Raw genomic sequence first — 288358 nt, forward strand, 5'->3', positions numbered from 1 at the left:
AGCCATTCCAGATCACATCCATGACTGCTAGAGGAAGGGGTCATGTCCCACAAAGACATCATTCTACCTACTGTGTTCATAATAATTGGATGGCAACAGGAGTCCTTGGTAAGGCTTTAAAGGGCCCAGGTTCCATCCAGCCATGGCACGCACGATGCCCTTTTTTGATTAACACTGCCAAAGAGAAGTCAAACTATAAACCTTCCATGAAGGCAGCTCTGTCACATAAGAAATACCTTGTAAACTGGGTGCTCAGCAATGCTGCACGTTGGTGACAGATGTTCACCATCTGGCTCTTTCAGCTGCACCCATGCTTCAATTTTATTCTCATATTCCGAGACCTGGTCCCACAGCAATAACACTAGCCTTTGGATAGCACTTCATGGCTAACAAAGCATTTACTGTTCTTGCCTAAGTCTGCTGAGGTAGGCAGAGAGATGTAAAAAGAAAATCTGACCGTTACGGTGTCACATAAGGGAAGGCTGGTTGACACTGGCAGAATTCATAGGGTAGCACCTCAATTAGATCACTACACTGTGGGATGCTGCCCACTGCTAGAGGGTGCAGAGACCCACCTTGTCATGCCCTGACCTTAAGAAATGGACTCACGGTAACTAAAATGAACGTGAGCCTGAGACAGACACCAGAATGCTACGTATATTATAATTCATGAGACATTTCCACCCCAGGGCTAGGACTGAAGGATGCATGTCTGGTATGACAGTGGTTCCAATTTTTACTGTATCCGCCTCACATCGATAGCATCTCCCTGTTACAGGAACACCTACCCAAGACAAGACTGAGTGGTTTTGCTAGCTTAGAATCAGAATGAGGAACACTAGAGAAACTAAGATACGAGAAGGAATATCAGAGTAGATTACATTGGTCAGTGGGCTCTGAATATCTGAAGATTGTAGGTTATAATCCCTGCAACCATCTTCAGACTAAAAGCAAGAATACTTGAACCTCGAAGTTGACACTGCCTCTCTCCTAAACAGGACCTGGAAAGGACACTGACAGTGTTCACCTAACATGCCTTCTGACTGACATGACCCATCCGTCGATCTGGTCGCATGGGCTATGGCGTGTATGTGTGTTTCTAAATTGCCAGGGGAGCACAGTGAGCTGTATGCTAATCCTCACATCTTACAGATGAAAGAGCTGAGGTGCCTGGGGAATCTGCAACTAGCTGAACACCAGACAGTCAGCAAACAGCAGAGGCAGGGTTTGTACGTTCATGCTGGCCTGGGAGCCACTGCTTCTCGGGTGACACTCCCTTTGCCCTGGTGTGTTGATCCTGCGGCGTAACTCCCGAAGGGTAATCTTACATCCTCCATTTCCCGACTTTACCAGGGACTTCACTACAGCTGCCGAAGTTCTAAAAACAATGCCTACCACAAATGCGGAAACCAAAGTGTAGAGAAGTTAATGATTTTTTCAAGGCTACACCCCAGCTAAGGTGAACCTGGAAGTAGAGTTAAGTCAGAACTCTTCCTTCCAGGCCACCTGTCTTTGCCTCTGTGGGCCTTTAGACCATGTCCTCAGAGGGCACCTTTGCTTAAACAGGCCCCAGCCTCAGCCCATACTGTGACTGGCTTAACACAGGGCTTTGTCACCTAATCCTAACTCAAAGGAGGGCAACAGTTCTATCTAGGAAGAAATACAATTCTTTCTAGCAGAAATTAGCTGAGTAAGTGCCAACGGGAAGAAGGGAATCTGAATAGTTTCCCAAAGTAAGAAATTCTCAAGAGTTTGTATTAGTCAGGATACAAACTGCTATACAAACGAACACCCAAGTCTCATGGTTTTAAAAAAAATTATTTCTTGATCATGTCATAGTCCAATGTAGGTGAGCTAGGGTGAGAAGGGAGGCACACACAGGAAGCTTTGTTCCGACGTCGTTCAGGAACTGAGGCTTACCGGTCTGCCAAGAGGTCCGTGGCCAGCAGTAGGTTAAGAATCTCTGACCTAGTGGCTTCACAAGTCTCTAGGGCCCTGCAGTCATCCATCAGTTCCTTTGTATTCAGTGGGCCAACAAGAGAAGAAACAGCACAAAGAATCACTTGCAAGGTTTCAGAAAGGCAGATAAGAAATGACTTACATCACTTCTCTCCATATTCCACTGACTTAGAACTCAGCAATATGGACCCATGTAACTGCAGTGAAGACTAGGAAATGTAGTCTCTGGTGGCCAGGAGGAAAAGGAAATGGGGGTTAGTGAACACAAAGCATTATCTCTGCTACACTGTCAAACACATGTTTATTGGATTATGCCAATGCTAATACAAGTACTAAATGACACAATACTACTAAATGAAACAATGATACTAAGTGCTACAAATACTGTAAATTTGTAAAAATACAAATACTAGAAAAATGACACAAAAATTAAAATTTATGACACAAATACCACATGATATGATAGCAATATAAAATAATACTAAATGATATGATACCAAATTCTAAATAATACGATGATACAAATACTAACCATCTACATATTACGCAGAGAGCTGCTTCTGCTCAGCCCATAAAGAGATGGTTATACGAGCAGCCTCATTGGCAGGAGATGAAGAGATGGGATGGAGCCTGTGTTAGACAAGGCAGTAACATTGGGTCCCCACCAGCTGAGAAGAGAAAAGCAACAGAGGGCTTTTTGAGCTTTTGCTGAAGCTTAGGTACAACTCTCCCAGGGCTGTGTTCCAAATTCTCTAACTCTAAAGCATTTGCTCTTATCTGAAGTAATTTATTGGTTTCTATGTCACACATTAAATACGTTGATTGATTAACATGACTGGTTAACCAAGTGGTTAACATGGTAACTGATCCTCACTTTGAGGAGGGCTTGAAGGTGAAACCGAATGCCAACGAGAGCTCAAAGGACCAGGGTTAGGTCATTCTCCCCAGATCCTAATACAAACCAACAATGGCACTATTCTGAGCTCCATAAACAGGAAGTTAGATGCCAAAAAGGACTTTGAGATCGGCCAAGGTGAGCTTGGTGACAACTTCTCCAGTTCCTGATAGAATCTGTTTGGCCAAATCTCTCTTTTTTTCTTGGAGCTGCAAGATCTTCTCTTCCACTGTTCCCTCACAAACAAATCTGAAAAAGATAAGCAAATAATCAAAAACCCAAAGCTGCATATCTAATGACATATTCAAACATCTATTTATGCTTTAGTTTTTTGGGTTTTTTTTGTGGTACGCGGGCCTCTCACTGTTGTGGCCTCTCCCGCTGCAGAGCACAGGCTCCGGACGCGCAGGCCCAGCGGCCATGGCTCATGGGCCCAGCCGCTCGGCGGCATGTGGGATCCTCCCGGACCGAGGCACGAACCCGTGTCCCCAGCATCGGCAGGCAGACTCTCAACCACTGCGCTACAAAGGAAGCCCTATGCTTTAGTTTTTAAATGAGATTTCTTCCTTTATTTTTTCTTAGGTTTGATTAAGAACTCTATGTTTAGGAGATCTAAACAACTTAGACTAAATATATATCCATTGAAAGTGATCTGACCTTGGACTTCCCTGGTGGCGCAGTGGTTAAGAATCTGCCTGCCCATGCAGGGGACACGGGTTCGACCCCTGGTCCAGGAAGATCCCACATGTCGCCGAGCAATTAAGCCCATGCGCCACAACTACTGAGCCTGCGCTCTAGAGTCCGTGAGCCACAACTACCCGCGTGCCTAGAGCCCACGCTCCGCAACAAGAGAAGCCACCGCAATGAGAAGGCCGCGCCCTGTGACAAAGAGTAGCCCCCGCTCGCCGCAACTAGAGAAAGCCTGCGTGCAGCAACGAAGACCCAACACAGCCATAATAAATAAATAAAATAAAAATTTAAAAATAAAGTGATCTGACCTCAAATTGGCCTTTTCTTTCCTTCTGAAGCTGAGATAATTGAGAAGTGCCAAAAAAAGCAAAAGATATCCTGATCCAAAAAAAAGTGTAGAGATCCAGCTTTTACACAAAACGCTCCATCCTGGTAAGGTCAGAAGGCCTAAAGCTTATCAAGTTTCTGCCAGGAATATGTGTGCTGGTTTAAGTACAGAGTGTCTTATCTCTTGGCTAATTCACACTGAAAACAGGTTTTACAAACCAAGGAAATACCACTGTTGTCCTTTATTCACTCATTCAACAGGTGTTGATGAAGATTCCCTATATGCCATGCACTATGCTAGGTGTAGGAACGGAGATTTGAACATGGTCTTGCAGTCAAAGAGAACACAAAACAAAGACATGAAAATAAACAGCAACAATAATAATATGACCCGGAAAGCGCTATAACGGAAGTATGTCCAGCGTACAAAAGGAGTGAAAAGAAATCTGTCTGGGGTCTTCAGGGAAGGCTCCATTGACAACTTGACTCTTAGTGTGACTTGTAGGATGAGCAAGGGTTTGCCAGATAGAACAGTGGGGAGGGCATCCCAGGGAATGGGAACATGTGTAAAACCATGACTGAGTTTTGGAACACAGTCTGCTGCAGGGGTCGTAGAGTCTGGCCAGGGCAAAAGTCAAAAACTATGCTGTACTACAATAGCAGAAGCTCAAGAGGCTGGCGGGGGCTGGATCATGAGTGACTCTGCCTGTGATGCTAAGAAACTTGGTTTTGAAAGGAGGAAATGGCAGTGGGATGGGAAGAAAGGGATGGTTACAAGAAACACCTAGAAAATAAAATGAATGGATTTGGTTTGTGAAACGTGAGCAAGAAGGGGGAGTCTAGTTTTGGCTCCATGATTAGATAAACAGTGATTCTATTCACAAAGATGAGAAATTCAGAAGAATCAGTAGATATGAGGTAGCAGGGAGAAACAATCTCAGCTTATGACATTGTGAGTCCCTGGAGCATGTAACAGTACTTGCTACATGGGGACTCCTCAACAGGTATTCATTCGTTTTTTGAGTTGAATGAGACAAATACATGAGTGAATGAATAATGGGTGTGGATGTGGACACTCAGATTCAGATATTTCGTGGGGATTTGGATATCTGGGCCTGAAGTTTAGGAAACCTTGGAACAGAGGGTATAGATTTTGGATTTACTGGAGTGGACAGGATTATTAAGAGAGGTGCATACAAAGTGAGCTGAGAAGAGAGATAAAGACAAAACAACAGACATAATCACTGTACTTGGTGAATTTGGGAATTCATTGGTGTCCCTTAGCAAGAGTAGCTTCAATGGAGCGGCGGGGGTGAAAGCCAGTTTGTATAGGTTGAGGAATGAATGGGAAGTAAGTAAAGATAGACAAGGATTTCTAATTATTCAGAAAACTTAGCCATGAAAAGGAAGGAGAAAAAGAGGTCCATAACTAGACTGTATTGTACAATTAAGGCAGGTTCTGTTGTTGTTTTTAAAGAGAAGAGGGTCTCAAGGACGGGGCATTCTACAAAATAACTGGCCTGTGCACGTCAAAAATGTCACTGTCATAAAACACAAAGAAAGATTGAGGTGTTGTTCCAGTTAAAGGGGACAAAAGAGTCATGACAATCAAATGCTATACAGGACCTAGAATTTTCTTTGGCTGGGAAGGACATCACTGGGACAAGTGGCAAAATTGAATAAGGTCCATAGATCAGATATGAGTATTGTATTACTGTTAACATCCTGGTTTTGATTACTTTATTATAGTTATGTAAGAGAATGTCATTTTTAGGAAATGCATATGTCACTATTTAGAGGTAAAGGAGCATCATGTCTGCAACTTACTGTCAAACGGTCCAGAAAAAATCTTACACACACACACACACACACACACACACACACACACACACACGTGTCACAGTGCACAGGAAGTTTTTGGTATTATTCTTGCAATCAAGAACTTTGGGGTATTCTTGTAAGAATTCTTACATTCTTCGCTATATGTCTGGAATTATGTCAAAATAAAAGTTAAAAGAAAAAGAGAGAGAGGGAGAGGAAGAGAGGGAGGAGGGAGGAGAGTCCTTTCATGGGCGGCCTTGACTGCATTAAGGCTCAGCATTGTTCATAAGCTTTTCTTCTTCTGCAGGACCAACTCCAAGGTTATCCACAAATTGCTTGCGTTCCCTTCCTGACTGTGAGTACCAAAAAGGATGTGCCCCACAAGCACCATTAGTACAGTGATCATCAAATACTTTACACATTCTATTAAAACATTACCCGAGAAAAATTTTCATGAAAGCAGACCTTTGTCCTGGAGACCTTTACTTACTTACCTGTGTATGACAACATCTTTCTGCTGCCCTACTCGGTAAATTCGGTCACAAGCTTGATCTTCAAGTGACGGATTCCTGTTAGAAGACAAGTAAAGCTCAAAGATAATGACATCCTAGACCAGGGGTGGGCAAATCCCATGGGCCAAATGCAGCCCACAGTCTGTTTCTGTATGGCTCTTGTGTTTAAAATGGTTGTTACATTTTTAAAGGTTTGCAAAACAAAACAAAACGAAAAAACCTACAACAAAGAATATGCAACAGAGACCTATGTAACTGGCAAAGCCTAAAATATTTACTATCTGGCCTAAAATACTTATAGAAAAAATTTGTAGGTCTCTGTTCTAGTCTATGTGGGACTCAGAAAGCCCCAGATGTCTTCTTGCCCTCTCACGAGAAACCGGGATCAGATTGCTAATAGGAACTCTTAGCACCACCATCAGTTGGAAACTCTTAAGTAACAGAGGTTAAACCAATGCTCAAATCCTGTCACTAACTAGTCGAGTGACTTTGGGCAAGTCATCTAACCACAACCCTCCAGACTTCAGATGGCTACTTGGAAACCGGCGGGCTGGCAAATGATCTCTAATGCCTTTTTCAACTTTAATATTCTAGATTCAACTAAGGAGACTTAATCTGTCTCATTCTTTCTAGGTTCTCATTATCAATTCCAAACTAGTTTCTCATCTTACCTCTTTAAAATCTTGGATAACATTGCTCAATTCAGAAACCAGCATGATCCCCATTCTGCTTTCCTCACTCACGAGTATAGGGGAGTCCCAAGTAAGACCTAACCACGTTCTCCAGGAAGATAATAACAGGTTGGCCTGTTTGTACCCATCTGGGCTGCCTGGAGAATTAACAAATGACAATCTCTGGCACCAGTGCCTGGTGCAGCGATCCCTGACTGGCATCAATGAAAACTCAAAACAGGGACAAATTATGATGCTTTCTCCTAGCAATACATGAGTCATTCACTTCGTTTCTAGGAAGGATGCTGCCATACTCCCGGTGTTGACACTATGTGCAGTGAGTCCAAGGCTATGTGTTAAGTGTGTGTCTAACATAATTAAAAAATTCCTTTGCCTTTTCCCTTTGGAGTAACAGTTCTCCCTCTTCACCAAGGCTGAGATTTCCTTGGACGTCAACAAGTATGTCTGAAATACGGTGTTTTGAAGAGATAAAACTCTTCATTGAGTGAAGCAGCTCTTGGCCATAAGGAAAAGCACCCCCTACTCCGCTCTCAGTTTCCATGGAACAGATGTTAGATTAACAATAAATAGTGAACAGACTATTTTAAATAGTCATTTGAAGCCTTGCTTGCTCAGGAATTCAGGGCCGGCAACTAACCCTACACCAATTTTTTTTCTCTCTCCTTTTTTTAAGTTATTTATTACTTTATTTATTTTGGGCTGTGTTGGGTCTTTGCTGCTGTGCGCGGGCTTTCTCTCTAGTTGCGGCGAGAGGGGACTACTCTTTGTTGCGGTGCGCGGGCTTCTCGTTGCAGGGGCTTCTCCGGTTGCGGAGCACGGGCTCTAGGCACGCAGGCTTCAGTAGTTGCGGCAGATGGGCTCAAGTAGTTGTGGCTCACGGGCTCTAGAGCGCAGGCTCAGTAGTTGTGGTGCATGGGCTTAGTTGCTCCGCGGCATGTGGGATCTTCCCGGACCAGGGATCGAACTTGTGTCCCCTGCATTGGCAGGCGGATTCTTAACCACTGGGCCACCAGGAAAGTCCCCAGCCCTACACCATTTTGATCTGTATCTTATACACATGGATGCACAGAGGCAGCTCCATGATATGAAAGGAACACACTCAATATAAGAAGTCAGGCCTTACTGCCCCTCTGGTCTCCCTGCTATGCTGTGACAACTCAAGAAAAATCCAGAATCGTTACCAGTGCATGTCCAGAAGAAAAAGATGGTTTCCTCCAGTCAGGTTTAGACCAACGCCTCCAGCCAAGAGAGAGATTAGCATAACCTTCAAAAGGAAGCACACCATTAACTTTACACAGACTTGGTCTCATCAATCACCTCTCCTTCTTAGCAACACGCTCTTATCAAATTCCCTTCTGCTGTCATAAAGGCACTGTTTCGAAACTCTGAGATCCTATCTCCCATGCCTCACCTTTGAGAAAATTCTCATTTAACCTTTTTTTGGTGAGTCATTCTTAAAACATTAATTGTGCACCTGCCGAAATATATGAATACTACCATTTAGAGCACCAGGGGTGGTTAGCTCAATAAACTTTCCATCAACCGGATTCTGTCTGTTCCATCAGTCCTCCAACCACTGCCATGATTCTCCTGCCATCACTCAACTAATGCTTTCCAAATTTGCATTATCCATAATTAGATGCCTTTGTTCTCCCACTTCCCTCCATCTTTCCTCATATCAAGATCCCACCCGTCCTTCCAGGCTTGTCTCCTCCACAAAGAGTCTCTTGAACCTAACCAGTTATGTTCTTACTCTCTTTTTAGCCCTCACAGTTTATTCTCTTAGAGTATTTGCACACTTTGACATGTACCCCCAATAAATGTCGAAGGAATCAAAAACACCTGGAGGGGTCAAAGCTATGAATATTTTTGAATCAAGCTATGTTAAAATTTTCTGTATAATTGGGAACAATTTGCTCTTGATTACAGAGCTCTGCTCTGATCAGCTTGTACCTGAGGGCCCCTGGATTTGTTAAATGCCTCCACCAAGTCCATTCTCTGTTTGGGGTTAACAGAGCCATCGATGGTGGAATAAGTCAGTCCATGCCTCTTAAGGTGCAAGGTTACAACCTTCAGCATGCTGGTCCACTGAGAGACGATGACACTGGAAGGAAGGATAAAACAGAAAACCAATGCCCCCGAATAGATGAAACAAACTCATCTGCAGGGCTTTAACGCCTGCTATTCGTACGATTCAGCTATCAAATGTGGACGAGGAAAGGCCTTCTGCTACCTAAGCTTACACACTTCGGTGACATTATAAGATTACAGTATTTCCAGCTATTTCTAGATCCAGTCTGCAACTTATTTTGTGCAAAATGAAGTCAGAATAAAGTGGTGGCTAAGCTGAAGTACTGGCTGCAGCCTCTGATTATCTGGGGCCTAGTGCTTACCCACAGGAGGTCTGTGCTCCTGCAAAGGGGTACAGGCCCCTCCCTTTGCCAGTCAGAACCAGAAGCTGCTAGGGCTTCTCTGTTCCCCCCATGCTGTGCTTTAATTAGAGTTTTATGTGTTTAGATCAAAATATTTCCGATCTACAAATGCACTGAATAGCACACAGTAAAGTCAAACAACGAATGAACCTCCCATATCCACGTCCCCAGCTTAGGTCCCCAGCTCCATGGGGGCTCCCGGTCTGACCCCACTCTTCTCCCTCCCTCGCCCACCTATTACTCTCTTGCTTTTCTTGAGATGCTTCTTCTCTGCTCTTACTCAGTTTACTCGGATGCTCAGTTTACTCGGATCCTCTAGGGATTGCCTTTTCAACCAGTGCCACAAACATTTTAATTAGAAATCAAAGGGAATCTGTGCTGTAACCTGAGTGCTTTCTACTAAGCATGACTCAAGGTCCTTGATATAAAAAGCGAAGATTTATAACTATCTGCAATATTAAATTTTCTAGCGTAATTACAAGCAATGCTTGGATAATGAAATAACACATTTACCTCTTTTGGGACCCTGAATTTCTTCGGATTGCCTCCAATTCTGCCAACAGAGATGAAATCTGGGAAAAGATGGAATTAACATATGGAGGTTTAAGCAAATTTGCTTTTCTCCATGTTCTGAATTAAAGAATCGGTCTCCTCCAGAGCCTCTCGGCTTCTGGTCTTACTCCTCTCTAGTTCCCTTTCCTCTCTGCAGCCAGAGTGCTGTTTCCAAAATGTCAGTTTCTTATTTTCCTCCTCTGGCTGAAGCCCCTGCAGTGGCTTCCCGCTGAGAATAAAGCCCAAGCTCCGTACAGTGGCCTCCCAGGTCCTTGCTACCTTGCCTTCCGCTCACATCTCCAGCCTCCACCCTCACTACGCTCTCTTCAAATGATGCTCGGGTGATACCAACATTCTCCCTCCACTAAGTCACGCTTTGTCTCATCTTTGTCCATTCTGTTCCCTCTGCCTAGGACAGCCTTACGTGTCAGCTTCTTGGACATCCTCTCCAATCCCAGGAGCCCACTGCCTACATGCTACTATACCACCTGTTCTTTCTATTATCATGGTCTTTTTCATACTATATATTAATTGCTTATTAGTCATCTCTTGCTTTCATGGCCGGAGATGCTCTGAAGAGGCAGAGCCAGCGTATGTCTGGTTCATTTCTGCACCCCTAGCACTCGGCATATTGCTGGACCAGAGAAGATACTATCCTAACATTTGTAGAAGGAGAAAGTGAAAGAGCTTGACCCAGTTTGAGGCCTGCTGCAAACGGTGTTGAAGAAGAGAACCTGTCCAGACTGAGGAATACTTGCTCAAGCTTCACGACAAGCTCTCTTTACCAAAACTGCTCAGGGCATATTCAAGTCTATGAGGGAGCAGGCGATAAGAACACAGGGGCAGGACTCTGGAGAGCAGCTGGCCTCATTCTTCCTGACCGCTAATGTGAATGACCTTTCCAAAGGCTCTAAAGTTCATCCCAGAATGGAGGAAGAGGACGAAAATTAGACCAAGAATCAGGAGATGAAGAGAGTTCTTATTCTGCCATTACAGGGCTGGATCACCTTGGAACTCCCAGTTAAGAGCACAGCTTCCTCATCAGTAAAAAGGGGCTGAGCCAGAGGAACTGAGGTGCCCTTAGCTCTTCCATTCTACGCCGTCGTGGTGCTAGTGGCAACCTGTTGAGGCCCCCGCGTAAGGCAGCGCTCCCACCTGAACAAACCCGCTGATGCCTGGGCAGGAAGACAGTCACAGGACCGTACCATTTTGAATTAGTAGGAAGGAAAAAAGCAGGTACACGAAGTGCCTGATGTCTTGGCAACTCAAGGTTGTGGAAAGTTCTCGAACTGCCTCATGAAAAACCTGGCGATAGGTATTTTGAAAAAAAAGCAGTGGAAGAGCAGGATTCATGGGCTGTGAGCTGGGGCCAAATTCTAATAACGTTCTGTATGAGTTTAGCTTTGTGCTACCAAACAAAACTCCCTTCCTCACATGAAACCACCTTAAGTGGTTTGAACTACGGTTAATGGGTTCACATTAAGAACCTTGTGAACGATGACCTGAGTATCAGACAAGTTATTAGGAACACAAATTATTAGGAACATGAATTTTAACCCAATAGCTAACTGAGGGTGCTAGGGCCTGAAGTCCGGCCACATGTGGTGCCCTTCTTATGTTTCTCTCGGTTACTGATGGTGAAGACCTAGGTAAATATTTTTAAAATCTAATTAAAAGTAATTCTTTGGTAAAACCATTCCCCTGGCAGTGACCTCCTTTCCAGTTACATCTTTTAAAGCCTTTGAAGAGAGGCTGAGGCAGCCTCAGAAAGCAGTAGAGAGGGAACCCAGCCCTCAGGGCAGGCGAGACGATGGGCAGGTTCCAAGTGAGCCAGTGGAGAGGCAGGACACACACCCCGGCCTTCCTCTGATAGAACCCTTCAGTTCTTAAAACATTCAATGAAAACAGAACAGAGTGACTAACGAGGAGAGGCTGGTAGGAAACAAACCCGGCAGATGGAAGCCTCTCAACAAAGCAAAGCAACTGGCGCTCAGACGTATTACACAGTCTCGAGGCTCAGGCCTTCGTTGTTTTCCCAAAACAAACTGCTCACTTGCCTGGGCCTTGTGGCCGGCATACACCTGACAGGCTCCTTCCCCAGGAATCCATGCCAGAAATCTGCCCTGATGCCGGGTCGGTCCAAGCCACTCTCTGAAAGCCCACTATGTAGTAAGACTTCAGTTTTATTCATCAAATCAAACTAGAATTTAAGACTGGAGGGAGAATTTGACCAGCCAACATCTAACAGCTCCAGCTCTGCTGTCAAATGGCTGGGCTCGCTTGGACAAATGTGGCGCTCTCACTCAGGGAAATGTATAAGGAGGCAAAGTCTTTCTACTAGAATAGAGGTCATCATACTACCTTGGTGCTCTCTCTCCTGTCGTCAAAAAGCTCCACATTGAAGCATTTGCCATTAAGGGAAATGGAGGCGGACGGTTCTGAGTTATGGAATTCGGACAAGGTCAAGTCTCTGAGCTGCTCTTCCAGGGAAAGGACCAGGCCTTCACTCTTCAGCTCTTTCAGATCCAGGGCCTGAGCAGAATCAGACAGAGGAAAGAGCAGATGGGCAGTTGAGGCAGCAAGGCATGTGACCTGCCAAAGTGCTAACTGTTTAACACAGCACATGGCAAAATGTCTCGTAATTTACATCAGTATCTCCTCGGGTAAACCCAGATTAAAATGTAATCTTGCAAGCTCTTTTCACCAGATCAAAAATAAATCAAGGGACTTCCCTGGTGGCGCAGTGGTTAAGAATCCGCCTGCCAATGCAGGGGACACGGGTTCAATCCCTGGTCCAGGAAGATCCCACATGCTGCGGAGCAACTAAGCCCGTGCGCCACAACTACTGAAGCCCGCGTGAGCCTAGAGCCCGTGCTCCGCAACAAGAGAAGCCACTGCAATGAGAAGCCCACGCACTGCAACAAAGAGTAGCCCCTGCTCGCCATAACTAGAGAAAGCCCATGCGCAGCAACGAAGACCCAACACAATCAAAAATAATTAAAAACAAAAAAGGAATCCATTTAATAAATCAATCAATCAAATGATGGAACTTCTTAGATAATTGCCAGATTGCAAGATCTTTCTATTTTCCCCAGCTAGAACAGAACAGTTAATTAAGTTATTGATAATCAAGATGCAATTTGCTACCAAAAAAAGATACATTACTATAGCACCTCAAAAGAATAACATACTTCAATAAAAATTTTTTTAATAAAAGAAAAAATTTTCAAGTACCAGGAGTAGTTCTTTTTCTGTTCATAAAAATAACATATGCTCATTTTAGAAAATCTGGAAAAGTTCAGAAGAGTATAAAGAAAGTAAGAATCCTTGATAACCAAGGAGAAAATAAATTTTAACTGCCAAGAGAAAAAAAAAAAAAGAATAACATATGCCCCTTTTTTATTAAAATTGAAGTATATTTACAATATTGTGTTAGTTTTTGGTGTACAGCAAAGTGATCCCCTTATACATACATACTCACACACACCTATATATTCTCTTTCAGATTCTTTTCCATTAAAGGTTATTACAAGGTTTTTTTATTTTAGCTGCACCACGTGGCTTGCAGGATCTTGGTTTCCCGACCAGAGATCGAACCCAGGCCCTGGAAGTGAAAGCACCAAGTCCTAACCACTGGAGCGCCAGGGAATTCCCGGGTTATTACAAGATATTGAGTTTAGTTCCCTGTGCTATACAGTAGGTCCTTGTTGTTTACCTATTCAATATATAGTAGTGTGTATATGTTAATCCCAAACTCCTATTTATCCCTTCCTCACCACCCTCTGCTATCCCGTTTGGTAACCATAAGTTTGTTTTCTATGTTTGTGAGTCTACTTTTGTTTTGTAAATAAGTTCATTTGTATCATTTTTTTTAGCTTCTACAAATAAGTGATAGCATATGATATTTGCCTTTGATTACTTAATATGATAATCTCTAGTCCCATCCATGTTGCTGCAAATGGCATCATTTCATTCTCTTTTTATGGCTGAGTAATATTCCGTTATATGTATATGTGTGTGTATACACACACACACAAGCACCACATCTTCTTTATCCATCCATCTGTTGATAGACATTTAGATTGCTTCCATGTCTTGGCTATTGTAGATAATGCTGTAATGAGTATGAACACTGGAGTGCATGTATCTTTTTGAATTAGTTTTCTCCAGATATGTGCCCAGGAGTGGGACTGCTGGATTATATGGTAACTCTATTTTTAGTTTTTTAAGGGTCCTCCATACTGTTCTCCAGAGTGGCTGCACCCATTTAGACTCCCACCAACAGTGTAGGAGGGTTCCTTTTTCTCCACACCCTCTCCAGCATTTATTGTTTGTCAACTTTTTAATGATGGCCATTCTGACTGGTGTGAGGTGAGGACCTCATTATGGTTGTGATTTGCATTTCTCTAATAATTAGTGACACTGAGCATCTTTTCACGTGCCTCTTGGCCATCTATATGTCTTTGGTGAAATACCTATTTAGGTCTTCTGCCCATTCTTTGATTGGGTTGTTTGTTTTTTTGCTATTAAGCTGTATGAGCTGTTTGTGTATTTCGGAAATTAATCCCTTGTTGGTAGCATTGTTTGCAAATATTTTCTTCCGCTCTGTGGGTTGTCTTTTCATTTTGTTTATGATTTCCTTTGCTGTGTAAAAGCTTTTAAGTTTAATTAGGTCCCATTTGTTTATTTTTGCTTTTATTTCCATTTCTCTAGGAGAGAAATACAAAAACATATTGCTGCAATTTATGTCAGAGTGTTCTGCCTATGACATGTTCCTCTTAATTACAGATGTGCCTCTATCCAATATCAAGACAACTTTAAATACTTGAGTTTTCTTACCTAGACTTAACACTAGTAGTTAAATAAGCTTTATGACATCCTAAAATACCGAAGTATTCATATATGGCTTCCTTTTTAACAAGACGCCATTTTCTATTCTAAAATAAAGCTTATTTAAACAAACCAGGGACTTCCCTGGTGGTCCAGCGGTTAAGACTCCATGCTCCTAATGCAGGCGGCCCGGGTTTGATCCCTGGTCAGGGAACTAGATCCCGCATGCCGCAACTAAAGATCCCGAATGCTGCAACTAAAGATCCCCGCATGCCACAACTAAGAAGATCCCACACCCTGCAACGAAGATCCCACATGCCGCAAATAAGACCCAGTGCAGCCAATTAATTAATTAATTAGTTAATTAAAGAAAAATAATAAACAAAACAAATAATAAAAACTGTTCTCAACATCATGGGAATTATCTCAAGGTCAATAAAGATTAATATAAAATAAAGTAAAATAAAGAGTTTTCTCTTTCCTATCCCACCAGAAAACAAAATACACTCAAACCCCATTTTCCTTGATCCAGCAGACTGGATCCCAGTTTCAGGAGACTGAGGTGGACTTCTCCACAGCCCCTCTGGGGTCCCACACAGGTGACTTTGCTTACCGACTTCAGTAGAGAAAGATGACAACAACACTGGCGGAGTCTCAGCAACTGTGACAGTATATGGGCGGTGCTAGATGTCTGCGAGTCTGCTGCCACGGAGAGCCCAGGCCCACTGGACCCAAACTCCTGGGCCACTTCCAAGAAGGAAAACAGACACAGGAAACAGTACAGGGTTTAAAACAGAAATATGGGGAAGAACCATGAACTAAATGAGGAGATTTTAAACTTCTTTGATCTGAGGTTCAATCATATAGTTTTAGCTTACTTCTCTCTACCAATTAGAGAAGTACGAAATACTGGTTTTCTTTATAGACCGACTTGTATTTTAATCAAACAGATTTTGAAAATAACTAAAAAGAAGTTTCGATCACCAGGTCTGGTGCCTGCACGTCAGTAGATTTTACTTTGGTTTGAGGTTCCAAGCTAAGGTCAAGTCTCTGCAATCAAGAATGCATGACCCCTCCCCCCCCCATTTCTGTAAGTTTACCAAATCTGCATCCACATTGTCATGAGTTTTCTGTATTTGTAAGTGTCCCACTGCTTACCTCTACTGAATGGATTATCAGAGCTTCTTCCAGATTGGCTGCCCCCACTTTCATGTCTTTTTAGATAGGATTGCAGAGCTGACCTGCCTCAGACAGAGAACGAAAATGCACATAAAATGGTCGTTAAGACCAAATAGGTTTACAATGGTCAGTGTTTAACTGTGGTTGCGGTAGGACCTTGAAAAATTGTAAAAGTGAACTTGTTAAATGAAGGTAGGCTCACAGCAAGCATTGGGCAAAGGTAATAAAAAATAACTACTTTAAAAGCCAAACCACTTAAAAATGATTAATAAATATTAACAAAGATTAATATCAAATATTAGTATTATATTTAATATCAATTTAATATTAACATGTAATACAGTAACATATTATTAATTAGTATAAGTTAATATACTATAATATTTATTAATAAATATAAGGTACACAAAGAGAAAAAACATATTTACATTGGAAGTGAGAGGTACCAAATAAATAGGAGAGTAGAAATCTGGAATTCAGGGAAGGATAAGAGCTTTAGAGCAAGTGCAAAGGATAGATGACAAGAAGGATTACTGGGCAGTTTTTTAAAAGTTCCAATGAGAGGCTGGGTAACAGGTCAAAGGTCAAAGAGATACACTTTCCTAATACAGCCCCATGAGGAACAGAAAGACCTGGTGTACAGTGTGCACACCCTAGAGCTTCTATGCAAGGAAGCCAATGCAGAACAGGTTCAATGTGTATGCGAGACAAAGGTGAGCTGAGGAGAGGTGAGGAGAGAGAAAGGGAGGTTTTTTAAAAAAGGAACACAGATATCCAACTTGTCAATAATACCGTAATTACAGTTAGAGGAACCTTGACCCTCGACTCACTCCCAAGCAAGAACAAGAATAAAATAGATGTGAGAAGGTGCTTCTTCACGGCACACACCTTGATCTTGCAAAAAGGACACTATAAACATTTTCTTCATCTTCAGAAAGCTTTAAATGGTGCAACTGAAATTTACGCTGGGGGAGCACCACCTGGAAGAGTAAAAGAAAAAAGCAGCTGGGATGAAGTTATATAAATTAACTGAACATTAGGGAGGCCACTCCCCAGAGTTGGCACCAGAAATCTAGTCAGGCTCTGGACAGCAGCTCCCACCCTTCCCTGAAAACAGGACTGCTCTAACACACTGCACACGGGACTGCTGTGACACGAGGGGCAGGACAGCAACCCGAGGGCCTCCTCCTAGGAAAATGGGAGACTCAGAGGCTCCTGAAGCAACGCAGATGGCGGTTCAAGCCGAGTCAAGGACATGGTGGCCCTCCCTCCTGGCCTCCCCCAGGGACATGTGTCAATGGGATTACCAAGGGCTTGCCGGTGGGGTCCAGCTGGTCTTTTGTTCTCCTCAGCAAAAGGCTCTTGGTTAAAATATTTAACCGTTCTTCTCCTTTCTTTGAACCATTGTCAACCTGACTCCTCCACAGACTGAGTTCATCAAATGGAGAACAACGGAGAAATCTTTTTCATTGGAGAAGGAGGATAGAGAACAGGAAAGAAGCATGGGAGGATGGAGGAAAGGTTCAAAGACAGACATAAGGTGAAAAGCAAATCAGATTTTACATGCCATCCAATCATTTGAAAAAGTCAATTTCATAGCAAAACTCTGCTAGACAGAGCAAAAGGATCCAAGTCAATAACCACATTATAAAAATGTGAATTTTCCCATTAACAACGTCTATATCGTCACAACAGGACATATAACCAATAGCTAGCATTCATTCCTAAAACTTCAAAGGCTAGTAAAGAAATTCTGTATCCTCTTATGAGCTGACTTGAATTAAAACAAGTATTTTAAAATCAGCCTTCCTTTCTGTTTGCTTCAAATAAATTGTAGTCCTGTCCCCAGGCCATATGTTTTAAAGCAGAAGTAGCCCCAAACATTCCTGGGACTGAAGAAAGTTGACTGTTGTTTCCTTTAATTTAATTGGTCCCTTATTTTTCCATATATAGGGGCTGGATGTCATCAAAGTCCTATATCAGCCAATCAACAGATTATATCTCATAAATATTAATTCTTCTTCCCTTTAAAGGTTGACAGGCTTGCCACCTGCTACACAAGATAGTCTGGTACACACTGGAGATATGAGATATGAAATAATTATGAAGCGTTACCGACAGGGTTCACATCTACATAATCCAAAGAGTTTTACTCACTTCAGCAGTGAATACATGTCCAACAAGTTGTTCTGAATGGGGGTTCCAGTGACAGCCCAACGGGCTTGGGCCTGGAGCTTACACACAGCCAAGGAAGTCTGCACTCGGGGATTCTTAACATTGTGAGCTTCATCCAATATGATTCGAGCCCAGACTACTCGAAGCAAAGGTGATGAGACACCCTGGAAGAAACACAGGTGAAATCCAATAAGAGTATGGGAAAACGTGCATGTCATCAAGAAGATAAGGGAAAATAACAAGCAGGTATCGAAGACCCGCTCTTACCTTCAAGTCTGAGGGCTTAGATCAGGTACCCTGAAATAAGAATTAAGCTTAAGAAACCAAGAGTGGTTGGACAGCTACATATAAAAGAATGAAATTAGAACACTTTCTAACACCATACACAAAAATAAACTCAAAATGGATTAAAGTCATAAATATTAAGACTGGACACTATCAAACTCTTAGAGGAAAACTAGGCAGAACATTCTCTGACATAAACCTCAGCAAACTCTTTTTGGATCCACCTCCTAGAGCCATGAAAAGAAAAGCAAAAATAAACAAATGGGACCTAATGACACTTAAAAAAGCTTTTGCACAGCAAAGGAAACCATAGACAAAGTGAAAAGACAACCCACAGAATGGGAGAAAATATTTACAAAGCGACCAACAAGGGATTAATCTCCAAAATATACAAACAGCTCAGGCAGCTCAATATCAAGAAAACAAACAACCCAATCAAACAATGGCTGGAAGACCTAAATAGACATTTCTCCAAAGACATACAGATGGCCAAGAGGCACATGAAAAGATGCTCAACATCACTAATTATCAGAGAAATGCAAATCAAAATTACAATGAGGTATCACCTCACACCCGTCAGAATGGCCATCATCAAAAAGTCTAGGAACAACAAATGCTGCAGAGGGTGTGGAGAAAAGGCAACCCTCCTACACTCTTGGTGGGAATGTAAATTGATACAGCCACTATGGAGAACAGTATGGAGGTTCCTTAAAAAACTAAAAATAGAGTTGCCATGATCCAGCAATCCTACTCCTGGGCATATATCTGGAGAAAACCATAATTCAAAAAGATACATGCACCACAATGTCCAGTGCAGCACTATTTACAATAGCCAGGACATGGAAGCAGCCTAAGTGTCCATCAACAGAGGAATGGATAAAGAAGATGTGGTATATACGTAAGTCTACTTTTATATATAAAATACTAAGCCAGACACAAAGAACATTTCCTACTCTCAAGGAGCTCACAATCTAGCAGGGGAGAAAAAATAAAACAAGCATAAAGATCATTACACACAATGTATATATAGTAAATCCCACTGGATAATTCAATACAGGACAGTAGGAATCTAGTTGGTCTTGTTCACTGCAGTATCCCTAATACCTGAAATACCATCTGGCATGGGGTAGTGTTACAACAAAAATAGAAATGAGGTATTTCCTCTCCTGATAACAAGGAAAATAAAGGGAACAATGAACAGGGTGGAGAAGGAGCATAAACTGGCCTGAAAGAGTTAACCAATCCTAGTTTTATTTTAACTGTTACTAATCTGTAGTGTCTGTAACTAGATTTGTCCTTCACAAAGCTAACCCCTAACACTCTCTGACTGTGTGAACTACATCCTGCACCTAACACTCTCCATCTCCATGTGAATTACATCCTGTACCTGGTGTTCACACTCCCTACACTCCCTTGTAGCAAATCACCCCTTGTAGCGTCCTGCATTTCAGAAAGAAGGTTACAGGTGGATAACCCAGAGACAAAGAACGGACCCAATTACCAGGTTGCCTGATGCCAGCTGTGACTGTTTTGAAATAATGCAGGAAGAAGAAAAATGCAAGACCTTCACTACTTTGATCCTTATCACCTACCCCAGACTGTGAGCCCCACCTATAAGACTTCTCCTGATTCCCCAGGGATTGGGGGGGGGGCGTTTTTGAGGTGCTAGCCTGCTGTGTTCCCTCTTTGCCTGGCAAAGAATAAGACTACCCTTTCTTTTCTCCTCCAAACTCTGTCTCCGTACTTCTATTCGACATCGGTGCACAGAGAGCCAAGATTTTGGCATCAGCAGATACTCAATATTTGGGGAATTAAAGGGGTGCGCGGTGACGTAAGCAAGCACAAGGTGCTAGGAGATGCATTTAACCAGAGGGGGAGGCAAAGCATTCCATTCAGAGGGAGAACAAAGGCACAAGAGCAGGACAGATCTTTGGTACAGCTGAGCATGGGGTGCCACTGGGAGGGCTGGGGTGTGGGGGAAGAAGGCCACACAGGCAGGGCAAGACCGTAAAAGGCCTAATATATCATTTAAAGGGATGAGGGTTTTAGCCTCAAAGCTAAGAGGAATTACTGAGGAATCTGAAAAGTTAATCATCCAAGAGAAGGCAGAGTCGGTCATGAGATAGAGAAGCGTTCTAGAGATCTCCCCAAATACAGAAAGCTGTGAATATCCTATTGTACTAAGAATAAAAGCATATGCAAAAGAGTAGTTCTTGGGACAACACTGTATTTTCAGAGGGAAAAAGCCCACAATATCTATGCAATAAAGCCTCTACTCTATGTAACTGAGACTACCCTGGACACAGCAACAAACATTCAGGTTTTTTCCCCTGGTTATCATTTAGCTTCTGGCCCACTGTAGCCTTATTATTTGCAACCCCTTTTCCTAGAAAGTGGAGGAAGGCAGGGAATAATGGCTTCATATAAAAATACTAGTCCTAACACGAAATATAAAACACATCCTGAGAATATACCCCCAGAACTCTCAAATAAACACTGAAACAAGTGAAGCTTTCCTTTATTCATGAGATATGACCACCACCGCAACTGCAATGTAGTTATTGTTTCTAAAACACAGCAAACTACTGTACCATCTCCACCTTTATTGCTGAGGAGGTTGTCTAGAGTTAAAAGAGAAGGGACAGAGGAAAGAACTCTCTGTTTCCACAGATGAAACAGTTCGAATGTTCATGACCTTACGGGAGGGTACCTTTGCCATCTCTAATGCTGTGAAAAGACTCCTATTAAACGATCCGTGGTTCCAACCCTACTTCCCTGGCAGCACCCACGCCTCACCTTCACACTGAGGTTTGCACCTGGCATCTCTCCCTCTTCCTTCTTTGTGGGAATCTCCTTGGCCAGAAGGCTGTAGGTAGTGACCACGATGTCATATGTGGAGAGGCTGCATAGATATAACACAGAGCAAAAGTTAAACCATCCCGCCACGACTCTGACAATGTGAGACAGAATTGGTTCCTTCACAAAAATGCCTACGGCTGGAAGGATAGACAGCAGAACTCATTAATTTATGTCCTTAATTCATACACACATGACTCTGGAGAGGTAAATTTTATACACCTGACTTCCTTATTGCTTACCACTGGTCATTTTTACAGATTATTCGCTATAACTAGAACAGCCTCCCCCTTCCCAGCCAAGTCAGAAAAGATCATCTCTGGTGGGGTCATATTAAGCTTGAAGTGATCTGGCAAGAACAGAAAGCCGGGCAGGATTGGAAGTTAATATTTAGTTAATTTGACATAGATGACACTAAAGTCCCAATGAAGTAAGAAACCCTCGAAGTACTGTTCATCTTACAGCAATGGTGTTTTCTCCTCCTCATTCTGTAATGGATTTGTGAAAACCCATTCATCTAGCTTTGACATTTGGGCATAAAGATACATGTTGTACACTTTCAGTTTACCTCACCTATACTCTTTACATGTAAAGATTCTTGATGAAAAGCACAATTCTTTTTCCAAGGAAGCTTAATATTGTGTACCTGAGAGAACTTCAATAAATACTTTTGATAAAAATCTATTTGGGGGCTTCCCTGGTGGCACAGTGGTTGAGAGTCCGCCTGCCGATGCAGGGGACGTGGGTTCGTGCCCCGGTCCGGGAAGATCCCACATGCCGCGGAGCGGCTGGGCCCGTGAGCCATGGCCGCTGAGCCTGCGCGTCCAGAGCCTGTGCTTCTCAACAGGAGAGGCCACAACAGTGAGAGGACTGCGTACCGCAAAAAAGAAAAAAAGGCCCCCTGAGCCAAGATGCTGAGCACCTCATACTGACTGCAATATTTCTGCACTTACACTTTTGCATGTTGATCCCGGTTTGGCCCATGATACAGATAGACTCTTAGTTTGTTGCTGCTCACACGTTTCTCCACCTCACTTTTCCAGTGATGGATCAGGGAAGCAGGACAGATGACTAGTGTTCCATGGGAAGTGAACTCAGAGGAGTCTTGAGAGGGGAAAAGAAAATCAACACCTCGTTACATTCATTAAATAGTTTTAACTTCTTAAAGGCATTACCTCTTTCCCTTGACTGACATTTATTCCTTCAATCAATATTTTTAACAACTGCTACTTCTATTTCTACACATAGCTTATACCTTGGAGATATTGCGGGTCTGGATCTAGACCACAGCAATAAAGTGAGTATCACAATAAAGTGAGTCACACAAACTTTCTCGTTTCCCAGTGCATATAAAAGGTATGTAAATTACACTACACGATAGTCTGTTAAGTGTGCAATAGCATTACGTTTTTTAAAAAAGGTGCATAGCTTAATTTGAAAATACTTCATTGCTTAAAAATGCTAACATCATCTGAGCCTCCAGCAAGTCGTAATCTTTTTACTGGTGGATGGTTTGAAGTATTGCAAGAATTACCAAAATGTGACATGGAGACGCGAAGTGAGCAAATGCTGTTGGAACAATGGCGCCAAAAGACTTGCTCAACACAGGGTTGACACAAACCCTCAATTTGTAAAAAACAGTATCTGTGAAGTGCAATAAAGTGAAGTGCAATAAAATGAAGTATGCATGAAGTAGAATAGAAAACGGAAGAAATAATCTTTTAACTCAAAACCATTATTTATTTTCCCCTACAAAAGTGGAAGTGAGAGAGGCTAAAGGGCGAGGAAAGTGGGTAGCGCATGACTTCACTTTAAAAACCCAAAAAACCCCAATGTGCTTTCACAGTGGCCAGAATGTAGAAGCTGGATCATTTCCTAACTCATCCTGAGTTGATTCATTACAAGGGAGTATTATTACTTTTCTCTGAAAAGCATAACTTAATTACATTCACATTAAAGTATAAGTACAAAATTCCCTAGGTCAAGCGCACATTACTTTGGAACCAGTTAGTGCCGGAGTATTTGTACCACTGCCCCCCATCGTTTGTGTGTGTGAAGGTGCGCACATGCTGCTACTACACACAGGGACACAGGGTCCAGCTGCAACAGTGGTCACTAGAGGCCCTGAGAGCAGATGGCCACAGATTCCTTAACTATCTAACCAACTGAGAAATGTACATGTGTACATGGCAATTTACGTGGTGTTGGCTCTACATAATATACAGGACCTTTAAGGTACTTATACAGTTACTACACTTTAAAAACAGAGGTTGAAATAAGAGAAATTGTCTAGAATCTGGAAACTTCTGGAAGTTCAGAAACATGGAAAACAGTGTCTGCTATGGTGGCTAAAATCTGAATTTGTCACAGATCTTCTTTCAAAAAATAATATATTAACTAATTTGGATCTATCCTATAGTTATATCCTCAACATTAACAAAAATAATCATTAGGTTTAAACTAAGTTTTCTGGAGCCTTAGCTTTCTCCATGAAATTGTTCCTAATCACAGGTCAAGCTAACCTTATATTAAAAGGAAAAAATGATTACTTCTAGTTAGTGTATTTGGTGTCAGAAATGATACTATAGGAAAGTAGTCTAATGCTAGTTTTCCAATAAATTAAATATGACCAAAGGCATCCTTTCATGGCTGAAAAATTTCCACTCTCCGCTGCCTCACATGATTTAGAAAACAGCAGGTTTTTGAATACCATTTTTGGAAAGCCAAGCCAAAGCCGTGGTTTTGTCCTTTTCTTTGTTTTTCTCTTGGTTCTTCTGGGTCAGGATGAGTGCAATCATTGTCAGGGTTTTTCCTAACCCCATATCATCCGCTGGAAAATAAAAACACAAATAGGAGAGGTAACTATTTAGGGCAAAGAATCAGCTCAGCTTCAAGAGAAGCAGCCCCGGGCAGACACCAGCCCTGGTCCTCTGCTGTCAGTGCCATTCCAGTCACCATGCTTTGCCTCCTCTATTGAAGCCCTTGTCTTTCTTATTAAAATGAACACTAACTCTTGCTATTTATTTTGCGACCTAGGTCAAAGACATTTACTAGGACTTTCGTAAAATTTAAAACTTATTATTAGATCTTATTCGAGCCTCCGTGTTATATTGTTACTTATCCAGTACATTCATTGATATCTCCCTCAGTTTGATGATGTTGCCTAGTCTTATTTATTTCCCTGCAAAAGCAAAAAGGTCCAGTAGATATAGCCTACCACCCACTTTACTACCACACTTTTGGAGTTAAGAGTTGTTAACTCAAGGGCTTCCCTGGTGGCGCAGTGGTTGAGAGTCCGCCTGCCGATGCAGGGGACACGGGTTCGTGCCCCGGTCCGGGAAGATTCCACATGCCGCGGAGCGGCTGGGCCCGTGAGCCATGGCCGATGAGCCTGTGCGTCCGGAGCACAACGGGAGAGGCCACAACAGTGAGAGGCCCGCGTACAGCAAAAAAAAAAAAAAAAAAAAAAAAAAAAAGAGTTAACTCAAGACAGTCCTCCATCCCCTTAACTTATTCATCAAAGAAGGTCATAAACTAGCAGTTCTTGGGTACCATCATTGTGCCGGTTACTGAGCTTATCCAATTTACTATTTATACCCTATAAAATATTATTATCCCCTTTTTAACAGTTTAAATACTCATTCTGACGTAAGCAGAAGTAAAATGTCACAGCATGGGCTCTGGTTCTGCCACTGTGCAGAGCTAACACAGCAGCTGACTACTCTCCTTTGGAAGGTCAGCTTACAAGGCTGGCCCTTGGCTGGCATCTGGGAACTTGGATTTCAGGAGGGGTCCCCCCATTCCCAGACTGGGTAAGAGTGGCTCACTGTGCCTAAACTGCTTGTACCAATAGTACAGTTTATGCTGAACACCTGCTTTCCTTCTGGAATCTGAAATTTCAGTACCTGCCAGGCTGAAGCTGCCTATGTGACCAGCCCCCAGTAAACACCCTGGGTACCGAATCACTAACAAGCTTTCCTGGTTGGCAACATTTTACATGTGGAAGACTTAAGCACACACTGAGTGACTCCACTGGGACAGGCCTCTGGAACTTGAACCTGGTTTCCCTTGGACTTTGCCCCAAGTGCCTTCTTCCTTTGCTAATTTTGACCTATATCAAATCAAATTGCTCAATTATTACTCAATTTATTTGACTGTAATAAATTACACCCACGAATATGACTATATGCTGTGCATCCTAGCAAATCATCCAACCTGGAGGTGGTCTTGGAGACCCAGACACAGCCACTTACTAGCCATAGTGGACATCTGTCATGCTTTCTGGAAGTTGAGCACCTTGGAAAACTTTAGCGTGACGAGTCTGCAAAGCAGAGCCTGGAAAACTTACTTCCTGCCTCTTCTGCAGCTAAGGCACCGGCAGCATGACCTGGCTCTACAGAGCACTTACACTCACACCAGACTTCGATTCAGATGTGAGTAACTTTAGAAAAGAGGCTCCCCGTGAAACGCTTTCTACAGGAAAGGTTGGAGACGGCAGAGTTTGATTTGGGGGCGGCAGTGCTTTCTCCTGCTGCTCGATGGCACAGAGCAGCCATGACGGCTCTTACAGGACACTCCGTTGGTGACTTGGCTTCGGCCATTGCTCCTAGAAGTCCAGCCCGGCCCTCCACATCTCCCAGAGATTCTGTGGGCCACCACAGAATAAACCCTCCCTCTGCTTCATCAGCCACAGCCAGTCTCTACTGCCTGCAACCAAGACCTAAGACCTGACTGATCCTATGGCTGTGTACTCTGGAGCACGTGGCTTAAACTCCCCACACTGCAGTCTCCTCATCTGTCAACTGGGGCATTAGAGTACCTACCCAGAGTTGAGAAGACGGAACGAAGCACTGCATTTGTTGGCTCTTAGCCTAACACCAGACTCACCCAGGATTCCTCCTCGTGGCTTCTGACCTTCCCGCCATAGCAGCCAGGCTAATGCCTGCTTCTGGTGCGGCAGCAAAGGGATCTGACAAAGGTAATAATTGAAAGTTAAGTACCAGTTCCTGATGAGAGGCTATGCAGCAGCCTGGCCACGTGGACTCCATACTCTACTTGTTTATTTTCTCTAAGTGACCCTCCCGATATTCTAGTTGTCAGATCAGCCGCTCGTTTCGCCTTGAAGTCCTGGACTCCTCCCTCTCACCACACGTCCTGGTCTGCCCCGGACAGTTGTCATTGATGCCAGTTGTCCAGCATGTCTATCAAGAGCTGCCTCTCTCGCTCTCAAGTGAGAGTCCTGCTTTGTCTGCTTAATCAGCCCAAGTCAGTTTCTACTGTTTGCAGCCAAGACCTCTGACTGGCCACCCGACTTTTACCAGCCATTCCACTGGCTCTTCCTCATTATCTCTTAAATGTGCCTCTCCTCTCTGTGGGCAATGTCCCAGTCCGCACTGCTAGTCATAAATTGATAGCCCTTTAACTGGGGGCCCACCTTCTAGTCTTTCCTTCCTCCAGTTTATCTTGAACTCTGTGACATAAAAAACCTTCACAAAACATCCCTGCTCAAAATTCTACAGTGATTCCATAATATCTCTTGAGCCATTCCAGTCTAAGTTCCTTCACCAATGCCAGGCTCCACAGCAAGGGACTCTTCCTGCTTAGTTACATCACCTGCTGCTCCCAGCTCAGGCACTGATGTCACCTGATCATCACTTATTAATACCAATCTCTGTATCTTCCCTCTGAGCACCACTCCCTCTAACTGGAGTATTTGGTTTCTATCCTGTCTCTAGGCTTGCGGTTTCTTTAAGGCACAAATAATAGTGCTGACCTAGAGTAACTTTTCCTTTATTTCGAATCCCTTTGTACTTTGCATACAGTCCACAGTACACGACAATGCACGTTTTCTGTCTTACAGTCATTGTCTAGTTGTCTTACATAGGTTGTACATGCACTTTCACCCCAACTAGTCCACTAAGAGCAGCAATTCCTTTGCAACCTTGTGGCGCCTATTGAAGCTCAATAAATGGATCTGTTACTGCTACAGACATATATAACTGTATGACTTTAAGAAGAAAAAAAAAAACTGTTGTTTTTTTCTTCTCACTGCTAAATAGAAAAAAAGAAAATACTGCAAGGGAAGCCACTTGAGCATTATTTGTAGAAAAGATATGTCAGAATGGCACTCTGATGGGCACTTTCACAGTAGTTGGTCCCCCTCCTCGTGGGCGCTGGGATACTGCTATGAGACACTCTGCCCTGTGGGCCTTCCTGGCTCACCTTCAACCCAGCTGGATCCTCTGCTACAGCTGTCTCGCCAGGACGTGACTCAAGTGATCGATGCAGCTCATCAATGGCTTCACTTGTGATTTGCCACACTGCGCGAAGGTGACCTTGGCTCATAGGGCCTGCGTACAAATCGAGATTACCTAAAAGTGCTGCGAGTATTATGTTCTGGCCAGAGCTGCAAAAAGGCAATTCATTATTTGCCAGATGATGGATCTGTATGGACTAAAAATTCTTGCCTCCTGGTTCTCCTAGACTCACAGGCTTCATTATCCCTAGTCTCTGTTTGTCTGTTATTTTTTAAAATCACATTATCAAGTGTTCTAATAGAGGACAAAATAAAGTACAATAAAAAATAAGATAACCCATAATATTTTTTTCTCTTTCAGCTTTGAAGAGGTGGCAGGGAAGAAGGTAATACCATGAGAATTTTCAGAAAAACAAAGACCCCTGGGGCTGGATGCAAAGAAGAAAAGCCAGCAATAGAAGAGGTTGAGCAACAGGGAGTCTGCCGAAGTTTAGGCAGACAGGGAGAGACAGTCCCTACAGTGTGCGTCCCAGGCTGCCTGCACAGCACCGAGAATATAATACTTGAGTGCTGGAGCCCACTCATTCTACACAGAGAACTTCTACTGAAGTTCATTAATAAACACAAGCACCTTAGCAGGTTGCAAGTTTAGGGATGAAGTATCCAAATAAGAGATTTCTAAGACAAATAAAAATTAATTATTCACTTAAATGTTAAAATGTTTTTAAATGAAAAGGTATTTTAATGGAATTCTTTCCTAAACATATTACATAACTTCTTACCTTAATAATCCACCATAACTTAATTTCTCTAGGCAACTCCATCACCATGGTGATTACTGAATGACGCTGTCACACAGCAATGTTCTTCAAACAGTCTGGAGCACAGCTATGCTGTGCCACTGGACCAAGTACTTTTTCTTTTTTTTTTTAATGGAAGTATAGTTAATTTACAATGTTGTGTTAGTTTCAAGTGTACAGCAAAGTGATTCAGTTACATACACACATATTCTTTATATATTATTCTTTTTCAGATTCTTTTCCATTATAGGTTATTACAAGATATTGAGTATAGTTCCCTGTGCTATACAGTAGGTCCCTGTTGTTTATCTATTTTATACACGTAAGTATGTTTTCTCTGTGCCCTTTTAGAGAGACCTTTGCTTCACCTGGCACCCCATCTATTCCTTACCCGCTTGTTGACTACTGCTCTCCAACCTTTCTCCCCTCCTTTCCTCCTGTTTTCTCTTTTCTCTCCTTTTCCCTCCCTATATCTCGAGCAGTTCTCAGTTGGAGGAAAACTGGCTTTAGCTTTTCTCCTCGCTGCCAGCCCGCTAGAGGTCCTGTGTCCTGGTCAGCAAACCAACCAATCATATTACATAGTTGAGGCTCTACCTGGGATCTTCATTCTGCGGGTGCTTCTGAATTCATTGTTTTCTGCAGAGTTCAGGATGGAAACACTCATTTAAATTGGGTGGTGCTGCTCTCTGAGTCTACTGGTCATGGTCCCATAGTCCCCTGCTCTGCCTCAGTGCACATGCGCACACACGCGCGTGCGCGCGCACACACACACACACACACACACACACACACACACACACACACACACAGAAGGACTATAAACATATCTACTGGCCTGCCTCCCTCATCGTGATATGAGCTCAAGTTTTCATTCACAAACATTTACTGGATGACTCCCATACGCCGACCACCAGGCCGACCGATCAAGGACCGTGAACAAGGTCACTGAACAGGGCAGACACAGTCTCTGCCCTCACAAAGATCTAAATTATGCTGTGTATAAGCTTAGCTGAGCATCACGAGCTTCATCACACAGGCAACTCAGAATGGTTTCTCCCTTTTCGTGGTTACAAAGGTATCTACGAGGCAGCATTTAACTCGTACGTGTAGTGGTTCCCACCAGGGCCAGGGCCTCGGATCTCACCTCCACAGCACTGATCAGACCCTCCAGCAGCCTCCTGGCGGGCAGCCTTCAGTCCTAGACAACCCAGAGGCTGGAGATCCCGGCCCTGCAGGGGTTTGGGAGGCACCAAGTGGGGAGGATCAGTGGTCGTTTGGGTGAAGTTACTCTGCTGTGGTACTTGAGTGTTACTCTTCTCATTAGTGCCTGCTCAAAAAACAAGGGAAGAACAGATTACACTTCAGAAAAGTGAAGGAATTCTACGCATGAGGTGAGGTCAAGAGAGGGTGGGATCGCCATGAGCTGGGGAAGACTTCTGAGAGAACACAGCATTTAAACCATTTCTTAAACAATGGGAAAAAGACTTGAGTCCACAGGAAATAGGAGGAAGTTTTTATAAATCACAGGTATAACTTATAAAGGAAGCTCAGTAACAGATAACAAGATGAGCAAGTGAATGAGTCAACCTATGCTTTATTGAAACGCCTCTCGAACGTCTCCTGAAGTTCATGCAAACTGCGGGTTTGGGGGCAGAACCCCTTTTACCTTGCTCTGGGGAGAGGGCCAGGGCACTCAGCGCATCCTCCAGCTCCTGAAGTTGCTTGAACAACTTCTGACCCTTGTCTGGAAGAGCCTGGATGTTCACAGATGCCAATGTGCTCTGGAAAACAGATCCTATAACATGAGTCGCTCCTCTCAAGTCATTAGAAAGATAGTTTCAGATTAAAATAGCCTAAAATGCTAAAACTCTGAAATCACGGTCTTTTAACTATATGTGTGAAAACCAGAAACTTTTTTCTTTCTAAACCCAGGTGACTTACCAAGCCTGAAAATATAAACATAGCAAAAGGCAGAAACTAAACATTCACCACTAAAACCCTTCTCACGTTAATATATTTAACTTGTTTGTGGTGTCCCTTATCTGCCCACAGCAATGCTCCAAACTTACAAACAAAACACAGGTCAGTAGTACCTTCTTTTGTTTCAGCTGTGTTGTGAGGTACACACGTTGGGCTTCTGGGTCTGAAGGTTCTCCCTTCTTGGAAACGCCTGAGTCAGGAGAAATTTTTCTTTGCACACTCTGACCAGGGAATTTAAGGTTCTTCTTCTTCTGTGAGTCTAGAGTCAAGTCAAAGAGCAAGGGGCTCCCTGGCTTAGAGGAAAAAAAAACATCACCTTCCTCACTGTCACCACTGCTTGTATCGGCGTCTCGCATCTCTCCCTGGGGGTGCCCTGCGGCCAGCGGTGCAGGCTGAGCAGCCGGTCCCTTTGGAGCAGGCGTGCCCCGGGTCTCCGGCTGTGCCTGCAAATGGCCCTGGAGCAGACTTTTCTGGAGGGTCTGCGTGCTTGCGTCCTTCTTTGCCTTTGTTTCTCTAGCCTCCCAGCTCTTGGGGTGCTCCTTGCTGAGGTGTCCCCCTTTCAGGGACTGGCTTATTGGGTGTTGACTGTGAACAATTCGAGGCAAAGGCTTAGTTTCCTTTTCCCTTGGAGGTTCTGATTCTTTTTGGAGAGAATGTCTCTCACCATTTGACTTCTCCTGAGATGCAGACGGTTCTCTCAGCTCATTCCCACGGACCTGTTTGGATTTCATCTCAAATAGGTTTCTTTTGTGCACCCCTTCAACCTCCTTTGCAGCACTACGAAACTCTGTCTTCTCCCCTCGCTGCATCTCTTGAACAGCTGATTGTTTTTCCTTTACCACCAGGCCAGATGAGAGATCTTCCTCCATCCAGCACTTAGATTCAGGCTTCTGTTCCTTCTTTTGATCCAGGAGTGGATCTCTCTTTTCCCTTTGCTTCTTATCAGCTGTCTTTTCCTCATCTTCACCTTTGATGAACTGCTTCCAGAGGGATGGTTCTTGATTCTTGTCAATTAACTTGAACGGGTTTCTCTGCTGGCTGGAAGGATAACGAGATATCTCAGAGGCATGCTGAGACTTACTGGTTACAGAATGTTCTTCGGAATTAGGATCCTAAAAGACAAAGGAAATAATCTTAATATAAAATATTAAAGCAACCTTAACATCTAGAATACCTTTTTTCTGAGGAAATGGAAACACAGTAAAAGCAGTCCAATTTTTCTGAATGTTCCTAGGATCATTTCTCCCTCTAGAAAGGACTGCCAAACTCACAAAGAATTCGTTTCTTAACAGTACTTTCAATGCTTGCTTCCTTCTCTGTCCGTGATCACTGCTTTTCCAGGCCTCAAGGAACAGTAGTGACCAAGTCAAAGTGTTTTAATAATAGCAATAGCCACAATGTATACTTTTCATGAAAAACTACTCTCTCAAGATGAACTTTTCCCAAAACCTAAACAGTACCCTATACTTGCTTTGATTTTGGCTTTAGGAAGGTTTCACGGTACAAATCCAGAATCTTAAGTCCAAGCTATCTCCCTACAAAAACAAGTTTCATGACCTTGTACAGTCTAGCTCCTCACGTACTGGATTTCTGTAGGGTCTCTCCTAATTCTCACATTCTAAAAGCTTATGAATACACTCAGCTTATACCAACATCAAATAGATATCAGTCTATAAAAACATGCTGAAGTTAGTCAAGTAAATTTAACTTTTTCCTTAAATAGCAGGATACTAACTATATTTAAGACCCAAATGGTCCTTTGAATTAAGAGTCCCAACAAGGTCTACCATGCTTAAAGAAAAGAACTGTCTTTCAGAGACAGTACAATGAAAAGCAGTTTATACTGGACTTCAGGGTCTTTTCAGGTGATCCCACAGATTAAACAATCTTAATAGTCAGGTTTGAAAACAGATGAATAATTCCTACCTGCCATGGGATAGTTCCACACCATTGCTTCCCCTCTGCCTTACTTCTAACACATCGGAAGAATAACCTAATGAAGTATAAAACAGAAATAATCAAATTTGTGAAAATACATTAAAACAAGAGATAAATTTGTTTTTAACCCAAGAAAACATCTTACAATTATTTGATACCAGCTTTCAAAGGTCACTTGAAACCAATTACTCTTATATGTACGACATTTAAAAATCTTTATCTCACAGGATATTTATAAGAGCTGAGAAGTAAAAGGATACAGATGTCATGGTAACCAGAGGGTATTCATAGATTTATTCTTTTAACTCTACAGAATAACTGACATGGGAACACTGATCAGCAAGGACTGCTAAAATCAGAAAAAAGGAGATAAACAGACATTATGTGTCCCTAATGGGAAGCCATAATACTTCCCATAAAGTAAAAACAAACAAACAAACAAAAAAACAAAGCCACGGACTTCCCTGGTGGCGCAGTGGTTAAGAATCTGCCTGCCAAGGCGGGGGACACAGTTTCGAGCCCTGGTCCAGGAAGATCCCACATGCCGTGGAGCAACGAAGCCTGTGCGCCACAACTACGGAGCCTGCGCTCTAGAGCCTGCAAGCCACAATTACTGAGCCCATGTGCCACAACTACTGAAGCCTGCGTGCCTAGATCCTGTGCTCCACAACAAGAGAAGCCACTACAATGAAGAGTAGCCCCCGCTCTCCGCAACTAGAGAAAGCCTGCACGCAGCAACAAAGACACAACACAGCCAAAAATAAATTTAAAAACAAAAAAAAAACAAGCCAAACCAAAACAAACAAAAACTAACCTGAATCTGGTCAAACTTGAATCCAATTACCGATTTACAGGAAATACAAACAACAGAGGAACACATAAAACTAGACCAGGGGATGTAATCTGCAAACTCTTAACAGTGGGAAATGCTATTAAGATAAACAACTTGATTCCTTCAACAAATAAATCACAAGGGAGAAAAAAAGATTGGGGGGAACCTACTTAAGAGACTTAAAAAACCTATCAGTCAACTGCAATCTGTGGACCTTATTTAGATCTTGACTTAAGCAAATGAATAAAAACTACCAAAAAATAAACTATTTATAACATTTATGAATCTACTAGAAATCTGTAATACAACTGGTTAAAAAAAAAGAGTTCATATCTTGTAGAGCTACACACTGAAATATTTACAGAAGAAATGACATTATCTGGGATCTGTTTCCAAATATGGCAGGAGTTGGGGGGTGGAGTGGGTAGGGTATATATGGAACAAGATTAGCCATGAATTGGTGATTGTTGAAGCTCATGTGCTGTATTATTCTATCCTAATTTTGTATATATTTCCAATTTTCCACTAAGAAAAAAAAGACTGAATACAGACTTGCATCCCAGTGCAAGACAGTCCCTGCTCACACAAACACTACCTATACTCCAGCTATCCAGAAATGGCTACCCTGTCCCATCCTCAAACTAAGCCACGCACTCTCCATCCTACTGGACTTTGCATGTGTACCATCTTCCATCCAAAGGATGTCCTCCTTATCCCTATTTGCCCACCATTACCCCATCACCAGCTGTCAAAGTCCTACAGGTCCCTCCACACCTAGTTCAAGACATACCTCCTTTGCAAGGTTTTCGCACATCCCCTGCCCTGTTCATTCATTGTACTGCTTCTCTATTTTTGTTGTATATAGTTGTCGTACACTTGTATCTGCCTGTCTGCCCAACTATATTTTCAGCAACCAGAAGGCTATAACCATATATGATCTCTTCATTCGTAACTAAGCTTCGCCTTTTGTACATAATAGTTAAGTATTGCTGAATTAAACAGAACCTACTGATTTTTTCCTTACCCCAAACGACTTCTCAAAAACATGTAATCAGTTAAATAAGAGCTTTTAAAATAACATATTTTAATTGTTTAAATAGGTAATATACTCAATCAAAAAGTGTAAAATGGCAGTGAAAAGCACCCCCTCCTCATATGTTCTGTTCACATCCCTCCCAGGTAACCATTTTCACTAATTTTTTGTTTGCCTTTCCAGAGATGGTTTTAATGCATATTCAGATCAATATAATATTTTATTTCTTCCTTCTCTACTCAAGGTACTAAATACCTTGCTTGCTTTTTTTTTTTTAAACTTAACAATGTCTTGGAGATTCTTCTATAAAAACATATACATAAAGGACTTCCATATATATATATATATATATATTTTTTTTTTTTTTCCCTACAGCTGCACAGTTTTTTACACAGCTGCAGTTTTCCACTATAAGGATGTTCCATTATTTATTTAACCAGACCCTCTTGATGGGGCCAGTTTGGTTGTTTCCAATTCTTTCCTATTAAAAGCAATATCACAACGAACAACCTTTTGTATATGTCATTTCACATGTGTTTTAATATATCCGTAGGCAACTATCTATATCTCATACTGTGGATTAGAGCCTTCATTGTTTTTCTTCATCAATTAGCTTCTAGGTTTTATTTATTAGTTCTCTTTTTGCTGCTTTCTAACTCATTAAATTTGTTTTACCTGCACTAATTCCTTCTTTCTGCTTTCTTTCCGTTTAATTTCTTGTTCTTTTTCAAACTTCTTAAATTAGTACTGTGATATACAACAGTCATCACAACAGTCTGAGTCCTAACTCAAAAACAAACCCTGAGCAGGTCATGACCCCTCAATGCCATGCTTCACTTGGACATAGAAGCAAAGATAACAAGCCCCAAATGGACAAGTATTCCATAAACGTCAAGTTAAAAAGAAAACAGGACCAGCCCCTCTCATACAAACTCACAGTTTTCCCATTCAAGCTCACAATTTTAAAAAACATGTATTGGTTTCTAATTTTTCTTACTGCAGTAGGATACTATATTGAACATATAGTTCTGAAAATTTCTGAAATGCCTTGAATACATGAAAATTCAAAGTACTGGCTACCATTAAGGAGTACTACTACTTACGAAAATAAGTCAAGAACAAATTCCTGCTGTTGTTGAAAGTGTATCAAGTACTTGAAACATTTACTGAAAGAATATTTTATAGTATCTGTTTTAAAGCCCACGCCTCAAAGACTTTCAGGAGAAGGGCAAGATTTGGAGAAACAGGGAAGAAAACAACACACACTGCGCATCAACTATGTGCTAGGCACAGTGCAAAAATGCTTCTACTTACATTTTTATTAAAATCAATCTGGGTGGGCTTCTCTGCTTTTAGGATAAAAAGTTTGTTACATTTATTAAATTGTAAATCAACAGAGAAAGCAGTGGAAATATATTCTCATAGAGAAAGCAAATACTGATTCCACTATGAAAAAAGAGCATAATTTCTACAGTATATTCATTAATTATTTTCCAGGACATAGGTTATGAACAATAATGATGAAGAAACCAGCAAGAGGTCATTCAAGGCCAAATCCAAGTCTCAGTTCCTCCACTTTCTCAGTAACCTTCATCAGCCTTAATCTCCTACTGTTAGTCTTACAGTCACAGAAGCATCTGGCATTTGAACACATCCAATATAGCACTCTTATGTGCAGATCGGACTGCTCGCCAACCTCCGTGTGTCTCTTATCCCAATTGTGTCACAGGGACTTTAGAAATATGGGTTCACATCTATATATGCAGCAATTCAGAAACATAAAGCTGGATTTCTACCTCATTCTTTTACACAAAAATTCAAGATGGAACAAAAAATGTAAAGAATGAAACTGTAGGACTTCCCTGGTGGCACAATAGTTAAGAATTCACCTGCCAATGCAGGGGACACAGGTTCGAGCCCTGGTCTTGGAAGATCCCACATGCCGCGGAGCAACAAAGCCCGTGTGCCACAACTGCAGAGCCTGCGCTCTAGAGCCCGTAAGCCACAACTACTGAGCCCGTGTGCCACAACTACTGAATCCCGAGCGCCTAGAGCCTGTGCTCTGCGACGAGAAGCTACCACAATGAGAAGCCTGAGCACCACAACGAAGAGTAGCCCCCGCTCACCACAACTAGAGAAAGCCCGCACGCAGCAACAAAAACCCAACGCAGCCAAAAATAAATAAGTAGACAAATGTATTAAAAAAAAAAAAAAGAATGAAACTGTAAATGTTCTAGGAAAAAAATGGAGATGAATATTTTTGTAATCCTAAAGTGAAAAGGGAATGACAAAATCCTGCATCTGAGAAAGGATTTAGTAATTTGACTACATAAAAGTATTAAACTTCCATATAGTAAAAATACTATAGGTGAAATTACAAGCCAAAAGGCAAACTGGGGGGGCTTCCCTGGTGGCGCAGTGGTTGAGAGTCCGCCTGCCGATGCAGGGGACACGGGTTCGTGCCCTGGTCCTGGAGGATCCCACGTGCCGCGGAGCGGCTGGCCCCGTGAGCCATGGCCGCTGAGCCTGCGCGTCCGGAGCCTGTGCTCCGCAACGGGAGAGGCCACAACAGTGAGAGGCCCGCGTACCGCAAAAAAAAAAGGCAAACTGGCGAAAGTAATTTCTACACATATTACAAAGGGTTAATATCCTCTCCACACAAGGATTACTTCTATGATACAGCGCAGTGCACGACACTCTACAGCACCTAGTAAAAGTCCTGGCTTTATTGAGTGGAGTTCTTCATGGGTTGCTGGGCCTGAGGTCCTTCTGCATGGGTCTGGTTCATGCCCAAATGCCTCTCCGTCATCAGCCTAAGTAATCATCACTGGGTTAAATAACCTGCATGTCAATTCTACCCAGTAACCAACCATACAAGGAGTTTCCTAGACATGCAAAGATTCAAGTGGTATGAAAAATGAAGTATTTTGAACATCCCACTACAACCAGTTATTTAAAGAACTAAAATAACTGGTTGGTTTTACCCAACTACAGACAAAAGAATATTACCATCTATTTTGACACCATATCCTTGAGAATGAAAGCTAAAAGAGAGAGAGAGAGGGGAGAGAACATGAACTCAGGAGCTGGATGACAATGTCCAACATCTGTATATCAACGTGTGCCACATCATTAACGTCAAAGCAAGGGTTGTTCCCTCTGGTTCTACCGAGGGACTATCATAGTTTTCTTTAATGCCCATAAACTGGGCATTAAAAATGCTCATGGCTGAGGGTCAGTCAAATGCTGGTGAGTGGTACCATCTGGTGTTTAGTTAGAGAACTACACACAAAAGCGGCTTTACTCCAAGGTAACAAAAATGCGCATCTTAGTCCTACTTTGGTTTATACCTCCCCTGCATTACTCTGCTACACCTGTCTCCTGGCTAGGTTAAGCGTTAAACATAATGGTATTAATTCAAGCATGTAAAGTACTTTAAGTTCCTGAAAAGAAAACCCAGTTTTGGGGAAGGAAAGGCTGTACTCCCTGACATCATTCTCCAGAGTATAGGGGTTCTGGCTAAATGCCTTACTGTCTGCTAAGGAAGTCATCATCCACAGACACATTAACTATTTCTTTTTAAATTTCCAGCCTGTACCACCTATCAGGGTACTTGTTGGATTTTTTGCTTTGTTTTTAATTTGTTGAGTGTTGTAGAACTGTATTTTATTTGTCCTAAAACAAGCTTTTTAAAGCTCTAGTAAGTACCTCCTAATAAGTGTTCTAGATCTGGACTAAAAGAAATACATTCAAGCATTCTTTTTCTATTTTTAAAATAATGATCACCTCTCAGCCTCATCTACCTAGTGTGAAGAATATTAGAGACAAGTTCTCAAACTTCTGTCTTCAGCTTAGACCTTTCTTCGGAGCTGCCCACTCACTTTGCTAGCTGGTTTCATACATACGTAAGACACAATGAGTCCAAAGCTGTATGTGTTAGCCATCCTCTACTGATGTTACCTTTCCTTCCTTGTCTTGCTTAATGGTAAACTCATCATCCATACACCCAACTAGGCAACCATTTCCTGAGCACTGACCACGTGCCGAACGCCAGACTAAGTGCACCACACACACGGCCTCAGTGAACCCTCACAACTGAGTGAAATCGGGGCTCCCATGACCACTGTCCCAGCTGAGTAAATGGAGGAAAGAACATGCTTAAACATGCTTAAACACCCTACCAGGAAACGTGCCGTATCCATTTCAGCAAGTGTTCTCCAGTCTAAGTGCACCCAACTCCACTGCCAGGGCTTCAATCCAAACCCATCTTTCACTTAGAGAAGGTGGGTGTGCCTGGAGTTGGTTAGACCCAGGCTCAAATCCCAGTGATGCCACATCATAACCATGGTACCTCAGATTTCTTCTCTAACCTCTCTAAATGTTTCCTCATCTGTCTATACAACAGGGATATTGAAACCTCTCACAGAAGATTCTATGAAGATAAGAGGTAAAGAATATGCCACGTAGTAGGCATTCAATAGCAACTATTAGTTCAGTGGGCTCCGTGCCTCCACTGCCTTCACTTCCTAATCTAACTTCCATAGTGCTTCTTTTAATGTAAATTGAATAAAGTTCTTCGGCGTCTTCCTACCACATAGAACAATATCTCTGTATGATTCAGGGCCCCCAGTAGTGTGTAAAGGAGAACATCCTAACTTCACGTACTAGAGGCTTACTGGCACCACTGTACTAGCAAAAAACAACAGAAAAGTGAATTTTTAAAAATTCCATTTATAGGGAATTCCATGGCGGTCGAGTGGTTAGGACTCTGAACTTTCACTGCCAGTGGCCAGGGTTCAATCTCTGGTTGGGGAACTAAGATCCCACAAACCGCATGGTACAGCCAAAAAAAAAATTCCACTTACAACAGTGTCAAAAAACATTAACACTGAGGACTAAATTTAACCAAAAGGGTATAGTACTCTATAATGAGAACTATTCCGTAATGCTGAAATTTTAAAAGTCATAAATAAATAATATACCATGCTCATGAACTGGAAGATCAATATTGATGTCAGTTCTCCCCAAACTCATCTATATAGGTTCAATGAAATCCCAACTGAGTTTTCTGAGGAAATTTTAAAAGTCGATTCTACATTTTATATGGAAATGTAAAGGACCTAGAATAGCCAATCTTGAAAAGGAAAGTTGGATTCACACGACCTTATCTGATCTTGTCAGGCAGGATAGGCAAATAGATCAATGGAAGAGCTTAGCAAGTCCAAAAACAGACCCACACGTGGTGGTCAACCGATTTTTCAACAAAGGTGACAAGCGTTTCCACGGGGAAAGGAAAGTCTTCAAAAAATGGTGCTGAAACAATTGAATAACCTTCATTCATTACTATATGAAAAATTAAATGAACCTCAGTTTGAATCTCATGAGGTACCCCAAATTATTGATAATATGAGGTAGAGCATAGACTAAACAAAAAAGCCATTTAAAAAAAAAACTATAAAACTTCTAGAAGAAACCACTGGAGAACTTTATGATCTTGAGGTAGGCAAAGATTTCTCAGAGAACACAAAAAGCACAGACCATAACAAAATGATAAATTGGACTTCATAAAATGAAAAGCTTCTGCTCCTCAAAAGATAGTCAAGAAAGTGAAAGCCACAGATTGGGAGAAAACATTCACAATCTATATATCCACCAAAGGACTTCTACAGAGAATACATAAAGAGCTCTCTCAACTCGATAACAAAAGACAACTCAATTTTAAAAATAGGCAAAAATCCCCCAAAGTCATGCTGTATGATTCCATGTATGTAACATTCTGAAATGACAAAATTTTAGAGCTGTAGATCAGGTTCATGATTGGCAGGGGTGAACAGGGGGAAACGAGGAAGGTGGATGTGGTTATAAAAGGGCAACAAGAAGGATCCTCCGGTAATGGAACCACTCAATATCTTGACTGTTGTAGTGAATACACAAAACTACACTTGATAAAGTTGTATAGAACTAAATGTATGTGTACACACACAAATTAGTACAAGTAAAACTATCTTTACAAATGAGATCAGTGAATTATCAATATAAATATCAATATCCTAGTTATGATATTATACTAAATTTTGCAAAATGTTACCATTAGGTAAAGTCTACAGAGGATCTCTCTGTACTGTCAATATTTCTTTTAATTGCTTGTGACTCTACAATTATGTCATTTAAAAATTTCAATTTAAAAAATGGGCAAAAATTTTAAACAGATACTCCATCAAAGAAGATATACAGAAATGGCAAAAAACCACATGAAACAAAATGGTCTTCATAAATGGTATTCAAAATGGTATTCATAAAATGGAATTCAACTGGGCAATAATAAAGAATGAATTACTGGGGACTTCCCTGGTGGCGCAGTGGTTAAGAATCCGCCTGCCAATGCAGGACACATGGGTTCGATCCCTGGTCTAGGAAGATCCCACATGCCGCAGAGCAACTAAGCCCATGCGCCACAACTGCTGAGCCTGTGCTGTAGCGCCCGCGAGCCACAACCACTGAGCCTGCACGGCACAACTACTGAAGCCTGCATGCCCTAGAGCCCGTGCTCTGCAACAAAGAGAAGCCCCCGCAATGAGAAGCCCACGTGCCGCAACGAAGAGCAGCCTCCGCCCGCCACAAGTAGAGAAAGCCCGTGCGCAGCAACGAAGACCCAACGCAGCCAAAAAGTAAATAAATGTATTTTAAAAAAATGAATTACTGATACACACAACCACATGGATGAATCTCACAGATACTGTTACATAAAAGCCAGATACAAAAGAATACATACACTATGAATCAAAACAATGACTGGCTACAGTGGGTGGGGGGATTAACTAGAAGGGATCCAATGGCACTTAATGGGGTAATGGAAATAAATATTCTATATTTTGACTGGGATCTTGGTTATAAGGATGGGTATATACCTTTCTCAAAACTCAACCGGTTGAACACTTAAAAGAACTGTGCATCTTACTGCATGCATAACTCAGTTAAGAAATACAGTAGTACAGGCAGTTTTCAGTTATGTAAAAGTTGTAAAGATGGTACTTGAATGCCTATACTTGGGGGGAAATATTGATCTAGAATATATAAATTCCAAACTGCACAGAATATCATATAAAAACATTACATCTGGCCCCTGCCTTCCTGGCCAGCCTTATCTTCTGAAGTCTCCACTCAAATATATGCTAACTACTGAACCAAATGCTTGCAATTACTTCATGCCCCTGTACACTAATGCAGGATACTGATCTGTTAAATATGACCTCTTTTTTGCCCCTAGCGAATTCCTACTTATTTTTCAATACTCATGACAAATATCTGCCACCTATATAGACTTCTCTGCCCTTTCTCTGAGTTCCCATAAAAGGGAAACTAGCATTTATTGAGTACTTAACATACATTAGACATTTTTACACATTACCTCATTGTACTACCAGAATGAGAAAGTTGACGAGTTAGTACAAGTTAATGACCATTGGTGGGCTGATGTTAAATTCGCTACTTGAGAGCTGGAGAGGGAGGGAGGGAGAGCAGTTTATCCAGAAATTAACCAGAAGTCAGGCTTCTCACATTAACCAGTAGCTCAGAAGTCAGGAAGTGACAGCCCAAAAGGTATTCAATATATATAGAAATACCGTTTGTTTTTTAATGACTTTTAAAGAATAGTCAATCCTAGGAAAACACCTGACTGTAACCCCACCAGGCCAAGCAAAACAAAAATACACTTAGCTGTTCCTTTTAGACACTTACCTGTATTCTTTCTCGCCCTGTGATAGAAACAGACCCTGAAGCTCTACCGCAAAGTCCTCATGCAATAAACAATGAGAAACAGGAATGCTAGAGGGAAAAAAAATTGAAATTTTGTTTTAGGAGGCAAAGAATAGAGGTCAATATCCTAAAATTAAATCCAGAATATGGGTTTTAAACTTAAGGGTCCATGTATGACCTCTACTGGGTTTGTAAATCCCCCACACTTTTATGTCTATGTGCATTCCTCTGGGGAAAGGGCCCACAGCTTTCATCTCTTCTCATGCCCCCAAATAAAATATGACAGTAAATATACCTATCTTTTTCCTGAGGACTCAAGTTTAAAATGATACTGTGCTATGTGACCACTATACTGCGATACCTCCAAGCTGTGAATTTTCCCCAGGTTCTTCCATCATCCTTCTTCCTGATAACCTGTTTGCTGTCACTCAGTGTTGTTCACATGCCAACTCTGCAAACACACTCTACTAATTTGCTTCATGCTTGGTTGGCATAAGTTCAACTCCTCCCTTCCAACTTCTTACTATGAAAGAATTTATGTATAACATTTGAGAGTGAAGATCTAAAGTAGTCTCACATGACCTGTGACATTTTCTTTGTCTTTTTGCTTATATTCTGGTTACTAGACATTCCAAAGAGGTCGAATTTATCAAATAACCGTCTTCATATCAAATATTATTGTACTAGTTTGTATAGCAATATGTTCTTATAAATGGTAAGCTATATAAGGACATTTTTCTCTTCACTTAAAACCAAATCTTATGCTTCTATTAATGTTTAACTCCTACAAATCTGAATGTGCTTTCATGTCTCATGAAACTTGAGCTAGGTACTGAACCTAAGAAGCTCCATATAGATATCAGAAATTAAACAGTAAACTCTGCCATAATGATATGGTGTTGATAGCTTGAGTATTTTTTTTGGTCCCTTCTAAAGGTTTAACACTGATTTAAACAGAGTCACTTTGTATTTAATTAAATTGGATCCCAGTAATTTCTTTCAAATGTAAAAACTTATTAGAAGGCTAAGAAAATATTTTCTCTAAAAATTTATTTTCTAAATCTGAAAAAGGGTAAAAATCTTCAACTTAGTTTCAAAGCATAACAAAAACACAAATCATCTAAATCATTTGGGGGAAACATGAGAAGTTAATGTATGTGTTGAAAAAATACTTTATTTTCTAGTATTGATATCCATTATGTGCCTTACATATGTAGAAAAATACCTTTTCTAAACCAAGTTAAGTAGAAAGCAGGAAAAATGCATAATGATGTGACAGTTTAAAATTTCACATAGAAACTGTGGACACTTGGTACTGTGAAAACATTAACAACACTTTATGAGAACAGTATTAACTTTCCTCACTTCAAAGAAGATGCTTAATATTTCTGGGTCTCAGCCTTCACCTTCGTAAAAAATTAGACTGCTGAATCAGATTTCTGATGTTTATTTCAGGATTTCTGATGTTTCTTTCAGCTTTAATCCCTAAAGTAATTTGTTTCTTTGGAATATCAATCTTACCACTTAAATGCAGAGAATACTATTTTTAAAGGGGGCTGTTAATCTGACTACCAGAGTGTTCTAACTTCAAACATTTAAAAACCAGTTGGAGGGCCTCCCTGGTGGCGCAGTGGTTAAGAATCTGCCTGCCAATGCAGGGGACACCGGTTCGAGCCCTAGTCCGCCAAGATCCCACATCCTGCGGAGCAACTAAGCCCATGCACCACAAGTACTGAGAGCCCACGAGCCACAACTACTGAGCCTATGCGCCACAGCTACGGAGCCTATGCACCACAACTACTGAAGCCCACGTGCCTAGAGCCTGTGCTCCACAACAAGAGAAACCATCGCAATGAGAAGCCTGCGCACCGCAACGAAGAGTAGCCCCCGTTCTCCCCAACTAGAGAAAGCCAGCGTGCAGCAACGAGGACCCAATGCAAACAAAAATAAATAAATAAATAAAAATTTTAAAATAAATAAATAAAAACCAGTTCGGCCTAAAACTAGTGCAAAGCTGGCACCAGTTAATTTCTGCTATGCCTGTATGCCTCACTTAAATGGGAAGGGGGTAATGTTCAAGCAGGAGAAGGGAGGGTCAAGGCCTGACTGGTGAACAGAAACCCAGAACTGAAAAGGACCAGAAGGATCCAGATGTAGCCAATCCTCCATGTTATAAGGGAGGGAATTGGCGGCCCAGAGAGGGAAAGTAACCAGCCTTGGGTCACACAGGAAGCAGTGGCGGAGCGTGTCCCTAACATGCCACGCTTTCCTGGGATTACCAACTACTTAAAGGGCCCTGGCTCCGCAGACCAGGGGTCCCAGCTCTCCTAGTCCTTGTGGGAAGCGGGGAGCCGGAGACTCCTCCTGGGAGGCCACGCGCAGTCGCAGGGAACCGTGCCCAGCTCGAGACCTACTCGGTGGCCCGCACGAAGCTGCATGTGTCCGCCGGGCACACGTAGAAGCTCTTTCCTTTATTCGGGCCATCTCGGACGCCGGTCTTCAGAAAACATAAGGTCCCTGAGGAGAGAAGGTCGACAATGATTACGCCACGCTAGGCTGACAGACCCCGAAGGACCCTACCACCCTGACCTCCTACCGTGCTGTGGACAGCCAACCACTTCCATCCCACTACTTCTTTCCTCTTCCCCGAAATCACCCCCACCCCCAACGCCTGCTTCCGCCTTTTACTCCGCCCTCCTCATTCAGGAACCAATTGTCACCCACCTCCTGTAGTCTTAACCCCCATAATTCACCGCCGCGGCCTTAGCCCCACCCACCCTAGCTACAATCAGTCAATCAGACGGGGAGTGTGCTCACCTCCAACCTAGGCTCGCGGCGCGCCGAAATCAAAAATGAGGCGAAGGGGCGGAGGGGGGAACCTGGTCTGGTTGGTGGGGCGTGGCTGGTGCTAGAGGGAGGCTTGGGGGCTGGCAGGGCTTCCGGGCCGAGGGAAGCTTTGTTTTGCAGGTCTTGGAAGACGAAAGAACGGGACAGTGAGCGGGACTACTCTAGCGTATATTCATTTAAGATCTAGAGGCGGCCCTAGAGGAAGCAGACGTTACAAACTCCTCTGCAAAGAAAGCTGCCTTCTCCCGGAAGCCAAGAGCGCCTGGAGCTTCGCGGTCATCTGCGAGCCGGGGCCTGGCGCTAGTGGGCGCTCTGCCTCCACGAGGGGTCACTGGGGAGGGGAGGAGACCCTGAGAAGCGGCCACCGCAGGAGGAGGCACTGGATTTGCAATTTAGGGGCGAGGGGCGGGGCGCGAGTGAGGGCTGATGGGGCGTCCTTTAAAGCTGCAGGATGAACTGGCAAATCTATCGTAAAGCCGGCATAAAGACTAGGGCTACACAACACAAAGCGCTAACCCATACATATCTCTCTTGACAACCTGGTGACATGCGCAGCATTTTAAGGACCCCCGACACTCATAGACGTTTGAGTGACTCACCCGAGGTCAGAGAATTAGCGAGTGGGCTGTCTGCCGACGGGTGCCCAGGGGACAGCGCAGCCGCCTCCTCTGTGTACTCAATGTTCTCTAGGCGCTCGGTGTAGGAGACCTGAGTTAGAAATGTTTCAAAGTGGAAACAACAGGAGAAATAGATTGTCTTTGGTGAAAGGGAGTTTTATTTTGCACACTTTGTATTGTCAGACTTTTTCTACTAGTATGCTTTTTGTAATATTAAAAATAGAGGGTGAAGTTAAAAGAAAGGGGACTATTTGAAATCGTAATCAGATCTCTTAGTCAACAAAAAGGGAGAAATAGAAATCAGAGACTTACTGCAAGAAAGATGGCTTCGTCTTACAACTACTGACGACCATATGTCCAGACATATGGTGTGTGCAACTGTACTTATGGAGACCGTAGGACAGGAAATTGCAAATTCTAGGAAATTTGGGCTAAATGATAAATGTAAATGTCCTAGGGGTTCCAGAGGAGGGGAGACAAACCTGAGGTATCATTTATTTATTTTTTTAATAGATTTTATTTATTTATCTATTTATGGCTGCGTTGGGTCTTCGTTGCTGCACGCGGGCTTTCTCTAGTTTCGGCGAGCGGGGGCTACTCTTCGTTGTGGTGAGCCGGCTTCTCTTGTTGCGGAGCACGGGCTCTAGAAGCGCAGGCTCAGTAGTTGTGGCGCACGGGCTTAGTTGCTCCGTGGCATGTGGAATGTTCTCGGACCAGGAATCGAACCCATGTCACCTGCACTGGCAGGCGGATTCTTAACCACTGCGCCACCAGGGAAGCCCCAAGTTATCATTTATTAATTAAATGAGCCCTTATTAGCATTTTTTGTGCCCAATGTGGACCACGTGCTTGAGAAATATACAATTCATTTATTCATACACAAAGTTTAAGATGACTTTTTTCTTTTCTTTTTTTTTTTTTTTGCGGTACGCGGGCCTCTCACTGTTGTGGCCTCTCCCGTTGCGGAGCACAGGCTCCGGACGCGCAGGCTCAGCGGCCATGGCTCACAGGCCCAGCTGCTCCACGGCACATGGGATCCTCCCGGACCGGGGCACGAACCCGCGTCCTCTGCATCGGCAGGCGGACTCTCAACCACTGCGCCACCAGGAAAGCCCTAAGATGACTATTCTAACCACAAAGAGCTTGCTCAGTATTTGGAGGAGACAGAACTAGCACATACTGAACACTTAAATAACAATGTAAAATAGTATTTAAATGTCAAGATGAGTGGAGTTAGCAGTAAACTCTGTAGGACTAGATAAAGATGTGTCTGGAAGCAAAGTGGAGTTAGTTTATACATAACTATCCCTTCTGAAACACCTATAGATAAACGTAGAGACAGGAAAGGAGCAAAAAACAAATAAATAAATAGAGGCATTTTCATTATTCCCAGATTGTAATTCTTGCATTGAGAGTTTTTTATGCACATTTTTAATGCTGTATTAAGAGAAGAGGACCATGAATACTGGATTTGCAGGAAAAGGGGCATGATAATTTAATTATTTATTGAATAATGTCTTTTTGAAACAAATAAGACAAAATTGGGGCCTCTTAAATATCCCATTGAGGAAGAAGCTCTTCCTCTGCAAGTATTCAAGCCAGTATCAGGTCCAACCCCATGAAAGTGTTCACAGCCAAATCACAGAAAGGGGAAATATTTCTCCCATAAATTTGGGATATGCTAGAACAAAATGTTTAAGCTCTGGACAGTTTGTCCCACTTAATCATATTTATAAGAGTGAAAATACAAACAAATTTTTTTGTGAAAGGTGGCCATAAACTATAGTGAATTATACAATATACACTTTTCAAACTACATACATTACTATGTATATATTAACTTATTTTTAATTTATATCCGTAATTAGCCTGTAGACTCTTGGAGAGCCCTTTGGACACGATGTGCTTTATGGACCCCTATTTTGAGTAAAGTTGAGACTTTGAGTTTGTTTTTCTTTAAAACTTGATTGATTCAGAATGAATGGCTAGGCTAGGTCCTAGAGCTAGATAGTTTAAATCCACAGGTTAATGAGCCAATGAATTCTTTCTGTATGGGGCTGGTCAAACGTAAAGTATGTGATGGAACTGTTCAAAAACTGGATCGTAGTAATTGCTGCACTACTATATACATTTCCCAAGACTCAGGGCACTGTACACTTTAAATAGGTGAATTCGATGGTGTCTAAATTATCCTTCAATAAAGCTGTTAAAGACAAAGATACACTGTATAAGCAATGCCAAAACATCTGCATGGAAAATAAAACCTAAGCTCAATCACCTAGATGTTCTGACATCCTAAGGAAATTAATGGATGAAGGAGTAAATAGTAGAAACCCTTTAGTTTTAGATGGTATTCATCCTTAAGCAGCATGGTTCACTGACTTGTGGAATAAAATCCAGAGGGGAGCAAACGCTCATTTTAATTCTTGCGGAAATGAAACAGTTGTATTTTATCTGGTCAGAATTGTGCTGGCTGGCATATATTAAACGTGACAGGCATCCATAAGATACTGGTGGTGAGAGTACCAGCTAGAAGTCACCCCTTGACATCCCTGTCACTGTCTGGATTGTTTTAAAATAATCAGCAAGTCCAAATTTCAAGTTATTTGTAAAATTCCAAGTTCTATGCAGCCTTTACCTTTACTCATTATTTTAAAAAATGAAATTGTCCAAATATGTTTTTCCAATTAGCTGATAATCTAAGTATATTTCGAATTTATATCCTTCTGGGTTTTTGTTAATTGCTTTGGGGTGGGGAGTGGTAACTAATTTTAAACAGTAGATAAAGGATTTTTTGTCCCCATGAGCCACATTATTACTATAGGGAAACATCACTGTAGCCTAACTTCTGAGGTATATTTTGAGATAAGTGCTTTTACACACATTCTTACATGTAGTTCTCACAGGTACCCTGGATGTGGGTATTCTTCTATCCCCATTTTAAAAAATAGGACACCAAAGTTTAGTTAAGGAGCTTGCCCCAAGGCCATGCTATTAGCCACTTCCTTACAGAGCCTCTCCTTGACCTTTGGAACCAGAAGATGAATCTATTCCTGGCTCAAAGTCAGAAAGCTGACACTGGACAGATCAGGGACTGGAAGCCATTTTGGGGGGACTCCCAATCCAGTTCTCGCCACTACAGTATTTTTAGGAAGCATAAATTATTCAGTGATTCATTTAGATATTTAACCTACACATAGCCAAGCATTCAGATATTTCTGTTATATAGACGTGGCTCAACAAATCGAAGCCAAAAAAAAAAAAAAAACCAAGTCCTGCCATTTTATAAATGATCACTAGGTAGCAGCATATTAACACAAAAGCCAAACACAAGGTCCACCTTTTCTGCTGTTTTCATTCTTTTTATTTAACGATATGTAATGGTAATTCGATTTCATTTTATTTTGTGCCTTTCAAATATATGACCATTTTAAACTTTGATAAAGGCACAGTCAGGATGAGAATATAGTAAAGACAAATCTGGTTATAATTGGAAAATTGAAAAGATTTTACAAATTCTTTTGTTGTACCATATTTTATATTACGTTCCAAATGTCACTGGTCTTAAAATATTATCCCCAAAATGGTTCAAATCAGGCCCTCCTTCATCCACTTTTCTTTTCTGGTAAGTGTACGATTCAATACTTTTTTAGTAAATTTATAAAGTTGTGCAACCATCACCCCAATCTAGTTTTAGAACATTTCCATCACCCCCCAAAACTTCCCTCAAATCTGTATGTAGTCAGTTCCCACTAACACCCCCAGCACCAAGGCCACCACCGATCTGCCTTCTGTATTTATAAGTATGCCTTTGGGGACATATCTTATAAATGGAGTATACAATATGTAGTCCATTGCCTCTGTCCCCTTTCATTTAACATAATGTTTTGAGGTTCATCCGTGTTGTAGTGTATATCAGTGTTTCAACCATTTTATTGCTGAATGGTATTCCATTATACTTGGATTGTTTTCCCTTGGGGTTTATTAGGAATCATGTTGTTATGAACATTAACAAGTCTTTATATAGACTTTTTTTTTTTTTCATTTCTCTTGGATAGATACCTTAAGAGGAATTGCTGGTCAGGTGGTAAGATTATGTGTCAATTTTTAAGGAGTTTCCAGCTGTTTTCCAAAGTGACTGTACCATTTTACATTCCCAAGAGCAACATATAAAGGTTCCAGGTTCTCCACATCCTTACCAACACTTGTTATTGTCTGTCTTTTTTATTATAGTCATTGTAGCAGCTGTGAAGTGTTATCTCAGCTTGGTTTTAATGTGCATTTCCTAATAACTATTGATGTTGAGCTCCTCTTCATGAGCTTATTAGCCACCATCTTCCTCTTTCATAATGGTCTTGAAAGCCTTTTTCCTTTAAAGGTTTGTATGAAACTTAAACTAAAACCTAAGCAAAATTGACATTAATTGTTATTAACTCAAGGAGATCAAAGAAATATTAATGTATAATGTTAATGTTTGTAGAATGTTAAGTAATAGAATTGCATATATAATTATAGTCTTTTGAAAAATGTTTTTTTTTTTTTTGTAGTACGCGGGCCTCTCACTGTTGTGGCCTCTCCCATTGTGGAGCACAGGCTCCGGACGCGCAGGCTCAGCGGCCATGGCTCACGGGCCCAGCTGCTCCGCGGCATGTGGGATCTTCCCGGACCGGGGCACGAACCCGTGTCCCCTGCATCGGCAGGCAGACTCTCAACCACTGCGCCACCAGGGAAGCCCTGAAAAATGTTTTTAACAACAAACTATTAACTCTTTTTAATTAAAGTATAGTTGATGTGTAATAATATTATACAAATTACAGGTGTACAATATAGTGATTCACAATTTTTAAAGGTTATACTCTATTTATAGTAATTATAAAATATTGGCTATATTCCCCATGTTGTACAATATATCCTTGTAGCTTATTTTATACCTAATAGTTTGTACCTCTTACTCCCCTACCCCTATATTGCCCCTCCCCCCTTCCCTCTTTCCACTGGTAACTCCTAGTTTGTTCTCTATATCTGTGAGTCTGCTTCTGTTTTCTTTTTTTCGGGGATCGATTTTATTTGGGCTTCTCACAGTGGTTAGAGCCACCCTGTGTTCAGAACAATCACAGCACAGGAAATGCATCACGGAGACTGCCCAGAAAAGTCTGACCAGCTGAATCTTATTGCTTAAAATACATATTCGCAATAACTTGACAAAGGGTGATGTGCCTCACAGGGGAATGTGTTAGCATTTGCAAATCTTCCGACTGTAGCACCAAACCCTCGACCAACCCCTTTCTTCTCGTTCACCTGGAACACCAGACTCCCTCAAATCTCCCCGGCCCCCTCCTGAGTCCTTCAGCTCCCTACTTCCGTCTTTCATCACACAGGGCAGCCTCATGTAGCAGAGACCAGACTGTGACGCTGGACTCGAGCCCAGCTCCAACGGCTGCGTTTTCTTCTTCTCGTGCCTTTCGCATTGGATGCTGCAGTAAACCCAGCAGTAAACACGTGGACCAGTTCCCCACTCTGACGAGAAGGAATCCTGAGAGGGCCAGAATCCATCCCTTCAACCAGTTAACTCAAGCAGGGTTCATTCTGGTAAAACTTGATCTCCTTTGAGACACTTCAGTGAGTTATTTGGGATAAAAACAAACAAAAAAAATTGGCAGGAAAGGCATCTGAGGGCTGCTGGCACACTCCTGCCCACTCTCGCCACATACCAGCCACGCGCTGGACCTCAGCAGAGGGAGGTAAGCCCTACGACACTATGGTGGCCGCCAAACCCTCCTGGCAATTCTGGGCAGGGCTGACATCTGAGCCACAGCCAGTCCGAGCTGGACACTGAAGATCCAGTCCAGCTTCTGTCGGAGGTTCCACCTTGGCCTTCTGTCCCGAGCTGTTGTGGACACCCCCGGGGGCTGAGGCCGAGGGCCAGGAGCAGCTGAGGGAGGCAGATAGGCTCAGAGCACGTTTCTGTTTACAGGGAGCAGAACACAGGCCTCCGAGTGTCCACGGAGCAATGTGCAAATTGCAGTGATGGGTAAAGTAAAACCTCTACTTGGAGCACAGTATCTCTGGCAAACGTGGGGACTGCCGCCGACAGCGCTGCTGAGTACACCCAAGTGCACAGACATTTGCTCAGCAAACAGTAAATGCGTAAAAGAAATTACCTTGAGAGGGCTGCGCCTGCTCCAAACGCGTGGGTAACGTGAGCAGAGAGGCTGCCGTTCAAAGTGTAGTCACAGGAAAACAGGGCTGCGGGCTCACACACAACAGACACACACAGGTTATCCAAAAAGTCACTGTATACGGACTGCACTTTGTTCAACATGGATTTTGGTTTTGTGGACTCCAAACTCAGACACTCGTTCACCTCACAGCCTTGGATTTGTCTATATTATGTGTAAGTGTATATATACATATATATATACACATATATACATGTGTATTCATATATATACATATATATATATACACACACACACACACACACACACACATATATATATATACCTTCCTTTCTTACCATAACATCAATGCCTAGTCTGAATATCATCGTTCAAGAGTGGGGGAAGAACCAAACTCTTCATATGAACAGGGCTGGATGGGGAATGTTAGTTTCAGCAGTTTGCTTTCTCCATTCAGATTATTCCTGTCAAAGCTCAACTGGTTTTTGAAGCCAAACTACAACAATAAGGATCCTGTGGTCCTTCAGGATGGCTGCCTTCGCCCTCCTACCTGGGCCACTTAGACACTTTACATAGGCTACAAAAATTAGTTACCCCACTCAAGGCGGGGCGGAGCAGGGAAAGGACACGAAAACCACAGATAACCAAGGCATTTTTTCCAAATGGTCAGTTTGAAAAAACAAACAAATAAACAAAACAACTTACTCAGAATCAAGAGAAAATACTGTGTGAGAGTCAGGCAGCGGAACTGCCCTTTCTCAGGACCCACAGCTTCCTCATTTGTTCGTAGAGAACAGTGAGACGTGAAGGCCGGCAGATGTGTTCTTGGGATGGGGGAGGGTACTGGTCACCTGTGGACACAGATCAAAGGGCAGAGATGCGGTAAGCTGCACCTCTATCCACTGCCACAGTGCAGGGCCTTCTGCTCACCCGCAGAAGTTCCAGAGATAGCCCCCAGCCAAGCCTGCACACAAAACATCTCCTTCTGGCTCAACTGTAGTCAGGACTCTTTGAAGGCCAAGTTGGGAAAAAGCCACAAATTTTCCTTTTCTAAAACAGAATTCTTGCCTGCCCACTGGTCAAGTCCTTATTTTCAGCTCGCTTTTGTTGTTGTTTTTTTTAAAAAAGAAAAAAAACAAAGAGAAGGCAGGTGTAATCTTCCACACTGAACCAGTCCGCGGCCAGCCAGGACCTGCTGGGAAGGGGCCCCTCCAGGATGCATCGTGCCACTTTGATCTCATCACCTGGAATTTGAGAGCAAAAGCCCTTTACCAACCCGCCACGCAACCGCCGGTCAGCTCTCATCCTCCCACAGGAGGGGCCCAACTCTGGCTCCAGAGACACTGGCAGCGAGGGGCGACAATCCCCGGACCACTGGGGCTTCACCCAGGGCTGAGACCTGCCACCTCTCTCAGACTGAGACGCGGCGAGGTTCTCATCAACTCACACCAGAACATGAATCCACTCCATCACCAAGAGTCACCTCAGGGCACAGTCTCATCCCCTCCTTGGGGGCTTCTGAAACGCACATCTCTCTGACCCAAGCAGGTAGTGACACGTGACTTGAAAAGAGGTAAAGGGGGACGGGGTGGGGTATGAGGAATGAGTCACAGGACAACTTCTCGGCCCTCCGTGACACTGTATCTATGGGGGGCGAGGCACCCACACCCCAAACTGTACCTGGAGATGCAGGAAAACGCAGGAGCAGAGGGGAAAAAAAAAAAAAAAAGGAACACAGTCACTTAAATCTCGTCTCATGGTTCTCCCCTACCCTGGTTGCGTCGCCAAGTTGTCGGGCGCAGGCAGGGCCTGCTCTAGCTTGGGGAGCTGCTGCTCCGGGAGTTTGGGGAGTCCTGCTCGTTGATGGTGTTCAGCAGCAGGCAGGCAGGCAGCCGCGGCAGGTGAGGGTGCCCGGGCTCCCGGGCCTGCTCCTCGGAGGGCTGGCGGAGCCCTTCCTTCTCGTCGCCAGGGCGCCGCACGTGGCAGCTGTCGCAGAAGTCCAGGGGCCCGTCCAGAGCATCGTTGATGAGTGCCCTGAACTCCTTGAGGTCCTCATCATGGTGGCCCCGGTTACACGCACACACCTCGATGCCCGAGTCACCTGTGAAGCGGCGACGTCTGCCGGGCGTCTTGTCTTTGCTGTCAGGGAGGGCGCCGCCCTGCTCGGAGCTGTATTCTTTCAGCAGCTCCTCCTTACATTCGGAATCCTTGTCCAGGAAGGCCCCAGGGTCCACCTCCCCCAGGCCGGCCACAGAGCCGCTGGGCTCCATCCCAGGGGCTTTGGCGGCTGCTGGATCTGCTGGCATGTTGGAGGGCTCAGGGTCAGTGATGCTCGGGGGTTGCGTGCTGCTTCTGCTGGGCCCGGGCGAGGGGCTGCTCTGAGCTCCTGGGAGCCCCTGGTGGGGTCGGCGCCCCGGGGGCTGCCGCCCGTAGGGCCACACTGTGAGGCAGCTGCTGCTGGAGCTGGAAGGCACTGTATGGTGGGGCAGGAGTCGGAGGTCGGTTCACCACTTCCTCATAAGGAGGTAGTAAATAGTTTGGCAAAAACCTGAAATGAAATGGCAGCGCTGAGTAATTGTGGGCTTCCAGGTAGGCGATCAGGTGGATTTCATGTTGCCGCTGCTGGGCCTGAAGGCGGTGCTTGGCTCGGCGGTGGTGGCACACGCAGCAGCAGCTCAGGAGGATGATGATGGTCCACACGAGCCAGAACCACCAGAATTCATAGTAGTAGCTGCAGCACTGAGACCGTCCAGAGCAGCGTCCTGTGTCACAGATGTAGCTTTGATTGTTGGGACCCACGCAGGTTTCCTTATCCTGCGGGGGTTCAGCCCTGGCTGACAGGGGGCTGGGCAGCGCCTGGAGGAGCAGGTGCGCCACGCCACCCAGGAGGCTTCTCCTCTCCATCCCCCTCCCCCGCCTCCTCTTCCCTCTTGTTTCTGCTTCTTGTTTGTTATATTTCTTATATTCCATATAAGTGAGATCAGGCAGTGTTTGCCTTTCTCTGACTTATTTCACTTAGCATAATGCCCTCCAAGTCCATCTATGATGCTGCAGATGGCAAAATTTCATTCTTTTTCATGGCTGAGTAGTATTCCATTGTGTGTGTGTGTGTGTGTATGTGTGTATAGATATATCTCATCTTCTTTTGACTTCTTTTAACAGACTATTAACTTTTAAGACTATATTCCATTTGTATACCTCTGAGAGGTTGGGTTGGGAGACCAGAGCAGGTTTCATTTTCTGCAATTCACATGTATTGCTCTTACGACTTAAACAAAAATCTAATAAAGATATTAAATGCGGATGCAAGGGAAAATAACAGAAGACATGCACAAAATTAATAATAATGCCAATTAAGGTGGAAGGCTTATTGGTAGCTTTTTTCTCTTTTTCTCCATTTTTCTATATGGCCTGCAATGTTATTATTCTATCAGTTGTAGGACCCACATCTCCACACCTCACCACAGCACCTCTTAAACTTGCTTAGTTCTCAATCTAGCTATTTAATGCTGACCTTCCTGTAATTAATCCTTTCTTGGACTTTCTCAATTCATCCCATTTCCTTTCTGGTATCGAATTTCAATTTTATAGCAAGATCTATTTTCCCTTAACTCTATTCTAGCTAGTTTGCTTAATTCTAACCTTATCCTCAACTCCAATTCCAAATATTACTAGAAAGAAGGGACACTTCTCACTTGTTTTGTAAGACGCTTGCCTCTTGAGAAATTAGATCACGTAGAGTCTCAAGGCCACTTGTGGCTCTATACTTGTTTTCTGGCAGTCACTCTGAGTTGCATTTCTTCTGGAAGGCCACAGATGACAGTAGGGTCGATTCCAGGTTCTCAAGTTGAGAATGAATACACTGCCCAGTGCTTCAAAGCCCTCTACCATGATGTTTTGAGCCTCCCTAGAGGCTGGGCTCTTAAGAGCTGAGGAAACTCTGGCAGAGTTCTAGCTAGTTCTCCCTACCTTTCCCTTCTGAGTTAACCTACGTGCTGGAACAGAACAGCCTCTGTTTTCTGCTATTTTTCCGTACTAAACAGTCTTAAAGAACTCATCAACCTTTTTATAACGTGAATCAGATTCTGTCTCTCCTTGCCTAAAACTCTTTAGTGGCTTTCCATTGAACTTAGGAGAAAAGTGTAAAGCCTCATCTTTGTTCGCACAGGGCGCCATGTGACCTGGCTCTGCCTATTTCTCCCTCTCACCCCTGCCATTCCCGTTCCTCGCCTCCCGTGTTCCAGCTACGCTGACCTGCTCTCCCTTCCTCAGTGTGCCCAGCTTTGTCTTACCAAGGAGGCCTTTGTTCATGTTGTGCTTTCTACTGGGAGTGTTTCTCCTAGTCCTTTAAAAAGCCTATCCCCTCACCCTTTAGGTCTCACTTAAGTATCCCTTCAGTGAGACTTTCCCCGACCATTTTATCTATGGAGGGCCTTCCTACCTTTCTCTATCTCAGCACCCTGTTTGCTTTCTACAGAGCATTGAGTTTATAGTAAGTTGTCGCTTACCCCGTTGATTGTCTCCTCCATCGATTATATATGTAGGTGCCAAGAGAGCAGCTTATGTTTTGCTCACCACTCACTATATACACGGTGCGTAGAAATTCAATACATACATTTTAAGTGAAATAAATTGAACCATAGAGTGGAAGGGACCCTAAAGTCACCTCGTGTGTCCTCTCAAACCACTCCACATCAGCCCTAATGGGTCTAAGTTAGAAAATTCCTGTCACAGCAAATTCTCTATTTGGGTATCTCAAAATGTCAATTAATTCTAATGTATATTGAGCAGAAATCTATCTTTCTGTCTGAAACTTCCCTTTATGGGTCATCTGGAGTTACACATAAGACACTTAATTCTTTTCAAGGTCACTTTCAAATATTTGAATATGACTATCTCCTCCTCCCCACACTCTACACATATTCTCAAATTCCTCAGAGAAACTGCTCCAACTGCTTCAATTACTTCTCTCCTCGCCAGACCCCATCGCGGGCATTGTTCAATGAATGTTTGCTTAATTTGAGTCATCTCAAATAGAATTCAGTATGAAGAATACTGTGAGATAATTATCTCCTTTTTTTTTTTTTTGGATATGACCACTTTATGTATGCAATATAAATCTGCAAAAATGTTTTCTCTCTCTCTTTTCTAACAAATGTTACGCTACATAATATGTAATTTGGAATACGTAAATATATGGAATATATGGAATATGTAATATACGTAATTTGTAATACATGTATATGTAATATGTAATATATGTAAATATATGTAATTTATATCAAGAGTGCAATCAACCAAAACCACTGCTTTCATTACTCATGCATGAACTTGTCTCCCTTACCTGGTGCATCTAATTGCTTGAACTTAACTATAGCTTCTATCTTCCATCTTGTTAGTTTTGATCCGTCATTCTAACCTGTCTAGATCTCTTTGAATCTTGTTCCTGTCAGCTGACTCATTAGTGCTATCTCCTGGCTCTGTGTCAACTGAACACTTGACAAGCTTGCTCACTTTGACTTCATCCAAGTTGCCAGTAAAAGTGCTGAACAAGGCAGACACATTAGCACAACCCAGAGAGCTCTCTTCCGGGTAAACATGGCGCCTTGGTCATCGCGCTTTGGGCATTGTCATTCAGTCACACATGGAGTCTCATTAATGCCACGTTGCTCCTTTTTGCTCAAATGCCTCACTGCAGGTCATGCATGCTCTCTCTATAGCTGTCCCTTGACGTCCCAGCCTGCAAAGCATGGCAGAAAAGGAAGTGAGGTGAATCTGGGTGATGTTTTTTCTTGGTGAGCAGCACTGGTGCAGCCTAGAAGCCTCAGGGGGATGTAGTTCTTTAGGATGAAGGCTCCCATTCAGTCACATCATCTCCTGTCTCATTGATTTGCCTCACAGCACCTGTCACCTCTCACATCTTATCTAATCTGCCACACCCTTCTTCTCCCTCTTGGTCCTCTCTCAAGGTTTACATGCATTTGGATGAAGCCTAGGAAGTTTCCAAGGGAACGATTTGCTACAGTCCAACGATGAGAAGAAGAGTTAATAATTCTTTTGATGAAGATCTGAGGCAGCCTTCCTGGGCAGCCCAGGACATCCCCTTCAAGAGATCTAGCTCTTCCTAGCTCTTCAGTTCTTCTTTAGTACTCTCTCACCCTCTCTTTCCTGGACTTACTTCCACCTTACTCTGAGCAGAAGTTGACAGACGTGTTTCCACACACAGTAGACAGAACTTGCTCTCTACTGTTCCGGAGAGATGACGAGCCTTGCCCCAGTGCTGTGGGGCTGCTGCCTCTCCTGGCATCTGAAGCGTTTCTTCCTGAAAGCTTGTGGTCTTCTTCCTTCAGAAGCCACTGGCACCTGGTGCAGGGTATCAGAGAGACCCACCTAAGCCCAAGAGAAGAGTCTGGGGGCTTCCCTGGTGGCGCAGTGGTTGACAGTCCGCCTGCCGATGCAGGGGACACGGGTTCGTGCCCCGGTCCGGGAAGATCCCACATGCCGAGGAGCGGCTGGGCCCGTGAGCTATGGCCGCTGGGCCTGCGTGTCTGGAGCCTGTGCTCCGCAACGGGAGAGGCCACAACACTGAGAGGCCCGCGTACCGCAAAAAAAAAAAAAAAAAAGAGAAGAGCTTGGGTGGGGCCGGGGCTGTGAGAATCTTCTTTCTGTAGTTTGTGGCTTCAGTTTCTGCTTTCTCACTCTTATGTGCTAATTGACCATTTCTTCTCTCCCATTCCTCTTTTTCTCCTGTTTTCCCCACTACCCCCCCCCCCAACCCTCAACACTTCTCCTTTGGTCCAGAAGAGACAAACACAACATTAATGATTGGCTATGAAAGAGAACCTTACAGGTTCTTTGTATTCTCACCCAGAGCTCTGCAATAAGCAATCCCTTTTCATCCTGAAACATTTTCTTGATGACACCATTCCTGCCACTTTAGTAATCACCTGTGTCTGATGGAAGAGCTGAAGCATGGCTAAGTGGTAGGTGGGGAAATTCTGCGTGCTTGAATGGTTTTGCTTTTAAGTTGTACACATTACCCATGTGTGTGCACGTACAACAGAAAATACCAAACATGTAGCACTCAAATAACTTACTCCATCTGACCCATGTAAACAGGCATGAAGGGCACAAGTACAGGGAAAACCACAGTTCAATTCATTCATTACACTGTCAGTGCTGCTGTGGACAGAATTGTGTCCCCCCAGGTTCATATGATGAAGCCTCCTCCCCAAGGTGATGGTATGTGGAGGCAGGGCCATTGGGAGATAATTAGGTTTAGATGAGGTTGTGAGGTTGGGGCCCTCATGATGGCATTAGTGTCCTTATAAGAAGAGACACCAGAGAGGCGCCCTCCTTCCCTCTCCCTCCCTCCCTCCCTCCCTCCCTTTCTCCTTCTCTCTCCCTCTATATGTCTCTCTATCTCTGTCTCTCTCTGTCATGTGAGGACACAGTGAGAAGTTGGCAGTCTACAACCCGGGAAGAGGACCCTAGCCAGTGAGCTGGCATCTTGATCTGGGACTTCCCAGTCTCCAGTCTGTAAGAAAATAAATTTCCATTATTTAAGCCACCCAGTTTATGGTATTTTGTTATGGCAGCCGAGCAGACTAATACAAATTCTCAAGCTAATTATTTGCTATCTGCCATAACATTTGTTTCCCAAATGTGCCATTTGCACTCAAATCTACATGTAAATTGAATTAGCTAATTAATACAGGTATAAAGTACCTCAGGATAGGAGTCTCTGCTTACTTCATTTTCCATTAATTCCTATATATTTATATATCTGCCCTTGGAACTCCTGGATTAAACTACACAGCCCTCTCACTTAACTGTAAAGCACTCAGACAATTTTATCTAAACGTTCCCCTGTCCATGCTACCTTGATATCCTGACTCTTTCCTGAAACTTTACACTTACCTTTCCCTAAATTAGCCTCTTGCACTGTGGACCCAAGCAATGATCCTATTCTGTGGCAAAGCCCATGCTTGCATTTCATTTCCATACCCTGTCTCTCTGCTATTGCGTTAAAAATTAGTTTAAATGCAGGTAACTGGTTTCCTTTTCAGGAGTAAAAAGGATTAAAATGGCCAGTTTGTTGATGATGATAAAGATGATGTCTAACATTTATGAGTTTTAATTTCTTTACGCACATATCTCATTTAATCCTTACAAAAAATGATGTGAAGGAATGGCTATTCCCTCCATAGTTATGGATGAGGAAAGTGAGGCAAAGAGATTAACCGCCAGGGATTTCACAGCCAGTGACTGATGTCATCAAGATTTGAACCTAGGCATCTAAATCCAGATCTCACATTCCTGACTATTAAATTAAGTATTCATTGGGCATGCCCCCTAAAACGACCAAAAAGTCAAACTGGAAGACCCTAAGAGGGAGTAGTTAGCAGCCTTGCTACAGCTGACTTCTTAGGAGGATTCATATGTTGACTATTTATTCTGTGTGGAAGGGTTACTAAATACCACAGCTGCCATTTAGCTCTCTGTTGCCAGGTGGGAAGCCTCCTGGTTTACTGCCTTTGAATGATTCATACTTCATGCCACACTGAATACCTTCCTTCAATCAAGAAAAAGGTTTCACAGACTCGCAGACATAGAGAACAGACTTGTGGTTGCCAAGGGGGAGGGGGAGGCGGAGGGGGAGGGGGGAGGGATGGATTGGGAGGTTGGGATTAGCAGATGCAAACTAGTATGTAGAGAATGGATAAACAACAAGGTCCTGCTGTCTAGCACAGGGAACTGTATTCAGTATCCTGTGATAAACCATAATGGAAAAGAATATGCAAAAGAATATATTTGTGTATAACTGAATCACTTTCCTATATAGCAGAAATTAACACAATACTGTAAATCAACTATACTTCAATAAAATTTTTTAAATAAAAGGAAAATTAAAACAAAGAAAAAGGTTTCAAGTGAGGAATTTAGATGTATGTGTTAGGAGCTGACACTACACAGAGCCAGTAGCCCTTACTCCATCTGGAAGCTAAGGCCAGCCCACAACCTCTTCAGACTCCTGTAACATGCTCAGTTTTTTGCTTCAACAGTGATGTTTTTGCACAAGCAGCTCTATTTGTCAATTTTAGGGCTAGAAGATATTTGGCCCACACATGGGGAAGAAAGGCCATTCTAACACTTGGGTCCTTTTATTGGGCTGGTCCTATCTTGGGTATTGAGAACAGAAGAATCTTCAAACAATTTCCTGTTGCCAGTAGGTGGTACAAGTAGCTGCTGTTGGACAGACCATTAAACAATACAAAGATTCCCTAAAGACAGACTGAAGAACTCATAACATCTGCCTTTAGTCATGGGAGACTATAACAAAACATACTCTCGTGTGTCTATTTGAACAGCATCCTAAGGCAGCACAGAGTAGCCATTCAATCAACATGTGCTGAGCTGAATGGAAATCTGTGGGAACCAGGGCAAAGAGTGCTCCTCCAATCCAAATTCATCTCCCCTTTCTAGAGCCAACCAGCAGTTAGAGAGCGTGTGACAAAACAAGCACCTGTCATTGTTTTCTGTCCCAATGATCCTCTCATCACCTTGGATGTGTACAGATCTTTGCTCATGATGAGATGGCAGAATCTCTACAGCTAGAGGAAGCATACTGTGACAGAGCGTTGCTTTTGGAGTCCATGCACACGCTCTGCCCCTTAATGCTAGGTGACCTTAGGCATGACACTTTAACTGCTTTTTCCTGGCTTGTGGTTTAATCTCAGTTTCTTCACAGGTTTGTCATAAAGATTCAGTCCTCATAACTCATTAATCTCTTTCCCCTTTCCTCTTTGTGGAAATGGATGATGTCAGTTATTTCTGCATGCCTAGCTCTTAGTGTATGTCTTGGTACACGTTAGAGATCAGAAAAATGCTTATGGAATAAATAAAACTATTTCTCTTTTATTTACAATCCCTTTTTCTGTGTTGGTCATCTAGTTGGTTCTCAAATACTTTTTGAAAGAAAGGTATTTTTTAATTTACTTTTTTATTTTTTTAATATTCATTTGGCTGCACTGGGTCTTAGTTGCAGCACGTGGGATCTTTCTTAATTGCGGCATGCAGGCTCTTAGTTGTGGCATGCGGGATCTAGTTCCCTGACCAGGGATCAAACCCGGGCCTCCTGCATTGGCAGCATAGAGTGTTAATTACTGGACTGCCAGGGAAGTCCCAAAAGATGCCCTTTTAAAAACTCGGGTTTAAGTTATTTACATATAGTAAACTATTGTTATGTATTATTATAATATTTATATTAATATGTATTAAACTATATATTATTAAGTTCAGTTATTTACGTACAGTAAAGTACTCAATCTTAAGACAGCTCAGTGACTTTTTACATATGCATGCACTCAGGAAACCCCCACCTGGATAAAGATAAAAAACATTTCAGTTGCTTCAGAAGTGTCCTGCATGCTACCTCACAGTCAACGCTCCCCTTGCCAGAGGAAATCATTATTCTGACTTCTGTCACCATGGATTCATTTTGCTCATTCTTGGACTACATACCCTCTTGTGTCTGGATTCTTTCACTCAACAATGCTGTGAGATTCTTCCATATTGTCGTGTAAGTTGGTAGTTTGCTCATTTTTTAAAAAATTAATTAATTAATTAATTAATTAATTTATTTATTTTTGGCTGAGTTGGGTCTCTGTTGCTGCGCGCGGGCTTTCTCTAGTTGCGGCGAGCCGGGGCTACTCTTCGTTGCGGTGCGCGGGCTTCTCATTGCAGTGGCTTCTCTTGTTGTGGAGCATGGGCTCTAGGTGCGTGGGCTCCTGTAGTTGTGGCTCGTGGGCTCTATAGCTCAGGCTGAGTAGTTGTGGCTCACGGGCTTAGTTGCTCTGAGGCATGTGTGATCTTCCCGGACCAGGGCTCAAACCCGTGTGCCCTGCATTGGCAGGTGGATTCTTAACCACTGTGCCACAAGGGAAGCCCTGTTCATTTTTTTTTTTAATGTGCAGTATTCTATGGTATATGTAAACTATAACAAATCCATTCGACTACTGATGGACAATGGGTTTGTTTCCAGTTTTTAGCAATGATGAATAGAGCTATAAATATTCTTGTGTATGTCTTTTGGTACACATAGGCATTCATTTCTCTTGGGTAAATGAAAGGAATGGAATTGCTAGGTCATAGGGTGAATGTATGTTTAATTTAATTAGAAACTACCGAACTATTTTACAAAATAGTTGAACAGATTTACACTCCCATCAGTAGTGTATTGAATTCCAGTTCCTCCAAATTCTTATGAGCATTTGATATTGTCAGTCTTTTCAATTTCAGCCATCCTGATGCAATGAACTTGAGTTTTCATTTGCTGGTTATTTACAATGTATGAACTTATTAATAATTCCTTATCCAATGTGGTCCTCCATCTCAGCAAATTGTTCAATGTGATAAATATGCTTCTAGTCAAAACACCTCTATTAGGCAGTCAGAACTGGTGCAGAAGGAGCCTCGGATTCAGAGATGACATGGTAGAAACTCCAAATTTCTAGCAAGTAAATTAAACATAAATGCAAGTATCAAAAAGATAAAGTAAATAGAAAGCCAGTTAAAATAATGAACAATGTGGGCTTCCCTGGTGGCGCAGTGGTTGAGAGTCCGCCTGCCGATGCAGGGGACACGGGTTCGTGCCCTGGTCTGGGAGGATCCCACATGCCGCGGAGCGGCTGGGCCTGTGAGCCATGGCCGCTGAGCCTGCGCGTCCGGAGCCTGTGCTTTGCAACGGGAGAGGCCACAACAGTGAGAGGCCCGCGCACCGCAAAAAACAAACAAACAAAAATAATGAACAATGTAACTCTGTCTTATCCCTACACTTTTAAGTAGAAAATTCGGTTAACAAATACTCTTTAAACAGAAGAAGAATCTGATAACACATGTCGTATTTAACAGATATATATTAGCTACCTCTGTGAGCTTGATATAATACCAGAAACTTTTCGATAATTTTGTTCAGTTCTCAAAACCCTCACAAAATTGGTATTATCTCCATTATACAACTTGGGAAAGCAGAAGAGATTGCTGAGGATGCTATCCTGCTTCACCTTGGTTCTGCCACAGCCCTCGCCCACAGCCCTCATCCATCGCCTGAGCTGCTGCTTTTTCAATTCTCTTAAAGAACAGCTATTCTTTCCCTACTAGATAACATCCAGTGGCTCACCCTGTCCACCAAATGAAGTCCAAGTTCTTACCCATGCTCATGATTTCTTTTCCTGCCCTTCCCCGACCGCAGTTAGAGTTTGCCCTAACTACGTTTCCATGTTTATCTCCCATTGCTCCCCTCCATAAATCTGACACTTAAATCAAACCAAAGCTATTCTATACACTATGCTTTACTTGAAGCTAACTCTGCCCCCAGACCACTGTTTACTCCAACTTCTGCTGTCATAATATCTTTTGACATTTTAAAGTTCAAATGATACCTCCTTTGTGAAGTTGTCTCTGATTTGTCATTGCCCATAGAACTTTACTGCATTAGGGGATAAAAATTAAGAGCCAGCATAACAGAAGTCTGAGCTGAGCCTACTGGGAATGCCAACTTCTCTGGACCTGTCTGATGAGTGGGGAGCCTCCCACAAGCTCAATTTGCATGACTCACGTTGCAGGAGAAAGGGGGCCTGTGATGAAGACGTTTCAGAGGTTCCTAGGAGCCGAGAATAAGAAATGGAGAGCATAGCGTGAAGCCTGTCTCACAGACTGGTTCCAGACAGGCTGGTGTCTAGACCCTATGGAGAAAGGAGATGTTAAACGAAAGCTAAAAGGAACTGTTTTCACAAGAAAATCTTTATAGAGACATGGGGGCACAAACAATCTTGGACCTGTTTGCAATCCAAACAGAGTGTCATGCAAAGACAAAATGAGGGTTAGGCACTCTTCCTTGCTTACCACCGTCTAGCTTTGGCATCTCACATGCTCCAGCATCCTTGCTGCAGTGGGAGCTCATAGATTTGAACAGAACAGCAGGAAGCCCTGTGGGAGGGGACTTGTTTGTGAACTCATATGAATTCCCAGAATCCAAGGGAAGCCCTAGAAATGCTTGAAGAACACTTTATAGATGGCCAAGACTCTGGGGCAAAAGTATGTAGAACTTGGATTATTATTGTTGATTCAATTTCATTCATGCGCATGGATGGGTAAGACCTGGAAAAACTTGGGTTATGCCTACTTTCATTTATGACTTGAAATGGTTTAAAACTTATCTTCATGTAAGTATCTGATTTGATCCTCATATGAGGTGGATACTATGATCACCAGATTTTTCTGATATCAATGTATTGAGCACAGTGTTGATTGTGGAAAGAGTCCAGAACTTTTTTGTCAGTGGGCCTCATTTTGAGCTCTTACTCTTTTGCCTATGGTGGAGTGATCCTGGATAAACCCAACCTCTCTGAGCTTCAATTTCTTACCTGCAGGAAAGGAATACCAGCCCCTTTTGCACGGAGATGCCGTGAAACTCTGGGATGAATAATAACTCCCGTACCATTGTGAGAAACTATTAGGGCACGTGACCTTCTACCAACTGCATTCATCTTCTGCCATAAAACAGTTGTTCCTATCCATGCATCTCAATAGACTGAAAATAATGAAAGGAGTGTAGTCATGCCTTACTCTTCTTTGTGTCATCTTGTCCTGCAACTCAACCTGATGGTGTGGAATGCCTTGGGGTGATGAGTTTCTCATCGTTAGTGGGAGTGTGGTAGAGAGGATTCATGCGTCAGAACTGCTTGGACGAGACACCAATCCGGAGAGCCTAAGATCATTTATTAAAGTCGTCAGATATACAACAGATACAGATATAACACCTCAAATCAAGTTTCCCAGGAACATAATTCATGGCTAAAACTGACAGAACATTAGCCACTGAAAGAGAGCAGGGCGTGGCAAACTTTTTCCATGAAGGGCCAGATAGTAAACATTTTAGGTTTTGCAGGTCATAGAGTCTATCGTGACAACTACTCAACTCAGCCATTATATCATGACAGTAGCCATAGATAACATCTAGACAAACGGGAGTGTCTGTATTCCAACAAATTGCATTTTAAAAAAACAGGTAGTGGGCCACATTTGGCCTGTGGGCTACAGGTAGCCAACTCCTGAAACAGAGGTTTGTCCTGTTGCCAGGGAGGATTTACTAACACAAGAAGCTGAAAATAAAACAAGGTGGTGACATAGAATAGAAAAGCTGAAATCAATGAGTAAAAGTAAACTTCTCTGTTAAGACTGAAAAACTAAAATGGCCAAGGGCATAACTGGAGAGAGAAGAGGTTTCATGTAAAAAATGCCTGCTGAATTGGATGAAAACAAATTTTATTCTAAAGAAGTTCAGAAAGGTAGAAAGAAGATGCTGGGGTTTCAGTTACCTGAAAACTACTATAAGCCAAATGGTGTGGTGTGACTTCCTAGAAAATCCAACGTGCTCTATCTAGTTCCCATTAATGAAAACAGAACATCCAGAAAAAAACTAGGTGATAGTCCCAGGGGAGCAGGGTGGAGTCTGCTTGAGTCACCACTGGATCCCACGCACCTACCCCAGTGCTCGACACCCAGGAGGTGCTCACTGGGCAGTAATCATTCCCATGCTCTGCTCTGGGTGGGGCAGTCAGATATTTGAGTGTCTGGTCTGTGCAGTCTCTGTGATGAATTCAAATGTGACAAACTGGTGTTTGAGCTGAGAGCTGAAAGGCAGTATCCAGGCAAGGAGGGAGAACAGTGGTTGGGGGTAAGAGTGCCTGAAATGGGGGCAGCACCAGGATCTATTCCGATTCTCTGATGGGGCTCAATCCCATTCTCTTTCCTTTCAATATTCAATTAAAATACGGGTTTCTGGAAATAACGGCGGGGGTGGGGGGAGCATCACACTTCAATGTTAAGAAATCTTAACATTAGCTTTGCTTTTGGAAAAATTTGCTCCCTTATCTGAGAGAGAAGAAATAAATGCTCTGACCTGTTTAAAAAAACATTTGGAGTATTTCAAATGAGGCTACAAAGGGAGATGAAATCAAGGAACCCATAGGCCTGCGGTGGGAGTCCTCATAGCCACCAAAAATCCCCTTGCAAAGGAACTAATTATGTTTGGAGAGGACGTGTGTGCCTGATAAAATAATTAAAAATAAATTGCTAGCCTTGGAAATGCAAATTAATGAGTGTTAAAGCAACCCTGTTGGTCACATAGATAATAAATAGATGTGTTTTCTCAAGCCTGTTAGGTGGCACTGATTGATTTCCAATTCTGGCTACAACAGGGTCTAAGCTGCTTTTGAAACAAAGGTGAGGGGACCCCAGACCCAGTGGGGACAGTTGTTATCTCCTAGGGGACAGTGGTTGGAAGCCTTCGGCCATGACACACCCCATCCCCCTCCTCCTGACTTTTCCTGGCTGAGAATAGAGGATGCTGAGATTACTATTCCCCCTGACCTCCTAGCCCCTGCCGGAGCAGGACGGGACAGTGGCACTGTTAAGTCCTCTGCCCTCAGATAACTGACACAGCCACCTTTCCTGCTACCCGGTGCTGTCAGGTCAAGGAAAATAAGGCTTTGGCTAAAAAAGCCAGGAGCCAGATGGAACTTTGGGTGTGGGGAGGAAAGGGAGATATGAGGCCTTGGGGAGCTGACTGGAGCACTGTTGCAAAATGTTTAAAAAAAGTTTTTCCTGGGCTTCCCTGGTGGTGCAGTGGTTGAGAGTCCACCTGCCGATGCGGGGGACACGAGTTTGTGCCCCGGTCCGGGAAGATCCCACACGCCGCGGAGCGGCTGGGCCCGTGAGCCACGGCCGCTGAGCCTGCGCGTCCGGAGCCTGTGCTCCGCAACGGGAGAGGCCACGACAGTGAGAGGCCCGTGTACTGCAAAAAAAAAAAAAAAAAGTTTTTCCTTAGCAATGACTTAATAAGTCTTATGGAGAAAAGAAAGAAAAAAAAAAAGGAAAGAAAGTCAGGCTACAAAATACCTTATCCTTTCACTAAAGAACCAATACTGATGAAGCACCTACTATGCAGAGCTTGCTCGTCAGTGGCATTTATAGATGGGACGGAGATGGAGTGGAGGAGAAAATGGGATTTCTGCCTTGAAGGAAGCCACAGTCTGATTGGGAGGCAGATTTGATGTGAATGAAGGGCATAGTCCCAACCCCTTTTCCTTGCTGGCATCAGGTCCTTTCCTACGTGTCTTATCTGGAGGCAAAAGGTTACCTGGAGCCAGTGTGTGGCTCCAACACTGAGTGTTGTCCAGGGAATCAGTGACATAAGAGAGGGGAGCATCGCCCTGGGCTCTGCCGTGGGATCTCATTTAATCCCCAGCAGCTGCGTGAGGGAGGTACTCCTCTCCTTACAGATCTATGGACGCAGAACCTAAGCCCCGTGAGGTGTGGCAAGCGGAAGACGGTGTAACGGAGTCACCTAGCTCCTGTGGGGGATGCGATGGGTAGATGAGGTGACACGTGAAGAAACACTTAACGGTTTCTGGCACCACATACGCGCTCAATAAATGTTCCCTCTGAGTCCTAGGTACCTCGCCCCAGGCCGCAGACTCAGAGGAGGACAGAGGCAGGGGGCACTCCTCTCCTGGTCAGTCCAGTTTCAAAGTCCGCACTCTTTCCACAGGGCTGCAGGCGCCTCTTGGGATTCAACTGTCTTCACCGTCCTCTTCCAATCTGTGTGCGGTCCTGCTTCCAGCACTTTTCAGGTCCACCCAGAGGGCCTTTTCTTTCCGTATGCTTAGGCTCAGAGTTGACAACTTCCTGGCCTTGCAGTACAGGCAGAGGAGGGAAATGAACAGAAGGATGAGCATAAGGAAGGGGCAGATGAAGAGGAAATAGAGTAAAGGTGCTGACGAGCAGATCCTGGAAGGAAACGTGGGCTCTGCGACAAAAAGGAAGAAAATGAAGAGAATAATTAGTCTCCAGCTTATTTGTACTCATCAGTTATAAACACTTCTGGGATTTATTGTTACAGGAAAATATATGTAAGAATAACGGGGCCAAATGGCAGTGTGCCCCTTAAATCACATGCGAGGAGCAAAGGAAAGGGAGCTGGGAGAAGAGAGCTCCAGGATGGCCTGTTCCAGCCTGACTCCCCCTCACCCAACAATTTCCAACCACCAGAGGTTCCCATGACCTACTTAAAACGAACAGCCAGAAAGAAAAACAAAACAGAAAAGAAAACCTCTCCTTTAATCTTCTTTCCTCAGAAAAGATATCTATAATTCAACCCTCGTTCCCAACTCTGTTGCCGGTCCTGAATTTTTAACTGAGTTATTCCCACTGCTGCTTCTGAAAACACACACAGACACATACGCACGCGCACGCGCACACGCATGCTCTGCACTGTCCTGATAAGAACAACAGCAGCTACAAGTAAGAAGCACCATCCCTTCCTGAATCTCCAAACTGGTCTCACACTCTCCCACCCCCATTCAGCTCCTTTCCCCTCTTGCTCTTACCATCACCTCTACCTGGCGTGCTCACTGCACCATATCCTCGAGGTCCTACTGGCCTCACTCTCCATCACTCCAGCCTTCCACCTCTCCTCAGGCAGTTTTCCTCTTCTTTCTATCCTCTTCTCACACATGCCTTTGTTTAGACCTCTTTCATCCCCTTTTAACCATCTTTGTCAGCACAGTTACTTGAGTAGCTCTGACAGTGTCCTTTGTTTCTCTAGTCCTTGCAGTGCCTAGCACATGTGCCTGATAACGTTTGCTGATCTGAATTAAACTGGATTCACTGCAACCACATGGGCAAAGGCTACTATATAAGGGCATGCTGAAGCATCTGGCAGCTGCAGTCCGAGGGGAAGTGCTATCAACACATGGACACACAGAGTACTGCACCAGCAGCCCCCGAGGGGTTCCTGGCCACACAGCCAGGGAAGCAAAGGCGAGAGAACTGCCAGTGCCACAGGCTCCAGGAAGCAGTGCCTCAGGTGACTAGTCAAAGGACAGGGATTCAGTCTCTCGATGCACAAAGACATATGCTTAAAGAGACACCAACTATTAAATGTAGTCTTCTGACTACATTTGTTTATGACAGGATATTCAAAACCAGGGCTCTTCTGAAAAATCTGATGCTAATAGTAGCTGTGCTTTTATTGGAAAACTGTAATGACCTAAGCACTTTCTTCTTCAGAGGTTAAGCTGTAGGATTCATGGGATTACAGACGCTTAGAGATGAAGATGACAGGTTTAGAGGTCATTGCGACCAACCTCATGCTGCAAGAATTCCATTTTTTTTTGGCATTGCAGATACATTTTGCACACCGAAGGACATCTCTTCGTGGGAGGTTAAGAAAGAATCTAAACCTGTGTCCAGCTCCTGCATTGTAAACTCCGGGAGGAGAGGGCCTATGTCTTACGTATCTTTTCCCCTTGTGCAGCACTTTGCTCATAGGTCATCAATGGAGACTAAAGAATGAGTCAATTGTGTGAGTGATTTGCGCACACAGGAACCCAGGAGTAGCCATCATCATGTTACCCAGAGTAAAGACCATCACTGAACGTTAGCCTGGCAGCTCTGAACAGGGCTGGCAAGGAGCTATGGGGGTTTGTGGCCCGGTTCTTGTCTGGTCTCATTTATATTCTCCACCCTAGATTTGGTTTTTGTTTTTGAAAGGGTGGGCAATGATAAAGATAGATTTTGAATTCTTTCTCATCTCCTCTCCACATCCTACCTGACCCTTCTCTCCAAGGCCCTGGCTTGACTACAATATTTCTCCCAGGTCTTACCTGAATACATTTGGAAGCGTATGGTTAAGAAGGAAGTGCAGACTGAAATGCTGAAAGAGCATAGAGCTGGAGAGTGGGTAAGAGGTCTGGCCTTGCTACTTCACACTACTCCTGTGCAGAGTAGGGATTGAGCACCTCCTATGTCTCAAAGAGAGCTGGGTTCAAATCCTGGCTCTACAACTTACTGCTATTGACTTCGGACAAATTACTTTTCCTCTCTCTCTAATCATTAGTTTCCTAGTCAATCAAGCGAGGATAATAATTTCTAGAGTTGTGATGAGATAATGCTTAATAAAGCATGAAACAGTGCCTAGCACATTTGTTGAGTCAGCAAGAAATAAATATCAGCTAGAAAGCTACTAAGAAAGTTAGGAAAATCATAGGTGACTTTTTCCCAAGAGACCAGGCAGAAAAGAGGGCTGAACCTGATGATTCCTCACTCAGGGACCGCAGACTTGGCCGCGTCCTTCCACAGCCCACGTCTCTCCCTTGACTCTCTGATCTCCCTGTCCCCTGGGTGGGTGGGTGACATTCAGCTGAGAGTCAAATGATTACTTGGGAGACTCTGGCTTCCTGTTCCAATCACGAGAGGCAGAGAACCGGGAGGTAAGAGTCCGCGGCACCCGTGGGTCACCATTGCTAGGATGGTGGTGTGATGTTGGGGGGGATGGGGCCGGCACACAGAAGGTGGAAAGAAACCTGGCGCTTGGATTTTCTGCCACTGAGACTCTAACCTTCCGTGTGAAGGGACTGCCAGAGGGCTTGACTATCTAAATGGGGCTGGGCTTCGAGCAATCTGCCATCCAAGGACGACAAAGTGCGCCCTTCGCAGTGCCGAATTGGCCAACAGCTAGAAACTGTCAGTGCTTCTAAATTACCTCTCCTGGGAGGGCGGTGTTTGCTCTGGATCCCACAGTCACCATTCCCACCATCTGCCTCTCACCCGTATCTGGATTAGCATTAGCGACATTCAAAACCATTAAGGTTTGGCATTTTGAAGCAATCTGAGTAAGTGCTCAGTGCTCCAAGTACAAGGTCTGTAAGGAAGAGCCAGAAGTATAATGAGAACACTGCATCACAAGGTTTAGTTTGTAACTTGCTTCTACCCCCAGCCAAACACATCATGAGGAGCGTTCCTTTCTGATATTACCCCAGAAATACCGACTTTAGGAGAAGAAAGGTGGAGGATGATGAGGGGGCTACCAACGCACGCCCAACCCCAGACTTGGGCAGCTGACGTGCCAGGTGTGGCCGTGCGGGAGGGGTGGCTCCTGCCAAGAACTGAAAGCAGGATTAGGTAACCTGATACAAGCGCATCCCAGAGTAAGTGAGCCCCTTACAGCATCAGTTTCAACTCCATTGGAGAGTCGCTTGCTCATTTTTCATCAAGCATTTGTTGAACCGAGCGCTATGTGCCAGGCCTCGTTGGAAGCACCGGGGTAGCGTTGATAAAATAGCATGTTCTCTCCAGAAACATCAGTGTGATGGGGCATATCTCCTTTGAGAATCCACTTTCTAAATATATCCTTACCCCCCAAAAGCTGGGAAATAGTGACAAATACCATTCTATTACAAATAATCCAGTCCCCAGAAAGCTTTACAGCCTTGCCTATTAATCACAGAGAATTCTCTAGAATGAGATACAAAAAGACTCAAGTAGCTGTAGCCCCTGCTTTGGCTTCGTCATAGCTAAGGAAGTAAGATGGAGAGGAAAAATGCAAGGTGCGTTCCACCAGGGAAATACCTCTCAACTTTTCTGCCTTCACAGGATCTACACGCTTCACAGTTCTATCAAGTAGTCCTAAACTAACCCAACCCAGAAGTGCCAAATAAAGGTGGTAGAAAACCATTTGAGAAGTGAGAGTTGGTAGCCTATTGTATTTAAACTGGACTTTATTCATACACAGGCTGGTCCTGACCGGGAGGGCAGCTACACGGATTCAGTATTTGAGTTTCTGTGCCAGGCACTGTGCTAGTGCTGAGAACAAGACATTCAGTCTTTGCCTTCTCAGAAGGTATTGTGTGGCACTGAGGATGGATGTTACACAGGTGGGATGACTAAGAAAATAAGGTAAGTCACTGAGAAAGTGGCAGTTAAGTTGGTCGGTGAATGATTAGTAGGTGTGGATCTGGGACAGATACCAGGAAGGAGCATTCCAATCAGGAGGTGGTATAAGTTCACTCAAGATGTTGGACTGGGCTTCCCTGGTGGCACAGTGGTTGAGAGTCCGCCTGCCGATGCAGGGGACACGGGTTCATGCCCCGGTCCGGGAGGATCCCACGTGCCACGCAGCGGCTGGGCCCGTGAGCCATGGCCGCTGAGCCTGTGCATCTGGAGCCTGTGCTCCGCAATGGGAGAGACCACAGCAGTGAGAGGCCCGCGTACCGCAAAAAAAAAAAAAAAGATGTTGGACTGTCAGTCATAACCATTCTCTTCTAATCTTCCTCTTCTTCCTCTCTACTGGCTCTTTTCTCTCTAGATGTAACAGTGCTCAAGTCCCTACCATCTTCAAACCAAAACAAAACAAAGCAAAGCTTCACTGCACCTCTTGCCATTTGCTCGTCTTCTCTCTTTCCGTTTACATCAAAGCTCTTGAAAGCATGAACTGGATTTGATGCGCCCACTTTCTCCCTGCAGTCTGACTTTTCTCACTATTTTTCTGTAACTGCCCTATATTGTTAAACCCAATGGATATTTTCCTATTTGGGTCTTAATTGGCCTCTTTGCACTAGTCGAGTCTGTCGGCTCTCCCGACTCTTGATCCCTCCTGCCTTTGGTGTCTGTGATACCACCATACCCTGGTTCTCCTCCTACCTCTAGGCTACTCCTTCCACTCTCCTTCACAGGTTCCTCTTCTGCAGTCCCCCGAGAAATAGCCGTGTATCTCAGGGATCCATCCTTGGGCATCATTATAGGCCATAAGCTGATGATTTCTAATCTATAACTCTGGTAGAGATCTCATTTGGAGATCCTGAAGTTTATTGGACAGATCTCCCTAGATGACTCACTGGTACTCCAAACTCAATTCCAGTCCAACTTATTCAAAATTGAACTCATCTTCCCCTTTAGTCCTTTCTCCTATATTACCTCATTTAGTGACTGTCCCCACTATCCATCTTAGGCCAGAAGCCTGGTATTCATCCTCGATTCTCTTCTTCTGCTCATTCACCATCCACATACACCTAATCAGCCTCTAAATCCTGAAGACCCCATCTCCTAATATGGAATGCAGAATGCCTGTCTTTCTCTCAGCCCTCACAGGCACTGCCTTAATTCAGGCCTTCATCTTGTCTCACCTGGGTCCCTACAATCAATTTCAAATAGTTCTCCCTTCTCTGTGCCTACCTCCCTTTCAATTCATTTTTAACACTGTTCCCAGGAAGAGCTTTCTAAAATGCAAATCTGATGTGTCACTCTCCTGCCTGAACTTGTTCAACGACACTCTGTAACTTCCATGAGAAAGCTTATCTTCCCTAGCTCCAAACAAAAGACCCACTTGACATCTGTACCCGTTCCATCCCACTAGCCTCCTCTCTTGCCATCCTACCACAGTTTCTCTGATCATCTAGCATATACTTTCCTTTTCCCAAAACATGTGCCTTCCTTTTTATAGGCCCCATACTCTGGGGAACCTTTCCAGATCTCCTCCCAACCCAGCTCTTCATCCCAGCCCTGCCTCTGCTCCTTCCTTAGTATCCTGAGACTATTTCTTTCATGACACGTATCATGTTGGACTTTACTTCCCCACCAGACTCAGCTCTGTGGGAACAGATTCCGTAATATATTTTTTGTGTGTCCTCAGAAGCTCATATAGTTATTTATTGAAGAAATTAAAGTATTTTATCACATAAATAGATATATACATAGGTAGATGTGTGTGTGTGTGTGTGTGTGTGTGTGTGTGTGTGTGTGCGCGCGCGCGCGTCGCTAGCATGTTTGGAGTTATAAGGGGAGAAGGAGGTAACGTTTGTTGAGCACTTAGAGCACGCCAGGGACTGTGCTAGATACTTCGTATGCATTTGTACCATAATCCTCATTTTATGAGAAAGCCGAGTAACCAGGGTACGACTTCATAGCGAGTAGGGAGGTGATAGAGCTGCAATTTGAGACTCGGCTTGTCTGATTCCAAACCCTGGGATTTTTCATCACCCACACTGTCTTCCCAACTACCAGAAAGGAACAGCCAGGCAGAAGAAGTGAGATGCTATATTATACAGATTTACTTGGGAACACTTAACTGTACTTATAATGAAAACCCTCAGGTTCTCAAGGCACAGGCTTTCCAGCTCCTTCAGTTGTGAAGAATACAAAGACCATTCAGTCTGTAACATTTTCTTTCCAGAGCTGATCTTTTTAAAAACTTTACAGCTGTTTTATAAGAATTCCACAAAGATGAACAGTATATATATGCTTTGAACGATCCCACCTGTCTCAGAGGAGATGTGCTTTTTAGCCACAGAATATACACTTTTTACAGTTATTATCTATTTATTCTACTGCATAAACGGCTGAATCTACAGAGCCTAGGAATTCCAGTGGGAAAACATGTATGGAATGTGCTCAGGGTGGGGACTTCCTCTAATTGTTGGAATGGAAGAAAAGCTGATAGGAAGATAAATCCTGCCTGGATACTTGGGAGAAGAATCCTGCTGAAGAATAGTCAGGGGACGAGAATGATGGACCCCAGCGAACAAGTTAGATAACTCTGACTTCCACTCTAGAAGCCTTGCTGGGGCTGGGATGCAACTGTCCCAACTCTGAGAAGGTACCATCCGTTCTCAGTAGCCCTCTTTCCCTCCTACAGACTGTCCCCAAAGCTAGCTGGTGCTGTAGGGATGTTATCTTTATTGATCCTTTCTACTCTTCCTGGGATGGGGCAGCAAGACCACACCTCTGCCTCTCCAGTGACCCTCTCTCACTGTAAGTTTAACCTATAGCTCACCTCTCGCCTTATCCTTAAACCCCACCAGAAAGAAATGGCTCAGAGGATGAGCAGGCTACAACATCTACTGGCTCCTTAGTCACCTGGGAAGATTTACTGGTCTGGCTGGAGGAATCTTTGCTTAATGAATGCCTGTTACATGCTTGGCACCGCACTGGCTGGAAGGAAGCCCTCTCCTCCTTCACGACCTCTTGTTCTACACACCTCCTAAAGCAGGATAAGTTGACCTTCCCACACAGAGAAGGGTCACCCTTTGGCCAATGGTCTTCAAGCAGCTGTCTTTTTGCCAGAGCCTGTAAACAAGTTCTATGGGACACACTTCCTCCCTTGATGACTTTCAAGGTGCAGTCAGGAGAGGCACACCCAATGACTATCACGACCAAAACTCCCATAGTTTGTTGAACACATCAATAAGAAGCTTGTCGCTTATTCGTTGAGAAAGGCTTTTTTTTTGTTGGGTTCGTTTTGACTCAGGGAGCATCTAGATATAGCTGATTTTGGTTCAACCAGATCAAACACAAAGTCACCATGTCCCTGTTGCTCACCTCACTCCCACCACAGGTCAGCCTTCTGAGATTGGAGAATTAGCCAAGAGGTAAGGATGTCTGCCTCCAACATTATTTGGTTATTTAAAGGGATACAATGTTGATGGCTTTTTTGTTTAAGAGGGAAAGTGGGGGAGGAGGTCAGATGCCCTTGACATTTAAACGTCCATGCCAAAACCTCAGGTAACCTTGTCTGCCCAAACTGAGTTACTGTTGAGAGAAATGGCGAAGTCATTTTCTTTCGGGAATCTGTAAATTGTTTTCAGTCTGAAAAGAAGCAAAACATAGCTGGGTGGGAAAGCATAGGAGGGGAGACAAAGATTCTCCTGACCGCAAGCCATGACAGATGAACCGCTAGTTACCTGAAGGCAGCACCGTGAGCACCACACGCTGTGACTCGTCTGATGATTGGCTGACCCACTTGCTTGGGTTACCGTGTAGCTGCCACTCTGCCACCCTGCACCAGTACATTCCAGCATCCTCCATCTCCACTCGATGTATCATCAGGACAAAGTCTTCAGGGGATGAACGGTAACAGTGCAGGCGTCTCCTGAGCCCCTCTTCGCCATACTCCAGCAAGCCGTCATGCTGCAGGTGCACCAGCATTTTACTTCCAGAATTTTCTCTGTTCCAGTACCACATCACAGAGAACAGGGAGGCTGGGCTGCCCGCACTCTCCAGGCTGCAGCGGATGGCCACCTCGCTGTGCTCGGAGGCATTTTTTGTCCCGGACACTTTGGAGATGCGTACCTTACTTCCTAGGAAATAAAATGGCGGTAAGTTCGAGAAGAACCCAGATCTTAGATTGGACACCTCCTCTGAAAAGTCTACTTCTCATTGAAGGGATGCCATCTTATAATTTTTAGATATCAGGTCCTTCATCTTTAACACTTTTCCTTGACCCTTATCCTTCTTCCATATTTGCCAGAACATTCTCTGCTATGAATCAAACCAGCCACTTCCCTTCATCAGTCTGCCTCTTGCCTGCTGGACCTGACACTGAAAACCACCCAGCTTTGCCGGATGTTCTGCCCTGCTGCTTTTACTTCTCCCGGCTCAGCTCTCCCTTCTGCTTCCCAGAAAGGCCATTCGAAACTTCCAGCCCGCCCCTCAAGTCCCATGTTCCACCACTACCCCTTTTTGTTTTTGCAAATTACCCTCCTCCCATACACTGGATCTCACCTCAGGTATTAGACGCAGGGAAAGAGGAGGTTACCCAAGAGACTGAGCATTTTCATACATGTGTTAGAATATTACTCAAGGAGACTATTTACATTATTGGATTAGACTAAGTTTTAAACAGATTTTGACATTTACTTTTTTAAAATGTTCCCCTTTTAACTCACAGGTGAGGACTTGGAACGCTAGAGTAATCACACACAAAATAAATTATAGTATGCACTAAATTTTCAACTCTACTACAAACATATTTATTGATCTATCTTTAAAAGAACATCTTTGTCTGATCCTACATTCTTTTTTAGCTACCATCTTTACTCTCTCTTTCCCTTTATAGAGAAGCATGTGAAATATTAGTTTACATGGTACTGCCTCTGCTTCCTCACCTCAAGTTACTCCCTACTTCATTGCCATCAGCTTTCCAATCTCATCTCTATGCTCTGGCCGAGGTCCCCAGAAAAGGCCCGATTTCCCAGCTCAAGAGACTTTCCAGTCTTTTTTGTCCTCTCTGCAGTTTCTGTCACTGAAATCCATTTTCTTCTGATATCCTCTCCTCTTTTGATTTCAGAGAAAGCATCCCTCCTACAATTCTTACGAATCCTTCTCAGTATCTTTCCCTGGGGCCTCTTCCTTAACTTACTTCCTACACCAGGGTACACAGCTAGCTACTCCCAGCCAGCCACACACAGCCCACAAATATGTTTTATTTGACATCTTCAGTATTTTAAAAGAATTTGAATTCATTATGGACATTCCAAAATGAGTGACGTCACCAAAAAAAGATTTTAGGCATTTCTTGATAGACTAAAAGATTGAACAGCACTGGTCCCACGTTTCTGAATGGGAAGCGCTGGCTTGAGCTAAGAAATGGTGCGCACTTCTTAAAGGGGTGGGCACACACTGTCAAGATTCAGCTTGGACAACTGGGAGAAAGGGATGCCAGCCACCCAGATGGAGAATGGAGTGGCCATAAGCCTTGTGGGATGGCCAAGATGATAAACACCATCATGATGATTTGGGACATAAGGATGATTTGGGATATGCTGAATGTGAGGCTCTCTGGGTCAACCAAGTAGAAATGTGCAACAAGCAGATGGGTAGAAAGGCCTGGAGCTCAGGAGATGGGGGCTAAACATAAAATCTTAGAGCTGTTTCACTGAAGGTGGTAGCTGGTACCGCCAAGGTGGGATTTAAGAGGTTTTGAAAGGCACAGAGAGAAGAAAAATGGTCTCAGGTATCCCTGATGAACACCTGCATTGAGCAGGGAGAGGAAGGGCATGGAGAAGGGCGGCCAGAGCGGCAGGAAGAGACCCTCGCGCTCAGCTGCTACTTTGCCCCTGCTGCTCCCAGGCGACTGCGAGCTCCTTAAGGCTCTGCCTTCTTTATCTTTGGATTCCTAATTGCCTAACACATAGCAATGTTCATTATAATCTTATTTTTTGATGTTACACTGAAAATAGAATTTTCAGTGCCAAACTAGATTAACTTATTTGCATCGTGCTTTTGGATCTTGGCCAGCTCCCAAACCTTAGCTGTGAGGTTCATTTAATTTTAATCAACATTGGAGGTGACCTAACTAATGCTGACAGATCTAATCAACCCTGCCCACATTTAGACCACGGCACTCTTAGACTAATGCAAATGAATGGAACTTCTATTTCTTTTTTTTTTTTTGGTGGTACACGGGCCTCTCACTGTTGTGGCCTCTCCCTGTTGTGGCCTCTCCCGTTGCGGAGCACAGGCTCCGGACGCGCAGGCTCAGCGGCCATGGCTCACGGGCCCAGCCGCTCCGCGGCATGTGGGATCTTCCCAGACCAGGGCACGAACCCGTGTCCCCTGCATTGGCAGGCGGACTCTCAACCACTGCGCCACCAGGGAAGCCCTCTATTTCATTTTTAAAGATCTCCTGAGGAGGAGGAGATGCCCTCAGTAAGCCATTCCAGCAGTTGACTACTTCTATTTGCCTTATGTTTAGGCAGCCAAACGTTGAACAGCAGTCTCTCCATACATCCCTATAGAGTTGGACAGTTTCTGTTCACAGTGGGAGAAATATGCTTTGTATTACTCTCTTTCTGCCAAATTACAGTAGAGCCCCACTGGAGTGACACAGCTTGTTTTACAGAGAGCTGGAGATACGATACCCTGGGTCGCTGCACAGACCAGCCTGTCAGGCTGAGAAGCAAACCAATCAAAGGGATCTTGCTCCCATCTAAGCTTCTCCAAATCTCAGCTTGACTCAAAGGGACCCCCGCCTGCTCTGGTGGGCTATCCAGTCCTGCAGTCACTGTGCAGGTGGGCACTATTCCTATGACTGTAGGTCATATTTTTACCTTCATCTAATCACTCCATAGAACAGCTGCCCAAGAGAAGACGGCAATTCTACAGAAAGATGAGTGAGAATATACTTGCAAGGTTTACCTGTGGGCCTGAGTTTCAATTCTGTTAGACCTGACGTCTTTTCTCCAAGCTTGTGCCAAGTGCCATTTGTAGACCAGAGCCATTCCTCCACAGCGCAGCGATATTTGCCCTGATCGCTGTCTTCCACGTTCAGAATGTGTAGCTGAAACGAGTCTTGGGAAACTTTCTCGGCGTGGAATTTTTGTTTTCTCCATGTGGTCTGAAATTCATCCCCGTATTTTACTACATGGGTTCGGTCCATTTCCAGGATCCTCAGCCAGGTTGCATTAGTGGACGTGGCAGAGAAGTACCAAGTAACAGCCAACCGAAGGTTTCCAGTGGATTGGCACAGGATGTTACACTCTATGTCTGTGTTGGAGTTGATGGAGATCTCTTGGACTTGACTACTTGAATTCACTTTCAGCTTGCTCTCTAAATTAAAAGAATGGTACCATTACTTTTGTTACTTTGCTAGAAAATAGAACTTTAAAGTAGAAGGGACATTGGAGGTCAACTAGGGCCATACCTCCTACACCCATCAAATGTGTGAATTCCCTCTTCAGCAGCCCCACTAACTGCTCATTCAGCCTTTGAACAACTCACTAACTGACAAAGCACCCATTCCACCTTTGGACATGCTGCCACCAGAGGACTCTTTCTGATATCAAGTTGAATTTGACTTCTCCATAACTTCCATCCACTGGTCCTAATTCTACCCCTGCCCCGGAGGCGTGGGATAGGGAGTGTGGGGCAGGGAGGAAGTGTTATGCAGAAAAGCCAATCTCTTCCACATGAAAATGCTTCAGTATTAGATAACCAACAAGGACCTACTGTATAGCACAGGGAACTCTGCTCAACATTCTGTAATAACCTAAATGGGAAAAGAATAGACACGTACATGTATATGTATAACTGAATCACTTTGCTGTACACCTGAAACTGACACAACATTGTTTATCAACTATACTCCAGTATAAAAGAAAAGAAAAGAAAATGCTTCAGTATTTTGGCACCGACATCTTCTCTTCTATAGCATTTCATAAATCAAATTGAGAGAAAGTGGCCCTATTAATGCTTTGTCCGTGTGTTCACTATCCAGATACTCCTAGATCCACAGTTTGCCTAAGTCTAATTGTATCTGCCGGCAAACATGGGTAAACAAGAGGAAGTTGTACGTGGGCTATTACAACTGTGCGTTTCTTTGCAGCCACTCGACTGTGGGAACATTGTACGGATATGGAGTCAACTATCCTTTAACCCAGAGCTTTCCTGCTTTGTCAGAAAGATGAATGGTAAAGCCTGGCTTCCAAACCTTATGTTTATCTTCTTGCTGACGTCACCAGTTCTACTTTTGTGGCTGCTTATTGATGCTCCCAGTAGGTCCCTTTACTATTCCTTGAACAAACATTTATTAAGCATGTACTATATTATGTGCCAGACTATTCCAGGCTCTGTGGATCCCTCCCCTCAGTCTCTGCTTAGAGGAAGAGACTAGTACAGGACAGAGGCTTAGAGATTATAGGATTGTGTCACCCAGGGGGGACAGAGGTATGCAGAAGTGGCTGTCAGAGCACACAGCAGGACTGTCTAACCCAAATATGGGAGTGAGGGGAGGCTTCCTGGAGGAGATATCTCTAAGCTACGTCTTAAGGGTTAATAGGAATTAATCTGATGGAGAAGGGGTTAAGGAATTCCATGCAAAAGAAGCAACTTGAACAAAGACTAAAAATGAGAGAGAGCATAGAGTATGTGAGGAACTTCCAGTAGTTCAGTGTGGCTGGAGCTCAAATTCAAGATGTAAAGTGGAAAGAGATGATGCAGGAAAGACATAAATGTATCAGATGGTAAAGGACCTTGCCATGTAATGGGAGTTTGGACATGAGGTAGACGTGGAGGAGTAGTGGATGACTCAGGTTTCTTGCTTGGATCACCGATGGATGGTGGGAACATGGAGAACAACGTCAGAGGAGTAGCTTTGGAGGGATAATAATGGTGTATTTATGTTTTGACATATTGAGTGTAGACATGTCTTAGAGGCAATTGCATTGATGAGTCTGGAGATCAGAAGAGAAGTATTTCAAGATAATGAATTTGGGATTTGTCAGTATATAGCCTGAATCCCTGGGTAGGAATAAGCCCACTTTGGGACAGTGTACAGAATGAGAAGAGAGGAAGTTGAGGATGAAACCCAAAGGGATGAGTCAGTGAAGGAGGAGGATTCTGCAAAAGAGAATGAGAAGGAGCAGTCGGCGTGTTAGGAAGGAAACCAAGAAAATCTTGTGTCATAAGGTCAAGAAAAGAGAAGTTTTAAGAAGAAAGGATTAAATCAACAATTTGAAATACATCAGAAAGGACAAGTAAATTAAGGCATGAGTTAATCAACAAGGAGATCATTGCTATTACCAAAAATATAGCTCAGTAGCTGAGATAATGACTGCTACCACGTTTGAACATCTGCTTGGTGTGTCAGGCACTGTACTAGGAATGTGCCACCATCTTTAAATTGCACATCAGCAATTTACATATGGGGGTCACTGGGCTTGGACAGATTAAGGTGCCTTGTCTAAAGTGATGCTTCTATCCAGTGCTTGTCAGGTCTAAATGACGTCAAAGCCTCTTGAACACTTTACCCTAAGAGAATGGAAGTCATGAAAGATACCAGCACAGCAGAATTTGCCAAGTTGTGTCTTACTTTTAATCTCTATCCTCTATTACCAACTGACAAGGTAAATTATTTTGACTGTAATCATAAATTCTCTAACTCTTGTATATTAACATATCAAAATGAATGGATAAATGTATTTAATGGGATTTACATTATCCATACCACCAGGGGACACATTCTAAACATTTAATGACTGATCAGGCATGGGTACTGACCAATCCGAAAGAATTCCTCACCACTGGATCTGGTCCTAGATGTCCCCTGCTGTGCCACGTGGTTCCCTTTAGTTGCTGAGTAGTGGGGACTTATGGGAAATGGGGAAGGGGCAACAGTTAGAATTCGTCAGTGTGGAAGTATTTCAATGTTTTAAAAACCAGTACGGCGGGACTTCTCCGGTGGCGCAGTGGTTAAGAATCCACCTGCCAATGCAGGGGACATAGGTTGGAGCCCTAGTCTGGGAAGATCCCACATGCCGCAGAGCAACTAAGCCCGTGTGCCACAACTACTGAGCCCGCATGCCACAACTACTGAAGCCCGCGCGCCTAGAGCCTGTGCTCCGCAACAAGAGAAGCCACCGCAATGAGAAGCCTGCGCACCGCAATGAAGAGTAGCCCTAGCTCAACTCAACTATTGAAAGCCCGCCTTCAGGCACAAAGACTCAACACAGCCAAAGAAAAACAAAAACAAAAACCAGTATGGCCATTTTGTGCATATTGACTTAATGTTAACCTGGATATCCCTCTGTGTGTGTGTGTGTGTGTGTGTGTGTGTGTGTGTGTGTGTTTGTTTCTGGTTCCTTTTTAAAATTGAAGTATAGTTGATTTACAATGTTTCAGGTATACAGCAAAGTGATTCAGTTATACACATATATATTTTTATTCAGGTTCTTTTCCATTATAGGTTATTATAAGATATTGAATATAGTTCCCTCTGCTATACAGTAGGTCCTTATTGTTTATCTATTTTATATATACTGGTGAATATCTGTTAATACCAAACTCCTAATTTATCCCTCCCCCTCCCTTCCTGTATATCACTTACATATGGTGCTTACTTATAATACAAACTTGGGGAAAAGGTATTCTATGCTTTAATTCTATAACTTACCCTAAACGGGAGGAATGTTTAAAAATAAAGCAGGATTAATTTCAAGTAGTGTTTACCTGGTAAAGTGACAGTGATCCTCAATGGGTGAGAGATGGCAGAAGCCCTCACGGGGCCGTTTGCGTGTAGGGAACTTCTGTCATAAACTTCTACATTACACTGATAAACTCCTGCTTCTTCCTCGGTGGCATCATGGATTAGGAGTTGAGAACGAAATAAAGACTGTGAAACCTTTGTCTTCTTTTGGAACTGGGGTAGGAAGTTCCCCCATTCAATAGTGCCATTATGGGTAATTCGAAGAAGCAGATCAAAGGCTCGAGATCTAGCTGCCTGGAACTGCCATGTCACGGTGAGTAGAACCTTGAGGTCAGAGTAGCGAACACCCACTATGCAGGACAGGTCAAAGGTGTTGGTTAATTTCACTTGTGGTTGACGGCTCATCAGACTAACATGTAAACTTGACTCTGTGGGCAGAAACGTGAAACACAATTTCTAATACATTCAGCAAATCGAGGTACAAGTTGTCCTAGTCATTGCCTCCTCACATTGAACTATGTGTTCATACGCTGGGAGTATCAAATACGTGGGGGTAGAAACTGATTCACAGTACAGTCTGTCCTGAAGTCTGACTTCAATTTTCTAAAGTTGACCCTCTTCTAAAGAGTGTTCTCAGCAGAGACAACAAACAGGCAGTGTTTCTCCAGTCTGCTGCTTAGACAGCTGCCGCTGAGTGGGTGGGGTGCTCCCCGGCCCCACTGGCTGGCCTCCTTCCCTCATCCCCACTCCTTGGTGCACCATCACTCTTTTGCACGTGCTCCAAGAGACTCTGCAATCCCAGGGCTGCAGCTGTCAGAAGCCTGAAATGCATGAGGCTCCGCTCCACTTGGCATATCTCTTTTCTAAGTCTATTCCAATTCATACGATTTTGTTTTTAGCCTTGAATAACAATTTACAAGTTGCACTCTAACGATGATCTCTATAAAGATGAGTAAACTTCAGAGATCAGCTGACAGACATGGTAGCCAGAGACTCTGCTCTGTGTCCTGGGGTACACGTACCATAACTAGGGGATTCAGGGTGACACACAATCGAATTCCACAGCATTCCACTGCAGAAGGAAGATACTGAAGATGCGTAAGTTCAGAAAAGGATTTCCCTGACACTTACTCAGAGGTTTTACAGTGACTGACATCTGAGCCCAGCTCTGATCTCTGGTCTTGCTCCGGGGCATCTCAGACACCCTGCACTCATACATGCCGCTGTCTGTGATGGTGGTGGAGGTGATCTCCAGCTGGAAGGTGTCCCAGTCCGTCTTCTCCAGCCTTGTGTTGCTGTGCTTATCGAGTTGCCCGTAGAAGGCACCCAGCTGCATGGTGCCGTCCTGCCCCATTCCAGCCACAAACTCCGGCTCTGTCTCGTCTTGTGGGATGTGCCACCAGGTCACGGACAGGAGACTTTTAGCTCCACCTACCTTGCAGAGAAGGGTTAACGCCTCTCCTTCCCACACTGCTTGCTTCCTGTTCTTGGTAGACATGACCACATATCTTGCTGTGGATTACAGATTTTAAAAGAAAAAATTATTTCAAGTAAATGAAATTTTTTCTAAAAAACGGTGAAATCTCATTAATTAGGACTTGACAACTTTGTGACAAATCCGATCAGGTTGTTCACTCCTGCACCACCCCCAGAAAAAAAGATTTCATCAACACTTAAATAGTAGAAACAGCAGAAAGAATACCAGGAGAACTTATTTACACTTAAACCATTTATAATTTGCCCTAATTTTTAGTGATTTGTTCCTTAGGAACATCTAGTTGGGAAAACATCTGGTAATATTTTGTTAAATTAATTACAGTTGGTGTATGAGGCTGAAAGTAATGAAGCCGTGTTTAGTTTTTTAGAATTCAGACTTTCACAGTTCAAAATGACCTTTCTCTTCTTACTTACCTTCCCCTAATTGGTATATATTCTGAACAGTGAAGGAGTATTGTTAATTATATTTCTGTTCAAAATACTGCCATTAGAAAACAATTACTTGGGGGAAAATGTATGTATATATAAATATATATATATATACAATAAATATATATATACATTTCCCCCCAAGTATTTTTTTAAATATATATATTTACCCATACATATACATTTCTCTTTTTCAAATCATATATTCATTCATATATATTGTTGAAGCGAGATCCTTCCTATATCTGAACTATAGTGTAAAACAATAAATGTAAATCTGGCTTCCAGATGGGAAATTAAAGATGTGTAGAAACGCAGACATTCCTTCAACAGATACTTCCTGTGCAAGGCCTTGTCCTGGGTGCTTTGTGGGCAATGTAAAGATCCCTCAAGCTCATGCATCCTAGGCAGCCCAGCCTCATGCTTCAGGTCAAGGTCACTGGAGTCAGAATTATCCTGGGCAACATAGTGGACCTCTCTACGCCTCAATTTCCTTTCCTGTAAATATGGGGGTAATAATAACACCTCCCTTATGCATTGTGAGAGGACTAAACGAATGGTACATGCAAAGGGCTTACCCCGGCTGGCAAGGAGAAGTACCCAGCAAAGGTGAGCTATTAGAGTTAGTGCGTCATGATAGGCACTTTGTGAAAGCAGAGGAGTTCAAAGCCAGAAAAGGAAAACAAAATAGATTTTTTTTCAAATTTATTTTTTCTGGCCTTGTGGGATCTTAGTTCCCCGACCAGGGATCAAACCCAGGCCCTCGGCAGTGAGAGCATGGAGTCCTAACCACTGGACCACCAGGGAATTCCCAGGAAAACAAAATAAAACTGGCATTAGAAATTTAAATAGGATCTAAATGAATTTGCAAATTGATCTTCTCTGCTGAGGAAGGAGTTCAGTCTTTAAGCACTTTATGTATAAATGTATATGTTACAAAGGCAGAATGAAGGCTAATGTCCACAAATAGGTTAATATATCTATATCTATTTATCTATCTATTACATATATATAACTTGCTTCCAAATTTTGGGTATTAGAGGCTTAATTATACTTAATTTTTTTTTCAAGTTAAAAATAGACTCATGGGCTTCCCTGGTGGCGCAGTGGTTGAGAGTCTGTCTGCCGATGCAGGGGACACAGGTTCGTGCCCCGGTCTGGGAAGATCCCATATGCCATGGAGCAGCTGGGCCCGTGAGCCATGGCCACTGAGCTTGCGCTCTGCAACGGGAGAGGCCACAACAGTGAGAGGCCCACGTACCGCAAAAATAAAAAAAAAATAAAAAAAAAAGACTCATAACTAAAGTTTAGAAATTAGAGGGGAAATTATTACTCATAATCTCACTACTCAAATATAACCATTATGATTAGCTTCAACCAGCTTCAGTTTTGTTTTGTTTTGTCTTTTTAACTGTGGTTTCCTTAGTTTACTGTGGTCGTTACTGCCTCTCGGTAAGAAGTAACACACTCACCACGCAAGCGTAAGGTATACATGCATAGCAGTAGGGAGTACCCTCTTCTGTTTAAAACATTCACGGAGTGATAAAACTCTGCTCATACTTGAAGTAATGGTTTGAGTTTCAAAACCAAATGCTCAACAGGATCTTTAATAAATCTGTTAATAACCTTTTTTTATTCTACGTAAAAAGAAACAGGCTGGACTCCAGCCTGCACAAAGGATTATTTTTAGCTTGGGAAGACCAACTACTTGATAGGCTCGTGATCTGTGTGCCATGAAGCACACCTTTAGGTCTCTTTAGCACAAATTCCTATGTCCTGAGTTTATGAAAGATTTACAGATCTGCTCCAGCAGAGACAGATACACGAAGTTGAGATTTAGCTCTGTGTAAATATGTAAACACGCCTACATAGTTTTTTTCTGAATCCTAGCAAGTCAGAACAAATGTTTAGTGTCAAAATTACCACCAACACACTTCCTGGCTCGCCACTCTAGGCCAAAGCTGTGCGTCTTCACTCCCAGCAAAGGGGGTGATGGAGAAGAGGATGGAAGGGGAATGTTTCTATCTTTGGAGAGGCCTCCAGTGAGCAAGTACAACAAGGATATCTTCATTTTTAGTTTGTTTTTGATTTTGGTTTTTGCAAAACCAAAAATTTGGGGCAATTCATTTTTCTAGACTTTGAATTTAATACCCAGCCCAGAGGATCCTAATATTACTTGCGGATTTATCAGTTTTCTCTCCACACAAAAAGCACTGATAATTCAAACACGTTTAAGGTCACCCAGCCTTCAGAAACTAAACAAGACCTGAGTGGCCTTCCAGGTACTCAGACCCATTGGGATAGGCATCTCACGACATCATAACAACATACAGGCAATAGAGTCTGCCCACTATCATTTACTTCTTCTTTTCTTACTCTGAGTCATGCTTTGGTGCAGAATTAAGACTTAGTATCAGTTTAAGATAATAGAGAATTGATGAAAGATGTCGCAGGAGTAGGAGGGGTAACGTGGGTGTTTATTTCCCAGGAAGGGGGCAAGTGTAAGCTCTTGCCTCTTAATCTACTCAAAACACACACACATACGCGCGCGCGCGCAACAAGGAGACAGAGGGCTTCATTAATACAGGTGTTCTCTGCTGAAAGAATACCCAATGGACAAAAATTAGAAATAACAGCAAATAGAATCAAAGAATCTAAGATGGCAAGAAGGTACTTAAGGACAGTCAGATTAGATGTCATTATCTTACAGTTGAAGAAGCTGAGATTTAGAGGTGAAGTACATAGTGTGTTCATGATCATGGCCCATTTAATGGCTCAGGAATAGGACTCAGGTCTTCAGCTGGTTTGGGTGCTTTCCTTTGCAGTACTCCACTCCACCTCAAAGTGATCTGATTGACACCTGACTTCAGAAGACCTCCCCTGTGTCCATGAAGGCATCCTGTACTCACAAAGGAGGGCATCTAAAAGCAGCCCAATCGTGTCTGGCCCCGACTTCACATACCTGCTGGCTTCCTCAGGTGCACGTAGCTGTCTGGTGACTGTTTTTTCTGGAGCACCTGCCAGGAGCCCATCTGAGCTCTTGTCACCTCCGCCACGGCACATCTGTAGGCACCTTCATCCCTTGGCCCCACAGAGAAGATCTTGAGAGAGAAAGACTTGGGGCTTAACTTTGAAACCTGGAGCTGTCCTTGACTTGCTCTTTCTTGATAGTTTTCCTTCAGACCCAGAACTCCACCAGCATCAATGTGGGCCATTTCAATATCATTGAAGAACCAAGTGCCATGAAGCTGTGGGTCCCGGCCACCGCCCATGACCAGGCAAACCAGTTCTAAGGGTTTTCCTTCAGGAACCGTGCTCTCAGCCGTGATGTTGACTTGAAAATCTCTCACTAGGAAACAAAAGCAAGGCAGATATATAGAGAGGCCACTGCATCTGTCCTTTCAATACCAGAGAGAGATGGTACCTCCTGTTAGGATAGTACAGGGATTGAATTTCATGTGGGAGATCAGTTCTGAGGAGAAGGTAAGCCAAAGAAATGCCTAGAATTAAAAAATGCCCTTGACTACTCTTTAAATCACCTAGAAAGAACAACATACATGATTTTCTGAATGCAATCCTATTAAGCAAGATGTATGCATAATGTGTAAAGTACACAGTAATGTATCTTTTTAAATAAAATATTTTATACTATGTTGAATCGATGTAAATTGTGATTTCTTGCTCTCATTTTTGGCTGAGCATATCCAGTGGAATTTTCCGAAGTTAAAAGCATATGTGATATATGGCAAGTCCACAGCTAACATCACACTTAACAGTGAAAAGCTGAAAGCTTTTCCTCTAAGATCAAGAATAAGACAAGGATGACCACTCTCACCACTTCTATTCAACATAGTATTGGAAGTCCTAGCCAGAGCAGTTAGACAGAAAAAGAAATTAAAGGCATCCAAATTGGAAAAAAAGGAAGTAAAACTGTCACTGTTGGCAGATGACATGATCTTACATATAGAAACCAAAAAAAACTCCACCAAAAGATGTTAAAACTAATAAAGAATTTCAGTAAAATTGCAGGATACAAAATCAACATACAAAAAAAAAAATCAGTTGCATCTCTATACCCTAACAATGAACTATCCAAAAAAGAAATTAAGAAAACAATCCCATTTACAATAGCATCAAAAGGAAGAAGATACTTAGGGATAAATTTAACCAAGGAGGTGAAAGACATGTACAATGAAAACTATAGAATACTGATGAAACTAACTGAAGATGAAACAAATAAATGGAAAGATATCCCATGTTCATGGGTCGGAAGAATTAATATTGTTAAAATGTCCATACCACCCGAAGCAATCTACAGATTCATTGCAATCCCTATCAAAATTCTAATGGCATTTTAAAATAGACAAAAAGAATTCTAAAATTCATATGGAACCACAAAAGACCCTGAAGAGCCAAAGAATTTTGAGCAAGAGCTGTAGGTATCACATGCCTGATTTCAAAATACATTACAAAGCTACAGTAATCAAAACAGTATGGTGCTGGTATAAAGCCATATAGACCAATGAAACAGAAAAGAGAACCCAAAAACAAATCCATGAATCTATGTCAATTAATCTCCAATAAGGGTGCCAAGAATACACAACAGGGAAAAGATAGTCTCTTCAAATAAATGGTGTTGAATAAACTGGATATCCACATGCAGAAGAATGAAGTTGGACCCCTATCTCGTGCCATATTAAAAAAATAAACTCAAAATGGATCAAAGATTTAAACATAAGACCTGAAACTGAAAAACTACTAGAAGAAAACAGAAGGGGGAATTCCCTGGCAGTCCAGTGGTTAAGACTCTGCACTTCCACTGCAGGGGGCACACGTTCAGTCTCTGGTCAGGGAACTAAGATCCCACATGCCACATGGCACAGCCAAAAAAAAAGAAAAAGAAAAAGAAAAGAAAATAGAAGGAAAACATTCTTGACATTATTTTGGGCAATGATTTTCTGGATATGACCCCACAAGCACAGGCAACAAAAGTAAAAATAGATTGTGGGATCGCATCAAACTAAAAAGATCCTGCACACAAAAGAAACAATCAACAGAGTGAAGAGACAATCTACAAAATGGGAGAAAATATTTGCACACCATGTATTTGAAAAAGGGTTACTAGCCAAAATGGATAAGGAACTCATACAAATTAATAGCAAACCAAAAAAAAAAAAAACCCCAAATAACTTAATATAAAGACGAGCAAAGGATCTGAAGGGACATTTCTCAAAGGAAGACATACAAGTGACCAAAAATATGGAAAAAGATGCTCATCACTAATCATCAGGGAAATGCAAATTGAAGCCACAAGATATCACCTCACATCTGTTAGGATGGCAATTATCAAAAAGACAAAAGATATCAAGTGTTGGTGAGGATGGACAAGAAAAAGGAAACCTTGTACACTGTTAGTGTACAAGGAATGTCAATTGGTATGGCCATGATAGAAAACAGTATGGAGGTTCCTCAAAAACTAAAAGTAGAACTACCATATAACCCAGCAATCCCACTTCCACGTACATATCCAAAGGAAATGAAATCAGTATCTCAAAGAGATATCTGCACCCCTATGTTCATTATTCATAATAGCCAAGATATGAAAACAACCTAAGTGTCCATCAAGGGATAAATGTATGAAGAAAATGTGGTATATATACACAATGGAATATTATTCAGCCATGAAAAAAAGGAAAATCTTGCCATTTTCAAAAACATGGATCAACCTGGAGGACATTTTGCTATGTGAAATAAGCCAGACACAGAAAGACAAATATTGTGGAAACTAAAAATTGACAAAATGAATACATAGAAGTGGAGAGTAGAATGGTGGTTACCAGGGGTTGGGGGAGTGGCGACAATGGGGAGATATTGGTCAAAGGGTACAAAGTTTCAGTTATGCAGGATGAATAAGTTCTGGAGATCTAATGTACAGCATGGTGACTACAGTTAGTAATACTGTGTGGTATTACTTGAAATTTGCTAAGAAGGATCTTAAGAATTCTCACCACATACACAACACAACCACGTGAGGTGATGGGTATGTTAGTGAACTTCATTGTAGTCATTTCACAGTGCATACAGATATCAAAACATCATATTGCACACCTTAAACATATACAACTTTTATTGATCTAAATAAATAAAATTTTAAAATAAAGAGTTTTACATTTTTAAAAACTGTTTTCAAAGGGAGGGGAAAGAAGCACATGTGATGTGTCTCCAAAGGACTCCCTGAGTATAATTTGGACACGTACCACCATCAGGACAATTTTTAATAGAATAGAATAACACTCCTAAAAAAAAAGAGAGAAAACTTCAATGATCCACTATTGGATCATTGCTTTTAGCAGGGATATATATGGTTATAGACCTCCTCCTACTGGACCAAAGTCCATGTGGAGAGACCAGGAATCAAAATGGAGGCTTCCTGCTTGCTTTGGCGAAAGTGTCAATGGCTCATGAAGAGTGACACCGTTCCAAGGAAACGGGGTAAGGCGGAAGGAGCAGTGACTAAGACAAGGCTTCACGTTGGAAATAGGCTACTCTGAGGCGCAGGTGTCTGTGGGGAGAGGGCCTTGGAGAGATACATCTGTCTTCCAACGCCAGCTCCAGCAGAGCGAGCTAAGGCAGAGCATTTAGCTGAGGCTCAGGGTCATGTTTCAAAAATGGGGACTTGACTAGTTGCCTCAGAGGGTGGTTGTTAGGACTAAATTCGATAATGTATTATAGATAAAGTGCTTACACAGAGCCTGGCAAGAATGGCAACAAAACTATTTCCATGCATGGCTGTGGAATCTACCTAACATTCAACAGATTTTATCCCATAGAAAACCTCCCGTGGACGGAGCCCCAAATCTGTCCTTCTTACTTATGCTTCCCAGATGACAAAAACAAAATTTACTCAAACTTTCTAATGATTTTTTTTTTTTTCGCGGTACGCGGGCCTCTCACTGTTGCGGCCTCTCCCGTTGCGGAGCACAGGCTCCGGACGCACAGGCTCAGCGGCCATGGCTCACGGGCCCAGCCGCTCCGCGGCATGTGGGATCTTCCCGGACCGGGGCACGAACCCGTGTCCCCTGCATCAGCAGACGGACTCTCAACCACTGAGCCACCGGGGAAGCCCTCTAATGATATTTTTGATCCAACAAAAGATTAGAAAAAAACAAAAAGAGAAAACTCCCTCGCGGTCCAGTGGTTAGGACTCCGCGCTTTCACTGCCGAGAGCGCGGATTCAATCCCTGGTCGGGGAACTAAGATCCCGTAAGCCACGTGGCACAGCCACAAAAAAAAAAAAAAAAAAAAAAAAAAAAAAAAGAAGAAAGACATCCAAATACCCACTACTAGCTGTTAATGAATTTCCCGAGAAGATAATTACCTGCTGGACGGACCCTCAGAGTTGTTTGATCTGTCTGCTTTTTCGTGATGGAAGTCCAGGTTTCATCTGGATCCTGAATCCATTCAGTTGCCTCACAGAACAGCTGACCCTGATCTGAGGGCCGAAGTCTCCCTATGGACAGCCTGAAGGTAGTGACCCCAAGCTTGTCGAGCCGCACGTCACCAGCTGCAAACCTCTCTGTATACAAGGGCCCAGGGAGCAGCATAAAATCTTTGGAGAGGGAAATAATCTTGCTGGCTTGGCTTCTTTCTCCATCTTGCATCAGGTACCAGGTGACAGAGAGGTGAGTATGTTGAGCTGTGGCTTTGGATGACTCACAGGTAAGTTCCAATGGCTCACCTTCCTCCTTACTGAGAGTCTGGGAAGTCATGGCAGCAGAGAGGGTATCTGGAATGACTGGATGCAAAGGAATGATTGTAATTGACTGAGTACCTGTCAGACTAGCCTCCTTAGATGAAGATGGCGCCCTGACCCAACATCTGTACAGTACATACTTTGAGTCGGTTTTCCACCAGCCATATGCTTTCCCTATTGCCAACAGGAACACTGGCATCTATATACATACAGACTAGGGAACTCGGCAAAGCTATTGGTTCACTGTTGTACTGACCCTGATTTTACATTTTTAGCATAGGCTGTAACCAATTTAGCTATTCAGACACAGAGGTTTTAAATGGGAGCTAGAAGACTATATTCTGATCCTATATTTGTCCCTATTTGACTCCATGAATTGGAGGAAGTTACCTCACTTCCTTGGGCCTTCACCTGCTCCTTTATCAAATAAAGTTCTGAAATAATCTGTTACAATTTATCATTCAGAGCCAAAATGCAACCCTTACCAAAGTTTCGAAAACCATCTTACTACCCTACCATTCTTTCCTTCCTCAAAGGAAATCACACAGCCTAAGTTTATGTGAAAGCAACACTTAGATTCAAAAATGAATGTTTATTGAGCATCTACTCAGAGCTAACCACTGTGCTAGAGAGTGAGGTAAATGTTCTCTTCTCATGGAGCTCAAGGTGAGGCCAGAGAGGGTCATGTAAGTAGCCAATTACCACATAAACTGGGTGAGTACTAATAACAGTAGTGTGAACAGAGCATCAAGAAAGAACAAAGATGGGAATACTGCCTGAGACAGAATGGGTTTCACAGAAGAGGTAATACCTAAACTGGGTTCAGAAGTATATGTAGGAGTTTGCTAGGCAAAGGGACAAAAGGGTAATTTCAAATAATATGACCCTTGCCCCATAGGTAACTATGTTAGAGAATGGTAGTTTGAGAGTAATTACTTCCAAGTTAATGACTTACTTCCTATGGTATTATATTAATTATATATAAACATATATTAAATATATTAATACTGGCTCTTCTATCAAGTTAATATTCTGCCTCTGAGAAGAGACATGAGAACTCTCAAAGCTTTGTCTAATGCTGTGCTATTATCGACCTATGAATAGCTGTGGGCAAGGCCTAGGAAGACCACGTACTATCTAACTCTTCATGACAAAGTCGATTGGGGAAATGAATTAAGAGCTTTAGGGAATATGAGATACCTATTTGTGACAAACTCCAAAATATCCAGAGGGGTATGTGGGCTCTTTTGCCAAAACAAACAGCACAATATAAAGTCATGTCACGTTGCAAGGCATCGTGTTGATGGAGAGAATCTGGCTTCTCAGGGGCTGGCTAGAAGAGGAGGGCACACAGCTTACCAATTAGATTCGTCTTTGCACTGTAACTCCCATAGTATTTTCCATCAGTGTTGGGTGTGTGACACTCATACTCGCCGGAATCCTTCATCTGGAGCTTGGCGATGTGCAAAAAGACTGAGTTACCCTGGACCTTCTCCACGTAGATTTCCTTACTTTGCACCCGCCGTGCATACACTGCATAAGAGAAGGTGGCATCCTTGGTGCTAATGATCTGGATTTCTTGGGTCGGGGCTGTCGGCAGGTAAACAGACCACTGGAAATGCTGCTCAGAAGGTCCCCGGTAGCCAGTTACGTTGCAGCCGATGCTAATGGGGTAACCTTCAGCTCTGAACAGCGGTCCTTTCTGAACTGTTACTTCTCTCTGGGCAGTGCTGAGCTTAGCTTGCAAGTAGGAGAAAGAAAGGGGAATAAAAATAGATTAGTGCTCCAGTTCCCAATGTGCCACATTATGTAGCTCCCTGTATTACAATTCTAGAAAATGAGATCGCAGGTTATTAGCTATAATCAACTCAAATGTTCAATACCTTCTTCAGGATGAGGAGCAGTGGAATGGCTTGATGAGTTAATTTTTCTTTTCTTTTTTTTTTTTTTTTGCGGTACGCGGGCCTCTCCCGTTGCCGAGCACAGGCTCCGGACGCGCAGGTTCAGCGGCCATGGCTCGCGGGCCCAGCCGCTCCGCGGCACGTGGGATCTTCCCGGACCGGGGCACGAACCCGTGTCCCCTGCATTGGCAGGCGGACTCTCAACCACTGCGCCACCAGGGAAGCCCGAGTTAATTGTTCTTTTGTAAGTTTAACTTCCATAGTAATCTCTAGTCTCTTAAAAAAAAAAGTTTAGCTTCATCAATGTAACATGACCACTTTCATAAAACATATCTGCTTATCTAAGTGCACCTGAAGTAAATACGATGTATAATAATTCACCTTTTACATTATTTTAGGGGAAAATTCCTCGATATACTTCCTCAAGCCTCCAATTCCTAGGTACCTGTCATCGAGCTTTTCTCACAGAAATGATTGCTGGAGAGGCAGGGTTTATGGCACTGCTCCTGGTGCCATGCTTTTTCCTGCTGGTTGGTTGGAAATATCTGTAGCTCCCGGCCAGGTGTGATGCAAGACTAGCTAAAATTAGCATCTGAAGAAGCAGCAGCACTTCCTTTCTATACCGTGGAGGGTTTTTCATTTTGTAATTTTTTAAAGAGCCACTACAGCTTTGTTGAAAAGCTTCATACAAGATGACTGTCAAGTCCAACAGGATCTGGGATCAGATTTAGTTTAGTTGTTCTCTTAGCCCAAGTTTTCAGTTGGGACCACTATGGAATGTTTCCTGTTGGGACAAATCTTAAGTATTAGGTTTAAAGGAGAAAATCTTATTCAATGGTAACATTTCCTTTGACATACACCTTTTCAAAATCAAGACTTCTTTAGAAATTAAAAGGTATGTATTTATTTATTATGTTAACATTAAAGCCCAGTTTATTTTGTGTAACAGAAAGAACAAAGAACAAATGACAGAGACGCCACAGGGTGAGCTAGATCTTTCACTCGGGGCCTAGGGCCCAGTGGAAAGACATCAGAAGGGTCCAACAGGGAGCAATTGCTGGTATTACAGAATTAACAGAATAGAGTTCATAAGTAGGCATGGAAGAAGTAGAGCATCTGCTGAATTTGTTGAATCCACAAGGACAAAGAGTAAAGGAGACCAGAGTGAAAAAAAAGTGAGAGAGGGGAAAATGACATTACAGAGACCATGAGTATAGGCTGAGTATTTTAGAATGAAGACAATTCTGATAGGAGGGGACCTGCAAAAACATAGGGAGAAAGGGTAAGAGATCACCTGATACAGTCAACTAAAAATTGCATATGGATACAATCAATGCAAAACTGGAAAACAAATATGCAATCAGTCAACCAATCACACAAATTTCCAGTAATCATTTAAAATATACTAATTTATTCATAAATCCCAGTTAATGTGATATATGTATGTTAGGCTCTTTTTGTAATAAGCATTTAGGAATAGAAGTTGGACCATAGGAGAAAAAATTTTTAATTTTTTTTCAAAACAGATGACTTTTTATTGAAGTATAGTTGATTTACAATATTGTGTTAGTTTCTGGTGTACAGCAAAGTGATTCAGTTACACACATATATATATTCTTTTTCAGATCCTTTTCTATTATAGGTTATTACAATATATTGAATATAGTTCCCCATGCCATACAGTAGTAAAATTTTAAAATATTATTTACCAAAAAATTGTACTACAAAGGCAATTTAAAACATTGTCAGCAATGCTAGCCAGGCTTAGAGACATACATCTTAGAGAAACGTGAGCACTGCACCAGGCTACACGTGAAAAAGTATCCATAGCAGCAGTGTTCATTACAGCCCCCAAACTAGAGACCATTCATATGTCCATCAACAGTAGAACAGGCAGACTGTGGTACATTCATAAAATGGAATCTTATACAGAAAGGAAAGTGAGTGAATTGCAACTGGTTGCAGAAACGTGGATCACTGTGTTTAATGAAAGATGCTGAACACTTTAGAATCTTTTTGACTATACTCTCCATAAAATTTAAAGAAAGGCAAGAAAACCACACTGTATTGTTTAGTGATGCAAACGTAATGGGTAAAACTATTAAAAAAAAAAGCTAGGAAGTAGGTACCATGAAAGTCAGCAAAGTGATTGTGTGTGTGTGTGTCTGGATGGGACATGTGGCAAGGTGGGTGGGTGCTTCTAGTGTCCTAGCAATGTTCTATTTCTTGACCTGCATAGTGATTACATGGTTTTTACTTTTTATGTATTAGTTAAATTGCACATTTATGTTTTATTAACTTTTCTTATATGTTATATTTCAAGATAAAAATGTTTTAAAAAATATGATTTCTGAGGTACCACTAAGATGTTTATGTCAGGACATGTTTCCACAATGTTATTTTTGGTGTCTAGGCAACACTTAACATTTTTTATGACTTTTCGGAGAGATGGTACCACATGTGAAACATTTTATTTTGAAAACTAGCACTTCATTTTCTACTGCTTCGCCTACTAATTCAATAAATATTTGTTCAATCACTTATAGTGTTTCTGATGCTTCAAGGACTAAGATATGAAGATGAGTTTGGGATAGTCTCTGACTTCTTGATTTTACAGTTTATTCAAGTAGGGTGGTAGTCATCTGTCCTGGAAAGAAATATGATAAAAGCGCTTTGAGGAATTTGAAGGAAGGAGACATTACATTTTGGGGGATGGAAATAGGTAAGGTGTATGGAAGATATAGTATTAAAAATGGACTTTGGAGAAGGTTATGACAAGTTAAGTGGAGAGACAGGGCCTTTTAGGTGAAGGAGATTTCATGAAAAGACTGTATAAGTAGTAATCAAAAGAATTGTTCAGGAAATAGAGAGTAATCAGTTGGATTAAGGGGAGAGTTACATGAAGATTAATAGAAAGAGGTAAGAGTGGGTAGGAATTTTGAGTCCAAAGCATGAAGGGCTTGACTATCATGTTTAAAAGTTTGGACTTGATTGATTAGGCAATGGGGAACCCACTGAAAGTATTTGAAAGGTCTTAGTAAAATTAACCTGAAGTGTGTAGGATGATGGAGTTAGAAGTAGACATCAGGTAATGATAGTAGCCCAGAAGAGGAGTGATAAAGGCAATAGAAATGGAAAGAAAGTGGCTATAATTTAAGAGCCACTGTGGAGATAAGATCTATACAGTTTTTCAGTGTCTTAGATGCTTGGAAGTAGAAGGGGTAGATGGAGGGATGGAAGGCAGGAGGAAATCAAAGATGATACCAGGTTTTGTAAGGGTGACTGGGAGTAATGGCACTGTTTACAGGAATAAGGATCTCAGGAAAAGGTACTGTTGTGTACCTTCGAAGGTGAAGGAGAAGATGGTGCATTTAATTTTGGAAATACTAAATTAGAGTACCATGGAAAAATCAGGAAGGAAATCCAGCAAACATTTGGAAATAATATTTAAATATGTCTATATCTGTAGCTATATCTATCTATCTATACTTTAAAATCTACTCAACCCTTTGAAAATATTTGTAATCCAGTCCTCTTAAGAACTCTGAGATGTTCCCATATTTAGCAATGTCAAAGTTGTAAATGGTACAGCCAGAACTGAACTTGGATTTACACATGTCAAATTCCTGGCTGTGTCCATTGTTTCCTCACTGCTTCCTGTAAATGCTTGTTAACTAGGGAGAGTTCTGGGCTGTAGATGCAGATTATGTCAGTTACATGTAAACACTGGGAAGCGTTCAGGAATGTAAGGAGAGGGCTGAAGAGAGATTATTAGAGGATCTCTCTCTTTAGGGGATAGGATGAGGAACAAAACCTACAGAAGGAAGAATCAGGGAGGGAAGAATCAGCTGGCAGGGCAGCAAGGACGCAGTAGCTTGAAAACCAAAGGAGCAAAACGGTCCAAGCAGAAAGAGCTTGTCAGCACTGGAATGCGGCTGAGAGGGTAAGGACTCTAAAGGCAGACGAAAGTCTTTGTAGTTTGATGATGAGGAGGTCAGTGGAAATCTTTGTAAAAGAGATTTCCAAAGAGCAGAAGCAGAGTATTTCAAGGATAAGAAGCAACTGCAAGAAGCATAAACTACTTCAAGAAGCGTCATGGAGAAGGGAAAGAGATAGAATAGGGTGGCATTTAGAAAGAGTAGATGGACGTGGGCAGAGCAGTGAGGGAGGATAGACACGGGTACCTCTACATGTCTACGGGCAGAGGAGCTGTAGAGGGGAGACATGGATGAAGCCAGGGAGAGGATGATGAATGGCATAAGGTGCTAGTAGAGGCACGAGGTCAAGAACATGATTGGGAGGGTACTCAGAAAAGCGGAAGAAACAGTGTGAAGGTTTAACAGGTATTGTGGAGACAAAAAGGAATGACTGACAGAGGCCAATTCAAATGGCCATGCATGGGGAATCATACATACACTGAAGCATCTTATTATACATCTGTTTCCTGTGGGATGTTGTACATATCTCTCCTCCTAAAGAGTGAAATACCTCAGAGGACTGACCCGTTGCTTTCTCTTTTAATAGACAGAGGGTTAGGCACCTCTGCACAGCAGGTCAGATTCTTGTTGACTGATGGACACAGAGCTTGGCATTGACATACTGCATTGGAGTCCCATTTTTGTAACACAAAGAATTCCCTAATGGTGTGGACTTTTTCCAAAAACATTAATGGGATTGCCAAATTTTCTATTTCAGTATTATTTGAATGGAAGCTATTTGACCTATATAAAATGTGGCCAACACCTGGCCACTTTTGATACGCAAAAACAGCAACTTCCAATGCTTCCACCTTATACAAAACCTAGCTGGAGAACACCAAACACAACAAGCGACTTCTCTTCCTTTACCCATATAAAATCCCTTTTTGCTTGGAGGCTGAGAATGCTTCCATCCATAATTCAGTGGATTTTTTTTTTTCGTGAATGCAGCCCCAGTAAGACAAACAGTAGCCCCTCCCCAGGACCCTCCCATGTTAATGACTTTTATCTGTAGGGCAGCTATTCAGGGTGAGGGGTGACAGACCAATCAGACAAGGCTAAGTCTAAGAGCTCATTTACCCATGACATTAACCTCATCTGGCCCCATATTCTAATAGGATTCATCAGTCTTTACATATTTATTTAAAAAATTAATTAGGACAAGGTATACATTTGCCAAACAATGCAATTGGTCAGTTGATCATCCATAATTTAATTAATTTCCTTCATTTTTCCCTCTGTATTTGTAATGACAGATAGCAGGCTTCCAAAATTGTTTTCAAGTTACTTCCTGATATATATGTTTTTCACATAAAAACTGTGGCTCTACACAAAAGTTGTGCTTAGGAAGAGTTTAAATTTAGAAGAAATAATTATATAACCCAGTTTAGGTAATGGTTTAAATGGGGTATGGAAAGGCTTGAAGCTTCCCCTTTTTGAACCTTGGTTATTACTCTCCTTTTCCCAGGCCTTTCATCTTACTCACTAGGGAAAAAAAAAAAAAGACAAAGAGAGAATTTGCAGTGGTCTGACTTATTGCACAATGTAAGCCCAGTTTCCCCATACACAAGCCAAACACACGGTTCACAGACACAAAGCACAGACACTTGAGAATCACACTCAGACACCTGAACAGGACACCAGCCAACAGTCCCCAAAGGGCCCCACCAGTGAACCTGGTCATTAACGTCTGCCAAGCCAGTCTAGTGGGCACTGATTACCCAGCAACTGGTCCCAGTAACCTCCTGCAGGCCACCTCTCACCCCAGCAGGTCCCATATCTGATCTTTACCTTACACTACCCAATGTCTTTTGAGACATGAACCCCATTCAACTCAAGCCAAGGTTTATTAAGCACCCCGTTGAGCTGAATGCTGCACCCTTTTCATGTATTAGCCACAGCCTTGGTCACACTGATTCTAAGCTCTTTTAGTTCCCCTATTGTCCAAGTCCCTTCACTAACTCCATCCAGTCTCTTTAAAGCAGAAGTTTTAAACTTGGGTCCACATGGGGGATGAAAAGATTCATAAACTTGGGTGGGAAAAAAACCCCACATCTTTATTTTCACTAATCTTAATGGAAATTTAGCATTTTCTTCAGTCATGAATGTAGACAATACATCATAGATATTTTCACATCACACCACATCTATTGCAGATATCTTGAAATATTGTTCATACTCATTACGACTTTGAAGTTTGGTGGTTCATAGACCACCTCCAGATCTTCTTATGTAATACATAAATAATGAAGCAAATAAATGACTACATCAAAATTTACTTGAAAGTATTTCAATAACCCTATTTCAATATGATTGATTTTCCCTATAATCGTATACATTTTAATTCACACATTTAAAAATTATTCGAAGTTGGGGTCTGTGGGCTTCACCAGATGCTAAGAGAACCCAGAGCACTAAAAAGTAGCTGCTACCTGCTCTGTCTGCTCTGAGACTATTTCATTCCTTCCCCAGTTCATCTGTTCACGCATCTCCCCGCAAGCTTCCCCTTTCGCCATCCTGTTCAACCATGTACAAATGCCCCTGGGCCAGCTGAGGTCCTTCCACTTGCCCCTCAGCAGAGCCAAGTGAACCTTCCTGCCCCTTTCTCAGGCTCTTAGTAGTCACTTCCCACTTCACCTCACAGATGAAGTCCAGAACCTTCTTTTAGGTTAGCCTAAAACTCCTAAGTGCTCTCATGACACTTCCTTCCATCCGGTCACATCCCCAAGGCACATTTATCTAGACAAGTTCTAACATCAGACATCACCTCTCAGTCTGAGGAGTTAAGCCTCTTCCTATCTCCAGGGATGAGTTAGCCCAAGAACATAAGGTTTTTACTGAGTTAGCCCAAGAACTTAAGGTGGAGGCAGGGCCAGCAAAATCAGCAGCTCTGGCCACACACACAAATGTAAAAACCAGTGGGATCAGATTCATGGGACTCAACCTCACATTGCATCTCCTGGAACTCAAGGATGTCTAGGTAGCCAAGAACATCATCAAAAGTCAAAAATGATTGCCAGCACCAGAGATGTGTGGCATGGTTTTTCCTGTAGAGACCAAATTGTCCCATTTTATCATCCAACAGTCTCCATTTGACTAGCTCCTTGACAACAGTAACCTACAGAATGATGACACTTACTCAGAAAGAGAAAAAAAGATGCCACTCGTGGGAAGCGTGCCATTTGGACCAGCAGAGACCTTTCCTGGTGGTGTCACTGAAGTTGCTCAGACGCCGAGTGACAGATGTTGCGCTCTCACTACAAAGATAAAGAGGAAGCGATGGTGCGGTTTCCAGCCCACTGAGAAACAGAGACGGCTTACCAAGAGCAATACAGTTTGCTTTACATGGCTCTTTGCTAATCATTCACATTTACCTGCTTATGAAGTTATCTTCATGGGTAGGTAAACATAGATAAAAATAAGAAAAGATGAGCCTCCTCCTGGTTAAATACATATCATTAGGTAATGATAAGGGAATTTAAGTAAACAGAATAAATAATCAAGCAGCAATTTTCTCTTCTTAGCCCTTACCTCGCCTCCCATCATGGCAGAGGAAAGGACTGAGAAACGAGAGAAGCGCCCTTAGAAGACATGAACCTGGGGAGACATGCGGTGACGGTGACGATAACACACTCTAGGTGGGTGTGCCTGGGTCTGCACAGACTGTATTTTTAATAGTTGATCTTAGAACAGTGAATTAATCTTTTCTAACCCTCATCGACAAAAGGGAGATACTAACAGTATGTGCCCCATAAGATTGCTGTGAGAATTGAATGAACTAATTCACTGAAAGCACCTAGAACAACATCTAGTACATAGAAAGTGCTCAATGCATATCAGAGACATTTAAGGGAATCTTCATCTGCCCAGCATGGGCCTGGGCACAAAGGATGGTGGGGGAGTGACTTCGCAGACTAGGATTAAGTTAGCCTGGCCCCGAACCCAGGCCAACTTAATCCTGGTCTGCGAAGACAAGAACATACACGGGACGAGCTTACTGAGGACGTTAGTTCCCCAGGCCGAGCCTCCATTTAGATGGGTCAGTAACAGCCTAGTCTGCTTCAGGCCACAGTTACGGCAGATCCCTGTTCCATCCACCTTTCCAACAATTTTTTTTAATCTTCTGGGTGCTATTGTAAGTGCTGCACATACGAAGCCTTTGTTCTCAGGAAACTTCCGTTTACTCAGATAACCACAAGGTAATTTTGGAAGCACATCAGTGGGGCACCTAAAGGGAGTGGGGGGAAGTGAGTGGGTGGGAGGGAGGGTCAAGATTGGCTGGGCCACATGAGACAACCAGGGAGGAAGGGGGACCGAGGTGCAGTTGGGGAGAAACAGTCCAGCATGGATAATGACACACCAGCTGTGCCCTCCTTCTGGAGTAAAGTTTGAGGCTGGTGTGAAGGGAGAAGAAGGTGCATTCAGAAAAGGCCGGTTTTCTTTAGGTCCTTGGAGATCTGGTATGATTCTAATAGGCAGAGAAGAGAGAAGAAAGGACATTCCACTAGGGAGGAATGAAATGTATAAAGGTACCGAGGCAGGGATGTACAGGCTGTATTTAGGGAACAATTAAAGGGCAGTTTACCTAGAATGGCAATTTCAAACTACCTCTCCAGGCCGTTAACCATAATATCAGTGGGGCTTGAAGTACAAGAATTTTTTCACCATTGCAGTTGGAGAAGGCATGGGTCACCCCCCAGGCACCAAAATTTACTGTATCGGTTAGTTATTGCTGTATAACAAATAGAAAACTTCGGTGGCATACAACAGTAAAGATTTTTTATTTTTGTTCACAAGCCTATGGGGTCAGCTGATGGGAGCTGGATGGTCTAGGATGGCCTTAGCTTGGATCCCTCTGACAGCCCTCGAAAAGGCTAGCCTGGGCACATTTTCACAGTGATGTCAGGGGTCCAAAAGGACTAGGGGAAACACATCAGTACTTTTTAAAGCTTCTACTTGCATCATGACTGCATGCCTTCTACAAGCATCCCTCAGATGAAAGCAAGACACATGGCCAAGTCCAAAAGCAAGAGATGGGTTAATGGACTCCATCTCTTTAGTGAAGGGAACAGCAAAGTGGCAAGGCAAAAGGAGAGGTAGAGAACAGGGGCCATCAATGCAATCAATCTGCTACGTGCACTGAAAAGAGAATTATTTTAGAAATAAGCATTGACCACAGAGACAATCATTGGCAATACTACAGAGGACGCTGTATTCCTGAAATACATACAACTAAGTAAATGCTATGCAAGTTCTCATTCTTGGCTGTTGCCAAGTTTTTTTTTTTCTTTCTATTTTCGTGGCTCCATTTCTGCCAGAATTTAACATTGACAGGGTGATGTCGCTTCTTTTCTGGAGGGGAAAAAAAGAAGCTTTCTGTTATCAAGGGGAAAAGAAAAAAAGAAGAAAGAAAAAAATAGAGCCAGTGAGAGAGACAGTTATTCTATTACCTTGGGAACCACTGCAGTGCATTGCAATTTTATCGGTTGAAAGGAATGTAAAAATAGAGTTCCTGATTCAGATGGAGGGAGAAGGCCAGTGCTGGACAAAGCAACACGAGGATGTACTAAAGAAAAAAAATCCTTTCTGAAGTTCCTAGAAGATTAATGAAAAGTGATGTCTTTTTTTCAGGTTTGACATGCTCAAATATTAATTCCATAAAATTATAGAAATTGCAAGTATGGTGGATTCCTAAGCATTCAGGCCCAAGAAATATTTAAACAGGTACCTTTTACATGTCAGGTTCTGTGCAAGGCATTTTCACATATGCACTGTTATAGAATAACTCACATCACTATGTGATAGGTATTACTAATACCATTTTACAGGTGAGAAAACTGAGGCTCAGAGGAATCAACTAACCTAGCCAAGACTGTATGGCTAGGAAATGGGTGCATTCTATGGCTGCCTTCTTACTTGTGGCTCAGTGCTCTTTCTATTCGCTTGCCATTCGCAAGCTTTCAGAAGGCAGAATATGTAGGACAGTGAGTGACTGCAGGATGGAAAAGAAAACCCCGAAGGGGTCAGCAGGAAGCTGATCAGGATTTTGCCCCTTTTTCTACCCAAGCTCCTATAATTCAGGTCAAAGTGATCGATACCCCACAGGTATGGGACTTGCCAAGGTGTAAGGAAGCCCTGGGGCTAAGCCTCGTTTCTCTATGTATGGATCACCAAGCAGTGACACCACAGGAAGGGATCACAGCGAGCTCAGTCAATCCCTCATAGAACAGTGGAAGAAACGGCGTCCTCAAGCGGGCCTGGTTACAACTTGGCCCACCAAGCTGTACTTCCCACCAGCCTGGCTGTACCAGGAGCTGACAGTTAGTTAACCAAGGCTAAGAGCTTTTCCACGTGTGTGGTAACTCCTCCTGTCTGTGGGGAAAAGCCTGAACTAGATTCCTGTGGGCAGAGGCAAAGGCCAGAGCATGGGAAGAGGGGTGGAGAAGGAGGTGGGGACTAGAGGATGGTGGCAGCAGAGAAGAGCAACAGATGGGATTCCCGGGCCATTTGCTGTTTCCGAATACTCCCTTGGGAAGAGCTACTTCTTAAATTCCCTATTAGGGAGCGGCTGACAACGAACTCTGATTTTAAAAAAAGGAAGGGAGGGCTCAGAATAGGTCCCAAAGAAAAGAAGGAAGGAGAATAGGAAGTTCGCTTTACCTGGGCTTCGGGTACGGGTGAACCCCTGAGATACAGTTGCCCCCTCATGGCCTCCTTGGCCCATAAAGCAGCTCAGGTGTCTCCTACCCTATTAAATAGCCACATTTTCACCCTAGTTTCAAACCGGCCCCTCTTCCTTCCCCTCTTCAAATGTGGGACAGTTTCCCGGTGTTCTGTATTCTGCTTGGTTTCCTAACTTGCTGGTACTTCGGCCCACCACGATCTGGGCTTGGTTCTACCCAAACATCCAAGGTCACAGCGGCGGACACTGCTCAGCTCTCCCTTGATTTGGTCCTTCTGGGGCACAAGGGAGGACCGACCGTTGGCAAATCTGCTTGGAATTCTTTACTACCACCTCTGATACCACGCTCTGGCCGGGATTTTCTCTCTCCCCTTTGGAAGTTGCTTCTCAGTCGTCTTCTCGGTGGACCCCTTCTCCAGGCTCCTGTCATCAGCCCTTTGCTCCCCTCGCTGCTTCTGCCTCTCATGCCCCACCTGTATAAGGACAATCACCAATCTGTCTCCACCTGCAACTTCTCCCTTAAGCTCCAGGCCAATTATCTAGCTGTGTCGAACGTTCCCACTTGAAGGTCCTGCAGAAAACTTAAATTGCGTCCAAAGCTGAGATCACTGTTTCCTTCTTCACTGGTATTTTCCACCGTGGTGACTGCACCAGCATCCACCCAGACCCACGGCTGGCCTCCACACTCCATATCTAGTTATAAAGTCCTACCAGTTTTTCCTAAAATCCTTAATGAATGCATTCTACCTGCTGCTGTCGCAATTGAGAGCTGCGATTTTTCACCTGGATTAATGCAGTTCAGTTCATCTTCCAACCTTGTCTGCACCCCGGCCCCTTCCACCAGAGTAATCTAAAGTGCAAACAGAGCCATGCACTGTCCTGATTAAAGGTTTTCAATGGCTCCCCCAAACTTCTAGACGATCAAGTCCAAACTCCTTGACTTGACCTTTACGAGCTGACCCTTGAGAACTCTCTCCTACCACCTCACCCTTCAGACACAGAACCTCTGTATTTCTCTGAGCGTATCTTACCATCCTCTCTCTTTAACTTTGTATATGCTATCCCTTCTGCTTAGAGCCCACTCTACCTGGTATATGCCTATTCATTAAAAAAGTTTTAAATCTAGGTTTGCACCTCCTATGCAAAACCTTTCTTGACACCTTAGAAAGTTCACCATTCCCTCTTCTATCTCTGTCAGTGAACTCCTATAATTTTACTTACTATATGTAATAAAGTGACTTATTTACATGCCTCCCTCTCCTGCAAGACCATGAATTTCCTAAGGGCAGGGGCCAGTTCTTACTCATCTTTCTATCTCTTCAAAAAATACTGAATGGCTAAAATAGTCAGGCACTGTAGCTGGTATAGTGATTTAGAACATGTACAGACTTTGGAGTCAGAAAGACCTGCATTCAAATCTCGAGCAAATTAGTTTCTTTAAGTCTCAATTTCCTCATCTATAAGAATAGGGACAGTAACAGTAGAAACTCATAATTAGAGCTGTTAGTTGATCAATTAACAGAAAAGTCAGGTGAAGACAGGAATCATAAAAAGACACTTAAATTTCTTAACAGTTTTATTTTCACCTCAATCATATACATATATATTTGTTCACCGATCTCTTAACACAGGCCCAGGTCTTTCCTTTGAGTATAGGTCTGTTGTCTGGAGTCTCCTCACTTTTTTGCATAAAGCAAACCTATGTCTTTTGCTACAACTTTCAGGTTTGTTTTATTTTTATTTATTTATTTATTTATTTTGCGGTACGCGGGCCTCTCACTGTTGTGGCCTCTCCCGTCGCGGAGCACAGGCTCCGGACACGCAGGCTCATCGGCCATGGCTCACGGGCCCAGCCGCTCTGAGGCATGTGGGATCTTCCCGGACCGGGGCACGCACCCTTGTCCCCTGCATCGGCAGGCAGACTCTCAAGCACTGCGCCACCAGGGAAGCCCTGTTTTATTTTTTATTTTATTTTTTGAAGTCTTTATTGAATTTGTTACGATTTTGCTTCTGTTTACGTGTATTTATATTTGCTGAATGAAAACTGTGGTGTGTGCTTCGGTGAATGGAATTTCAGGGTCTCCCTGTGCACAGCCAGTGGGCGAAGGTCACCTTAAATGACTCTTTCTTCCCATTTGTCTGTCGATCCCCAAACCAGTTGCTTTTTTCCAGTTGCTTCCCGGGTGCCTGTACATAGTTCTTCTTTTTATCAGAGCACTCTCCTGTGTTCTGCTTTAACAGACAACGGCTGTATGAGGAAGACAGTATAAACAGAAAACTGGATTTCTATGGCCTAGGTTTTGTACATACAGAAACTGCATGGTATTTAAATTATTGTTCGCCTCCAATGATGTATGCAGTTTCTTTAAAAACAAACCCACAAAATGTCTTAAAAAAAAAACATTGCTTCTGTTTTATGTTTTGGTTTTTCTGTCATGAGGCATGTGGGATCTTAGCTCCCCGACTAGGGACTGGACCCACACCCCCTGCACTGGAAGGTAAAGTCTTAACTACTGGACCGCCAGGGAAGTCCCCCAACTTTCAGGTCTGATTTCCTTAAAATGGAGTAAGAATTTTAAAAACACTTGTGAAGCCAATGGAGTACAGATCCTCCCATGTTTTTATGATTTGTCTCCCCTCAATCTTTTATAGTTGTTTTGCCTGGACCTAAACTGATAGCATTTAAAAAACAAAAAAAGCGATTTGCCTTTATCTAGTCCAGAGAATTCATCTTATTGTATCAACGCCTCTTTCTTTGGCACTCATATTTCATTGGTTTACATAATATTCAATGAAATGATGTAATCATAGTAACCAGTACTGGTGGCACAAATAGGCTGGAGAATAAACAGAACAGAGAGGACCCAGATGAGCATCACCCCCCCGCCCCCCAACCCCAGTGGAGCTGAGCCACCCAGGTGTATAAGCCCCCAAGCAGTGAGTATATTAATCATGTCATTTTGTTTCTGGTTTTTGATGTTTTGACACCTAGGATCTTGCTGATCCTGGAGAGACTGCCCCTCCCAAGGCTGGCCAGTTCCTAGAGAAAGGAAATCATTCCGAGTTGTCTGTAAGCACGCCTTCCATGTGCAAACCAACCAATCTGGAGTCCACACACCCTCCACCCCCTCCATCAGGCTCTCATGCTCAGGACCACTGTTCCCTGCTCTGATCACCCCAAGGCCAGGAACCAGATGTGTTGGCGGGGTGGGGGAGAGGGGAATAGCTGGTGTATTAAGAATATGCGGATTATGACCTGCTGAACGAGGAGGCACCAGCCACCCACATGGGGTCAGCAAGTAGCTCCCTCAGCATCTGAACTCCCACCCGGAGGAAGTGAAACCCCCGGGTCCTTTTGATTGAAGTTGCAATTTCAATAAACTTACACAAAGTCACAAGATTTGTTACTTACAGATCCCAGAAACCAGGGTCGGGGTTGCCACTGAGCAGGGGGAAGGGCAGTGCTCCGACGTCCCAGGTGTCCAGCAAGCAGGAGATAAAAAGCAGGGTAACAAGCACCTATTACATATAACATGGTTGGGGCAGAGGCTGCAGGCTCAACTCAAAATGGTTATTTTAAAAGGTGCCCCAGGAAAAGCAAAGTGGGAACTTGGGGTGGGAATCCTAAGCTCAGGTCCTCATCTAAATGTCCAGGCTCTGGCTGTGAGCAGGGCTATTATACTGTAAAATCCTAGGCAGCAACTCAAAATAGCTGTTTTCTCATCACACCAGATAACTAGGGATACGCCCTATGCCCCAGAACCTGCTGAAATTATCCAAACTAGTCAATCCTAAGCCTGCTTACCCTAAGTTGCCCATTCCTTCCTGTGAAAACCCCAACAAAGACTATTACCCATGCTTCACCCTTGCTCCCTCTGCTGCCTGAGGGACCCTGGTGCTTTCCCGTGTGGCCCCCTTTTGTGTGGCATGACCCTCCCTCTTGGGATCTGTGAGTGTAACAAACTGTCTTTTCAATGGCAGTCATCTCCCGATCTGCTGGCCCTGCCTCACCTAAATAATAATAAAACCTGTATTTTTTTTTTTTTTTTTTTTTGCGGTACGCAGGCCTCTGTTGTGGCCTCTCCCGCTGCGGAGCACAGGCTCCGGACACGCAGGCTCAGCGGCCATGGCTCACGGGCCCAGCCGCTCCGCAGCATGTGGGATCTTCCCGGACCGGGGCACGAACCCGCATCCCCTGCAATGGCAGGCGGACTCTCAACCACTGCGCCACCAGGGAAGCCCTAAAACCTGTATTTTAAAGCAGTGTGCTACACACACTGGTCTGTGGGTAAGAGGACATGGAGTGGCTGTTACTTGGAAGATCTAGTTACATGAAGAGCAGGTAAGAGGTCTTCTGCTGTAGTCACCTCAGGGTGACCTGAGGCACTTGCCCAGGTGTACGGCACATCTAAGCATCTTAGTGTTAGTTAGCTATTATCACAGTGGTAAGGGGTCCCTGCCCTCGGGGCACTTGCAGACAACCAGAGCATCTGTCAGGGGTTCCTCTCCTAGCCTAGAGGGGCAGAAAAGGCTCCCTGGGACCTGAAGGAGAAGTAGGAGTTGGAACAGGTGGAAAGAGGGTTCTAGAACGAGCAAACAGCAGGTGCGAAGGCCTCTAGGAAAGGACATAAGTGGCGGGTTTTCTGTGCTTAGCACAATGCCTAGGCCACAGGAGGTGTGCAAGCAAATTTCTGTTTTACTTTTAATATAAACCGAGGCAGGAACAGGCTCAGCAATAGGTATGGGACTGCTAAAGACCAGCTCTGACTGTGTCAGCCTTTTGATGTGAACAGAGTCCTCCATCTTCATGGAGAAGTGTGTAGTGTCGGCCTATTCTCCCGGCAGAACGTTAACGGTGCATTTATACACCGCCAGTCGCTTCTATCATGCCTGGATCAGGGCCAAGGTTAGGAACCGGGACACAGACCCAGCCCCTGAAGACCTCGCGAGTGAGGTGGTCCCTGCCCGGGACACACATGGGGAAGCCCAGCCGAGGCTGAGCGGCTGCTCCAGGGGCCAGCAGGGAGGTGGGGTTCCCGGCACTTCCTCCTGTGCAAGTCCCTGTAGCCAGCGGCCTGGGGAAAAAGCACTGTTTTTATATAATACGGGGACTAGCACCTTCTGGCCTAGTTCGGCTGCAGACCGGGTCACGAGTCAGAAAAGCCGTTCTGTCCCAGGCACGATATGGTCACAGAACTTGGGTGCGTTTCCTCATCTGCAGAGAGGAACAACCTCTAACTTCTCTCTTTCCTGACAGGAGTCCTATAAGGTCATGGGAATTCACAGAAAGACCAAGAGACCATCCATCAGCGACAGGATCCTAGCCCTCACCTTTCCACTTGCTGGGAATCTCAATACTGATCCTGTTAAATCCATTTCTTCTTTTCTCTTTGGAATATCTACAATGTTTTCATAGGATTCCAAGAGATCAGAAGGTGCCCGAGCTGCAACGGGAATTCAGTCACAGTCCTTCATGCGGAGGAGATAAAAGGGTAACAGAGGCGGAGATCAAGTGCCTCACACAACTTCAATTTAAATTAAACTTCGTTTAATGAAATAAAAAACAAATGGTGCATTGCATAATATTTTGTGGTCACAGTATAAAACAATACAATTAGTTCATATAACATTGGATATGGACAAAAATACACAGGACCCTTTCTTTGTCTACGTAAAATTCAGCAGATCCGTATGTGCCACACTAAAAAAGAAAGAAAGTCAACTTTTTTCTCCTAGTTATCTGCACACAATATTTATCACTGAGAATTTGGTCAAACAGCGGAGGAGAACTTACCCAAATCCTATAGTTCCCTTCTTCCTCTGTTGTCATCGGTGAAGCTAAAAAAAGTTTCTGAAAGTAGCAAGTTGTGTAGTATTGCTTATTTTTCCTGCTAGAGAGGCTCAGTCTTTGGCTCACAGATGTCAGTGACAAAATCATGGCTGCAGGCAGTCTGCAAAGCAAGAAGCAAGAGCCACCAGGGAAAACAGACAAGGGTCTGGGCAGGAGGGGCCACCTTAACGAGGATCTTAGGGAAAGCCACGTGGATAGGAGGGGAGAAAACACACACATAAATAAACTTCTAAATTAAGATTTAAATCCAGTTGGTGAGTCAGAGTTCCACCGTCCCATGAAAAACCTGAAAAGTTGTTAAAAAGTCAGAGCTTGGATTTTCTTTTTTTAAAAAAGTGAAAAGTGTATGTAAACATTATAAAGTAAACAACTGAAAGTAATTTTGAGGCTTCTATCGGAACATAGCTTAGGCTCCTTCTGGGGATATGTTTATGATTAGAAAATTAAAAAAAGCCAAACTTTTTATCGTTTGTGTTAAGCGGTGCAATTTCATCTGTGTGAATCGTGGCTGCGTCCTTCCATTCATACCAGTGCTTCTGGCAGGAACCTTTTCCAGAAGAGCATTTAGGGGGCCCTATTTGGTACAACAACCGAGTACGTCTCGCACTTTGAACGGGACACACATTCCAGCCAGTTTATGCCCCTGGAAGGAAGGAGGCCCTTGGTACAATGCCCTGGGATTTCTCCCCACTTTGTACCAGCTCAGTGGACAGAGGGTGGGGCTAGGGGGGCGGTCAATGCCTTCACAACCCCAGCCTTGAACTGCAACAGCAGTCTGAAAGGAAAAGGTACAGTGTGTGAGCACGTGTTACCTTTCCCGCCAATAAGTGTCAGTTGTGGCCCATCCGTGGTTTTACGTACACCTGGGGCCACCTGGTCACGTCCAAAGCCAAGTACCCTTTCCTCCTACCAAGGGCCTGTACTACAACAATCCTGAATCTTCTTTTAGGAGGCATGATAACTGCAAGGGCTCAAAGGGCACTGGCTGTTCCTAACACAGCACCTGTTTCTATTTCCTGTTTGCACAATCACCTGTGACCCACCTCCTCTGGAGTGGCCCAGTTAGGAAATGACATGCAGGAAACACCCAAATCTAGTGCTATCAAGGCCTCCATCCCTTCCTCTAGTCATCCGTGCTCTGGTGGGGCGGACCTGCTGCCTGTGTTCCCGCCACAGATGCTAGGCCTGGAATTCACTTGTGCTGCTTCCATTAGTGCAAAATCTAGTTTCTATCACGTGAGTGGTCCCCTCTGTGGGCAAAACCAAAAGGAAAAAATTCGGTGGAAACTTGCCTCCTGGGGGTGACTTGATGATAAGTGCAGAACGAATCGTGGGTGACAGAGGGAGGGGAAGTGGAGGGGAAGGAAGATGGTGAGCCCGAGGAGTTGGCTGTCTGGCCCATTGTGACAAAGAGCTGCACATGAATGGCCATCATTTTGTATTACTTTATTGCTCAAAACAAATGGATCTTTTTCCCCTTTGGAAGACAGAGCAGTATTAGATCCTTCAGAGCCAGGATAAAAGCACAGAGGATTGCAATGTGGGGCGTGAGTCACCAGTGAGCCTCAGGAAACCCCACTGAGATGCTTCCGAAAAGCCAGCGCTGTGCAGGGGCAGACACTTCGGGGGGGCGGAAGATCTCTTTGGGTCCGTTGTCCTTCTGGTATGAGTGATCAGGCGAAACGGACTGCTCTCAGATCTACTTTGTAGGCTGTTCACATGGCAATATAAATTGCTGGGTTTCCTTTGTGTTCCTCATAGGAAAGCAAACATACCACAAAGTATACCGTTTCTCACTAACCCGCTGCAGGGGATTTTAAAACGACTTGAAGGACTGAAAAGGTCATAGAAAATGCACGGTTCTTCCAGGTAATTTCTGATTCCGTGAAGTCAGTCTTGCAAGCAGCAATTCACCTCCACATTAAGGAGCCCACTCAGCCCACGAAGGATGTGGGGTGTCCGTGGTTCCCCCTGCAGACGCACAAGGCCTTTGCCTCTCACAAAGGGCGGGACAGAGAATAGAGGTGGCTTCTTCCGCCCGACACACCCCTGGCACCACTGACCCTCCGGGCACGAGCTCCAGACATCTAACTCCCAGGATCCCCCTTCTGCAATCCCCAGGGCCCCCTGAGGCATGGTGGCCTCCGAACTACGGAAGTGACTGTCTGTTCCTTTCCTTGTCCCCAACCTCCTCTTCCTTGCAGGCCTTCTTACTGCCCTGGACAGAGGTGGCTGTGCATTTTTCTTCATACGCATTCTTAAGGCTAAGGTGGCAAGATAAGGTGCTTGGTGGAGAGCCAAATTCTCAATTCCAGGGCCATTTCAGCACTCGCACATAAAGCAGATACGAAAGAAATGGAAAGGGGGCAGAGAAGCAAAAAACCCAACCAGAACAAAATGCATCTGGGCTCGATAGGAAGTTACGGACTGCAGGTTTAGATTTCAAATGTGGTCTAAACCCCCTGAAAATAGGGGGTGGGGGAGGGTAGTAAAAGCCACACATTAGCCTTCGGCACTGGTCTGTGTTGTCCCTCGGCAGGGGTGGAGGGTCGCCTTTAGCAGCTCTCTCAGCACGTGCCTCCGACTCAGAAGCCGGCCCTTCCGTTCTCACCCGAGACAAAGAACTCTGAACGCCTTCACCCCTTCCTCACCACAACCCCTCGAAACAAAAGGTAGAAACACACACAAGCCAGAGATCTATAAACCAGTAGGAGAAAAAAATTAGACAGAGGTTAACCATTAAAAAGCCGCCGTCGGGAAAACACACACTCGATTGTTCTATCAGAAAGTGCTGTGGGAAGAAGAGCCGTGTGCTGGTAAACATGTCCGCGCTCAGAACTTGACATGCAGAAAAGAGAGAGCGCCGAGTCCCACCTGAGATTAGAGAGGACTGGTTTTTAGTGTAACACACATCACGTTAAAAGATCACTGTCCTCTTCTCGCCCAAACTGCTCCTCGAACGTCCCTGCATCCCGGCCTTTCCCGGCACCGGCTAGTCCATCTCCATGGACATGAGCCGGCGGCGCTCCCGCCTGGTCTCCTGGACCTCCTTCTTACAGCACCAGTGCGAGCTGCAGTACCCGATGAGGCAGGACAGGAGCCCGATGACCGTGGACAGGCCGACGCCGATCAGCAGCGGGTACTTGAAGGCGTTCAACACTGGGAGGGAAAGACGAGAGGGAGCGGGTCAGTGATGCGAGGCGGGCCTCGGAGAAGACCGCCGCCTCCCCTCTCCATCGCCGCGGCGTCTCCACCGGGGATCTGACCTCGTGCATCCTGTACCCGGCACCTGGCATGGTGCTTGAGACAAGAGCAGCTCGGCCATACGTGTCCAAAAAATGAGCAAATGTCTCCCCACCCAGTTCTGTGCGGGAAGGCAGCAGAAAGCCAGAAAAAAAAAAAAAAAAAAAAAGATTCTCCTTCAATGTCTTTGAATGTCAACTTGCTTTTTAGGGTTTTGGCAGGAGATTGATTTTTAAAAGTCAGTATAAGGGCACCACACATTCGGTAGCAGATGCATCCTTAAAAAAACCATACATAAATCAATTCTATGCATCAGATAACTGAAGTGTACTAGGGGAGCTATTTTAAGTAACACTATAGTAAATTATCTAGCAAAGTGAATAATCACTCCCTACTTGTTTAGTAAATCTGGGTTTTCATATGGAGTGACTGCAAGCAAGACATTTCTAAGAGGCAAATATGGTATAAATGACTCAGTTGCGGGAATGTACAAACACTGTTTAGATCCCACACCCTCAAATCCCACGTCCCCGTCCCCCAAAGTACCAGCACGCCTTGGGTGGAGGCTGGCACTGTGGTTGTTTGCCTGACATTTAATACAACAGCCCCAGGAGAGATTATTATCCCATTTAACAAGAGAGGAAATGAAGGATTAGAAAGGCTAAGTCACCTGTGGAAGAGCTGGGGTTCCAATTCCAGTCTCCGCCAAACTGACACAGCATCAGGGGAACACACTCAAAGGCTCCTACTTAATCCTTGGTGGTACCTGGACTTGAATTCTCTCCATGAGTGTTTTCAGTTAATGTTTACTCTGACACTTTTTGCAGAGAAGACATGTTTCTCGTTAACCAAGGAACAACTGCCCACACTCTGAGAGGCCAGGGAGCAGAGGCGTGGGAAGGGGGCCCACTGACCATGGCGCTTTAGGCTGACTGTGGTGGTCGGTGTAGGCCAAGGCTGGGAGCTCCCCCTCCCATCCAGGAGAAACCCCCTTTACCAAGAAGCAGAACCAGTAGGAGGACAAGAGGGGCAGGAACCCACCTGCAGCCCCTCCTAGAGACCTGGACCCACTCTCCTGATCTGGTCTCTGCCCCTGCCTGGTGGTATCCGTGCCAACCCGAGGACACAGCAAAGTGGGTGTGTACAGAATTTAGAGAAAGCATCAAAAATCTTTCCAGTAAGTCTTAAAAATCATTTCCCAGTGGTAGCTCCAGCACACATGATACCAAAGCTGGGAAAACAGCAAGGGCTGTGTGTGCTCTTTCTGGGTACAGGCCCGGGCCAGGCTAGAGAGAAAGCAGGCACATTCCTCACAGGGTGGGAACCTGGATCCCGTCAGCGGCAGCAGAGCGTGGAGAGAAGACATTCCCCAAACACCAAGAGGGTTACTTGCGTGTCATTCTTACCATCCATCTTCACAGTTATAAAGATGGGCTTGGACTGGATCTCTGCCTCTTTCTGCCAGGAACCGGTGGGTGACTTCACCCACGGAGTCACGGAACAGTAGTAGTTGCCAAAGTCCTGGTCCTCGGAGCCATGCACTTGCAGCAAGAACTCTAGCACGCTCACGCGCTCCAGGCTGAGGTCGCTCTTCCAGTCCCTCTGGGCCGTGTTCACAATCCCCTTCCGATCCAGGGACGACAGGAGGACGGGAGCCTTGTCCAGGCCGAAGGAGTGCACCGCAAACCAGGTCACGTCAAAGGCCATGTCGTCTATGGATGACCAAGCCAAAACACTGGGGTCAGGGCCACAGGCACAAGTACCAAGTACGGCTAACATGCCTGTAACCTGACTGTGGGCCAGCACGGCCCTACGTGCCTTGGGTCTCCCCAGATCCTCTCAACAACACCCCATGATGAAGGTACTGTCACACTTCCCGCTCTGTGGCGGGACCGAATAACTGAGGTCACACAGCAAGGAAGTCACAGAGCACGTGGCTTAACCCAAGAGTCTAGCTCCGGAATGCACCCTCTTCACCACGCCACTGCCCCTACCCAGATGAAGGAGCACAGCCTCAAACTGTCTCCTCCAGAGAACACGGGATGAAAGGCTGGTGGTGTGTGGTGACATTGAACGCTCTGTCTCCCAAAGAAAGCAGGGTCCTTTGGCATTTTAGGCAGAAGAACCCACGACAGGAAGGACACGAAAGTCATAAGGAATGACCTGAACATAAAGTGAATCGTACAAAATGGAGAGTTGTAAACAGTTTAGATTTTATTGTTCACTGTGATTTTTTTTCCCCCTGAAGTGCTTAAGTTCAAAACAAGAGGAAAAAAATGTCAAGCTGAGAAAATTGAACACAGTTTAACAGTCCCAGAGAGTAATGCTGTGGAATCGTAAAGTACTCTGCAAAATTAAGATTCTAACAGCCTCACATAAATTAATATGGGCATAAGAGAAAGACGGCTTTGGCACAAGTGGTAGTTCTCATAGAACGTGGAAATAGAGTGCACATCCTAAACCTCTGACCTCTTCTTTTGACTGCTACCAAGTGATACCAGCTGTGTCAGGTCTGAGAGTCACCCAGCAAGCAAGAAAGGACTGGGAGGCCACAAACACTGCTTTATCTTACAACCGCTTGACGGGGCTTTCTGTACACATGTTAAGTAACATAATTTTTGTTAAACAAAAAGTAACATCCGGGCTTCCCTGGTGGCGCAGTGGTTGAGAGTCCGCCTGCCGATGCAGGGGACACGGGTTCGTGCCCCAGTCCGGGAGGGTCCTGCATGCCGCGGAGCGGCTGGGCCCGTGAGCCATGGCCGCTGAGCCTGCGCGTCCGGAGCCTGTGCTCCGCAACGGGAGAGGTCACAACAGTGCAAGGCCCGCATACCCCAAAAAAAAAAAAAAAAAAAAAAAAATATTAGTGTATTTTAGTAAAAATACACTAATAACCTCAAAAAGCATATTATAAGGCAAATAAATTACATTCAGATTCTTACATATTAAAAAAAGAATATAAGCAAAACTAGAAGCAGGAATTTTTTTTGGGGGCCACATCACATGGCTTGCGGGATCTTAGTTCCCCAAACCAGGGATCGAACCCTGCAGTGGAAACGTGGAGTCCTAACCACTGGACAGCCAGGGAATTCCCCAAAAGCAAGAATTTCTAAAAAATTATTCAAATGGTAGTTCCTTTTCAACTCAGTCTAAAAATGTTAAGGGCCACAGGCAAATCTCAACTCTACATGTGATGTCAGCCCTCTACTCTGAGGCACCAAAATATCATTTTTTCCTCCCCATCGACCCGCCGTGGCCCTTGACACAACATTTGATTGTTCCGAGGGTGAGGGTCATCTCTTGCAAGAAGACCAACACCCTGGGGGCAGAGGGAGTGAGGTCAACGTCCTCACACCCTCACAGTGCCCAGGCAGAGTGGGCCCCCAGATCACTCCCAGGTCCTCAGTGAAAACTAGCTCAGTGTCGCTGTCACCTGCAGGCGCCGGGTGGTTACTGAAGGCAAAGAGTCACAGCTGTGTCCCCATTACTTGTGTCCGGACTCTAACCCCAGTCCCGCTGTGCCGTACAGTGCGGTGGCCAGGCTGCAGGGTCAGGCTACCCGGGCTAGAATCCCAGCACTGGCTCTTGTTAGCCTAGTGACCTGGGTGAGTCACTTAAGTTCCCTGTGACTTAGTTTCCTTATCTGGAAAAGGAAATTACAATAGCACCCATAGTTAGTTAGCTTTATAAAATGCTTAGAACGGCACCTGGAATATAGTAAGCACTCAATAATAGTTGGCCACCATGAACATCCTTACCGCCACAGTTCAACATACACGGTCTGTACTAAGAGATGCTGTAACAGGAAGGGTACTGCCGCCTGCAGCAGATGCTCGTGCTGCTCTGCCCCAAACAGCTGGATCGCTGGGCCCCCAGATGCTGCAGGTGCCGGCTGCTAAGCTCTCACACCGGTACCCTTCTCCAGAGGACTGGCCTTAGCTGACAGAAGCCACCTCCCGGAGAGCCACCCCTGGAGGTGAAGAAACACTACCCCTCCCCAGCCATTCACTGTGGATAATGACTGACAAACTGGGGTGGCGGGGATATAAAAGCCCAGTTCCTTAGCTCAAGGAGGTCACACTCTGTGGTGCAACCCATGTTCTGGAGCTCCCCACAGGGAGTTAGACTTGTTTTGAAGATCTTTGCCTGGCTTCCTTCCCTGCTCTATCCTGACTCCCTCACTCCCTCGTTGTTGCCTCCTGAGGGCACATCTTCAATTAATCACTCGCACGCTTGTCTCAGGCTTTGCTTCTAGGGAACCTGACCTAAGACACCACCTCTAAAGGGCCGTGGTCTCCCCCTGCCCCTCCCCCTGCCTTGGCACTCGGCCCACTTGGGCCACATGTCCTTTCCGGAAGAGAATTCCTTCACAGCCCACAGGATGCGAGAGGAAAAACGAAATTACGACCTGTGTTTAATTATTCAGAATCTTCCACCCATGCAGTCTAAGAGTGCAAAGTTCTGGAAAATTGTGATCTGCAAGATAACAGCTACCTATAGCTTCTGCAATTACACTGGAGGGAAAGACTTATATTAAGGGCACAGCTGGTGACCCATCAATTTCCTGAGAAAGAGCATTTAAATGATTTATTTTTGTATATCTCTATAAATGAGCTTTTAAAATTTTTAAAAAAATTTATAAATGAGCTTTAAGGGTAAAAATGGTATTACATTATTCCAACTTTTGAAAAGGATCTCCCCGCCCACCGCCCCCTCCCGGCAGTCTCCACAGATGTGGTGGCTCAAACAAGACCTAGAGGCTCCTCCTTCCTAAGCCCCAGGACAGAGCTGACCCCTCTGTTGTTTTGGATGCGTGTTTTTCTTTGCCTTTCCTTACATCTTCCACAAACTCTTCTCCTTTTTCCTACCTCTAAAGCTCAACCACGTTCAAGTCCCCTATGAGAGTCAATTTCGGTATCAATCAACTCGTCCAGGGGTCAGTAAACTACAGCCTGCAGGTCCAATCCAGCCTACCGCCTGTTTTTGTAAATAAAGTTTCACTGGAACACAGCCAGGCCCATCTGTTTACATTGCTCTCTTCGGCTGCTCTCTCTCTACAACAGCAGAGTACAGTAGCTGCTGTAGAGATCATCTGGCCCACAGCGCCAAAAATACTTTCTACCTGGGCCCTTTACAGAAAAGGTTTGCTGACCCTGAACTAGCCACACCTGAACCTTCAACTGGAGTCCCTGCAGTAGCCAGACCTCAGGGGGTGGCGGCCCGAGCCCCTCTGCTGTTGGTCACACCAGATCCAATACAGCCCACCCTCACTTTGCTGACAGCCTGCCCTTAACACAGAATGTAGATCTGCTTCCAGTTTCCACCCCAGGGCCACACATCCCGTGGTCTCTGCACAGAACTTAGTGAACCCTGCACAATTTGGCCTTTTTGAGGCACAGATCTGTGTGAGGCCACGGCTCTGCTTATGATGGGGTGGGCAGTACAAAGACACCCAAGGTCAGAGCACGGGCATCCCCCAGGCGGTGAGTCAGGGTATCCACGGGTGCTTTAGGAGAAGGCAGAGGTGGCTACAGTCCTGCTCAGCAACAGAGACACACCTACATGCATTTAATGTTCTTTCAAACCCTGAGGGTCTACGAGTGAGAAGAACAGCACCGGGTACTAAGGGGGCCAAGGAGAAAAAGTGTAAGGCTGCTGGCCCACAACTGTTAGGTATCCTGTTGGCAGTACTTGTATTCTCTGCAAAGAAAAGATTTACAAAGATTTCCTAAGAATTTAAACTACAATAGCTCCCCGTGGTTACTGGCTACTCATTTCCTCTGCTCTGTATTTCTTCAGAGTGTTAATCGCTATCTGATATTATATCATATGGTGATTTCTTTCTTGTTTGTCTCCTTAACTAGGCTGCAAGCTCTATGAGGGCAGACATGGTGCATTTTGATCACTCCTCTATTTCCGGCAACTAGAACAGCACCTGTTTATAGGAGTTCACTAAATAGCTGAATGAATGGATGAATGAATGAAAGACAAAAAGCGAGGGAGCCAGACTCTGCCAGTGGGCTGCAAACGAGATTGAATCAGCCCCCGAAGTGGCCACTAGATCACCCTGAGAACACATTCAAATGTGTGGTTGTGTTTCCAAATCGTCAAACAGATAGTTGCATCCATTAAACACCTACTGAATACTGCCGAGCTAGGCAGTTTGGGAATAAACAGCCAATCCAATCCCTGACCTCCACATCTGTGTAACATAGTGGTGATGATATGAGAAACACTTACAAAAAGAAATACGGGGAAGGGGAAGGATGGAGAAAAGTACCTGGATCCAGGGCTGCTCCTTCAACAGTGATGATACAAAACAATTTGATGAGATCTCCCCGGATGACTGATGGCGCGTCCGAGTGCACAGAGGCATTAAATATAGGACCTGGAAGAAAGCAATGCCACTTCGTGATCCTCTTTCACACTTCTGTTTAAATCCTGTTCTTGGTGTGCAAATGGGCATCTAAATGTGGGATCCCCTTCCTTGGAACTGAGCTAGAAATTCACAAAATAGGTGTCCTAAGATTGCTTTCCTTCTATTCAGAGAGACATGTGCATTAAGTATATGAGCTTCATCTTAAGATTACAACCATGGTCTCATTTGAAGGCCACCCACCTCCCATCCTGGTACAGCCTGGGCTGTTTCTAGCTGCACATGGTTCACTTCCAGGCCAGAGTGGCTCAGATGCCAGAGGGTTCAGGATTAAATCAGGGATGCTTTTGGTCCCGAAAGAGTGAGCAGCCTCATTGTATTGGGTGCTGGCGACGGGCCCTGCTATTAAGAGGCTGAAATCCAGTAATGCCAACAATGACGACATTTCTATAAAGCATGGTGGGAGCACTGAAGGCGATTCATTCCAATCTGCTGTGAGAAACTGAGGAAACGTGGAAACTCCTTTTAAAAACTACCCAGGGACTTCCCTGGTGGCGCAGTGGTTAAGAATCCACCTGCCAATGCAGGGAACACGGGTTCAAGCCCTGGCCTGGGAAGATCCCGCATGCTGCGGAGCAACTAAGCCCATGCCACAACTAATGAGCCTGCGCTCTAGAGCCTGCGAGCCACCACTACTGAGCCCGTGTGCCACAACTACTGAAGCCCGCGAGCCTAGAGCCTGTGCTCCGCAACAAGAGAAGCCACTGCAATGAGAAGCCCGTGCATCGCAACGAAGAGTAGCCCCCACTCGCCGCACCCAGAGAAAGCCCGGGCACAGCAACAAAGACCCAACGCAGCCAAAAATAAAAATAAAAAATAAATAAGTTTACAAAAATAAATAAATAAACATAAAAACTACTCAGATAGGATCTGTCTTGCATACCTTTCTGAAACTCTCCCTTGATACCCAGTTTACTTTTATAAAAGACCCCTTTCCTTCTTCCAAAGGCCAGAGGATGTTTCTACACAAACCATGCTGACTCCTCATTGTATCATTGACTCACAGCAAGGCAGAGTTGTTCCAAGTTTCTAAGTTGTAAGGCAATGAGCCTATGCATGAGCAAGAAAATGTGAAGAATTAACTCAAAAGAATTTAGGGCTAGAAGTTAATAATATTTACCATAGAGTCAGTTGGATGCATTTGAATGTAGGCATAATTATTATTGTGCTATTTCATAACTAGGCACAAATAAATGACTTAATAAATTAAAAAAAAAATAGGTATGCCTTGTATGCAAGAAATCTGCAGCTCCGATCCGCTCCTTAGGCAGAGAGAAGGGCTAGGTACTGCATTCTGTTTTTAACCCCTTTACAGCTCACTTTTAGGTGACAGTGTTACATAGCTTTAGGCCAATCTGATCCTAAGAGCTTAATATTTACCATATGCCAATTCCTAATGTCTAGGAATAGGCAAACCTGAAGAAGATTCCAGAACACCAATGCTAGGGGATTTCCCTTGGGTTTTCTGGAAAGCAAAGATAGATGGCCCTGGACAATGATTCTGAAACTCACTAGAAGCTAAGAATACAGGTGTAACTACCTTTAAAATCAGATTACCAGAAAGGAAAAGGTACTTTTTGTTTTAACATCCAAAAGAAATGACTGTGAGAAAGAGAGTAAAAGGTCATATGAACCAATGAGGCAAAAAATTGAAAAGACTATACTTTCATTTCAACGTGAGTAGTAAGATGAATTCATCAGATGGCTTTCTTAACACCGAGTCCATGAGTAATCCGTGTTTTGCTGGGAGCAGGGTGAAGGTCGGTTGTAGAACATGGAAACCTTAAGGCATTAGGCAGCCCTGGGCAGGTTCTGCCGAGTACTCAGATTCAGTCTAGGGCATGGAGAACGTAACAGAATGGCAGTCCCAGGACATGGGGAAAGGGATGAAAGCAAAAAGGACAAGGAAACTTTACCTACTTCTAGACATCACATCCTTCAATTAACTCGGCTCAGCCATGGTTCCCTCAGGTCCTTACCACCCTGGATTTGCTCTGTTTATAGCAGTGAGGTGGGAGAGGATTAAGCCAGTTGCTCTGAGTTGGCTCAGTGGTAATGACTGGGGGGACTTCATGCCATATATGGTCATCCATGAGGACAGGTTAGTAGGGACGATGGTGAGCAATGGGGACTGAATTTTTTTTCTCTGACTAGAAATTTCATGGTTATAAATAGAACTATACTATGGGGCTTTCTTAAAGTATCCAGACCTCTTCTAAGAGAACACAAGATAATAAAACACAAGGAGATCCTCATAATGGATTTAGGTTCTTATTTACTTAATTTGAAACAGCAGAGAAATTTGGACATATTTCCTTCACCTTATTTGGACAAATTTCCTTACCTAATTTGGACAAATTTCACTTTCTTTATATTTCCAAAAAAAATCCAAAATGCCTTCTAGGTCACAAGTTACTGTTCTCATTTCCCCTCATGGCCGTGGGAACAACAGAGCATTTGTGCCATGCTCACCATGCAGACAAGGACCAGGGAAAAAGCCTGCATTGTGAACTATTCACAGTAGTGGATTTCCTTCGAATGAAATGAACAACTCACTGTTAATGTGGGTCATTATCCCAGGCTTAGAAATATTTTTATTATGGTCAATTTCTGTGGTAATGCTGTTTTCTTGAGGGGATGTGTCTGGTTAACTTCACAGATGACAAACTACAGCACAGATAATTTAAGTGAACAACCAGAGTCACTACATGTCCCTGGATTCCTAGTCTGCAGAGTACATGGACCACTTAGCATTTAAACACAAACATTGACACAAACCATGCTCCAACTCTCGCCCCTAACAAAAGGTTGTAAATGACAGTATTTTTGTGAAAGCCAAAACTACAGACTGTCGGCATGTCCATCAACAGGATAATGGTTAACCAAATTCTAGCAAGTGTAGTCATTAAAGTTGGTATTTACCTAGAATTTTTTATAACACGGAAAATGCTTATCTTATAATGGTGGGGGAGGGCAGAAAGCAGGTCATAAAATTGCATATACAGCCTGATTTCAAAGTTATGAAGAAAACATGCAAGGGAAAAATTCTAGGAAGACGAATACCACCAATTAACAGTCTCTGGTAAGATTATGGGTGATTCTTCTGTGTATTTTACTGTATTTTCAAACTTCTCTGTTAAGGAGAAAAACTTTATTATTCTTCTTTTAAAAGGCCAAAGTCCTTCACATCATCACATTTAAACCATATTATTCCTCCTCATACTTTGAATCAGTAGAAGTTACAACTCAGTAGGACCCCTTGGGGAACACAGTCCGCGTACCAAGAGGCAAGTGTCCTGAAAGCAGAGGACAGAGAGGTGGACACCAGGAAGGATCTCTTCGTTACATGCGTTTTACCGTGTGCTGCTAATTTTTAGGAAGTAAAGGCTCTCAGTATCAAGCCAATGTTTCCTTGGAGCTATTCGGGGCTACGGCATTGTGCTGGGTGCTGGATTTGATGGCAGCTCCTCTTAATTAAACTGTGAACTGGCCATGACAACTCCGTGGATTAAACAAAGCAAAAACCTGAGGCAGTCTATTCAACCTGTAAGCTACAGTGATTTCATCTGTTATGTGGAGATTTAAAGAACTGAGAAATAGATTCAATTCCCATTCCTCACCTAGAAATACATACGAAAGACTTTATGTCTCCCCTCTTTCTAAACACAGTTTTAAAGAAACATCAAATAACGAATGTAAAACAAATTGGAATAAAATCCTATAGGCAATAAAACAGATACACAGATAAAGGGCAAAAACCACACATAGTCATCTGAATCTCAATAGTCACAGAAAAAGCGTTTGACAACACCCAACACTTCATCGTGATAAAAATGCTCAACAGATTAGGAATGAAAGAAAACTTCCTCAACTCAATATTTGGTGTCTATGAAAAACCCACAGTGACCATGATACTTAAGGGTAAAAGGGTAAAAGGCAATAAAACAGATACACAGATAAAGGGCAAAAACCACACATAGTCATCTGAATCTCAACAGTCACAGAAAAAGCGTTTGACAACACCCAACACTTCATCGTGATAAAAACGCTCAACAGATTAGGAATGAAAGAAAACTTCCTCAACTCAATATTTGGTGTCTATGAAAAACCCACAGTGACCATGATACTTAAGGGTAAAAGATACTTCACGGGGAAAGTTCCCCCTAAGATCAGGAACAAGAAAAGGATGTCCACTTGTGTCACTACTATTCACCACTGTACTAGATTCTAGCCAGGGCAATTAGGCAAGAAAAATAATTAGAAGGCATTTAGTAAAACTGAATAGAAGAAATAAAACCATCTCTATTTGTATCAATAGATCACATGATCCTATATTTAAAAAGCCTAAGTAGGCCGGGGGAAAGATGGCGGAAGAGTAAGACGCGGAGATCACCTTCCTCCCCACAGATACATCAGAAATACATCTACACGTGGAACAACTCCTACAGAACACCCACTGAACGCTGGCAGAAGACCTCAGACCTCCCAAAAGGCAAGAAACTCCCCACGTACCTGGGTAGGGCAAAAGAAAAAAGAATAAACAGAGACAAAAGGATAGGGACGGGACCTGCACCAGTGGGAGGGAGCTGTGAAGGAGGAAAGGTTTCCACACACTAGAAGCCCCTTTGTGAGCGGAGACTGTGGGTGGCGGAGGGGGGGGAGCTTCGGGGCCGCGGAGGAGAGCGCAGCAACAGGGGTGCGGAGGGCAAAGAGGAGAGATTCCAGCACAGAGGATCGGTGCCGACCAGCACTAACCAGCCCGAGAGGCTTGTCTGCTCACCCGCCGGGGCGGGCGGGGCTGGGAGTTGAGGCTCAGGCTTCGGTCGGAGCGCCGGGAGAGGACTGGGGTTGGCGGCATGAACACAGCCTGCAGGGGGTTAGTGCACCACGGCTAGCTGGGAGGGAGCCCGGGAAAAGTCTGGACCTGCCGAAGAGGCAAGAGACTTTTTCTTCCCTCTTTGTTTCCTGGTGCGCGAGGAGAGGGGATTAAGAGCACCGCTTAAAGGAGCTCCAGAGACGGGCGTGAGCCGCGGCTAACAGCACGGACCCCAGAGATGGGCATGAGACGCTAAGGCTGCTGCTGCCGCTACCAAGAAGCCTGTGTGCGAGCACAGGTCACTATCCACACCCCCCTTCCGGGGAGCCTGTGCAGCCCGCCATTGCCAGGGTCCCGTGATCCAGGGACAACTTCCCCGGGAGAACGCACGGTGCACCTCAGGCTGGCGCAACGTCACGCTGGCCTCTGCCGCCGCAGGCTCGTCCCACATCGTGCCCCTCCCTCCCCCCGGCCTGAGTGAGCCAGAGCCCCCGAATCAGTGGCTCCTTTAACCCCGTCCTGTCTGAGCAAAGAACAGACGCCCTCCGGAGACCTACACGCAGAGGCGGGGCCAAACCCAAAGCTGAGCCCCTGGGAGCTGTGAGAACAAAGAAGAGAAAGGGAAATCTCTCCCAGCAGCCTCAGAAGCAGCGGATTAAAGCTTCACAATAAACTTGATGTACCCTGCATCTGTGGAATACATGAATAGACAACGAATCATCCCAAATTGAGGAGGTGGACTTTGAGAGCAAGATTTATGATTTTTTCCCCTTTTCCTCTTTTTGTGAGTGTGTACATGTATGCTTCTGTGTGAGATTTTGTCTGTATAGCTTTGCTTTCACCATTTGTCCTAGGGGTCTATCCGTCCGATTTATTGTTTTTTTTTTTACTATTTAAAAAAATTTTTCTTAATAATTATTTTTTATTTTATCTTACTTTATTTTATTTTCTTTTATCTTCTTTCTACTTTTTCTCCCTTTTATTCTGAGCCGTGTGGATGAAAGGCTCTTGGTGCTGCAGCCAGGAGTCAGTGCTGTGCCTCTGAGGTGGGAGAGCAAACTTCAGGACACTGGTCCACAAGAGACCTCCCAGCTCCATGTAATATCAAAGGGTGAAAATCTCCCAGAGATCTCCATCTCAACACCAGCACCCAGCTTCACTCACTGACCAGCAAGCTACAGTGCTGGACACCCTATGCCAAACAACTAGCAAGACAGGAACACAACCCCACCCATTAGCAGAGAGGCTGCCTAAAATCATAATAAGTCTACAGACACCCCAAAACACACCACCAGACGTGGACCTGCCCACCAGAAAGACAAGATTCAGCCTCATCCACCAGAACACAGGCACTAGTCCCCTCCACCAGGAAGCCTACACAACCCACTGAACCAACTTTAGCCACTGGGGACAGACAGCAAAAACAATGGGAACTACGAACCTGCAGTCTGCAAAAAGGAGACACCAAACACAGTAAGATAAGCAAAATGAGAAGACAGAGAAACACACAGCAGATGAAGGAGCAAGATAAAAACCCACAAGACCTAACTAATGAATAGGAAGTAGGCAGTCTACCTGAAAAAGAATTCAGAATAATGATAGTAAAGATGATCCAAAATCTTGGAAATAGAATAGAGAAAATGCAAGAAACATTTAACAAGGACCTAGAAGAACTAAAGTTGAAACAAACAACGATGAACAATACAATAAATGAAATTAAAAATACTCTAGAAGGGATCAATAGCAGAATAAATGAGGCAGAAGAACGGATAAGTGACCTGGAAGATAAAATAGTGGAAATAACTACTGCAGAGCAGAATAAAGAAAAAAGAATGAAGAGAACTGAGGACAGTCTCAGAGACCTCTGGGACAACATTAAACGCACCAACATTCGAATTATAGGGGTTCCAGAAGAAGAAGAGAAAAAGAAAGAGACTGAGAAAATATTTGAAGAGATTATAGTTGAAAACTTCCCTAATATGGGAAAGGAAATAGTTAATCAAGTCCAGGAAGCACAGAGAGTCCCATACAGGATAAATCCAAGGAGAAACACGCCAAGACCCATATTAATCAACATGTCAAAAATTAAATACAAAGAAAACATATTAAAAGCAGCAAGGGAAAAACAACAAATAACACACAAGGCAATCCCCATAAAGTTAACAGCTCTTCTTTCAGCAGAAACTCTGCAAGCCAGAAGGGACTGGCAGGACATATTTAAAGTGATGAAGGAGAAAAACCTACAACCAAGATTACTCTACCCAGCAAGGATCTCATTCAGATTTGATAGAGAAATCAAAAGCTTTACAGACAAACAAAAGCTGAGAGAGTTCAGCACCACCAAACCAGCTTTACAACAAATACTAAAGGATCTTCTCTAGGGAAGAAACACAAGAGAAGGAAAAGACCTACAATAACAAACCCAAAACAATTAAGAAAATGGGAATAGGAACATACATATCGATAATTACCTTAAATGTAAATGGATTAAATGCTCCCACCAAAAGACACAGATCGGCTGAATGGATATAAAAACAAGACACATATATATGCTGTCTACAAGAGACCCACTTCAGATCTAGAGACACATACAGACTGAAAGTGAGGGGATGGAAAAAGATATTCCATGCAAATGGAAACCAAAAGAAAGCTGGAGTAGCAATTCTCATATCAGACAAAATAGACTATAAAATAAAGACTATTAGAAGAGACAAAGAAGGACACTACATAATGATCAAGAGATTGATCCAAGAAGAAGATATAACAATTGTAAATATTTATGCACCCAACATAGGAGCACCTCAATACATAACGCAAATACTAACAGCCATAAAAGGGGAAATCGACAGTAACACAATCATAGAAGGGACTTTACCACCCCACTTTCACCAATGGACAGATCATCCAAAATGAAAATAAATAAGGAAACACAAGCTTTAAATGATACATTAAAAAAGATGGACTTAGTTGATATTTATAGGCCATTCCATCCAAAAACAACAGAACACACATTTTTTTCAAGTGCTCATGGAACATTCTCCAGGAGAGATCATATCTCAGGTCACAAATCAAGCCTTGGTAAATTTAAGAAAATTGATATTGTATCAAGTATCTTTTCCAACCACAACGCTATGAGACTAGTTATCAATTACAGGAAAAGATCTGTAAAAAATACAAACACATGGAGGCTAAACAATACACTACTTAATAACGAAGTGATCACTGAAGAAATCAAAGAGGAAATAAAAAAATACCTAGAAACAAATGACAATGGAGACACGACAATCCAAAACCTATGGGATGCAGCAAAAGCAGTTCTAAGAGGGAAGTTTATAGCAATACAATCCTACCTTAAGAAACAGGAAACATCTCAAATAAACAACCTAAACTTGCACCTAAAGCAATTAGAGAAAGAAGAACAAAAAAACCCCAAAGTTAGCAGAAGGAAAGAAATCATAAAGATCAGATCAGAAATAAATGAAAAAGAAATGAAGGAAACGAAAGCAAAGATCAATAAAACTAAAAGCTGGTTCTTTGAGAAGATAAACAAAATTGATAAACCATTAGCCAGACTCATCAAGAAAAAAAGGGAGAAGACTCAAATCAATAGAATCAGAAATGAAAAAGGAGAAATAACAACTGACACTGCAGAGATACAAAAGATCATGAGAGATTACTACAAGCAACTCTATGCCAATAAAATGGACAACCTGGAAGAAATGGACAAATTCTTAGAAATGCACACACAACCTGCCAAAACTGAATCAGGAAGAAATAGAAAATATGAACAGACCAATCACAAGCACTGAAATTGAAACTGTGATTAAAATCTTCCAACAAACAAAAGCCCAGGACCAGATGGCTTCACAGGCGAATTCTACCAAACATTTAGAGAAGAGCTAACACCTATCCTTCTCAAACTCTTCCAAAATGTAGCAGAGGGAGGAACACTCCCAAACTCATTCTATGAGGCCACCATCACCCTGATACCAAAACCAGACAAGGACATCACAAAGAAAGAAAACTACAGGCCAATATCACTGATGAACATAGATGCAAAACTCCTCAACAAAATACTAGCAAACAGAATCCAACAGCACATGAAGAGGATCATACATCATGATCAAGTGGGGTTTATTCCAGGAATGCAAAGATTCTTCAATATATGCAAATCAATCAATGTGATACACCATATTAACAAATTAAAGGAGAAAAACCATATGGTCATCTCAATAGATGCAGAGAAAGCTTTCGAGAAAATTCAACACCCATTTATGATAAAAACCTCCAGAAAGTAGGCATAGAGGGAACTTTCCTCAACATAATAAAGGCCATATATGACAAACCCACAGCCAACATCGTCCTCAATGGTGAAAAACTGAAAGCATTTCCACTAAGATCAGGGTCAAGACAAGGTTGCCCACTCTCACCACTCTTATTCTACATAGTTTTGGAAGTTTTAGCCACAGCAATCAGAGAAGAAAAGGCAATAAAAGGAATCCAAATCGGAAAAGAAGAAGTAAAGCTGTCACTGTTTGCAGATGACATGATACTACACATAGAGAATCCTAAAGATGCTACCAGACAACTACTAGAGCTAATCAATGAATTTGGTAAAGTAGCAGGGTACAAAATTAATGCACAGAAATCTCTGGCATTCCTATACACTAATGATGAAAAATCTGAAAGTGAAATCAAGAAAACACTCCCATTTACCACTGCAACAAAAAGAATAAAATATCTAGGAATATGGAGACAAAAGACCTGTATGCAGAAAAGACAAGGAGACAAAAGACCTGTATGCAGAAAATTATAAGACAATGATGAAAGAAATTAAAGATGATACAAATAGATGGAGAGATATACCATGTTCTTGGATTAGAAGAATGAACATTGTGAAAATGACTCTACTACCCAAAGCAATCTACAGATTCAATGCAATCCCTATCAAACTACCACTAGCATTTTTCACAGAACTAGAACAAAAAATTTCACAATTTGTATAGAAACACAAAAGACCCCGAATAGCCAAAGCAATCTTGAGAACAAAAAACAGAGCTGGAGGAATCAGGCTCCCTGACTTCAGACTATACTACAAATCTACAGTAATCAAGACAGTATGGTACTGGCACAAAAACAGAAACATAGATCAATGGAACAGGATAGAAAGCCCAGAGATAAACCCACGCACATATGGCCACCTTATCTTTGATAAAGGAGGCAGGAATGTACAGTGGAGAAAGGACAGCTTCTTCAATAAGTGGTGCTGGGAAAACTGGACAGCTATATGTAGAAGTATGAGATTAGAACACTCCGTAACACCATACACAAAAATAATCTCAAAATGGATTAAAGACCTAAATGTAAGGCCAGGAACTATCAGACTCTTAGAGGAAAACATAGGCAGAACCCTCTTTGACATAAATCAAAGCAAGATCCTTTTTGACCCACCTCCTAGAGAAATGGAAATAAAAATAAAAATAAACAAATGGGACCTAATGAAACTTCAAAGGTTTTGCACAGCAAAGGAAACCATAAACAAGACCAAAAGACAACTCTCAGAATGGGAGAAAATATTTGCAAATGAAGCAACTGACAAAGGATTAATCTCCAAAATTTACAAGCAGCTCATGCAGCTCAATAACAAAAAAACAAACAACCCAATCCAAAAATGGGCAGAAGACCTAAATAGACATTTTTCCAAAGAAGATATACAGACTGCCAACAAACACATGAAAGAATGCTCAACATCATTAATCATTAGAGCAATGCAAATCAAAACTAAAATGAGATATCATCTCACACTGGTCAGAATGGCCATCATCAAAAAATCTAGAAACAGGGGCTTCCCTGGTGGCATAGTGGTTGAGAATCTGCCTGCCAATGCAGGGGACACGGGTTCGAGCACTTGTCTGGGAAGATCCCACATGCCCTGGAGCAACTAGGCCCGTGAGCCACAATTACTGAGCCTGCGCGTCTGGAGCCTGTGCTCCGCAACAAGATAGGCTGCGATAGTGAGAGGCCTGCGCACCGCGATGAAGAGTGGCCCCCAATTGCCGCAACTAGAGAAAGCCCTGGCACAGAAATGAAGACCCAACACAGCCATAAATAAAAAAATAAATAAATAAATAAATAATTTTAAAATATCTAGAAACAATAAATGCTGGAGAGGGTGTGGAGAAAAGGGAACCCTCTTGCACTGCTGGTGGGAATGTGAATTGGTACAGCCACTATGGAGAACAGTATGGAGGTTCCTTAAAAAACTACAAATAGAACTACCATATGACCCAGCAATCCCACTACTGGGCATATACCCTGAGAAAACCATAATTCAAAAAGAGTCATGTACCAAAATGTTCACTGCAGCTCTATTTACAATAGCCAGGAGATGGAAACAACCTAAGTGTCCATCATCGGATGAATGGATAAAGAAGATGTGACACATATATGCAATGGAATATTACTCAGCCATAAAAAGAAATGAAATTGAGTTATTTGTAGTGAGGTGGATGGACCTAGAGTCTGTCATACAGAGTGAAGTAAGTCAGAAAGAGAAAGACAAATACTGTATGCTAACACATATATATGGAATCTAAGAAAAAAAGAAAATGTCATGAAGAACCTAGGGGTAAGATGGGAATAAAGACACAGACCTGCTAGAGAATGGACTTGAGGATATGGGGAGGGGGAAGGGTAAACTGTGACAAAGTGAGAGAGTGGCATGGACATATATACACTACCAAATGTAAAACAGATAGCTAGTGGGAAGCAGCCGCATAGCACAGGGAGATCAACTTGGTGCTTTGTGACCACCTAGAGGGGTGGGATAGGTAGGGTGGGAGGGAGGGAGATGCAAGAGGAAAGACATATGGGAACATATGTATAACTGATTCACTTTGTTATAAAAAAAAAAGAATACAATTACTTTTTATTAAAAAAAAATGACCACACAAACAGTGTCCTCTGGGCTGATGGGACTCACTATGTTTAAAAACACTGATTAGGGGACTTCCCTGGTGGCACAGTGGTTAAGAATCCACCTGCCAATGCAGGGCACACGGGTTTGAGTCCTGGTCCGGAAGATCCCATATGCCACGGAGCATCTATGCCCGTGCGCCACAACTACTGAGCCTGCGCTGTAGAGCCCACGAGCCACAACTACTGAAGCCCACGAGCCTAGAGCCTGTGCTCCACAACAAGGGAAGCCACCACAATGAGAAACCCTCACACCGCAACAAAGAGTAGCCCCTGCTCGCCGCAACTAGAGAAAGCCTGTGTGCAGAAATGAAGACACAATGCAGCCAAAAATAAATAAATAAATTTATATTAAAAAAACCCACAAGTACTAGTACTTCTAAAGAAATGTTTCAACTCCACTATAGGAGGAAGACTCCAACTAAATCTGGAGCAGACACGTGATGACTTGAGAATTTCTGAAATACCTGTCTACCTTTGAAAGAAGCACAAAATTTTAAACTCTCAAGATCGGAAAGAATGTAATGGTCAAATACTGTGACCAATCAGCTTGTGTTTTAAGTCCTTCTCTCTATATTCGCCAAATGTCACCACGAGCCTATGAATCACGCCTCTGATGATAAGAAACTTGCTTCTTCCTCAAGCTTTAAGTGCTACACAGTCATTCCTTATAACGACCAACTTGAATCCAAGACTTTTTCTGTATTACAAGTGTTGTATTCATATTTGTATTCTTAGGACCTAGTAAAACATAGGAACACAAGTGCTCAGTGAAGTTGGTTTTATCAAATTGAAAAAATTTCCTTAGGTCATATATTACATTGCAGTCTAGTTAATTGTCCACAAATTTTATTTTCCCAGCTGGATTGTAAACTCTGTGAGGAATGACATCTTGTTTTATACATCTTTGTATCCTCCGCATCCCCTAGTATGGTATTACGCACATAGAATGTCCCAAATAACTATTTGTTGAATTTAAAATGTGAATGAATGAATGAATAACTGAATGAATAAATCTTATTACTAAGCCATTTTCAGGGACATAGTTTTATACTGCTCTTCAAAGCTAAGGACAAACACTTATATTCCATTTCTAAGACTTAAAAGAATGACTTCAGTTACAATTTTCTTATACCTAGAAGTTTCTACACAAAGCAGCCTATTAGATTATGGAAGAATACTGGTACTTACTCCTTGTTAATTTTTTTTTTTGGCATTTTTTAAAATTGAAGTATAGTTGATTCACAATATTGTGAGTTTCAGGTGTACAACAAAGTGATTCAGTTATATATGTTTTCTTCAGATTATTTTCCATTATAGGTTATTACAAAATATTGAATATAGTTCCCTATGCTATATAATAAATCATTGTTGCTTATCTATTTTATGTATAGTATCAATAGTTTGTATCTATTAATTGTATACTCCTAATTTATCCCTCCCCCTCTCCCTTTCCTCCTTGGTAAACATAAGTTTATTTTCTATGTCTGTGAGTCTGTTTCTGTTTTATATATAGATTCATTTGTATTATTTTTTAGATTCCACATATAAATGATATCATAAAAAAAAAAGCCTAAGTAGTCAACAACAACAAAAAACTATTAGAACTAATAAACAAGTGCAGCAAGGTTGGAGGATACAAGACCAATTTATAAAAGTCGATTGTGTTTCTATACACTTGCAATGAACAAATTGAAAAGGAAATTAGGAAAGCAATTAATTTATGATAGCATCAAAAAGAATAAAATACCTAGGATAAATTTAATGAAAGAAGTTCAACATCTGTACATTGAAAACTACAAACATCACTGACAGCAATTTTAAAAGATCCAAATAAATGGAAAGACATCTCATGCTCATGGATTAGAAAACAATATTGTTAAACAGTAATACTCTCCAAACTGATCTACAGATTCAACACAATCCCTATCAAGGTCTCAGCTGTCTTTTCTGCAGAAATTAATGAACTGATCCTAAAATTCATCTGGAAATGCAAGGGACCCAGAATAGCCAAAACAATTTTGAAAAAGAACAAAGCTGGAAGGCTCACACTGATTTCAAAACTTGCTAGAAAGCTACAGCAATTTAACAATGTGGTTCTGGTATAGGAAAAGACATAAGGATCAACAGAATAGAACTGAGAGTCCAGAAATAAACTCTTATATTCATGGTTAAATGATTTTTGACAAGTGTACCAAGACAAGTCAATGGGGGAAAGAACAGACTTTTCAACAAATGGTGCCAGGACAACTAGGTATTCCCATGCAAAAGAATAAAGCTGAATCCTTTCTTCATACCACACACAAAAATTAACTCAAAATGGATCATAGCCCTAAATGTAAGAGCTAAAACTGTAAAACTCTTAAAGGAAACCATAGGTGTAAATCTTCACGACCTTGGGTTAGGCAATGTTTTCTTAGATATGACACCAAAAACACAAGCAACAAAAAGAAAAAATAGATAAATTGGACTTCATCAAAATTAAAAACTTGGGTGCTTCAAAGGACACAATTAAGAAAGTGAAAAGACTACAGAGTAGGAGAAGATATTTTCAAATCACATATGTTGTTAAGGGACTTTTGTATTCAAACTATGAAAAGCTCTACTAGCCAACAATAAAAAGACAAATCAATTTAAAAATGGGTGAATGGTTTGAATAGAATTTCTCCAGAGAGGATACACATATGACCAATAACTATATGAAAAGCTGCTAATCATCAACAGTCATTAAGGAAACGCAAATTAAAACCACAATGAAATACTACTTCACATCCACTAGGTTGGCTATAATAAAAATGATGGAAAATAATAACTAGTGAGAATGTAGAGAAACTGGAACCCTTACACACTGCTGGTGGGAATGTAAAATGGTGCAGCTGGTTTGGAAAACAATTTGGCAGTTCCTCAAAGAATTAAAGAGAGTTACCATATGATCCAGCATCACTCCTAGGTGAGAAATGAAAACTTATGTCCACACAAAAACTTGTACGCTAATGTTTATGTCAGCATATTATTATTCATAATCGCCAAAAGGTGGAAACAATCTAAAGGTCTATCAACTGATGAAGAGCTAAACAAAGTGTGGTATATCCTCACACTGGAATATTATTCAGCCATAAAAAGGAATGAAGGATTGATACATGATATAATGTGATGGACCTTGAAAAGATTTTGCTAAGCAAAAAAGCCAGTCACAAAAGCCCACGTATATGCTTCAAATCATATGAAATGTCCAAAAAGGCAAATCTATAAAGATACAAAGGAGATTAGTGGTTGCCAGGGGCTAGGAATAGAAAGTAGAGGGAGTGACTACTAACGGGTACAGAATTTGCTTTCTGGAGTGATTATAAAGTTCTAGAATTAGATACTACTGATGGTTGTACAATATATATCTGTGAATATACTAAAAACCACTGAATTGACACTTTAAATGGGTGAAATTTATGGTATGTTAACCATATCTCAATAAAGCTATTATTAGAAAACAAACAAGCAGATAGATACACAACAAAAGAAGCGTGTGTTTCCTCTGCTCTTTCCAAATCTAAGGGTTTAAATCAATATTTACTCTTAATTAATCTACACATTTAGAGATTATTAGATGCCAGAAGATTTTTTCATTATACACTATAAAAACTTACAATAATACAAAATATTAATAGAAAACAAACTTTACTAAGGTATAGTTTACCTTTAATATAAACGGTAATAATTAAATTCAACAAATATCTTGCATTCATTGTATTGATCAGTTAATACCTGAATCTTTACAGGTGAGTATGAATTTACATATTCAGAAACTTCTAACTGGAACCCAAGGCACATTTAGTGAAAACATTCAGTATTAAACTCAAAAGTGATGATCCTTCACTTTGATATTCTAAATAAGATTGGGAATCAAAAACTTTTAAATCTCTACCTGCTGAAACACAGATACACACACAGATTTGTCAAAGGAGCTTAATGAATTTCACAGATAAACATTTCCATTTCAGAATATGTACGTATGCTATTAAAAAAAAGTGGAACTTTCCATCTTCTGGCATAAAAACATTTTACTTACCAAAGATAAAATCATTCAGAATGGACACCAAAATGCTCATTTTAATTAACCCTCCCATAGGTGAACACCACTAATAGTTATTCTTAAAAAAACAGGTTGACAGATATATTCACCCATACCACCACAGCTCTGGAGACTGGACTAATTGGAAATATTTTTCTAGTCCAAAAGCAAGGTAAAGCATAGCCCAAAAGGTTGGGATACTCATCCCCTGTATGGAAATACTGCTCTGATAAGTTGGGCCAAGAACAGTACCCATCACCTTCAGTCCTAGGGACCTCAAAGAGTGAAAGCCACAGGCTGGGTAAGACTTGGGTCTTAGCTTTGAATCTTCCACTCTTGGCAAGTCATTTAACCCCTCTGGAGGCTCAATTCCTTCTTATCTTTATACTCCATCCACCATGTTCCTTGAAGGATTTGATATAGGTGTGTGTCAGCTGATCTATTTTTAAAAATGAGGGTAGTATGTTCACATAAAAACTTGTACACAAATGTTCACAGCAGCAGTATTCATAATAGTCAAGAATTGGACACACTCAAATGTCCATTAGCTGATGAATGGATAAATAAAATGTGGTATATCCGCACAATGGAATATTATTCAGTCATAAAAATGATGTGCTAATGAGAATTTATTTTGCGTTAAACGCTACAGTACAAAAAGAAGGGGATATGTGGTTTTTTGGTGTTTGATTTTCTTAAAAAACAGTAAGTAGTATTTGTAGTTGTGAGTTACATAGGTTTATGTGGAGAGAGCACAGTTTGCTATAGCCACCAAAAAAAAAAAAAAAAATTGTCTTCCCAACACGTCCCAAGCACTTTGGGATTCCTAAACTTATTTTCTGATATAGAAAATATGATATTTACTGGCATTTTTTTGCACTTCTCAAGACAAAAATGGCATTAAGTAAAAGTTACATGTAAATTTGATTCACAGGTACTTAAACACTTAAAAGCTGCAACTGAAAGAAAAGGTCCCCAATATTCAAATAATTATATTTTCTTTTTCTGACTACATTATGGAGTTTATACCTCATTTATTTCATATATGTTTTCTTTAAAGCACTGCTCCTTTTGACATTAAAGTTTTCATTGTACTACATTTTTCATGTAACACAAAATCCAGGACTGCATTTTACAGTGCTTTTTCCCTCACACTGCTGCTTAAAAAAACAGCTAGCACTGTGAATTTATAACATGTCAAAGATGACACAGAAACTACATTTATTTTTGTTCTTTTTAAAACGCTGTGAGCAACATTTATCAAGATATCGTGTTAAAGTACTGGCAATCTCTAGGTACTAAACAAAAGGCTGCAACTCTCTAACATTAAAGTATATATATGTATACATATGCATATATATATAGCAACAAAAAATTAAAAATAAATTTAAAAAAAGAATGAAGTACTGATACATGTTGCAACATGGATAACTCTTGAAAACATCATGCTGAAGTGAAAAACGAGGGGATGCAGCAAAAGCAGTTCTAAGAGGGAAGTTTACAGCAATACAATCCTACCTCAAGAAACAAGAAACATCTCAAATAAACAATCTAACCTTACACCTGAAGCAATTAGAGAAACAAGAACAAAAAAACCCCGGGCTTCCCTGGTGGCGCAGTGGTTGAGAGTCTGCCTGCCGATGCAGGTGACACGGGTTCGTGCCCCGGTCCGGGAAGATCCCACATGCTGCGGAGCGGCTGGGCCCATGAGCCATGGCTGCTGAGCCTGTGCGTCCAGAGCCTGTGCTCCGCAACGGGAGAGGCCACAACAGTGAGAGACCCGCGTAACGCAAAAAAAAAAAAAAAAAAAACCCAAAGTTAGCAGAAGGAAAGAAATCATAAAGATCAGATCAGAAATAAATGAAAAAGAAATGAAGGAAACAATAGCAAAGATCAATAAAACTAAAAGCTGGTTCTTTGAGAAGATAAACAAAATTGATAAACCATTAGTCAGACTTATCAAGAAAAAAAGGGAGAAAACTCAAATCAATAGAATTAGAAATGAAAAAGGAGAACAACTGACACTGCAGAAATACAAAGGATCATGAGAGACTACTACAAACAACTATATGCCAATAAAATGGACAACCTGGAAGAAAGGGAGAAATTCTTAGAAAAACACAACCTTCCGAGACTGAACCAGGAAGAAATAGAAAATATAAACAGACAAATCACAAGCACTGAAGTTGAAACTGTGATTAAAAATCTTCCAACAAGGGCTTCCCTGGTGGCACAGTGGTTGACAGTCCGCCTGCCGGTGCAGGGGACACGGGTTCGTGCCCTGGTCCAGGAAGATCCCACATGCTGCGGAGTGGCTGGGCCGGTGAGCCATGGCCACTGAGCCTGCGTGTCTGGAGCCTGTACTCCGCAACGGGAGAGGCCCGTGTACCACAAAAAAAAAAAAAAAAAAAAATCTTCCAACAAACAAAAGCCCAGGACCAGATGGCTTCACAGGTGAATTCTATCAAACATTCAGAGAAGAGCTAACATCTATCCTTCTCAAACTCTTCCAAAATATAGCAGAGGGAGGAACACTCCCAAACTCATTCTACGAGACTACCATCACCCTGATACCAAAACCAGACAAAGACATCACAAAGAAAGAAAACTACAGGCCAATATCACTGATGAACATAGATGCAAAAATCCTCAACAAAATACTAGCAAACAGAATCTAACAGCACATTAAAAGGATCATACACGATGATCAAGTGAGGTTTATCCCAGGAATGCAAGGTTTCTTCAATATACGCAAATCAATCAATGTGATAAACCATAGTAACAAATTGAAGGAGAAAAACCATATGATCATCTCAATAGATGCAGAAAAAGCTTTTGACAAAATTCAACACCCATTTATGATAAAAACCCTCCACTAAGTTGGCACAGAGGGAACTTACCTCAACATAATAAGGGCCATATATGAGAAACCCACTCTCAATGGTGAAAAACTGAAACCATTTCCTCAAAGATCAGGAAGAAGACAAGGTTGTCCAGTCTCACCACTATTTGAAATTTTTCTTGTTTCTTGATGTAGGCTTGTATTGCTATAAACTTCTCTCTTAGAACCGCTTTTGCTGCATCCCATAGGTTTTGGATCGTTGTGTTTTCATTGTCATTTGTCTCTAGGTATTTTTTGATTTCCTCTTTGATTTCGTCAGTGATCTCTTGCTTATTTAGTAATCCACTGTTTAGCTTCCATGTGTTTGTATTTTTTACGTTTTTTTTCCCTGTAACTGATTTCTAATCTCATAGTGTTGTGGTCTGAAAAGATGCTTGATATGATTTCAATTTTCTTAAATTTATGGAGGCTTGATTTGTGACCTAAGATGTGATCTATCCTGGAGAATGTTCCGTGTGCACTTGAGAACAAAATGTAATCTGCTGTTTTTGGATGGAATGTCCTATAAATATCAATTAAATCTATCTGGTCTATTGTGTCATTTAAAGCTTCTGTTTCCTTATTTATTTTCATTTTGGATGATCTGTCCATTGGTGTAAGTGAGGTGTTAAAGTCCCCCAGTATTATTGTGTTACTGTCGATTTCCTCTTTTAGAACTGTTAGTAGTCGCCTTATGTATTGAGGTGCTCCTACGTTGGGAGCTTACATATTTATAATTGTTATGTCTTCTTCTTGGATTGACCCCTTGATCATTATGTAGTGTCCTTCCTTGTCTCTTGTAGCGTTCTTTATTTTAAAGTCTATTTTATCTGATATGAGTATTGCTACTCCAGCTTTCTTTTGATTTACATTTGCATGAAATATCTTTTTCCATCCCCTCACTTTCAGCCTGAATGTGTCCCTAGGTCTGAAGTGGGTCTCTTGTAGACAGCATATATATGGGTCTTGTTTCTGTATCCATTCAGCAAGCCTGTGTCTTTTGGTTGGAGAGTTTAATCCATTCACGTTTAAGGTAATTATCGATATGTATGTTCCTATTACCATTTCCTTAACTGTTTTGGGTTTGTTTTTGTAGGTCTTTTTCTTCTCTTGTGTTTCCCACTTAGAGAAGTTCCTTCAGCATTTGTTGTAGAGCTGGTTTGGTGGTGCTGAATTCTCTTAGCTTTTGCTTGTCTGTAAAGCTTTTGATTTCTCCATCGAGTCTGAATGAGATCCTTGCCGCCTAGAGTAATCTTAGTTGTAGGTTCTTCCCTTTCATCACTTTAAATATGTCATGCCACTCCCTTCTGGTTTGTAGAGCTTCTGCTGAGAAATCAGCTGTTAACCTTATGGGAGTTCCCTTGTATGTTATTTGTCATTTTTCCCTTGCTGCTTTCAATAGTTTTTCTTTGTCTTTAATTTTTATCAATTTGATTACTATGTGTCTTGGCCTGTTTCTCCTTGGGTTTATCCTGTATGGGACTCTCTGTGCTCCCTGGACTTGGGTGGCTATTTCCTTTTCCATGTTAGGGAAGTTTTTGACTATAATCTCTTCAAATATTTTCTCAGTCCTTTCTCTCTTTCTTCTCCTTCTGAGACCCCTATAATGCGAATGTTGTTGTGTTTAATGTTGTCCCAGAGGTCTCTTAGGCTGTCTTCATTTCTTTCCATTCTTTTTTCTTTATTCTGTTCCACAGCAGTGAATTCCACCATTCTGTCTTCCAGGCCACTTATCCGTTCTTCTGCCTCAGTTATTCTGCTATTGATTCCTTCTAGTGTAGTTTTCATTTCAGTTTTTGTATTGTTCATCTCTGTTTGTTTGCTCTTTAATTCTTCTAGGTCTTTGTTAAACATTTCTTGCACCTTCTCGATCTTGGCCTCCGTTCTTTTTCCGAGGTCCTGCATCATCTTCACTATCATTATTCTGAATTCTTTTTCTCCACTTCATTTAGTTGTTTTTCTGGGGTTTTATCTTGTTCCTTAATCTGGTACATAGCCCTCTGCCTTTTCATCTTGTCTATGTTTCTGTGAATGTGGTTTTTGTTCCAAGGCTGCAGGATTGTAGTTCTTCTTGCTTCTGCTGTCTGCCCTCTGGTGGATGAGGCTATTTCCACTCTCACCACTATTATTCAGCATAGTTTTGGAAGTTTTAGCCACAGCAATCAGAGAAGAAAAAGAAATAAAAGGAATCCAAATTGGAAAAGAAGAAATAAAGCTGTCACTGTTTGCAGATAACATGATACTATACATAGAGAATCCTAAAGATGCTACAAGAAAACTACTAGAGCTAATCAATGAATTTGGTAAAGTAGCAGGATACAAAATTAATGCACAGAAATCTCTTGCATTCCTATACATTAATGATGAAAAATCTGGAAGAGAGATTAAGGAAACACTCCCATTTACCACTGCAACAAAAAGAATAAAACACCTAGGAATAAACTTACCTAAGGAGACAAAAGACCTATATACAGAAAACTATAAGACACTGATGAAAGAAATTAAAGATGATACAAACACATGGAGCGATACACCATGTTCTTGGATTGGAAGAATCAACATTGTGAAAATGACTATACTACCCAAGGCAATCTACAGATTCAATGCAATCCCTATTAAACTACCAATGGCATTTTTCACAGAACTAGAACAAAAAATTTCACAATTTGTATAGAAACACAAAAGACCCCGAATAGCCAAAGCAATGTTGAGAAAGAAAAACAGAGCTGGAGGAATCAGGCTCCCAAACTCCAGACTATACGACAAAGCTACAGTAATCAAGACAATATGGTACTGGCACAAAACCAGAAATATAGATCAACGGAACAGGATAGAAAGCCCAGAGATAAACCCACGCACATATGGTCACCTTATTTCTTTTTATTTATTATTTTTTTTTGCAGTACGCGGGCCTCTCATTGTTGTGGCCTCTCCCGTTGCGGAGCACAGGCTCCCAATGCGCAGGCTCAGCGGCCATGGCTCACGGGCCCAGCTGCTCCGCGGCATGTGGGATCCTCCCGGACCGGGGCACGAACCCATGTCCCCTGCATCGGCAGGCGGACTCTCAACCACTGCGCCACCAGGGAAGCCCTGGTCACCTTATTTTTGATAAAGCAGGCCAGAATATACAATGGAGAAAAGACAGCCTCTTCAATAAGTGGTGCTGGGAAAACTGAACAGCTACATATTAAAGAATGAAATTAGAACACTCCCTAACACCATACACAAAAATAATCTCAAAATGGATTAAAGACCTAAATGTAAGGCCAGAAACTATCAAGCTCTTAGAGGAAAACATAGGCAGAACACTCTGACATAAATCACAGCAAGATCCTTTTTGACCCACCTCCTAGAGAAATGGAAATAAAAACAAAAATAAACAAATGGGACCTAATGAAACTTAAAAGCTTTTGCACAGCAAAGGAAAACATAAACAAGATGAAAAGACAATCCTCAGAATGGGAGAAAATATTTGCAAAGGAAGCAACTGACAGAGGATTAATCTCCAAAATGTACAAGCAGCTCATGCAGCTCAACATCTAAAAAATAAACAACCCAATCAAAAAAATGGACAGAAGACCTAAATAGACATTTCTCCAAAGAAGATATACAGATTGCCAACAAACACATGAAAGAATGCTCAACATCACTAATCATTAGAGAAATGCAAATCAAAACTACAATGAGGTATCACCTCACACCGGTCAGTGTGGCCAACATCAAAACATCTACAAACAATAAATGCTGGAGAGGGTGTGGAGAAAAGGGAACCCTCTTGCACTGTTGGTGGGAATGTAAATTGATACAGCCACTGTGGAGAACACTGGAGGTTCCTTAACAAACTAAAAATAGAACTACCATACGACCCAGCAATCCCACTGCTGGGCATATACCCTGAGAAAACCATAATTCAGAAAGAGTCATGTACCACAATGTTCATTGCAGCTCTATTTACAATAGCCAGGACATGGAAGCAACCTGAGTGTCCATCGACAGATGAATGGATAAAGACGACGTGGCACATATATACAATGGAATATTACTCAGCCATAAAAAGAAATGAAACTGAGTTATTTGTAGTGAGGTGGATGGACCTAGAGACTGTCATACAGAGTGAAGTAAGTCAGAAAGAGAAAAAGCAATACCATAAGCTAACACATACATATGGAATCTAAAAAAAAGAACCTAGGGACAGGTCAGGAATAAAGACGGAGACATAGAGAATGGACTCTAGGACACGGGGAGGGGGAAGGGTGAGTTGGGATGAAGTGAGAGAGTGGCATGGACATATATACACTACCAAATGTAAAATAGCTAGCTAGTGGGAAGCAGTCACATAGCACAAGGAGATCAGCTCGGTGCTTTGTGACCACCTAGAGGGGTGGATAGGGAGTGTGGAAGGGAGACGCAAGAGGGAGGAGATATGGGGATGTATGTATATGTATAGCTGATTCACTTTGTTGTAAAGCAGAAACTAACACATCATTGTAAAGCAATTATACTCCAATAAAGATGTTAAAGAAAATAAAAAATAAAGTGAGAAAAGCCAGACACAAAGCTTACATATTACATTCCATTTACGTGAAATGTCCAGAATACGCAAGTTTCTAGAGACAGAAAGGAGATTAGTGGTTGCCAGGGGGTAGGAGGTTGGGGAGCTAAAGGGTGTCAGCTAAGGGTGCAGGTTTCTATTGGTTGTCATGAAAATGTTCTACAAGTAACTGTGGTGATGGTTGCACAACTCTGTGACTATACTGAAAACCACTGAACTATATATTTAAATGGATAAATTGTATGGCATGTGAATTATATTTCAGTAAAATTGTTTAAAAACATGAAGCCATTGGATCAAAACCCTAGGGCCCCTTCCAGCTCAATCTAGGATTCAACAGGGTTCCCTGCTCACCTGAGGTTTGGAAGTCTATCTCAATAGGATTGGAGAGACTGGTTGCTGCTTCTCGCCACAGGCTGCCCCTAACAGGAGACCAGGCTGTCACCATGCAGCGGTATAGCCCTGCATCCGAGACCTGAGTCTGGTACATTCGATAGCGAAATTCATCTTCCTGCACTTTCTCTAACACAACGCCGTCCACCCGCGATGCATCTGTCCAGTTCTCCAGCTTCACCACAGAATCCTGGTCCAGGGAGATGATGTACTTGGTTTCGTTAGGACTGGAGAGGTCCCCAACAGGCTTCTCAGCCATGATGAGAACCGAGTAGCGTGGCGATTTAATATTTTTGGAAGACACTTTGCAAGTCATCTCAAAGGTATTTCCGGCAGCAAAGAAAGGCTTGGGCTGCCTTGCCTTCACCACAAGCACGGAATCTGCAATGAAGTACCAGAAAGACATGATTTCTAACAGGATTAGGTAAATGGATATGCATCTGAAAGCACAATGTCAGGGAAATAGGAATTTATTTGCAAATTGCCGCACAGTAGCGTTTAAGAAAATCTGGAAACTCAGAAAAGTAATCACGTGTGTCAGTGAGCAGGCTGAAATCCCCCACGCTGGAAGAGGCAGAGCAGTCTGATTCGATTCAATGGGTGTGAGGGAAGAGGGGATGGATGGGTGAGAATTTGTTTTTATGGATTTTCAAGTCCTTGAGAAGTTTCACCCAGAGAGAGGATTTGGGAAGCTGCTGGTGCCCCCAAGGGTGTGAGGGAAAACTCGCTTCTAGTGAACTGGGGAAGACAGGGCTCTGGGCAATGCCATTTGCCTCTCCCTTCTGAGGCTCCACTGGGTGCAGGGAAAGTACACTTAGCCTAACCAGCCTGCTTGGAAGAGCAGAGCAAGGGAGCAATGGGTTCTCTCTGTTTCATCATATGATGGTAACATTATAAAACAGATTATTACTAAAGTGACTGGAGCTTACACTTGTAGATCCAGTCATTTCCACAGAGATGCTATATTAACATTTTGAACCAGTGTCCAGGGCTACTAACTTAAAGTGTGTGACTCCCTGCCTCTCCGTCAGAAAAAAAATAATCCCTAAGCATATACACATTAGAATTCATCTGTATTATAATAGCTCAGTGTCAGGCACTTGGAAGGTACTTAAATATTTGTTGAACGGATGGATAAATGAATTAAACGCAACTCTTTTATCCTTTAATGAGATAATTCTATAACCCATCTGGTACCAAAGAAAATTTTTATGTTGGGGTTATTTTGGGAATAGTTGTTCCAAACCTATCAGGAGGACATGTATGTTACGGGGTCTCTCCAGAACCACTGATTCCTGAGGTTCCACTGAGCCATTCACATTCTTTCTTGGAGTTTAAATTTGTGAGATTAGAAGAGATCACTAAAGGTTAGACAAAAAGAAAAGTCCAAGGACTATGTCCTCAGGCATCTAATGTCCGAGGATCAGGAAAATGAACAGAAATCAGCAAAGGAGGCTGAGAAGAAGACTTACGAGAAGAAGACTTACGAGGTTGGAGAAAAGCCCAGAGGGTAGTATCCCACAAGCCAAGGAAAAGCCAAAGTATTTCCAAGAAGAGGGAATGATCAACTGTGTTAAGTCCTGCTAAGTCAAGTAAGATGACTAACAACTGGACTTTGCAATATGTCAATCACTAGTCATCTTAACAGCTGGGGCAAAAGCCAGATTAGAGCAGAATAGAGAACAGGAAGAGAGAAAATAGAGACACCGAGGACAAACGAATCAAATTCTTTGCCTATCAAAGGAAAGGAACAGAAATGAGTGGGCAAGGGGTATGGGGAACAGACAAGATGGAGGGGGAAGCAAGACCAAGATTAGTTTAGCTTTAATTAAAAAAAAAAAAAAACTCACAACAAGAGATCTAAAATAGGCCAGTGGGAAACAATGGGAGTGATGTAGAAAGATAGGTGTGTTTACAGGATAGGTTGTTTGGAACTGAGAGGATGGAGAGCTCTCAGTCATCAGAAGTGAGATGTCTAGTGTAGGGTGTGAGCTTGGGAGTGAATAACCAAATAGGACAGAGGTCATAATGACTAGAAAGGAGGGCAGGGGCCTGAGAATGAAAGGTTTCTCAACCTTAGGTGCAGCTGGGAACCACCTTGGGAGCATCTGACAATTCCAATGCCCAGATTACACGGAACCTCAGGCCAGTTAAGACAGAACCTCTTGTGGGACTCAAGCATCAGTAGTTTTTAAAGCTCCTCAGGTGATTCCAATGTGCAGCCAATGTGCCCCAGCGCCCATACGGATAGTGAAGCTAGCAAGACAGCAGGAAAAGCAGAGAGCGGCTGCGAGACAAAACTGAGCATCTTCAAAGAATGCGCGAGGAGGACCCAGGAGTTGACAGGTGACGGCAATGAGAGGAGGTGGAATGATCTGATCACAGGAGATGTGAAGTCGGATGTTTTTAGGGAGGAGGGAAAAGAGCCTGGAGGCTGCAGTGAGGGACGAGGAGGGCACCTGACTCATCTAGGCCCGGTTACGCTGTGGGAGGAAAACACCACCACTCAGGAAGGCTCCAGGGGAAATGGTGTCCTTGGGGAGAGCGAGGTGGGTCATGTTTACTGTGAGGAAGAGAAGGGACTATTCAGAGATGAGGTCAGGAAGCAGGAGATTTTGCCAAGCTCTAGAGGGCCCTGTTTGGGGTTTGGGGATCTCAGAGGCGTGGCAATGAGGCGACAGAAGCCATGTGGTGGGCTGTACGGTGCTTCACATCCGGGGCATGAAGGAGGACCCGGGAGGCCTGGCCTTCCTGCAGTGACGGACTAGACCAGGGATAAAAGACTTGACAAGTCTGACATCCCAAGGCACACAGGGCTCTGAGCATTCGGAAGGATACACATCAAAGAAACTGTTTCCCTTAAGTTCTTGTCAGCTCTCCCCAGGAACACTCTCTCTGAATGGGTGACTGACCTCTCCGGGGCAGGTGCAGTGGCCCGGGGCTGCCCGCTCATTCTGGGGCATCTGAAATGTGCCTGCAACCAGCGGGAACTCACGGACCTGGATACACTCTCAGAGGCGTGTGCAAAGTTTGGCTTCAGATCACCCAGTGGGGCCATAGGTCGATGGCGTACACCAGGCACCCTGTGAGCTCCTACAAGATGATCTCCTACCACCGACCAAGCCCCAGCCCTCTTGTTAGACTTACCCTTCTCAACGTCGTCATCGTAAAGGGGTTCGTGCTGAGGATAAGAGGCACAGTCACTGGAGTGTGAATTTCTTGGATCCCTAGTGTACATGGAAACCTGCAGAGTGACTGTGCATCTGAAAATGCACAGTGGGATGACTTAAGCCAAAACAAAACAAAAATGTTCATGAACAAGAAGGAAGTGCCTACCTTCTGATGCCCAAAATATGCTGACAGGTTTGGAGAAGACGTCCTTGCTCTTCACCCAGCTGTTGTTACGCTGTTTGGTCCAGGCAGACACAACACAGTAGTAACTGCCCCTGTCCTCCTCTGTAGTCCTTTGGATTCGGAAATTGAACGTGTCTGTACGCTCCTTAGAAAAAATGAAGTCTCCATCCTGGGCCCGTTGCTTGCTCCTCTCTCCATACTTCAGCGTCCAGTCCCCGTTCATGACTGCGAGGAGCTCGCTGGCCACCACGTCATCGCTGCGCCGGTTCACCCTGTGGTACCAGGACACAGTGAAACGGACACTCGCCTCGGTGCTCTCCACATCCACTATCCGGCATTCCAGCTCGGTGAGGTCATCTGAGAACTCAGGGACCTTAGAAGCATTCAGGTACACCTGATAGTCTGGTTCTGAAAGAGAGAGAGGGGCCAGGATTAAAAAAAAAAAAAAATCAAATCAGACAGAGCAATTTACCAAGAATTAGCAAAAGGAACAAGATAAGCACTATTGTTGTCCTGACAATTAAATGCCCATTCTATTCGCTACGGTGATAGAAATGGAAGTCTTCATGTTGTATGGGAAGGATCCTCTGAGAGTCTGTTACTGCAAAACCTTGCAAAACCCACTGTCCCCCCTCAAGAAAACCTCCCAAGGCCAGAAGCCAAATGTCCCCACTCAGAGTCTTGAACTTTCCAGAGGGTGAGGCCAGCTGTTAGTTTCCCCAGGAAGTTGGAGTCTTCTGAGAAGAACCTCTTAAGAAGTTTGGTGTCCATGCTCTACCAAGACGTTCTCTGGCATGCCAAGCAGTGCCCACAGACCTCCAAAGCCCCCACTGGCACAGCACTGGAAAACCCAACCTCAGAGTACATTCTAGCTCTTGAGGCCAGTCAACCCACCGTGTCGTGGGTTCCTGCCATCCTTGGCTTTGACCCAAAGGCAAGGCCCTCAGGTCATCATTCCTCCTGTGGACGGCCATCCTCCAACTCCCCAAACGGTATTTTTTTCACTGACACACGTAACTCTCCCATTCAATTCTGCCAACCTTGAAGGCAGCTCACTGTGATCCTGGCTCTAGTAAAGCCCGCTCACTATGACCATCCTGCTTCCTGCCAGGCGTAAATTCTGATGAGGGAGGGAGGGAAGCCAGCGAGTGCTCTCCTAGTGTCCCCACTGCCACTGTCTCAGTCCTGTTATTTTTCACTCGTATAGAACCCCTCCTCCTGTGAAGTTCACTGTTTGCATTTAATCCATTTCTACAACTCCACATTTCAAAGCCTCCCAGGAACTGGTATGAGGACCCCCTTCACTGCTTCCTTTCTTCTACCAATACCTCCTCTGCATGTCACATCTAATTATCTGAAGTTCTCCAGTCACTGCAGTCTTGCACCACCGGGTGACCTGTTAGCGGTGGCCTCTCCTCTTGACTGCCCTGCAAACTTGCTCTCATTCTTCAGTGTCACCTCCTCTGCGCTCCCTTCCTGGACACCCTTTCTCTGTGTTCCCATAAACCGTGTAGGTACTGTTGTAAAGCAGTTACTACTCCTTGCTTGAAGGTCTTGTCCCTAAGGTTCAAACATACAGCCGTGTATAGAGTAGTCACTCAATAAATGTTTGCTGCCTGGATACTAAGACTTCTGGAAAAAAGCTACATTTTTCTCCTGTAGCGCTTTGCCTGCTAGGAGACGAATGATTCTACCTAAACAGAATTTTCCATTTGCCAACACTGTATTCACATCACCTCCATCAAACAGTTTAGTTTTATTTAACGTTGCTTTTATTTATGACTCATAAATTATAAACTGCTGAGGTCAAGGAACTGTTGTTTTGTGATTTATACTTCTAACGAAATGTATAACATCATGACTTCCCCAAGAATGACTCAGTGGCCAGGAAATGGAAAGAACTCAAACTCCTAATTCCCTCAAACGTCATCTTCACAAGCATTTAATTGCAAGTGAGCCTGGACCCTGTTCCATAAAAAACTGAACCGGGGCTTCCCTGGTGGCGCAGTGGTTGAGAGTCCGTCTGCCGATGCAGGGGACACGGGTTTGTGCCGCGGTCCGGGAAGATCCCACATGCCGCGGAGCGGCTGGGCCCGTGAGCCATGGCCGCTGGACCTGCGCGTCCGAAGCCTGTGCTCCGCAACGGGAGAGGCCACGACAGTGAGAGGCCCGCCTACCGCTAAAAAAAAAAAAAAAAAAAAGTTGAAGCAGCGCAGCTCTGCCAGCTGATGGGAGAATGTCCTCAGTGATGTGGACATTACAGAGAAATATGCTAGAATGTCATCTGCCACCTCGTTTCACAGGTGAAGGTGCCAAAGATATACAGCTTGGGGGTTTCCTGGCCCTGGGCAGCGTGCCAACACACACGCTGCCTCTCCAGTGACTGCTGACTGTGGAACAAACACTGAAATGTATTTACACCATCACACGCATAAGACGAGGTATTCCCAGCTTAGCCCGCATCCAGGGTTTCAGACCCTTTCCTCATGTGGGACTTCAGCACAGCAGCTAGAGTGAGGACAAGGACAACCAAGTTCATGTAATGTGGAAAGGACAGACTTGAACTGGTTGTGCGCACAGCAAGACTGCCCTCCTCAGTCCTGTCAGGACCAAACGGGAACACCAGACCATCAAGAGTCCAGCAGCTCGCTCCATTCCGAGCACAACGCGGAGACCCTTCGCATGTGTCACATTAACCTGAACAACAAACTGTGAAGCAGGAAAGAGCAGTGGTGAGGAGCCAGGGGTCTGGAAGTCAGACTGTATTTGAATCCTGGCTCTGCCTTCACTTGCTGTGTGACCTTGGGCAGATTACTTAATCTCTCTGGTGCCTCATCTGTAAAAATGGGGAGAATAACAGTAACCACCTCACAATGTTATCATGAGGATTAACAGTTAAAATAATACACGTGAAAGTGCTTAGACTGGTGCCTGGTCCGTGTATGTGTGGCGGGGGTGTGGGGGGTGTACTGGCAGAGGTGTGTGCGGAGTGAGGTGAATTGGGTTGTGAATGTGTTATTCTTGAGATGCAATGGAGACACCAAGTCAAGATGCTAAGGTCACAGCTCTGTGCCAGTGTTTGAACCTGGAGTCTAAGAAAGAGCTGGGGCCAAAGCAGGGGAACAGACACACACACACACACACACACACACACACACACACACACACACACACACACACACACACACACACACACACACAGCTGAAACCTCACTCCAAACACACACAGCTGGCTCCTCCTCCTAACTTTCCAACTGCTACTCCTGGTACCACAGCCCACCGTTCACTCTCCCAGTCCCCCCTCTTGAAAGGTGTACCATATCCCACTCTCTTCAGACCGTGCCTAAGTCTCACCATTCTCCCTCCTCAGCGTCTCTTCCACTTCTCACATTCCAGGCCTCACACACAGTAGGTGCTCTATAAATATCTGTGCATAGAAGTGAAAACCTCACGACCACCATTCCCGTCCTGGCCCTCTGCCACCAGCCAAGACTATTATAATAACCTTCCGACCTGCCTCTAGGCTCACACCACCACCAGGTCATCTGTTCAAGAAGCTTCCCAGTAGGTGGCTTTTCTCTCACCTACTGAGTGAAGAACACTCTCCCCAGCCTGGCATTCAAGGCCCTGCAGAGTGTGAGTCTAAGCCCTCTGTCCAGCTCCACCGCCCATTGCCCTCTTGTACACGCTCTAGACTCCGTGCCGGTGGCGCCTGTTACCACTCCCTCATCACCTCCTCTGCTTCCTCCCGCCTGTTGCCTCTGCCTCAGCACCCGGGACACCTGCTCAGTAAGGCGCTGAGTAAATGACTGAGCCGATTCCCCCCTTCTACTCCCTCCTCTCCCCCTTGACGGATCTGTTTAAATCTATGTATCCAAATGCGGAGAAAGGAGAGTACAGGGGTTGCAGTGCATGTGCATCTAGTTACAGGAATGCCAGCTCGGCAGAAGCGCAAAATCTCTTCATTGACTGGTTTGTCTCCTTGTTCTCTGTTAAAACTAAATCTTAGGCCCGCAAAAGGAGGATCCTAATGCAAAAACAAACACGTGGATTCTTGTGGACTTACAAGGCATAAGTTCCAGGGATTTAAAGGATGTGCAAAGGTCATCTGAACGATCCCCCAGCCTTGGAGGTCGCCTTCGGACTTACACTCCTAGAAAAGACATGACTCCACTACGTCAGAATGGTAGGCGTGTGAGTGGGTGCCTATTTCTTTTATGTTTTGGTGCATGTATGGAAATCTTCCTTTATTGTTGTTTCACAATTTTAAAACTTGTTGCCAGAGGCTGGGCATACTCCTCAAGGTCCGTCGTGCACAGACCTCTTCAGGTAGCCTCTCCTACTGAACAGGAAGCCTCCTGTGAACTCACCAGCCTGTCCCAACTCTCCTTCTTATTCAGCAAACATTCAGAGACCCTACCACCCGCCAGGTTCCCTGCTCTCTGAGGACTTTACTTGAACATTGCCTTGAACTTCAGTTACAGGTCTGTCTGCCTCATGGACCTTCTATAGGGCTCTTCTCAGGGTCTGGGACCCACTGTTTGATTCATCTGTGTGTGCTATGTATGCAGTGCCTTGTACATAAAAGACATTAACACACTTGCTGAACTGGACTAAATTTAATATTTTGCATAAAAATGCTCATTTTCAGCATAAGTGTTACACGACTGATTACTGCTATATTCTGCTTGATCTCATCAAGAAATCATCTAAGAATGTAATAGTGGTTATGTTTAAAAACTGCTTATCAGTTAAAGATGCATACTAAAGTATTTAATGGCAAAATGACATGATGTCTGGGATGTGTTTTACATTCTTCCAGAAGGAAAAGAAAAGAGGGGGCAGGGGAAAGAAAGAGAGAGAGAGAGTGTATGTACGTGTGTGTGTCTAGGGGAGGGAGAGAGGTGAAATAAGATTAGCAAAATACTGATAACTGTTGAAGCTGGTGGTTTGTTCTACTTCTGGGTAAATTTCTACTCCAAAAGTTTAACACAAACAAACAACCCGCCCACAGCGTAAGCCCTTTTACAGAATACTGAGGCCAGTCTAAGGCACGACATCACTAACCTTCCAAGAAACAGGGATCTCTCCCTAATCTAGCTCCCAGGACGACCTGCTCATTTACACACCACCTCCTGCAGCTGCGGCCTCCCATACTGTAAGCCCCACCGAGAAAGACTTTGTTTTCTGATTATGGGTCATTAAACGCCTTTGTTATAACTTCCGAAACAATGAAAATGTTCCGAATCATTGGCTAATTTGTAAAAGCAGATATTTTGTGCCTACCACATGCAGGGACCTGAACCGGGGGATTTCACAGATTACCTCATTTATTCACTCTCACGACAATTCTGTAAGGAAGGTACAAGGATACTAATAACTGGCATTTATGGAGGGCTTCCTGTATGCCAGGGACCAGGCCATACACTTTCCTTGCATGCTGGTTTAATCTTCAGAACAACCTTATATGATAGATACTATTTTCACGTACTTTCCCTAAACCAAACCAAACCAAACCAAAGCAAAACCGAAATCAAAGCCCAAAGGAGGTTAAGTTCAAAGACGAAGATCTTGCACAGCGCGTGGGGGGTGGGGGAGCAGAATCATAGGAGAGGCTTTGGCTCCGTGGCCTGGCTCCCACTAGGGCCGAATTGCACAACCTCATTACACACCCAGTTATTCATGCTTCTCAAAGCCAGCTCCATCCCAGAAGACAAGAGGGATGATAACAGCTGAGGCACTGATCCTGAACTGTGTACAACAGGGCCATGTTCTAATGCCCCCTTTGAAGTTTAGTTAACTTGGGGGAGCTAATTAGATGAACAGGCTGCAAGCACGAGTCAGAAGAAACAGGAGGAAGAGGGCCCTTTTTTCTACCGATGCCAGTTTTATTACCCTGAACTGGGCAGGTACTTTAGATGCAGCTGAGCGAGTTGACTAATTGTCAGAGTTGCCACTATCATCACTGGTATACAACAATTAAATATTCTCTGGGGGGCTTCCCTGGTGGCGCAGTGGTTGAGAGTCCGCCTGCCCATGCAGGGGACGCGGGTTCGTGCCCCGGTCCGGGAGGATCCCACATGCCGCGGAGCGGCTGGGCCCGTGAGCCATGGACGCTGAGCCTGCGCGTCCGGAGCCTGTGCTCCGCAACGGGAGAGGCCACGACAGTGAGAGGCCCGCGTACCGCAAAAAAAAAAGAAAAAAAAATTCTGCAGATCTAAATCTTATCTTCTGTAGACGGCAAAGAACGCTCAAGTCTCTACCAAGTACTTAGCAGATTAACAGCTCCTTTTAAAGAAAAATAATTACCTTCCTCGCCGGCACAGGGCTGGAAGAGGGGACGGTCCGCAAGTGGGGAAGAATGCAAATCAGGTGCCTCAGCCCGAGTAGCACCGCTCGGCTCTGCCGTTTCCTGCTCCTGTATCTGAAGCCCGTGGAACCCTCTCCAATTAACACCACAGCAGTCTAGGACTCCGGGCAGAGAACTCAACCATGAACTGATTAGTATCCAACTCTTGCCAAGGGCTCATTTAAGACATCTGATAGCAGAGAGAGATGGCTTCACATGCAGATTAGCCAGCCATTCCTCCCGATTCTCCGTAGTTTTCGCCATATACTAAATTGGATCGACACAAAGCGACATTCGTCCTCCACAGTAACTCAGCCTCTTACAAAAACTCCTTCACACACTTAAGATTTATGCCTTCAGCTTTTATGGGGAGTGGATATAAGAAACATCCATTTGAACAATCACTCAGAGCGTTTGTAAAAGAACAGTTGAAAGCACTGTCCATTATGCTATCGAATGCCCCTTAAATAAAACAAGCGCATGATAAATTCAGCGCCAAGAAAAAGTTTGTCTCTCTTTTGTTTGTTTTCCATCATCAGAGGAGGGCTGTATAATCCCCTCTCTTTTGCCTCAACTCTCCAAAACTTCAGAGGCAAATTCAGTGCTCAAATGCAGTCACTAATCCACCCCAACCATCTTGCAATACCTATTCTTTGATTTTTTTTTTTTTACCCCTTTTGATCTTGATTTTATTTTTGTGCCTCCTGCTTTAAATTGGACTTCGTTTTGCAACCCAACTTAAATCTTTTTGCCTTCAAAAGTAGGGCATCCATCCTAAGTAAAGAGATTTTTTTCTTACCCTCTAAAAAATTATAGTCCTCCCAGCTGCTACAAGTGCTCCTGGACTTGACAGACCCATTCACGTCATTGCCCTGATGTCTCTGGTTAACACGATGGAACGTGAGAAGACCCCAATCAGCTTCAATCCCTCATCTACTCAGTGCACCCAAGCAAATGAGGACAAGAACGACCCAGCTTTTAGGACTCTATGCTTTAGAGTTTCAGGAGTGAAGCTGATCCCCAAAGCCAAACCGTTTCCACATAGGATGACAATACTCGGGACAGACTCCCCTCAAGATGAAAATACTTGGGACAGACTTGACCTAGGGCCATAATTCTGTCCAAGCCATTCTAAACATTTCTTTGGAAATAAAAGGAACAAGCATTAACCGCTGCATAGATTCTACTTTCCAAAGATGATGCAGTAACGTTTCCCATCTCACATGCCCTTTTTGAAATGTGACCTTGCTGGTCTCCCATTAAGAGATGGGGTCTCTTTCTCTATCCCCTTGAACTTGGACAGACTCTGTGATGGCTCTGACCAATAGAAGACAGCGGAGGTGCACTGTACCAGTCCCAGGGACAGCTTTCAACTAGCCAGGCACTTCTACTTCCTGCGTCCTGGCAGCCAGCCGCCACGTAAGAAGAATGACTGTCCTGAGAAGACGGCGCCATGAGAAACCCAAGCCACATGGACAGGGCCTGGATGAGACACCACATGGGGACAGAGAGAGATGCCCTGGAACGTGGTGACAAGTGCATGAGAAAGCCATCTGGAAGGGGATCCCCAGCCCTAGCTGTCCCAGCTGTCACCATGTGCATCAGAGATGAACCCCATTGAGTTCTTCCCTAATTCCTGACCCTCAAAATTGTGAGCAAAATGAAAATCAGTGGTTTTCAGGTGGGGATTGGGACACTGCCTCACTCGCACTGTTTGCAGGGATCAAATATTTAATGCGTGCAAAGCCCTTGGCCTAGTCCCTGGCACGCAGTAAGTGTTGAGTACACAGTAGTTATTATGTTTAATATGTCAGGTAGCAAAATTGAGCATTTTGTGTAATACCTGCACAGGGAACTGGCTTTCTCAAGAGCTCTTCTGTGACAACATTCCACAGTCACGCAACGTAAGATGACCTATCTAAATAGACCACTTCCTGTCTTATTGCCACCTCTCAGTTAGCCTCAGCAGGCCCCAATTTACATGTGGCATGGTATCCACGTGCATACGCAGACACGTTGTAGATCTAGAGCGAATCACACAGTGTCAAGCCAGGCCTGACCACTGCTGAGCGGAGAATCCAATTGGGAGGTCCTGGAGAAAAAGCCTACTGCTGTACTCAGGCCCAACTCGCCTCCTGACAACTGTCCAGGGAGCTGTAATGGTATGAGGCACAGGCACAGGGAAGGAGGAGAGATTTAAGGGGAAGACAGGAGAAGAATACCACTTACACTCCTGACAGGTTTGCCCATGTGCAGTACCTCTGAATGTTCTGAGCTGAACTTATTGCTTTCTTTGCAATTCTTCTTCTCCTATGCACATATGTTAACATATCCATGTGTTGGCGCTGGTTTATCTACCCATCAGGCCAGTGTTTACTGAGTGCCCATTACGTGCAAAGAACTGGGAGAGATGCGGGGTCTGGGGCCTTAGATCAGCCAGGGAAAAGCACACTGACAGCTTTCGCAACAACCGTGTTGGATCCTCAGAATAATAACCAAACCTTTTCCCACAATTTAGTCTCTTTATTTCTTCCCACTCTCTGGAGAACACAGCCACCAACAAATCCCTTCCAGCTAAAAGAGCCCATTCCCTCCCCGAGTTCCCCTCCTGCTTCCTGACAGTCTCAGCATCTCTCCCCCGGGGTAGGCTGGGATCAGCGCGTGAGGACTTCAAAGAGGCCGTCTAAGTCGGTGGGGGAGGGGTGCGGAACATCCGCGCTGGGATCTGACAGCACCGCACAAGGCACTGAGGACCAGGGCTGTGAGACACATTCAGCTCCGGGGCTGAAAACTCTTCTTCTGGTGCTGACAACATCTGTTTTATTTTGAAGGTTGCTAAGGAGAGTTCTAGCTGGGCTAACGTTGTTCCAGTTCAGTACTTCATGATGAGTTTCTCGCACGGGGTTCAGAAGGCAGGAATAAAAGCTCGCCAGATGAACCCGCTCCTTTCACTTTGCAGATATTAAAGAATCACTTTGCTACCAGGGATGACTAACACCCCGCCTGGTCTCGCTCAGAATTGGACGGACCCTCTGCTTACTCTCTTATGACTCGTCTTCTCCCTGCCCCCTCTGTCCCCACTTGCCAACTCCCCATCTTTGCCAAATAACAGCTTATTAGGAAGAAACAGACAGTGAATGTGCCACTAGCCCAGGAGAAGATTTCACTGCAGAGACAAGGAAGAGCTGAGAAATGAGTTGGGGCTCACGGCGGGGGGACGTTTAGCATTAGACAAAGGAGGAAATGATTTCCGAGCCTTTGAAGATCTGTTTTACCTCCTAATAGAGCAATGCCAAACGCCTTCATGCGGGCTCGGAACAGTCAGGGGACAGTAGAGAGACCAAGCTCAAAACAGGGAAGAGGCTAACAGGCAGGCCTGTCTCCATCTTTGCAGTAATGGACTTGGGAAGCGAAGCACTCCACACTCCACCCGGCCCCATCCTGCCTAAGTCCACTTGCGATTAATTACAAGATAGTAACAAAATTAGGAAAAGTCGGCCCTGGAGGGCAAGCATTCAGGAAAATAAGAGATGGGGAAGGTGAGCCTGGTAAAAAAAGAAGAGGATGTGACAATGACCTTCACATATATGACAAGTAACAATGACATGGGTGGCAAGGAGGGCAACAGTTGAGGGCCACTCTGCTCCTCCCTTGGGAATCGGACGTGAGGAGAGAGCCCTCCAAAAGAGCAGGGGAAGCAGGAAGCCCCCTGGATTTAACTGGTATCTGTAAAAAAAAAAAAATTCATTTGGGCCTTCCAGGGCATTTGGTGAAAAAAACGTGTTCCATTAACTAAAGGAATTCTTTTTCTTCCCTGGGCTTTAGAAAAGCCCCAGCTCCTGCCAGAGAGTACCTAGGAGTCTAGGCAAAGGAAAGGGAGAATGGCAGTGTTCTCCCTCCAACAGAGATCTATTTCAAAGAGCCATTCAGCAGGGCCCCCGACCCTGCAAATCTCGACAACAGAAGGAATATATATCCTCTCAGAGGAGGGTACTGAGACAACTGAGGCCACGTTATCTAAACATTTCCCTTGCCTGCCAGATTCTATTTCAGCCAGTTTGGCTTTCTCCCCCAGCTTGGGATCTATGCAGGAGAGAGTGTGCTTGTCCTGATATCAAGAAGGCCCAAGCAGTGCAGAACACGCAGCTCCCTTACTCCTCTCCGTATCCCAGAGGAGGGATTAAGCCAGAGAGGTGAAGAGCCAGCCCTCCGAACCACTCACCTAGCCAGGTCACAGCCACAGCACCTGGGGCCGACATGGCCTCTGCCACCTTGTGCCAGCTCCTGTTGTGCCCGGGTGTCCAGAGCGCCACGTGGCAGAAATAGTAGCCAGCGTTTTCTTTGCTGACATCTCGAACCAGTAAATGGTAGGAGCGCGCATCCACGTGACTCAAGGCCATGTGAGGAGAGCTGTGCACCAGGGAATCATGGTCCAGCCGAGCCAACACATGGGGGCCGGGCAAGGTGCTGTCAGGCGTCCTGCTGAAGTACCACGTCACCGCGGGTCGGACGTCGTCCGCTCGGTCCGTTGTAATGTTGCAGGTCAGGTCCAGCTCCTTTCCTTCAGCCACAGACACATTCCTGGCCACAGCGGCTCGAAGCACTGGAAAATTGAAAACAAGGACATCTAGATAATCTCCATCGTATCTGCTGCTTCCACCCCCGTCCCCTTAGGTCATCTCTTTTTACCTTCTTATTTGCAACATTCAAGTTAGAAGGCTTTGTACAGTTTTGAGTGCTTGAGAAATGTACTGAATGAATGAATGAAACATACCATATTTCTTTTTCTTTCATTAAAACAATAACAAGCACTTATATATATATGCTTACTCTATGCCAGGCACTCTTCTGAGTGCTTTATAAATTTCATCTTCAAAACAACCCTACGAGGTAGTACAATTATCATCTCCATTTTACTGGTAAGGCAGCTGAAGCACAGAGAAGTTAACTAACGTGCCCAAGGTGCCACAGCTAATAGGTAACAGAGCTAAGATTCAAATCCCGGCTGTCTGCCTCTAGGGACGCTGCTCTTAAGTGTTACACTATTATCACGTACACTATCATTTTGAAAACAAGTCTGCTGAACATTACAAGGCTAAAATTATACTTTCTCCATATGCACGACAGGCCTTGGGTGACTTTCAGAGAAAAGACAGCTCAGCTCTGGCCGGTACATATTATCAGTTGGGGGCCAGGAGCTGGAGGGTAGGAAGTGAGGGTGAAACCATCTTCTGGGTAAAAGGGGGCAGGGAGGATCCTAAACAGAAGGACTGGGAAAGTGAAACCAGACAATATGCCTGACGAGTCAAGTCTTCCAAAGGCTATGCACTTAGAGCATCATTTATTCTGGTCCACACACCCGCCTTAAAGTCAAGAGTAAAGCATATATTCTAAAACCAAACCACAATGATTTCTGGATTACCCATGCCACTGCCCTCTCTGTGTGGATAGTTAAAAGTAGACTATATTTAGACGAAGCACTGAAGGATCTGGTGTCACGGTCTCCAGGCAGATGTGGTTTCAGCATTCCCCTGTCAAAGCTTTTTACACGGAAACATTTTAGTTTATTCAAGGGATTTTGTGCAAAGAAGTTGAACATCTGTAATCAGAGTAGAAAAACATGCAACACGTGCTAATGCTCTAGGAACAACTGCTTAGATGATAACTAGCTGACACCTCCCAGGGGATTCAAGTGAACGCACAGCAAGGTCCTGGTCTTCCAGCAGGAGTCACTCAGCACCAGCTGCGGTCCCGGGTCAGCTCAGCGACAAAGGCTGTCACTCAGTTCAGAAAAGACGCAACCCCAAAACCCATGCCCTTTGGAGTAAATGACTTTCATATAAATATTTCCAAAGGCTGATGATATTTCCAACAAGTGTTTCAGGCCAAGTTCAACATCTGCCTTGATGAAGGCAGAAAATGAGGTGGGCATAGTATTAGAAAAAGGAATTTGAAGTCTAATTTCTCACCTCCACCCACCTTCTTCCACATTCCTCCTCCTCCTTCAACCTTTAAACGAGCCAAAAATAATAAGAGATATCTTTTGAGGGGAGTCAGTATGGAAACTGCTGCTCCGAGCCTGTGCTGCGGTTTGAACCTCCCCACGTACAAACCGTGGTCAGGGATCCCAGAATACTGCCAGAGTCCCTCTGTGCCGGCCACCACTACTGGCGGTAAAAGAAGGCTCAGGAGGGAGCCAGCTGAGGAAAGAAGAAGTGGGCAATATGCAGCTGTGGACAGTATGCATGGAGAAGACAGATTCTTGCGTTTAGAAATACTGGCAGAAACATCTCTTTAGCAGTATAGTTCACTTTCTAATTTCTTTTCCCTGCAAGTGGCTAAAAATCTTGTCACATCACTAAGCATAGTTGTCACATGTTCTATGGGATTGGAGGGTTCACTACTGGGACAGGATGAAGCACGGTGAAGGGAAAAAAAGAATCAGTTCTAAGGACTCGTCATGCAAGAGGGGACCTCAGACTAAGCCTGGAGTGATGCAGGTTTTCTCCTACTGGATGTAACTGAACCTATAAATTAGACACCAACATCTGCATCAACCAGACCACTCCTAATATAGGGGGGTTTACTGCCACCTACATGACCTACAGCCCCACCATTTAAGTAGCTCTGTGCCATTTATCATAACAATGCCATAAGAATACTTAAGAAGCTAGCTATGGACAACATTCGTAGCAGCACTATTTACAATAGCCAAGATATGGAAGCAACCTAAGGGTCCATCAACAGAAGAATGATTAAAGAAGATGTGGTGTACAAATACAATGGATTATTACTCAGCTGCAAAAAAGAATGAAATAATGCCATGTGCAACAAAACCTGTAGGGTATTATCCTTAGTGAAGTAAGTCAGGCAGAAAAAGACAAATAGTGCATGTTTTCACTTATATGTGGACTCTAAAAAATGAAACAAATGAATCAATATAACAGAACAAAAACAGACTCACAGGTACAGAGAACAAATCAGTGGTTACCAGTGGAGAGAGGGGGAGGGGGTGGGGCAAGATACAGGAAGGGGATCAAGAGGTACAACTACTAAGTATAAAATAAATAAGATACAGGATGTAGTACACAGCACGGGAAATATAGCCAATGTTTTATAACTTTAATGGAGTAAAATCTATAAAACTATTGAATCACTATGTTGTACACTTGAAACTAACATACTATTGTAAATCAACTACACTTTAATTTTAAAAAAAAAGCTAGCTGTGGAGAATGCAGGTGCTGAAAATGAGAAAGACCATCACTCTAGTGTGGTGGGTCTTAACCTGGGGTCCACAAAGAGAATTTAAGGAATCTGTGACATGGACGGGAAAAACAAATTGTCTTTGTTTTACTAACCTCTACGGGAAACATAGCAGGTCCTCTCATTATGAAACTAAGCAACAAACCAGTGTAGCATTATCTGTCCCTGGGACCTTGTTCCCAATAGACATCACAGATATTTTCACATCACCTGACAATTGTTGCAGATATCTTAACATATCATTTATATTCATCACTTATCAGAAATTACAGTAGTTGTTAGGCCTGCCACTATATCTTATTATTTAATGCAATAATAAAATATTATATTATTATATAACAAATTTGTCTTAAAATATTTTGATTACTCTTCAATGTAATTGTTTTCCTTTGTCATCCTCCACATGGATTTTATGAATTAAAACATATTAACTCTGAGAAAAGGTTTGTGAGCTTCAAAGGACTGTCAAAGACGCCCATGGCACAAAAAGCTACGAGCCCTCAGGCTCAGGTGAGAGCCAGATGCTACCGCCTGCCTAATAGACACAGGGTATTCAAGTCTTATAACTATACTCTGGGTTTTGTGGCTTGTTTGAAACGAAAAAAAAAAAAAAAAACCTTTACAACTGAAATTCTTGTATGAAAAAATAATTCTCTGCCAAGCTGAAATTCTTAACCCTCCTGCCCCGTTAAAACAGTCGTTCGATGCAAGCTGAATATCTGTGGTTTCTTAGGTCAGATTCCTGGCAGATCACTTCCGAAAAGGCAGGTGACCTGAATCCATCCGGAAAGTGATTTCTGCAGCCAGGAGAACCAAGACTGAGTGTGACCTGCAGCCCCTCTTGTCGGCAAGAGCACCTCCAACCTCACTGACGGCCACTGTCACTCAGTGGCCAGTCAGCGCTGCTTTTCCCAAATCCAGCTCCTGTGTTGTGGTGTAAACGCAGGGTAGAGTGCTCAGGACAATGCAGCTTGCAGAGGAAAAACACTCCCCGTGTGTATCGTTTCCTGCTTTCCTTCCAACCTCAGCAACAGAGCGACCACACACTCTTGTTTATAGTCAGGAAATGAGTCCAGCCAAGGTCTTCCCAGTTTACAGAACAGGGGGCAGCAGCAACAGCAGCAGAGTACTCTGAGATCTGGAGATGTCAGACTCTCAGCAAACCAAGTGTATCCAACCATCCACAGCAGTGACATCACCCTGAGATGGGCTCTTTTCACCTTCTCTCTGCCAAGCCAGAAGCTCCATGAGGCCTGGGAACGATCCTTAAGCATCTCTGACCCCAGAGCCCAGGACAGAACTGAGCACACAGTAGGTTCTCTACTGATGCCTGTTGGAAACTGGCCTGTTTTTCTTTCCTATTTGTTTTTCTTTTATTTTTATGGGTTTCCGAAAATGTATTTTGCATTTCCTTAATTACTTCTCTTGCAGGAGTAAGAAGGGTTTTGTTTGTTGTTTTTGAAAAGGCTCGTTCACAGATGACAAAAACTTCTTGCATATAGACCCCACAGCTGAATGCTTCTGGGGTATGTGGCATAGAGGACATAAGAAGAGGCCCAGCCCTAGGGAATCCCTCACCTACAAGGGGATGTCACATCTGAGGGGACCTGAAAGGCAGGTCTAGAGGACCCAAGTCAGACGAGAGGTTTGGGGATGAGCCAGACGCGTCCCCAACAGCTGTGGGGAAGGGCAGATCCAGAGATCTAGGAAACACTAAACAAAATGAAGCCAAGGGAGCGGGCTGGGGGCAGCTCCACCCCAAAGCCCCTCTGACCACCAGGCCGGACCTCTCCTGGCACTTAAAAGGACTTAATCTTTCAGTCACAAAATACTCAAAGTATCTTATGCAACCTGCAGCTTCCCAGGGGTCTCGGCATTTGGCACAAAACAAATGCATCCTCCCCAAACCATTAACACCACCCTACTCCGTCACCCGTCAACGCGAGGCCTCCCAGGAGGAGCAGAAATCTTGTCAGAGAAGAAAAAGGCTCCTGGCCGAGTTCTTTACACCACATTGCCCTGAATAACATACAGTCTAAAACATGCAATTTCCAGAAGCTCACCTGTTGGCTGGATCACCACGGTGGCCACATCCACGGCTTTTTCTTGAATTTCTTGCCAGTTACCCTGCTCTCCGATCCACTCGCTGACGACGCACCGGTAGGAACCCTGGTCGGAGGCCAGGGCCCGGGACACGGAGAGGCGGTACCCGTCGCTCCCCACGGTGTCCAGGCGCACGTCCCCGCTGCGGTAGCGCTGCTCGTAGCCGGGGCCGGGCCGCAACCTGCCCTCGTGGGTCAAGGAGAGGATGCTCCGGCGGGCGGGGCCGCGCCACACCTCCCAAAGCAGCGCCAGGTGCGTGTGCAGCGGCGACGCGGTGGAGGCCGAACAGCGCAGCTCGAAGGGCTCGCCCTCGCGCAGGCTGGGGCCCGGGGAGGGCTGCGGGCCGGCGGCCACGCGCAGAGCATCCGGCAGCACTGCAGGGAGAAAGCGGAGCCGTCAGCACACCGCCACCCCAGCCACTGCGCAAGTGCCCAGCACCGTCCGGGGCTTGCGGCGCAATTTCCTCCTCCCCTCCCCTGTTCTAAAGCCCAGATGGGCACGGCTGCCCATTGCGCTTCATCTATGAGCTCAACTTTCTGACTTGAAAAAAGAGGAGACACTAATAAGACCCCTGGCTAGAACGAGGTGGTGCAAATTCCCTTCTGGGAGCTGTGCCTTGGAGGTCTACTTCTGCCACCCTCAGGCAAGTCACTTTACCCCTCCGTGCCTCGTTTTCCTCAACTCTAAAAAGGGATGACAACGAGACCTATCTCCGGAAGTTGACTGAGAATTAAACCAGTTATAAGGGAAGGTGCCCAGGACGGTGCTTGGCACTCAGCAATTACAATCAAATAACCAGCCGCTACTGTCCAACACTCCATTGTTAGGACACAGGCTAGAGTAGAGAACCAGGGGTATCTTCTAGGAGTTAAGGCAGTGTGATCCGCAAAGCACAAAAGCACAGGAGAGCTTCCTGTGCCTTGAGGCCTGGGGAATGTCTAAGAATGACTAGAGTGAGCAGCGGGTATCTGCAGGGTAGGAACCCATCCAGGAAAACTGACGCCTCAGCTATTTAACTATTAGGACCCACTGGGGAAAAGCTGGGCTCTTCCATAGTCTAGAAAAAGGGGGCCTGAGATCAGGGAAGTGTCGGTGACTGCTCTTGAGGAAGGGAAGCCACACGTGAAGTAACCAGCGAGGAGGTCCCTACCAAAGGGCAGGGACGACCTCTCAGGCTTGCCTACCGGCTGGCTGAGAGAATCCCCAAACACCACTGTGCATCATCTCCTTGGGTTTTCCTGCCATCCCACACTCAGAAACGAATTCAGTGTCCTTGAGAAGGGACTACTCTAAATAACAGAAAAAAAAAACTGCTACATGTTTAGAAGGACACATCACAAAGACCTATCTCTTGCAAATGAATATAATGACCTTCTACTATACACATCAGTCTGTGAGTCCAGCTAACATGACTCAGTTCCCAAGACCAGTTATCCCTGAGGCCATGGATATATAGTTTGAAGAACCATGAAGCTGAAGGCCAGAGAGACACTAGACCATGCATGGCAGCCACGAGAGGCTCCACTTGGGCAGCCAGCCAGTCTCTTTCACGGCCATCCATCTGCTTTCCTGACCCCAGGAAAGCCTCTTCTTACTCCTGTCTTTCAAAGACTGGAGAACAAACAGAAAGATACTGGGCAGTGGGGGCGGAGGGGTAGGTTCCCCCCTGCTGCCTCCAACTCCTCAAGATGAGAATTACACATGGAGACGAGGGTGCATCTGACCTAGTGGAGGTGTACCGTGTGTGTGATGGCTACAAAAGCAATGCATTATTTAACTCCAACGCAAGAATGTCTTACGGGACTTTTTTCTCAAAACCATATTTGGATTTTGTAGAGGAATGAGAAGAGGTAATGGAAGAGGTAGATTGGACATTTTAATACCTGCATAATGGGCATGGCCGTTTTATTCCCTCATGAGTCTAATGGGGGAACAGTATCTGGACAATATGGTAGCAGTCCATAAATCATTACAGAAGGAATGAATGCCTGAACCAACCCCTTCTTTCTATATCATCATGTACATCTTCTGCTTTCCTGATCATTAATTACACTACTACTCTGATATAATTCTTTTTGGAACAAGGCAGGATACACATAAATGCATACTTAAGTAATAATAATAACAACACTAAAAATGTTTCTATTTTGCTAGCCCCAAATTAAAATTGTTTGCTCTTGCCCATTTACTAATTAGCTGTATGATTTTAGGCAAGTCATTAACCTATGCTCTTCCATTTCCTCATGTGTAAATTTGGGAAATACCCTACCCTCTCTTCTTCATTGGGTTGAGAATTGAATGTGTGAATTAATCAAACAGAACTTGGAAAATGAAAAAACAAACAAACCCAAACATTCCAGATACATAAGGTGTGATTACTTGCACAGCCAGGCCAATAAGGTTGCAGTGACCACATCACTCTTTCTCCACATATGACCCCTACAACTTCTAAATCATGAAGGGTACAAAGAAAGACATGAGCTTTTAAGTATCTGTTAGTCCCATAAACCTGAACATCGGTGTCATCATGACCGTCACCTCCTCGTCCCTAACCTGACTGTTTACTATGGCATTGCTCTGAGGCTTTACATGTCCTAACTCACCTCGACCTTTACAGAAGGTTTTCCAGAGGAGGAAGCTGAGGCATGGGACATGCCCACGGCCACAGAGCTGACACGTGGGAGAGCGAGCCATGGGACTTACTGAGCGCAGGCAACCTGGCTCACAGCTGGGGTCGCCATCACATACCACTCTGCCTCAACTCACCAGCCACGGGAGGGCTCACAATCACAATGGAGTGAAGAGAAAGGGCCCTCAGAGGCCACCCGGCCCATCCTCTGCCTTTAATCAGGTAAGACATTATTCCTCCATCGGACAGAGGTGGCAACAGAGACCCAGAGGACTTCAGTTTCTGGCACAGTCCCGCACAGCTGAGTGGCAGAGGAAAGTCCGGTCCTCCAGTGCAGCAACCCCGCCCCCCGTGAGGATGTACCTTTAACTTGCACTGTATCCTCATAGTTGCCCTGGACGGTGGCATCCGTGCTGGGGGTGGAACACTTGTAGTGGCCTTGGTCTGAGGGCTGGACGTTCTTTATGTGCAGTTCCACGGCGTCGTTGGCCGTCCGCCGCAGCACGATGTCACCCCTCTGCAGGCGCTCACGGTACAGCTGGGCGGGGAAGCCCACCTCCCAAGTGCTGGCGAGCTCCACGAAGCTGCTGCCCGAGGCCAAGAAGCTCCAGTCAAAGTTCTGCTCGCTGGGGCCGTCGTAGTCGCTGACGTTGCAGGGGATGACCAGTTCAGTGCCCACCACCCGCACCAGACTCCCCGCGGGGACCCTCACCACACGCCCTCGACAAAGAGCTGCAACAACAAGAGGTGAAAGGCAGGGCTTGAATCCAATAAGGTCTTCCCAGTATAAATGTGGTAAAACTGTGGGCGCTCCGGCTCCCAGGCACATGGTGGAAACGTGACATCGACCAGCTGGGGAAATGTGACACTGACCGGCATGCTGCCAGTGTCTGTGCAGAAGAAGGCTGAGCCCACCCCAAGGACCCCAAGCCAGGAATACCCCCCTGCGGTGAGTACCTCTCATGCAACAGTCTCCTAGGATATCCAGGGAGGAAGAGAAGCACTAAAAGTAGGCTAACCATGAACTTGAATAGCTTTCTCCCTCCTGTTACTATTTAACCTACTGTGATCACTCAACATAAGGCAGAAATACTTTAGGTTTTGTGTGAAAGAAAAGGACACAGCTAATCAAGTATTTACATTTCTTCCCACCCAATGTCAACATTCTTCCCTAGAGACCACCCCCGGGGGCTCCTGAGATCTGATTTACAACGATGGCTGCCAATTTTTAAATCCTAGAGCAGCCTGCTGATAAAATGATTTAACTCTGGTTATCTGACATTGCCTATAAATTAATTTTAAAATATGACGACTCTACCAAGTATTAATTTTCTATTTTCTGGCTCATTTCCTTCTCTCTACTCTTCACCCTGATCTAAATTCAGAAAGAGGATAGGGAAGCACAAAGGGAGACAGTGCCTGCTCTGGCTGGTTGCTGGGCGTTGGTAGGAATGCAGCGGCTTACTGGGGATGAGAGGCCTGGTGGACAAAGCCTAGAGTTCACTGGCATTCCCTGCCCCAAGTGCAGACCTCACAGGCCTCTGGGATGGCCCTTAGGGACCGTCACCTGTGTGTCCTTTAAGATCGCTTCTTTGGGGGTGGGATAGGGAGGGTGGGAGAGAGGGAGATGCAAGAGGGAAGAGATATGGGAACATATGTATATGTATAACTGATTCACTTTGTTATGAAGCAGAAACTAACACACCATTGTAAAGCAATTATACTCCAATAAAGATGTAAAAAAAAAAAAGATTGCTTCTTTGCAATGAACTTCAGCACATTTTTTTGCAGTGTGTTTATTATCTGTGTTAGCATTTCAATTCAGACCAAATGAACTTGCACGGCTCTTTCCTGATGTTCTATGAATAGGTACAGCATTAAGAGATACAGGAGAAAGCATGGGCTCTGAAATCAAGGAGACAAGTTTAAACTGAGAGACCTCTCTTAGCTTTGGCTTCCTCTACTATAAAATGAGGAAAGAAGGAGTCACTGAGTTGATGAAATAAAATGGCCAGCTGAGACTCTGCCATGTAGGAAGAGCTCGATAAAATGGAACCTCTATTATTTATTTTCAGTTCTGTGTTTCTGTCATTTGTTACGGGTTGAATTGTGTCTCCCTACCACCACCCCCCACATTCATATGCTGAAGTCCTAGCCCCCAGCACCTCAGAATGTGATCTTATTTGGGAATAGGGTTGTTGCAGATGTAATGAGCTAAACTGTAATGAGGTCATACTGGAGTAGGGTGGGCCCCTAATCCAAAGACCAGTATCCTTAAAAGGGGGGAAATTTGGACAGAGACAAGCACTCAGGGAGAGTGCCATGTGAATATCAAGGCAGAGATTGGGATGATATGTCTATGATCTAAGGAATGCCCTGCACCCCCGGTCCCGGGAATGCACACTGGGGCTGAAACAAGGTCAGAGTCCTCCTTGCTCATTTTTGCTGAAGCTGCAGGAAGACACTTTCACCTCCTTTGGAATCAGGGTACTGCAGAGCTGCTTCGCTCTGAAGCTGCATGTGGGCAGCCCTCCTGACCAGGTGAGGGAGCCGCCTACAGCAGGAGAGACCCAGGTCAACACTGGGACCAAAGAGGTGCAGAGAATGTGCCCTCATGACTAGATGGCATCATCTGAGCCACTAGATCTGCCATACCTTCTAAATCATTCCATATGCACACACACATACACACAAACGAACACATATGCACACGTGCACACACACACACACACACACACATACACGCACACGTCTTCCCCTGGACATTTCAATTCCTTGCAATTCTACTCACACCCACTTATATTCCTTAGGATAATTTCTGTCACTGGAAACTCAGGGCACTGAAATAATACCCAGCAAGCAGTGAGGTCATCATCACTACATTTCAAAGGAAACAGGTCATCCTTTTTACATTTAATTTCAGAGATGACTGGATAATTCTGACTCTCCCAAAGAGACCCTTCAGAAGGAAACTTCAGGACTTCCCTGGTGGCGCAGTGGATAAGACTCTGCGCTCCCAATGCAGGGGGCCAGGGTTCAATCCCTGGCCAGGGAACTAGATCCCACATGCATGCTGCAACTAAGAGTTCCCATGACACAACTAAGGAGCCCGTGTGCTGCAACTAAGACCTGGTGCAACCTAATAAATAAATAAATAAATATTTTTAAAAAAAAAGAAGAAGAAGAAGGAAGCTTCATGGTGGAGACCCGTAAGAGGGAGCACAGCCTAACGCTTATCCTCCTTGAGCCCAGTTTCCATCTGTGAAATGGAGACGCACCCTTGGGGCTGTGTAAGGATTAATTGAGCCACAGAGCACTCACAACAGTGCCCTGCACGCAGTAAGGGTCTGCGGTTACCTGCTTTGCAGGCCGCCTCTAGAATACACCTGATCACAATCATTCACTTTGCTTCCTTGACAGGTTTACAAAGGAATTTCCTAACATGTAAACCTTTGCAATTTCTAGCCCTTGTCAAGAAGTTCACCAGGGTTAACAACCGGCTCAACGGGGCCCTTCGGCATGAGGCTACCTTCCTTGTAAGGTGTCTGTCTTTATTCTTAGTGAGTGGAGCTCAGCAAACTGAGCCAGCTGCTTGTGTCAGCTCTCCAGTCCTGCTTCCACAGTCACCCAAATCATCTTTTTAACGCACAAATCATATGTCACTTCACTGGTCAGAAGTATCTCATGGTTCCTCATCACCTACAGGATACACTCTATCTTCCAGACCCCCCACTGCGATGCCCCTGGTTCATGCCACCTTCCCTCTCACCTGAATTATTGCAACAGCCTCCCAACTGGCTGCCTGCCTTCCCTCTGCTCTTGCCCTCCACTCTCAACACAGCCAAGCCATCTTTTAAAAATTTAAGTGCATTACATCCTTACTCTGCTCAAAGCTTTCCAATCACTCCCCATGTCACTCAGATAAAAGCCAAGTCCTCACAGAGGCCACCAAGACCTCACAGGACCTGGCCCTCTTTTCTTCTCCAAGCTCCTCCCTCCACTGCACTCCAGCCGTGCTTTCCTCCTAAGACTCTTGAGCAGACAGACCTATTCCAACCTAGGGCTTCTGCACATTTTCTCGGTCCGGAGCACTCTCAGACGTAAACCCCGCTCCATCACCAGCTTCACATTTCATTCTAGTGTCGCCTTATTAGTGAGGCCTTTCTTGACCACTTAAAATTGTACACACCCACCCTCATTCTTGCCAAATTTTCTTCTTATCACTTACCACTAATATTCTTTACGTGCATCCCTATAGTTTTACTATTATTTATTATCTGCCATCTCCCACCAGGATGCAAGGTCTAAATGAGCAGTGATTTTTATCTGTTTTGTTCACTGCTGAATGCCAGTGCCTGCCTAGAACTGGGCCTGGTACATAGTAGTTGTTCAATAAATACTTGCTAAATAAATGAACGAATAGAAGACACACAAGATCCTTCATAGTCTGGTCCATGGCTACCATTCCAGCTTCATCAGCTACCATTCTCCCAGCCCTTAGTCCTTAGACTTCAACAAAACAAATGGCCCTTCAAGTCTCTGCAAATGCCATGCTCTCTTGGGCCTCACAGCCTCTGCTTCTGTGCTTCCTTCATCTGGAATGCCCTCCCGGCAATCTCTCGGCCTCTTGCAAGAAGCAGCTGTAGCACCACCTCCTGTGGGAAGGCTTCCCCATCTCCCCTGGGGTCACTTAGGCACTCCTGCCTCAACTCAACCTGCAGAAGTACCTTCGACTCAGGCTACATTACAGTGCCACTGGAAAAAGCCAAGCAGATAGGAACAGATGCTTGAAAGATCAAATTCTAATCTAAAAAAAATATAAACCCGAGCAGTGCCGTACATGCAGAACTGGGATGGCCCCTCATCTGTGCAAAGCAAGATTCTGAAGTTTAGTTAACAGAATTTCAATTTGCTACCAGCAGTCTGCTATCTAGCACATATTTCCTTTAATATTGTTAAATAACAGCTAATGATATTTAAAAAATAAACACAACTTGTAAAACATAGAGCATATGGCTCTTTCCAAATCAAAAAGAATATCTGCAAAGCCACACATTACCGATTTTAGTTGAAACCTCTTGTAACAGTTGACTAAGGGGAAAAAAACAAAAATTTTCCTCTGGTTTTCCAAATTCTACCGGTATTTCAAATGAAGAGTCCCAAACACTTTGGCACCTGAACTGTGTTAGGTTAGCTTTCTATAAAAATGTCTTTACTAAGAAACAATTTAAATTTGTTTTCAGGGGTCAATATAAGAAACCATTATATGAAAAGCATTTCTTTATTAGTTTTGAAAGGACTATTGAGGCCACTATTGTGTTGTTCAATGACGCAAGAATCCATACGACAAAAGTCTCTTAAAATTTAGTACCAGAAAAAAAATACCAGTTGATGGACCATTGTGTGTTCTTTCCCCAGCAAACAAGAACTATATAGGCGTCTCTCACAACCCAAGTACCTTTGATACTCAACACAAATTAGGGTACCTTAATAGCACATTTTGTGCAGTGTATTAAGGCACTGATGCTAAACCTCTCTCTCATAATCCCAATTGCTAAGTGGCCCAGCACCACATCACCATGCCCTGGTGATGCCCAGACCCTCTCAGATAGGTCTCAGAACCCTGCACTGCTTCCTAATTCCTGTTTTTAAAATTTCTGCCTAAACCTACCAAAACAAAGTAAAACAAAGAACACACAAACAACCCTGAGTACAACCGTTACTGCTTCATCACCTCTTTTACCCGTATTCCAACTTCCAAGTCCTGTTTTCCCCAACATATATAAAATTCATGTGTCCTTTTGCACCTTAGCTTCAAGGAAGTCTAGTACGAAATATGATGGTGAAATATGGAAACCATTCACAATCTAAATTTCTAATGATTATCTCTCTCCTCTACCTCTACACCTTCCTGTGCCTTCTCTGTCTCCCTTGTACTTTTGATTTCTTTACCCTTTAGTTTAAGGTTTATTGCATGTACGTGTGTATTTCACTGTAAATTGCCTCAGATATGTTTTTCGGGAGGAGGGGAGATAAGTGAGGTATGAATTTCAAAAGACTAATAATGGAGATGAGATACTTTCTGCTATGATGGACTAGCTTGTATCAGATCAACTCCCTGCCCTCTGCCCCCACCCCAGAACAACTACAAAAGATGGACAAAACACAAGAAACAGATCATTGAATGCACTGGTGATCGATCCAGGTATCCGGGACTAAGGGGCCAAGATCACAGAAACACCCCACGGTGGGCCTGACAATATGCACTGCTTTTTCTCTTCAACTATTTGCCAATTTCAAGTTGTGCAGTAAAAGGTAGTAGTTCAGAACTGCCAGTGCCTCATGGGGCCAAGAAGACAGCAACTGAAGTTCAGGGCCATTAAGAAAGTCATAGTCTAAAACAAGCAAACAAACACAAAAAGAAAGTCATAGGCTGAGGTGGGGGGAGTTGGTGGGGGAACATTGGTAAGTGTCCGAGAAGTTAAACAGAAAATAAACATTAAGAGGTTAAGCAAATTTTTCGACCATCTCACAGTACTGGGGAAACAAAAATTGGAATTCCGAGTTTACAAAAGACGGTGGACAATAGTAAACACCCCAGACTGAATTACAGCCCTGGAAAGGGCTATGCCTTTGGAGTAAGAGCAAAGCTGAACAAACAACCAGCTCTCAAGAATACTGAAATCTTGTCTCAAAACATCTCAATTCCTCACTGGATTACAGTGAGCTTCTCTTACTGTATTAGCCTGCTAGAAAGAAAAATAAAAAAATAAAACGTAAATCTTCTTGTGAAGAAGATAACATCACACAGAGCCTCTACAATTTTTCAATATTCAATCAAAACCTACCAGACGTTCCGTACAGCACCAAATGACTGAAAACAAAAGACAATAACCCAGACAATAGAAACAGATGCACAGGGATCCAGATATTGGTGTTATCACACGTGGACTTTAAAATAACTATGATTAATTTATTAAAGAAATAGACAACAGGATTTCACTTCTTAACTTTATTAAAATAATCAGATTAAAATCCTAGGACTAAAAAAAAAAATCTAAAATTAAGAACTCAATAAATGGGTTTGATATCAGATTAGATGCAACATTAGTCAGTATAAGATATCCAAACTGAAGCACAGGGTGTAAAAAAGATGAAAAATGCAGAAAAGAGTCTAAGAGACACATGAGAGATGATAAAAAGGTCAAACACGTGTAACAGAGTCCCAGGATGAGAAGGAATATGATAGAATTAGAATTAATTTCTGAAGAAATAATGGTTAAGGTATTTCTTAAACCGACAAAAGACGTCATGCCACAGATTCAAGAAGTACTATATATCTAAAGCAGCACAAATACAAAGAAAACCACACCTAGGTGCATCATTGTAAAACTGCTAAAGGCACGGAAGGGAGCAAGAATTCAATGATACCTGACTTTCAATAGAAACAATGCTCTTAAGACAATGGAATGACATCTTTTTTTTTTTAATATTTATTTTATTTATTTATTTACTTGGTTGTACCGGGTCTTAGTTGCAGCATGTGGGCTCCTCAGTTGAGGCATGCAGGCTCCTTAGTTGTGGCATGCGAACTCTTAGTTGCGGCATGCACGTGGGATCTAGTTCCCTGACCAGGGATCAAACCCGGGCCCCCTGCACTGGGAGCGGGGAGTCTTAACCACTGCACCACCAGGGAAGTCCCTGGAATGACATCTTTAAAGCGATGAAAGAAAGTAACTACCAACAGAGAATTCTACACAGAAAAGATATCGCTAACAAAGGAAGGCAAAATCAATATGCTTTCAATCAACTCTCAATCAGGGAAAGAGAATTAATAAAAAGAAATGCTAACGAAATACCAAACTGATATACTAAAGGGAGTTCTTCAAATAGGAGGAAGATGACCCCAGATGGAATCATGGAAATGTAGGGAGGCATAAAGAGCAACAGAAAGGGTAACTGTGTGGGTAAATCTACTGAATGGTGACTATGTAATACAATATTAGTAATGTCTTCTGGAATTTAAAATATATGCATAATTAAAACATATGACAACAACAGCACAGAAAGCAAGGGAAAGAGTGAAATAAATGGAGCCTAAATGTTTTCTAAGGTCTTGCATTTGATAAAAGGACCATCAGTAGACACTAATAAGTCGACAATGTATGTTCTGAACTCTAGAATAACCATAAAAATGAGAGAGTGGATAACAAACTAATGAGAGGGGGACAATAAAAAATACTTGATTAATCAAAGAATCTGTAATTTCAGCTAAAATCATATAAGCTTTTCTCAAGTATTTACTTTGTAATGTGTTCACTTTGATTCATCATCAAATTTCTCTCCACAACGCTAGGATAGAGTAAGAGGAGGAATAATAACGTACTGCATCTCTCTTATATGCCAGACCACCCCTATCACAGAACCAAGGAAACTGAGACTCAGAGAAGTTAAATAACTTGCTGAAGGTTAAATAACATAGCTGAAGCTATGAAGTGAGGGACTCAACCCAGGTTTATCTGGCCCATGCACTGCACTGTCAAGGCAAAGATGGGCTGGGCTGGTTTTGTCTTCAACTGCATTGTTGATACTAACCATATTCTGTTGATTTTGTCTTTGCTCTGAGTAGGAAGAAGCAACGGCTTGAAATTCCCTATAAAATACTTCCAATTCTCCACGGGCAATGTGAACCAGATAGGTAACAAAGTAACCAAAATGAGTTACTAAGGGAAGAAATATATATTCTTGGCATGAACTAGAGGAGAGACATCCCGTTTTTAGAGAAACGGGATTGTTAAAAATAACTTCCAGTTTCTTCAAAAATTTTTTTCTGATAGACTGCCTTCATTATTTTAAGTGATACTAACTCTACATCTCACACTTTCATGTTCAAAAAAGGTGAAGAGAACTTCATTCTAAAAACATATGGGAAGGACTTTTGGAAGCCCACCTCTCTGACTTTTCAGCGGTGCACATAATTAACATGCAAGAGGTAATTGTTTCCAGATTCCTATTTGCCTACCTCTGAAGTCCTCCAGAAAATAATTAAATGCCTTCAACTTTCTTCCATCATGTAGAATGGACGGAGATAGGCAAGAAAAGTCGGGCAAGTTTTTCAGTGCAATTATTCCTGCAATGTTTATTTCAACAAGCACTATTGGCAACCACGAGGAATCATTAAGAGAGACAAGCTAATGAAGATGAAACTGTATTTATCCACCCTCTTCCACCTCCTTATGAGATCCATGGGAAATAGATTTTATTCCCTGGGTTATCATCAATATTATTCTAAATCAAGGCCTGTAGAGTACAGCAGATCTGCAAAGGATTTTTGCAATTGTTCCTATTATTGCTCCAATTTTATCACCTCACCGAGCTGCCTAGAAGCAAACAATCTGATTTTACAAACGGAGCCATTTGTAAGATAAGTATTGTAAGTTACTGAATCCAGTAGAACAGGCAGAACGGAAATACCGAAACCGAAGAGCTTGTGGTATTTCACTCTGCCTTGTAAAATGACAGCTAAATCCCCCTTCTCCAGTCCTTACAAGGCCTTTAAGAGAGACCAGGGGCCTATGGATTTCTATACGAAGTTCCCAGTCCACACGTGATTTAGAAGTGAATACACAAGAAGGTTAAACCTGTAAACTCTCACAGAGCCTTTATTGCAGTATCTGACTTAACGAATGCAAAACCTTTGTCTCCTCTGCTGGACTGCCGCTGAGAGGTCTGGCAGGAAGGGATCATGCCGGCTTTCATCTAGACAGTCCCTAAGTGATGAAAATGCAGCAATGTACACATTAAACAAGTTACAGCCAGCAGAGAATGTGTAATGAAGTCACATATGGCAGTACTTCAAAATCCCATCCAAACGCCAATAAGGTTCTACTAGAGCGGGCCTTAGAATCATTTTTTAAAAAAAGGTTCAGCTAAGACCTCAGAGAGATAAACTAGACAAATGCAGTATGACTCATTTAACAAACAACTACTGAGTAAGAAGCCCTCGTGCTGGATGATATGTGAGAGAGGAAGGTAAATCAGCCTTGGACCTTCTTTTAAGGGACTTACGGTATGTTGAGTCATAAGGGGCACGTGAAAACTCTAACAGGAGGAACGATATATAGTAGCCAAAAAGAGGTACTAGCAAGTGCTGTGGGGTTCCTCAGAAAGTGAGGGTGCGTCCCTCCAAAGGGATTAGTGAAAAGCTTCATGCAGTGTCAACATTTAAATCGGGCCTTTGAAAAATGGCTGGGGAGTAGGGTTTGGGCAGGGGACACCGCGGAGGAAGATGATCAGAGTTAAAGGGAGGAGCATAAGCAAAGGCCTAGGCGGGGACATGTGGGGAGTGGTGAAGAGTAGGGCGAGCAGAGCAGTGCAGTTAAGAGCAGGCTGGAGTGGACACACACACGCGTGGTCAGTCGGGAGCCCTCTATGAGATGATGGGGCCGGGGGTTGGGGGAAAGGTTGGTACAAGAATCAAAAGAAGAGCAAGGGCAGGGAGTGCCTGGTGGCGCAGTGGTTGAGAGTCCGCCTGCCGATGCAGGGGACACGGGTTCATGCCCGGGTCCGGGAAGATCCCACATGCCTCGGAGCGGCTGGGCCCGTGAGCCATGGCCGCTGAGCCTGCGCGTCCGGAGCCTGTGCTCTGCAAAGGGAGAGGCCGCAACAGTAAGAGGCCCACGTACGGGAAAAAAAAGAAAAAAAAGAGCAAGGGCAGGAACGGAAAGGCAGCAGCTCTAAGAGCCATGCTGGAAGAAGAATCCATTGATAGACCCGAGATGAGAGACATGCCAAGGGAAGCTGAGCGCTGCCAAGGAAACACAGAGGAGAAAAGTAGTCAGTGAGATTCAGACAAGTTGAAAGGTCCGCCAGGCATGGAAACCCCCCAGTCCAAAGCTATCTGAGCCCCAGATAAATGTGGAGTCACATGCTTGGAGAGGAGATCTGGTGAAGATATGGGAGATGTGGAGGTCCATGGGGTCACCGGGGGACAGAGTACAGAGAAGAGGGAAAGGGACAAAATCACAGTGAGCTCCTATTATTTAAGACACAAGCAGAAGAAAAAGGGCAAAAAGGAATAGTAGCCAATTAGGAAGAAAACCAACGGCTTACGTCCTAGCAGCCAAGGGATGCAAGAATCCCAAGAAGGAAAGGCTGGAGTGATACCTACTGTTTTACTTAAGGACACACCCATCTACTTGCTCCTGGGAGGCTGCGAGCCCCTAAGGCAAGACCTGGTTCCTATACTATCTGCATCCTGCACAACATCTAGAGTAGAATCCCATTATGCTTCAGTTTGGAAAAAATGAGCAACCATGTCAAACCTGCAGAAAAGTCAAGGCAGACAGGTGCTGTGAAAAGACTTCTGCACTGATGACCACGCAACCACTGGTAACCTCCACAGAAGCACATTTGCAGTAATGTGGTATGGGACTTGGAGAGTAACAGTCAGGAGAAAGGAATAATCAAGATGTAAGTAAGAGAGCGTACAACCGTGAAAAGACCCCAAAGCAGGCAAGAGGAGATGAAGGGCACAAGTGGGCAGTTTATCCTGGAAAGTCAGCCAGCTGGTCCTCTCAGCACCTTCTACGCACTGCGGACATTCGGCCAAGAGTCCCTGCTCAAAAGAAGCTTGTGTTCCAGTTAAGGGGAGAGTGGGGAAACAAGTCCAGAGCGCTGATAAATGCTATCAAGATAAAATAGGCCAACGAGCTGGTGACTGGGGATGGGGGATGGCTGCTTTTAGCCAGTGTGGTCAGGAAAGGCGCCTCTGAGCAGGTCACCTATGAGTTCAGACCAGAATGAGAAGGAGGCAGGGGTAGAACTCTGGGGTAAGACTGCTCCAGGCAGAGAGACCCGCAAATATAAAAGCACTAAGATGGAGCAAGCCTGGTGTTCAAGGGATAGAAGAAGAGATCAGTGTGACTGGATTATAATGAACGAGGGGGCAGAGGCCTTGGACTCTGGTTGAAATAGGAAGCACATAAAACTAGGGAATGATGGAGCCTGCTTTATTGTAGAAAGCCCACTGGTTGCTGTGTGAAAGACGGATTACTGTGGGACCAATTTGGAAGCAAGGACACCAGAATGGAAGAAGTTACGGCAGACCAAGCAAAAGATGATGGACGTTCGGCCTCAGCTTGTAGTGGTGGTGATTCTCAGGAGTAGTCAGATGCAGGATATATTTTGGATATGAAATGAAAAGACACACTGCCATTTTGAATGTGGAAAGTGAGGAACACAGGAACTGGTATGATACAGGCTCTGGCTTGAGCACCTGGGTGCATAGTGAAGCCACTAACTGAGAGGGGAATGTAACGGACAGGAAGGAATTTGTATCAGGCAAGGCTAGAGTTTTCTTCCAGCCCTTTGAAGTCTGAGATGCCTGCTGGACATGTGAGTGGGGGTACAGTGGAGTAGGCAGTAAATTTATGTGTCTGGCGCTCAGGGGGGAGGTCCAAGCAGAGACATTCATTGGGGAGTCATCAGCACATAAATGGTATTCAAAGCCACAAGTGGCATGGGATCACATAGGGACAGAGTGTATACATACAAAGGAAAAAAGAGCCAAAGGTGGAGCCCTTACCTTTTTCAGAATTTAGGAGAAAAGGATGGGTAAAAATACAGCAAGGTTTTGAGGCAAAAAGCTTGAGGAACCTTAGGTTGGTCTCCAGTGTCTCAGTGAAGTAGCAGAGAGGGGTTTAGATCCTGGAGATCGTGGACAAGGTTTAGAATAAGAATTAGAAGGAATATAGTGGAAAACCATCACAAAACTAACACAAGGTTCACTGAGGCAGTAAAGACACCCTAACTGGTAGGAAACTCAGGTGGGCAGGTTGTAGGATTTTCCCCAGCAAGATGATAAAGCTCAGACTTAGAGACTACGGTTGGTGTGGGTTACTCAACTACAATATGAGGACTGGCAAAGAAATGTGGCAGAGGGTCCTTAACAAGCTCACTGCTGGCATGCTGACCACCAGGATGAGAGCCCAGGAAGTGAAAGCGGCTTCGGAAAAAAGGTCAGGGGGATCACAGTGAGGATGAAGAATAGGTTCAACACATACGAGGGAATCTGAAAGGAGGAAGGCAAAGCACTTGTGGTCACACAGGGAAATATCAGAGTTGACAATCAAAAGGTGACAAAAAATTTTTTAAATTTTTAAAAATTTTTTAAAAATTAAAAAAATAAAAAAGTAAAAAAAAATTTTTTTTAATTTTTAAAAAGTAAAAAAAATTTAAAAATATAAATAAATAAATATTAAAAATAATAATTTTAAAAAATAAAAAACTTAAAAAATTTTTTTAAAAAAGGTGAAAGAATTCAGAGTGATGACATGGTCCACGTGTGGCCATTAAATCTCACGAAGTGTGTTATTTTCTCAGGAGCTAAGATGACCATAGAAGGCACTTCCTGAGTCCTTGCTGACCTGAGCTGGCTGCAGAAACACAAGGAAGGGACAATATGACTAACAGACCATGGGGGTGAAGAAGGGAGGTACAGAGATCTAAACCTTGCTCTCACTTAACATTTACACGACAGTTTCTGGCTCTGGTCTGCAGTCATTCATATCTGCAAATCTTCTTTTAGCCTTCATACCAGGAGAGGAGGGAGAGTAAGCATCTGTTTCCCCAGGTCAAACAGAACCTTGGTGATAGAAGGCTTCGCGCTCCATGGGAACTGACAGGCTCTTCAGTCAATGCAACTTTCCTTAGCTTTTGCTGCTGAGATAACCATGCCCTCTGGCACTACAGACAGGAAAGGCAAGGAAGACAGGAGATACAACTGAGGAACACAGCTGCAAGTCACTTCTTAAAGACTGGATCATTAACTAAGTGAACTTCTTACCACTGAAGCACTAGATCACCTAACCAGGATGTCGCTCCAGTTCCATGGCCTTTGAGAGATCCCAGGAGGCCAGTCATGCCAAATCCTTAATTCCACATTATGAAATCGTGCAGGTTTGTATTGAGTCAACATGGCCAAGTTGGAACTACACTCCCTGGAAACCTTCTCCCTGTGCAGTTCTGGGTTAGAGTTGGACAAAAGAGACGTAAGTGTGTGTGAGATTTGGGAGGTGGAAAGGAAGCAACAGCCATCATGCTCTGGTGGTCGTCAGGGTTCAAGGCAGCAAGAGACAGATGCACAGGTGTTGGTGGGCTCCAGTGTGTTCTAGCTCTTCTTTCTGCTCTGGGTTTCTTCCCAAATGCTATCTTTACTGACCAACTCGGATCCAAGACCACCAGATGCTTGATTGCAAACTCATAGGTGGTAGCTATAAATAGGCAACTACCCTTACACAGGCTCTTATGCCAGACCCCCCCTCCCAGTCCCGTGTGCCCCACTCGCAGTCCCACTCTGCCTGGCTTCTCGATTCCTCTGCCAGAAACAGCCTGTCCGCCCCCACTAGTGCTTCGGAGGGACGACTAGTGGCTTTTCCTTGATCCCTTTTCAGACCTTCATTTCCCCAGCTCCTCCCAAAATTGTGTAGTCTAATTCCTCTACTAAATGGCTTATTCCATAATATTCACAGCGGCTCTGCTCCTCTGACGGAACACTGATACATAAGCCAAGTACGGAGCAGAGAGCTTCGCCCTCGAGGACCCCGTAACTGACAAAACCCACCTTACATTTACAGCATGGCTTTAGCGTTTTCAAATCCTGTTCACATGATTTAATACTCAACCCTGAGAGGATTAAATAAGGAAACTGAGGTTCCGAGAAGTCAGGTGACCAAAGAACAACACAAAGACGCAAAAGCCACTTCGTGCCAATCTGTACCGGTGGGTAACCAAAATAACTCAACAGAACACGAAATGATTCAAACGATTCTCTGTCCAAGGATCAGAGACAGAAAAAGCTGAGGCAAGATCCAGCCACAAGGATTATTTTAGAGTGTTCTATAAAATTAACAGCTGCTAGAGGCCCCAGCGCTGCCTAGCCCCCCTCACTACTCAGCCATTTTCAATCCTCCCCATGTTTGAACAGGCCAGCAGAGTCTGCCAAGTTCTGTGTGAACACCTGGTCCTCCTTTCAGTCTAGGTGAAGGAGAATGGGAGCTTCACATGAGTTTAAACTTGCATCTGGGCATGAACGCACCTGAGCTGTTAGTAAAATTCTCCCCGACTCCTTCCCTTGAGGAACTTTGTCCTCTTTCCCCCAATTTTACTGTTTTCTATGCCCATTTTCTGCTCTTCCTTTGCCTTGTCCATCCTTTCTCCCCAACAAGGCCTTAAGCCTGCCCTTGATATTTACAGACACACTGCCAGATGCCATGGGTGGTACGGAGGTCTATGCCAGCTTCCCCAGTGAGGCCCAGTGAGGAGTACAGTTTGTTAGTTTGACTTGAACAAAAAAAGACTCTGAGTTCACATGCCCTTCAAGGAACAGACCCTTGACTCCATTGATCCAATATTTCATTCCTTCACTCAGCAGCTCTTTACAGCACACATACTGGGTGCAGAACCACATCATCAGGTGAGTCGATGAGCCGACACCTAGCCAGGTGTCAAAGTTAAAGACGATGGAACAGTGTGGCAGCCTCATAGAAAAGTGGGGGGAGGGATAAATTAGGAGTCTGCGATTAGCAGATACAAACTACTACATATAAAACAGATAAACAACCGAGTCCTACTGTACAGCACAGGGAACTATAGTCAATATCTTGTAATAACTTATAATAAAGAATGTGAAAAAGTTATATATGTATAACTGAATCACTTTTCTGTACACCAGAAACTAACGCAACACTGTAAATTAACTATACTCCAATAGAAAAAGAAAAAGGAGGGCTTCCCTGGTGGCGCAGTGGTTGAGAGTCCGCCTGCCGATGCAGGGGACACGGGTTCGTGCCCCGGTCCGGGAAGATCCCACATGCCGCAGAGCGGCTGGGCCCGTGAGCCATGGCCGCTGACCCTGTGCGTCCAGAGCCTGTGCTCTGCAACGGGAGAGGCCACAACAGTGAGAGGTCCGCATACCGCAAAAAAAAAAAAAAAAAAAAAAAAAAGAAAAGAAAAGCTGGGAGGAGATGAGTCCTCCAACAATGAGAATCTTTTAAAATATTAAGTTAATAAATGACATGAGGGACTTAGGGAAGACAGAACCAGAAAAAATAGACATTCACTCAGGACATCAGGCTTAAACTCCTTTAGGTGACATTCCAGGCTCTTCACAATCTTACGACTCTCTCTCCAGCCTCAACCCTTTCCCTCTGAAGCCCCTACGACTTAACCCTCCATTCCAGCCACCAAAAAGTTTTCTTCACACGCAAGCTTTTGTAAACAGGTGTATTTACTCACGCTCTTCCCTCTGCCTGAAACAAATAACCCGTGCTTTCTCTACCAGACAAAGCCTACTGACGGCTCAGACTTAATGAAGGCCATCTTGTGGAAACCTTTCCTGATCCGGCCCCAGCCCCAAGCAGAGTTCAGAATGTGCCTACTGAGGGTCGACTCGGCATGGACACCGTGACCATCCCAGGCTCATTTGCTTGTCCGCCGCCCTCGCGGGACTGTGAGCTCCATGGCGGGGCAGAGGGCTCGCTGCTCATCACCACATTCCTAGCCCAGCAACGTGCTTGCGGATGCAATGGCTGGGATCACTCCTATCTCAATGAACTTCTGCAAACTGGAATTTTAGAGCCAGAACTAATCTTTGGACCATCATCTAAATGGGTTAACGGGAGTTACTTAAATCTCATTTGTATCAGGAATTGCCCCTCATTGATGAATTTTCAAAAAAGCTCTTCGATAAGCTCATCACAGAAAGTGAAAAGCATACGGTTTGAGCAACCGTAACGCACAGCATCATCAACCAAGAGACCAGTTCTCAGCACCCCAGGAAGTGATAACATCTCGATACTCCAAACCCCACATTTTGCCACATGCGTTTTATTATCACCCTTTGGGGCTAGAGAAGCCAACAACTTGGGTGCTTTGGATCCTTACAAAGGTTTCCCAATCCAGACAAAGCACTAAAGCCTAAAAGAAATGCATATACAGGTAGAGAGGACACAAGTAGTGATACAAACAGGTATGGAGAATTGTGTCAGCTGTCCCATCTTTTCTGCAAGAGCTCCTCTGTCTAAACTGGCCCAGAATGCTCTCCCTTTTCATTAAAGTTTCAGCATTTTTTTCCTAACAATCCTTAGACACTTCTGGGTTTTTTTTGGTTTTTTTGGCTGTGCTGCGCAGTCTGCAGTATCTTAGTTCCCCGACCAGGGATCGCACCTGTGACCCCTGCAGTGGAAGCTGGACCGCCAGGGGATCCCCCTTAGACACTTCTTCGAGGCCACCTCTTTTCCTGGGTATATGTCATGCCTCCACATAGAGACTGGCAGCTACAGGATTCGGGTCTGTGACTATGTCCTCATATGCCCGGAGCTCGAGACTAAAGCCTGGCACAGGGTGATTAATAAGGAGTAGTTACGACCCAGGCCAACAGCGAGACAAGGCACATGCTGCAGGCAGCAGCCCCCTGCCCCTTCCCGCAGACGTGGCCAGAGCTGGCCACTTATGAGAAGAGCGATGGCAAGAACCCAGCCACCAGGCACGTGAAGCCTGCACTGGAACCGAAGAAGTACGCTTCCCCACGCTGTGAGCCACTGACACGAAGCCCAGGAAGGAGCAGATGCCAGTCGGGGATGGGAGAGGCTGTGACGACCCCACAAAGGGAGGAAGGGGTGGAGGAGGTAGAGAGTGAACAGTGAGAAGCATGAGTCGTTTGTCTTCCACACGAGCTGGCAAGGAGAAAATGGAGAAAATCACATGAGGAAGAATGAGGACTTTCTCATCCCTGCCTTTTCACGTGTGGACTCCATTTCTCCTCCCCTACCCCATCCCACCAACCTGTCTTAGAAATGAAGGCACCTGCAATCACTTCGGAAATACTACGGTAGTAACAGAAAAAGACAGTACGCACACAAACGAAAGATAGTGAGGACACACAGATAACCTCTGTCCCCTTTATGACTTAAGGCCCACAATACAGACTTTATATGTGTATTTCATACATGCGTTGTATATGTCATATACATTATACATGTACACATGAGATATACAGGTGTTTTCTAAACACATCATTTAATCATTCAATAACTCAAAGTCCTAAGACACTCGGGTAAACAAAAGCAGACCTGGCCCTGCTTTCATGGTGATTACAGTCTGGGGTGAGACAGACGCTCGACCTAGTAAACAGAGCATTATAAACCGATGGCCATGCTCTGAAAGAACGGGTCCAGCGAGAGCCCAGGACAAAGGAATGGACACAGCTGTGTGCTTACCTTACAGGCAGCCGTCCCCCAGAACGCGTGCTCACCTCTCCCAGGAAGTGAGGCTTGAACTGGGCTCCAAAGAGTCAAACAAATAGAAGTAACTCCAAGACAATCTATAAACACGAGAGGGGCAACGTGTACGCAGATGACATAGTTGTTTCTAAGGGCATAGAGTGAGGGTTGCTTGGGAAGACTTCAAGCGGAGTCATCGAAACTTAATTATGGGCTTCTTTACCCTGAGGTCCAAATGGTGTCAATGAACGCCCTGGAGAGAACACAGAGCTTGCTTTACCATTGCCATTTCCGTAGGACCAAACATACCTTGCTGCGGGATAACTCCTGTTAGGCCTGTACAGGGGGGTACAACTGGGCAGTATATACCACCTTGCTGCCTCTGTGACACCCCGAGCTGTGGTAACAGAAGCACTGTCCCCAGTTACTTACAAGCTGGGTTCAACACTAAGCTTTCTGGGACTCATATTGATGTTCGGAAAAAACTTGTTTGCAGAATAAACTGTTATTAAAGTGGGACTCTGATGACCACATGATTGCATAAACCTTGTTTCCACAGAAGAAATTCCCCATCCTTCCTCTAAAACTTATGCGTCTCTTATTTGGTGACGGTCTTTTGAAGAGATGCTCTGATAAACTACCTAAGGGGAACATCAGCAATGGTTTTGTGAGCCATTTTCCTCTTAAGAAACCACCAACAATAGGATTATGGCCCGACTTATCACCTTAATTTAGCAGGCTAGCTTCCTGCGGGCCCCAGCAGACCTCGCCAGCCTCACGCGTGTGGGTTCTTAGCTTTTCTGTGGGTGCCGGCAATGCTGCTGACAACTTTCAGGGTGATTCTGATCCCGTTCTTCCAACCTCCCTGACCCAGAGTTTGATACCCACACTCCCTGAGGTCTCTCTTACTGTTCCAGCTTCAGTCAGCGAATCCCCAAATGGAACACCATCCCGCGCACGCTGATTCACGCCCGCCTCTGAGAAACGGTGCCGGCCATTTTCCTACCTGAAACGCTTTTCCTACTCTTGGCTCAAACCGCCTTCCAGACCCACGTGCTCCACGGAGCCTTACGATAAAGCAGCTCCCGGCCTGTTTCATCCCTATGATTCTGACAGCTCCATACGCACAGCTATCCCATAATGCATCCACTCAGATGTTTAAAAAAGCACCAACAACCCATCCTGCTGTTCAGTTGTAACTGGTTCGGTTTCCATTTTGGACTCCATTTCCTAATTCCTTTGTCCTCTTTCACAGTGTCAGAAACATGGTAAAGGGTCTCTAAATGCTGCTGAAGTACTAAAAAATAAGGCCACAAGGAAAAGCAGGAACGTCATATATCAATAGTTGGGCACAGCGTATTTATTCGCAACTGTGTTCACTTCGACCAGCGTGACCGAGTGCCTGCCACGGTACTATGGTCTTAACTTGGAACATACTGTATGGATTTCCCAATCAAAGATGATGGACTATAATGCCTTCTAATAAATAAGAAAATATATGGATGTGCCAGCCTTCAGAAAATGGAAAACATGAACAGCTGCGCCAAAAGTGGTTTGGGTTTGCTTTTTTTAAACTCCTCACTGCAGCATAAGCCGACAGCAGCACACTGGACAGACACCAGATCAGCCAACATTCTGTTCTGAGGACATCCTAGAGGGGCAGTGCAGTTATAAAGCACTATCCACCCCTTGGCCCCCAGAACAGCATATGACAGCAAGCCACCTCAAATGCAGTGGAGAATTCACTCCCAGAGTGTTCTCGATGAGCCCCCAGAAGACCCACGTCCAAGACATGGGTCAAAACCAGCATCCACACGTGCACCTCAAAGTAGCCAGAGGGCTGGGCAGCAGCCGGCATGCAGTAAGGACTGAGCTCATAACACACAACCAACAGCATGGAGGTGTTCCAGAATGTTTCCTTTTCACTGTGAATGTATCCAACATCACTTGCGCCCTCCCCTTTCGGGCTAAGAGAATGAAAAGGAAGGAAGTCCCCAAATGCTAGAACACATCGCTTAGCCGATTAAGGCTACTGATGGGCAACGTCGGAATTTCAACTCTCCTACTCTACAGGAAGGCGGAAACTCCAAAGTGGTGTCAACGTTTGGACCCAGCTAAAGGTGTCCGTGTCTCTTCTCGCTGTGGTTTGGGGTGTCAGGAAAAGGAGAACCGTGGTGCATAACTGTCTACTGGTTCGACGTGAGAGCTGAATGGGGAAGAAAACACAAGTCACATTGCTGAGGGCTGAAACTGGATTACTCAACCGCAACTTACTTGTGGCTGATATCCTCAACGAAACTTACTTAAAAAAAAAAAAAATCAGTAATAAGGAACAGTCTGCCATCTAGAAACGCTTTATTGGTTTTACTGTTTTTGTGATTTTTTTCCCAGAGGTCCATCAAAAAATGCAGTTAGTGGTGGGGATACCTCGGTAACCTAGAGTACTGTGAGGAAAGACGCCAGTTTCACCACACGGGATGGGCTAGGAGGAGGAAGCAGTTGCTGCTGCAGTGACAGAACAGCAAACAGCTCCCAGAGCCCTCAGAGGCACCAAAGCCCCGTTGCAGAGAGGTGCCAGGCAGATGAGACAGAAGGCGCAGGCTGCACACAGGAGTGCTGGGCAAGATGGGCGAGGAGCCAGGGCTGGACCAAGCGGCCCATCTGGACCACAGCAGGGATCAGCATGAACTCAAAGAATTCTGGAGATGGAAGGGGGCCTTGGGATCAGCTAGCCCAGCCCCTTACCTTACAGAGGCTAAGAGCTATTCAGCAACTTGTTCAAGGTCACAAAACTAGTGAGTGGAAGATCAAGGGTCAGAATCCCAGCCTCCTGTTTTAAAAGACAAGGACACAAATGTTATCACATCTTAACTGACTGTATCAATCCCTTTCTATGTTTTCCAACATGTATTTGAATATCTGTACTAAGACAGAGAGCAGTCTAGTGTATTGCGGTTATGAGCCCAGACTCTGCAACCAGGCCATCTGGGCTTGAACCCAAGCAGCTGGACCACTTGTGTGACTTTGAACAAGTTACTTCACCTCTCTATGACTCAGTTTTCTCTTCTATCAAATGGAGGTCCTAACAGTACCTACCTCATGGGGTTATGAAGCCTACTAAATGAGTTAATATATAGAAAATGCAGGGCCTGGCACCAAATAAGTGTTATATAAAAGATAGGAAGGAATTTTTTTTTAATTTATTAATTTATTTATTTTTGGCTGCGTTGGGTCTTCGTCGTTGGGTCTTCATTGCTGTGTGCAGGCTTTCTCTAGCTGCAGCAAGTGGGGTCTACCCTTCATTGCGGTGCCCGGGCTTCTCATTGCCGTGGCTTCTCTTGTTGCGAAGCACAGGCTCTAGGTGCGAGGGCTTCAGCAGTTGTGGCACACGGGCTGAGTAGTTGTGGCTCGCAGGCTCTAGAGCTCAGGCTCAGTAGTTGTGGTGCACGGGCTTAGTTGCTCTCCGGCATGTGGGATCTTCCCAGACCAGGGATCAAATCCGTGTCCCCTGCATTGGCAGGCGGGTTCTTAACCACTGCGCCACCAGAAAGTCCCAGGAAGGAATTTCTTAAGGAGGAAATAATCCTCATGTTGGCTCCTCCCCGGCCTACCTGCTCCCAACTCCCATTCATCCTAGTCACAGGTTAAGACCTTTTCCCTACAACACCTGGGACTAATGCTTCTAAAACGTCACTGCTTAGTCTCCTAATCCCTTCGGCCAGACCCAGTCAGATGTTAAATTGGCCAAAATGACATGAGAGGTGAAATCTTTGGCTACTACTCACCCAGCCTACTACCCCTCGGATAGGCACTTCCAAGACCCTGGACTCAGAAGTTACCTCTTTTGACCCTCACCTCCTACCTTTCTGGCCCACCCACTCCCTTGTGCCTCTGAATCTGCTTTTTTACCCTCATCCTGTCCTCCAGGCCCTCAAACCTTCTGCAACTCACCAGGCTTTCCAGCCTCTCAGCTGCCTGTCCCACCTGGACTCCTTGGCCAACTGTCTCCATGATGCTGTCAGAGCTTTCTACAGATTCCCGCACCCCTCCTCTCACGGCAAGATCACACCATGTCCCTGCCTTGTTCCCCGGATGCTGAACCTGGTGGAAGAAAGTCATGAAACCAGGCTGAGTACCTCCACTACAGACCTAAGCTAGCCCCACCCTTCATGGCTAACTGACCGCCTACCACATTCCCACAGAGCCCAGCCCGTCCCACTCTCCTCTAGTTCTGACGCTCTGAACATGGCCTTTGCCTCAAAATTCACCAAGGAAGCCCAGGCCACCACATAACCCATGTGTGAAGCACTCTACCAGACAAGCGTTTCTCAAAATTTAGCACTCGAATCCCCTGGGGATATGGTTAAACCACAGACTCTGATTCAGCAGACTGGACTGGGCCCTGAGATTTTTCCCAGGTGCTGCCGACGATGTTAGTCCCCAGACCCCACTCTGAGTAGGAAAGTTCGAGGGATTTACATACGTGAAGTTTAATGTGCGCATTTTCCTAGACACATTATTTTTAATCTTCATGACAAACCTGCAAGAGAAGTAACAGTCCCTTTTTACGTGTGCAGAAAATAAGATTCCAGGAGGTTAAGAAACCTGTCCAGTTTCACAGTGCTGAAGGGTAGGACTCAAATGGAGGGCTGATTCCAAAGCCTGAGCCCTATTTTTTCTCTCCATATGTGATTTTGAAGAGCAGAAACAGTTTAGAAACACACAGGTCATGGTTTATTTGTAATATAAACTACTGAAATCTTAGCTGATGAAGATGGGAGAAAGATGGGTGATAAAACTGCCCCGGAGTCCCCGTGCTGGAGATTCCAACTGACAGCTGAAGGCCTCAATGCAGCTGTTAGAGAGAAGGTTAATTCCACCAATCAACATGGACGAGGACACCCAGAGGAACATGGGGGAAACTTTCAAAAATGTATACAGAGAATGAAAGGGAACATATAGATGACCTCCAGCTGATATGTCCGGGGATTCTGTGGCCACTCGCAGGGCTAAAAACGCGGACAGCACTGCAGAAACCACGTGTCCTACAGCACACGGCTCCTGCCCTATCCCCCTCCACCTCTCCCTTCCATCCTCTCCACAGCCTCCAAATCCAAGGCTTCCCTTTCTCTCTCTGGTTTTCGTGCAGCATTTGACTATTCCCTCTTTAACAAATCTACCTACATCCATCTCTGTTTGGCTTCTGATAGAGTGATCTCCTGGTTCTTCTGCCATCCCTGTGACTACTCCTTCTAGAACTCTCCCATTTCCTGTCCCCCAACTACAGGCATTCCCATGAACTCGCTCTTGACCCTCGCCTCCATCATCCGGGTGGTGCTGCACCTTCCGGGGATACCATCCACCACACATCTAGTGCATCCTGTCCCACCGGTGGAGGGCAGATCTGAGTTGGCTCTGTTCGCTGCAGAATCCCCAGGACTCAGAACAATGCTTGGCCTAGAGCTGCAGGCACTCTCTCAATATCTGCTGAATAAATAGATGAGCTACTCGCCATGTCACTGAGCTTCTCATCTTCCATCTTCAAACTGCCCATCCTAAGGCCAGGCTGGGGTTCAGGGGCTGCGGTTCCCCAAGTAAGAGACAGAACTGTCAATTTCCAGCCAATTACAGCACACATAGGAAATGGGACTAGCTGTATGGCTCTCAGGGTAGACAGGGCTTCAGGTTTCAAGGCTGCTCTGACCTGTGGGCTCCAGGGTCTGAGGGTGTCAGTTGTCCCAGTCAGTGCTTTTGAGATCTTGGAATATTTTCCTCCACACCAACTGTAGTCTTTGTGAAGCAACAGAATGAGACCCAGTAATTAACTCTGACACACCTACAACCCACCTGAACCCCATGTGGGTCCCTTACCATGGCTCACAAGCTGGGAGGTTCTAGCCCAGTCCAGCCCTAAGTAAGAACAAGGAAGTAACAAGATTATTAGTATGTTCTTGGCTTGATGTCACTTTTAAGGTCTGAGAAGTGACCCATCTGTCTGCATTACTGCCTCTATTTCAGTAGCATTCCAAGGTAGCACCCATCCTGAAATGTGCCTTGACCCCTTACGCTCAATTCTGTTCTCCACGGTTCTAAGCCAAATTTATCCTAGACAGTGCGACAGTGGCCAAACACTGTTTCCCCATTCCCCTGAAATACCCTGAGGGATGCAAATGCTTTCACATTCGGCACTTATAAAGGTGCAAAGCAGGATGCAATTAAGGTCCCCAAACATCACACTTAAACTTGAATCGGGCTGCTTGGTGACTGCCTAATCCTGCACAAACACATAGGGAGTGTTGTGGAGAAATCAGCCTTTGAAGAACACAAATGTGCCCACAGCGCCAGCATCTCTAGTCTCCTGGAAATAGCATTGCTGGTCCACGACAGTGTTAACTACTGGGTCTAATTCTGTTGCTTCGCAAAGACTACAGTTGGTGTGGAGGAAAATATTCCAAGATCTCAAAAGCACTGACTGTGCCAACAGCAGTGCTTTGCCTTTTCCAGAAGATAAACTACAGAGAATTTTTGCCGGTTCAAGTTATTTTCCCAAAGCGAAGGGTCAAAGGGCCTTGCTACCCTGCCTTTAAGAAACCAAGGCAATTAAACAGAATAGCTATGAACTGCCCTGACAGCTCCCCCCAACTTCATTCGATAAAGTGAGACGCAGACACGCTGACAGACAAGCACACACCTTATTTAACGGCCAGACACTGCACTAGTATGGAAATGTACGTTCAACCTGTGGGGTAGAAATCAGCTCAGCGGCTCGGCACAGAAACAAAATAGACATACAAATGCCGACTAGCACGACTACCTTGTAAGGAATGATCACTGACAACTAGAGTTCCTATTCAGCAGGCTAATAAGAATAATTACAGCCGGGGCAGGCATTAATCAGCTTGGCAGATACAGGAATTCTGTTAACAAGGCTAAAATGAGAGCCGAGCACTCTCTGAAGTCCACAGCACTTCAAAGACGGTTGCGCTGGATGGATTGACTGGGGTTCCTCCTGCCAGCCTTTCTCCTCCAGCGCTTTCTGGAGGAAGCTGCAATTTGGTCCCTTTCCTCAGAGCAGGGGTGGTGACGCCTTAGGGGTTGCAGAGCTGTCACATCTATGAGGTGCATCCTGGCACTGCCCCTCCCTTCCGGAATCGTGCCTGGGCTGCACTCATCCCTTCCTCTTTTTAACCGCACTTTTGCTTTCAAACCAGTATTATACTTTTTCGTCTACACTCATCTTGAGTGATACACAAAATAAGACGATGGCGAACATCGGTCAATCTTTCCTTAGTTGAGACCAAATTTGGGTCCCGTGATCAAATTCTGGCTCAGCCATGGAGTAGCTGTATGATTCTGGACAAGTTATTTAACTTTTCTGGGTGTCGGTTTCCTCATCTGTAATATGGAGAAAATAGCAGTACCTTTCTCAAAATGTTGCCGTGAGAATTCAATAAGAAAATGTCCGTAAGAGCCTGACGCTGGGTATGCACACTATAAATAGCAGCTGTTATTACTCTGTGCCTGTTAGGTGCAGAGCCCTGTGTAGAAGCTATGAGAAAAGACCAAACAAAATATTCAGTATACGGACACATGTACCTTATCTATGAGTGGCTGTGCCTGGGCAGTGGGAGGGTGGGCACATTCATCCTTTTACCTTATATCCTTTATAAGTGACACCGAGACTGCAAGCTGTCCCCCAGATCTGTTCTTCTCTTCTTCTACAGTAGCCAGCACACGGCTCCCACATTCCTCTGCATTTCCCGGCTTCCCTTGCAGTTAGTGTGGCCTGGACTAAATCCTCTGCCATGGAATGTGTGCAGAAGTGATGGGGGCCACTGCCGGGCTTAGCCCAGGAAGACTACATGCTCTTTCCCCTTTACAGGGCTGGAAGGGCGATGGTGACAACCCAAGTGATCTTAGAAACTAGGGGCTGGGGCTTCCCTGGTGGCGCGGTGGTTGAGAATCTGCCTGCCAATGCAGGGGACACGGGTTCGAGCCCTGGTCTGGGAAGATCCCACATGCCACGGAGCAACTGGGCCCGTAAGCCACAACTGGAGAAAGCCCTCGCACAGAAACGAAGACCCAACACAGCCATACATACATACATACATACATACATACATACATAAATTTAAGGGGAAAAAAAAAAGAAACTAGGGGCTGAAGACAGCAGAACTGCCCATCAGCCTGGGAGCCAGAATGCCTGTGTGCAACAGTGATCAGACCGAACCATTTCATCCGAAACATCCCCAAGAAGAGTTAGGAAAGACACTTCCATTGTTTGAACCACTGTTCTTTGATTCCATTTGTTAGAGCAATTTAGCCTACCCAATACAATAATACATTACCCTTCTATGTTATTTGGATTTTAAAACATAGATGTAATGTTTTTGTTCTTTAAAAACTACTTCAATGGATTTCCAAGTATTTTTTTTAAAAGACACACATTAAGAGAGTATCTTAGTGACTTCCCTGGTGGTCCAGTGGTTAAGACTCCACGCTCCCAATGCAGGGGGCCCGGGTTCGATCCCTGGTCAGGGAACTAGATCCCACATGCCGCAACTAAAGATCCTGCATGCTGCAACAAAGATCCCACATGCCGCAACTAAGGCCCGGCACAGCCAAATAAATAAATAAATTTTTTTTTAAAAAAAGAGAGAGAACCTTCATCCCCCTCCACAATCTTCATACCTTCCTCTCTAATTCATGCTCCACGCTAGGACTGGCCTCCTCAAACACATCACCACGTTGTATCAATCTCACCCTGCAAATTTTCAATGGCAACCCATGACCCACAGAAAAATGATATACACGCGCATTCATTCAGTCAGCCAATATTTATGAAACACCTACTCTGTGCCAGACACTCGATTAGTAAGAGGAATACTATAGTGAACAATACCAACCTGGTCCCTGCCCCATGGGATATAATCAGGGTGAGGATTTAGACCAGGAACAGATAATCATATACAGAGAGATAAAGAAGTGCTCTGATGGGAGAAGCACAGGCTGTGTGGCAGTACCCACAGGCCAACAAGCCCACCCACATAGTGAAGACTTCAGCACTGCAAGAATAGCCTTCAGAATCCATCCCAGACCCACTTTTCCAGTTTGCCCTCCTAGTATCCCTCCTCCCACCTTCACTTACATGGAACTTACATGCCCTTTTTGAATGAACCAGGCACTTTCATCCACACTGGATGCCTTTCCCCAGAGCCTGGAAGGCTCTTCCATCCTTTCTTTCAAAATACTAATTATCCTCAAGGCTCAGCTCAAATGTCATCTCTTCAGCAAAGTCAACCCTGACCCCAAGTCAAAATTAACCATGCTGTTCCTTGCTTCCTACCAGCACTTGGTTGTATGTCAGGTATTTCATTCCGGCTTGTAGTTGGCTGCTCTATTAACTGTCTGCCCACCCCCACTGACCACTCAGTGAGACACTGGGTCTTGATCATTTGTCTGGGACACTCTTACGGACACACTGGGCATTCAAGAAATGCTGTATTAAATGGATGGATGAGACGAGTCAGACATGGGCAATGGAAGTGAAAACCTGCTTTATGAAGCTGAGTGGGTTCTGTTGTGACTGTGATAGGTACACTCATTTAGGGAAGCTTTATGGAGGAAGTAGTTTTAGGGGGAAAAGGAAATACACAGGTAAGAGGAGAGAAGCGGGAGAGGCATTCCCAGGTCATGGGAAATGGAAAGGCCAGAAGATTCACATACATTCTATGTAAAGGATAGCAAACAGGTTCCTTAGAATGAAGCATCTGAATCAGACAGAAGACTAGAGGGGAGAGAATACAAGGGGCAGAACATCCTCAGAAGGAAATCATAAGGGACTCATGAGCTAAGGTGGGACCTCCAGAAACGATCCTTCCGGAAAACGATGAACTTAGAAGGGAGGCTGGAGGAAAAAGTCAAACAGGTACAGATGTCAGATCTGTGTGGGGAGCTGTCAGAACTCGAGCTAGGACAGTAACTTTAGATACAGGAAGGACAGGGAAGACGCTCGAGTCTGCACTATGGGAAAAGGAACAGAGTTGGGCGACAGTGTGAACATAGAGGTCAAAGAGAGTGACAGCAAGATTATGCCCAGGTTGCAATACAAGAGCAAAGATGATCTAGCATATCAACACATTGGGTTTCAGGAATCAGTACAGTGCTAGAGTAGTGGTACCACAGGGAGGGCCTCCCGGAGGTCACACGGAAGCCACACCAAGTGAGATTCGGTACAGCAAGCTATCAGGTGAACATGAAGTTCAGGGACTGTTAGGGGACAAGGCATTGGCTGGTGACACCACACACACTGCCTGTGTGTAGTTGACATGAGATGTCCAGCCAGGGCAGGATGTACTGGAATACCTCCGAGACTTCCCCAAGCTGTACTTTCCCCACTTCTATTTTTGCTTTTGCTGGTCTCTCTTTGCCCCCTCTCCCTTTTTCTCCCTCACCATAGTTACTCACGGACATTCTTTTAAATTTCTACCTGGCCTCGCCCTCTTAACTAGTACAGGGGCTGTGAATTGCACAACTTTGGGGAGGGCCATTCACACAGAGGACGAAGCGAACAGCAGCTCCTAGAGTTGTGCACTCAGTGCACGATCTGTGCAACTAGTAGCCGTGGCCCTGCTTGACCCAGACACATCAGCCAATTATGTAATGGGTGTGGACTACCACCAGCAGTGTGCAACAAACGGAAAACTTACAAGGGCCCCAGAGTGAAAGGAAGAGAATAAAAGCACTAGGACCACAGAAGAGATGCTACAAAATTAGGTGAAAGACCTGGAAGCTTTCTGCACCTGGCTGCAGCTAAAGCAATGTGTCTGGGTGAGCTCTTTTAGGGACGGAGTTCCAGAAAACCCCTCAGACATGAAGGAAAAAAACACAGTAGCAGCTAGAAAGCCTGCCCCCCCCCCCCCACCAGCAGCAGGAGTCATGGGAGTTGGGACAGTGTGGAGCCTGGTGCCAGCTGGACGGGAGTGGCTGTGGAAGGTCTCCACTGGGACCCTCTGACCGTAAGTGCAGAGTAGTCATTTACCCTGGGTGCAGCTGGGACAGACACCACACACCATGTGCTTTATAAAAGATTCAGCTCTGCCTTCTCTAGCGGTGTGGAAGAGAACCCCTGGTCAGGTCACAGAATTCCTTCTGTTCTGGTTGACACTGACCAAAGGGCTTCAGGAAGAGCAAAGCTTTTAAGAGTCAGCCTTCCTGATCCATGGTGGGCACTTAATCAGCAGATTATTTCTGTGGCTGATAACTACTTGGTTATATTAATATAACCATATTACACGATGTGAAGATGGTGTCTGTGTGTATGGGTGAACGGAAGATGGAGAGGGGAAAAAAAAAATCACACCAAAGATTCCTTGGGTTGGGGGAGGGCGCTAGGCCAAATAATCTAGAGGCACCAAGGTTGAGAGAGGGTGGAAAACAGGGGACAGTAAGGGAGGAAAAGTAACAGGTAGGAAAAGTTGAAGAAGCCAAGGTTCCCAGGTCTTTGTGTGCAAATATGCAGCGAGGCAGCTTCAGAGGAGCTGAAGGAGAAGACTGAGGCAGAAGAGCTAACCACAACTAACATGACAGAGGGACCCGCGCACCGATTTTTACTGTAGCGCTCGGGGCCACCCGGTGACCTTCGCAGAAGGAAGTTGGCGGATCCTCTCGCTTCCCTGGAAAGGCAGCCCGGCGCGGGGGAGTGTGTGTGGAGTGCGGTTCGGCCGGTCTCGGCCATGGCGGGGCAGATCAAAGCCGCGGATTTCCGCTCCCGAGCCGGGGACGCGGGCCGGGACCGCAGGCACCTTCCGGGCCGGGAGTTCAAGGTGAGCCGGCCGCGGGCGGCTAACAGGTAGGGAGGGCCCGGGGAAGCCGGCCTGGGGCCACTCCCCCCCGCACATGTGCGGGCGAGGCTCGGCCTGGAGCACGGCGACTCGCACCCCGCGCGATTCGCGCCCGCTCCCCGCCGGGCCCCGCCGCCCGCGGATCCCGGCCCGCTCTCCCGGGAGTGGCCCCGGCACCGTCGGCGCCCCAGGCCGCGCGCGGCAGCCGCGCCCCACAGGTCCCCCCGCGCCTGGCCGAGCCCCCCGCGCCCCGCCGGGCCCCGCGCGCACTCACCCAGCGACAGGAGCGCCAGCAGCAGAGGCCTCGGCGCCAGGCGCCCCATGCTCGCCGGGCGGGAGCGACTCTCCCCCTCCTCCTCCTTTCCCGCCGCCTCTCCTCCTCCTCCTCCTCCAGCTCCGGCTGCTCCAGAGTCAGCGCTCCTCCGCCTGGGCCGCGCGCCTGCTCCGCTCTCCTCGCGAGCCGAGAAATCCCAGCGCTGGGGCCGACGTGCGCCCCTCGCTCCGCTCCCGCCCGCCCGCCTCCGCCCTCCTCCTCCAGCCGGCCGGGCACCGGGAGCCGGGCGCCAGGGCCGCCCCGCCGAGCCGAGCGTGTAGCCCCGACCGCTTCCCGAAAGCAGGAGGGAGGAACCGCAGCGCTCGCCCGCCCGCGCCTCCCATCCGGCGCTTTGCCAGCAACAAACACAAACTTTCCCAAGCCCCTCCCCGCTCCAGGTAACAGAGGCAGGGCCGGGGCCACCCGCTTAAAGGGGAGGAGACGTCGAAGCCCACCCAGCTCCCCCCTCGGGGCCCCCGCCCCGCGGCAAACTTTCCTCCGACCTTTAAAAGTTGGCCTTAGAAAGACTCATCTGGAAATCCCATCGCTTGAGCTCCATTCCGAGCCACCCCGCGTTCCACCACTCTGGAGTCACCCACGCGGGGCTCCAATTCCCTCAGCTAACTCCCCGCACCTTCACCCACTTGTCCTGAACTAAGCACCCCACCAACCAGCCGCTTGGACCTGGCTAAATATTATTCAGATATGACTGAAAGAGATGTAAGGACTTTCTTTGTTTTTAAATATTTCTTTATTTACTTTAGTTATTTATTTGGTTGCACCAGGTCTTAGTTGCAGCAGGCAGGCTTCTTAGTTGAGGCATGCATGTGGGATCTAGTTCCCTCACCAGGGACTGAACCTGGGTCCCCTGCATCGGGAGTGCGGAGTCTTAACCCCTGTGCCACCAGGGAAGTCCTGAGAGGAAAGGACTTCAAAGGCTGCGGATTCTTGCCTCCAAAGAGCAGAGGCCTTATTGTGTGGTGCCTTGCCCTGGGATTCACATCGAAGTGTCAACACCAGAACCCAGATCTCACAGGCTCTGCTCACTGCCCTGAGGCTGGGTGGGCCTGCCTCGCCTCTCCTCACCCACCTCCTTCCTTCTCAGGGGTGCCTATGGCACTGATTAACACTCCCCACAAATAGACCCATGGGGGGAGGGGGGCAGACCCTGGGAACCCGTGTATTAATAGCTACAGTACTTCATATGGAATGTACTCTTTAGACTTTTTATTTATTGCTTTAAGTGGACACAACTGTTTGCCAATAAAGATTCTTTTCTCCCCCCATAATGGGGCTTTGTGCTTTTGATTTGAATACAAAAGGCCCAGTATTGGGGGAAAAAATTAGTGTTCATTGTTTAAAACTTCACAAGGATAATTCAAACATACAGGGAGCAGAACTGGTGCCCCCGCCCCCCAATACCACAGCCTTTCATTAATATATGCAAAACAAATCACAGATGTTAATGGGAAACTGCCCCAATTGGGGAGAGGAACATTGCTTTTACTCTGATAATCATTATTTCCACTAACAAGTGTTTCTTATTTCCACTAACAAAAGTGCCTAAATTTAGCCAGGTATGAACCCTTCTGCAAGAGACTCTTAAAAATTCATACCTGGTGGGACAATAATGTGAATGTACTTAACGCCATTGAACTGTACACTTTAAAAACAGTCAAAATGGTAGATTCTATGTTATATATATTTTAACACAATAAAAAAATTTTATTTTTTATTATTTTATTTTATTTTTGTTGGGGGGGTCTTCACTGATGCGCGCAGGTGCGCTGGCTTCTCATTGCAGTGGCTTCTTTGGCGGAGCACTGGCTCTAGGCACACGGGCTTCATTAGTTGTGGTGTGCAGGCTCAGTAGTTGTGGCTCTCAGGCTCTAGAGTGCAGGCTCAGTAGTTGTGGCACACGGCCTTAGTTGCTGGCATGTGGGATCTTCCCGGACCAGGGATTGAACCCATGTCCCCTGCATTGCCAGGCGGGTTCTTAACCGCTGCAGATTCTTAACTGCTGCGCCACCAGGGAAATCCAAAACAAATTTTTTTTCAATTCATTTTTGTCACCAAGCCTTTCTTCATGCCATTTACCCACCCTACAATTCCTTTCCATTTCCCATCCCATAGAATTTTTCAGGCAAATTTTTCAATTTAATTCAATCAACCTTAAATGCAAGCCTAATATTAGGCCTTGGGGGATGCTGGAACTACAGAGAAGAGTAAGGCCTGGCTTCTCCAGAAGCTCAAATCTTTCCCTTTCTTAACTATGCACAGTGCTTAATGTCTGAAGCACACATTCTGGCACTTGGTCACGATTGGTTTAGCACATACTATGGACTGAATGTCTGTGGACCCGCCAAATTCATATATTGAAGCCCTAATCCCCAATGGTGTTTGGAAGTGGGGACTTTGGAGAGTAATTAGGTCCTGAGGATGGAGCCCTCATGCATGGGATTAGTGCCCTTATAAGAAGAGACATGAGAGATTATATCTATGCTACGTGATGATATAGCAAGAGGACATCTGTCTGCAAACTAGGAAGAGATTCCCTCACCAGGTACTAAATGGACCAGCACCTTGATCTTGGCCTTCACAGCCTCCAGAACTGTGAGACATAAATGTCTGTTGTTTTAAGCCACCCAGTTTATATTTGTTATATCAGCCCAAGCTAACAACATACACATTGCTCCCATCTCTGTCTAATAATGGAAGGGCCGAAGAGACGGTCACATGCTCATTTTACATCTCTCACATCACTGCAGAGTCGATGTTTGCTAAAAACTCTTCTGTTGAACAAACAAAGTGCAAGTCTGGGTGTGTGCCTGGCATATGGTAGGTCTTTAGTAAATATTTGTAGAATGAATCAATGCTAGGCACTGGGCTAGAGCCTGGGAATACAGGGGTAAATATAACAGTTCCTGCCCTTGAGGTGCTTACAGTCTGTGCATCCTGACTTAGTAGGCGTGACAGCATTTGCAGTTGTGACACAAGGGAGTGGTCAGTCCTGGGGAAGCTTGTCCAAAAAAGCTCAGAGGGCATGACTGTGAACCAAGTCTTGAATGATCAGCAGGTCTTTAGCTGTGAGGTGGAGGGGTGATCTTACAGTAGATGTTGTATATTTAATGTGATAGTGATTCTTCTCCCCTCCCTTCCCCACACCTAGATGTTATTAAGTTAATGGTGCATCTTACAATCATGGAAACAACAGTGGTTAGTTGAAATGGAAAGAAGAAATAAGACTGTCCAGGCAGGGCCAGTAGACTGAGGACTAAAAATGGGTGGCCTGTTGGTGGTGGGCAGTTAACTGTGTCATGAAAGTCAGCCCAAGACAGCTGTTGTTGTAGCAGAAAATGAGGCTAAATTAATAACTCCAGATGCTTGGTCATAACACCACACCCTTTGCATAGCCCTGACTACCAAAGGATAAAATATGTTTCGAACTAAAGGAACAGAGCACCTGAAGCAGACCAGCACAGTTTGTTAAGTCATGACTCTGGAATCTGATGATACTCTTATTATGAAAGATATTTATTTGCCAGAGCGAGTAACCCCCTATACAGGTAAGGCTTCTGCCCCAACGAACTGTTCTCAGTTTGCTTAGTCTGTAAGCTTGCCTGGGGCAGGAAGGCTCACTCTCCAGCAACTCTGACCCACACCCATCCCCAAGGAGGTGAGTCCCGCCTCCATGGGATTCCTGCCACATCACAGAGACCCTCAGAGGCTCTGGTCACAACAGCCAGCCATTACTGTCTCTTGATTACACGGATCTGTCTGCAGACATTACCCCTGAAAACTCCATGAGGGTCCCACAGACTCATTCCTAACAGGTTTTCCTTCTGAGATCAGTAAAATCACATTGTTTAAAGTTGAACATGGAAACGTTAAAAGGTCCCATGGAATGAATTTGCCGATTTTGCCGATTGTCCTAAGATTCACCCAGACCTCATGTGTTAGCTTTGCCACCTCCACCAGCCCATACTCTCTCTCTCTCTCTTTCTGTCTCTCTCTGTGTCTCTCCAGATGACCTGGATGCTACTTTAGCAGAATGGCCAGCAAAGGCGTGTGTTCAATGGCAACATTTCATTACACTAATCAATTTCATTAAATTGTCCTTGAATTGTTTCCAGGTGTCTATTTCCCCTATTGAAGTTAAACAGGGGATTACTAAAAGTAATTACGAAGTAATTACTAAATTTCAAAAAGAAATTTAAGATTTAATCATGGAATTAGAGAATGGAATTAAGAGTTAAAAAGGGAGGGGTGGTGAGAGGAAGCCTTCATTTCCTGATGAGTGAGAGTCATTCGGTGCTGGTGAAGCCGTGAGGGAAGTTGTGGAATGCCCATCTGACAAGCTTCAAAAACAGTAAGGGGCCTTATCTGTTTGAAATGGGTTAAGCATGGTCCTGCCGAGGGCTGTGCTCTGTGACCTCTGGCCTCAAAGACCAAAATGGGAGATAGTGAGGAAAGTGTCCTGAGATGCCTGGAACTGCCCCTGATTCCTGGCCAGAAGTGACTTCCAAGCATTTACTCCTGCAGGGACACTGGGGTGAAAATGTGAGAAGAAAAATAAGAAAATGGAATGAGACAAGTCTTTTGCAATAAAAGCTTTCTACAAAAGTGAGGCATTATGACTATATTAAGCGTATGCATAGCCCTTGCCCTAGAGGAGTTTATAATCTAGTTTAATGTATCAAAAGACCTGGAATGCTGTAAAGGAAGGGGAGAAGATTGATGCCAGAAGAGCAAAGGAAATTGAAAGGGAGGTAAGTAGATTAGAGAGGCACCAGTTATTGTGTGTAGTATTGTGCCAAAATACTATCTTCCGAGCTGAAAATACCTCCGACAATGAATAGAGACAGCAGAGTCCATTACAAGAAGGAAGTGCAGCCACATCACAGAAGTTGGAAATAGTTAGAGGGAGCTCGGGATGTTGGGGGAGATGATTTACCGAAAGCTAGGGCTGCCGAATGTGATGGTACCCAAAGGTGCCCACCTGGCCTGAACTTGTGCCCTGGAAGGTACTGTACCCCAGTCTTCACACAGAAGCATGGGTGGGGGTGGGAGTGTCCCCCTTCCTTCCCCTGACCATTCCTCCACCAGCCTTTCTCACCCAACTTGAGCTCTGCTTGAGGGTTCAAATGGAACAATGCCTTAAGTTCTAGGCACTACATCTTAAAAACACTTGCAAACTAAAATGCATCCAGAGTAGAGCTACTTGCTAAAATACAAGATGCCCAGTTGAACCTGAGTTTCAGAGAAACAAAGAACACTTTTTCAGTATAAATATGTCCCAAATATCATATGAAGCATACTTAAACTGAAAAAGTATTCCTTGTTTATCTGCAACACAAATTCAGCTGGACATTCTACATTTTTATTTGCTAAGTCTGGCAACCCTCATCCAGAGAGGAGTTACCTTATATGGAAATAGGTTCTTCTGGAAGACTTGGAGAAGACAACAGGGAGCTCTGAATAGTTATCTTCAGATTATGGTGAAGTTTTGCGTTTCAAAGGAGGAATAGACTTGCTTCGGGTGTTATGTTGAGTCACTGGGTAAAAGTTGCTAAGAGACTGAATTGGCCTTATTTGTCATTACCAGTTAGTCATCAGTGATGAGAGGAGCTCTGTTATTTGGTGTTATCCTCTCCTCTCTAAAAAGCATTCAGTGAAAGGTTACATGCCTACCTGTAAGGGGGGCCATGGGGGAATTACTGTATTGGGTGGGGCACTGGACTAGCTGCCTTCAAAGGAAGTCCTTTTCAACCTCAAGACTGTGTGATTTATCTAAATCCAGGCAACTCTCTTTTCTAGTTCCTCTTCCAAAGTTAAGTCTTTGTCTCTGTTGTTTCCTTTTCTTAACTTCCACCTGTTTGGGCTGGGCTGGTGTGTGCCCTTGCAGCATTAGAGAACAGGGCACAGTCAGATGTCAAAGCTGTCATTATCAAAGGATAATACCCCTGCTACCTACCTACGGTACTGCTGGGGACTCAGATTAATGATTGCAAAACCAAGCTACCATTTTTCGTAGATATCTCCCCATTTTTATCCATTTTGTAGCTCATAATGGCCCTCAGCAAGTCACTGAGCAGAGAGATACATTTTTGCAACTTTGTCTCTCCTGGAAGGTACGTGGGGCATGGCAATTTGCAAGCCAGCGTCAGGGATACTTTACTGAGTGGCTTTCCTTTCCCTGGGGCAGAGGCCGGTTTGTAGCCCCTGCTTCAGTAATTCTTTCTGGCCTAAAATTGTTGTATCCGTGCTTTATGACATAAAGCCTCTGTGGCTGGCGTCCATCACCCATTTGCCTCTAAGTTAGAAAGAATGCAAAGTTACTTTCTGAGGAGAATCTTGGCGGCCTGCCCACGAAAACCCTGGTGGTCTGCTTCCCAGCCATGGTGGGTGTGCTCGTGTGGCCCCAGCCTCTCACAGGAGGATGTCAGAGCTGCTCCAGGTGGGCTGATTGATGGCTAGCGCAGTATTTATGGAAGATTCCCGGCGTCAATGCAGTCGGTACGTTTCTTTAGGTACCCTGAGATCTACCCCTGAATTATGAAGGAAGCAGACCATCAGTGAGCTTGATATCTGGCTATATCCTATCGGCACCCCCATAAAGTTGCTTTCATGGAATTGCATTTTGTCACGATGTGCCATCAGTCTGTACTGAGGGATGTCCTAAGGAACAGTCCTAAGGACAGGTTTACAGATCCTCTTCATCGCATTAGGCAACAGCCTCTCTACTTAGGACCCAGCGAGAAATTTTACTCTGGTCTCAGTACTACAAAGAGTTGTGCTTTTCCTTAGCGACTGGTTTCTTTTTACCTAATGGACTTTGTAAATATTATAACTGGCAGTTTTCCTTTTTATGGTAGTGGTTAGAAAGCTTATGGTCAAATCTGTGGCCTTCATCTAGCAGAAAGGAATAGGACTTCCAGCATAAATTTTTTTTTTTTTTTTTTGCGGTACGCGGGCCTCTCACTGTTGTGGCCTCTCCCGTTGCAGAGCACACAGGCTCCGGAAGCGCAGGCTCAGCGGCCATGGCTCACGGGCCTAGTCGCTCCGCGGCATGTGGGATTCTCCTGGACCGGGGCACGAACCCGTGTCCCCTGCATCGGCAGGCAGACTCTCAACCACTGCGCCACCAGAGAAGCCCCAGCATAAATTTTGAATTACCTCACTTCCAGCTCCTCCTTCCCTTGCCACCATAATTTTCCCTTTCCCTCATTTTATCTTTTTTCATTTGCATTTCTTTTATTCTGTTCAGGCAGTGACACAATGTAGGAAGCAGTTTCCTATCCTCCCTACTGTAAAATTCTATTCTACACCTCCTGCCCTTCAAGAGACATTTTAAATTCTAACTCCTCATTTGCAGATTAAATACAATGAGGTAATAATCACAAGAAACGAACTCTGCTTCCAGGCAGAGGCTGGAAGGTGATTCGCCTGTGTCAGCCACCCTTGAACTCCGAGTACTGTTGGGATGAAGAGGGCACTGAAACCCATCAGAGTCTTCGGAGCTCCTGAGAAAGCACATCGTTTCCAAGAGAAGCAGGCAGTGGCCTCTCCTCCGCTAACCCTCGAAAAGTGTGCTGTTCCTTCGTCTTCACTGATTAGCAAATATGAGAAAGAGCTCGCTCTCTCCAAGCACACAAGGGTTGGAGGGTTGGAGTGGTCTGCGAGTGTCCTGGGCAGATGGATGGTAAGTGACCCCAGATTCTATGTAGGCAACCGCTCAACCGCTCAGTGTGACGGTCCTGCCAGCCCTGAACTGCTCTGCTGCTTCTCACTTCTTAGCATCTGCTGCCATCCTGTCCTCCCTCTGCAGTGCCTCTCACACTGCTACATGTAGCCACCCCTTAGGTTAGGTTGCCTTGAAAGCAAAACCTGAGACCCTGACTTGGGTGTGAGTGGCTGATTTGGCAAGTGATCTCAGAAAGCAGTACTGAGGGAATGGTGGGGGGGCAAGTCGGGGAAGGAAAGAGAGAGAATAAAGACTGTGTTCTCCAGGGGGCCATCTGTGTCCCATGTGCCTCAGAACTGTCCCCCAGGAACAGAAGCCTCAGGCATTGGCCCTCTGATTGTCATGTCTCAACAGCTGAGGTTGGCCCCCAGTGACATTAACTCCTCCACGCCTCTGTCTGCAGCTTCTGGGCCCAGAGTCCTGATGCAGGCAGGTGGAAAAACACGGGTGTGCTTGGGCTGGGCCACTGGCAGCATGCACTGAACTGTCCCCCTTGGCTGCGTGGAAACCATGGGAGGGGCCCAGGGCTGTGTCTCGGGGCATCTACTATGACTACCGCCCTCCCTGTTTCCCCAGGCTGCTGTCCTCACCATGCCTTGTGCATATCTCTAGCTCTGTATTTAATGCATGTGCCGTATAGTTGCACAACTGTCCTGTATGTACATCTGTCTCCCCCACCAGAATGAGAGTAGAAGCTGTGTTCCACTCACCCAGCACCCAGCACGGTGTTCGACACATAGCAGGCCTGCTTAGTAAATGCTTCCGCTCCAACTGTTAGTGTAATTTTATCCCTTATCTATTGAAGTGCCTCATAAAATTTTATTTGAGGAAAAAATAATCCCAAACCACTATCTACTCTAACCCCCTCATTTTACAGAGGAGGCATCTGAGGCCCAGAGAGCCCAAGTAACTTGTCCACGATATCACAGTATATTAAAGTGATTACGGAGTATTAAAATGATTTCATCAAGTACGCCAAGTGCAGACAAGGGAGCCAACTGGAGTTACAGTGTAAATTATTAGCACTTCAAACGGAGGGTATGACCACCTCTGTTCTGGGTTTCCAGGAGGAAATTGCTTAAAATAAATTTACTTGGAACGTTCTTGAGATCTGATTAAAGAGGTGAATGGCTCAAGTGAGGTTCTCTCTTCTAGGAGAAGAAATTCATCCTCTGTAAACACATTTGCAGGTAACGTACCAAGGACTTTGAATCAGAAGGAACTCATTTAGCATTTCCTTCCACCAGGCTGTTCATCTGACAGTGGCAGCTATAGGAAGAATGTTGTGTTTGTTTTTAATAAAAAATGAGGTGTGAATGGTACTACTATCTTAATAAACTGGAAAAGCCTTCTGCCAGCCCTTGCCTTTGCCCATGCTCCCTTCCTACCTCTAGACCATCCTTCTATTGCTGTCTTGGGCACATGTTTGATATACAGAATGCCACGGGTGGTCAAAGACTATGATGAAAACAAGAAAAATAAGATTTGACCACTTCTCACTGCATGCTAGTATTAAAAACAAAACAAAACAAGAAAACCTGAAACCCGTTATTTTGTGGGGAGGGGGGTTGTCACGTGAGTCGTGAGAACTAGTCATTCCTGCCAAATAAGACAGTTAGGGGGCTTCCCTGGTGGCGCAGTGGTTGAGAGTCCGCCTGCCGATGCAGGGTACACGGGTTCGTGCCCCTGTCCGGGAGGATCCCACATGCCGCAGAGTGGCTAGGCCCGTGAGCCATGGCCGCTGAGCCTGCGCATCTGGAGCCCGTGCTCCTCAGTGGGAGAGGCCACAACGGTGAGAGGCCTGCATACCACAAAAAAAAACACAAAAAAAAACAAACAAAAAAAACAAACAGAGAGTTAGGATTTATGCGAACAGACCTACTCGTACTAAACTTTTGTTTGCCCAGACATGGGTCAATATTATTCTAGAAAAGAGAGGCTGGTGTAGCATTTCCATGGTCCATGACACTATGACAAAAACAAAAAAGAACTTGGTGAGTGTAAGGCAGACACCTTCTCCTCATCTGTGTGGCCCATTCTTAAAAGTTTTCCTTTGGACACTCATCTAAGCCAGAAGCACCAAAAATCAAATGATGAAGAAAGCAATGGTGCTGGTTTTCTTCAGGCGATGTACGGTAAAAGTTAAGAGACCTGAACTGGAGTCACACAACATAGGTAAACTTTCAGGCTCTGCCACTGACAAAAGCTCTCTGACCTGACCCAAGTTATTTAAACTCTCTGGGTCTTTTTCCACATCGGTAAAGTGGGGACAAAAATACCATTGTTTGCGGGATAACTGAGCAATGGTAAATTACACATTTCTGTGGTAGAAGCTGTTGGTGTGTCACTCAACGGTGAGTGCCCCCACCTCTACCTCCACCATGACAGACACCCAGATGCCACCAGAATGTGTGTCCCATTCCACCGTGTGGAGTTATCACGGAGAATCAACTCTCCTGCCGGGAACTGTATTTCCACTCCCTTTCCATCTAGATGTGAGTAAGTATGAGCAGAAATTCCATGTGTAACTTTGAGGGGAGCAGGTTAAGAAGTAGTTCTGTGGCTTCTTTATAGCCTCTTTCCCCCATCTGCTCAGTGGAAGCAGACACCTAAGGTGACAGAACCACGAGATGGGGAAGAAACATGAGTCCCCGAATCTCTACATGAAGGAAAGCTGCCCACGACCAGGAACACCTGCCTTGTCCTGTCATGCTAGGGAGAAATTAGCTTGGAAGGTGTTCAGTCACTGAAATGTGAGGGTTTACTTGTTACAGCTGCTACAGTTACTCTCAGTAATATACCTCCCTTCCTCTCTTCTAACAGAACTTCACTGTTGCTGAGAAGTCCACCCACTTCTATTGAACCATATAGCTCAAGGGAGACTGCCTCCCTCCCCGGCCCAGCGGGTAACTCCTGATCACTCTACAACATGAGCTCTCTAAAGCGCCAAGGCTAAGCTTCAGAAATTCTATTCCCTTGTCAGTGATTAGTTTAAGCATGAACACGTGAGCAAATTCTGGCCAATGAGAGGTTAAAGGAGGTCTTCTGGGAGGGGTTCTTGGAAAGGTCTTCTTTTTCTTATATAAATATAGCTACTCTAGCTTTCTTACCATTACTGGGTTTTTGTTTCGTTTTGATTTTCTTTTTATTATTACTTTTAAGCTTTATTGAGGTGTTAATTTACATATAATAAAATTCACCAATTTAAATATACAGTTTGATGAGTTTTTACTAATCTAGACAGTCATATAATCACAACCACCACAATCATAATAAAAAATATTTCTACCTCTCCAAAAGTTTCCCATGCTCCTTTGAGGTCAGTCTCCTCCCTCTATACCCTGTCCCTGGCAACCACTGATCTGGTTTCTATCACTATAGTTTTGCCTTCTCTAAAATGTCATATAAATTGAATCATACAGATATAGTCTTGTATGTCTGGATTCTTTCACATAGCATAATGCTTTTGAGATTCATCCATGTTATTATATGTATCAGCAGTTCATCCATTTTTATTGCTGAGCAGTATTCCATTATAGATATAACACAATTTGTTATCCATCAGTTGATGCATACTTGTGTTCTTTTAAGTTTTTGTCTATTATGAATATAGGTACTATGAACATTTGCCAGCAAGTATTTATGTGGACATACATTTTTTTCTCTTGGGAAAATGCCTGGGAGTGGTATTACTGGATCATATGTTAGGTTTATGTTTAAATTTATAAAGCACTGCCAAACTGTTTTCCAGATAACATTTTGGAATATATTATTTGACATTCTTACCAGAAACATATGAGAGTTTCAGTTCTTCTACACCCTTGTCAACACTTGGTATTGTCAGACATTTTTAACTTAAGCTATCCTAGTGGGTCTGTAGTATAATTTTAACGGGGTTTTAATCTGCATATCTCTAGTGACTAATCATGTGGAGTATCTTTTCACGTGTTTATTTGCCATCTGAATATCTTCTTTGGTGAAGTGTCTATTCAAATGGTTTGCCCATTTTTAATTGGGTTATTTCTCTTCTTATGAATAGCTTATAGAAGTTCAATATATGTTTTGAAAACAAGTCCTTTACCAGATACATGTTTTGCAGATATTTTTTTCAGATTCATGTTTGCATGGTATATCTTTTTCACCTCTTACCTTTACCTATCTGTGACTTTTTACTTAAAGTGCAAGTTTAGTAGATTGTATCTAGTTGGGTTGTGCTTTTTAATCTGTCCTGACAATCTCTGCCTTGTAATTGGATTGTTTGAAACATTTACATTTAATGCAACTTCAGTATGGTTGAGTTTAATTCTATGATGCTGTTTGTTTTCTATTCATCTCAACTGGTCTTTTCTTTTCCTGCCTTTATTTGGATTGAGTTTTATTTTGTTTTTAAGTATTCCATTTTATCTTTTCTTTTGGCTTTTAGGTATACCTCTTTGCTATTCTTTTTAAAAGTGGTTTCTCTGTTTACAGTCTGCATCTTTAACTTGTCACAGCCTGCCTCATATAAATAGAAGAGGTTACAACACTACTTCCATTTCCCTTTCTCCTCCCTTGTGCTATTGTTTTCATTAATTTTCTTCTACATTTGTTATAAATCTCAGACTACATTATTGTTATTTTTGGGTTACACAATCAATTACCTTTTAAAGTAATTTAAAAATAAAGAAAAATGTCTCATATTAATCCACATGCTTACATTTCCAGAGCTCTTCATTTCCTTGTGTGGTTCCCAATTTCTATCTGGTATTGTTTCCCTTCCACTTGAAAAACTTCCTTAACATTTCTTGTACGTGTACTACTGCAGGTGATAAATTCTCCAGTTTTTATTTGCCTGAAAATGTCTTTATTTTGTCTTCATTTCTTGAAGGAACAATTTCCCCTGGATGTAGAATTCTAGATTGTAAGTTTTCATTTTCTTTCAGCACTTTAAAGATGTCATTCATTGTTTTCTGGCTTCCTTGACAAAAAGTCAGCCTTGTCAGCCTTATTTTTGTTTTCCTGTATACTATATATCTCCTTCTGTGGCTACTTTAAAGATTTCCTCGTTATCATTGGTTTTCAGAAATTTTATTAAGATGTGTTTTGCTGAGATTTTCTTTGTATCTATCCTCTCTTGGGTTTATTAAAATATTTAAGATCCGTGGCTTATAGTTTTCATCAAATTTTGAAAAAATTTGGCCACTATTTTTTCAAATGTATTTTTTGCCCCTGCTACCCTTTTTGTCTTTCTGAACTCCAATTATATGTATGTTAGTCACGCTATTACCCCATAGGTCACTGTGGCTCTGCCCATGGTTTGAAAAACATTATTCAATCTGTGCTTCAATTTGGATAGCTTTTATTGCTATGTCTTCAAGTTCATTGATCATTTCTTTTGCAGTATTGATTTTGCTGGTAAGCCCATCCAGCAAATTTTTCATTTCAGATATTGTATTTTCAGCTCTAGAGGTTTCTTTTCATTATTTTTGCAGTTTCCATTTATTGCTTCATTATCTTCGTGTTCTATCTTGAATTCTTCGACATATTTATAATAGCCGTTTAAATTTTTGTTTGTTTGTGTTTTCTTTTGGCCACACCACATGGCTTGCAGGATCTTAGTTCCCTGACCAGGGACTGAACCCAGGCCCCAGCAGTGAAAGCATGGAGTCCTAACCACTGGACTGCCAGGGAAGTCCCTAAAATTCCTTTTTTGAAAATTCCACCTTGATGTCATTTTTAATCTGTTTCTACAGACTGTTTTTTCTTCTGGTTAAGAGGCACATTTCTCTGCTTCTTTGCATGTTCAGTAGCACTTGGATGCTAGGCATTGTGGGTATTATATTGTTGAGTATCTGGATTTTGTCATCTTCCTTTAAGGATTGATAGGCTTTATATGGGCAGGCAGTTAAGTTACCTTCAGATAAGCTTGATTCTTTTTTTTTTTAAACTATTAAAAACTTTTTTTTATTCTTAGAAGTAATGTATGCTTATTATACAAAAGTTGGAAGTCTAAAAAGTATAAAAAAAGGAAATAAAACAACACAGAATATAATTATTCAGCAATAACCACTATTAATATTTGTATATTTCCTTTCAATGTTTTTTACCCCTTAAGGATAAATTTCATTAAAAAAATACAGAAACAATATTATAATGAATAAACAGCTCTGTTTCCTGCGTTTTTTTTTTCTTTTTTTTTGTGGTACGCGGGCCTCTCACTGTTGTGGCCTCTCCCGTTGCAGAGCACAGGCTCCGGACGCGCAGGTTCAGCAGCCATGGTTCACTGGCCTAGCCGCTCCGCAGCATGTGGGATCTTCCCGGACCAGGGCACGAACCCGTGTCCCCTGCATCAGCAGGCGGACCCTCAACCACTGTGCCACCAGGGAAGCCCTCCTGTGTTTTTTACATTACATTTTCTCATGTTATTAAAAGTCTTTTATAAACTTTTTTAGCCTTTTATTTTGAAATAATTTCAGATTTACAGGAGAGTTGCAAAGGTAGCACAGAGTTCCCGTGTCTCCTTCTTCCAGCTTCCCTTGATATCAACACCTTCCATAACCACAATATAGGCATACCTCACTTTATTGCACTTCAATTTACTGCACTTCACAGATATTGCATTTTTTTACATACTGAAGTTTTGTGGCAACCCTGCATTGAGCAAGTGTATGGGCGCCATTTTTCCAACAGCATTTTCTCACTTTGCGTCTCTGTGTCACATTCTGGTAATTCTCACAATATTTCAAAAGTTTTCATTATTATTATATTTGTTACAGTGATCTGTGATCAGTAGTCTTTGATGTTACTATTGCAAAAAGATTGCAAATTGCTAAAGACTCAGATAATAGCATTTTTTAGCAATAAAGCATTTTAAATTAAGTTATGTATATATATATATTTTTAGACATGACATTATTGCACACTTAACAGACTACAGAATAGTGTAAACATAACTTTTATATGGGCTGAGAAACAAAAATTTCATGTGACTTGCTTTATTGTGATAGTCGCCTTATTTCAGTGGTCTGCAACTTAACCTGAAATATCGCTGATGTAGGCGTGTACATTTTATCTTGAGTTGCCTGCCAGATTTAGTAAATAAAAACACAGAACACATAGTTAATCTTGAATCTCAGACAAACAGTGAGCAATTTCTTAGAACAAGTACGTCCTAAGTATTGCATGAGGCATGTGTGTATATGTATATACACACACACACATATATATTTTTACAAAACAGATTGATTCTTTTGAGGATTTTTTAACCTTTGCTAAGGCAGGTAGCCTTTAGGGTTAGTTTAGCCTTACTATTAGCCTTACTGCTAAGGCATGACCCTTCTGGAATCTCTACTAAATGCTCAGGTATACAGAGAAGACTCTCCATTCTAGCTGGCTTGAATACAAACAGCTGTCATTCCTGTGTGAACAATGGGAGTCGTGCAGCTTCATGAGTTGTTTTATTGTCCAGCCTTGTACAGTTTTACTCTTGAGTTTATACAGCTTAGTATTCGACCAAAGACCAAAGTTTCCCCTTAAACAGATCACGGGGGGTTCTTTCTCTCTGTAGCTTTAGTCTCTCTAGCACTCTGCCCCCCATTCCAAACTCCACATCCCCAAATTCTGATTGTGTCTCCAAAGCTCAGAGTGGCTGCCTGCTCTGCATGGGTCCCCTTCCTGCTCTGTAATCCAGAAATGTCTGCAGGAAGAAAGCCAAAGCAATGGTAGGGCTCATCTCATTTTTTTCCCCTTATCTTGGGGCTCACTCTGCACTGCTTGTGAACAATGATGGAAAACAGTTTTTTCCTATATTTTATCCAGCTTGATAGCTGTTTATGACAGAAGGCAATTCCAGTATCGGCTCCAGCTTGATGGCCAGAAATGGAAAAGTTTCTTTTTTCTTATTAAAAAAACAAAGCAAAACACATACACACATGGTGTCTTCTTTCTTGGGTGCTGCCGTGCTTGGTTGTGATGATGGTTGTGTTAGCCAGGTTATAGGTGGGAGAAAAGCTGGCTTGCAGACAAAGCCAGTATGATAAGAATGGTAGGGACAAAGTGGGAAATTACCCGGGTCCTTGGTGACGTGGTTGATCCACTGAACTAATCAACCCAGGAAACACTTCCCCGCCTCCTTGGAGACATATTGCTATGTGAAAAAACTTTTCTTCTTCATTTTTAAGCCAGTCAGTTTGCAATTTTTGTTATTTGATGTCAAAAGTATCCTAATTAATACAAATTAATGTACTAATAAAATAGCTAATGTTCAGTCATTGTTAGTAAGTAATTTAAAAAATACAGTTGTAAAGCACTGTGTGCTAACTAGCTCATGTGCTGAGAGATTTATGTGTATTATCTCACTTAATATCATGGTCAACCTAGCAGGTAGTTAGCACGAACCCCATTTTACAGATGCAGAACTTGAGGCTGAGAGAAAAGCACGTTTTTCAAGCTTACAGATTTAATCTGTGGCACTGCCAGGATCTAATCACAGGCCTCTCTGACTTCAAAGTTACACTGTTAGTCTTTCTAATATTGGTTTTTAAGTCCCTGAACTTAATCTAGACCATAGTTCTTTTCATTAAAAAGGAGAAAACCAATCAATGATAAAAGTACCTTTCAGGGCTTCCCTGGTGGCGCAGTGGTTGAGAGTCCGCCTGCCAATGCAGGGGACACGGGTTCGCGCCCCGGTCCGGGAAGATCCCACATGCCGCGGAGTGGCTGGGCCCGTGAGCCATGGCCGCTGAGCCTGCGCGTCCGGAGCCTGTGCTCCGCAACGGGAGAGGCCACAACAGTGAGAGGCCCGCGTACCGCAAAAAAAAAAAAGTACCTTTCAAGATGGGAATCCAGGACACCCAAATGTTAGCTCAGTTGGGGGAGAGAAAGTTCTAATCTAGTCTCGGGTCCTAACTTCCCCTGCCTGCCCGTTTCTGAGGATAAAGTTTTGGCTGCTTTCTGCTAAGTCAGCACAGCTGGCTTCATCTGAATAAAGACCACCTGAAGCAAGCGAGCACCTGGGAATTAGAGTTCGGTCCCCAGCAGCTAGAGATCCAGATGTACAGCAAGGCTGAAACAGCAGCCAGGGAGTATCATCAGGGCCACCTGAGTTGAGGGAAGTTTTCAAGTCAGAGTCAGGGCCACAGCAGGTGGGAAACAGAAGTTGCTGGGAGAAAGCCAAGTCCCATGTCATGGTCCTGCTATCAGGAACCTGAACGGTGCTAATTTAGAGATGCTGGAAAGAGCCATGATCCTTAAAGCTTACTCTGTCTGTGCTAGGAATGCCAAAGTCATAGTTTTAAAACTTTGAGGGATGTAAAAAAATGGACTGCATTCTGGTGGTATACAAATAGAGTAAATCCTTTAGGAAACTCTTTCCTCAGTCACTTAGTGTAAATGAAGTTTCTGAGAGCTGCTATCAGCAGAGAGGAAGAAAGAGATAGAGAGACAGAGAGAGAAAAACTCAGGAGCAGGGCAAGAAGATGGACAGTACTGAAGCAGGGAAGCAAGACTAGAGCTGGCCTCCAGTGGGTCAACGGCACTGAATCCAGTCGATCCTTCTGCAATGATCGACTCTAGGCAGACTCAAGACAAGAACAGGGGGTGGGGGACTTCCCTGGTGGTGCAGTGGTTAAGAGTCCGCCTGCCAATGCAGGGGACACGGGTTTGATCCCTGGTTCAGGAAGAGCCCACCTACCGCCGAGCAACTAAGCCCCTGCACCACAACTACTGAGCCTGTGCTCTAGAGCCCACGTGCCACAACTACTGAAGCCCGCGTGCCTAGAACCTGTGCTCCACAACAAGAGAAGCCACTGCAAGGAGAAGCCTAAGCACCGCAGTGAAAGTAGCCCCCGCTCGCCGCAACCAGAGAAAGCCTGCATGCAGCAACAAAGACCCACACAGCCAAAAATAAATGAATAAATTTAAAAAAAAAAAAAAAAGACAGGAACTTCCCTGATGGTGCGGTGGGTAAGACTCGCACTCCCAATGCAGTGGGGCCAGGTTCGAGCCCTGGTTGGGGAACAAGATCCCACATGCCGCAACTAAGAAGCCCACCACGTGCGTGCCGCAGCTAAACGTGCTGCAGTGAAGATCCCGTGTGTTGCAACTAAGACTCGGCACAGCCAAAATACGTAAATACATAAATAAATGTTAAAAAAAAAAAAAAAGAACGGGCATGAGGCTGAAAAAGCACATTTCTGTTCCTAACTAGTGCCTTTTCCAAAAGAGTTGGGCAATAAACTGGAGTGAGTCATGGAGTCATCAATAGAAAGGAGGGCACTTGGAGGGTTGGAGGGAGTGTGTGTGTGTGTCTGTGTGTGTGTTGAGGGGAGTGAGCCACAAGACAGAGAGAAGGACGGAGACTCACCCTTCTCCCCAATCCCAAGAAACCTGAACATGATAATAATTTGGGTAGAACTGCCTTCAGAAGTGAGGAGGAAACAAGAGACATCTAGCATGACAGACTGAGTAAAAAGAGCAATAAAAATTGCATTAGCTATGCAGGAGAACATGGAAAAATGAAAACAGTGAATTTGCTGGTGGGGGAGGGTAGGATTATGGATGATTTTTTTAAAGTCTGTTATTTCAATAAATAACTTTTTAAAAACGGCATCCTCTGTTTGAGAGTCAGGATTTGGTCTGGAGTCCCTGTCTTGGAATTTACTCCCTGCCGGAGGGGCTGGTAGCACTTTAAATTGATCCTGAGAACAAAGAAGGGAGACTTTGCCACATTTTAATGGCCTCCAGCTGCTAGACCAGCCCCACCCAGGCCTTAGCCTTGGCCACACCCTCAGAATGCTCTGCTTTTGGGCAGTCTGTGCTCCCTGAGGTTTGGCTGTCTCTGATGGAGTTCGATCGGCTCCCTGGAAAACGTTACTGCCAGTGTCACCAGTTGCAGCCGACATCTTGCTTTTGGCATGAGGACCCTTGCTGGCTTCACCTTCCCGGGCTCTCCCGCAGGGAGGTAGTGGGCCTCTCTTCTCTGCAGCTGCAGGGTGGGCAGGGAGACTTGCTGGAAGGCCTGGGCTGGTCGATCAAGGAGTACAAAGGCCTGACAGTCCCCATGCCAAGTGGTCCATCCAGCCCAGGTAAAACGATGTGACATGTAGCCTGTCGTCCAGCTCCACCTTCACAGCATCTCATAGGGGAGGTTCAGCAAACTAACCCATTTTACAAATCACCAGATTTGAAGATCCCTCCCCCTTTCTCCCAGCAATTTAGATGCTTAAATTGCTTATCTCCTGTATTAATTACATTTTTTAACTTTTAAATTAAATGAAATGACTTCGAGTTTTCTCAAAAAATTAAAAATTACCATACCACCCAGCAATTCCACTTCTGGGTATTTACCCAAAAAAATTGAAAGCAAGTACTCTTACAGATGTTTGTGTACCTGCATTCACAGCAGCATTATTCACAATAGCCAAAATGTGGAAACAACCCACACGTCCATTGACAGGTGGATGGATAAAAAAACATGTTATATACAAACAACGGAATATTATTTAGCCTTAAAAAGGAAAGGAATCCTGACATATGCTTCAACATGGATGGACCTTGACGATATCATGCTCAGTGAAAGAAGACAACTCAAAAGGACAAATACTGGGTGGGCTAAAATGTTCATTCAGCTTTTTCTGTAAGATGGCCCTAGTAGCACTTATTTGTCTTTAACTTCATTTGAAACAATTTTATTAGATTGCATGTGACAGCTTTCTTATCAGCGTGCATTTAAAAAAAGACATCAAAATTGGTGAATTTCTGTGTAGCCATCTTAATACTGAAGATGGAAGAAAAAAGCAACGGTTTCGGCATATTATGCTTTATTATTTCAAGAAAGGTAAAAACGCAACTGAAACGCACAAAAAGATTTGTGCAGTGTATGGAGAAGGTGCTGTGACTGATCGAACGTGTCAAAAGTGGTTTGCAAAGTTTCGAGCTGGAGATTTCTCAGTGGACGATGTTCCACGGTTGGGTGGACCAATTGAAGTTGATAGCGATCAAATCAAAACAACAATTGAGAACAATCAACGCTATACCACGTGGGAGACAGCCGACATACTCAAAATATCCAAATCAAGCGTTGAAAATCATTTGCACCAGCTTGGTTACGTTCATCACTTTGATGTTTGAGTTCCACATAAGTTACGCGAAAGAAACCTTCTTGACCATATTTCCACATACGATTCTCTACTGAAACGTAATGAAAACATTTCATTTTTAAAACAAATTGTGATGGGTGATGAAAAGTGGATACTGTACAACAATGTGGAATGGAAGAGATTGTGGTGAAAGTGAAATGAACCACCACCAACCACACCAAAGGTCAGTCTTCATCCAAAGAAGGTGATGTTGCGTATATGGTGGGATTGGAAGGGAGCTCTATTATGAGCTCCTTCCAGAAAACCGCATGATTAATTACAAGTACTGCTCCCAGTTAGACCAACTGAAAGCAGCACTTGATGAAAAGCATCCGGAATTAGTCAACAGAAAATGCATAACCTTCCATCATGATAACCCAAGACCGCATGTTTCTTTGATGACCAGGCAAAAACTGTTACAACTTGGCTGGGAAGTTCTGATTCATCTGCCGTATTCACCAGACATTGTACCTTTAGATTCCCATTTATTTCGGTCTTTACAAAACTCTTTTAATGGAAAAAATTTCAATTCCCTGGAAGACTGTAAAAGGCACCTGGAACAGTTCTTTGCTCAAAAAGATAAAAAGTTTTGGGAAGATGGAATTATGAAGTTGCCTGAAAAATGGCAGAAGGTAGTGGAACAAAAGGGTGAATACGTTGTTCAATAAAGTTCTTGGCGAAAATGAAAACTGTGTCTTTTATTTTTACTTAAAAAACTGAAGGAACTTTTTGGCCCACCCAATATCTTATGATCCTACCTATATGAGGTACCTAGAGTAGTCAAAGTGATAGAGACAGAGAGAAGAATGGTGGTTGCCAGGGGAAGTGGGGATGGAGAGTTAACAAATCCACCGTGTCAGCTGCGATGATGAAAATGTTCTGGAATGGATATTAGTGCTGATTGCACAACAGTGTGAGTGTGCTTAATGCCACTGAATTGTCCACCTAAAATGGTTGAGATGGTAAACTTATGTCTATTTGACTACAACAAAAATTAAATGAAACGTATTAAGTAATTTAGTAATTCATTTAGTCAACGAGCATTTACGAGGAACTTATATGCCAGTGTTGTACTAGACACAATACAAAAAGAGAGTAAAAAATTTTACTGCTCCCAGGGAGGTCACCATCCAAAGTGCCAAATACAGTCTTGCCAAACTAGACTCATTTCCTTCCTAGACACTGTTAAGGGAATCCATAGATAGAAATCCATCTATTTCTGCCAGAACTTTTCTTTTCTCAAGTCTTAGTCCCCTCTACTCAGTCCCTTTCTCCCCTGTACTTACACATACCTATGGACCTTTACTAACACTTATAACATCATAATGTAATCACTGGCCTGTATATCTGTCTCATCTTCTAGACTCTGATCTCCCTGAATCACCCTGTACCTAGAGCCTAACGTCAGAAATGCTGTATTCATGTGTCAGACGGAGAATGTGGGATAAGAGCCTTGCTACTCAAAGTGTGGTCTGAGGACCAGCTGCGTCAGCATCACTTGGAAGCTTATTAGCAGTGTAGACTCTCAGACCCCATCCCAGACCTATTTAATCAGAATCTGCATTTTTAGAGGACCCCCAGTTGATCTGGGTGCACATTCCATTTGAGAAACCTGGGGTTAGAGGTTAATATATGTGGAAGGTGAGCATGTATTTGGGTGGGTGTGTTCACACACACTTTTTATGGGGTCTGACCACCCCCTAAGAAGACCCTAATTGGTAGCCTCTGGAAGCATCCCCTCTGATTATTCAATCTGTCTCTAGTCTCACCCACAACTTTCCTCCTAAACAGTGGCTGAACTGGATTTAAATAAGAAGTAGAAGAAAATGAGCTGTAATAGAGAGGATTCCAGCCAGCCTGGGTAAGGTTCCGCTCAGCACAATGGAACAGTTACTACTTCCTCATGTCAAATCTTATTACCACAGCAAAACTGACATGGCAAAATCCCTCGCATAGTAAAGATTTCTGCTTTCCAGCTGATTCTCTACTTCTTTCAAGGAAGAACTTCAAAGATTCATAGTATTTTTTTAACATCTTTATTGGAGTATAGTTGTTTTACAGTGTTGTGTTAGTTTCTGCTGTATAACAAAGTGAATCAGCTATATGTATACATATATCCCCTTATCCTCTCCCTCTTGCGTCTCCCTCCCACCCTCCCTATCCCACCCCTCTAGGTGGTCACAAAGCACCGAGCTGATCTCCCCGTGCTATGCGGCTGCTTCCCACTAAGCTATCTGTTTTACATTTGGTAGTGTATATATGTCAATGCTACTCTCGCACTATGATGTTAAAGGTACTCAGTTAACGAACATTTGTTAAGCTTCTGCATTCATTCCTTCATCTCACAGGAGAGCAAACCAAATGCCGAGTGAGATTGGAGAAGTTTGAGCTGATTTGGCCCCTAGGATCAAGGCTAGACAGAAACTGTGAGCACCTGGCAGATTAATGAGTTGGTAACCCTTCAAATTGTTATTTTTTAAATATTTGTTCAACACTTACATGGGATTCCAAGAATTAACTGATCTTCTGTTAATAAAAATTGCATATAGAAACAGATCCTCTTGTTAATTTATTCCTACTGGCCAAAACAGAGTCTGGGTACCAAAAAAAACCTGGAAAAATATTTTCCATCTTCTGATGTTCTTATTCTCACTTCCATTTTCTTTTACAATTTTCTAAACAAGACAACTTCATGATGGGAATATGAAAGGGTTTACAATGTAATTAAGCACTATGTTTCCCTTATTTAGGTTCAGAATTCACCTAATTGTGACTTCTAGCTTCAGGTATGGTTGCATCAAGCACCTGTACGTGTCACTTCTGCGTACAATCCGCAGAGACAGGTCGCTTTGGCAGAGTGTTCTGTTTTGTTTTTTTAATTGAAGTATAGTTGAGTTACAATGTTATATTAGTTTCTGGTGTACAGCAAAGTGATTCAGTTATATATATTTATATACGTATATTGTTTTTCATAGTATTTTCCATTACTGTTTATTACAGGATATTGAATATAGTTCTCTGTGCTATACCGTAGGACCTTGTTGTTTATCTATTTTGACAGTGTTTTTCAGTTTACTACTCAAGGGTGCTGTGTGTTTTGTGGAGACAGATCAAAGCATAGCCTATGCTCATGACTTCAGGGGAAATCTAAATTAAGTGACAATCGTTCCCATTTATAATAGTGGTGTTCTGTTACCCTGGGCAGTTGCTTGGCTGGATCTTATTCATCCAGCTCTGACTGAAATCTAGATATATCTAGGCATATCTTGAGGATTAAAGGGACAAGCTGCCAGGAGACTATTTGCATGAAGGGTCAAGGAGTGTCAGGGAAGAAGGGACTATTGGGAAAAAGAGGCATCCTAAAGCCTCAGCCCCACAAACTTGTCTCAGCACTTCCCATTCTCTCGTGGCAGCTCCATTTGCCCTAGGACAACAGCAGGGGCCTTTGGAATGTTTCCTGGCTTCTCCCCCTTCCTCTTCTCACTGTGTAAGGGTGGACCTGATCCAGAATGTGGCTCTGGCACTGAGGAGTAGCCAGCTCAGTGTTCCTCTCTGCAGGCATCCGCAGCAGAGCATCAGGGGACCAATGGGGACCAGAGAAGGAGAGAGGAGGATGGAGGATGTCACATGGCAGTTGGAAGGGCTTGTCCATGAGCACAAGTGAGCCTTCCTGGGGTCCCCAAAATAAGATCAGAGAGCCAGCAATAACACTATTAGGGTAAGTCTATTTATATCCTATGCTCATTTGTTCTGATGAAATGAACAATAAACTAGGAGTCAGGACCTTTGCTTTTTCCTACTCAGGTGACCATTGGCATTCAGTGACCTCTCTGATCCTCAGTTTCCTCATTTGTAAAACAGGACAATAATAACTGCCTAACCCCCTCCCAAGAGTATTGAGTTTCGTGTGATATAAAGTACTTGAAAACATTTTGTTAGCTGTAAACGAAGTAAGGTATTAACCAGAAGAGAGTCAACCCCCAAGGTCACAGCCTAAGAGAAAGGGCTGTAGACTAGGACGAGAGAGGCACCTAGGAACCCGAAGTGAGAGATTTTACATTTGTGCCGAGAGAACAAAGAAATGCTATGAGATCGCCAACTCCAGCTTGTTGGCGGAGAAGCTGAGTGTGAAGGGTGCTCCTTGGAATTGTGTGACAGAGAGCTCAGGTTCTTTGCCCCCTCACCATGTCTCTTCGTGTTGTACTAAAACTTGACTGTGTGTTTGAATCACCTGTACTAGACCTGATTGGACAGGACTGTCAGCGCTGGTATCTTCTGGGGGGAAAGAAACTAAGTAAGAGTTAGAAGCAATGGGCATAGTCTCTGAGCGGACATGCCTATCTCCGTATTATCCTGGGTGGTGGCAGAAAAAAAATTAATACAAGATTTCCCAGACCAGCATGTCATATCCTGTCTAAAAGAGGGCTTTCCCGGGCAGAGAGGAGGCTCACTCAGCATTCTGTAGTTATTGTCATCATGTCATGGTCTTGGGTTCGTTGATAATAGTCAACATACAGAGAAGCACAGGTTATAGCATGCAGTGCTCCAACAGGTTCTGGCCACACAAACCAAGCTGGTGACTTGAATGGTAGAAAGCCTTCCGTAAGAAATTAAAGTGGCCTCGATTATGTTAGAAATCACCGTTAGCCTCACCCGGGTGGATCCTATCACAGTGGAAAATTTGGGTGTTTTTCCAGGTTAGGTAGGCTGTGCTTTCCTTGGGAAGGAATACTACAGAATGCTGTGCTAATCACATTTGGACAAAAAGCATTGCAGATATTTCCGTGTTCCACACAGAAAGCCTCAGCAGTGAAACCAGAAAATGCAATGTTGGCAGGGACTGCTGGGGTTCCTGGAAAGCCATTCGGTGCAGACACCTGGGGCCAGATCCTTGGAGCAAAAGAGGTATTCCCTTCTTCTCCTGGGCAGTGATAGCTGTCTTGTGGTCCACTCCCCAAGGTCTAAACGGTTCAGCTGTCAATCAAACAACCTTCGGTCAGTCATCAAGATCCCTTTCTGCTCTAAATTTCTATGACTCTGTAATCAAATACCCATTGCGCAAGTAAGTATTCAAGGCTCTATTCCTGGCACTGTGGAAGTTACGTGGTCTCTTCTTCCCATCCCCCATCCTCCCAAGAGCTTATCTATTTAAAAAACAGGTGAATAAAACTGTTCACATCTATTTAACATCTTCTACTAAAGCATTGCAAGCAAATTATTTTTCCAGATAATTGAAGCTTACTTACTCCGTAAGTGCCAAGGATTTATTTGAATCTGTTTTGATGGAAACCTTTTCAAAATGTATTATACAGCTCTCTGTTTTCTTAAAATGATAGTCTGAACATTATGTAGCCTTTCTTTAAGTTACTATTCATTTGCAACCATTTGTTCAACAAGTGTTTTGTATGTAACTAGTATTGGGTAGACACTCCTAACCCCTGGGAATATAACAGTGAGCAGTACGTAAATCCTGTCCTCCAAGTGCTTCCAGGTGATGGGGAGACAGACAAATTAGCAGGCAGGTGTTTTACAGAGAGCTACCACCATGATAGGGTAGGGGGAGAGGAGGACTTTATCTAATCTCGAGGTCAAGAAAGGCTTCCAAAGGGGCGCTCTTGTAGTTGAGAACAGAAATACCAGCAAAAATTAGTTGAAACAGAAATGAGAAATTGAAAGGCATCTTTAAAGAAGAGAGAATTGCAAAAGCATATGTCAAGACATGCTATGGAGGCTTGAAGCAAAATGCAGAGAAGATGGGGGGGCGGGTTGGGGGGGGAATAGTAGGGGAGGGGATGTGACGTGATGAAGCCCACAGGGCACCTGATGCAAAGAAGGCTTGAGTCTAGAGACATTAACAGAACCAAGACACGCACCAGGAGCTTTCTATGCCTTTGGATAGGAATTGCATCTTCATCTTTTCAGTCTGTGCACAACGCAATTTGATTAATTGGTGGACAAATGTTAATTGGCCACCTACTAAATGCCAGGTGTTGATAATAATAATGGCTAATCATGAGTGCTTACTATATACCAGGCATATCACTAAGCACTTTAGAGGTTGCCTTTTTTAATCCTCATGAAATAGGCATTAATATTACTCTCATTCTATGGACGAGGAAATTGAGGTTCGAAGAACTTAGGCAGCTTGTCCACAGCCACACAGCTCATCTGGCCCATACCATGGCAGGTTCCACAGATCATGAAGAAATATCTAGGGAGATTTTTGCAGAAGTGCATGACATTTTAAAATGACCTCCACCATCATTTCTGCCCTAGTCTATAGATCAAAGCAGTCCCAAAGATCTCCAAATAAAGGGAGAGGAACTTGACCTCACCAGTGGATGGGAGGAGAGTATAATGTCACATTGTCAGAAGAGCATGAGGGGTGGGAGATATTGTGGCTGCCATGTTTGGAAAAGGCAATCTGCCTGGGGGTACCTTGGGAAAAGGTCCACAGATTGAAGGCTTTACCCACTGCATGGCTGGGCCCATCGTGCAGTGCATGAACTGCAGAAACACATGCAGCAACCTCGGCCCCATCAGTTTTGCTTTGGGGGGGTCCCTGACTGAGTGAATTACAGAGGGAGGGAGTGTTTTCTGGATCTCCATACTGAACCACCTGGAATAATTTTTACCTTGCATTGCTAAGGTCTTATCACCAAGGCTTGTGTGCACAACTGGGTGCACAGCTAGTAATAATTCCAGTGATGTGATGGTCTCCAGTCTACCAAGCATTGTGGGAAGCTGCAAGTGGGGGCAGCTATGAGGGGAGCAGTAGTTATAGTGTTTGTTCCTGAGACTTGATTACACCGGAGTCACTACCTCTCCCCAGTAGGCTGTGTTTCATTGCGAACTACGAACATAGGAAATAGTTACCCTTGGAGAGCCTATTTAGGAAGGAGTATCCTGGAAAGGACTGGAATTTCTCTTAGTGAAGTGGTTGGAGGCTCAGTGTATCCAGGTATACATGACATCATTTGCTGGTTTTCTACCAGCCGAGACAAAGAAGCAAGAAAGTGTTACAAAGCAAAACCAAACAAACAAAAAAAATACCAAAATAATCCCAGGACTCTCTGGATGACCAAATCCATTTTATTGCAGCAGATGGCCAGAGAAGTGAAATAGTGGGACGAGAGCTCAGATAGGTAAATTGCAGAGGACCTTGAACATCAGGCTAAGGGGTTTCATCTTCTTATTTAGACTAGTCACTTCCGAACATTTTTGATCATGCAATACACTAGTAGGACATTTTTTTTTTGAGCACTCCTTGAAATGAATACTCATCATGTCTGCACTAATATACAATGTACATTATACAGCCTTTTCAAGGATAGAATTAAGGCAGAGACCAGATCATTATTAAAGATACTTCCAATATTTTTTTCTGTACCCTGACAGATCAGCACACACATCTCATGTTGGAGGCCACTGGCTCAGACAATGGGAAATCTTTGAAGGGTCTTCTTGCTGCCGGCAGAGGCATGGTCAAGGCAGCACAGGAGGAAATCTAAGCTGCTGGAGACTCAAGCAAGAGGTGCTTGTTATCTCTAGACCTGGGCAGGCCCTAACCCTCTCTGTGGTTTTGTTACCAAGAGAATCTATTTATTATTCACGAGGGGACTCACCAGGTTCCCTCCTCACTTTTCCCATCTCTCTCCTTTCCCAGCTGTTCAGGGTTGGAATACTCATTGCATTGTTCCAGCCGCTGAACAAATTGCACGGAGATCTGTAGACCTGCAACATTTCAAATAAAGGAAAATTATGTCTCATTCTGTCAAAGCTTTTTCTTGACCCAGCCTGAAAAGATATCCGGTCTGCCTTCCTCTGTTACCATGTGATACGATTTCTCTCATCACCAAAATCTTGATAGCTCCCTTTCTCTGGCGGCTTGTGTTGGAACTTTGTGAATCACCCAGTGGGCCAATACTGCTGCTCTGCGTAGGAGAATATCGGATAATATTGTGTAATAAACATTCAGCAGTGTGAATACGCACAGCTATCAAATGTTAATTCTCTTGGCAGGCTTTAAAACAAGTACCAGGGACTTCCCTGGTGGCGCAGTGGATAAGAATCTGCCTGCCAATGCAGGGGACATGGGTTCAATCCCTGGTTCGGGAAGATCCCGCATGCTGCGGAGCACCTGAGCCCATGTGCCACAACTACAGAGCCTGAGCTCTAGAGCCCACGAGCCGCAACTACTGAAGCCCGCATGTCTAGAGCCGGTGCTCTGCAACAGTAGAAGCCACACAATGAGAAGCCCGAGCACCGCAGCAAAGAGTAGCCCCCGCTTTCCGCAACTAGAGAAAGCCCTCGCAGCAACGAAGACCAGATGCAGCCAAAAATAAATAAAATTAAATCTTTAAAAAAAAAAAAGTACCAGTGTGCACTGAGGTCATGCTTTGGGCTGTCTGGTCCTCTTGTTTGTCAGTAACCCTGGGCTGACTGTTGGTTGGAGTCCGTGGGCTTGTACTTTCCAACTGGTCATGGAAAGCCTGTCAGCCTATCCCCTTCCATTACTGCTGCCTTTCAGTGGATGTGGCCTATTTATTTCTTTATTTTTACTGGCTGAGGTTGGGAACCCAGGTTTAACTAGCTTTTCAGTCTAATGGGGAAGTGGGCTTGAGATGGGTGGCAATGATCAAGCCAGAGCCTTGCTGTGACTCTAGGGCCAGACTAGGGTGAGACAAGTGAGGTACCCAGGGCACACAGCTTGAGGAGGTATCGGTCTCAGTATCACTCACGTGCAGGGCCAGCGCCTGGGGGGGATGCCTCCTCGAATGTTGCCTTGCTCTAGGGGCCCCCTTTCCTCTCTAGACTGACTTAGTGCCCAGGATTGAGCTTTGGAGATATGGGAAGATGGATCAATTTTACCAGGGATTAGCTGAATCTCATCTGGTCTAAGTATATACCAGATTCTGAGGTTTTCCCATTAGCCCAGAAGGGCTGAGCCCAGATGGAGTTGGGAATGTAGCCCATCGTGATTCAGAGTTTTGAAAGTCTCTATCTAGGCTAGGAAAATGAAATAGCAGAGACTGGGGGAGGAGAAATAATCCATGTCTCTTGCATTTGCACACGTCGTCATGGCCCTTGGTAAGTGGACCGTGGCAGGTCCTCTGCTTGTGGGAGCATTTGAGTCATATGTTTGCATCCTGTTGGTTTAAGGAGCCTTAGTCTTTTGAGCTCTGACCAGTGGGCCATCTGTTACCGAGTTAAAAATGTTGCTTCTGCAAATTGGCTGCTCTGCCTGCCTGCTCAGCTTCTAGCCCATTGGCAGCAACAGTTTGAGTGTAATTCCATTCGCTCTTTCATTCCTTCCAGGTCCTTCAGTAAAGAATAGCACCTCGTGAAATTCTTCCAGCTCACACACTTCTAACCTTTGAGTCAACCTTGAGGGTAGGTCAAAGGGTATCAAAATGGCTCCAAATGCACCGATTAAGCAGCTCTCTGTCTGAACACAATGGAAGTATTCAATAAAAGGAAAAACTGGAAGCAAAGATTGTTTTGCTTTGTTTCTTCCTTTTGAAATGGGGACAAGCTGGAAACAATCTAAATACCCTAAACGAGGGACTGGCTAAGTCAGTTACGGTACAGCAACCCGAAGGAATGCTATACAGCAATTAAAATAAGAAAATAATCTATGGAAGTACCTTTGTAATGTAGTGTTACACTTTACAAAAGCAGAATACAAAATTGCATGTTCACTATGTGAAATATTTGAGTGCGTGGACAGAAGAAACACGCATCTGTAAAACTGGTTGCACGGGGGTGGTGAGTTTACTGGCGACTTTTTTTCCTCATTTAAACATGCTTTTTATGATGTTATTTATATAATGATATTGGCATTCAAAAAATTCCTAAACACTTTGAAGAAAATGAAGCTGATCTGATGAAGGTTGGAGATTTGTGTCATTCAGTGAACGCGTAGACCCCCCCTCTGACAGGCTGGAGTGTGGGCCCTGGCTTCTAACTGTCTGCGTTGAGACCCGACTTTGCCACTTTCTAGCTACGTGACCTTGAGCATATTCTTATCTCACCTGTCAAGTGGAGTTAAGAATCGTGTCTGTTTCACAGGTGATTGCAAGTCTCCGTGAGTTACCGTATGTATAGTGCTTAGAAAAAAAATTCCTGGCCCAGAGCGTTCGGTAAATATTAGCTCTCGTGATTATACTGTGGATCTAAGCCACATCAACCTGGGCAGAAAGCTTAAGTCAGAGGAATTCCTCTGTCTTCACCATGACCCACACTCATAGGTCTTCTCTGATTTTTTCCAGGATGCTTCAAGGGTATTTGGCAAGTGAGGGGGTCCTCACTGCCTCAGCTGGCTGGCAAAAAGGCAACCATGCTAGCTGGAGGCCCGCAGCCTCCGTGGAGGGACTGGTTATCCCTCCCAAAGATGGAGGGGCACCCGCTGCTGAAGGTGCGGGGCTGGCGGTCAAGGTGGCCACTACTGCAGATGCCGCAGCTGGTGCTCATTCCTGTGGATGCCCAGAGTCACACGCCAGCTGCCCCACGTCAATCTCCTCTGTGCCCTGCTGCCTGTCCTGGGGAGAGCATGGCTCTCCCTTTTCACATGTATACAGACCACTCACCCTCAGTCCATGGGGACAGGGAAAAGTCTGAGTGACAACAACACTGTGCTGCTCTTCACACTGTCCCTCCTCCCACCACTGAGTCAGAGCCCGAGCTGAAGTCTGTGTGTGTCTGGCTGACTTGCCCCTCTTTCCCAGGAGGCCCCAGCTGCCTTCTTGCCACCCGCCTCCCACTTGCCAGTGGGACAACCCCAGATTTGACTGTATCCTCACGTGAGGATGATCCTGCTCCAGCTGGGACCCCATGCAACGCAAAGCCAGACAGACATCCAACCTGGAGAAAACATTTGGTTTCAGGAATGAGGACAGATGCCCAGACAGCCAAGGGCAGGGATGGCTGGAGTGTGGGGGGCAGGTGCCTGACGCTGCTGCTGACTGGACACCGAGGTTGGAGGGAGAAGGAAGGACAGGGAAGGCAGCTGCTGCCAAGGAAGAAGGTCCCTAGCAGATGCTAAGAAAACCCTCAAGCTCCTTTGCGCAAATCAGCTTCAATCTCCCCAGAGGATCTCCCTCAACCCCTACCACTCCACACCCCCTATTCTTTTCTGGTTTCTAATCTTTACAAAAAAGAGTGTTTGAGGTTGGCGGGAGGGGCTGTTCACATGTGTGATTGTCTCACATACCTTGTTCTGGAGACAGACCTATTATCTCAAGTAATGTTTCCTTTCCCTTTCACCAGAGTGGGATTAGAAACGGGGACAAGTTTCCTTAATAAAGGGGAGGGGGTGTGTCTGAGGAAACCTGGATGTTGTGAAAAGGGAAAAAGAGACAACGTAAAAAGCCCTGGTGGAAATAAAGTGCTCAACCAGTCCTGGATCCATTAAAGTAATAACATCATTGCATGGCAGGTTTATCACTCCCTTGCAGCTCCTCAGCATAGGAGCTGTGGCTTTTTAAAAAAATGAGAACAGAGTTGCGAGCTGCTGCTCCAGTGTGGAAGGGCAGGTCTCCCTGTCCCTCCCCTCAGCGATCCTACCTCACCACCCCGCCCCCCAACCTTGGACTTCTCCCAGCCTCTAGACCCGTCACTAAAATTCATTTCACTCTTTAATTAGATTTCATGGAGTAAGGGATTGGGAGGGGTGCTGGGAAAGGCATTCATATGACCTCTTTCTGTAGAGAGGGGTAATGCTGTTGATAGGGAGGTGGGACAAAGGTTGCTATGGAGACATATTCCCAGACATACAGACACACACTCATTTAAATGCTTTTTTTTTTTTTTTTCCAGCAGGGAAAGGATCCGGTGCCCTATTTTTAGTGTCAGATTTCAGGAAAACAATTCACTTTCGTTTCATCACACACACACTGCTGGGTTTTAAAGTAGGTCACATTTTCTAAACATATCAAGAGCTCAGATCTGTCTTGCTTGAGTAGTGCAAGGTTCCACAGAAGATTTTACTGATTGAGATGAAGATCTCAGACTTGCCTTGGTACAGTTTTCTTTCATCTCTGTTTGACAGGCATTAGAATAGGCAGAATGAATAGCTGTAGGTAAATTTACATTTTAAAGACTAATGCAAAATGTCTGGGCAGTGATAATGGTAAGGGGAGGTATAGAAATTAAAAATGACAAACTGGTCTGTTATTCTGTTATCAGATTATCACTGATTATCATAAAAAATAGTCCTCTAGTGGGAATTCTACATAGCCCATTGGGGAAGAAATAAGTCCTGACTGGTAGCTGTCCAGTTTAAATCTGGGATCTTTGTTCCAGTTTGACTGGGTATGTCAGAATATGTGAGTCCAGTGTTTGGGGTTTTATTTCTGCCCCATGCCAAATAGTAATTTTTAAGTGTTTCTGTCTACATTTCTTGCTTTGTGCTCTTCCCCGAATTTCACAACCCCTCTGTGACGAGAATATCCTATTGACTGGAATGAGCACTGGACATTCCCCAGCAGAATTAGCCTGAGGGGAGATTGTGAATTGGTCCATAATTTCCAGCAGCCCTAGACTCACCCACTCCCCTGGATCATCCCAGGACCTCCTGCTCCCTAGGTTTGGTTCTTTCTGAGGTGGCAACAAATCCAGAGTAATTTAGGAAGGATTACCCTCTCCTCCCTTGAAACACATTATATATTAAGTGAGTCCTTTTTTTTCTAATGGGGAAGCTATTTTTACACTGGTGGAGACTTCTGACTTCCCTTTCATAGCATGGAGTGGGAAACTTCCTGTGTGTAGAATCAAAGGTACCCTGTGGTCCACAGCCTTAAAAATAATAGTCTGATAGAAAAAGAAATGAAATCATCAAGATAGAATACTGACAGTGGTATCCTAAGTAGTGGGAGTTCAGCTGACTAATTTTCTCCTTCCTAACTTTTTGTATTTTCTAAACTTAGTTGAGAATACATTGCCTTATTAATCAGAAAGTAATAAAAAATAAAAACAAAAATGATAAACCCAGGAAGACACTGGCTCCAGGACCCCCAGGCTATGCAGCCAGCTATGCCAAGACCCAGTCCTGCCAACCAGTGGACCAACAGCTCTTGTACCAGGCAAGGCCTGGCAGCCAACAGGGCCAGGGCCAGCCCCACCTACAAGCATACACACAGTAGTCAGACCTTCCACAAGAGAAGGGCACACACACCCCACATAGAGGGGACCCTTAGAGTATATAGCTCTGGTGACCAGAGGGGAGTGTTCTGCTGGGCCCCACAGAACATCAATATCAGCCCAATTCTCCAAGATCAGATAATGTAACCAACCTACACAATACACACAAATAAACACAGACAAAATGAGGTGATGAGGGAATATGTTCCAAATGAAGGAACAAGATAAAATTCCAGAAACAGAACTAAGTGAAGTGGAAATAAGCAATCCACCTGATAAAGAGTTCAAGGCAATGATCATAAAGATGCTAAATAAGCTGGGGAGAAGAATGGATGAACACAGTGAGAAGTTTAACAAAGAGAAAATATAAAGAAGACCCAAATAAAGCTGAAGAATACAAAAACTGAAATAAAAAATAGACTAGAAGGAATAAACAATAGATTAGATGAAACACAGGAAAGGATCAGCAAACTGGAAGACAGAGTAGTGGAAATCACCCAAGCTTTGGACTTTAAAACAAAAACTGCAACAAGAGACAAAGATGGGAGCACAAGAAAGAAGAACTACAATCCTACAGCCTGTGGAACAAAAACCACATTCACAGAAACATAGACAAGATGAAAAGGCAGAGGGCTATGTCCCAGATGAAGGAACAAGATAAAACGCCAGAAAAACAACTAAATGAAGTGGAGATAGGCAACTTTCCAGAAAAAGAATTCAGAATAATGATAAGTGAAGATGATCCAGGACCTCGGAAAAAGAATGGAGGCAAAGATCGAGAAGATGCAAGAAATGCTTAACAAAGATGTAGAAGAATTAAAGAACAAACAAACAGAGATGAACAATACAAAAACTGAAATGAAAACTACACTAGAAGGAATCAGTAGCAGAATAACTGAGGCAGAAGAACGGATAAGTGACCTGGAAGACAGAATGGTGGAATTCACTGCTGAGGAACAGAATAAAGGAAAAAGAATGCAAAGAAATGAAGACAGCCTAAGAGACCTCAGGGACAACATTAAATGCAACAACATTCGCATTATAGGGGTCCCAGAAGGAGAAGAGAGAGAGAAAGGACCGAGAAAATATTTGAAGAGATTATAGTCAAAAACTTCCTTAACATGGGAAAGGAAATAGCCACCCAAGTCCAGGGAGCACAGAGAGTCCCATACAGGATAAACCCAAGGAGAAACAGGCCGAGACACATAGTAATCAAATTGGCAAAAACTAAAGACAAAGAAAAACTATTGAAAGCACCAAGGGAAAAACGACAAATAACATACAAGGGAACTCCCATAAGGTTAACAGCTGATTTCTCAGCAGAAGCTCTACAAACCAGAAGGGAGTGGCATGACATATTTAAAGTGATGAAAGGGAAGAACCTACAACTAAGATTACTCTAGGCGGCAAGGATCTCATTCAGACTCGATGGAGAAATCAAAAGCTTTACAGACAAGCAAAAGCTAAGAGAATTCAGCACCACCAAACCAGCTCTACAACAAATGCTGAAGGAACTTCTCTAAGTGGGAAACACAAGAGAAGAAAAAGACCTACAAAAACAAACCCAAAACAGTTAAGGAAATGGTAATAGGAACATACATATCGATAATTACCTTAAACGTGAATGGATTAAACTCTCCAACCAAAAGACACAGGCTTGCTGAATGGATACAGAAACAAGACCCATATATATGCTGTCTACAAGAGACCCACTTCAGACCTAGGGACACATTCAGGCTGAAAGTGAGGGGATGGAAAAAGATATTTCATGCAAATGTAAATCAAAAGAAAGCTGGAGTAGCAATACTCATATCAGATAAAATAGACTTTAAAATAAAGAACGCTACAAGAGACAAGGAAGGACACTACATAATGATCAAGGGGTCAATCCAAGAAGAAGACATAACAATTATAAATATGTAAGCTCCCAACGTAGGAGCACCTCAATACATAAGGCGACTACTAACAGTTCTAAAAGAGGAAATCGACAGTAACACAATAATACTGGGGGACTTTAACACCTCACTTACACCAATGGACAGATCATCCAAAATGAAAATAAATAAGGAATCAGAAGCTTTAAATGACACAATAGACCAGATAGATTTAATTGGTATTTATAGGACATTCCATCCAAAAACAGCAGATTACACTTTCTTCTCAAATGCACATGGAACATTCTCCAGGATAGATCACATCTTGGGTCACAAATCAATCCTCAGTAAATTTAAGAAAATTGAAATCATATCCAGCATCTTTTCTGACCACAACGTTATGAGATTAATAATGAATTACAGGGGAAAAAAACGTAAAAAACACAAACACATGGGGGCTAAACAATACGTTACTCAATAAGCAAGAGATCACTGAAGAAATTAAAGAGGAAATCAAAAAATACCTAGACAAAAATGACAATGAAAACACGATGATCCACAACCTATGGGATGCAGCAAAAGCTATTCTAAGAGGTTATACAGGCCTACCTCAAGAAACAAGAAATATCTCAAATAAAAAATCTAACCTTACACCTAAAGGAGCTAGAGAAAGAAGAACAAACAAAACCCAAAGTTAGCAGAAGGAAAGAAATAGTAAAGATCAGAGCAGAAATAAATGAAATAGAAACAAGGAAAACAATAGCAAAGATCAATAAAACTAAAAGCTGGTTCTTTGAGAAGATAAACAAAATTGATAAACCATTAGCCAGATTCATCAAGAAAAAGAGGGAGAAGACTCAAATCAATAAAATTAGAAATGAAAAAGGAGAAGTTACAACAGACACCACAGGAATACAAAGCATCCTAAGAGACTACTACAAGCAACACTATGCCAATAAAATGGACAACCTGGAAGAAATGGACAAATTCATAGAAAGGTATAACCTTCAAAGACTGAATCAGGAAGAAATAGAAAATATGAACAAACCAATCACAAGTAATGAAATTGAAACTGTGATTAAAAATCTTCCAACAAAGAAAAGTCCAGGGCCAGATGGCTTCACAGGTGCATTCTATCAAGCATTTAGAGAAGAGCTAACAATTATCCTTCTTAAACTCTTCCCAAAAATTACAGACGAAGGAACACTCCCAAACTCATTCTATGAGGCCACCATCACCCTGATAGCAAAACCAGACAAAGATACTACAAAAAAAGAAAATTGCAGACCAATATCACTGATGAATATAGATGCAAAATCCTCAACAAAATACTAGCAAACAGAATCCAACAACACTTTAAAAGGATCACACACCATGATCAAGTGAGATTTATCCCAGGGATGCAAGGATTCTTCAATATGTGCAAATCAATCAATGTGATACACCATATTAACAAACTGAAGAATAAAAACCATATGATCATCTCAATAGATGCAGAAAAAGCTTTTGACAAAATTCAACACCCATTTATGATAAAAATTCTCCAGAAAGTGGGCATAGAGGGAACCTACCTCAAGATAATAAGGGCCATATATGACAAAACCACAGCCAATATCATTCTCAATGGTTAAAAACTGAAAGCATTTCCTCTAAGATCAGAAACAAGACAAGGATGTCCACTCTCACCACTACTATTCAACATAGTTTTCGAAGTCCTAGCCACAGCAATCAGAGAAGAAAAAGAAATAAAAGGAATACAAATTGGAAAAGAAGAAGTCAAACTGTCACTGTTTGCAGATGACATGATACTATACATAGAGAATCCTAAAGATGCACCAGAAAACTACTAGAGCTAATCAATGAATTTGGTAAAGTTGCAGGATACAAAATTAGTACACAGAAATCTCTTGCATTCGTATACACTAATGATGAAAAATCTGGAAGAGAGATTAAGGAAACACTCCCATTTACCACTGCAACAAAAAGAATAAAACACCTAGGAATAAACTTACCTAGGGAGACAAAAGACCTGTATGCAGGAAACTATAAGACACTGAGGAAAGAGATTAAAGATGATACCAACAAATGGAGAGATATACCATGTTCTTGGATTGGAAGAATCAATATTGTGAAAATGGCTATACTACCCAAAGCAATCTACAGATTCAATGCAATCCCTATCAAATTACCAATGGCATTTTTTACGGAACTAGAACAAAAAAATCTTAAAGTCTGTATGAAGACAATAGACCCCGAACAGCCAAAGCAGTCTTGAGGGAAAAAAACGGAGCTGGAGAAATTAGACTCCCTGACTCAGACTATACTTTAAAGCTACAGTAATCAAGACAAAATGGTACTGGTACAAAAACAGAAACATAGGTCAAAGGGACAAGATAGAAAGCCCAGACATAAACCCATGCACCTACGGTCAACTAATCTATGACAAAGGAGGCAAGCATATACAATGGAGAAAAGACAGCCTCTTCAATAAGTGGTGCTGGGAAAACTGGACAGCTGCATGTAATAGAATGAAATTAGAACACTCCCTCTCCTTGACAGCATACACAAAAATAAACTCAAAATGGATTAGAGACCTAAATGTAAGACCAGACACTATAAAACTCTTAGAGGAAAACATAGGAAGAACACTCTTTGACATAAATCACAGCAAGATCCTTTTTCACCCACCTCCTAGAGTAATGGAAATAAAAACAAAAATAAACAAATGGGACTTAATGAAACTTAAAAGCTTTTGCACAGCAAAGGAAACCATAAACAAGACGAAAAGACAACCCTCAAAATGGGAGAAAATATTTGCAAACGAATCAACGGACAAAAGATTAATCTCCAAAATATATAAACAGCTCATGCAGCTCAATATTAAAAAAACAAACAACCCAATCCAAAAATGGGCAGAATACCTAAATAGACATTTCTCCAAAGAAGACATACAGATGGCCAAGAAGCCCATGAAAAGCTGCTCATCACTAATTATTAGAGAAATGCAAATTAAAACTACAATGAGGTATCACCTCACACCAGTTAGAATGGGCATCTTCAGAAAATCTACAAACAGTAAATGCTGGAGAGGGTGTGGAGAAAAGGGGACTCTCTTGCCCTGTTGGTGGGAATGTAAATTGATACAGCCACTATGGAGAACAGTATGGAGGTTCCTTAAAAAACTAAAACAAATTACCATATGATCCAGCAATCTGACTACTGGATATATACCCAGAGAAGACCATAATTCAAAAAGACACATGCACCCCAATGTCCACTGCAGCACTATTTACAATAGCCAGGTCATGGAAGCAACCTAAATGCCCATCGACAGACAAATGGTTAAAGAAGATGTGGTACATATATACAATGGAATATCACTCAGCCATAAAAAGGAACGAAACTGGGTCTTTTGTTGAGACGTGGATGGATCTAGAGACTGTCATACAGAGTGAAGTAAGTCAGAAAGAGAAAAACAAATATTGTATATTAACGCATGTATGTGGAACCTAGAAAAATGGTACAGATGAACCAGTTTGCAGGGCAGAAATTGAGACACAGATGTAGAGAACAAATGTATGGACACCAAGAGGGGAAAGTGGTGGGGTGGTGGTGGTGGTGGTGTGATGAATTGGGTTATTGGGATTGACATGTATACACTGATGTGTATAAAATTGATGACTAATAAGAACCTGGTGTATAAAAATATAAATAAAATGAAATTCAAACCTAAAAAATAGAGAAAAAGAGACAAAGAAGGACATTACATAATTATAAGAGGATCAATCCAGCAAGAAGATATAACAATTGAGAATATATATGTACACAACATAGGAGAACCTAAAGACATAAAGCAAATATTAACAAACATTAAAGAGATAAATTGACAGTAATGCAATAACAGTAGGGGACTTTAACACTCCACTTACATCAATGAACACATCATCGAGAATATCAATAAGGAAACACTCTCCTTTGATGACACATTAGATCATATGAATATATGAATACCTATATGAATTCCACCAAACATTTAAAGAAGAGTTAACACCTATCCTCCTCAAACTATTCCAAAAATTTGAAGAGGAAGGAACACTTCCAAACTTATCCTGTGAGGTCAGCATTCCCGATACCAAAACCAGACAAAGATACCACAAAAAAAGAAAATTACAGGCCAATATTACTGATGAACATATATGCAAAATTCCTCAACAAAATATTGGCAAACTGAATTCAACAACACATTGAAAGGATCGTATACCATGACCAAGTGGGATTTATCCCAGGGATGCAAGGATAGTTCAATATTTGCAAATTAATCACTGTGATGCACCACATTAACAAATTGAAGAATAAAAATCATATGATTATCTCAACAAATGCAGGAAAAGGTTTTGACAAAAGTCAATATCCACTTATGATAAAAACTCTCAACAAAGTAGGTATACAGGGAACATACCTCAACATAATAAAGACCATATATGACAAGCCTGTAGCTAACATCATATTCAACAATGAAAAGCTGAAAGCATTCCCTCAAAGATCAGGAACAAGACAAGGATGCCCGCTCTCACCATTTTTATTCAACATAGTATCGAAAGCCCTAGCCACAGCACTCAGACAAGAAAATGAAATAAAAGGAATCCAAATTGGAAAGGAAGTTGTAAAGGTGTCACTGTTTGCAGATGACATGATACCATATATAAAAAACTAAAAGTCCTACTAAAAAACTATTAGAACTAATGAATGAATTCAGTAAAATTTCTGGATACAAAATCAATATACAGAAATCTGTTATGTTTTATACACTAACAATGAACTATCAGAAAAGAAATTAAGAAAACAATCCCACTTACAGTTGCATCAAAAATAATAAAATACCTAGGAATATATCTAACTAAGGAGGTAAAAGCCCTGAACTCGGAAAGCTATAAGACATTGATGAAAGAAATTAAAGATGACACAAACAAATGGAAACATATACTATGCTCATGGATTGGAAGAATTAATATTGTTAAAATGACCATACTACCCAAGGCCATCTACAGATTCAGTGCAATCCCTATCAAAATACCGATGGCATCTTAACACAGAACTAGAACAAATAATTCTAAAATTTTTGTGGAAACACAAAAGATCCTGACTAGCCAAAACAAACTTGAGAAAGAACAAAGCAGGAGGTATCACACTCCCTGATTTCAAACAATACCACAGAGCTACAATAATCAAAAGTGTATGGTACTGGCACAAAGATACATAGTTCAGTGGAACAGAATGGAGAGCCCAGAAATGAACCCACACTTACATGTGGACTAACTAGTCTACAAAAAAGAAGTGAAGAATAGACAATGGGGAAAAGACAACCTCTTCAATAAATGGTGTTGGGAAAACTGGACAGCTACATGCAAAAGAATCAGACTGAACTACTTTCTCACCCCACATAAAAAAAATAATTCAAAATGGATTACAGACTTAAATATGAGACCTGAAACCACACAACTCAGAAAGAAACATAGGCAGTACACTCTTTGACATTAGTCTTAGCAATATTTTTTTGAATCTGCCTCCTTAGGCAAGGGCAACAAAAGCAAAAATAAGCAAATGAAACTACATCAAACTAAAAAGCTTTTGAACAGCATGGGAAATTATCAACAAAACAAAAAGGCAGCCTCCTAAAAGGAAAAGACATTTGTCAATGGTATATCTATTAAAGGTTTTATATCCAAAATGTACAAAAACTCATAGAACTCAACATAAAAAAAAAAAAAAAAAAAAAGAAAGAAAGAAAAAGAACTTGATTAAAAATGAGCAGAGGAACAGAAAAGTCATTTTTCCAAAGAAGACATACAGATGGCCGACAGGCATATAATATACTCAACATCATTAATCATCAGGGAAATGCAAATCAAAACCACAATGAGATATCACCTCACACCTGTCATAATAGCTATCATCAAAAGGACAACAAATAGCAAGCGTTGGTGAGGATGTGGAGAAAAGGAAACCCTCGTGCACATGCACTGCTGGTGGGAATGTAAATTGGTACAGCCACTATGGAGAACAATAGGGAAGTTCCTCAAAATATTAAAAACAGAACTACCATATGATCCAGCAATCCCAATGCTGGGTATTTTTCCAAAGGGAAAAAACCCACTAATTTGAAAAGATATATGCACCCCTATGTTCATTGCAGCATTATTTACAATAGCCAATATAAAAGCAACATATGTGTCCACTGATAGATGAATGGGTAAAGAAGAGGTGGTATATATAAATACAATGAAATATTACTCAGCCATAAAAAGGAATGAAATCTTGCCATTTGTAACAATGTGGGTGGACCTAGAGGGTATTATGCTAAGTGAAATAAGTCAGAAAAAGACAAGTATCATAGGGTTTCACTTATATGTGGAATCTAAAAAAACAAAACTAATGAACAAACATACCATAACAAAACAGAAACAGACTCATAGATACAGAGAATAAACAGGTGGCTGCCAGAGGGGAGAGGGTTGGAGGGATGAGTGAAATAAGTGAGCGAGATTTAGAAGTACCAACTTCCAGTTACAAAATAAATGTTATGGGGATGAATTGTACAGCATGGGGAATATAGTCAATAATATTATAATAACTTTGTATGGGGACAGAGAGTAACTAGATTTATTATGGTGATCATTTTGTAATGTATAGAAACATCAAATCACTATGTTGTGCACCTGGGGAAAAACGATGTAACATTATTATTACAAAATGTGATATAATGAATATTATTTAGAGACAGGAAGGTAGTGCCAATGTAATAAACTAAACTGGTTTCTTTGCGGGGTGGGAGGGGATAATAAGAAACTGCTGGTTTTCACAACATCCTTTGTAAAACCATGAGACTCTTTAGTCTATCTGCATGTATAACTTTGATAAAAATAAATATTTTTAATAACGATAACCTCATATTAAATGACATATGCTAATTACTATGCTAGGTGCTAATTGTTCTTTTGTGTATAATTCACACACCACACTCTGAGATAGGTATTATGATCCTCATTTAACTGAAGAGGAAACTGACAAAGAGAGAGTTTGCCCCTGGTGACACAACTTGCAAGGCGCCAAGTGAGGATCCAAACCCAGATCTGTCCAAATTAAGACCTAGGGCTTCCCTGGTGGCGCAGTGGTTGAGAGTCCGCCTGCCGATGCAGGGGACGTGGGTTCGTGCCCCGGTCCGGGAGGATCCCACATGCCGCGGAGCGGCTGGGCCCGTGAGCCATGGCCGCTGAGCCTGCGCGTCCGGAGCCTGTGCTCCGCAACGGGAGAGGCCACAACAGTGAGAGGCCTGCGTACCGCACAAAAAACCAAAAAACAGAAAAGAAAACAAATTAAGACCTAAGTTCTAACATCCTAAGCACATGCTCCTAAATAAGTACAGCTACCATTTAGTAAACACTTATTAAATGCCAAACATTTTATGTGTGTGTGTGTGTGTGTATATATATAAATATATATACACACACACACACACACACACACACACTTATTATACACATTATATACATATATATGTCTATACATATATGTATATTTGTATATATAGTCATATCTGTACAACAGGTAGTTTTGTTTTTTAATTCGTATTCTACAGTTAAGAAAACTGAGGTTCAGAAAGGTGAAGTAATTTTCCCAAAGTCATAGAGGTAGTAAATAACGGGAGTAGGGGATATTTGAACCCAGGTTTGTGCAAAGCTCATAGTAGCTCCCAGGGGCTGTGGGGTCAGATTGGGGGATTGAGGGAAGCTAATCTCTCAATTAGGGAACGGACATTATCTAATAGAGATGTCCTATTGTCACACATACAAAACTCTATTCATTGAAAACTCCGAGTTCTGACTACCTAGCAAAATGTATTTTCTTGCTGCGTAGATTTCAGGTAGGCTCCATCAACACTCTTCACAGGAAAAGGTCCTAATCTATAGGAGCCCCAGCCTACTCACGGTAATGGCTGCTTTGTTTATAAAGACAGCCTCAGGTGGTCAGGGACCCTGAATCTCTGGGGTACCAGCCTGGACAGTTGCATGAAACGCAAGTTCATTTCTTTTGTAGTAGCATGACTAAATTCTTAGGTTTATTTTTGGTAGCAATTTTGCCTATCTCAGCTAAAATATAAATTGGTACCAGGATTTGGGGTTGGAGGGTAGGGTTAAAAAATCATTACAAAATCCTAAAATGCTTAGGCAGCAGGAAGAGTAGGAAACGAAAACTAAATCTGTTCAATTTTTAAGATGTTAGGAAAAGTGGTAAGGGATGTGTTTTCTGCCTTTGGCCTGCCATCTAAATTGACCAGCAGTCCAGTGGTTTGGGAACTTAAAAGTGAAAAAGGCAACTCATCTGATGCCTCCCAAAGACACATTTATAGGCAGTGGCTCTAAAGCTGCAGTAAGTTCCATTCAGGTAAGTGCCAGTAAAAGTTCTCTACCAGACAGTGGCGATAGCTTAGCTGTTCATATCCAATTAAAAGTGTTGCTTTCGTTCCAAAAGTTACAGTTTCAAATAGCCTCAACTAACTGCCATTAAACTCGGGGAGGAGAGGGCAGAGGACAAAGGTCTACAATTCAAAGACCTTAGGCTTCAGGTTTGAAAACTATTTTTAGACAAGATCTTTGGCTGTTGTTACTTGTACGTGGAACTAATAAAAGGCACGTGGACGAGATGCCTACTGAGTTTTTGAGGGAATTGCATTGCCAAAGACACCATAAGCCTAACCTGCAAAAGGCTGTGACTATTCAATGTCTAAAGCAGCCCTTGTGCTTCCAAATCAGCAGGAAATGGGCTCTGAAAGCCATGCAGCCCTCTAAGGGCACACTCACTGCTTCCTGCCCCAGCTATGGCCATGGAGGGTAATGGACACAAAAGTACCTCCCAGAGGACAGTTGGCTGACCTCTTCTGTTTCAGAAGACAGTCTCCTCTATTCTTGCTCAGCAGGATTTGAGCATTGTTTTAGACTGTGATTTCTGAGGGTTTCCCATTTTCTGAATGGCGGTTTAAATTACGGTTCTCCTACTCTCACTCCAACGCTTTATATGGAGTGTGGTAGGCGGCAGATAAGTAGTCTTTTAGTTTGTGGTTTGCAAGATCCTATAACATCGCATCTGGACTCAAACAGGGTGACTACATATCACCCAAAGATCTTGATTTTGAGCTGGAGACAGTCCCAAGATAAGATTTGGGTGTTCCTTCTTTTGGGGACAAAGTGTGTCCTATGAGGAGAAAGAAGGGTGCACATATAGTTTTAGGAGGTCAAAGGGGTAAGCTGTGGTAGAGACTGCTTAATTGTCCCAAAGCATTAGTTTTCTTCAACTTTATAACATTAGAACCCTTAATATTTAGCCAGGGGAGGAGATGTTCTCTTCTCTTTGTCTTTGTCTTCTTTCTCCTGGCTGGAATGGAGATGTGAGGGCTGGAGCTAAAGCAGCCATTTTGGATCATGAGATGATTTGAGAACTGGAGATTATGCAAGGCAGAAGATTAAGGAAAAAGAATCGGAGTCCCTCATACTGTGGAGCACTTTACAATCTGTGAACTACTTACCCAACTTTATATGAAAGAGAAATAAACTTCTGCTGAAGACCAAAAATGGTTCAGAGAGGCCATGAATTGAAGTAAATATAATGCCACCTTGTACTAGATACATAAGTTAGAGGAGGATCCCATGCTCAGGGTGTTCATATTCTGTTATACCACAATTTACAACATCATCAGTATCTCCAGGAGACACTAATACAGGTATCCCTTGGTCTCAAACATTCTCTTTACACCACTTTACTTTTAAGAAAGACCTACATTAGTACCTGTTTTCACTAACCAAAAGAAATCTGAAGAGGATTTTTGCTTTTATGAAAAGTTGTTTTGTGGTGAGCTGTTTTAGAGGCAGTGTGCACCTGTAGCAGCAAGAGTGGTACCACCAAGCTCCTTCCCTGGGAATTATGCTCAGCATCTCAGCATCAAGCCACCATGGATGTGAACTATGCTTGTGAGCATCTGTTCTGTATCTCAACTCATGTTGTGCATCCATTAGCAAGATGTGTCGTAAAGTAATTTTTGCTTCACACCATTTTGACTTAGGAAGGCTTCTAAGAACTCTCTACTTTCAGATAGTAGGGGAGAACTGTACCTATCCCTCTGTATTGAGACACTGGAGCTTCGGAAACCAGATTCATTTACTTCTCTGGGTTTTAGCCAGAGAGCTTGTCTGCAAAGCCCCCTTTTTAGACAACTGTCTGCCAGGTTGGTTTAGGAAAAATTGCCCAAATGGAAAAGAATATCTGTGGCTATGGAAAATGACTCAACTATTCCAAACTGTTTAAAAAGTAAATCCATTCTTAACATCCCAACAACTGTTTAAATTTTGTTCCATCTAGTTTGGTATAAATCTATTTTTACTTCTTAACTCTTAATATCTCTATTGACTTCAGTTTTTGTGTGGAAATTTTAATATTTGATTTCTTCAAAATTCTATTTTATTAACTTGATGCAGTTGCAAACTCCTCTGATGTCACATCATTATTTAATCACTTCAGTATAACATTGATTCAATGATTTTGCTATTGGTTACCTAAATATTATTAGTTCCCTTCCATTTCCTCTCTTATACAATAATAGTGCTTCTTTATAAAACTGCTTTGAAATTACTAAGGGGAAAGAGCTACATCAAGATAAAGTGCTGTGTTGTTCTTTCCTTGGAAATATGCCTGGGCTCAAATTTGAACTTGGGGTATAAATTGTAAAAGATTCTGCCAAGAGTACTCCAGTTCTGATATGCAGTGTTAGATGAATTTCTGCTTCCAAGCCAGGTCACTGTGCAACTTGAGAGAGATGGGAAAGGAGAGTTAGGCAGGAGAAGGACGGGTTTTATTCTATTGTGCAGAAACGGAAGCTGAGTTCCATTTTTCCCCCTCTCTCTCCTTTCCTTCCCCCTCCTTCCCTTCCTCATTTCCTTCTTTCTAAAGCTTCTAATTTCTTCCCTCCCACCATCTCCCCTCCCTTCATGCCTTCCTTCCTCCCACAAATACTTATAGAATCCTGTGGCAGCTAATCTTCAGAGATGTTGATGAACTCGGAGAGCTCATGTGTAGGCACTCAGGACCACAGACACAGCTGAACTCCTAACCAGCAGGCAGCATCATGTGTCAGTCATGTCTTTCAGATGACACCAGCCCCAGATGCCATTTGACTGCAAATGTGAAAGATTCCCACTGAAGAACCGCCCAGCTGAGCCCAGTCAGCCCATGGGATAGTGAGATTATAATGAACTGTTGTTTTAAGTCACTACATTTTAGGATGGTTTATGATGCATCAATAGATCATTGAAATGAGATTTACCATAAACCAGGTACTGTTCTAGAATATGGAGGTGAACAAAACAAATAAAAATCTGTTCCCTCATGAATCCACAGGCTACTGGGAGAGATAGGCAATGAAAAAGATCAATATACAAATAATAATAAAATCCAATAAGAGAAAATAATGTAGTAAAGGAGAGTATGAAGTATGGGGGGATAGGAAGGTTTGATTTGGGTTGCCAGGGAAGGCTCACTGAGAAAATGATTTCTGAGTCATGAACTAAGAGCAGGGGAGAGTAGCTACGTGGCTTCCTGGGGAAGAGTGTCCCGTGGAGCAAACGTCACTGCAAAGGCCCTGAAGTGGGAGTGTGTCTGGGAAAGTCAAGAACCATAGAGGCAAGAGTAGCTGGGACAAAGTGAACAAGGGCAAAGTGTCTGGTGATGAGGTTAAAGAAGGTGGGTGGTACACAACATGCAGGAGAAACATGATGGTGGCTTGGATCTGGGTGGTGGCCATGGTAAATGGTGAGGAAGAGGTTGAATTCTGGGTTATTCTGAAAGTATGTGATGATGGACTGAATTTGGGCTGGGAGAGAAAGAGAGGAATCAAGCATGATACCAAGGTCTGAGCCACTGGAAAATGAAGATACTATGAATTGAGATGGAGGATACTATGGAAGGAGCTGTCTGAGGGAGAATATTTGGTGCCCTTTATTAATTTCCTAATTTTTGCCCTCCCTCCCTCCCTTCCTTTCCCCCTTCCTTCCCTCCTTCCTTTATTCCTTCCTATTGAAGTGGGATGTCTCTCTACCTAGTTTGAGATGCAAATAATGTGCCCAGTCCGTTCCCAGAGCACCTCACTCCATATACTGGCAATAGCAGGAAGTCCAAAGGGAGAAACCAGTCTTTCCCCCTACAAATCTGTAGCCACCATTTTATGTCTAGGGATCTCAGAGTGCAAACAAGTGTCCAGTCCAGTCTGGGCCTCTCTTAGTAGGATCTCTGGGCAGAGAGATGCTGGCAGCTGAGTAGAGCTTGGCCAACGTGAGTCATATTCAAAACATGGAAGATGTGCAAAGTCCTTTCCTCTCGTATCAGCCACTGGTTCTAGGATGACCTGCCTTGTCTTGCAAAAGCATCTTTCCGAGGGCTAGCCCACTCACCAGAGTAATGCTCAGTGATGGATACTTTCAACCAAACTGCCAGGACTGCTCAGAAGAGAGATCCTGGGGTCCCTCATTCTGTTGCTTCCCCAAGAGATAGTAGGCATCTCATGGACACACAACAGCAGAGATTTGGGCTAAGGAGCAATATTTCCACATGGTGACTTTGCAACTTGGTAGAAGAAAAGTTGGATCAGTGGTTGAGTCTCTCTGATGGAAGGTAAGAGTTTCAGAAATTTGAAGCAATTCCAGACTCATTCAAGCCTGGAGAATAGTGGTAGTACCTGAGCCCGCTGCTCTGGATCCTCCAGTGTGTGCTCTCTGAGTGTGCTCAGTCATGAGGACCTCATGTGCTTCAGCCAGTAAAGACAGAATGAATGAATAAGTCTCGGGCTTCCCTGGTGGCGCAGTGGTTGAGAGTCCGCCTGCCGATGCAGGGGACACGGGTTCGTGCCCCAGTCCGGGAAGATCCCACATGCCGCGGAGCGGCTGCGTCCGTGAGCCATGGCCGCTGAGCCTGCGCGTCCAGAGCCTGTTGCTCCGCAACGGGAGAGGCCACAACAGTGAGAGGCCCGAGTACCGCAAATCAAAAACAAACAAACAAACAAAAAACAATAAGTCTCAAGGGTTACGGTCAGGGGTGTGCTGCTAAATGTTTAACAAAGGCTCCCTCAGGGGGTGGGGTGTGGAAAGAAGCATTGATTAATAGAGTTTGCCAATTCGCATGGTATAAATACTCTCACCATGACTGATTTCAAGCTACCAATGTGACATTACTGAATGCAGAGCTGGGAATGCACAGTAGCTCACCGTGATGTACAAAATTCCCACCATACAGCTACAATGGATGTAAATAACCTCCAGAGCATAGATAATAGTGAAATGTGAGAAAATAATTAGTAAGTGATGAGTTTTGAGAATTTATTATCTTTGTTTTTAATATAACTATTTAATTAAAAGTTTACATAATTTAATATTTAATAATGGCTGTATTTAACAACTGGTTGGAAAATTCCTGAAAAATTAACCAGCAATTCTGTCAGTTCCAGAACACCACTGGTTTCCAGCTCTTGCCAGCCAATTCTTTTGTATACACACACACACACACACACACACACACACACACACACACAGCCACGTCCCTGGTGTCAAGCTGGCACCAGGTAAATTTAGGACTGACTTCATGAGGACCTGGACATCTGGTAAAGCTTTCTACCAAGCGCTAGGAATGCCAGTTGCTCTCTTGCCTCCCGGGAACTTTATTGCCTCCTGGGAACTTTATTGCCCAGCCTCTGAGTCATGCCACCATGGGATACATTCCTGACTTTGAACCTCAGGGATCAGGGACTTAAACTTTAATCCTTCCCCTCCCAGGAGGCATTGAACTCTCAGGTAAACAGATCCTCTACTTCCAGAAGGTCCAAATCTGCATATGAAAGAATGGGGAAGGTTTTTACCAGAAAGGAGGTAAGAGAAGGGAGGGGGGGAAAAAAACAACCTACTAAAACTTCTCCCAAGACAAAGTTTGTCCTACAACTAAGGGAGATTGTGAGTGACTTGTCACTGAGCAAGGAGTATCTGCTTCAGGACAATTCTTCTAGAAGACAATGGGTCCAACACTCCTGCATTTATGGAAGCAAATGCAGGAAGCCACTTAGAGGTTCTTCACAGAACAAGGAAGACACACACTTCAGTGCAATTTTCTGTCCTTGACTATAGAGAGAAGCAACTCCTACTGCAGAAAAAGGAAAGCACAAGTTTAATCTATGGTGTATCCCTCTGGGGAAGCCTCCCCCCGCCTCTTTTTGTCTTCTCCCCTCCACCACTTCCTTCCTTCTCTAAACATTTACTTAATGCCTTTCTCAATGCATGCTACCAGATACTAGGAATGCCAAGAGGGGTAAGAGGAGAATCCATTCTTGTTCCCCTTTCAATTCTTTCTCTACAAATCTGCCCAAGTGCTCTTTTAAAAATGCAAATCAAAAGGTAACCCAGCTCTTTTCCTTCTCATTTGTATTCCATTCCCTTCCCATCCCTTCTCTTCTTTTCCCTTCCTGTCTTTGGAAAATATTTATTGGCTTCCTTCCTTTCTTTCTTTACCAAAAAGTCTGAACGAGGTGGAGGATGCAAACTGGAGAAGGGATGAGGCAGGGGCCATGATCCAGTGGGATAAGAAATTGGCTACATAGAGGTATATTGAGGTGGTGGGAACAGGGTTACCGCTGTTGGAGAGGAAGGCACAAATAAGGCAAGGGGGAAACAAAATTAAACCTCATGCTGTTGGATTGAAACCCGAGCTATCAGCGCAAATTATGGTTTAGGTACATAGATCGATAGATGAAAAGAGATGTAAATGTATGTGTGTATACACACACATATATATTTTCTAGCTCTGTCCAGTGAAAGAACCTAAGATGACTGACACCCCAAGTAGCAACAAGTAGACTTAGTGCTCAGATCTTGGTTCTCAACACCACTCCCCACACAAGGAACCCTGGTTTCCTTAGACAAACGGCTGATTCCAGGGCTGGGGCTGGGAAAGAACAAGATGGCCCTGAAACATCTTGTACCAGAATGAAAGGACTTTCTCCAAGAATGATGAGCACATGTCAAAAGGACACAGAGGGGCTTCCCTGGTGGCGCAATGGTTGAGAGTCCGCCTGCCGATGCAGGGGACACGGGTTCGTGCCCCGGTCCGGGAAGACCCCACATGCCGCGGAGTGGCTGGGCCCGTGAGCCATGGCCGCTGAGCCTGCACGTCCAGAGCCTGTGCTCCACAACGGGAGAGGCCACAACAGTGAGAGGCCCGCGTACCGCAAAAAAAAAAAAAAAAAAAAGACACAGAAACAATCTTGAAGGGGCTTCTATTGGCCAAATCTGGGACAATTTGAGGATCAAAATGAATAATGGTAACTCATTGAATAAAATAGAAGTCTATGAGTCCCTATAGATAGTCATAGAAATGAACATATAAATATGAAGAAATTATTTCTTACAGTAGAAAGTCAACCAATAAATGCAGAAGAAATAATCATATTAGAAAGTCACCATTTGGTAATCATCAGTGTAATAATTTAGGCAAGAAACATCAAAGCGTGGTGGTGAATATTGGTAACATTGGGGTGAGGAAAGGGCCCAGGGTGCACGCCGCATCTCCCGGGCGTTCCTGGATCAGTGTGGGTGGCAGTGCTCAGGCAAGGGTCCCTCAGAATTGCACCTGCATAACTGGCCCTGTTGCACACCTTCTCTGTCTCCTGGGCTTTGTTTTTTTCCTTATCACTTACGACCTTTCTAATTCATAAGCTTGAACTAAATTTTATGGAAAGATTTAAAAAATTGTTCCTTGGAATTAAGCACCATATTGTAATACCTTTTAATAGAATAATGATAAAATAACAGCTAACATTCGTTTCACATGTGTTCTCCCATTTAATCTTGACAACAATCCTTCCAGGGAGGACTATTTTCATCCATACTCTCCACATGAGGACACTTGGGCCCAAAGACATGAAATAATAACTTAGTGAGAAAAAAGAGCTGGCTTACAAATGCTGGTAATGTGACTCAAGGAGTGGGGGTGAGGGACGTGCCCGACAGACCCCACAAAGATCAAGTTTAAGCAACTAACATTAGCATTGACCTGCCAATAAAACTCATGACCATGCAGCTATGGGCACTCGTTTTCCAGCCACATTCACATCTTCGAATGTGAGTTTTTTCTCCTGCCCATACTTAGAGTGCCTATGATAGCCTAAACTGAGGGAGTGGTTGGAAGCAGATTATGGTGAGGGAGCCAGCAGGAAAAGTTAGTCCAGGTGCAGGCCATAAGGCGTGTATTAGTCGGTAGAGAGTTTAAAAGTAATAATAAGACCAAGTAAAAACCATCTGGTTTGTATTATCACCATGCACCAGGGCAGTTCTAAATAATGTCACTGACAAAATGCTCCTCCCAGACAGGGGCTGACTCTTTACCCTCCACCACCTTGGAATGCCACTGGCTGGATGAGATGCATCTTACTCGATAGTAATCTTTATCCAGTTTTGATTTCCCAGAATTTGTAGCGCCTCGGTAGAATAGATGCTCAATAAATATTACACTAAAAAAAAAAAAGTCACCTTAAACTTAGATATTTGTGTGGCCCTTTAAAACTGGGCTGGACTCCCCCAGAGACTTGCCTGGGTGTCACCTATCACAAAGGAAACTTGAGGCAACACAGGCCCACTTTGTTAAAACACTGAGGAAAAACTGAGGCAATCACCCAAGATCTGTAGGCGAAGTTGGAGCTTTGCCTGAATGATATAGACAACTGCCTTCATTTTTTACTCTGCATTGGCAGTGGTTATCAGACACGCCACCAGGTGGTTTTAGTTATATGTTTTATTTCCCTTTTTTGGAAAACCAGCGAAAATCACCTCATAACTCAGAATATTAAGGATCCATTATTTCTAGCTGGGCTCGATATCCTAAGGGAAACTAAGTGCTTAGGAAACCCTCCTGCTACTGCACAGACACCCTCCAAACTCTCAAATTACCCAAACCAGCTCATAATTGGGACCAGCTGGCAGGATGAGAGCTGAGGCCCCTGCGCCAAGCGGGGAATCATGTTACAAATTTCATCCCTGGAAAGGAGCTCGTCTAGTTCCATTAAGGGTTAAGATGTGGGAGGTCAAAAGAACAGTGCTTAGGAGCTGGGACTTAAGTTGTTTAAATAGACCCTGAAAGCAAAGGGTGCTCAGACTAGCAACTACAGCTCTTCGATTTGTCTGGGATAAAGCATGTGTGAAATAATTGAATTGACTGTGCAGGGCTATAGCATCAGCTGAATTTCACTTCATTTTTCCAGAATTGGTGTAATTGATTTCTAAACAGCTCCATAGCTCTCCTTTTCCCCAACTTATTGCCACTCAGCTTGCAAGTACAGACCTTCCCTTCCGCAAACCAGGAGCAGGGAGGATTTTAAATGAGTGATGTCACAGCTGGTATCTCCTAATCTCAAGTGTTTCTTGAGATCTGCTTTCTCAATGGGCTAGCAGCACCTGGACTCTGCACCACCCCACCTCACTCTACCTTGAGCCAGAACTACAGCTCTGCTCTTGGAGAGCAGCTCATGAGGCCTGTCCTCCCAGCCTTGGCACTGGGTCTTCCAGGCTGGACTGGGAATCTGGAGGAAACAAAAACAAGCTCTTGGAGTGAGTGCACGTTTTTTCAGCAGAGTCAAGTGGCAGTAGTGACCGTTAGTGGCTGGAGGCCGTGGCGCTGATGGCCCTGTCCCAGCTGAGTGGTTTTCAGTGGTGTGACCTTGGCTGTCCTCTCTGGTGCTAGTTTCCTTCGGTTCTTGCTTGTTGGCCAGCCAGATTCTCCAGGCTTCCTGTCTATTCTGTTAACTACCTGATGGCTTTCCAATAATTTTTTTTTTTTTTTTCTGCTTAACAGAGTCAATTTCTGGTGTCAGAAACCAAAAACCCTGACTGGTGCAGCATCTGTCCCCCTTCAAGACTTAGGAGACTGGTGTCAGCACTGAAGGGGGAAAAGGAGAGATCAAATAAAGCAGGAGAATCAGAATAAAGAAAGGGAGTTAGGCAGCAGAAAAGGCTGAGGCCTTTGTGCGAATGTCGGGGGAATGAAGGGGAGGAAAGTCACAGAGGAGGGGAAAATAGGGGGTAGAGAAAGTAAAGGAATTGGCAGGTGAGGCGGAACAGCCTAGAAGGGGTCATTCACCTTGCTAATGCTTGTAATAGGAGCCTTGAAGGAAATTGGCAAGCGGCCTCCTGGAGGTATTTCTACATTTCTATTTCTGGCAGACAACGTGGTTTAGATGATTTTGTGTGACTGTTTCAGGAACAACAGTTCCTTGATCTGGATTTGCTTCTGGAGATAAGTGAAGGTGTTAGCTTCTACCTCAGACATTTATCAAATGAGCTGCATGCTTGGAAGCACACAGATACGTGGGCATGCATATGCATACTGTGATATGATAAATATATGCATGAGAAAAATGGGTCTTGGGCTAGTTATGTGGGTGGGGGCATTTTATGTAACAAACCTATTGAATATCTCAAAGGGAAAATATTACTTACTATGCCCTATTAGCACATCGTTCGTCTTACTGGGAAGACAGAATGAAGAATATTGAACAATTAATAGAAATCATAGGAAAAATTATGATTAAGTGCCACCTGCTGGCTTCTGTGAGTTTTATTTTTTATGCAGCTTCAAGCCTGTCCTCATAATCATCAAATGTCTTGCTGAGGGTGAACTCACTCATTCCATTATTTGGCCTATTAATGAATGCCTCATTTTGTGGATGTGTGTGTGTGTGTGTGAATGAAACTAATTTGGGAGAACAAATTCGCCCTACAAAAATCCATTTTCCTCTCAATTCTGATTTGAGAGAGCAGACAGACAAGGGTTTATTTTAAAATTCTGTTTTCGTGGCAGATTGCAAAAGCTGTGTGCTTAGCATGTGTATAGAGGGGGAAGGCAGGGGAATGGTTCTTTGAAAGTGACTTTCTTCCATTCCACTGCTCTCCTCTGAGAATGGATACGGTTTGCATCTCAAAAGCTCTGTCTAGCTTATGGCAGGTGAGAAATTTCCATGTCTCGTTTTGATGACATTGCAACAAGCAAGCGTCTCATCACTCAGAAGTTAGTGGAAAGGGAAACAGGTTCCATGCCAGTATATTTGACCTCTGGGTCTAGTTCTGGAGCCTGGGCTGCAATTCTCAGCAGGAAGTAGGTCTTGCTGTTAGTAAATTACCATGACTTGTGTTTACATGGTGAGTCAACAAGCCTAGGTCAGCTCTCCTCTCCAAGCAGACCCTTGAGCTGATTCTTTATCTGGGTAACTCACATTCCAGATCCATTGTTTGCCTGTGATTAATGAGATTGACTGTCAGGACTTCCCAAGTAATAATAGATACCATTAACTAAGTGCACCCTATCTACTAGAAACTGTGGTAGACTATTTAGAAATATATAAATGCATATTTTAAATATTTATATAGTCAAATATTTACAATTCATCTTAGAATTTCAACGATACATAATGTCAAGAGAGTGTCCTTTATTATTTTAATGTTACATTTGATAAATAAAAAGGGTATAGGTAATATATGTGTGTTATTACGTATAACGATAAAATGAATAAAAATGAACCTACCACGTGACTCAAGATGGGGACCCAGAACATCACCAGTACGGCTACATTGTGGTAGATTCTCTATGTGCATTAGTTCCATCTATCACACTTTTACGACATAGGTGTTATTCTCCCCACTTTACAGATTAGTAAATTGAGGCTCAGAAAGATAAAGCAACTTCTCAATCACACACAGCTGGTAGGTAGGAGTGGTGGAGGTAAACGTTATCAGGGTTCAGCAATACCCACTTCCCACTCCCTCTCTACGGGCAAGGCAGCCTCCTCCAGGCCCGATCACAGAGGCATCAGGACACTCACTCTACCCTTGGGCTTGTGAATGTGTCACTCTGGGCTGAGGCAACATAATATTCCTGGAAGATTGCCCAGGCTCTCTCCTGCCCGGTGTGGCAGGTTCTGTTACGGCTCGACCCACATCCCCCGGGTGCTCACCGCTCCGTTCTTGCCAGTGCTTTTTCCCACCCGTAACTCCGCTCAAGTGGGCCAGACAGGTGGGAACTGCCAGGAAGTGACTGCCTCCGGGAGTGGCTTTGCATAATGACATGCAGGATTCGGTGGATAAGTACCACCCCTCCTTTGGCCCCGGAGTGGAATAACTCCAGGCATGTTCGATTCTGCCTCGCAGGGTCATCCAGCAGCATCCTGTTCCACAAAGCACCCTACATTGATTTCCGTTCCTTCCCCATCTCACTTCCACGTGCCCAAATAAGCTACTTGCGCTCACATCCTGGGCTGGGGATCAGCCTCTGGAAGAAAGTCCAAGCTGAGTACCTCGGTGTGTGTTCCGAGGAGGCAGCTACTCTGTGATGTGGGTCCTCTACGTGATGGCTGTCTCGTGCACTGTTCACATCCCCTTCCAGGAAAGACTTGTCGCCCCAGGGGCTGGAGTAGCTGTCTGCAGACAGCTTTCCACGGTCAGTCCCTGCAGGGATCACCTCAGCTGCAGAGAGCCACCTTGCCTGTGGTCTACCCCGGGACTGACACGGAGGTATAAGGATCCAGCCATCTTGTTCCAACCCCAGACAGCGCTACAGGGCTATTCATGCTGCAGAGACCCGGGGGGTTAGGCCAAGGCTGTTGCCAGGCCTGCACTGCAGCTCACCTCCTCCCTCTGCACAATCCTGTCTCCTTCTGCACTTTTTTTTTTTTCCGGTACGCGGGCCTCTCACTGTTGTGGCCTCTTCCGTTGCGGAGCACAGGCTCCGGACGCACAGGCTCAGCGGCCATGGCTCACGGGCCCAGCCGCTCTGCGGCATGTGGGATCTTCCCGGACCGGGTCATGAACCCGTGTCCCCTGCATCGGCAGGCGGACTCTCAACCACTGCGCCACCAGGGAAGCCCTCCTTCTGCACTTTTACGTAGGTGTTGATCCCAGGGGCACTCCCTAACAACTTCCTGCACGTTAATCTCCTTCCTGAGCCTGCTTTTCGGGGACCCCAACCTGCCACACGTCATCAGTATGGGTCCAGGACCGAGCAGGGCAGACGCCTGTCCCCATCGTGGACTTGTACTGAATGGGACTAGCCCTTTGTGGTATCAAGCTGATGATATTTCAGGGCTAATGTGTGAGCACAGGATAACATAATGCTTTACATCTATCTGCCTCCAATGCCTGCGTTCTTTCCGGGTATCACTCCATTTCCTAAAACAATCATTCCTCCCCTGGCTTTGGCTGACAGTTCTAACATCTTGCATCTTGACTGCATTCTGGCTTTTCTCATGTATGACCTTTGACCTTCTTGTCTGGGGGACTGCTGAGGTTGGCTATACAGGTCCAAACATGAGGTTTCAGAGGTTTTATGTGACTCATCTAGCCTCACACCCAGGGCCCAGACTTAAGAGGCTGGGCCTGGGCCTCTTGCCTGCAGGGCACTAGCTCTACCAGATGGGAGGGTATGACTGGTGCTTCGTAACACATGTTAAGAAGCATGTTAATTCCACACACAGTTTGAAAGCACTTCCTGTGTCCCACATTCTGAGGACATGACGATGGATAAGAAACAGCCCTTGTTTTCAGCCTTGTCATGGAGATAGGCCGTACCTGCAACGCAATGTTGTAAGTAAATAAAGGGGTGCAAAGAAGGGGCCCAGGGGGACTTCCCTGGTGGCTTAGTAGTAAGGAATCCGCCTTCCAATGCAGGAGACGCGGGTTCAATCCCCGGTTGGGGAACTAAGATCCCACATGCCATGGGGCCACTAAGCCTGCACGCTACAACTACTGAGCTCACGTGCCTCAACTAGAGAGCCCATGTGCCGCAAACTACAGAGCCCATGAGCTCTGGAACCCGCGCCACAACTAGAGAAGAGAAAAGCTGCATGCCGCAACTAGAGAGAAGACCGCGTGCTACAGCAAAAGATCCCAAGTGCCACAATGAAGACCCGCCACAGCCAAATAAATAAATAAATATTTTTTTAAAAAAAGGGGGCCCAGGAACCTGATCAAAGGAATTCAGGTCTGGCATCATGGGGAAAGTGCCCTTTGAGCTAGATCTTAAAGAATCAAAGGAGCTCACTAATGAAGTAAGCGCAGTGAAGAGAATTCCATGCAGAGGGAACAGTCTATGCAAAGGCACAGAGACATGAAATGTGAGAAATTTTGTTGACTAGAGCAGAGGTGTGAGGCCAGAGGAGAGGGTGGTAGGTCAGGCCCTTGGAATCCAATGGGCCTTTAGGCCTTATAATGCAGGCCAAAAGAATTCGTGTTACCAGAATTTACTTTTTGGGAGGAAAAAGTAAATTTTGATAATATTTATTGAGGAATTAGCATGAGCTACATTTCTTACATAGATCGCTTCACTTATTCCTTATAAGAGCCTTATGAGATAAAGAATATTATCAACATTTATGGGTTATTGTGCTTATTGAAAAAAGCTACCTCTGGTAGCAGAGTAGGGGATAAACTAGAATGCATAGAGCCTGGTGGCAGGGAGAATATTTTAGGAAGTATGCGACATTCCAGGCAAGAAATGGCAAGGCCCTGAGCTAAGGGGCAGCAGAGGGAAGGAGAGAAGAGTTCAGATGTCTGAGCTGTTTCTATGGGACTTGGTGATGATTGATCAGCTGAGTCTGGGAGGCTGGAAGGCCCCACTAACCACGAAAGGAATCACTGGAGGGGCAGGTTCATGGGGAAGTATGTTGTCTCTAAGGTTCCTGCAGATGTCGAGGTAGAGATTTCTACTGAGGAATTGGATTTGGACACCAGGAGAGAGGCTTGAAGTGGGAATATAGATTTGGGATGCTCTACCTATAGATGATAAATGAGGACACGGCAAGTGAGTGATAGAAAGAGCTTGTGCGCTAGAAAGGAACGGCTCTGGAATTAAATCCCAGCTCCATTATTTACAGGTGGTACGTGTGATCTTAAGCAAGTTAATCTGTGACCTCCGTTTCCTCATCTGTAAACTTGGGGATGATAACGCCGACCTCATAGAGTTATAATAAGCATTTAGAATGCCTAGTAGCATGTCTAGAACATAAGAAATGGTCAATAAAAGGTAACTATTCCTGGATGAGTAGATGAAATCACAGGCAGAGAGCGTGTACAATGAAAAGGAAGCAGGATGAGGCTGGAACCCTGGAGGACAGCAACATTCCAGAGGTAGCTAAACAAGCAGGAGTCAGCAAAGGAACAAGAAAGAGGTGCCGGACAGAAGTGTCCTGGAAGCAAAGGAAAAAGATCATTTCAAGAAGAGATGGATTTGTTGGTATCAACACCTAGAGGGCATCTACAGGAAAAAAAATACAATGGCAAATAAATATATGCAAAGATGCTTAATCCCACTCATCATTATAGAAGTACAGATTAAAAAGATAATAAGGGATTTCTTCTCACCCGCGCCAAAGTTGTGTGTGCAGGTCTGACCCTCATGCCCGTCTTGCAGGCTGTTTCGACGCCAGGACCCCCTAAGAGACGATGATGTTGGGCACCGAAGCCGGCGAGGGATTCGTGGTGAAGGTGCAGGGCTTGTCTTGGTCTTGCTCGGCCGACGAAGTGCAGCGGTTTTTTTCTGACTGCAAAATTCAAAATGGGGCTCAACGTGTTCGTTTCATCTACACCAGAGAAGGCAGACCAAGCGGCGAGGCTTTTCTTGAACTTGAATCAGAAGATGAAGTCAAATTGGCCCTGAAAAAAGACAGAGAAACTATGGGACACAGATATGTTGAAGTATCCAAGTCAAACAACGTTGAAATGGATTGGGTGTTGAAGCATACTGGTCCACATAGTCCTGACACAGCCAATGATGGCTTTGTACGGCTTAGAGGACTCCCCTGTGAATGTAGCAAGGAAGAAATTGTTCAGTTCTTCTCAGGGTTGGAAATCGTGCCAAATGGGATAACATTGCCGGTGGACTTCCAGGGGAGGAGTATGGGGGAGGCCTTCGTGCAGTTTGCTTCACAGGAAATAGCTGAAAAGGCTCTAAGAAAACACAAGGAAAGAATAGGGCACAGGTATATCGAAATCTTTAAGAGCAGTCGAGCTGAAGTTAGAACTCACTATGATCCACCACGAAAACTTATGGCCATGCAGCGGCCAGGTCCCTATGACAGACCTGGGGCTGGCAGAGGGTATAACGGCATTGGAAGAGGAGCTGGCTTTGAAAGGATGCGGCGTGGTGCTCACGGTGGAGGTTATGGAGGCTATGATATTATATGTCTATAATGATGGCCATGGATTTGAGTCAGATAGATTTGGAAGAGACCTCAATTATTGTTTTTCAGGAATGTCAGATCACAGATACGGGGATGGCGGCTCTGCTTTCCAGAGCGCAACAGGACACTGTGTACACATGCGGGGATTACCTTCCAGAGCTACTGAGAATGACATTTATAATTTCTTTTCACCACTCAACCCTGTGAGAGTACATACTGAAATCGGTCCCGATGGCAGAGTAACTGGTGAAGCAGATGTCGAGTTTGCAGCTCATGAAGATGCTGTGGCAGCTATGTCAAAAGACAAAGCAAATATGCAGCACAGATATGTAGAACTCTTCTTGAATTCTACAGCAGGAGCAAGCGGTGGTGCTTACGGTAGCCAAATGCTAGGAGGCATGGGTTTGTCAAACCAGTCCAGTTATGGCGGCCCAGCCAGCCAGCAGCTGAGTGGTGGTTACGGAGGCGGCTATGGTGGCCAGAGCAGCATGAGTGGATATGACCAAGTTTTACAGGAAAACTCCAGTGATTTTCAATCAAACATTGCATAGGCGGCCAAGGAACAGTGAACAGCTACTACGGTAGTGGAAGCCGAGCATCTGTGGGAGTGAACGGAATGGGAGGGATGTCTAGCATGTCCAGTATGAGTGGTGGATGGGGAATGTAATTGATCCTGATCACTGACTCTTGGTCAACATTTTTTAAAAGAAAAACAAAACTTAAGTTTTAACAGTTTTGCAATACAAACTTGTGGTTTATGCTTACTCTAAGTGGAAATCAGGATTGTTTTAAAGACTTAAGTTTCAGTAATTTTGAACACAAACATTCATTTAGGATGTAACTAGGTTGAGTAATCTGTTACTGTTAAATAATTTTCAGCTTTTCTCAAGTTAGTTATATTGTAGGATGTACTGAAGCAGTAGGTGTATTTAGGTTAAAGCAGTTGAATTATGTTAAATGGTGTTTACACCACATTACATTGGACACTGTTGGGATGCGTTGTTGAAAGACATGCTTTTTTGTGAAACTCAATATAGGAGCTGTGTCTACAATTAAAAGTGAAACATTTAGCATGTTTGTTAATTCTAGTTTCATTTAATAACCTCTATGGCACGTAAGTTTAAGCTTTTTTTTAAGTTAATGGGGAAAATTTGAGACGCAATACCAATACTTTAGGATTTTGGTCTTGGTGTTTGTATGAAATTCTGAGGTCTTGATTTAAATCTTTTCATTGTATTGTGATTTTCCTTTTAGGTGTATTGCGCTAAGTGAAACTTGTTGAATAAATCTTCCTTTTAAAAACTAAAAAAAAAAAAAAAAGATAATAAGGTACTATTTTTTGCTATTAGATTGGTAAAGATTATAAAGTTTAGTAACATCCAGTGTTGGCCAAGGTGTGGGAAACAGGTGATCCCAGGCGTTATGGGAATGTACATTCATGTCATATTTTAAAGAGCAGTTTGTCAAAATATATCCAAATTGTGAAGGCACGTGTTCTTGACCCAGACACTGTACTTCTAAGAGTTTACAACAAACTCATAAGTATTCAAAGATGTATCTTTAAGAATATTAATTACCACATTGTTGAATACAGCAAAAGAAAACTAGAAGCAACCTAAATGTCCATCAAAAAGCGACTGGTTAAATAAAATGTAGTGCATCCTTACAACTCAGCTGGGGTGGCTGGGAGAAGGTAAGGGTTGGGATGGGGATGCAGAGGCCTTGGAACAGGCATGATGGGAATTGCTGAGACTGTGTGTGTGTGAGTGTGTGTGTGTCTGTGTGTGTATGGGTGTGTGTGTTGGCAGGATACAGTGAACGGGCCAAAGAGGAGAATGCCCAGTATGGGCTGGCAATACCATGCAGGAGAGGCATGCCGAACATAGTTTTGTTTTGTTCAAGAGGCAGAGGCTGATCCCAGGCAATGTGACCCTTCTCCTCAACCCCATCAATCTTTTTTTTTTTTTTTAAAGTTTACTTATTTATTTTTGGCTGCGTTGGGTCTTCGTTGCTGCACGAGATCTTTCTCTAGTTGCGACGAGCAGGGGCTACTCTTCGTTGTGCTGTGCAGGCTTCTCGTTGTGGTGGCTTCTCTTGTTGTGGAGCACGGGCTCTAGGAGTGTGGGCTTCAGTAGTTGTAGCTCGTGGGCTCAGTAGTTGTGGCTCGTGGGCTCTAGAGCGCAGGCTCAGTAGTTGTGGCACACAGGCTTAGTTGCTCCATGGCATGTGGGATCATCCTGGACGAGGGATCGAACCCATGTCCCCTGCAATGGCAGGCAGATTTTCAACCACTGCACCACCAGGGAAGCCCCCCATCAATCTTTAATAATACTTTATACATCAAATATATTTGGTATGATTGGGTTTCTTGTAAATGTCCCTTGACCAGGGGCTGAGTCTTGTGTCAAGCATGGCCTGGGACCAAAAGAGAGTCAAGCCATACAGACGAGGTAGACAGCCAACATCTGGGTCACATATGCACTTGCATATGTGTAAAAATTCTCTAGAAGTGTATGCAAAAATCTGTTATCAGGGTAAACTCTGGGAAGCGAGACTGGGGATGTTGTATGGAGATGGACTTTACTTTTCAGTTTACATCCTTCCAAACCACTGGCATTTTCACTTTAAAAACTATTTAAAATTGTATCACTCAGACAATACAACTGGAGAATAATAACAACTCCTAGCCAGCTGAATGGAGTCTCAACTTTTCCCCTGATCTGATACTTGGATGACTGTGAAGACATCCACCCAATGGTTCTTACAGAGAAGTACAGGCGAAGAGATGGTGCCTGCAAAGGTTTGAATATGACACTTCCCTGAAATTACACAGTTGATGCATTATAGAAAAAGGAGTGTTTGCTGTACTTCTTCATACGTGCTTGACAGATGTTTATTGGCTTTAATAATATTTAAAATATTTAAACCTTCGTCCAGAGTTAAGATATACATGTATCCTCTCATTTGACTAAATTTTAGGGGAACCATAACTCAGTTAATTGTGAACCGCTACTATGATAGTAATCCTCTACTCTGTGTTCGGCATAAATACTGCACCATTCTCCTAAGCAATGTCCTGAGTGATCCGTTAAACCGAAACAAGGCAGTAGAGTTCCAATGAATCACCCACATGATACTTAGTAGTTATGTATATACTATGTTCAGGACATTTGAGACTCACTTTTACAGCAGTTCTGAAATTTTCCAATTTAATTCAACTCTTGAGGAGGGCGGTGCCTTTCCCAAACTGCAGAAGTGCCTGTTGAAATCCTGGGATGGAAATTTTCCATTTTGAAAGCAGAGTCATTGCTTGTAATGCTGTTGCCCCAGGCAGGCTGGAAGCAGAACTGGAAATGATCACGCCTTGTCTGGCGGGAGAAGTCCTACATTGATGTTCCAAGTGATGCAAACTTTCCTGGCTGCAGGAGAAAGACCCTCTGTGAGCTGGGGTTCCTGCCCCATGTCCACCCATCAGGAAAGAGCTGCTTCCTCTACCTTCCTCAACGCTCCCGGTACCTCCATTTCTACCTCCCTGGTGCCCATTTAATGCTTTTTTACATCTGGACAGTTCATCTCCATTTACTCCTCTGAGGCTGCTCATGGCCATGACAGCGCAGAGGGGCCACCAGATCCTATTTTTAACTTTGTCTCCCAACATTTTATTAGAACAATTTTTTTTTTTTTTTTTTTTTGTGGTACACGGGCCTCTCACTGTTGTGGCCTCTCCCGTTGTGGAGCACAGGCTCCGGACGTGCAGGCTCAAGGGCCATGGCTCACGGGCCCAGCCGCTCCGCGGCATGTGGGATCTTCCCGGACCGGGGCACGAACCTGTGTCCCCTGCATCGGCAGGCGGACTCTCAACCACTGCGCCGCCAGGGAAGCCCCTATTAGAACAACTTTAAACATTCAGAAAAGTTGAAAGAAAATGTGCAGTGAATAGCCATATACTCAGCACTGAGATTGTAACATTGACATTCTATGCTGTTTTGTCACATGTCCAGGCCTCTGTTTTCAGTACCATGTGTGTTCAGCATCCACGCTGGTCCTGGTGGCCACAAAACTCTGTCTCTGTGGCAATAATAGACTTAAATACACAGTTTAATAAGTACTTATATTCAAAGAGATACTAACATTTAGTACCTGCTTTGTGCCTGAGCAAGATACAAGGTACTTTCACACATATGATCACCTAATTTTTCAACCCATGAAATAGACAATATTATTGTTCCTAACTTACGGCTAAGAAAATTGAGACACAAAGAGGTAAAGGGACTTCCAAAGTTATTTATAGCTAGAACTGTTATTATAAAAGAAACAATTACAAATGAAATAGCTTATATCTTTAAAACAAAATAAATAGTTATATTTAAGTGCTCTTCTTAGTGTTTAAATAATACACTGGCAGAATTACGTTGCAATCATTAAATGTGTGTTTCAGAGAGAGATGTTTTAAAGTGGTCGTTTGCATGCAGCCGTTTTGACGTGGCTGTTTACCAAGTCCTCAGAGAGTTTTGTTTTTGTGTTTTGTTTCTGTAGTTGTTCTTATTTAATGTCAGCCATTTTAGCTGTAGCACTTCATTATTTTTCCTCCTGGAGAATCAAAAGTGTCTCATTTGTTTTCCAGTGTTGCTTGATGAAAAGTCACGGGTACCAACGGCTTAGTATAAATAACCTAATAGAGGATTCTGGGCAACACCAGAAAATACTATGCAGTTTCATACTCATTTTTACTTCGCCTAAAAACAAGCCATAAAACTTTCAGTTGCAAACAGCTGTTGTGGAGCCTCTGCTCCCACAAGCTACAAAACAATAAAGCACACGGGACAACGGCAAGCATCCGAGGGCGCCGCAAGGAAAAGCATCTTAACCACAGTCAGTTAATAGTGATGTAAGGGATGGATTTTGGAATATGGGGAGGTCTACAGAAAGGGGAGACAAGAGAGGCCAAGAGTAAGCTTTGCATTGCCTGAGGCCAGCCCCTAGAGCTCTCCACTTTTACAGAGGCCCCTGCTAGAAAACTAGTCTATGTATGACAATCTAAATTTAGAGGACACTTGACAATGAACCGAGCACTTTTCTAGAAATTATCAGACTTGAATTTCCCAACAACTAAGAAAAAGGCAGGTTCCCATTTTTCTAAGGCTGAGGAGTTAAATGACTTAACCAGGAAGATTCAGCATTTCTGTGGAGCATGGGATTTAGAAATCAAGGACTGGGATCTGAATTGCATTTCTGCCTCCTGCTAGCTCCAGGCCTCTGAGCCATTGACTTAACCACTCTGAAACTGTTCGCTGTGAAAAGAGGATAATAAAACCTATCACATAGGCTTGAGGTTAGGATTATGTTGTTATGCATGAAAAGTGTTCTGTGAGCTGCAGTATATGAAATGAACTTGGTTATTGTTAATATACAGATAACACATCAACTGTGTTAACATGTATTTTACTTCATTAAACTTTTTATGATGACATTTTTAAACATACACTAAAGTGTGTTTGAAAATAATGAATATATTTATAATGAACCTCCATGGGCCCATCACCTGGCTTCACCATTTATCAACATAAGACCAATTGCACTTTATACCCTCTACTATCTCACTCTCTGCTAGATTATTTTTTAAACAACCCCAGAGTTTATATCACTTCATTCAAAAATACTTAAACATATATCTCTAAGAGATAAGGGCTCTTTAAAAAATATATCCATCATACCATTATCACATCTAGAAGAAATTAACAATAATTCCCCAATACCACCTAGTATTCAGTCAGTATAAAAATTCTGATTATACCATAAACGGTTATTTTATCTGAATCAGGTCCAAACAAGGTACACATGTCAGTTTTGCTGCTATTTCTCAAGTCCTTTTAAATTTATATGACGACCTCTCACCCTGTCCCCACGCCCCATTTTTTTTTTTTTTTACTTGCAATTTATTTGTTGAAAAATTGGGGTAACTTGTCCTATAAAATCTCCCATGTTTTGGATTTGGCTATTATAACCTCATGGTATCTTTTACATGTTCTTCTATCCCCATTGGTTTGTATAAACTAGTGATTGTATCTGATGCTTGAACAATTTGTAAACTGTTGGCAGAAGCATTTCATGGATGGTGCTATTTCCTATTCTATCACAGCAGGAGGCATATCATGTTTGGTTGTCTTTATTTTTGTGATCTTAAAGTTGATCAATAAGTTCACACAGAGATCCAGGTATGTGGAGAATAAAATTTCCAATTTGAGGAGCTTCCTTTAAGAGGAAGAAATATAAATTACAAATATAAAATGAGGTTCTAGGTCTTGAAGAGGACCATGCAAGTGAGGGGTGCTGAAACGTACAGTATATCAGCTCAGGGTAAATCCACCTCTGAATTCAGGTGAAATCAGCCTGTTTCATTCATTACTAGGTTCCCCATCAACCTTACTGAATGGTCGAACATCATTGATGATCATTGCCCAGATCTGGTCTTTTCACTGTTACATATTTTAATTCTGTCATTCCTTACACATTTATGAGCTGGTCTTCTTGTATATAAAAGAACAGTCCCATGTTAATGATTTGATTACCATGTGACTCAGTCAGGGTCCAGACAAGAGGCAGAAACCACACAGTGATTTGAACAGAAAAATGTTAATATGAGAAATTATTAAATAGTAATAGAGGATTAACCAGTAGGGATTAAGAAACTCTAAAGAATGTAGGAATAGCAGACACAGGGAATAGCCATAGCTCTCGAGCTGAGTCAGAGCACCCAAGGGAGTGACAAACTGGAAGAGGGTCTCCCTATCCCCGAGGATGGAGAGAGTGTGGCTGTAGCCCACTGGGTGGTGGAGGAGTTCATGGAAGTACTTTAGGCCAGGGCTGGCAAGCAAAGCTCCATAGGAAGCCATCCACTGGTGTGCTGCTAAAATTCACTGAGATGTCCTCCATACTACTGACCACTGTGTGAGATGTCCTCCACACTACTGACCACCGTGGATGGCAGGAGCAAGCCACTGGTGTGCTGCTAAAATTCACTGAGATGTCCTCCACACTACTGACCACCGTGGATGGCAGGAACGAGCCACTGGTGTGCTGCTAAAATTCACTGAGATGTCCTCCACACTCTTGACCACCGTGGATGGCAGGAACAAGCAGGAGGACACACTGGAGCCAGAAAGAGAAACTCCTTCCTCCTGCAGTGTCCTTCCAGTGGCCTCTACTGACGAAAGCTTAACACTGGTGGCCGTAGGAGAAATATTCACAGGGTCCAGCACCAGTATCACAACACAGAGCCAGGAAGGGTGGGTCGAGAGCTCATACAATGATAACAGACATGTTGTGAAATGTAGTTCATATAGGAAAGACAGAATAAATGTTTTGTTCTTTCCATTTATTATCCAGTTTTCTGAATGAGTTAGTGCCCTGGAAACCTCCAAAGACTGCCATAATGGTTCCTATTGTGGTCATTGCTGTTTTAAAACCATTATAAACTTATGAATTTTAACATATTTGACGTTCCGATTCAATTCTTTTTGTTTGACAGCATATATATATATTTATTTATTTATTTATTTATTTATTTTTAAAATTTTTTTGCGGTACGCGGGCCTCTCACTGTTGTGGCCTCTCCCGTTGCAGAGCACAGGCTCCGGACGCGCAGGCTCAGTGGCCATGGCTCACGGGTCCAGCCGCTCTGCGACATGTGGGATCTTCCAGGACTGGGGCACGAACCCGTGTCCCCTGCATCAGCAGGCGGACTCTCAACCAGTGCGCCACCAGGGAAGCCCTGGCAGCATATATTTTAAGCAGATACAATGCACAAATAATGCATGTTTTCTCTTTTAGTGTTTATAAAAGATAAGATGGAAAACTATCTCAAAGCTTTTGGAGACAAAAACTCGTATAACATAGAAACCTATAGCAGAGCGGAGTCAGAGCTGGGGAGTTTCTTTTCTGTTGGCTCAAAAATTACCCTGAAGTAGCACTATTTACAATAGCCAAGACATGGAAACAACCTAAATGTCCACCAACAGAAAACTGGATAAAGAAGATGTGGTATATATATATATACAATGGAATACTACTCAACCATTAAAAAGAATGAAATAATGCCATTTGCAGCAATATGGATGGATCTAGAGATTATCATACTAAGCAAAGTAAGTCAGAAAGAGAAAGACAAATACCAATGATATCACTTGTATGTGGAATCTAAAATATGACACAAATGAACATATCTGCAAAACAAAAACATACAGACATAGAGAACAGACTTGTGGTTGCCAAGTGGTAGTGGGTGGAGGAAGGAAAGACTGGGAGTTTGGGGTTAGCAGATGCAAACTATTACATATAGGATAGATAAACAACAAGGTCCTACTGTACAGCACAGGGAACTGTATTCAATATCCTCTGATAAACCATAATGGAAAAGAATATTAAAAGAATATATATGTATTTGTGTGTGTATAATGGAGTCATTTTGCTGCGCAGCAGAAATTAAACACAACATTGTAAATCAACTATACTTCAATAAAATAAAAAAGGCCCTGAAGCATGTGGGAAATCTTGTCCTCAGATGTACACTAGCCATAAAGTAGGGAAAGGAAGCTTTGTTGATCATAGATAGTGAGACCGTCAGAACTTCCCAGTTGGTGTGTCATGAACTACACACATATTATGTTTTCTGTGTGTGCTATGAGGTGACAAAGGTCGGGAAGCATTGGATTAAATGCCTGAGGCAGATTTTATTTTCCAGAGTTGGCTAAAACATCTCTCACCTTAAGTGCTTCTCTACAATATGATTTTGCCATGTCTCCATCAAGAGGTGGGGCCTAATTCCCCTTCCCTTGAGTCTACTCTGTCTAATGATTCATCTGTAACCAATAGAATGCCATGGGAGTGGTACACGACTTCTGAGGCTAGATCAGAGAAGACCTTGCAGCTCCCACCTGGTTCTTTGGAGATGCTTGTCCTGGGGGAAGCTAGACATCAAGAGTGAAGTCCTAGTACCCTGAGTTGGCCAAACCAGAGAGGCCATGTGTGGGCTTCCTAGTGGACAGCCCATTCAGCCAAAATCAACTGCCACTCGTGTCAATGAGCCATTTTGCATGGTCAGCCCAGTTGAGCTTTCAGATACCACAGCTCCAGCTCACATCTGACTGTGACCACAAGAAAGACCCTGAGTGAGAATGACCCAGCCATGACCTTTTAAGTAAAATGATATGGTGCTTTTAAGGTGCCAAGTTTTGGGGTAATTTGTAATTCCACAAGAGTAACTGGAATAAAGGCCTAGAAGGCCTTTCCTACACAGGTGACAAATCAAGACTGTGTGTAGGCTGTGGACAAAGAATGTCACCTGCCATTTCAGTAAACAGAGAATGTTGCCACCGTCAAGTCATCAGCCACCCAACCACCCTCCGGACGGTGTGCCCTGAGGGGAATTTAGGGTGGAGAAAAACAGAGTACTGGTCCTACATAGTTAAGATGTATATCAAAGGCATCATTTCAATGAGCACAGACTCTTGCCTCTTCCCATACATAGAGAAGCACTGAAATTGAGATGTCTGTTTTTTGTGATTAGTAGTAATCTTTTGATGTTCCACTACACGGTTGGTTGGTTTGTTTTTCAGCAAAAACGCCTGTGTATCCTGGTTCCTCCCTCACCTCTTTGGAACAGTTCCTCAGAGCTGCCTGAGAGGCTGTCTCCTGGGCTACAGCCCCCAGTAATGTCCCTGAATAAAATATAACGCACAACTTCTAGGTTGTGCGTTTTTCTTCAGTCAACAAGGCCTGTGAACTATAGGTATGCTGCAGAGGTGATTTTTAAAAAGGGGCCTACTTCTAAGCTCTGATCTGAGGATTCCTCGAGTCCATGGGCAAGCCATGGTCATTCCTCTGTAGACATTATGTCTCTGTCACCTGTCTCCTAGTTGATGGGCCAATACTGTTTCCTGGTCACTCCCAGGCATTTGCAGCTCTGTCACTCATTCTGGGTGATAGCAGGAGAGGACTCCTCACTTTTCTTTCTAAAGTAGCCTGTTGGTTTAGCCATCAGAAGAGTGTACTGTTCTTGAGAGACAGAGAGACGTAGAAGGAGGAGCATGACATCTAGGGTCAAAAGGCCTGGGTTGAAGTCCAGATTCATTCACATTCTAGCTGTGTGACCTTGAGGAAATTATCTAACAGCTTTAGCTTCAGTTTCCCCATCGGAAAATGGGAAAAATAATCTGTATCCCATAAAGATGTTGGGAGAATTAAATAAAATTGCACCTATGAAAACATAGGGGTTTCAACCGGCTTGTTTGAGCTTCTTTTATTATTTTTATACATTTTTATTTTATTTTTAGAAAATTAAAAAATCCAAAAAAAGAAAAGAACAACCATTCATATTTCCACAACGGTGAATTACCACCACTTACATCATGATTTACTTATTTCCAGTCCTTTTTTTTTTTTAAACCACTTTGTTGGTTGTTTTGGGAAAACTTAGGAATGTTATGTATTAATTAGAAAGTCTTCAATCATACAGAAAAGAGCCCCCAAATACGGAGTGCTTCAAGAAGGTGAAAGTCATCTGGTGCAGGGGCCCTGATGATCTCTGTATCGTTCCAATGTTTTCACATCTGTGATGCCCTCACCTGCATCCTGGCATGTATTAAATACTAGGATTTTATTAGTGCGTAAGAAGAAATTCACTTGTATCTACCGCCAATCCCCTGGTCTTTTGGATATCCTTTAAACTTGGGCCTCTATTTGAGTACAACTTTCCTGCCCTGGCTGAACACTCCTATCCTCAGGAGGCAACATTCTCTATTGTTTAGCCAATCACCACCTTGCCCTCTGCCTCTTTTTGCTGCAAGCTGTACTCAGCTCTATATCCCACTGCCTGTGCAGCTCAACATTCCTTCTCACATATCATTGCTGTTTTAGAACACATGGTCAGTTGTATCAGAACCAAATTTTACACATGCATCTGCGTTTGCTGACACAACTGGGAAGGGTGCGCGGCTCTGCAATGGCATCCGGGTAGAACGTTCAGCTCTACTCTCTCTTTTTTTGTTTATCTTGCCTCTTCCATTAAATTCTTAAGCTCTTTTAAAAACATTTTTTTTTAAACTTTTAATGGAGTATTGTTGATTTACAATGTGTTAGTTTCAGGTGTATAGCAAATTGAATCAGTTATACATATACATATATTTATTCTTTTTTAGATTCTTTTCCCATATAGGCCATTACAGAGTATTGAGTAGAGTTCCCTGTGCTATACTGAAGGTTCTTATTAGTTATCTATTTTACATATAGTAGTGTGTATATGTCAGTCCCAATCTCCCATTTATCCCTCCCCAAGTTCTACTCTCTTGGAGTTCCCTTCTGTGTGGGCCAAACAGCAGGGATGTCCACATGGTTGACTCTGTACTTGTTTTCACTTCATCCTCCCTCCGGCCTTTGTGACCTCCCAACATCTTCACAGGGTCTCCTGTGCCTCTGTTCCTCATGGGACCAGGAGGTGGGAAGGCAGAGCCGGTGTCCTCCCACTGGACACAATAAACCACCCAAGACTTGGGGAGGGGATGCATCATTCACCTACTGCCTTAGAGAGGACTTATGTTGAGCTCATCTACACATTCCCCGGGAGTCCGTAGGAGCCTCTAGCCTTCAGCGTTCCTGCACGTGAGCTCTTAGGTATGAGATGTTAAAGAAAAAGTATTATTCTGTTAAAGAAAAAAGTTATCTGTGACACTTACTAAAGCATGATATGGCAGACTTTATTCAGGGGGACTGTCATGATAGGTGCAATGGGAAAGAGAGATTGGGCTCAACTCTGAATACAGAGAGGAAAAGTGGAAATTTACGGCCAAAGGGTAGGGTGGGGGTCAGTGCATGAAGAATTGCTATGAAGAAACATCAGGGGTAAAGGCGGATTCCAGCTAAACGGACCCACCAGGATTCTTGCTGCAGGCAGGCCAGGGTGATGGGAGATCACCTGGGGGATGGGGCGGGGGGAGGAGCCCGATCAGATATTGAGGATGATCAGATATCGAGGGTGTGCGTTCTTGCTAAGCTGACTTAGTAGGATTCTTGCTCAAATTAGGCAGGGCAGAGACGAATACGAAAGCCCCCAAATCAGGCCCCAGTTGAGAAAAGAGTTCAGAGGAGAGAGTCTTTGTCAGGAAGCAGGTGTTGATCAGTGTACAAAAATCTGGACATCATGGCAAAACATGACCTGGCCCTTCTGCCGGACTTGGGCCTGAGCCCTGGTGGGCGAACGAGGACAGAGTGGTGCTGGCTGTGTCCTTCTCTGCGTTTCCTGTTACCTGATTTTTCTCTACCCAACAGCCATGTTCCTGTCAAGATTAAAGAAGAACACCAGGACAGAGGACTGGAGGAAGAAGGCCTGCTTGGGCTTCAGCAAAATGGGGAGCTGAGGGCAGGAGCTGGGACTGGAAGAAAAGAATTTTCTAGATAAAAATGGCGTGGAGGGCAGTGAGTGAGGCTCCTTGCCCCCCACAGGGCATGTTCAGAGTCACTGCTTACTTCTCTCCTAGTCTTCTCCAAACACCCTGCCCCTGGGCCCCATGGGCTGCCAGCAGCTGGTGCAAACAACCGCAAAGTTCTCATTTTAAAGCCATGCCTCTGGAATAAGTCATTCTTTCTCTCAAAAGTGCCTTTAAGGGGCTTCCCTGGTGGCGCAGTGGTTGAGAGTCTGTCTGCCGATGCAGGGGACACGGGTTCGTGCCCCGGTCTGGGAAGATCCCACGTGCCGCGGAGCGACTGGGCCCGTGAGCCATGGCCGCTGAGCCTGCACGTCCGGAGCCGAAGAGGCCACAACAGTGAGAGGCCCGCGTACCGCAAAAAAAAATAAAAAATAGTAAAATTTTAAAAAAAGCGCCTTTAAGTATCATTGTTGCCCAGACACCACTTAACCCATTCGCAATCATGTTAGTACACAACAGACCCGTAACTCGAGACATTAACCACCCTGTTTTGTATTTCTATTCCACCACCACTGGTAGTTGTGCATTGAGATGTGAGACTGCGATTTGCCCCAAGCAGGCATTGTCAGGCAAGGATAAAACCTGTGAAAAGTCGCCTGATGGGGTTCAAAAGGCACCATCTCTAGTGAGGCTGAGGGACCTGAAGTACAAATAGCAGAGCAGGTTTCTGTCCAGGGTCCCCTCCCCCCAGACATACACTTAGAGGAAGAACACTGGCAGGAGAGGAGACAGAGAGTTCTGGAAGTTCTAGCAACAGTGCAGGAGCTGTAAGGTCTGCCCCTGTCTTTATCCCTAGTCAGAAGGAGCTGGAGGAACAGCATCTAAAATAGAATTGCGTTAGAGCCTGGGGAGCTTCCTGTCTGGGGGGCATGAGGAGGGGGGAGGGGGCTGTATGAGCTACTGAGTGGTGAGGAAGGGGACCAGCCCGGTTTATCTGGGTTGAACAGGAGGGCAGTGCCCGTCAGGAAAGCCCAGGAGAAGGGACGCTGTTCTAAGGGGTGTAGGGTGGACTCCCCTCTGGCGGTCATACTCAAGGAGGAGAGGTGGGGACTGACTCAGCAGGGACAAGCTGCCCCAGGAGAGCCGTACGTTGTCGGACCTGAAAGGAACAGATGGGAAGAGGCCATACACCACAGACGGGAGCACAGCACTGAGATAATCAAGGACTGAGAAGTCTCGGCCAGTAGTAGGGGTCCCTAATGTGGAGGGCAGGCAGTTAGCCAAGTCCCTTAGAACTGGGCCTGGGGAAGGCAGAAAACTGAAGAAGGACATTTTAACTCTAAATATTTATATCTTTACGTGTGAAAGATTACTGCATATCCTTTTAATATCATACTGTATTGTTGTGATATCAGCCCGCCTAAGAGTCATCTGATGTTCTAGGGCAGTGGTCTCAAAGTATGGTCCGGAGACCTCTGGACACCCCTGAGACCATTTCAGGGGCCCATAAGGTCGAAACAATTTTCACAATAATATTAAGATGCTATTTACCATCCATACAGGAGCTCCCACATTGGATTGTTAAGAGACAAGAAATAAATTCTGTTTCTTAGGCACATACCTAGACTGTATTTGCAGCCTCCCCGTGGTTAGGTTGGCCCTGTGACCGAGTTCTAGGCACTAGGCAGAAGTGATGCCCTCCACTCCCACCCTTGGCCCTAAAGTCCTCCCATGGGTGACCTCCATGTTCTTCCCCACTCTGGCTGGTTGGAATGAAACAGACTCCCCTTCCCCCAGCTTCCCATCCCCAGGGCAACCTTGAGAACAGCCTGTTGCCAGTGGCAGAGAAGGGGGCTGGATCCCTGAATCCCTGCTGAGGAGAGAGTCATCCACACAGGAGCCTCACTTTGGATAAAAAGAGACAAGAAATAAACTTTATTGTGTTAAATCACTGAGCCTTGGGGGTTTATCTGTTACTAATACAATGAGCTCCACAATACGAAGACGAGGCCACTTATCTAGAGTTAACTGCTATTGTCAAATTCAATGCACGGCAAATGTAATCGGACAAATCCCTCATTTGTCTGGCAGCCCATCAGGTTTTGACATCAGCTGTTATTGTGCCGCATGACAACTAGGCATCAATAATAAACATTTCACAAAAATGGTTGGAATAGCTTTTGCTTTTTAAGAGACAAACTCATTTCCTACTTTTTTCCTCCTCCAGAACCTACACTTGGAATCAGTCAAAAATTGCTTCTGGGGCTTCCCTGGTGGTGCAGTGGTTGAGAGTCCGCCTGCCGATGCAGGGGACACGGGTTCGTGCCCCGGTCCGGGAGGATCCCACATGCCGCGGAGCGGCTGGGCCCGTGAGCCATGGCTGCTGAGCCTGTGCGTCCGGAGCCTGTGCTCCGCAACGGGAGAGGCCACAACAGTGAGAGGTCCGTGTACCGCAAAAAAAAAAAATTGCTTCTGATATTACCCACATTATCATCCTTAAAACCATGGCATTAATAGACGTATAATATCTAGAACATGGGGGTTGATGACTCTGCTACAGTCTAGGCTGGTCACATTATGACTGTGAAGGGTAGCAGAATATGCCACCCCAAACATGTTCCCTTGGCACAAGGATAATTTTGAGCTGAAGACAACTGAGAAGAAGCAGATAAAGGGAAATCACTCTGCCTTCCCTCTATTTGCCCCAAAGCAGGACACAAATTTAAAAAGATGTCCCCTCTCCCCTCCCTACTAGGAAAGGGAAGTTAATCACCAGAGATAACTGAAGACACTTATCAGTCCAGAGACCAGTGCTAAAAAAATCTACATAACGACTTCTGCTAAAACCAGACCTTATCTACAATTACTTTCCCTATGTATTTGCCTTCCAACAATTTCCCAGTCCTAGACGCCCAAAGTTCTTTTCCTTGTTACTTCTCTAAAAGTTTATTGTTCTCTTGTTAAGATGCTATATAAGCCCAAGTTCTAGCCACCACTTTGAGTTACTCATAACTGAGCGCTCTCATGTGGATGTGGAATGCACACGCTAATAAACTGCTGTTCGTTTTTCTCTTGTTAAATTGTCTTTTGTCAGTCTGAGTTGCAGAGCACCAGACAATGAACATAAGATAGGTAGAAGAAAAACAGTTTTTCCTCCCGTACAACTGGAACTTAACTTCAGGTCTGGGCTCCCCTCTTTGTGCTGGGGAGAGACAAAGTGGAGCCTAAGAACACAACAACCAGGATGGAAAAGGGGTTCAAAACTTCCCTTTGGGAGATGGTCAAGAGACTGAGAGAAAAAGTAAATTCCAGGAAGATGTGGTAACTGTCTTAACCTATTTGAAAGGCTGTCATGTTGAAGAGGGATTAGATTTAAACTCTGGCCCCAAGGGGCAGAATAAGAACCAACTGACTGAAAGCTCCCAGTGAGAAATATTTCAATAAAGAAAGCAATTCCTAACGGGGCAAAGTGTATCCATAAATGGAAGTGACTCTGATGTGAAGAAGGAAGTTACTGCTGATTTAAAGGAATAAAAGGGAGGGAGAAAAGAAGAAAGAAAGAAAGAAAAAAACCTAGAGTCTTCTAAAGAGAAGTAACAACACATTCTGGTTTCATTTGGAGGTTGGAAGTAGTTTTCTGCCTTGAGTTAATTTTGAGGTGGACTGCTTCATTGTTCTGCGGGAAAAAATACTCCTAAAGAACCTTTGGTAATGCAAATATAGGACACTGACCCTGTTCTGGAATGACAGGTTTGAGACCCTGGCTCTCAGGAGCTAAACTGCATTGCCTAATAATGAAAAATATTTTTCATTTTTTGTAGGAAAAGTTGCATCTCTACTAATTGAGTTTTTCCAGGAGAAAAATATCTCTTTCCTGAGTGTGGATTCAGAGTCCATGCAATATTTACATATTATGACTTGTCCCTGTGGAGGTGTGAATGTGTGTTTTGTCTCAGCTGTTCCTCAGGAGAGATTCAGAGGATGGTGTGGGGACCAGGCTAGCCTGCTTTCACTCTGAGCTGGAGACACAGTTTGGACTATTTATGTCCCACTCACACTCCAGGAATGAGTGAACCAGATGTGGGCAAAGTACTGGTGTAGAATTTTTAGGTTTTGATGGATTCATGTGGAGCCTCTAAGGCAGTGTTCCTCAGAGCCTGATCCATAGACTTAGAGAATAGACTTATTCTTAAGTCTATTAGAGGATAGACTTAAAGAATAATTAGAGGATAGACTAAAGAATTATTATTACGTATTCTTCTTCTTCTTATTATTATTACTTATTATTAATACTTAATAATAAGTAATAATATTACTTATTATTACTTACTTATTCTTAAGTCTGTTAGAGGATAGACTTAAAGAATAATTTAGAGAATAATTATAAAATGAACATCTCTGTAATCAATCAATCAGCAGTCAGAAAAGAACACTGATTTCAAGATCAAGTACGTCGCCGTCTTCCAATCACAGCTTCTCTCTTTCCCAGAGATGGAACCAGTAAGGTGATCTTATGATTATTGTTCCATTGCTTGTCTTTATAGTTTTAACATCTGTGTGTCCCTAACGACCATTTTCTTAGTTTTGTCTGTTTTTGAACTTTAATGAGATTTATAGCCTATGTATCCTTCTTTGATTGGCTCTTTTTACTCACGATTCATCCATGTTGATGTCTGTTACTGTGTTTCATTCCTTTCTGGTGCATTAGCATTCTGTATACTGTTACTGATCTGGTCAAGTAGGGCCCCAACAAGGGTCCTCCTGCCTAGTGTCATATAGGGCAGGCAATAGAATAAGACTGAGTTTGGCTCAGAAGCAAACGAAAGCTTTATTCTTTGATTGAACAATAGAGAGGTGTGAGCTCTCGTGCTAGAGTCCATGCCCTCCCAACAGGCCATGGGCGGGGCTGCTTTATAATGATCTCATCAGCAGGGAGGGGAGGGGGTGGAGCTCTAGTGGAGCAGGCACAAGTGTGTCTCGCTCAGGCTCTAGATCAGAGTGCTGGGCTCAGGTCTCTGCACACGGCCCGCTGCCACCATCTTGAATTGAGTGTCATGTGCAGCTTTTGCACATGCCCTGAGTTGAGGTGTGTAGCGCAGCCATTCCGTGCTAGGAACTCCAGTCTGAAGTCCCAGGTGTGAGACCTCTACGCGCAGTTCCCCACGAGTCAGTGAAACCAGACTAAGCACAAAGGAAAAGAAGGTTAGACATTATTTTATTGCCCAGATTTTATTTTTATTTCCAGGAAATTGTTAATGGGCTTTGCCGGTGACAAATCCCTCCTCTGTCTTTTGTCCTGCTCCTCATTCTTGACCGGCGCTGAGGAGTGCAGGTCTGTCTTCTGTAACTACTTCCTGCTGATTTTTGGTGTCGTCATAACCCCAAGTAGAGGAGCAGAACTTCTCCCCAGCTGCCTTTAGATGTGTTTGATGGTCACCAGGCCTCAGCCCTGTCTGTTCGTATCCCTGAGTGACCACCATTCGTCTAAACTTTTAGAGACAAAGGAAGAAAATGCAGGTCTCCAGGTCTTCTGCCTGTAGGCACAAGCATGCCCTGACGTGGAGACTCACTGCCATGGTCTGAATAGCCCTGGTTACACTTTGTTGTTTTTAGGAAGAGAAGCTTCAGTTTGGAGAGAGGTTCCCATGAATAGTCAAGGGGGTCTAGTGCCTCAGGTTGTCTCTCTGGAGGCTGGGGCTCAGGGGCCTCTTCACTCAAGTGTGATGTGCCCACAGAGTGATCCCTGTAACTTCAGGGCAGAGTAGGTGGTTAGGATCACCAGGGCTCTGTTCCACCTAGGAGTGAGCTGACCTTGAGGCTGCCAGTTTTCCAGGTTTTTAGGTTCACCCCGTCTCCTGGCTGGAAGGGGTACAGCACAAGGTCGGTGGGTGCACGCAGCACCTGGTTACCACATGCAGTGAGGGCTTTCACATTTTCTCCTCTCTGGAGGGCATACATGAATTGTTCCATTTCAAGGGGGCTAAGGAGTCCCTTCTCTTGGGATTGGGGAGTGGGTTTACCATACAGGAGTTCAAATGCACTTAACTTTAACTTATTCCTTGGGGCTAACTGGATACCGAGCATGGCAATCAGAAGCAACTTAATCCAATTTTCTTGAGTTTCCTGACATAGATTGGCTGAGGCCTGTTTCAAGATCTGATTGCATTTCTCTACTTTCCCCAAAGGTTGGGGTCTCCAGGCTGAAAGCAAGGTCCCTTTTATACCCAGGGCACTTGTTACCCTTTTGTCACTTGAGATACAAATGCTGGACCATTATTGCTTTGTAGGAATCCTGGGAGCCCAAAGCTGCGGATTATTTCTTTTAGTAATGCTGTAGCAGGTTCATTTCTAGCAGGGAATGCTTCTATCCACCCAGAAAATGTGTCTATTAGCACTAAGAGGCATCTGAAGTACACTCAGCATGAAGTGAAATCAATCTGCCAATCTTCCCCAGGATATGTCCCTCCTGTCTGAATGGGCCTTATCTGGGGCTCTCTGGGGGGTAGCCTGGTGTTGGGGTTGTTCATTGTGCAGATGGGGCAGGTCTCAACTATCTGACTGATTATACTTTTCATGCCAGGCATTGCCATGGCCTCAACTAACCAATTATATAGGGTGTCCCTCTCTTAGTGAGTTCCTTGATGAGCCACCCTGATGGCTTGACAAGCTGCAGTTTGGGGAAAGAAATATTGCCCATGTAGCTGTTAACTAGCTACACATGATCTCTCAGATCTCTACTGAAGTCCCATTTTTGGGCTTTGTCTAATCCTTCCTTTGTGTAGATTGGGGAATAATTGGATGGGTCTGGCCTTTGAGATATGAGGAGTAGTTGCCAAGTTACTGGTTCTAGGGCTGCCCTTTCGGTAGTTGTGTCTGCCTTATTGTTTCCCTTTATCACCTCTGCATTCCCCTTTTGGTGACCCCTAAGTGAATCACTGTCACATATTTTGGAAGCTGTACCGCTTCTAAGAGCTTCAATATGCTTAAGCCATGTTTCACCCGTTTATTCTTTGTAATAAGCATACCTCTTTCCTTCTAAATAACCCCCTGTGCATATAGGATAGCATATGTATATGGGGAATCTGTGTAAACATTTCGGATCTTCCCCGTCCTGAGCTGTAAGGCTCAGGTGACAGCGATCAGTTCTACCTTTTGGGCAGAAGTCCCTGGGGGTAGGCTTCTTGCTTCTAGACTTGGGTCTGGGAGGTCACTGTATCCCGCCAGCCGTTTTCCTTCTCTCATAAAACTGCTCCTATGTGTGAACAATTCCTCTTCAGCATTTGGGAGAGGTTCATTTCCTAGTTTGGAGAGACTGGGATAGATCAGGTCTATGGTTTTTATACAATCCTGCTCCAGGGGCTCTGTTTCTGTGGGTAGCAGGGTGGCAGGATTTAGCATGTGAAAGGTTTTTGTGGTAGCCACTGGGTGGTCTAAAGGCATAATCTGAACTTGAATCGACCTTCCAGGGGATAGCCATTCTGTTCCCTTAGATCTTACTAAAGCCTGAACCTGGTGTGGAGTCCATATAGTGATTGGCTGACCATATGTTAACTTTTCAGGCTCCTTTAGCAGGGTTGCAGTAGCTGCTGCCCAGAGGCAAAGAGGCCATCCCTTAGCGGTTCGATCTAATTGTTTAGAGAAATAAGCAACTGCCCAAGTAAAGGGTCCCAGTTTTTGAGCGAATAACCCCAAAGGCGAGTCCCCTTTTCTCATGAATGTAAAGGTCAAAGGGTTTAGCTAAGTCCGGGAGGGCCAGGGCAGGGAACTGAAGTAACTGCTTTTTCAATTCTTGAAAGGCCCCTGTGCATTCTGAATTCCATTCAAAAGGATCATAATCCTTACCTTTCAATGTGTCATAAAGAGTCCTCACTATTAGACCCTAGTTAGGGATCCAGAGGTAGCAAAACTTGGCCATCCCCAGGAAACCCCTAAGCTGTCTTCTAGTTTTAGGAGGGGTGAGGCTGCAAATGCCTTCTTTCCTTTCCTGGGATACACTTCTCTGACCTTCTGTGAGAAGGAAGCCTAGGTAGGTGACCCTAGTTTGTGGTATCTGAGACTTTCTTGGACACCTTATATCATTTATCAGTTAGGTGGTTTAGAGTGGTTACGGTATTTTTGTCGGAGGTCTCCTTAGCAAGGCTGGAGATCAGAATGTTGTCTACATACTGGAGGAGAGTTCTCTCCTCCCAAAGTAGATCTTTCACGCCCTTTAGCTGAAGTTTCCCCAAAGATCGTGGGGGAACTTTTTTAACCCTTGGGGCAGGACTGTCCACCAGTATTGTTGTTTTTGTTGCATGTTTGGTTCCTGCCACTCAAAAGCAAAAATTTCTTATGACTCTGGGGCTAATGGAATACAGAACAAGACATCTTTTAAATTTAATACGGAATAGCGGGTCCACAGTAGAGTGGCCAGAAGAGTGTAGGGATTAGGGACTAGTGGATGTATATCCACAGTGGCTTCATTGACTGACCTGGGGTCCCATGCCATCTGGTATTCTGTATTTGATTTCTTTATGGGGAGAATGGGGGTATTACAGGCTGATTGGCATGTTCTAATAAGGCCTTGTATAAAAGGGCAATGCCCAATAAGGTCTCTCAACAGAGAGGGTACTGTTTACTACTGGGCCATGTTTGTCTGCATTGTAGATGGACTGTCACAGGACTGGCTCCTATGGCTTGTCCCACCTGTCCCTGGGCCCAGGATTTACTCCAGAGAGGTCGACTTGCTTTGTCTGGGGAGGTTTGTCCTCAGCCATTGAATTATCATCTTGTGCCCTTTTTCTAAGAGGACACCAATCACAAGATTTGACCCAAATAAGATTTCCAGTTCGAGACATTTGAACCAGCACCAAACTATTAAAGAATTCCTCAAAAGCCCAAAATAGGAGGCATTCAAATGACGTGGGCTCTGGTATAACTGAGGGTTCCCCTTGAATTTTGTAATGGCCCGTGCTTGAGATAGTCCTTCTCAGTCAGAATATCCCATAGGACGTTGGATGGGACTGCCTCTGGGCCAGAGCAGCCTAGCCACATTAGTTCCTAACCAACTTGGTCCATTAAGGAGTGGCACAGCTACCTGAGGGGGAGGAGAGAGGGGAAGAGTCAGCAGAAAGGAGGAGTTTTCAGACTTCCTGCTGGGTGAGAGCTAAAAGCATGAGGAACTCCCACAGTGTACTCACCAAGTAGCTCAGGCAGCTGGTATTCTGTGCTGATACCAGGAGTTTTTTACTGTGGAAACTCAGCTAGTAAAGAATCATGCAAGGTTTGCCTCACAAGCAGAGAGGGAAGGAGAGGTCAGGTGGTGAGTGTTTCCTGTTCTTGCCAGCAACTCACAGGGTCTCCCAGTAGTGGGGTTCCTGGTCTTATGAGAAGCTAGTGCTGACCCGAAGAGGTCAAGTCACAGGTTGCAAAACTTCCTTGGGATGCTTTTTCACACAGGCATCCCCAGTGCCTTTTCCTGAATTCAGTTCCAGGGTCCTCATTCCGATTTGTCAGGCAGTTCTCATTACCTAGGTCTTTTCCTGATCTCACCTCTTGGCTCATGGGGCTGGCCACTTCCCTTTACCAAAACAAACATAACTACGGAGATGCTACTGATGACCCCTAGAGGTAAGCAAGGAGGGCAAAAAGTCCTCATGCAGCCGCTACTGCCTTGTACAGGGGTCAAGAGGACAGCACTACTGGTGAGATAGCAGGCACGTCTGCCATGGCTCCAGCTCAACCACAGGTCCCCACCATCCCTGGGCACCCAGAACTATGGGAAGGCCAGCCAGAGGCAGTGGGCAGACACGTGCGAGTTTCAGTCTCCATCCCCTATGATGCCACGGCATGATCCCCTCAAGGGGGCACAGTCCAGATTATTCTGGAGGCTATGCTGTGTGTGTACCACACCTGGGTATCAGGTTGCCTGGTCAGAGTTGCTCTGAATTTGGCCAAAGGCTGCTACTGTTCTGTCCCATCAGAGTGTACTTGAAGACCAGAGTTAGTCATCCTCATGTGAACCTCCCAAAGTCTCTGTTGTCCTCTCACTGGAGCCAGAGTGAGCTCACAGCCTGGTGGATAGGTGTGAGTGAAAGGCCATGGTCCATCCCATCTGGGTTGTCAAAATTTGTCACTGAAACTTCTGAGTTGGGCCCCAAAAAGGGTCCTCCTGCCCAATGTCATTTGAGCCAACAGAATGAGACTGAATTCAGTTCAGAAACAAAGTTTTATTTTTTGATCAAAGAAGGAAGAGGTATAAGTTCACACTCTAGAGTATACGTCCTCCCTGAAAGGCTATGGGCAGGGCTGCTTTACAGATTCTTGTCAGTGGCATGGGCTGTGGAGTTCTTGCAGATCGGTTGCAGCTGTACTGCTCATGGTGCTGCCAGTCACAGCATCTCTGCATATGGTCTGCTTAGCTGAAGTACTGAGTGTGGCCATTTAGCACTAGAAACAGTGGCCTGAAGTGTTGAACAGAGCCTCTGCATGTGACACCCTATGAACAAGTGAAACTTGACTAAGCACTAAGGAAAAGAAAGAGAACAAAAAATGTTTGATTTTATTTTATTACCAAGATTCTATATTTATTTCCCAGGAATTGTTAATGGGTTTTGCTGGTGACAATACCACAATTTAGTTGTCCAATTTACAGTTGATGGGCATTTGGGTTATTTCTAATTTTTTGTTATTAAGACATTGGTGTTATGGAATTTCTTGTACATGTTTTCTGATGCACATATGCAAGAATTTTTCTAGGGAAGTTGTTCTCAACGTATGGTCCCAGCATCAGATCACTTGGGAATTTATTAGAAATGCAAAATCTTGACTTCCCTTCCAGACCCATTGAATCAGAAATGCTGGGAGAGGGCTCCAGCAATCAGTTCTAACAAGCCTCTGTTTTAACAAGGTGTGCTAATGGCAAAGTAATCAGTTTTAACAAGGTGTGCTAATGGCAAAGTAAAGTTTGAAAACCTTATGTCTTTAGGAATGAAATTGCTGGGTTCATGTTCAACTTTGCTAGACAAAATTAATCTGTTTTCCGAAATTATTATACCAACTTAAACTTTACCAGCTCTGTATGAGAGTCCTTGATTTTCCATACTATTGTCAGCACTTGATTTTGTCTCTATTTACTTTAGCTATTCTGGTGAGTATGAAGTGGTATTTTGTCGTGGTTTTAATTTGCAATTCACTTTGCAATAATGAGATTGAGCAATGTATAAGACAGAGTTCCAACAGGAAAAAAAATAGCATACTCAACATAGTCGACTTAGGATGTGTGTGTGTGTGTGTGTGTGTGTGTGTGTGTGTGTGTAGAGTAGTTTAATATAGGTGTATAGGGAATACTGGAGATAATACAGAAGCTCAAGGCTAGCAGCCGTGAATTGGTTACTACCCTTAGGTCAAAAAGATGGAGATAGAGTTCCATTGAGCAGGCCACCTTCAGAGGAGCACTGACCTTTGAAGAATATAGCTAGTCAAGGCAGTTGCTTTCAGAGAGGGAAACAAGGGATAAATACTCTGTCCTCAACCTCCTCCTTTTTCTGAACTCCTGTGGGACTCCTCACAGGGATGGGTTTCTGATGAATGTGGAGGAGCAAACGGAAGACATCTAGTCTGGTACAAACATCTTTTTCATGTGGTTTTAGCTATTTGAGTTTCTTTTTTTGTCAGGGTAGGAGTGCTTATTCAGGACTTTGGTACTTTTTCTTGTTGATTTCTAGGCATTTAAATATTCTGAATTTACGCCCTTTGTCAATTATTTATGTTGCAGATATCTTTTTCCACTGTAAAGGATTCTACACACAGGCCAACATCTGTGTGTGTGTGTGCGTGTGTGTGTGTGTGTGTGTGTGTGTGTGTGTTTCAACAACACCAAGCAGTTCTCTGACACCAGCTGGGTGTCATAATTTAACTCAGTACTGACACAATCTATCTGGAGATAGCATCAGATTTCACAGGTTTAGACTTAGTCCCATAAAACTCCATTTCAGATGCCAATCACAAGTCCAGGTTGTTACCTGTATTTCTGACCAACTGGCTGTAAATCAGAGCTTCCCACCAGTCCTCTCTTGGCTTCAATTAATTTGCCAGAGTGGCTTACAGAACTCAGGAAACATTGTACTTATTATATTACCAGTAATTATAAAAGGAATAGCTCAGAAACAATCAAATGGAAAAGATATCAATACATAGAGCAACATATGGGGAAAAAGCTTTGATGTCCTCTCTGTGTGCTCTATTCCCCCCAAATTTCCATGTGTTCACCTACCTGGAAGCTCTCCAAACCAAATCCTCTTGGGGTTTTTATGGAGGCTTCATTACATAGACACAGTTGATTAAATCATTGGCAATTGGCAATTGATTGGACCCTACCCCTTCTCCCCTCTCAGGAGGTCAGGGGGTTGGACTGAAATTTCCAACCCTCTAATCACATGGTTGGCTCCAGCCCTCATCCTTGGGTGCTTTCTGAAAATCACCTTATTAACATAACAAAAGACACCTTTGTTACTCTCATCACTTAGGAAATTCTAAGGGTTTTAGGAGCTCTGTGCCAGAAATGGGGTGAAGAAAAGATATATAGATAGATAGATAGATTATATGTATATACATATAATATATATATATATTATATATAGTTATTATTGTAAATCACAATATCACATCACTGTTTGGCTGTCTTTTTTTGCTCTTTTAATGGCGTCTTTTGATAAACAGAAATTCTTAATTTTAATGTAGTCTCATTTATCAAAATCTTTGTGGTTAGTGCTCTCTTTCTTCTATCTTAAAAATATTTGCTAACTTGAGGTCATGAAGATAATCTCCTTTATAAATTTCTAGAAGATTATTTACATTTCCCATTTAGATGCTGAGTTGACTTACCTAGAGTTTCCACCTTTGTCATAGCAAATGTCCTATACATATAAATCTGTTCCTGGCCTCTCTTTTCTATCATTGAAGCAATACTATAACGTCGTGACTGCTGTAGCACTATAATAAGTCTTGATTTCAAGCAGAGCAAATCTTTACCCTTTGTTCTTCAAGAGAGTCTAGGTTATCCTTGGGCCACTGCATTCCTATGTAAATTTTAGAATGAGTCTGTGAAATTCCACCAAAAATTCCCAAAATACACTTGGAATTTTTACTAAGGTTGAATTGAATTCATAGATCATCTTGGGGAAAATACACACTTTTACAGTGTCAAGTCTTCCTAGCCTTGAATATTGTATACCCCACTCCATTTATTTAGGCATTTAATTTTTCTCAAAAATCTTTATAGTTTTCTCTATGTAAATCTTACATAGCATTTTTAGATTTATAACTAGAAAGTCTGTATATTTTGATTTTTTTAAGTTATACCTTTAAAAAATTTCATGTTGTAATTCTGCTGCTGAAATATAGACAAGCAAAAGATTTTTTTAATTAGCAACCTTGCTAACCTTCCCTAAAAATTCTAATAGTTTATATTAAATTCAAAAAAATTCTCTCTGTACACAAGCATGTCACCTGTGAATAATGACAGTTTATTTCCTTTTTCTAATTCTTTCAACCTTTTTTTCAATGTTACATTATACTGGATAGACCCTCATGTACAGTGTTGAAAATAAGTGAGGATAGAGACTTCCCTGGTGGCACAATGGTAAAGGCTCTGCACTCCCATCGCAGAGGGCCTGGGTTTAATCCCTGGTCAGGGAGTGAGATCCCACATGCATGCTGCAACTAAGGAGCCTGCTTGCCGCAACTAAGACTCGGTGCAGCCAAATAGATAAATAAATGAAAAAAATTTTTTTAAATAATAAAAACATAAATCTTAAAATAAAGGAAAAGAAGTGATGATAGCAAACATTCTTATTCTAGTCACACTGTGGTTAATTTCTAAAATATTTTTTAGATTAAAGGAGTTATATCTTACTCCTAGTTTGCTAGGAGCTTTAAAGAAAACACAAAAACTACAAACATATGTTAAATTTAATTAAATGAGATAATCATATGACTTTTCCCATTTTCTCTATTAATTACATTTATTAATTTTTGAATGCTAAGCCAATTTGCATTCTTGAATAAACCCAACTTTGTCATGAGGTTGTGTCTTTTTTATATATTGCTGGATTTGGTTTGCTAATATTTTGTTTGGGATTTTTACATCTCTGTTCATAAGTGGGATCGGCCTAATATTGTCCTTTCTTGTTATGAACTACTAGCTGAACAACCTTACGACCAAGATTACGTTGGCCTCACAAAATGAGTTGGGGAGTGTTCCCCAATTTTCTATTCTCTGAATTTATATAATATTGACATTTTCCCCCATTAAGTGGTTGGCAGAATTTGCTGGTGAAGTCATCTGGGCCTGGAGTTTTCTTGGAGAGAAGATTTTCAATTATGGATTCAATTTCTGTAATAATTTATGATTATTAGAATTTTTTCTTTCTTTTGGTAGATTGTATTTTGTATTTTTCTAGGAGTTTAGTTCATCAAAATTTTCAAATTTATTGGCATAAAATTGTTCATAATATCTTCTCATTATCTAATAATTTACCTTAAATTCTTTTGGATTCTCTCACAGAAGTTCAGAGAAAAGAGGGGAGTGAAGTCAGGGTATTTCTTCCTGGTTCCCTCTCTATAATGATATCCCTTTTCATTCCTGATATTGTTTATTTACATCTCCTCTCTCTCTCTCTCTTTTAAAATCTACTTGCCAGTATCTAACAATTTTATTAATCTTTTCAAAGAACAGACGTCTGATTTTATTGACAATTTTGTATTGTATGTTTGTCTTACATTTCACAGATTTTTGCTCTTTATTATTTTACATGCTTTAGTTTCCTTGAGTTCATTTGGCTAATCTTTCTCTACTTTCTTGGGATGAATGTTAGCCTTTCCTCTTTTCTAATATACGCATTAAGAATTACAAATGTCTTTCTCAGGACTTCCTTGGTGGTCCAGTGGCTAAGACTCCATGCCCCCAATGCACAGGGGCCAGGTTCAATCTCTGGTCTGGGAACTAGATCCCACAGGCGGCAACTAAGAGTTCACATGTCACAACTAAATATCCCGCATGCTGCAACGGGAAGATGAAGATCCTGTGTGCTGCAACTAAGACCTGTCACAGCCAAATAAATAAATATTCTTTAAAAAGAATCATAAATGTCCTTCTAAGAATGATGTTAGCTTTGCCCCACAAATTTTGATGTGTAGTATTTTTATTGTTACTTCGTTCTAAATATTTTATATTTTTCATTGTGATTTCATCTTTTATCCATAGGTTACTTAGAATCAAATTGCTTAATTTTTAAACATTTGGGGAGTTTTCCTAGCTTTATTTTTGTTATTATCTTAGCTAAATTGTGACTAGGGAACGCTTTTTGCAAGATTTCAGTTCATCAAAATTTGTTGAGACTTGTCTTATGGCCAAACATATGGTCAATTTTTCTAAACGTTTCAAGTGCGATTAAAAAGAATGTGTATTCTGCAGGTATGTGTGCTATGCTCTATATATGTTAATTAGGTCAGTTTTGCTGATACTTACTTTTCATATATTCTAAGCTCTTTCTATTTTTTAAATCTGCTTTTTCTATCAATACTGAGATACGGTGTATTAAAATCTCAGCTATCATTGTAAGTTTGTCTATTTCTCTTTTTACATTTGTCAATTTTTACTTTATACATTTTTTTTTTTTTTGCGGTACACGGGCCTCTCACTGTTGTGGCCTCTCCCGTTGCGGAGCACAGGCTCCGGACGCACAGGCTCAGTGGCCATGGCTCACGGGCCCAGCCGCTCCGCGGCATGTGGGATCTTCCCGGACCGGGGCACGAACCCATGTCCCCTGCATCGGCAGGTGGACTCTCAACCACCGCGCCACCAGGGAAGCCCTACTTTATGCATTTTGAGGCTATTTTGTAGCTGTATGCAAACTTAAAATTCTATGTCTTCCTGGTAGATTGACTCTTTTATCATTATAAAGAGTATCTCTTTCTATCAAGTAATGCTTTTTGCCTTAACATTCACTTTGTGTAATTTTAACATAGTAACACTAACCTTTTTTTGGTTAGTTTTTACATAGCATTTTTTTTTCATCTTTTTCCATTCAAACTTTCTGTAGCCTTAAGTTTAGGCAGTCTATCCAAAATACTTTATTAAACCTGACAATCTTTGTATTTTTTCAATTGGAGCATTTATTCCATTGAATTTTATGTAATATATTCTGGTATATTTATCCTGCCACCTCTATGCTCCTTTTAAATTTATTACTAGGTAGTTTATACGTATACTTGGGTACTATTTAAATATATTGCTTACTATATCTTTTACTCTTTGTCTCAGCATTTCCACTCCTGAGTAATTTTGCACAGAACTCATGCATAGGTCCATGAGGGCATGTGCAAGAATGTACATCATAGTATTATTGTTGCAGGAATTTGGAAGAAACTGTGGAAGCAAAACTGCTTCTTTGTCCTCGTGCAGTTGTGATTGTGTGCATCATTTCCCACCATCTCAGGACAGGACATTTTGCACACTGAGATAAACAGCAATAACAACAACTATGGCAAATGACAGGTTTATCTGTCTAGTTTTATTCTCCAAAATAAATGAAAGCCATAAGCATATCCCATATGTTACTGACTGACTAAAGGAAACAACTCTACCCCTGACTTTGGCCATGCTGATGTCTGAAGGCTGGTGATCACCTTCATGGATGGGAAAATCATATGAAAAGAACACATGCTCTTTTCCCACAGTGAACAGATGAATGAGAGCTTGGTAACATTGGTAACTTTGTACCTTTCCATTTAGATACCTCTTGTGGTTTTTATTTGAAAAAGCAGTTCTTCTGAATGCGGACTCCTTTACATTACTTCTTTGCGTGTAAACTTCTGCTTTTCTTTTCTAAATAATCTTGTCTCTGAGTCTTCTCATACAACCCAGGTTTCTATGACTAGACAATAAGCAAGTAAAATGTGGGGGATGAAAACCATGGAACACTGCCAGCCGTTATCCGGAAGATGGAGATACATACAATACGTATATATTTTTAAATATGACGCTAAGTAAAAAGCAAAAAAGAAAACATTATATATATAGGAGTTCCATGTTTTAATTTATTTAATCCTCACAGCAATTATAGATACAAGTTTCATAAGGGCAGGGATTTTGCACCCGGAACAGTGCTGGGCACATGAAGGCCCTCAATAAATATTTGTGAAACTTTGTCGAATGAATCCTCATTTTACACACATGGGATGGAACCACTAAGGGTTACATAACTTGCATAAAGTCATCTCGTGAGTAGGTGGCAGGGCTGGGATTCCAAGACCACACTCTCACCAGCGCACTCACAGTCTCTAAGTGAGAATGGTATAGTACTGTTTTTAATACTGTATAATACCAATGTTTTTAAAAAATAATGCAAATTCAGGTACTTGGGCAAAACAAATTTGAGTGTGTGTGCATGTGGTGGAGAGGGAAAGGAGAGTTGGGACCAGTAACGAAGGGAAGAGAACAAAATACAACACAGAGGGGCCTTGTCCACACTGAATGCTACCCACCAGTTGAGCAATAGGAACAACTCAACAACTTGCACCTGTGGCTCCAAAATAAATAAACAGCAATTTTATAACAATAATAATAGCAATGATGATGATGATAAATGATGAAAGGAGGTGAGAAAGTAGAGACAGTAGGTAAAAACAACTCTTCCAAAAAGTTTTGCTCTGAAGGGCAACAAAGAATGGGGCAGTAGGTGAAGGGGAATGAGGGCTCAAAGAAGATTTTCTTTTTCTTTTTTTTGAATAGCAGCTTTATTGAGATATAATTAACATACCATGCAATTCCCTTATTTAAAGTATATAATTCAGTGGCTTTTAGTATTGTCACAGAGTTGTGCAACCATTGCCAAGATCAATTATAGAACATTCTCATGACCCCAAAAAGAAACCCCATTCCCATTAGCAGTCACTCCTGATTTTCCTCAACTCCTTCATCCCTAGGCAACCACTAATCTGCATTTTTTATCTCCATAGATTTGCCTATTTGGACATTTCATCTAAGAGGAGTCATAAAATATGGGGCCTTTTGTGCCTGGCTTCTTTCACTTAACGTAGTTTCCAAGGTTCATCTACATTGTAGCATGTGTCATCAGTTCATTTCTTTGACTCCAATGGATATATCACATTTGATTTATCCATTCATCAGCTGATGGACATTTGAGTTGTTTCTACGTTTTGGCTATTATGAAGGATGCTGCTGTGAAACCCATGGACAGGTTTTCGTGTGGACATTTGTTTTCATTTCATTTGGGTGTATACCTAGAAGTGGAATTTCTGGGTCATGAAATAACTCTACATTTAGCTCTTTTTTTGGGAGCTGCCAGACTGTTTTCCAAAGTGGCTGTACCATTTTACATTCCCACCAGTAGTGTGGGAGAGTTCCAATTTCTCCACACATCCTCACCAACACTTATTATCCATCCTTTTGATTATAGCCATTCTAGTAGGTGTGAAGTGGTGTCTCATCATGGTTTTGATTGGCATTTCCCTCATGGCTAATGATACTGAGCATCTTATCATGTGTCTTTTTCTTTTTAAAGATGAAACAAAAGTATGATATGAAAGTCCCATTGGAGGGAGAACTTGACGACACAGGAGATACTGAGGGTTTACATGCCTACTCTATGACCCTGTCCTCTGTTTTTGTGCCCAAATTCCCTGGCATGCAAGGACCTGGGCGTGTGAGAACCTGGGTGTTCGAGGACCAGGTTGAATGGAGACTGGGTGTGTGAGGACCCAGGGCACAGGAACCATGTCTACTCACCATTTGTAGTTCAGCTCCACACGTCTGTGAACCTTCTGAGAAGAGCAGCAGACAGGGGTGCTCTGTAATGAAGGGACAGGCCAGGGGGCAGGAAGTGGCATCTGCCGTTCACCATAAACTATCAAACAGCACTTTGAACAAAGTCTATGGCCTTGGCTTGGGGCCAGCCTTCTGAGGTCTCAGGCTATAAATCATCCCAAAGCTGTACATCCTGCTGGCTGGGCCCAGGCCGTCCTTCAAGGTGGGTGTAGGGAGAAGGACAGATAGCACTGTGGGCTTCCTCCTCCCCCTTCTCTTTGTGTCTGTCAAAAGCACGTTAAGATGAACATCCTGAGAGGCCTTGATAGGAAGAGATGCACAGGGCTGTGTGATTTGCAGTGTGGCTAGTTTGGAGTGATGGCAGGAATGGAGAAAGAGGAAGAGGGTCCTAATCCTGAGAACCTTCAGAGGCAGCCAGGTCAATCTTTATCCTCTACTGGTGGGGCTGGCTAATTCTTCCCCTCCTACTCCTAGCTCCATCTCTCAGCGGCAGGCCAGGGGCTTTCCTGTCCTCTCGGCCAGCTCTGTCCCCACCTTGGCTGCCCCCACCAAGCTGGGAGAGAGGGTCTAAGGCAGTTTGGAGTATGATCTGCTGAAAGCAGAGTGGAGAGAAGGGAAACGCAGAGGACAGAGAGAAGTGCTGCATAAATCTGCATGGCTAATGAAGTCAGGACAGAGATGGCTGAGAGCCCTGGGACGGCAGGTCGAGGACAATGGGGAGCTGTGAACTTGAAGGGAGAATACACAGCCAGAGAAATACTCTCTGTCATTCTGGAGTAGAGGAATTGGGAAAGGAGGGGGGCAGAGGGCAGATGTGATTTTCTAACAAGTGCGGGAACAATGACGTAATTGTGGGCCAATCAGAGTGAAGAATGGAATTTGAACTGAGGAATGCTAATAGAAAAGACCCCTGGGGAATTGAGAGTGTCACATTCTTGTGCCCACCTTGAGACCGTGTGAGAGGACAGCACAGAGCAGGAAGGCCAGTCTGGGGCCTGTGCAGCTTGGTGTTAACCTTTGTGCTCCAGATTTCCTTTTGTGCAGTTTTCAGTGTGCTGGGAAGAATGTCCCCACGGGGCAGGGGGGACGGCCCTCCCTGGGAGGTGGCCTCTCTCCCTACAGGTCAATGCCTCCCTGAATCCTGGCCTACAAGGCAAGGTTCTTGGCTGTGCCCCGTCCCTTGGCAGGTGGCTGGCTGCCCCTTCCCCCATTTCCCAAAATGCTGACTCACCGGTAGATGGGACACGGAGATCCTTCGGGAATCGCACCCTTCACATCTTTGACAGGTGACCCTCCAGCCTCGACT

The 288358-nt window shown here is 43.7% G+C and overlaps 5 protein-coding genes across 11 annotated transcripts; 1 reads left to right on the top strand and 4 right to left on the bottom strand.

Annotated features, from left to right (window-relative positions):
* Positions 1–2241: 2241 nt before the first annotated feature.
* TTF2 (transcription termination factor 2) lies at positions 2242–44470 on the bottom strand. Of its 6 annotated transcripts, none has more exons than XM_033860962.2 (23): positions 44396–44470; positions 44214–44316; positions 41782–41868; positions 32168–32234; positions 30355–31353; positions 29928–30042; positions 29406–29588; positions 27428–27576; positions 26093–26174; positions 23916–24035; positions 22159–22309; positions 21146–21251; positions 18047–18228; positions 17197–17350; positions 16778–16869; positions 15869–15951; positions 15324–15457; positions 12242–12412; positions 9842–9900; positions 8850–9000; positions 8078–8160; positions 6187–6261; positions 2242–3103 (listed from the first exon to the last, which is right to left on the bottom strand). In XM_033860962.2, exons 1-23 carry the CDS (start codon positions 44421–44423, stop codon positions 2959–2961), a joined length of 3519 nt encoding a protein of 1172 aa, XP_033716853.1. In that variant the 5' UTR covers positions 44424–44470; the 3' UTR covers positions 2242–2958. The 6 variants fall into 6 exon arrangements, 2 of the variants coding, with proteins under 2 accessions (XP_033716853.1, XP_033716893.1); XR_012333573.1 differs by lacking the exon at positions 2242–3103 and adding an exon at positions 6876–7033 and having other exon boundaries at positions 6201–6261; XM_033861002.2 differs by lacking the exon at positions 6187–6261 and having other exon boundaries at positions 2967–3103.
* Positions 44471–47153: 2683 nt separating this feature from the next.
* On the bottom strand, positions 47154–57956 carry LOC101332622 (WW domain binding protein 1 like). The gene is given in 5 exon segments (XM_073809102.1): positions 47154–49997; positions 51425–52293; positions 53123–53831; positions 53834–53887; positions 53890–57956. Coding segments are annotated over 3 exon segments (1152 nt in total). The 5' UTR covers positions 54413–57956; the 3' UTR covers positions 47154–49997; positions 51425–52293; positions 53123–53256.
* Positions 57957–65203: 7247 nt separating this feature from the next.
* Positions 65204–101866, bottom strand: CD101 (CD101 molecule). 2 transcript variants are annotated; one of them, XM_019920100.3, is made up of 9 exons: positions 101739–101866; positions 94081–94461; positions 92347–92763; positions 87931–88317; positions 84174–84554; positions 83066–83470; positions 79259–79669; positions 76024–76419; positions 65204–68315 (listed from the first exon to the last, which is right to left on the bottom strand). In XM_019920100.3, exons 1-9 carry the CDS (start codon positions 101779–101781, stop codon positions 68080–68082), a joined length of 3057 nt encoding a protein of 1018 aa, XP_019775659.2. In that variant the 5' UTR covers positions 101782–101866; the 3' UTR covers positions 65204–68079. The 2 variants fall into 2 exon arrangements, with proteins under 2 accessions (XP_019775659.2, XP_073665220.1); XM_073809119.1 differs by lacking the exon at positions 101739–101866 and adding an exon at positions 94605–94835.
* Positions 101867–110812: 8946 nt separating this feature from the next.
* Positions 110813–196923, bottom strand: PTGFRN (prostaglandin F2 receptor inhibitor). Its single transcript, XM_019919686.3, has 9 exons — positions 196591–196923; positions 166556–166924; positions 163524–163937; positions 158417–158797; positions 147828–148253; positions 144453–144872; positions 120653–120760; positions 115782–116087; positions 110813–114291 (listed from the first exon to the last, which is right to left on the bottom strand). Exons 1-9 carry the CDS (start codon positions 196637–196639, stop codon positions 114125–114127), a joined length of 2640 nt encoding a protein of 879 aa, XP_019775245.2. The 5' UTR covers positions 196640–196923; the 3' UTR covers positions 110813–114124.
* Positions 196924–254986: 58063 nt separating this feature from the next.
* On the top strand, positions 254987–256720 carry LOC101323894 (heterogeneous nuclear ribonucleoprotein H2-like). The gene is given in 3 exon segments (XM_073809132.1): positions 254987–255798; positions 255800–256304; positions 256355–256720. Coding segments are annotated over 3 exon segments (1353 nt in total). The 5' UTR covers positions 254987–255067; the 3' UTR covers positions 256472–256720.
* Positions 256721–288358: the final 31638 nt, after the last annotated feature.

Source organism: Tursiops truncatus, chromosome 1 (assembly GCF_011762595.2).
Source record: "Tursiops truncatus isolate mTurTru1 chromosome 1, mTurTru1.mat.Y, whole genome shotgun sequence".
Classification (NCBI taxonomy): domain Eukaryota; kingdom Metazoa; phylum Chordata; class Mammalia; order Artiodactyla; family Delphinidae; genus Tursiops; species Tursiops truncatus.

What these genes read in the sequence shown, in the direction of transcription:
- TTF2 (XM_033860962.2), bottom strand. Translation starts at nt 44,423, where the DNA reads ATGGAAGTGGTTGGCTGTCCACAGCACG. An exon ending in AGGATCCAGCTGGGTTGAAG is followed by an intron (nt 26,175 to 27,427) that starts GTGAGCCAGGAA and finishes TACCTTTGTCAG; the next exon opens with ATCCCTTTGCTGCCGCACCA. An exon ending in CGGGATCAACATGCAAAAGT is followed by an intron (nt 21,252 to 22,158) that starts GTAAGTGCAGAA and finishes ATATCTATGCAG; the next exon opens with CCTCTCCACATATGACATCG.
- CD101 (XM_019920100.3), bottom strand. Translation starts at nt 101,781, where the DNA reads ATGGCACGCTTCCCACGAGTGGCATCTTTTTTTCTCTTTCTGA. An exon ending in GATCACTGTCACTTTACCAG is followed by an intron (nt 79,670 to 83,065) that starts GTAAACACTACT and finishes CTTTTAATTTAG; the next exon opens with AGAGCAAGCTGAAAGTGAAT. An exon ending in ATTGAAACTCAGGCCCACAG is followed by an intron (nt 76,420 to 79,258) that starts GTAAACCTTGCA and finishes TTTATTTCCTAG; the next exon opens with GAAGTAAGGTACGCATCTCC.
- PTGFRN (XM_019919686.3), bottom strand. Translation starts at nt 196,639, where the DNA reads ATGGGGCGCCTGGCGCCGAGGCCTCTGCTGCTGGCGCTCCTGTCGCTG. An exon ending in GGATACAGTGCAAGTTAAAG is followed by an intron (nt 163,938 to 166,555) that starts GTACATCCTCAC and finishes TTCTCCCTGCAG; the next exon opens with TGCTGCCGGATGCTCTGCGC. An exon ending in CGTGGTGATCCAGCCAACAG is followed by an intron (nt 158,798 to 163,523) that starts GTGAGCTTCTGG and finishes TCAATTTTCCAG; the next exon opens with TGCTTCGAGCCGCTGTGGCC.